Source organism: Ranitomeya imitator, chromosome 10 (assembly GCF_032444005.1).
Source record: "Ranitomeya imitator isolate aRanImi1 chromosome 10, aRanImi1.pri, whole genome shotgun sequence".
In the NCBI taxonomy this organism is placed as follows: domain Eukaryota; kingdom Metazoa; phylum Chordata; class Amphibia; order Anura; family Dendrobatidae; genus Ranitomeya; species Ranitomeya imitator.
Genome location: NC_091291.1, coordinates 81586640 through 81874997, shown reverse-complemented (window position 1 = coordinate 81874997; position 288358 = coordinate 81586640). Strand labels below are relative to the sequence as shown.

Sequence of the window (288358 nt, the reverse complement as noted above, 5' to 3'; positions counted from 1 at the left end):
GTTTTGATAGGAAAAACTACAGTATTAGTGCGAGTTACCCTGAAGCACCGGAACAAATGGAACATGAGAGCTTTCTAAATGACATTTAACCCATTCCAAATATTAGAATAAATAGCTGAAATGGAAGGCAGAATACGCTGCTACGAGACATCCGCTCCACCCATCGCACAATAACGGGGGGACAGGGGTAAGATCTTTGAATATTTCATTATTCCGGCTCGGAAAGGCTATGTAGAGAACGACAACCACGTAGCACCGTGCAAACCCAAGGCAAAGTCACCCACACTGAAAGCAGCGCACCTGCAGGGACAAAAATAAAGGAACAACATCCCAGAGGACCGTATTTTCATCAACTACAGCATCTAATGGCGTGCAATAACTATTCTCAAGCACAGGGCTGGCTTATAATAAGTCTCATTCTTCTGGCTTTGTGCTGTACTGTGAAACAGGGGTTGGCCAGAATTGGGAAAACATGACTGCCTTCCGTAAACAGTGCAACCCCATGTCTGCAGGTGTTGCCTGGTACTGCAGCAGTATTCCATTGAAGTGAGTTGTAATAGCACATACACATTTAGAGAGTGACCATCACTTCCATTTTTAGTTCATAAATCAATAGTACACACCAAAATAAACAACTTTGTAATATATCTTATCGGTGAGATCTGCTTCTTTCTGCTCCTAGATCGTTCATGCTCAGTTAATGGAAAACATCTGTAAAATCTGTATTCAATGAACACATATGTTCCCATAGTAGATAAGAGATGGTGGCAGACACAGGCATTCTGCTGTAAGTTTTCCTGCAACAGCAGGTTCTCCATAGAACTTTATGAGCACCAACTGTCATCTTCTATCTCAGCAATGGGAAACATGGTATTCACTGATTTTTACCCATGAATTAAGAATTACAGTATGAGAGTGAATGATCAGTCCAGGATGAGAAAAAAGGTTAAGAAAATTATGTCTATTTTTTTCAGAAAGATAATCTTTTAAATACATGTATAGTAAGCTACACACACACTGTACTAATTGTATATGTCACTGACATCTATATATTTATCTCTATGTATTTACTGTATGTAATCCATCTGTTCTATGCTGTTGGCTCCTGCAGTGATTTTACAGTATACGGCAGAAGATTTGCCAGCTTTTCTTCCATCTATCTATGTAATATATATACATATAAAGTATATGTGTGTGTTACTGACGTATATATCTCTGTATTCTATGTGTATACAGTGCGTATGGAAAGTATTCAGAACCCTCTAAATTTTTTACTCTTTGTTTCATTGCAGCCATTTGGCAAATTCAAAAAAGTTCATTTTTTTCACATTAATGTACACTCTGCACACAATCTTGACTGAAAAAAGACAGAAATGTAGAAATTTTTGCAAATTTATTAAAAAAGAAAAACTGAAATATCACATGGTCATAATTATTCAGACCATTTGCTCAGACACTCATATTTAAATCCCATGCTGTCCATTTCCTTGTGATCCTCCATGAGATGGTTCAACTCCTTCATTGGAGTCCAGCTGTGTTTAATTAAACTGATAGGACTTGATTTGGAAAGGCGCACACCTGTCTATATAAGACCTCACAGCTCACAGTCATGTCAGACCAAATGAGAATCATGAGGTCAAAGGAACTGGCCAAGGAGCCCGGAGACAGAATTGTGGCAAGGCACAGATCTGGCCAAGGTTACAACAGAATTTCTGCAGTACTCGAGGTCCCTAAGAGCACAGTGGCCTCCATAATCCTTAAATGGAAAAAGTTTGGGACCACCAGAAGTATACCAAACCTGGCCGTCCAGCCAAACTGAGCAATCGTGGGAGAGAGGTAAAGAAGAACCCCAAGATCACTGTGGCTGAGCTCCAGAGATGCAGTAAGGAGATGGGAGAAAGTTCCACAAAGTCAACTATCACTGCAGCCCTCCACCAGTCGGGTCTTTAAGGCAGAGTGGCCGGGCGGAAGCGTCTCCTCAGTACAAGACATATGAAAGTCCGCACAGTGTTTGATAAAAAACACAAGAAGGACTCCCAGACTATGAGAAATAAGATTCTCTGGTCTGAGGAGACAAAGATAGACCTTTTTTGGTGATAATTCTAGTGGTATGTGTAGAGAAAACAAGACAATGCCCATCACCTGCCCAATACAATCCCAACAGTGAAACGTGGTGGCAGCATCATGCTATGGGGTGTTTTTCAGCTGCAGGAACAGGATGACTGGTTATCATTGATGGAAACATAAATGCGGCCAAGTACAGAGATATCCTGGATGAAAACCTCTTGCTGAGTGCTGTGGACCTCAGACTTAGCCAAAGGTTCACTGTTATGAACTGGTGGTTTAGGAGCAACATGGGACGAGCTCTGAAGGAAGTGGTACCTGTACTGACCGCAGTCCCTAAGCTCAACACAACACTAGAAGTAGCCGTGGGATGCTCCTGACACTCCCTAGGCACCTCGTCACAGCCTGAGAACTAACTACCCCTAAAGATAGAAACAGGAAAACTATCTTGCCTCAGAGAAAATCCCCAAAGGATAGATAGCCCCCCACAAGTAATGACTGTGAGTGGAGAGGGAAAAGACATACACAGAATGAAACCAGGATGTAGCACAGGAGGCCAGTCTAGCTAGATAGATAGGACAGGATGGAATACTGTGCGGTCAGTATAAAACACTACAAAAAATCCACACAGAGTTTACAAAAATCTCCACACCTGACTAAAGGTGTGGAGGGTAAATCTGCTTCCCAGAGCTTCCAGCTTCACTGAATTAATTCATACTGACAAGCTGGACAAAACATAGAAAGCACAGAACGGATAAGTCCACAACCTGTGGACAGAAAAGAGCAAGCAAGGACTTAACTTTGCTGAACTGGTCAGGATAACAGGGAAATCCAAAAGAGATGTGAATCCAACCAGGAACCATTGACAAGTGGCACTGGCTGAAGGGAAGAGCCAGGCAAAAATAGCCGAGCAGAAAGACAATCAGTGGAAGCAGCTGCAGACTGCTAAATCCAAGGAGCAGCCATACCACTTAAAACCACCGGAGGGAGCCCAAGAGCAGAACTCACAAAAGTGCTACTTACAACCACCGGAGGGAGCCCAAGAGCGGAATTCACAACAGTACCCCCCCTTGAGGAGGGGTCACCGAACCCTCACCAGAGCCCCCAGGCCGATCAGGACGAGCCAAGTGAAAAGCACGAACCAAATCGGCGGCATGGACATCGGACGCAACAACCCAAGAATTATCCTCCTGGCCACAACCCTTCCACTTGACAAGATACTGAAGCCTCCACCTCGAAAAACGAGAATCCAAAATTTTCTCAACCTCATATTCCAACTCTCCCTCAACCAACACCGGGGCAGGAGGATCAACCGAGGGAACAACGGGCACCACATATCTCCGCAACAAAGATCTATGGAAAACATTATGAATGGCAAAAGAGGCTGGAAGAGCCAAACGAAAAGACAACGGATTGATAATTTCAGAAATGTTATAAGGACCAATAAACCGAGGCTTAAACTTAGGGGAAGAAACCTTCATAGGAACATGACGAGAAGACAACCAAACCAAATCCCCCACACAAAGCCGGGGACCAACACACCGACGGCGGTTAGCAAAACGTTGAGCCCTTTCCTGAGACAACGTCAAATTGTCCACCACATGAGTCCAAATCTGCTGCAGCCTGTCCACCACAGAATCCACACCAGGACAATCAGAAGGCTCAACCTGCTCAGAAGAAAAACGAGGATGAAAACCAAAATTATAAAAGAAAGGTGAAACCAAAGTAGCCGAACTAGCCCGATTATTAAGGGCAAACTCGGCCAACGGCAAGAAAGACACCCAATCATCCTGATCAGCAGACACAAAGCATCTCAAATAGGTCTCCAAGGTCTGATTAGTTCGCTCAGTATGGCCATTAGTCTGAGGATGAAACGCCGAAGAAAAAGACAAATCAATGCCCATCCTAGCACAAAAGACCCGCCAAAACCTAGAGACAAACTGAGAACCTCTGTCAGACACAATATTCTCCGGAATGCCATGCAAACGAACCACATGCTGAAAAAACAATGGAACCAAATCTGAGGAGGAAGGCAACTTAGGCAAAGGTACCAGATGGACCATTTTAGAGAACCGGTCACAAACAACCCAGATAACGGACATCTTCTGGGAAACAGGAAGATCCGAAATAAAATCCATGGAAATATGCGTCCAGGGCCTCTCAGGGACCGGCAAAGGCAAAAGCAACCCACTAGCGTGGGGACAGCAAGGCTTGGTCCGGGCGCAAGTCCCACAGGACTGCACAAAAGCACGCACATCGCGCGACAAGGAAGGCCACCAAAAGGACCTAGCAACCAAATCTCTAGTACCAAAAATCCCAGGATGACCAGCCAACACTGAACAATGAACCTCAGAAATCACCTTACTTGTACATCCATCAGGAACAAACAGCTTCCCCACTGGACAGTGGTCAGGCCTATCAGCCTGAAATTCCCGAAGCACCCGCCGCAAATCAGGGGAGATGGCAGAAAGAATCACCCCTTCCTTAAGAATGCCAACTGGCTCAAGGACTCCAGGAGAATCAGGTGAAAAACTTCTAGAGAGGGCATCAGCCTTAACCTTCTTAGATCCCGGAAGATACGAGACCACAAAATCAAAACGGGAGAAAAACAGGGACCATCGAGCCTGTCTAGGATTCAGCCGCTTGGCCGACTCAAGGTAAATCAGATTCTTATGGTCAGTCAAGACCACAACGCGGTGCTTAGCTTCCTCAAGCCAATGTCGCCACTCCTCAAACGCCCACTTCATAGTCAACAACTCCCGATTGCCGACATAATAATTGCGTTCCGCAGGCGAAAACTTTCTGGAAAAAATAGCACACGGTTTCATCAAAGAACCATAAGAATCCCTCTAAGACAAAACGGCCCCTGCCCCAATCTCAGAAGCGTCAACCTCAACCTGAAAAGGAAGAGAAACATCCGGCTGACGCAACACAGGGGCAGAAGTAAATCGGCGTTTAAGCTCCCGAAAGGCCTCAACAGCTGCAGAGGACCAATTCGTCACATCAGCGCCTTTCTTCGTCAAATCAGTAAGGGGCTTAACCACACTGGAAAAGTTGGCATTGAAATGGCGATAGAAATTAGCAAAGCCCAAAAATTTTTGAAGGCTCTTCACAGATGTGGGTTGAATCCAGTCATGAATAGCTTGGACCTTAACAGGATCCATTTCCATAGACGAGGGAGAAAAAATAAAACCCAAAAAAGAGACCTTCTGAACTCAGAATAGGCACTTAGACCCCTTCACAAATAAAGCATTATCACGAAGGATCTGGAATACCATCCTGACCTGCTTCACATGAGACTCCCAATCATCAGAAAAAATCAAAATATCATCCAAATATACAACCATGAATTTATCAAGATAATTGCGGAAAATATCATGCATGAAGGATTGGAACACAGATGGAGCATTAGAGAGCCCGAATGGCATCACAAGGTATTCAAAATGGCCTTCGGGCGTATTAAATGCAGTTTTCCATTCGTCACCCTGTTTAATACGAACAAGATTATATGCCCCTCGGAGGTCAATCTTAGTAAACCAACTAGCCCCCTTAATCTGAGCAAACAAATCAGAAAGCAAAGGCAAGGGGTATTGGAATTTGACCGTGATCTTATTAAGAAGACGATAATCTATACAGGGTCTCAAGGAGCCATCCTTCTCAGCAACAAAAAAGAAACCCGCTCCCAATGGTGACGAAGACGGCCGAATATGCCCCTTCTCCAAAGATTCCTTAACATAGCTCCGCATGGCGGCGTGCTCTGGCACAGACAGATTGAAAAGTCGGCCCTTAGGGAACTTACAACCTGGAATCAAGTTAATAGCACAATCACAGTCCCTATGTGGAGGAAGGGAACTGTACTTGGGCTCATCAAATACATCCTGGAAATCCGACAAAAACTCAGGGACCTCAGAAGAGGGGGAAGAGGAAATTGATATCAAAGGAACTTCACTATGTACCCCTTGACAACCCCAACTAGTCACAGACATAGTTTTCCAATCCAGCACCGGATTATGTTCCTGTAACCATGGAAAACCCAGTACAACAACATCATGCAGGTTATGCAACACCAGAAAATGGCAATCTTCCTGATGTGCTGGAGCCATGTACATGGTCATCTGCGTCCAGTACTGAGGTTTATCCTTGGCCAATGGTGTAGCATCAATGCCCCTCAAAGGAATAGGGCTCTGCAAAGGCTGCAAGGAAAAACCACAGCACCTGGCGAATTCCAAGTCCATTAAGTTCAGGGCAGCGCCTGAATCCACAAATGCCATGACAGAAAAGGACGACAATGAGCAAATCAGGGTCACAGATAAAAGAAATTTAGGCTGTACAGTACTGATGGTAACAGACCTAGCGACCCTCCTAGTACGTTTAGGGCAATCAGAAATAACATGAGCAGAATCCCCACAGTATTAACACAGCCTATTCTGACGTCTGAATTCCTGCCGTTCTGTTCTAGTCAATATCCCATCACATTGCATAGGCTCAGGACTCTGCTCAGAGGACACTGCCATATGGTGCATAGCTTTCCGCTCGCGCAGACGCCGATCAATCTGAATGGCTAGAGACATAGATTCGCTCAAATCAGTAGGCGTAGGGAAGCCCACCATAACATCTTTAAGGGCTTCAGAAAGACCTTTTCTGAAAATAGCAGCCAGAGCATCCTCATTCCATTTAGTGAGCACAGGCCATTTCCTAAATTTCTGGCAGTATAATTCTGCCGCTTCCTGACCTTGACACAGGGCCAATAGGGTTTTTTCTGCATGATCCACAGAATTAGGTTCGTCATACAATAATCCGAGCGCTTGAAAAAATGCATCTACATTCAGCGATGCCGGATCCCCTGATTCAAGGGAGAATGCCCAGTCCTGAGGGTCACCACGCAGCAAGGATATGATGATTTTAACTTGCTGAATGGGATCACCAGAAGAACGGGGTTTCAAAGCAAAAAACAATTTGCAGTTATTTTTAAAGTTCAAAAACTTGGATCTTTCCCCAAAAAACAAATCAGGAGTAGGAATTCTAGGCTCCAAAGCCGGAGTCTGGACAACATAATCTTGGATACTCTGTACTCTTGCAGCAAGTTGATCCACACGAGAAAACAAACCCTGAACATCCATGCCAGAGCATAAATCCTGAACCACCCAGAGATCAAGAGGAAAAAGACAAAACAGAGCACAGAAAAAAAAATGGCTCAGAATTTTTTTTTCCTACTTTTGAGATGCATTTAATTCATTTTTGGCCACTTGTACTGTTATGAACTGGTGGTTTAGGAGCAACATGGGACGAGCTCTGAAGGAAGTGGTACCTGTACTGACCGCAGTCCCTAAGCTCAACACAACACTAGAAGTAGCCGTGGGATGCTCCTGACACTCCCTAGGCACCTTGTCACAGCCTGAGAACTAACTACCCCTAAAGATAGAAACAGGAAAACTATCTTGCCTCAGAGAAAATCCCCAAAGGATAGATAGCCCCCCACAAGTAATGACTGTGAGTGGAGAGGGAAAAGACATACACAGAATGAAACCAGGATGTAGCACAGGAGGCCAGTCTAGCTAGATAGATAGGACAGGATGGAATACTGTGCGGTCAGTATAAAACACTACCAAAAATCCACACAGAGTTTACAAAAATCTCCACACCTGACTAAAGGTGTGGAGGGTAAATCTGCTTCCCAGAGCTTCCAGCTTCACTGAATTAATTCATACTGACAAGCTGGACAAAACATAGAAAGCACAGAACGGATAAGTCCACAACCTGTGGACAGAAAAGAGCAAGCAAGGACTTAACTTTGCTGAACTGGTCAGGATAACAGGGAAATCCAAAAGAGATGTGAATCCAACCAGGAACCATTGACAAGTGGCACTGGCTGAAGGGAAGAGCCAGGCAAAAATAGCCGAGCAGAAAGACAATCAGTGGAAGCAGCTGCAGACTGCTAAATCCAAGGAGCAGCCATACCACTTAAAACCACCGGAGGGAGCCCAAGAGCAGAACTCACAAAAGTGCCATTTACAACCACCGGAGGGAGCCCAAGAGCGGAATTCACAACAGTTCACCTTCCAGCAAGTCAAGTTGGGGTGCAGAGTGTACATTAATGAGAAAACATGACATTTTTAATTTACCAAATGACTGCAATGAAGCAAAGAGTGAAAAATTTAAAGGGGTCTGAATACTTACCGCACCCCCTGTATATATGACATTGTGTCATTTAACTTTGTCTAACTACAACTTTATGTACGGGCTTCACTTATTTCATATTGATAACATGCATGTCACATCAATATGGAGCTATTTTTGAACCATTCTTAGACATGGTTTCTGCACATAGGTCTATATTATCCTGCAGTGCGTAGGTATTTCCCTGTACACTGTAGTTAACATTGGTTTACATTATTGTCTAATATTGTTGCTACATGTAATTTAGGATTAGCTGTTTCCATATTACTATTACAACCCCTGGCAAAAATTATGTAATCACCGGTCTTGGAGGATGTTCATTCAGTTGTTTAATTTTGTATAAAAAAAAGCAGATCACAGACATGGCACAAAACTAAAGTCATTTCGAATGGAAACTTTCTGGCTTTAAGAAACACTAAAAGAAATCAAGAACAAAAAATGTGAGAGATGTCAATTGAAACAAAGGAAAGGGTTATCAAATTCTTAAAAGAGGGTTAATCATCACTACCACATTTTTTGTTCTTAATTTCTTTTGGTGTTTCTTAAAGCCAGAATGTTGCTGTCATGATCTGTTCCAGGGTTTAATCCTGTCTGCCCTTTTTCCGGGCAGATCATGTCAAGGGTTAACTTTGCTCTGCCTCATTCTGGGTTCAGGTTTGCTATTTAGCTCCGATGCATCTTGCTGGCGGTATCAGCTATAGTTCTGCCTTCGGTGTGTGAACCTGACTCTGGTAGCTCTTGGTTTGTCCTGCTGTGATCCCTGACTTGCCCCATGTCTGTTTACTCCCTCTGTCTGCCCTTTTCCCAGTGTTTCCCTGTTTTTCAGTTTTGATTCTTTGGCTTCTGACTTGGCTTGTATTCGGACTCGCTTCTGCCTTCTGACTTTGTCTTATCCTCTTCTGACCATTGCTGAATCTCCTGGCTTGTTCCAGACCACGTGTACTGCTGATCCTTTTAGTACTTCTGCCTATTGTTGCTTTTTGACTTGGCTTGCTTGACCACTCTCTCGCCACTTGGTGACGCCTATGCTGCTGCTCTCTGGTGCTTCTCTGTTTATGCAGTCTCAATTCCCTCTCAAGCTCCCTCTGGTGGAGGCTGCGTTATACTGCACTGCGGCAGCATGACAGTTACCATTTGAAATTACTTTAGTTTTGTGCCATGTCTGTGATCTGCTTTTTTTCTACAAAATTAAACAACTGAATGAATATCCTCCAAGGCCGGTGATTCCATAATTTTTTCCAGGGGTTGTATTATAGGGCGAGCACTCCTTTGGGCAACTCATTGGTTCTTCTTTTCAAGAATTTATTCTTCAATAAATGTTTTCATCATTATCCCTATTGGTGTTGATTTTTTAGCAGATCCCTTTTTACATGTACAGGTCCTTCTCAAAAAATTAGCATATAGTGTTACATTTCATTATTTACCATAATGTAATGATTACAATTAAACTTTCATATATTATAGATTCATTATCCACCAACTGAAATTTGTCAGGTCTTTTATTGTTTTAATACTGATGATTTTGGCATACAACTCCTGATAACCCAAAAAACCTGTCTCAATAAATTAGCATATTTCACCCATCCAATCAAATAAAAGTGTTTTTTAATAACAAACAAAAAAACCAACAAATAATAATGTTCAGTTATGCACTCAATACTTGGTCGGGAATCCTTTGGCAGAAATGACTGCTTCAATGCGGCGTGGCATGGAGGCAATCAGCCTGTGACACTGCTGAGATGTTATGGAGGCCCAGGATGCTTCAATAGCGGCCTTAAGCTCATCCAGAGTGTTGGGTCTTGCGTCTCTCAACTTTCTCTTCACAATATCCCACAGATTCACTATGGGGTTCAGGTCAGGAGAGTTGGCAGGCCAATTGAGCACAGTAATACCATGGTCAGTAAACCATTTACCAGTGGTTTTGGCACTGTGAGCAGGTGCCAGGTCGTGCTGAAAAATGAAATCTTCATCTCCATAAAGCATTTCAGCCGATGGAAGCATGAAGTGCTCCAAAATCTCCTGATAGCTAGCTGCATTGACCCTGCCCTTGATGAAACACAGTGGACCAACACCAGCAGCTGACATGGCACCCCACACCATCACTGACTGTGGGTACTTGACACTGGACTTCAGGCATTTTGGCATTTCCTTCTCCCCAGTCTTCCTCCAGACTCTGGCACCTTGATTTCCGAATGACATGCAAAATTTGCTTTCATCAGAAAAAAGTACTTGGGACCACTTAGCAACAGTCCAGTGCTGCTTCTCTGTAGCTCAAAAGTGGCTTTACCTGGGGAATGCGGCACCTGTAGCCCATTTACTGCACACGCCTGTGCACGGTGGCTCTGAATGTTTCCACACCAGACTCAGTCCACTGCTTCCTCAGGTTCCCCAAGGTCTGGAATCGGTCCTTCTCCACAATCTTCCTCAGGGTCCGGTCTCCTCTTCTCGTTGTACAGCGTTTTCTGCCACATTGTTTCCTTCCAACAGACTTACCATTGAGGTGCCTTGATACAGCACTCTGGGAACAGCCTATTTGTTGAGAAATTTCTTTCTGGGTCTTACCCTCTTGCTTGAGGGTGTCAATGATGGCCTTCTTGACATCTGTCAGGTCGCTAGTCTTACCCATGATGGGGGTTTTGAGTAATGAACCAGGCAGGGAGTTTATAAAAGCCTCAGGTATCTTTTGCATGTGTTTAGAGTTAATTAGTTGATTCAGAAGATTAGGGTAATAGGTCGTTTAGAGAACCTTTTCTTGATATGCTAATTTATTGAGACAGGTTTTTTGGGTTATCAGGAGTTGTATGCCAAAATCATCAGTATTAAAACAATAAAAGACCTGACAAATTTCAGTTGGTGGATAATGAATCTATAATATATGAAAGTTTAATTGTAATCATTACATTACGGTAAATTATGAAATTTAACACTATATGCTAATTTTTTGAGAAGGACCTGTATATACATATACAGTGGGGAAAATAAGTATTTGATGCGCTACCGATTTTGTATGTTTTCCCACCTACAAAGAATGGAGAGGTCTGTAATTATTATCGTAGGTACACTTCACCTGTGAGAGACAGAATCTAAAAAAAATCCAGAAAATCCAGAAAATCACATTGTATGATTTTTACATAATTAATTTGTATTTTATTGCATGAAATAAGTATTTGATACAATAAAAAACAGAACTTAATATTTGGTACAGAAACCTTTGCTTGTAATTACAGATGTCAGACATTTCCTGTAATTCTAGACCAAGTTTGCACACACTGCAGCAGGGCTTTTGGCCCACTCCTCCATACACATCTTCTCCAGATCTTTCAGGTTTCATGGCTGTAGCTGGGCAACATTGAGTTTCAACTCCCTCCAAAGATTTTCGATTCGGTTCAAGTCTGGAGACTGGCTGGGCCACTCAAGGACCTTGAACTGCTTCTTACGGAGTCACTCCTAAGTTGCCCTGGCTGTGTGTTTTGGGACATTGCCATGCTGAAAGTCCCAGCCATGGCCAGTCTTCAATGCTTTTACTGAGGGATGAAGGTTGGTAGCCAAAATCTTGCGATACATGACCCCATCCATCATCCCTCTAATATGGTGCAGCTGTCCTGTCCCCTTTGCACAAAAGCACCCCCAGGGTATGATGTTCCCCCCACCATGCTTCACAGTTGGGACAGTATTCTTGGTGTTGTACTCATCCATTTTCTTCCTGCAAACACAATGAGTGGAGTTGATACCAAAAAGTTCTGTTTTTGTCTCATCTGACCACATAACCTTCTCCCATGCCTCATGTGCAGTTAATACAGGTAATGAGGGCAGAGTAGGAGGGCTTCTTAAAGAAAAATTAACAGGTTCGTGAGAGCCAGATTACATAGTAACATAGTAACATACAGTAGTTAGCAAGGCTGAAAAAATACATTTGTCCATCCAGTTCAGCCTATATTCCGTCAGAATAAATCCCCAGATCTCTGTCCTTCTAAAGAACCTAATATAATAACCTAGTATTGTTATGCTCCAGGAAGACATCCAGGCCTCTCTTGAACCACTCGACTGAGTTCGCCATCACCACCTCCTCAGGCAAGCAATTCCAGATTCTCACTGCCCTAACAGTAAAGAATCCTCTTCTATGTTGGTGGAAAAACCTTCCCTCCTCCAGACGCAAAGAATGCCCCCTTGTGACCGTCGCCTTCCTTTGTATAAACAGATCCTCAGCGAGATATTTGTATTGTCCCCTTATATATTTATACATGGTTATTAGATCGCCCCTCAGTCGTCTTTTTTCTAGACTAAATAATCCTAATTTTTTCCAATCTCTCTGGGTATTGTAGTTCCCCCATCCCCTTTATTAATTTTGTTGCCCTCCTTTGTACTCGCTCTAGTTCCATTATATCCTTCCTGAGCACTGGTGCCCAAAACTGTACACAGTACTCCATGTGCGGTCTAACCAAAGATTTTCTTACAGAGGCAGTATAATGCTCTCATCATGTGTATCCAGACCTCTTTTAATGCACCCCATGATCCTGTTTGCCTTGGCAGCTGCTGCCTGGCACTGGCTGCTCCAGGTAAGTTTATCATTAACTAGGATCCCCAAGTCCTTCTCCCTGTCAGATTTACCCAGTGGTTTCCCGTTCAGTGTGTAATGGTGATATTGATTCCTTCTTCCCATGTGTATAACCTTACATTTATCATTGTTAAACCTCATCTGCCACCTTTCAGCCCAAGTTTCCAACTTATCCAGATCTATCTGTAGCAGAATACTATCTTCTCTTGTATTAACTGCTTTACATAGTTTTGTATCATCTGCAAATATCGATATTTTACTGTGTAAACCTTCTACCAGATCATTAATGAATATGTTGAAGAGAACAGGTCCCAATACTGACCCCTGCGGTACCCCACTTGTCACAGCGACCCAGTTAGAGACTATACCATTTATAACCACCATCTGCTTTCTATCACTAAGCCAGTTACTAACCCATTTACACACATTTTCCCCCAGACCAAGCATTCTCATTTTGTGTACCAACCTCTTGTGCGGCACGGTATCAAACGCTTTGGAAAAATCGAGATATACCACGTCCAATGACTCACCGTGGTCCAGTCTATAGCTTACCTCTTCATAAAAACTGATTAGATTGGTTTGACAGGAGCGATTTCTCATAAACCCATGCTGATATGGAGTTAAACAGTTATTCTCATTGAGATAATCCAGAATAACATCCCTCAGAAACCCTTCAAATATTTTACCAACAATAGAGGTTACGCTTACTCGCCTATGATTTCCAGGTTCGCTTTTAGAGCCCTTTTTGAATATTGGTACCACATTACTATGCGCCAGTCCTGAGGAACAGACCCCTAAATATAAGAGTCCCTAAATATAAGAAATAACAGCTTGTCTATTACATTACTTAGTTCTTTCTGGTTGGTAGGTGATCAAATACTTATTTCAGGCAATAAAATTCAATGTAATTATTTAAAATCATACAGTGTGATTTTCTGTTTTTGTTTTTTTTTTATTTCAGATTCTGTCTCTCACAGTTGAAGTGTACTGGTTACAAGTTAGCTGAGCAGTACTACTCAATGTCAGGCAGCAACCACAAAAGCAAACGAGATATTAGGGTGTGTTAAAATAAAGATAAAATCCAGAGATCCCAATGTATTGTTACCCATTTAAAGGCCACATCTAGAACATGGGATCCAGTTTTGGCTATTAGGACTATATTCTATGAGCATATACTGTTGGTCTGCGGTTGCTTACTGGACAGTTTACACTGGCGAAAAGTAAAAAGTGATAGGAACCGAGAGATCATTAATACTATTTCTCTGTCCCCTAGGCTAGGTTTACATTGCGTTAGTGCAATCCGTTTAGCGCATACGCTAATGGACTGCGCTAACGCAATGTCCCAAAAGGGATCGCATTTAGCGATCCCGCTAGCACAGATGCCCGATCTACGCTAGCGAGGAATGGACCTCGAACGCTGCAAGCAGCGTTCGAGGTCCGTCAGAAACTAATGGGACATCGCTAGCGCATGCCAAAAATGGCATACATTAGCGATGCGTTAGTTACACTAACGGACCCGTTACACTGCGTTAGTGGCGCTGTGTAACAGATCCTGTAAGCAGACTGCCACTAATGCAATGTGAACCTAGCCTAACAGCACCATGTTGTTAGCAGCATATTTTCTGTGTACACGAGGTGATGTGCTGCTGTCTGCCAATATTGATGGATATTATGTCGGCATAAACTATCTGATCACCGAACAAAAGAGAATTTGTGAGGGAAATCATGAAATTGATTTTTTTTTATTTTGGGCCATTCAAAAATAATGAATTCCTCCTAATTTCCAGTGGGGAACTCTTTGGATTCCCTTTTGGAATATAATAACTCCCGGTAGGTATTGGCCTCCCTCTCAGGGCAGTCCCACACGTCCAGATAATTCCGGTACTGGAAAAAATCGGTACCGGAATTATCCGTGTCCGTGTGCCCCTGCGTTTCTGTGGCACATCAGTGTGGCACACATGAGGCACACGTGTGCCACCTGTGCGCCCACTGGGTACCACACGCACCGTGCAGGAGACAGCGCTAAAGTTTAGCGCTGTCCCCTTCATCGTGCTGAAGCCGCGATTCATATCTTCTGTGCAGCAGCGTTTGCTGTAAAGAAGATACGAATAATCCATTTTTTTATGGTTTTTCGTGTATAAAATAAAGGTCCATGTCCCCACCCCCTGTGCGCCCCCCCCCCGCCCCACTGTTCTGAAAATACTCACCCAGCTCCCTCGTTGGCTGTCGCTGCTTCCTGTCCTGGCCGCACCTTCTACAGTATGCGGTCACGTGGCGCCGCTCATTTACAGTCATGAATATGCGGCTCCACCTCCCAGCACCATGTGGGGGGACAACGCTTACTGTAGCGCTGTCTCCTGCAGGGCACACGGACTGCACACGGACAACGTATGTGTGCGGTACGTGTTTTACACGGACCCATTGACTTTAATGGGTCCGTGTAATACGTGCGCTCCCACGAACACTGACATGTCTCCGTGTTTGGCACACGGAGACACGGTCCGCAAAAAATCTATGAAATCTGCACAGATGCATTGATTTTAATGTGTCTACGTGTGTCAGTGGCTCCGGTACATGAGGAAACTGTCACCTCACGTACCGGAGCCACTGACGTGTGAAACCGGCCTCAGCTAGGTTTGCTATTATAGCAGCATGATTAGTCTCAATCACACTTGTGCCTTTCTTATTTCACCTTCTTAGTAGCACAAGTGATATTTTTGTGTTTCCGTGAGATTTCCATCATCCTTAATGTCTGATCAGAGTTTTAATTTACGATCTAGAGGACAATAATCCAAAGCACAGAACCATGAAATACACAGCCGGCAATGGAAGTAAAAATACTCCACACCAGAAGGCATGTTCCAGGGCAGCAAGATACAGATTTATTTTATTTCTACCAGGTGTTCCAGGGTGCCATCATTTCTTTAGTTGGTCTAAACTATTCAATTCTAAGTGTCTTAAAGGGATTGTCCCAAAAGTGAATTAATTTTATTCCTCTAGTTCTGAAAATGAACCAATTTGCAGCCAACAATGAAGAATGTGCAGACAAGAATTACAGAAATCTGCAAAAAATGTGAATGTCCCTGTTATTTCCTGCAGATGTGCAAAAGAATCAGTAATATCAAATTTAAATATCTTTAGGACATTGACGACAGCGTTTGGCAGCTTTAGGCTATTCACCCAGGGGATTTGTGTGCTATTTTCCAATGTTTTATTTTGCTGTGACAAAGATGTGCAATCTTAATGAAATACAACGTATATATTTCTGGGCATGTATTTGCACTTTTTCTTTTGGACTTTTTATGGCTTGTGATATTACAGGTTTGTTGGTTTCTATTTTAGAGTTAAATTGTATATGAGTGTGGGACCTATGGATACATTGTTTTGTAGTACTTGAGGTAGGCCATCAATATCTAATCACCCTTCCCCCCCAATGATCAGCGGTTACTAGCACCAGTAGCAGCTGGAAACTCTCGGATTCTGCCAGAAAACAGCAGCTCCTTCAAAACAATAGTGGCCACTGCAGGGTACTATGGATCTACTGCCTGTTACTGGAGCCGACAGCAGGTAGAAGTTCTCAAATGCTGCCAGAACACAGCAGCTTCATTAAGAGTATAGTATCCAAGGCCTGGTAATACAGATCAACCCCCTATACACTGATGCACTACTGAGTCACCTGTCAGTCAATGTGCCAGGGTGTGCTTTCAGCTGCATGAAGCCATGGGGGCACGCCTGCATGACTAAAAGCTGATGGATCCTAAGGGGGACAAAGTTCATTTTCACCCATGTTGCCTCACTTTTAGTACAGTAGCCAGGCACCTTCATAAAATTATTAACTTGCAGAATAGCCCTATATCTGCAGGCTAATAGTTTTATCAGACATGACGGATTCCCTTTAATGGTCTCTCAGTGCTGGTTCTAAAGTCTACATCATTACCACTATATATGTGCAGTGCCCCAGGGTCCTGGTCATTGCAGTAATATCATTCTCCTCTAGGGGGAGTGATGTTACATTTGGAGGTAATGGAGATCTCTTTACATACAGCACATTTCATACTCCAGTCCACCAGGGGGAGCTATGCTCCTATTCATTAGGGCACTCTTCAGACTTAGGTAAAACTGGTGGCCTAGAGAGGAAGTTAGACATTGCTGGCTGAGCTTTGCTCAGCTGGTTGGTCCCTGACAGGGGTGGGAGCCTGTCAGAGGCTCAGACAGAAGGTCACGGAGCTGCGCCTGGCCCACGTGCGGCAGTTCCTAAGAAAGGACACGAAAAGAGAACTGTATTGTAGAGAGGGTGAAGAAGTCATAGCAAAGGAGTGGATACCAGAAGGAGTTCTGCCCTGCACAGGCTGCCTCCTTCTGAGGCGCAGGATCCCAGTAGCCGGAACACCAAGGGAGCAACAGTCCTTTATGACCGGCAGGACAGTTAATTGCAAGTTACTGATCCGCCCCATACCCAGGAGGCAAGGTGGCACCCACGAGAGGCCGGGGCATGATAGAGTCCTTGTAAAAAGCCTCAAGCTACTGGTCATATGGGTTTGTCCTATCCATCTGGGGGACAGAGAGAAAGAGATAATATCGATAACATCTACAACATCTGTGAGGACCTTATGAGAGGCTTAGGCTACTTTCACACTAGCATCGGATTCGGCCCCTCGCATTGCGTCGGGACGAGAGTCCGACGCTAGCATTTGATGCGCCGCACAACGGGTGCAGCGGATGCATTTCTCCGGCGCATCCGCTGCCCCATTGTGAGGTGCGGGGAGGTGGGGGCGGAGTTCCGGCCGCCCATGCGCGGTCGGAAAAAGCGGTCCGTCGGTAGCAAAAAACGTTACATTTAACGTTTTTTGCTCCCGGCGGTCCACCACAACACGGCACAACCGTCGCACGACGGCTGCGACGTGTGACAATGCGTTGGTAATGTTACTCTATGGGGCAAAAACGCATCCTGCAAACAACTTTGCAGGATGCGTTTTTTTCCCTAAACGACGCATTGTGACGTATTCAAAAAAATGCCAGTGTGAAAGTAGCCTTAGCAGAAAGGTACTACAACACCAAGGTGCTAGAGGAAGGCTACTGATTTCTATCTGGATAAGGAGACTCTGGATTTGCCTCCAAACCGGCCGGACTCTGACTGCCCTGTGATCTGGTGCCCTGGACTGTGGATGCTGAAGCCTTCAGTAAAGGTAAAGAGACTGCAACCTTGTGTCCTCGTTCTTCACTGCGCCTTTCACCATCCACCACCTACACACTGGGAAGCCCTGGGGACATACTTCACCTGTGGGAAGGTATACCATCTAGCTACCATAACATCACCCCAGCGGACCCCTTAAAGCAGCGTTCGGTCACCCTGACCGAATATCACAGGTGGCGTCACAAACATTCCCTTTAAAGACCTTTCCCCCATTTTACAACGGACGTCTAGAGGGCCACGGACCGGGTCAGCCACCGTGACATCCCCCTTGAGAACCGAAGGACCGGGTACCGAGTACCCCTTAGCCCTCGGGGGCGCTCCAACTATTTTGGCGTCACGAACAGGATCTACTTAAGCCTGAAAATCAGGTCATGTGTGCCTAAGAACTGTGCCAGAATTGTGCTTGAACTGTTATTTACTAAAGGACTGTGTATTGCCAAAGACCGCCAAAATTCCCACCAAAACCGCCACCATTTTAGCGCCATGCGGCGTGCAGGAGGAGTGGGGCGTGTCATCGTGGGTGTAGCCTGGAAGAACGGCGTGAAAATGGAATCTGTCCCCTACAGATGCTACTACGTCAGAAAAATATGCCCATCAACCAAAGGAATCCGCCTCCTAGTATGGGATGGTGGAGGAAGAAGGAACCATCCTCCAGAAGAGGAGGAGCAGAAACCGGAGGAGGAAGCAGACACGACCCTGATTGGCAAGATGGTGAGCAGAAGTCACCAGGAAGAGGGGGAGAATACTCGTAGTGCTGTCCGCCAATCGGAAGCTGAGGAGGCTCCGCCGCCATGTATGAACCCGGAGGTTCTCGGCACGGAAGTGGAGGAGCTATGCCGCCAGCTCCAGAAGTCTTGGTACCACGCAGCTGCCAGTGTCCAGGAGCAGCCAGCCGACGGAGCCGCAGCCTGCAGAGGACAAAACCAGCACCAGCAATGCCATGGTCGCCAGTAAGCCTGGAGACCCTACCCCGGTAGCTGAGGACAGTGCCCCGCTAGTGCCAGTCGACTCCCCTCCACCACCACCACCCGGCCGGGTGTGTAGCCACCTCGAGTGGGAAAGGCCCTGGGAGACCCTGAGAAGAGAGCATTGAGATCGTCTCCCAGCAGGAATACCGCCGGAAGCTGGCCCTGCAGCGTGAGGAGTGGGAGAGGAAGAAACAACTTAAACGCCATGCCGCGCATGAACGGGATCTGCAGGCCAAAGCCCGGGCCCGCAAGATGGGCCATGAAGATCGGGGCCCACGGAGGTGCGGGACTGTAGAGGTTTTCCGTCTGGATACCGGCTGGGGATTCATTAAAGAACCGGACCTGAGGTCTTTGTGAACAGGCGAGATGTGGAGGCGCACTTGATGGAGGGTCACCCTGGTAGGGACCTCTACCCTGGTGATCGTGTCACCTACACCAGGCACTGGGGGGACAAGGGGTGGTATGCCCTCCAAGTGCATAAACGTGAACTGACTGAAGGAAGATCACCATCTCGTGACTCGGAGCCATTGCCACCGGAGGCTCCACACTGCCCAACACTGCCCTCACCTGACCTGGTGAGGGAAACAAGAGCAGCCGCCCCTGAAAGAGCACCTGTCGTTCTGTGCTCCAGATGTGCTTGCGCCCTGGTAGAGCAAAGAACTGTGAGCACACAGACTCCAATTCAGAGCGCAGATGCACTATATGTGATGGCGGGCAGTCGATCGTATCCAAGAGGACTGCCTCCACCAGTGCTACCACCAGAACTGTTCCAGTAATCTACAAATCTGAAAAGACTGTAAATAGTTCTTAAACTTTCTTTTTAGTGCTGCTTTACAAGTTTTAAACCTGACCGGGGTTTTTTCAAAAAGGGGTCCACTGTTAAAGGGATCCTTAGTTTGCACAAGTTTATCATTACATTAAGGACTGCAGAATCATGGATGGTGAATGATTCCTGAACTGCTTGTAAATAGTTTGCACCATCTTAAAGGTGCTTCCTACTGGTTTTACAACAGGAGGCTTTTACAGAGACTGGCTCCAACAGAGATTGTTACTAATCTTGTTGTGAGAATTGTTTTGTTTTTCAGACCTGAAGAAAAACCCGTTGTTGTGGCAGAATTCCGGGTCAGGATACACGTCTTGTAGCCCGCCCACACCAACGTTGGGGGTTTGTAACGGGTCCCTCGCTTCACGTCACTTTTGTTGCTAAATATACTTGATTGTTGATGTGATTGATACTTTGCACTACCTCAGAAAAGACTTGAGTTCGCCATTAAAGGGAGTGTTCAATCATTGCACTTTGCCAGATTAAAGTTGAGATTAGAATTGTGTTTTACATAGCCGATAGTATGTAGCTGATATTATAGAGTTGAAGTTAGTCTCATTGTCACGTCGTTAACGGCGATAAAGGGGCAGGACGGCATACTGGGACCCGCACCTGTCCCTGCCACTATAAAGGGGCCCTGGCTTTCCCTTATCTCAGGAGTACCTATGATTGTTAGGGTGCCTGAGCCGCCAGCGTATCCCTGTCTCCTGTGCAGGCCCTATCAGTGGCCCCCTCTCCCCCCAAGGGAGGTGGACTGCATCAGTGTATAAATACAACAACTAACAGGGTATACAGACAAGGTAACTAAAAGTCTCAAACTCACCAAATGCTCACACAACCACAGAGGAAACACAGAGAAGGGGAGAGAAGGAAAAAACTAGGAAGGAAAACAGGTTTAACATGCAACCAAAACAGCAGACACCAATCTGTAAATAAACCTCCAAGCTCTAACACTACGCTCCTTCACACTCTCCAAGCCAGGCAGCTGAACTGATCACTGACAATAGCTGTAGTCAGGGCTGGGTCTGTATAGAGGATGAGATTACAAAATCCACTTCAGCTGAGAGACCCAGCTCTCAGCAACTCAGCAATAAGGTTAACTCCTGCACTGCTGGCACAAAGCAGCCAGGTCAGAATACAGGAGAAGAGCTTCTGTTCACTGTGTGCGAATGAGGCCCAGAGCACTGTGGTTCTCTGGAACCTCTCTGTCATGGTAGCCCTGTGACACTGATATGATGTACTTTGAAAAAACTGAATGAAAATGCAGTGAGCCCATGGGGGTTGATAGACTGTCCTGCACCTGAATAGAGAGAATAATTGTTTTGCACTTTAAGAAGAATAACTGTAATAAAGTATTGATTTGCACTTTGAGGTTCTACGTTAGTATACCCTTAGAGGGTACTTGCACTTAATAGATAGTATACCTGTATGGGTGATGGCGTTTCATAGTTAGTTAGTATACTGTATGCTGAATTGTTCCATTTCACAATGTAAATATGTTTATTATGCAACGTTCAAGTATTCTCACCTTCCATAAAGGGAAGCACAGTTAAATTAACTTGTTTTATAGCATTTTAAAAATTGCATGTCTTTTTGCTAATGTATTGTTGTTTTCTTTTCCCAGTCCGGAGTACTGGATTTAACGGGGGGCGGGTCGTTGCAGTAATATCATTCTCCTCTAGGGGGGAGTGATGTTACATTTGGAGATAATGATGGCGATCTCTTTACCAGGTACCACAAATATACAACACATTTCATACTCCAGTTCACCAGGGGGAGCTATGCTCCTATTTATTAGGGCACTCATCACGTTTAAATAAAACTAGTGGCCTGGAGAGGAAGTTAGGCAGTTGCTGGCTGAGCTTTGCTCAGGTAGTTGGTCCCTGACAGGGGTGGGAGCCTGTCAGAGGCCCAGACAGAAGGTCACAGAGCTGCGCCTACCCCACGTGCGGCAGTTCCTAAGAAAGGACATGAAAAGAGAACTGTATTGTAGAGAGGGTGAAAAAGTCATAGCAAAGGTGTGGATACCAGAAGGAGTTCTGCCCTGCACAGGCTGCCTCCTTCTGAGGTGCAGGATCCCGGTAGCTGGAACACTGAGGGCGCAACAGTCCTTTATGTCTTGCTCCAGAGACCGGCAGGACAGCTAACTGCAAGTTACTGATCCACCCCATACCCAGGAGGCAAGGTGGCACCCACGAGAGGCCGGGGCATGATAGAGTCCCTGTAAAAAGCCTCAAGCCACCGGTCATAGGGTTTGTCCTATCCATCTGGGGGACAGAGAAAAAGAGATAACATCGATAACATCTACAACATCTGTGAGGACCTTATGAGAGGCTTAGCAGTAAGGTACTACAACACCAAGGTGCTAGAGGACGGCTACTGATTTCTATCTGGATAAGGAGACTCTGGATTTGCCTCCAAACCGGCCGGACTCTGCCTGCCCTGTGATCTGGTGCTCTGGACTGTGGAAGCTGAAGCCTTCAGTAAAGGTAAAGAGACTGCAACCTTGTGTCCTCTTTCTTCACTGCGCCTTTCACCATCCACCACCTACACACTGGGAAGCCCTGGGGACATACTTCACCTGTGGGAAGGTATACCATCTAGCTGCCATAACATCACCCCAGCGGACCCCTTAAAGCAGCGTTCGGTCACCCTGACCGAATACCACAGGTGGCGTCACGAACATTCCCTTTAAAGACCTTTCCCCCCTTTTACAACGGACGTCCTGAGGGCCACGGACCGGGTCAGCCACCGTGACATCCCCCTTGAGAACCGAAGGACCCGGTACCGAGTACCCCTAGCCCTCGGGGGCGCTCCATATGTACTGTATATAAAGATCACAGGATCTTTGAACAACCAGATGACAGGGAAAGTGAAGCAGTGATTAGGAGAACTGCTCTTAAAAATGATCAAGCTGGTGGCTGATGATTTTTCATAACTGATAGCAGCTTGGCCAAGTCCAGAGAATCAGCTGGAGGTGAGCAGCTAACTGTTGTCTAAAAATCAAATGTCAGGAGAGAGGTTGCTGGTATCTTAAGAGTTAACTCCTCAGCCTGGAAATAACAACTGCACACGTACTCGGACAATCATTGGTGGTCGACCTCTTTGGGAACAAGCTGTACACTACGGAAGATAAAAGCATTAGAATACAAATAAATAAAAAATGCAAGTCAATTGCAAACTTGCTTATTTTCATGCTGTCTAACGTTACCAGTTTCATAACATGAGAATATCCCTTTAATGAAAGTATGGCTTTAGAGATGTCAAAGTGACCTCACCATAGAAAAAGAGGACAAACTGCTAGTAACCATCAGCCCATTTAATAGCACTGACTTTTCATGTTTTCTTTACAAACTAAAAAATGGTAGAAAAATTACCCCTTGAGTCCATTGTGAGAATGCAAATGCAAATGTTTGTCGTTTTTGTTTGTGATCAAGCAGACTGTTCTGTGAACACTGACTCAAACTGACAGTGTTGCTATCAGAGTTACCGTCATCCTGCTGTGATTGAGATGAGTGATATGTAATGTATTCCATTATGCCCTCCATTTTGTCCCCATTAATATTCTTGTGACAGATAAAGCAGTGCAATGATGACCTATGTTTTGCAGTACTACTGTGATGAGATGAATGGGAGAGACTGAGAACTGTGAACGAACACCGCCATCCACTGAACCAAAGTATTCCCCACCTCACATCAGTCAGCGATTGGAGCGAGCCTCGGCTGGAGTGCCTCCTGCCCTTTATGAGCAGGATCAATTTATTTGGCAATAAATCATCCAAGAAGTTAAGAAATGTAGACTCTTGGTGAAAGAGCTCTCACCTGTGGAATGGCAAACTAAAGGAGAGCGGGGGTGTAGAGGAGAGAACCAGGCTGCAAGTGGTGCTGAATCACTGGGTTCTGAACTGCTGGGGCCGAGCTGCCTGTTGAGGGGGATGGAAATTTAGGACGGACGAGACCCATGACCTGCAGAGAGGGGGCGTGGTGAGTCAGGGAAGTATAAGGAAGTTTGCGTGGGAAAAGGGAAGTGCTTTCCGCCGGAGGGCTGAGTGAGAGAGGACCTGCACCGCAAGCAGCGATAGGCCGCGCAGCAGTGATAAGGGTCAGGTGCAGTAAGGACCCAGGGAGTATCGCCGAGCGTGCAGCTCAGAGAACTCCTAGTGGGAGTTTGTTGGGAAAGGCTCCCAGTTGCAGAGCACAGATCCTGGACAGGCTCCCTTATATAAAGATCTATTTACAGCTAACTGTCCACCTATGTTACACATATAAAGTCCTTATGTGCTGCTATGTGGTCCCTTTGCGCAGTGGTGTAACTAAAGTCCAATGGACATTAATTAAAAATTGGAGTTTGGCCCCCCTCCTACATGTCGGTCAGATGTATGGGCCATTGTAGCATTCTAAATCCTTTTCCCCTTCCTCTCCATTATGTATTAAAGTTCCCCATCCTGTCCTAATTTCCCCCATTCTGGGCCCCATCCAGGTATATATGTCCCCCATCCTGGACCCATCCAGATATAATCCAAAAAGACACACACAGATAGGGAATTTCAAGTGTGAGCTTGAATGGGGAAAGTGATGAAGATGATGATGTCTATAAAGTGCTATGGAATTAATTAATATCACTCTATAAGCGAGTAAAATAAGTAAAATACATATATATATATATATATATATATATATATACATATATATATATATATATATATATATATACAGTATGTTCCCCATCATGGTCATTTCATGGTAAAATGCCCCCTATCGACCCATCCTGGTAAATATGTCCCTCATTCTGGCATATATGTCTCCTATCCTGGGCCCATCCTGGTATATACTATATGTCCCCCATCCTGGTATATATGGTTCCCATCTTGGTATATATGTCCCCCATCCTGATAGATATGTCCCCCATCCTGGTGTATATATATCCTATCCTGGGCCCATCCTGGTATATACACTGTATGTCCCCCATCCTGGTATATATGTCCCCCATCCTGGTATATACTGCATGTCCCCCATTGTGGTATATATGACCCCCAACCTGGTATATACAGTATGTCCCCCATCCTGGTATATACTGCATGTCCCCCATCCTGGTATATATGACCCCAATCCTGGTATATATGTTCCCCATCCTGGTACATATATCTCCTATACTGGGCCCATCTTGGTATATACTGTATGTCCATCATCATGGTATATATGTCCCCCAATCAGCGACGGGCACAGCATGGCGTCGATGATGTCATAAAGGTTGCCTCGACCAATCAGCGACGGGCACAGTCTGCCGCGAATTCGCCTCGACCAATCAGCGACGGGCACAGTATCGACGTAGATGTCATAATGGTTGCCATGGCGACGATGATGTCATAAAGGTTGCCTCGACCAATCAGCGACGGGCACAGTCTGCCGCGAATTCTGGAATCATCATTGTCCATATACTACGGGGACATGCATATTCTAGAATACCCGATGCGTTAGAATCGGGCCACAATCTAGTCTAGTATATATATATATATATATACTATCCTTGGCCCATCCTGGTATATCCTGTATGTCCATCATCATGGTCTATATGTCCCCCATCCTGGTATATGGAGCGCCAACCAGAGCCTAGGGGTACAGAGTACCGGGTCCAGCTGTTGTTAAAGGGGTGGTCACGGTGGCAGAGACCTGGGCCCTGGATGTCCAAGTTAAAGTGAAGGTCTTTAAAGGTAATGTTATGGCAGCAAGGATGGTATGGCTTTCCACAGATGAAGCTGCATCCCAAGGGCTCCCGGTGTAGTAGAAAAAGATGGTAGGTGGTGTAGAATGAAACAGAGGACACAAGTTGCAGTCTCTTTACCTTTTTACTGGTGTGAGGCAGGCACAGTCCAGGGTACAGATCACAGGTGCTGGTGAGGTCCAGCCGGCTTGGAAATTATTCAGGAATCCCCCTAACCAGATAACCAAATGGGGTTGGAAGCCTTACTCTCTGCACTGTGTTGTAGTCCCTTGCTGCCTTAGGCCTCACACAAGGTCCTCACTTCCTCTCTGTCCCTTTTAGTAGGACACTACAAGCATGGCAGTCAGCACGAGCCTTTTTACAGGGGTCTCTCAGGATGACTCCAGGCTCTATGTGCTGCTGTGCCTTTGGGTGTTATTGTGGGCAGGCAACCTGCAATCTCCTGTCCGCCGGTTTCTGCTGTGGGGCATTGAGTTACCCCCACAACCTCGGTCTTCCGGCCACCAGCATTCAGCACTTCAGCGTGGAGGAAGCTCAGTCTCACCTTCCCTCCCGCTCTTTACTTTTCCTGTGCCTCTTTTCCCCTTTTCAGTCTCCTACAGACTGCTCTGTTCCTCTCTCCTTCCAGGAGCTGCAGAACCACTCGTCTGCACGGCACCAGCTTTCCTCTCTCAGACTCTCTCTGTCTGCTTCCTCTCTCCTCTGTCCCTCTGACAAACTCTTCTCACAGACTCCTCTCTTAGACTGACTAACTCCTCCCCCAGGCCAGAATATACAGGGAAGTTCCCCTGAGTCTGGGTCTCGAGTTCCCCCTTCTGGCCTGGAGGCAGAACAATGTTGCATGTACTGGTTACCTGTTAAAGAGATCCTTCCTCACTTCCAAGCATTACATCACCCTCCCCATGAGGAAGGCAATAACACTGTAACAGCCGGTTACCTGGGGTGTTACATATATATGTCCCCCATCCTGATATATATGACCTCATAATGGAAAAAAAATAAATGATTCTACTCACCTTCTCCCTCTCCCATGATGACTGGTGTCCTTTTCTGTAACCGGCCAGTAGCCAGCAGTTAACTTCAGCATGCAAGCGACAGACAAGGAATGATGCCACTGCCATGCACCACTAGTTACTTGCACGCTGATATCAGCACCCAGACTCTGATTGGCTGGCTGTGTGTATTACAATGCAGGAACTCAGCGGGTCTCTGCACTACAATGCTGAATGCGCATCCTCAAACAAACATCCCACTGAACTATGCACTGCGTCCACATCCTCCACGGGATGGTTATGCAACCACAATCATTGTGACACTGCCTGCACATGCTGTATAGTGCCTGGATATCCTACTTATTGCTTCTGGGGATGTTCATTCTAAGGTGAAATGTTGCACATGTGGTGGACTTACAACAACATTTCTTGTTTTTAGTCACATGTATATAAAGTACCTTGTGACATTATCTATTCCCCTCCAACAATAGATCCCTCAGAAGATCTGTAACACCACAAATCATTTGCACTCGCCAGCCTCACTAAAAACTCCTGTCTTCCTAGCAAATCCGCTTGGAAAAAAATATACATATACAATACCCAGAATTTCTATCCAAAATAGATAATTTTATAACCAATAAGCAACTCATTAGTGGATCTGGACCAGTGGATAACACATAATCATCCACATAAACCAAGATCCAGTTTTTCTATATGATAATCATATACAGTGCTTTGCGAAAGCATTTGGCTCCCTGGAACTTTTCAACCTTTTCAGTTTTTGATTTTCCACAAAAATTTAAAATAACCAATAAATTTCATTCAACTTCACAATTGTGTTCCACTTGTTGTTGATTCTTCACCAAAAATGTACATTTGGTATCTTTATGTTTGAAGCATGATATGTGGGAAAAGGTTGAAAAGTTCCAGGGAGCCAAATACTTTCGCAAGGCACTGTACAAGAATACATCATATCCTCATTAATTCCTGATCCTTACCTTTCCGCTGTCTACGTGTCTCATACTGCCCTTTCACCGCCCCACCTCATCATCCACACCCCTTAATGCCCTCTCGTTTTATTTTTTAAATTTTAACATTTCGCAAAAAAAATTTGCCCAGCACTATTTCCAACACTGCTAAAGAATCAGAGAGAGGCTAATGTCTGTTTGTATGGTCAAACAGTCTTCTCCATAATGCCCTGCACCTATAACATCTAGTGGATTTTCATGCCTTGTACAGGGGTGGTCAGAACCTGGGACATCACAAATCAGTGGTTCACCGTGGAGCACAGTTTGTACCACAGTCGTTGTCTATCTACAGAGTCACTGGATAAGTTCCTGTCACGGCGCCCGGGTATCAATGCTGCAGGGGAAGCTGCACACAGCAGCTGAGCAAGACGCCAAGTTACTAACCTGAACCCATGGGACCTTTAACATGAAACAGAGTGTACAGGTAATGAACAGGACCTTAGACCATGTGACAAAGTGGGAGGAGATAAGGGGGCAAAGTCAGACACTGGGGAAACAGAAAAGGGACAAGCACTAAAGAATAATCAAACAAGCAGAGGTCATAGCCAGGAGATTATGAGGTACCAAAATGGAGAGACGGGATAGTCAGAAGCAAAGCCAGAGTTCAGTAAGCCAGGAACACAAACAGAACATTAAGCATGTCCTGACCATGACAGTTCCTCTCTTCTGTAGAGTGTAAGATCAATGGGGTTCTCTCTCTCTCCAATCCTCCATGTGTTTTTTTCAAGCAATTACAAGCTTTACAGTATTGAGATTACCATAAATGTCTTGACTGCAAATCTAATTCTTTGGGAAAATTCAGCGAAGCCAGCAAATTTCAGTTTCAAAGATCTGCTCATCTCTGCTAGATACACGAACCAAAAGTCTGCACCTTCAGCAGGTCACTGTATCCATGAGTTATGTGTATAGATGAAATAAAGGACTAATAAAATAAATGTATAAAAAAGTAAAAGGTTGTTAGTAAATGGACACTTTTTGAGGTATACTGTTGGATTTAAATTTCTGGAGTTTTGAGAATTTTCACTTTTCTTTTAAAAAATAAATAAAACGAACCCAAGCTTTACGAAACGCAAAGGAAATGCAAAAAGATATCGCTTACGGCTTATCAGTCTCACAAGTCAGGAAGTACATGTTCTCAGCCAGACAAATCTCGGATTCAATCATTTTCTTCAGTGGAAAAATTAAAACTTTGGGATGTGAACTTAAACTTCCTTCCACATAGTGTCTAAGATGCTGTACTGCAGTATATGAAGTATCAAACAATTAATAGTCACACTGGCTATGCAGGTCCTACACCTCCTTATAAAGTGAATTTATGAATTAGTATTCACAAATGGAGTCTACTATTCCTATTTTTTAGGCTCTTCAGCTCTAATGTAGTGCACCAAACTCTGATTTAGGCCTTTTACTATCCATGTGTAATGAGGAGTGTGCCCTAACCTTCAACCCATAGTTTGTAAAATACTAAAATAACCATTGCATTCCCTGCCTCTTCTTTTACAGTGGCTGTAATAGTCTCCCCTTATTGACTGTGCTAGAACATCTGATGTAATAAATACAAAGCATTATGGGCAAGCCTGCACTGCCGTGCCTGTCATCATGTACGTCGCTCTATGGCTCATGCAAAGCGAGAAAATGCACTCTCATTGAAAAATCACACATTGCACAGCACACAGTGCACATGGACTACTCCAGCCCTTAAGAGTCAATAATAAAACTTTGTTTCAGTGAGGGCAGAGCAAAGTACTGCAGTGCGCAGGCACTGGGCCTCTCTGACCTTTCCCGACACCTGTGCACTGCAGTACTTTCCTCTGCCCTCAACAGGGCAGACAAAGTACGCCTGCGCTGGAGCCGCGGCGTGAAGGCCAGAAGAGAACGTCATGGAATGAAGATGGGAGGCGCCGGAGCGGACCTGAGACACTCATTTGACCGGACCGCAGCGGGACCGCCCCTGGGCGAGTATAATCTAACCTCTTTTTCTCCTCTTTCAGGTAACATCGGCGGCTTATCTACAGCATTACAGAATGCTGTAGATAAGCCCTTGATGATGGTAAGCTTACCTCACCATCGATTTTTGGGGTGACAGGTTCCCTTTAAGCTCCTAAAAATTTCTGGTGCAAGCCACTACCCTCATAAATCGCATGCTTAATTAAAGGGAGACCACTTGTGTGCAATCTAAGTGTCACGTGGTCTGTCAGTATATACAGTTTACCTTTTTGGAAAAGCCACAGAAGCTGCAAAACCAAAAAGCAAGAGACGCCACTAAAGTCAGGGACAAAGTTGTTGAGAAGTAGAAGTCGGGGTTCTCCCATCTCTGATGAGCACCAACAAATCCATTATCCGTAAATGGAAAGAACATGGTACCATAGCAAACCTGACAAAAGAGGTATGCTCACCAAAACTCTCAGCCCAGGCAAGAAGGACATTAATCAGAGAGGCAGCACAGATGCCAAAGTTAACCCAGAAGAAGCTGAAGAGTTCCCAAGCAGAGACAGGAGTATATGTCCATATGACCACAATAAGACGTACACACCAAGGAGATGGCCTTTAGGCTGGACACAGGTAGAAATGGAGCACTGTCTCTTTAAGAACGTGCTTGGTTTATTAAAAACAGTATAACCCAACTCTGGAAAATAAATACGGCCGTCTGGGCAAAACTGCAAAACAACAAAGAAAACAAAAATGCGGTACACAGTCCAAACGATTGTGGAGAGCTGCAAGCTCTGCAGCACCACAGGCTCAATCTTTCCTCCTCAGGAGCAAAGTACTGCAGTGTGTAGGTGCCGGTAAAGGTCAGAGAAGTCCAGCACCTGCGCACTGCAGCACTTTGCTCTGCCCTAAACAGGGCAGATAAGTACACCTGCACAGGAGCACGATTCCGGGGAGCCTGTGTGGATGACGCAGGGATGCGTCATCCACATGATGCAAGCAGGAGGATGGGGATTGTAAAAAGATGGGAGGCACCGGACCAAGAAGAGCGACACCCATCGGACCGGACCGCCCCCCAAGTGAGTATTATAAAAGATCTTTTTCTTCTCTTACAGGTCAGACTGCTGGCTTATCTGCAGCATTATAGAATTCTGTATATAAGCCCTGAAAGGTGGTGGCCGTAACTCGTATCTGCCAAACCTGGTGACAGGTTGTCTTTAAGCATAGTGACACATATCTCCCCTCCAGTACTTTACCAGTGACTTTGTCACAATATCAAAAGACTAACTCTCACTTCCAAACAGAAAGCTGGTGTGTACAAGGTGCATACTAAGGCTTCTTTCACACTTTTGTCTTTTTAGATCCGTCACAATGCGTCGTTTGGGGGAAAAAATGCATCCTGCAAATGTGCCCACAGGATGCATTTTTTCCCATAGACTTGTATTGCTGACGGATCGCGACGTATGATCATATGTCGCGTCCATAATGCACTGGATGCGTCGTGTTTTGGCGGACCGTCATCACAAAAAAACTTTCAAGGGAACGTTTTTTCGTATGTCGCATCCTGCACTTTGGAGTGCTCTTGCCCGGGCGGAGATCTCTAGCTCCTCCCCGGGACTTTAGAATGGGCAGCGGATGCGTTGAAAAACTGCATCCGCTGCCCACGGTGTGCCGAATTTTAACAACGTCCTTTGGTACGTCACGCTAACGCTTTGTGAAGGCCCCATACTGACGGAAGTGTGAAAGAAGAGGTAGCTATCTGCATACATAACTAATAAATAAAGTTGCACTCTGTAATGCAATACGATTTAAATATGAACTATATGTAATTTGAGTTGCATTACTGTTCTATAAAATAGGAAAAAAACAAAGATACTTAGCACATTATTTGGCCCGTTCATGCACGCCCAGCATCCACGGCAAGGCAACTTTCATTGCTGAGAACCTATCCGAAAGAGTGCAACTTTATTTGTTAGTTACGTATGGCGATGGCTACTCTTAGTAAGCACCCGTACACACCAGTTTTCTGTTTGGAAGTGACAGTCAGTCTTTTGATATATGTATACACAGGCTCTCTGACTGAGCACTCAGCCCATGGCGGTTTTAATTACAGCAGGATCCAAACTACCCATATAAATGGAAATAGAAAAAATTGGAGTCCGGCTCAACAGTACTGGATTTTCCTTTTCTTTTTCTTTTTCAAAAGAAAATATGGTGCATACAAAAGTAAAATTTGCATGACTCATTAGTCATGACTTAGGCTGCCTAGTGCAGTCGAAACCCGTCAACTGGGTCATGTCGACCATGTCAATTTTTCTTTTGTATGCACCATATTTTCTTTTTAAAAAGAAAAAGAAAAGGAAAATCCAGTCCTGTTGAGCCGGACTCCAATTTTGTCTATTTTCCTTGATGTAAGGCCAGGGCGAGGCCGATGTCTGAGCCCCAGTTGGATGAGCATAGAGCAACTGGGTGAGCTAGAATCAAGTTCCTATACCCACATAAATGTTGCCTTCAGCCTAGGAGAGGAACCACATTAGGATAGGTTACCAGAAATGAAGATCGCCTTTCCGTGGCTGCTGGGTATACATGAATTAGTTAAATTATGAGTTAAGTACCTTCGCTTTTGCCTATTTCATAGAGCAGTAATGCAATTCAAATTTCATATACAGGTCCTTCTCAAAAAATGAGCATATAGTGTTAAATTTCATTATTTACCATAATGTAATGATTACAATTAAACTTTCATATATTATAGATTCATTATCCACCAACTGAAATTTGTCAGGTCTTTTATTGTTTAAATACTGATGATTTTGGCATACAACTCCTGATAACCCAAAAAACCTGTCTCAATAAATTAGCATATTTCACCCATCCAATCAAATAAAAGTGTTTTTTAACAACAAACAAAAAAACCATCAAACAATAATGTTCAGTTATGCACTCAATACTTGGTCAGGAATCCTTTGGCAGAAATGACTGCTTCAATGCGGCGTGGCATGGAGGCAATCAGCCTGTGACACTGCTGAGATGTTATGGAGGCCCAGGATGCTTCAATAGCGGCCTTAAGCTCATCCAGAGTGTTGGGTCTTGCGTCTCTCAACTTTCTCTTCACAATATCCCACAGATTCTCTATGGGGTTCAGGTCAGGAGAGTTGGCAGGCCAATTGAGCACAGTAATACCATGGTCAGTAAACCATTTACCAGTGGTTTTGGCACTGTGAGCAGGTGCCAGGTCGTGCTGAAAAATGAAATCTTCATCTCCATAAAGCATTTCAGCCGATGGAAGCATGAAGTGCTCCAAAATCTCCTGATAGCTAGCTGCATTGACCCTGCCCTTGATGAAACATAGTGGACCAACACCAGCAGCTGACATGGCACCCCACACCATCACTGACTGTGGGTACTTGACACTGGACTTCAGGCATTTTGGCATTTCCTTCTCCCCAGTCTTCCTCCAGACTCTGGCACCTTGATTTCCGAATGACATGCAAAATTTGCTTTCATCAGAAAAAAGTACTTGGGACCACTTAGCAACAGTCCAGTGCTGCTTCTCTGTAGCCCAGGTCAGGCGCCTCTGCCGCTGTTTATGGTTCAAAAGTGGCTTTACCTGGGGAATGCGGCACCTGTAGCCCATTTCCTGCACACGCCTGTGCACGGTGGCTCTGGATGTTTCCACACCAGACTCAGTCCACTGCTTCCTCAGGTTCCCCAAGGTCTGGAATCGGTCCTTCTCCACAATCTTCCTCAGGGTCCGGTCTCCTCTTCTCGTTGTACAGTGTTTTCTGCCACATTGTTTCCTTCCAACAGACTTACCATTGAGGTGCCTTGATACAGCACTCTGGGAACAGCCTATTTGTTGAGAAATTTCTTTCTGGGTCTTACCCTCTTGCTTGAGGGTGTCAATGATGGCCTTCTTGACATCTGTCAGGTCGCTAGTCTTACCCATGATGGGGGTTTTGAGTAATGAACCAGGCAGGGAGTTTATAAAAGCCTCAGGTATCTTTTGCATGTGTTTAGAGTTAATTAGTTGATTCAGAAGATTAGGGTAATAGGTCGTTTAGAGAACCTTTTCTTGATATGCTAATTTATTGAGACAGGTTTTTTGGGTTATCAGGAGTTGTATGCCAAAATCATCAGTATTAAAACAATAAAAGACCTGACAAATTTCAGTTGGTGGATAATGAATCTATAATATATGAAAGTTTAATTGTAATCATTACATTATGGTAAATAATGAAATTTAACACTATATGCTAATTTTTTGAGAAGGACCTGTATTTCATGTTTACATGCTATAGCACTAAAGAGCGCAACTTTCTTAGTTATGTATAGAGATGGCTACTCTTAGTATGAACCTGAACACTCCAGCTTTCTTTTTGGAAGTGATGGTCAGTCTTTTGATATTTATACATAGGCTCTATGACTGAGCACTCCCACCTACCCATATACATGTAGGCTATCAGCCAAGGAGAAGAATCATATTAAGATAGCTTCCCAGCAAAGAAGGTTTCCGTACCGTGGCTGCTGGGTATGCATGGACTGGCCCAATTATGTGCTAAGTAGCTTCATTTTTTCCTTTTTTCTATAGCAGTAATGCAATTTAAATTTCATATATTTCATCTTTACACGTTATAGCGGTACAGAGTGTATCTTTATTTGTTAGTTAATGTATGGGTACCACTAATAGGCTGTAAACCAGAAACTATGCACTACATATGTGTTACCAGCGCCCTATACAAGCTTTTTTTGTGTGCAATATTAATACTATGCAATCACCTCTTCATGAATTGGTAGGTTTTAAGTGGTTGTTTCATCTGTATTTTGCACCTGTATTGCTGCCATCTTTATTAATGAGGTTTTCGGCATCCTAATGGAGCATTAGTTTTTGTAATACATAGAAATAGTCCAGCTCACCCTCAAAAGGAACGCCAACACTCCGACACAAAGAAACATGCTTTTTAGACATAGTAGGTAGCAAACAAGGCAAAATTCCAACTCTATGGTGTGCAGAAAAATGTATTTAATAGAAAGTCCAATGGTTAAAATTCAGACATTAAATGTCATGTATAAAAATCCATAAAAACAATGTAGATTTAGGTGTTTCAGAAGAGAACCACCATAAAGGGAACCTGCCAGCAGGATTGTTCACAGTAACTACACACAGTGTCAGGTTGGCACCGTTATACTGATTAATCACACCTGGGTGGTGAAATCTGTCTTGTGGTTGTTGTTTAGTCTTTATTTTCAGTTTTGAGATAATGATATTCTCGTGTTTAGGGGCAGCCTGTGGGGGGTCTTTATGTGGTGCTCTGATTAGGTATTCACCGGCATGGCTTCTGACAGGTCACTGATCCCTCACTGACCTGCCCACTATTTTACATAATGAATATCATATATATATTTTTAAAATCACCGTCTGCAGGCAGGTGCCGGCGGCGCCATCTTGCTAGAGAAAGGCGATCCAATAGACGCTACTGTGCAGATGAAGGCGGCGCCAGCTTGGAAGCCGCCCTGGAGCACGAGCATATCATTAACTGAAAACTGAAAATAAAGAATAAACAACAACCACAAGACGGATTTCATCACACAGGTATCATTAATCAGCAAAAAAACGGTGCAGACCTGACACTGTCTGTAGGTTACTGTGCACAATCTTGATGACAGGATCCCATTAATTATGATGCGTTTTTGTGACCTGGGCAGGTAAGTATCGATGCTTTTTTTGTTATGTAAATTCTTGAGATTTGAGGGAATTTTACTTCCTCTTTCTGTGGCTTTGCTTCTGATTCTCAAACACAGCATCGTCAAAAAGGAAATAAAAAAAATTAGAAAAGCGGGTAGATAGTGTAGTTAGGACAGGATAGGGGATGCTTAATTCAAGCATATTAGAAAATAGTCTAGATTATGGCACTAAATAGGTATTTAGGAGGAAAACAACTTTGGATTTCGGACCACCGAGTAAGGTTGCAAGACCATGATTTACTACATGTTTGGTATGATAAGACAGCCATGCTTTTAACAAATTCTGCTAGGATGTTACTTAAGGGAAATTATTTTTTAGATAATTCATTAATGTAGTTATCCAAAGTGGCCGTACTTTAATGTTTGGAAGTAAATTGTATTCAGTAATGAGAAATGTACCTGTTCTATGTCCTATAAAGATGCTTTATCATCCAAAATGGATGTGTGAAAATGCTCCCTTACAAAATGAATGTTTACACTGCATAGTAATTCTGTAGAGCCTGCAGTTAACCATTCTGTGTGTACTAAGTGCCACAAATCAATGTAACAGTCCCTGGAAATGCAGAAATGTGTCCTGCTGGCTCTATGTCAAACACAAAACTCCCGCACTAAAATTCACAGGGTTTACCTGCTGCAGAGCGGCTGACATTTTACTGAGGTTTAACCCATCTTTTCAATAGAGGTTACTGTGGCACCCCTAGGGGTATTTGCCACAAAAATAGTTACTGACAGTAAGTACAAATACTAAAATAGCAAGACTGCACTACCACCTCCGGCCAGAAGGGGGAGCTCCAGAGACTCCCCTTGATCCATTCTGGTCTGAGAGAAGAAATGGCAGTTGGGCTAGGGAGCTGATAGTGAGAGGTCATACAGTTGAATCTCTAACAGCCCTGTGACTGTTACCAGGCCTAAATCACCGGCCTGAGGAGAAGAGGGATAGAGAAAAAGGACATTGTGAGAACCGGGTAGCATTAATCACTACCCAGAACAGGCGCAAAGACGGATACCGGATCCGTGGCTGTATTCATTACATATAATACAGCAACCGGAAAAACGTGAGGTGATATCAGCTTCACTAGGGTCGGACGCAGCAACAGACACAGAGTTCAGCGGTACTCCTGGAGGGGGTAAGCCGATAAAAGGACTCGGGTTGCCCGTCGAACCAGGACCCGGAGGGGACAGATTGGGCCGGCAGCCAGTTCACATACAGCAGCAGGGCCACACAGATATTGCGTACAATAAGAGGCGAAGACCCCGGCAGGGTCAAAGTAACTCAGAGTTCCCATACAGACTCCGGTGACAGGACTGGTTGTAAATCCTTTTTTGTTAAAGTAAACTGGTTAAACGTTTCAGTGCCTCAGCCTTTCATTTGGACAATAGCCATCTATCCAGGATTGGGATCATCACCGCTGGGAGAACCTGCTGCTGATCAAGTAAGTGCCTGTTCCCTCACGATACCCTTTACACTGTGCATTGCCTGAGGCCACAGCACCGGGTCAAGCCACCCGTGACACCCCCCTCAAGAGACAGACCCCATTGGTCCGGTGCTGGGTACCCCGGTCTCTTGGGCGTCACAATTGGCGTCACGAACAGGATCTAGCCAGCCCGTATACCAGGTATTGTGTGCCGTGATTGGAGCCCAAAACTGTGAAAACTTGGATGAAAAATCTTGAAAATTGACTTTATTAAAGAAAAATCCATTCTCCATTGAAAACTATTGAAAGTGACTTTTCCCCATTGGTTATAATGGAGTAAAGATGGCCGCCATCCCCTGAGGTAATCACTTCATAACCGTTAGGCACGAGACTGTTAATTGAGCTACGCCATCACCTGAGCCCCAGTCTAACTGAAAAACTTCAGAATCCGCCATTACAGAGCGCGGTGGGTGGGAGCAGCAGGGGGCGTGTCATTGTGGGCGGCACCAAGCTGAGCGCTCTGACATCAGAGCAAGGGGAAAATCGATCCTGCTGCACAGCGGAACGAATCTACACTATCCCGACGGAAGCGGAGGACCGGAAGGGTCCGGATTAACTAAGGGGGCACAGTATGTCGCAGCACGGAGACGCCGCAGCACCCGGCGACGCTAATGCAGCTGAAAGACAGAGTGTCGATAGAGAGTCCGGTAGCGCAGCGGTGCAAGGAGTGGCGCCCATCATGCCGGTGCTGATGCCATATACCCCGGGTGGCCCATGGCTCCCAATGTATGAAGGTGAGCCTAATACCCTTGACGATTTCAGAGAAAAGATGCTGGCCCATTTTGACATGTTCCCTGTGGGTGAAGTTCAGCGTGTTAGTCTCCTGATGATGCAGTTAAGTGGCCATGCTAAGCGAGAAGTCACAGCATGGGCAGCTGATCTAAAAGGCACTGTTGAACGCATATTTGCTGGATTAAAAGCTACATTTGAAACCACTGCCAGCAGCAAAGCTAAAGTACGATTCTTTAATTGCAAACAAAAAGTTAATGAGGGCGTGAGAGACTTTGCCTTAAACCTGCAGGAAGCCCTTAAATCACTTACACTGGATGAACCCATTTTTAACACCGGAGCGGATAAACTGCTAAGAGATCAATTTATTGAGGGACTCTACACCCCTTCTCACCGGGGGCATGTGAGCATGCTTGTTTTTAAGAACCCTGAATTGACATTTGCCCAATTAAAGGAGAGCGTTATACGTCTCCAGCTGGCAGAGGCACCTCGGGATCAGGATCCTGCGCAACTCATGGCAGAGGCTCCTCAACAACATGGAGTACCAGTGACATCAGCTATGTCCGGGGCCATTGCTAAGCCCCTGGGGCCCAGTACTAATGAGGCTCTTCAACAAAAGCTTGACTCTTTAATTGATGTTGTTGCTTCAATGGCTAAAACCATGCAGGAGATGAGAGGACCCAAGATGGAGTTGTCAAACCGTAGAGAAGGTATTCCATGGATGAGACCCCGGAGATACCCGACATGGAGAGGACGACCCCGCGACCGCTACCAACCGGATGGACAGCCCATTTGCCGCCGTTGCCAGCAGCCAGGCCACTTTGCACGAGATTGTGATTTAAACGGGAATCCCCTGGGAATGCGGGCCGCTTCACAGGAATGAACTTTCAAGGCCCAACACCCTGGCACGACAGGTACATCGGAGGACGACCCATTATCCCTATCGTGCTGGACGGAATGCCCCTCAACGCTTTGCTGGACACAGGTTCCCAGATTTCATCTATACCGTATATCCTTTATAAGAGGTACTGGGCTGATGCAGATATTGATAAAGGGCCCTCTGATGTTGAACTAGATATATGGGCCAGTAATGGTAAGTTGGTACCGAAACTAGGATTCAGGGAGATGACCATAAAGATTGGTAAAGTAGAATTGAAGAAACAGGGTATAATTGTTGTTGATGTTGACCGGCGGAACTGTGAACCAACTGTATTGATAGGAATGAATGTGTTAGAGAACTGCTTTTCCGAAGTCATTTCTGTCTTACAGCAAATTGCTGAAACTGCCCAATCCTGCCAGCAGAGAGTTCTCCGGAGGGAAATAAAAGTATTGATGTTAAGGCAACAGGTAGAAGTTGCAGGTGGAGAAATCGGCAGTGTGAGGGTAAGTGATCCAACATCTATTGTAATCCCACCAAAAACAGAAATGCTGGTATGGTGTAGAGCAGCCATTGGTACTAAGGGACGAGATTATCAAGCCTTAATAGAACCAGTGTACACCGACAGCAGGCCCACTATACTCACAGCACGAGGGATAGTCGAGGTACACCGGGGACGAGTGCCGGTACGACTTTTGAACTGTGGAGAGGAAGAGGTCACTTTGCCAAGGTATGCTACAATGGCAAAGCTATATACTGTTGACAACAATGCCATCACAACCATTGAGCCCTTAGAACCAACCTGTCAGGTGGAAGGCAATGGCTCAGATGGAGAAATGGAGGATTGGTGCCAACAGCTACACGTGGGCATAAATTCAACACCTACCCATCAAAAACAAGGGGTGTATAGGCTAGTGACGGAATATGAACAAGTCTTCAGTAAACACCCATTGGACTTCGGACGGATAGAAGGGGTAGAACACACAATTCCCACCAGTGACCATCCCCCAATAAAAGAAAGATATAGACCCATACCGCCCGCTCACTATCAATGTGCAAAAGATATGCTGAGGGAGATGAAACAGGCCGGGGTAATAAGAGACAGCTGTAGCCCCTGGGCGGCCCCTCTGGTGATTGTCAAAAAAAAGGACGGAACCATGAGAATGTGCGTAGACTACCGGAAGATTAATAACATCACCCATAAAGACGCCTACCCCTTGCCTAGGATAGAAGAGTCCTTAACTGCTTTGAAATCTGCTAATTATTTTTCCACCTTAGACTTAACAAGCGGGTATTGGCAAGTCCCTGTGGCTGAGCGAGATAAGGAAAAGACGGCATTCACCACACCAATGGGTCTATGTGAATTTAATCGCATGCCGTTCGGACTCTGCAACGCATCCGGTACCTTCCAGCGGCTGATGGAATGCTGCCTCGGACACAAGAACTTCGAGACCGTCCTCCTGTACCTAGATGATGTGATCGTCTACTCAAAGACTTACGAACAACACTTAATAGACCTGGCAGAAGTGTTCGAAGCCTTATCCAGGTATGGCATGAAAGTCAAGCCATCCAAATGTCACCTTCTCAAGCCAAAGGTACAGTACCTGGGACACATCGTGAGTTCGGAGGGAGTAGCACCAGATCCCGAGAAAATAAGCGCCATAAGGGATTGGCCAAGACCTACCAGCGCAAAAGAAGTGAGACAATTCCTGGGATTGGTGGGTTACTATCGCAGATTTATAAAAGGATTTACCAAGTTGGCAGCACCCTTGCAAGACACCTTGGTAGGGCAGACGAAGAAACCTTCAAACCGAAACCCTCCTTTTCAGTGGAACGACGAAAGGGAAGACTCCTTTGAACAACTAAAGAAGGCACTAACCGGAGAAGAGGTTCTGGCATACCCAGATTACCATCAACCTTTCATCCTCTACACCGATGCCAGTAATGTGGGACTAGGAGCGGTGCTGTCACAAAAGCAAGAAGGTCGGGAGAAAGTCATCGCCTTTGCAAGTAGAAAGCTCCGGCCTACTGAAAGAAATTCAGAAAATTACAGCTCCTTCAAATTGGAACTACTGGCAGTAGTTTGGGCTGTGACTGAACGTTTCAAACACTATCTGGCCGCTGCAGAATTTATTGTCTATACTGACAACAATCCGTTGACCCACCTGGACACAGCCAAATTAGGTGCGTTAGAACAGCGATGGATAGCCCGGTTATCTAATTACAACTTCAAGATCAAGTATCGAGCAGGTCGCAAGAATGGAAATGCCGATGCCCTATCCCGGATGCCACACTTGAGAGATATAGAAGAAGAAATGGGGGAGCTTGAAGAAATTGAACTACCAGCCTTCCATCATCCCAAGGCAAAACATCATCAGTCAAGTACCTATCAGAAACAACAAGAGGTGAATTTAAATCCGTTAGCACACCATAGATGGGCTGACACCCAAGACAGCAATCCGGCTGTGAAGTTGGTGAAGGAACTGTTAACTGAGCAAAGTGCATATCCCGATGAGGATGCCCCAGAAGAGACGCATCAACTCTGGAAAGAGAGAGGCAAAATGTTCCTGTTTCAAGGGAAGCTCTGTAGAAGGTACACCAATCCGAAAACACATGAATTGGTTTGGAAGATTATCGTGCCTAAACAAGATGTCAAGATGGTCCTCGAAGCTTACCATAATGGTGCTGGTCACTTCGGTTGGAAAAAGTTAGAAGTACTTCTAAGAGAAAGATTTTATTGGGTCGGGATGAGAAAATCAATCGAACAGTGGTGCAGAAATTGTGGCCCGTGCAACCTCAGAAGAAACGATCAAAAGAACCAAAGAGCACCACTGCAGCCCATAATCACCAAACAACCACTTGAACTTGTAGCCATGGACCACGTGAAGTTGACACCAAGCCGGTCTGGCTATGTCTATGCCTTGACCATCGTGGACCATTATTCACGCTTCTTGGTAGTAGTACCCGTAAAAGATCTGACAGCAAAAACAGCAGCCAAAGCGTTCCAAACGTACTTTTGTAGACCCCATGGATATCCGGAACAGGTTCTCACCGACCAAGGTACAGCCTTTGAATCAGAGATCTTCAGAGAATTCTGTAATATGTATGGTTGCAAAAAGATCCGGACGACGGCCTATCATCCACAAACAAACGGCTTATGCGAGAAGATGAACCATATTGTAATAGAACTACTAAAGACTTTACCTGAGGCAGAAAGGAATCAATGGCCAGAGAAATTGCCTGACTTGGTGGATCTGTATAATCATGTCCCGGTGAGTTCCACCAATTGCACCCCAGCTTACCTTATGCGTGCAAGACCCGGCCAATTACCAATCGATCTAGAAATGGGAATTCTGAAACCAGACGCAGAAGTCCAAGACTCCAATTGGGATATCATACGGCAAAAGCAGTATCGCCAAGTGCAAGAGAGTGTGGAAAGAAGCCTTCAGCAAACTAGAGAAAGACAAGAGCGAACTTTCAACCAGAATGCTCTAGCGACCCCATTAAGACCGGGTGACCAAGTGCTCAAGAGAAATCGTCGAACCAATAAACTGGACAATCAGTGGGAAGCCGTACCCTACACAGTTTTACCAACAAGAGTGGATAATCCGAAAATGTGTCTCATTAGCAAAAACGGAGGCTTAACATCTGTACTAGTGTCAAGAGACAATCTTAAATTATGTCCGGAAGCATTGAAAGAGCCAGACGTTGTCCAGCCAGAACCAGAAGTTATTCAACCCATACAGGTTCAACCAGTAAAGGAAAAAGAAGAGGAAGTGTATCACACCTGTATAGGAGACTTTCCCAAAACCCTACTAACATACCATGGTGCAGTAGTGGTTCCCATGGTGGCCTTTTACCCAACACCGAACCCAATACCAGAAGTCCCAAGACAGGAAGAGGCTGACCCCGTACTACAGGAGGTTCCAGGCCAGGAAGAACAGATTCCTGGTCAGAGTAATCCCATTCACGGTGGACTTGCCAACTCCATAGTCGTGGAATTATCTTTAGCAGAGCGGGCAGATACTACATCCGCAGTAGACAGTAGTACACCACATGAAGAGACACCGCTATTACGTAGATCACAGCGTAGTACCCAGGGTCAATTACCGGCCAGGTATGCAGATTACCAACTATAAAGCTCATAAGGTGAATTGTATATATGTTATGCCGTATATAGTTAAACAGAAAATGTAGTATAGTCATTGTTATCAGTCTGCAACATTTAAGCCCAGTGCCTACAGAGACTTGTCTGTATGAACTTCTTGCATATTCTTGAACTTTTTATCAGCCCGGAGGCGCTAAATCAAAGCTCCGGAAAGACTGCTTTTTGAACTTTGCTTTTTGCTCTTTTTGAACTTTCTTTAGACTTTATATTGATAACTCCGTTGGAAAAATGGAACTAAATTCCTGGACACTAAGTACAGTGCCTTTCCTAATACCTTCAAGGATAGAACTGTATTAATGGACGCTATTTGAAGTGACTTTTTACAGAACTCTATTTTTGTTTCCTTGAGTGGTTTTTGTAACTTTTCATTTTTAAGACTCTGTACATATTAATTGTTATTTCAAAATGTTATTGTCCCACAGTCCCGGAGTACTGTTCTTAACTAAGGGGGAATGTGGCACCCCTAGGGGTATTTGCCACAAAAATAGTTACTGACAGTAAGTACAAATACTAAAATAGCAAGACTGCACTACCACCTCCGGCCAGAAGGGGGAGCTCCAGAGACTCCCCTTGATCCATTCTGGTCTGAGAGAAGAAATGGCAGTTGGGCTAGGGAGCTGATAGTGAGAGGTCATACAGTTGAATCTCTAACAGCCCTGTGACTGTTACCAGGCCTAAATCACCGGCCTGAGGAGAAGAGGGATAGAGAAAAAGGACATTGTGAGAACCGGGTAGCATTAATCACTACCCAGAACAGGCGCAAAGACGGATACCGGATCCGTGGCTGTATTCATTACATATAATACAGCAACCGGAAAAACGTGAGGTGATATCAGCTTCACTAGGGTCGGACGCAGCAACAGACACAGAGTTCAGCGGTACTCCTGGAGGGGGTAAGCCGATAAAAGGACTCGGGTTGCCCGTCGAACCAGGACCCGGAGGGGACAGATTGGGCCGGCAGCCAGTTCACATACAGCAGCAGGGCCACACAGATATTGCGTACAATAAGAGGCGAAGACCCCGGCAGGGTCAAAGTAACTCAGAGTTCCCATACAGACTCCGGTGACAGGACTGGTTGTAAATCCTTTTTTGTTAAAGTAAACTGGTTAAACGTTTCAGTGCCTCAGCCTTTCATTTGGACAATAGCCATCTATCCAGGATTGGGATCATCACCGCTGGGAGAACCTGCTGCTGATCAAGTAAGTGCCTGTTCCCTCACGATACCCTTTACACTGTGCATTGCCTGAGGCCACAGCACCGGGTCAAGCCACCCGTGACACCCCCCTCAAGAGACAGACCCCATTGGTCCGGTGCTGGGTACCCCGGTCTCTTGGGCGTCACATTACCTTAACTGTTACATTAGAAAATACACATTTTCAGAATATAATATGTGCAATGAAAGAGCTAATATCTTTTCGGCAGGCATTGATTTTCCCCAAGCTGTCATGCGCTAATATGGACTTTTTCACAATAGTCTACAGTCGCCCTGATAATATTCATACTATCTAAAACTGCATTTTCCAAGCAGCCATTTGTCGCAAAACTAGAGTTCACAGCATGGCATCACAGGGTGGGAGATATGAATTGTGGAGAACCATAGGTTGGGGATTACTGTCCTAAACCCCTTTAAACCAGAGCTGTATTTATAGAAATTTGCCAGTTTGTAGATGACTTCATTGCAGTGGTCAGACCTTCCTAGAAGCTGAGCCCCCAGGTAATAGGTGTGCCACATACAATAGGTCTGTTTACACTGAGCATTGCCATTGTTTATGCATCTCAGTTACTGGTCATTTCTGTAATTATATGTTCCTTCTAAGGTATCAGTAGATATTACTGATAGTTGTAAAATTATCAGTCTCGGGGCTCGTGCAGATGGCCGTACATCCTCTCATCTGAGAGAATCCTCCGATTGTGCAAATGACACTCGGATCAAACTTGACCAGAGTGTCAGCATAGTGTGATCTGTTTTTTTTCTCTGGACAGACTCTATCCGATGAAATAATCGACATGTGGGCCCAATAGACTAACATTGGTCAGAGTGAAATCCAATGTTTTATCAGATCGTACTCGAACAGAAAATACAATCATGTGCAAGAGCCATGATAGAGTCTACCTGCCATGTTACAAACTCCACCATAAAGTCCTCTCAGGTCAACAAAACTAATATGGTATTTATCATACTAGTATGGTAAGGGTGGTGGAAAGGTCCGCCAGACACTCCAGGATCCAGTTGGAAAAATTCTCACGTCTGTGACCAGTGACTGTACTATAAAGCTTCTCTATATTTGAGAGAGTGGAGACTCCAGCTCCCAGACCATCACCATTCACCACCTTCATATTTTGCGTATTTGGGATGGAGACTCCAGCGCCTAGACCCTCACCATTCATCACCTTCTTATCTTAAAAAATTTCAGAGACACAGGTCTGTCTGGACCTTGGCCTGTCTCTAGAAGGATGTCTCTAAAAGGATAACAGCAAATATGATAGCAGAAATATGCCAGAAATGAGCCAGAAGTGAACAGAAGGGAAGACTAACCACTTTTAATAACTGTACTAAACTTCTTTCCCTTTCCGCCACACTTATTCTCATCATGCTGACATATGCTGACAGATATGGCTGCCTTACTCCTCACTCTCCTTCGCTATCCTCAAACTCCAGCACCCCTTAACCAAGTAATAATCTTTCCTTCCCTCCTGCCTCCCCACCTGACCTCTTCTGCTGACCTGCTACTCAACCTCAGATCTCTCCTAATAAAACACAAAACAAGCCGCCCACTCTCCTTCTCCCACCTGCTCTGTCTCTTTCTGCTTCTCCTCACTGCTGGTGACATATCTCCCAACCCTGGGCCCCCACAGCTCATACCTCCCATTACTACCCCCTCCTATCGCTCCCAACCCAATATAAACACCCGAAATCTTGCCCACCTCAAATCCGTGTCCATGCAATAAACTCCACGTGATTCACAACCTCTTTACCTCTCGTAATCTTTTCCTTCTGGGCATCACCGAAACATGGCTGACACCCTCTGACACAGCCTCCCCTGCTCCACTATGTTACGGTGGCCTCCACTTCACCCACACTCCTCGCCCTGGCAACAAACATGGTGGAGGAGTGGGCCTTCTCCTTTCTTCCAACTGTACCTTTACCCAATCCCACCTCTACCCTCCCTTATCCTCCCCTCTTTTGAAGTCCACTCTGTCCGCATCTACTCCCCCTACAACCTCCAAATGGCCATCATATACCGACCTCCGGGCCCAACCACTGCCTTTATTGACCAATTCTCCACCTGGCTCCTTCACTTTCTGTCTGCTCACATTCCCACCATCATCATGGGTGACTTCAACATCCCCATTGATACCCACCAGTCAGCAGCCTCCAAACTCCTGTCCCTTACTTCATCCTTTGGACTTACTCAGTGGTCCTCCTCAGCCACCCACACAGAAGGACATATATTAGACCTGGTCTTCACCCGTTTATGCTCCCTATCTAACTTCACAACCTCCCCTCTCCCTCTATCTGACCACCATCTCCTCACTTTCTCATTCCTGTCCTCCTCACCTGTCACCCATGTCCAGCACCATGCGCACCCACGTAGGAACCTCGCACACCTAGACACTCACACACTTTCTGACTCTATCCTACCACTGTCCTCTATATCTACATAGCAGAGTGCGATGAACCAATAGACAACCAATAGACAACCCTGGCACAATAACATCACTAAAAAGCTTTGGCAAGTATCCAGAATTGCAGAACGGCATTGGAAGAAAACGCATTCACAAGATGTCCATGATCTTTATTATGCAATAAAGGACTAAGGTTGTTTTTTCACCAAGAAGTGGAGTGTTGCTGCTTTTTTCTTGTTTTATTGGACCCTGTATGCACCTTCTTCATAGCAAGCACCTCCAGCAAGGTGAAGGTTTCTGGAATGTGTCCGTGATTCATCCTTTATCAGTGAGTACTAAGAGCGGTTTTTCTCAGTGCCATTCATATCTCTTTTTACTGATTTGCATTCACAAGATGATTTCACTGCACTCAAACAAGCAACACTGGCATTCAAATCAGCTCTCACCTCTACTAAACAGGCCTACTTCACAACCCTCGTATCTTCCTTATCCCACAACCCCAAACAGTTGTTTAACACTTTTAACTCCCTCCTCCGCCCACCACTGCCCCCTCCGAGTTCCCTAATCGTTGCTGAGGACTTTGCCATGCACTTCAAAAATAAGGACCTACCGACAATCTGCAAAGACTTTGAAGAGTTGGGGAAGAAAGTAAAGGAACTGGATGCACAGGTAGTTTTTTCTTCTATCCTTCCAGTAGATGGGCATGGCACCAGGAGATGGAACAGGATCCTTGATGCAAACAACTGGCTAAGACGATGGTGCAGACAACAAGGATTCGGATTCCTGGACCACGGTGTGAATTACTTGTACGATGGACTCCTCGCCAGAGACGGACTACACCTCAACAAACCTGGGAAACACACATTCGCCAGAAGACTCGCTACACTCATCAGGAGGGCGTTAAACTAGAAGAAGAGGGGACGGGAAGAAAAACATTAGACTTGAACAAAGAAGACCCAGGAAAACATACTCAGAAGGGAGGTAAGAACATTTCTAAAACAATCCACAGCGAGGAGATTGGAACAAAACAAAATCCTCTAAACTGCATGCTCGCAAACGCCAGAAGCCTGACAAACAAGATGGAAGAACTAGAAGCAGAAATATCTACAGGTAACTTTGACATAGTGGGAATAACCGAGACTTGGTTAGATGAAAACTATGACTGGGCAGTTAACTTACAGGGTTACAGTCTGTTTAGAAAGGATCGTAAAAATCGGAGAGGAGGAGGGGTTTGTCTCTATGTAAAGTCTTGTCTAAAGTCCACTTTAAGGGAGGATATTAGCGAAGGAAATGAGGATGTCGAGTCCATATGGGTCGAAATTCATGGAGGGAAAAATGGTAACAAAATTCTCATTGGGGTCTGTTACAAACCCCCAAATATAACAGAAACCATGGAAAGTCTACTTCTAAAGCAGATAGATGAAGCTGCAACCCATAATGAGGTCCTGGTTATGGGGGACTTAAACTACCCGGATATTAACTGGGAAACAGAAACCTGTGAATCCCATAAAGGCAACAGGTTTCTGCTAATAACCAAGAAAAATTATCTTTCACAATTGGTGCAGAATCCAACCAGAGGAGCAGCACTTTTAGACCTAATACTATCTAATAGACCTGACAGAATAACAAATCTGCAGGTGGTCGGGCATCTAGGAAGTAGCGACCACAATATTGTGCAGTTTCACCTGTCTTTCACTAGGGGGACTTGTCAGGGAGTCACAAAAACACTGAACTTTAGGAAGGCAAAGTTTGACCAGCTTAGAGATGCCCTTAATCTGGTAGACTGGGACAATATCCTCAGAAATAAGAATACAGATAATAAATGGAAAATGTTTAAGAACATCCTAAATAGGCAGTGTAAGCGGTTTATACCTTGTGGGAATAAAAGGACTAGAAATAGGAAAAACCCAATGTGGCTAAACAAAGAAGTAAGACAGGCAATTAACAGTAAAAAGAAAGCATTTGCACTACTAAAGCAGGATGGCACCATTGAAGCTCTAAAAACTATAAGGAGAAAAATACTTTATCTAAAAAACTAATTAAAGCTGCCAAAAAGAAAACAGAGAAGCACATTGCTAAGGAGAGTAAAACTGTTCTTCAACTATATCAATAGTAAAAGAATAAAAACTGAAAATGTAGGCCCCTTAAAAAATAGTGAGGAAAGAATGGTTGTAGATGACGAGGAAAAAGCTAACATATTAAACACCTTCTTCTCCACGGTATTCACGGTGGAAAATGAAATGCTAGGTGAAATCCCAAGAAACAATGAAAACCCTATATTAAGGGTCACCAATCTAACCCAAGAAGAGGTGCGAAACCGGCTAAATAAGATTAAAATAGATAAATCTCCGGGTCCGGATGGCATACACCCACGAGTACTAAGAGAACTAAGTAATGTAATAGATAAACCATTATTTCTTATTTTTAGGGACTCTATAGCGACGGGGTCTGTTCCGCAGGACTGGCGCATAGCAAATGTGGTGCCAATATTCAAAAAGGGCTCTAAAAGTGAACCTGGAAATTATAGGCCAGTAAGTCTAACCTCTATTGTTGGTAAAATATTTGAAGGGTTTCTGAGGGATGTTATTCTGGATTATCTCAATGAGAATAACTGTTTAACTCCATATCAGCATGGGTTTATGAGAAATTGCTCCTGTCAAACCAATCTAATCAGTTTTTATGAAGAGGTAAGCTATAGGCTGGACCACGGTGAGTCATTGGATGTGGTATATCTCGATTTTTCCAAAGCGTTTGATACCGTGCCGCACAAGAGGTTGGTACACAAAATGAGAATGCTTGGTCTGGGGGAAAATGTGTGTAAATGGGTTAGTAACTGGCTTAGTGATAGAAAGCAGAGGGTGGTTATAAATGGTATAGTCTCTAACTGGGTCGCTGTGACCAGTGGGGTACCGCAGGGGTCAGTATTGGGACCTGTTCTCTTCAACATATTCATTAATGATCTGGTAGAAGGTTTACACAGTAAAATATCGATATTTGCAGATGATACAAAACTATGTAAAGCAGTTAATACAAGAGAAGATAGTATTCTGCTACAGATGGATCTGGATAAGTTGGAAACTTGGGCTGAAAGGTGGCAGATGAGATTTAACAATGATAAATGTAAGGTTATACACATGGGAAGAAGGAATCAATATCACCATTACACACTGAATGGGAAACCACTGGGTAAATCTGACAGGGAGAAGGACTTGGGGATCCTAGTTAATGATAAACTTACCTGGAGCAGCCAGTGCCAGGCAGCAGCTGCCAAGGCAAACAGGATCATGGGGTGCATTAAAAGAGGTCTGGATACACATGATGAGAGCATTATACTGCCTCTGTACAAATCCCTAGTTAGACCGCACATGGAGTACTGTGTCCAGTTTTGGGCACCGGTGCTCAGGAAGGATATAATGGAACTAGAGAGAGTACAAAGGAGGGCAACAAAATTAATAAAGGGGATGGGAGAACTACAATACCCAGATAGATTAGCGAAATTAGGATTATTTAGTCTAGAAAAAAGACGACTGAGGGGCGATCTAATAACCATGTATAAGTATATAAGGGGACGATACAAATATCTCGCTGAGGATCTGTTTATACCAAGGAAGGTGACGGGCACAAGGGGGCATTCTTTGCGTCTGGAGGAGAGAAGGTTTTTCCACCAACATAGAAGAGGATTCTTTACTGTTAGGGCAGTGAGAATCTGGAATTCCTTGCCTGAGGAGGTGGTGATGGCGAACTCAGTCGAGGGGTTCAAGAGAGGCCTGGATGTCTTCCTGGAGCAGAACAATATTGTATCATACAATTATTAGGTTCTGTAGAAGGACGTAGATCTGGGGACTTATTATGATGGAATATAGGCTGAACTGGATGGACAAATGTCTTTTTTCGGCCTTACTAACTATGTTACTATGTTACTATGTAAGATAGACCAAACAAGGCAAGTCTTTGTTGGCCAACCACCACAACCCCTTTGTATGAGAGACCAATGCCCAAACCCCATAACTTTACTCTCCAAAATCTCTGAAGGGGAGCTTGCTCATCTTCTCTCCAAATCACACCTCACTACTTGTGCACTTGACCCCATCCCATCCCACCTCCTCCCCAACCTCACCACCACACTAATCCCATCCCTAACCCATCTCTTCAACCTTTCACTAACTTCTGGTACCTTCCCCTCTGCCTTCAAACATGCCACAATCACACCTATCCTCAAAAAGCCATCCCTTGACCCAAGCGGTATGTCCAGCTATCGCCCCATATCTTTGCTCCCATTTGCTTCCAAACTCCTTGAGCAGCACGTCCATGCTGAACTTTCCTCTCACTTTGCATCTAACTCTCTCTTCGACAACCTACAATCTGGCTTCTGTCCCCACCATTCCACTGAGACTGCCCTGACTAAAATTACTAACGACTTACTTACAGCCAAAGCTAACAGACAATTCTCTATACTCCTCCTCCTAGACCTGTCCTCTGCCTTCGACACAGTTGACCACTGCCTCTTACTACAGATCCTCTCTTCCTTTGGGGTCAAAGACCTTGCCCTATCTTGGATCTCCTCATACCTTTCCAACTGCACATTTAGCGTTTCCTACTCCCATACTACCTCTTCATCTCGCCCCTTCTCTCTTGGAGTCCCCAAAGGCTCTGTCCTAGGACCCTTACTTTTCTCAATCTATACACTCGGCCTGGAACAACTCATAAGGTCCTATGGCTTCCAGTACTATCTATATGCTGATGACACTCAGATCTACATCTCTGGCCCAGATGTCACCTCTCTGCTCTCCAGAATCCCAGAGAGTCTATCGGCCATATCCTCCTTCTTCTCCTCTCGCTTCCTCAAGCTCAATGTGGACAAATATGAACTCATTATCTTTCCTCCATCTCGCATATCTTCCCTACCTGATCTATCTATCTATCAAAATAAATGAAATCGCACTTTCCCCTGTCCCCAAAATCTGCTGCCTCGGAGTAACCCTTGACTCTGCCCTGTCCTTCAAACCACACATCCAAGCTCTAGCCACCTCCTGTCTCCTCCAGCTCAAAAATATTTCCAGAATCCATCCTTTCCTCAACCCACACTCTACCAAAATGCTCGTGCATGCCCTAATCATCTCCCGCCTGGACTACTGCAACATACTCCTCTGTGGCCAACCTTCTAACACTCTCGCACCCCTCCAGTCCATCCTTAACTCTGCTGCCCGACTAATTAATCTCTCTCCTCGCTGCACTCCTGCTTCCCCTCTTTGCACATCCCTTCACTGGCTCCCAATTTCCCAGCGTATCTAGTTTAAATTACTTACACTGACCTACAAAGCCATCCATAATCTTTCTACTCTATATATTTCCACACTAATCTCTCAATATCTTCCCTCACGTAATCTCCGGTCCTCCCAAGACCTCCTCCTCTCCTCTACACTTATTCGCTCCTCACCCAATCACCTCCAAGACTTCTCCCGAATATCACCCATCCTCTGGAATTCAGTGCCCCAACACATCTGGTTATCCACTACTTTTGGATCCTTCAAAAGAAACCTGAAAACCCACCTCTTCAAGGAAGCTTACAGCCTTTAAAGACCACACAGCCACCTCAACACCATTGGTGCTACTGCAACCCTCGACCTACTGTCTCCTTCCCCATAATCCTGTAGAATGCAAGCCCGCAAGGGCAGGGTCCTCGCCCCTCTGTATCAGTCTTTCATTGTTAGTTTTGTTTACTGTAAGTGATACTTGTATTTTGACGTAACCCCTTCTCATGTACAGTATCATGGAATTAATGGTGCTATATAAATAAATAATAATAATAATCTTGCGTATTTGGGATGGAGACTCCAGCTCCTAGACCCTCACCATTCATCACCTTCTTATCTTGCGTATTTGGGATGAAGGCTCCAGCTCCTAGACCCTCACCATTCATCACCTTCTTATCTTGCGTATTTGGGATGAAGGCTCCAGCTCCTACACCCTCACAATTCATCTCCTTCTTATCTTGTGTATTTGGGATGAAGACTCCAGCTCCTATACTCCCACCATTCACCACCTTATTATCTTGTGTATTTGGGATGCAGACTCCAGCTCCTAGACCCCCACCACTCACAATGTTTTTATCTTGTGTTTTTGGGATGGAGACTCTAGCTCCTAGACCCCCACCATTCACCACCTTAATATCTTGCGTATTTGGGATGGAGACTCCAACTCCTAGACCCTCACCATTCATCACCTTCTTATCTTGCGTATTTGGGATGGAGACTCCAGCTCCTAGACCCTCATCATTCATCAGCTTCTTATCTTGCGTATTTGGGATGGAGGCTCCAGCTCCTGGACCCTCACCATTCATCACCTTCTTATCTTGTGTATTTGGGATGCAGACTCCAGCTCCTAGACCCTCACTATTCATTACTTTCTTATCTTGTGTATTTGTTATGGAGACTCCAGCTCCTAGACCCTCACCATTCACCATCTTCTTATCTTACTTATTTCAGATCGATGGAGACTCCAGCTCCTAGACCCCCACCATTCACCACCATAACATCTTGTGTATTTGGGATGGAGTCTCCAGCTCCTAGACCCTCACCATTCACCACCTTCTTATCTTGCTTATTTCGGATGGAAACTCTACCTCCTAGCCCCACACCATTCACCACCTTCTTATCTTGCTTATATGGGATGTCATAAAACTGTCAGCAAAGAAAAAAATATATATTTTATTGATAATTGAACTATGTCAAGGGACAAATCTTACATCAAAGCTATCAGCCCTGGCTCGTCAGGCAGACAGATCTAAGCATTAGAATTTTAGGACTAAAACAGAAGTAGTCATTTTAAAATGTGACTTCAACAGGGGCCGACATTTCAGAGTAAAAGACCTACAAAATGAGGATGTCACACTCACCATTAATCTATTCCAGTCTGGCACAATTGTCATACAGAGCAATGAGGACAACCTTCAGGCCTTTGAGGAAATTTTTCAAGGTCAAGGTTCTAACACATAAAGTAGTAAGGCCAGGGTTTGGGAACAGCGAAGGACCCACCTCTACAAAGAGGACCCCCAGAGATCCCCCTGCTGCCAAAGTCCTAATGATGTTCCCCCTTCATTGGAGACCCTTGGAGATTGCCTGTCACAGTTGGAGAGGTACTTCACACTTTTTAAGGAGCAACTCCAAAGAAAGACAAAAGACCATACAGATCCAGAGACAACTATACTGAAGTATGTACTGGGCTCAGTCTCACAGGAAATCAAACAAGAATTACAAGAACTGCAGCAAGAAAATGCAAAACTATGAAGAGAGATAGCAAAGCTAAAGAGCCAGACATCACCCCTAAAACAGAAGGGTAACTCAGGGATGAAGAGAGGTGGAGGCAAAATGAGAGCCAACAGTCACAACACCACTAACTTAATTAATCACCTAAACATTGAGAGCAAAGCAGAAAACAACTGAGAAATACAAAGTGGGCAATAGCGAAACATCATAACAATCCCAAGTCTAGAACAACCGCAGGCCACTACAATAGGACAGAGCAGCAAGCAGAACCCAAACAAAAGACCACATGGAAGCAGCCAATTACCACATCCCGATACATTCCTGATTATTGACTGTAACTAAAAATACCTCAACACAAGGCATCTCTTTCCAGGAAAAGGGATTTCCAAAATCTGCTGTTCAACTATAGAACAAGCAACATCCGTAATCAATAATCCATATTTCACGACCCAAACCACATTACTATACATAAAGGCACCAACAACCTCCAGGACCAGCACCAGCAGGTAGCAGAACTATTGTGCCAACCAGCAAAGACCATGCAACAGAAGTTCCCTGGTAGTAAGATCACCCTGTCATCTCTGCTGCCAACAAAAAATATGTGCTCAAACACATCACCCAAGACATCAAGAGAGATCTAGCAGCCAAGATCACCTCAACGCCAGACATCATCTGTGTCATGAACTTAGTCAGGACTTGCAGCTCTCTGGTGCCCCCTTACCCTGCTGGCCAATACGGGTATTGGCAGAGGATAAAAAAGTGAGCACAGCTTCTCTAATTTATGTTGAATATTGCGGCACGTGATGTGACGGGATGTATATATACCATCGGCTCCTGATAGGAACATATATATACCCCGATCCAGTCACCATCAAGTCCCCAACACCACATAAATACAAAAACTATGCTGCCACCAATGACCTCTTATATGTGGATCGGACACCCATTTGGTAGCGTGAATTTGCGCGGAGTACGTGACGCATCGCTCATAGAGCAAGAAGAATGAAGCTGGCAAATTAATAATTTTACTCTGGAAGAATCGGCAGTGTCTACAAAAGATACAAATTATATTACAAAAGAGATAAAATGGAAGTAATAATAATTATAATAATAATAATAATCTTTATTTTTATATAACACTAACATATTCCGCAGCACTTTACAGTTTGCACACATTACCATTGCTGTCCTCGATTGGGTTCACAATCTAGAATCCCTATCAGTATGTCTTTGAAATATGTATGAACTCACTGTTATGAAATAAAATGAGATAAAAATGCGAAACTTACTAAATCTCAGTCACAGGTATGATGTGTTGATAAAGTGGAGGAGAGGTCCCAAAGAAATGATCCAGCACCACAGCATGGTGTCCAGCTGTCTCTCCTGACTCTGAATGCATGCTAAAGATGGACTGTTATGATTCCTGGAGTGGACCCATGCGGAGAGGGATCAGGGTTACGAGACTGAGCTTGGGCAGAGGCTGCGGCGGCAGACTGAAGGGAGATCAGACGGTCATCCACTGAAGCCATATAACTTAATATGTGAGTCTGGGTGTCACGCTGCTGAACTAGCTCCTGTTGAAGACTGGCGAGCTGGGAAGCATTCCCTGGGTCAGAGGCCTGTACAGCGGACAACCGAGATTCACCGGAAGAGGATGCAGGACCCCAGAGGGTAGTTGTCTCAGAATCTTGTTCCGGGCGCAGGAAGGACAGGAGGCAGAAAATTCTTTGACATCCTGGCACAAGGACAGCCACCAGTAGTGGCAAGAGATAAGGAAGTACGTCTTCTTAGTTCCAGCATGACCTGCAATTTTAGAAGAGTGTCCCCAGCATAGCACCCTCTCCCAGTCTTTCTCAGACACGAATGTCTTACCTGGAGGTAATGTAGCAACCCTCAGGGGAACCACCAAGATGATTTTGTAGGGATCAATAATGTGGGATGGTTCCTCTTCAAAACCAGCTGACTGGAAAGACCTTGACAGCGCATCAGCCTTAAAGTTCTTTTCGCCAGGTCGGAAGTGAAGCTCAAAAGCAAAATGGGTGAAAAACAGGGATCATCGAGCTTGCCGAGGGTTGAGTCTTTGGGCCGACTGAATATAAGCCAGATTCTGGTGATTGGTGAAAATTATGAAGGGGTGTTCCGTGCCTTCCAGAAGATACTACTCCAACGCTAACTTGATGGCCAGTATATCTCTGTCACCGATGGAATAGTTGCGTTCTGAAGTAGAAAATGCCTTGGAGAAGAATCCGCAAGTGATCAAATGACCAGATGGCGACCTCTGGAAGAGCACAGCTCTGAACCCTGTGGTGGAGGCATCCACCTCGAGAGTGAATGGTCTATTAGTGTCTGGGAGATGAAGGCTGCTTCAGAGTCAAAAAGGCGTCCTCGGCCTCCGAAGACCAACCACAGGGATCAGCTCCCTTGTGGATAAGTGACGAGAGGTGCATGGTCAATGAGGAGAAATGGGGCATGAACTGCCTGTAATAGTTCACAAAACCGATGAATCTTTGGATGGCCTTCACTCCGAGGGTGGACACCTTCTCGGGATCCATCTTTAAACCGGAATCAGAGATGATGTACCCCAATAAAGGCAGGGATGTCAACAACTGGTGTTTTCCTCTCAAGCTGTAAACATGCCTCCATCACACCTATCCTCAAAAAGCCCTCTCTTGACCCATCCTCTGTATCTAGCTATCACCCTATATCACTTCTCCCTAATGCCTCCAAACTACTGGAACAACACGTTTACCTTGAACTGTCCTCCCATCTCTCGTCTTGCTCCCTCTTTGACCACTTACAATCTGGCTTCTGGTCACACCATTTCACTGAAACTGCCCTAACTAAGGTCACCAATGACCTCTTAACCGCCAAGAGCAAGCGACACTACTCTGTCCTCCTCCTCCTCCTCGACCTGTCGGCTGCCTTTGACACAGTGGACCATTCCCTATTATTACAGACTCTCTCATCCCTTGGCATCACAGACTTGGCCCTATCCTGGATCTCATCATACCTAACAGACCAGACATTCAGCATCTCCCACTCACACACCACCTCCTCTCCTCGCCCCTATCTGTCGGAGTCCCACAAGGTTCAGTCCTTGGGCCCCTGCTCTTCTCCATTTACACCTTTGGCCTGGGACAGCTCATAGAATCTCATGGCTTTCAGTATTACCTCTATGCTGATGACACACAGATCTACATCTCTGGACCAGATATCACCTACCTACTAACCAGAATCCCTCAATGTCTGTCCACTATTTCATCCTTCTTCTCCGCTAGATTTCTCAAACTTAACATGGACAAAACAGAATTCATTATTCTTCCCCCATCTCACGCGACCCCCCCAACGAACCTATCCATTACAGTAAATGGCTGCCCACTCTCCCCAGTCCCACAAGCTTGCTGCCTCGGGGTAATCCTTGATGCTGATCTCTCCTTCAAACCACATATCCAAGCCCTTTCCACTTCCTGCCGACTTCAACGCAAAAATATTTCACGAATCCGTTCATTCCGCAACCAAGAGTCTGCAAAAACCCTAGTCCATGCCCTCATCATCTCTCGCCTTGACTACTGCAACATCCTGCTCTGTGGCCTCCCCTCTAAAAACTCTCACACCCCTCCAATCTATTCTAAACTCTGCTGCCCGACTAATCCACCTGCCCCCCCCCCCCTCTTCTCCGGCCTCTCCCATCTGTTAATCCCTTCACTGGCTCCCCAATGCCCAGAGACTCCAGTACAAAACCCTAACCATGACGTACAAAGCCATCCACAACCTGTCTCCTCCATACATCTGTGACCTCATCTCCCGGTACTTACCTACACGCAACCTCCGATCCTCACAAGATCTCCTTCTCTACTCCCCTCTTATCTCCTCTTCCCACAATCATATACAAGATTTCTCTCGCGTATCACCCCTACTCTGGAACCCTCTACCACAATACATCAGACTCTCCCCTACCATCGAAACCTTCAAAAAGAACCTGAAGACCCACCTCTTCCGACAAGCCTACAACCTGCAGTAACCACCAATTGACCAAACCGCTGCATGACCAGCTCTATCCTCACCTACTGTATTCTCACCCATCCCTTGTAGATTTTGAGCCTTCCCAGGCAGGGTCCTCACTCCTCCTGTACCAGTTGTGACTTGTATTGTTTAAGATTATTGTACTTGTTTTTATTATGTATACCCCTCATCACATGTAAAGCGCCATGGAATAAATGGCGCTATAACAATAAATAATAATAATAATATGTGTCATGTTGGTGGTTTCCAGTGTTATACGTTTCTATGTTTGTCTGTGGTTTGCCTCCCATTGTTTCCTCTATGATTTTTTTCAGTCTCCCAGGAGCTGCGCTGGTGCCGTAATGCTTATTTGCCTTCCCCTCTTTAGTAGGGTCGTGTATTTGCATTCCACTTTGCACATGCGCTCTCCCCGTGCGGGTCATGCTGCCCATGCGCAATTCCGCGCTATGGACAGCGGACCGCTTTCGGGTTCATCTTTCTGCACATACGCCGGTTCTTCTAGATTCATGGTGCCCATGCGCATTACGGCGCGTTACATCACAGCTCACTTCTGGGCTCATATGCCGCCTCTTCAGGCTCTCGTCTGTCACACCAGTGTATTATACACCAATCACCCGTTTAGGTATATATTGGCTGTTTGGTAGCTCAGACACATGCTTCCCCTGACGAAGCCATACGGGTTACGGCGACACGCATTGGGTCGTTATAGCGGCACACTACTCTGGATTCCATCTTCTTTCCCCCTTCGGGTGGTTCCACTGTTATCCCAGCATTTCAGCATTGCCTGACCCTCTCCATCTGTGGTTCATGGCTTAGTTTGCATTTTCCATACTTGCTTTGGCCCATTCCTGCTTATTGCTCACAGGTTGTGGCCCCTTGGCCACCTATATATTCTATATGGTATGGCTGTTACTTCATTATATCCATGCTGACTGGTGGGGCATTCTCTTGTCGGTATTCTTTGGTTGCAGGATTACACCTGCTTTGTTATTACTCAGATGTTTCTAGGGAACTTCACCCCTTTATTGCATATATTTTTTATATATATTTTTCTGTCTCAGGTGCATTTGGAGGTTTTTTTGTATATATATTGCTCTGTGCATTATAATGATTGATTGTATACTTATATAATTCATTTATCTCCGTCAACATCCTACTGACCTTATATTGTATATGTTGGGGGTTTTCTGAGTAGGGTGCCAATATATTTTAATTATGTTTTATATTTCTGTGATGATGTACCAAATAAAGTTTGTTATACTTTTTCTTACATTCGTGTGGTGTAGTGTGCAGGCTATATGGTAGTGCTTTCTTCTCTTTTTTTTGCCTTTATTGTAGAGACCAAAGGGCATAACCAAATATTGGTAGTGCCCTTCCTATGCCCATTCGTGTGTTGAATGTGGTTTTCCACTCATCTCCAGCATGGATGCGGACCAAATTGTAGGCCCCACGGAGGTCAAGCTTAGTAAATATTCTTGCTCCTCACAGGTGATCAAAGAGCTCAGGGATAAGTGGCAGTGGGTACTTGTTCTTGATGGTAATTTCATTGAGCCCTCTGTAGTCAATGCAAGGACGAAGTGAGCCGTCTTTCTTCTTGACAAAGAAGAATCCAGCACCAGCAGGAGACGAAGACTTACGGATAAAGTCTTTGGCCAGATTCTCCTTAATATACTCAGACATTGCTTGCGACTGAACTGGAGAGCGGATAGATTCTACCCCTGAGAGGCGTAGAGCCAGGAATGAGTTCAATCAGGCAATCATATGGCCGATGCTGGGGAAGATTCTCTGCCACCCTCTTGCAAAAGACATTAGAAGGACCAATAAGTGACTGGTAATCCAGCTGGAGCGAAGATGGGATGAGAAATTTTGGCAGGGCGAACTGATAAAAGTCATTGATCATGGCAGTGCTGACCCCAACGAAGAATGTTCCCTGAGCGCCAGTCCAGGATAGTTTCATGCGCCCTCAGCCAAGGTGGCCCGAGAAGAATTGCATGGGACAAATTGGGCAAGACGTAGAAGGTGATTCTCTCGCAATGCAGCGCATCCACCTGCAACTCCATCTCTTCCGTAACCTCCATGACAGTCTCTTGTAAAGGCCTTCCATCCACAGATGAAATGAGATGCGGCTCCTTCAGGATCCTGACCGGAATCTGGTTCTCTTGACCTCCTCCAGGCTAATGAAGCTGCCTGCCGCGCCCGAATCCAAATACGCCAACACCGAGTAGTGCCCATTCACCAAAGCTATCTGGACAGACATAGTTAAAGCTAGAGAACAGTCACACACACCCAGGGAGGCATCTCCTACCTGACCTAGGTGGAGGAGTATCCCGGCCGAACGGGGCAGGAACGGAGTAAATGCGAGGCACTACCACAATAAAAACAAAGCCCTTGTGCAACCCTCTCTTTTTGACTCTGATCCGCCATCTTGAAGTGATCCACCTGCATAGGTTCAGGCACGGGAAAGGAAGAGGACACTACAGATCGTGGGCTGAGGGATCTATTAACGGAGGAAACTGGACGACGGTACCTCCTCTCCTGGATGGACTCCTGTGAGCGCTTTTTAAAAAAAAAAAAAAAGGCACAGCTTGGGTCACCATTATACCGGGGTGGTTTACCAAGACGGGGTGGAGTATGCGGAGAGGGATCAGGGTTATGAGACTGAGCTTGGGCAGAGGCTGCGGCAGCAGACTGAAAGGAGAGCAGATGGTCATCCACTGAAGCCATATAACTTAATATGTGAGTCTGGGTGTGACGCTGCTGAACTAGCTCCTGTTGGAGACTGGCGAGCTGGGAAGCATTCCCAGGGTCAGAGGCCTGTAAAGTGGACAACCGAGATTCCATGGACTTCATAAACGACATTTTACGTGTCTGATTATCTCGCAAGTACACCAACTCCTTCTGAGCGGCAGCCAAGGCACCAGTGGGGTCCATGGCCTGATTATTCTGTTATGATTCCTGGAGTGGACCCACTGGATCGCGGTGACGACCTTTCCCAGGCAAGCTGACCAGGTGGAGCCGACCCCTATACAGGGACCGTTAGGCGCAAGCCTAGGAGGATAATACACCGTGATAGCTTGTTCCAGAGGGGTTGCTCAAGGGCAACGAGAATCAGGGTACTCACCGAGGATCAGATAGGCAGAGCAGTCACAGAGAAAACTTGGGACTCAGGACATGGCAGGGTTCACACAGAGGGTACCGGATCCTGGACGGAGCAGAGCACGCACTGGAAGCATACAGGGACTGAGCAGAGCATGCACACACTGGAAGCATACAGGGTCAGAGCAGAGCATGCACTGGAACAGTACAGGGACTGAGCAGACAAAGCACACACTGGAAGCGTACAGGGATAGAGCAGAGCACACACTGGAAGCGTACAGGGACTGAGCAGAGCATGCACTCACTGGAAGCGTACAGGGACTGAGCAGAGCATGCACACACTGGAAGCATACAGGGTCAGAGCAGAGCATGCACTGGAACAGTACAGGGACTGAGCAGACAAAGCACACACTGGAAGCGTACAGGGATAGAGCAGAGCACACACTGGAAGCGTACAGGGACTGAGCAGAGCATGCACTCACTGGAAGCGTACAGGGACTGAGCAGAGCATGCACACACTGGAAGCTTACTCGGACCTGACGTACAGAAACCTAAGTGGACCTGGAGGGAGCTCGGAAAGGCACAATAATAATCAGGTGCTTCCTCTAGCAGGAAACGACCTGATATATTCAGAGGCCACTGCTCAGGCAGGACAGCATGGCCGAGGACCCGGAAGAGGAGGAGGAGGGACGCAGCGAAGGACTCGGGAAGCAAGGTGAGTATCGCAGTGTGCTGTAATATGGACGATCATGTTTTATTCTTCATCCATAAAACTAAGAACTCCCACCTTGCAGACCTCACATATGTACTGTTTTCTGGGAGGTATACCTATTTTAGAAAGTTATCGATAACTCTTTTTCTTCATATCTTTGGCCTGGAAGCTTGCAGTCCAACATGCCCAGATCCTGGAAATCTAATTTTCATGTTTCTGGGATCAATGTGCATTATTGAAGTTGACTTTGAGTTTTATGCCTAGAAGACAGAGATTTTTGGAGGGAAAATGCATTCAGCTCTGCTGCTGCTGCTGGCAGGCAATAAAGCTCCGCATTCCAAGCTGACCATTTGGGGGTGGAAATTCACATAGAGAGGGGGGCTGTATATAGGACTTGGTCCTACAGAAACCAATGGGGGGGGGAAATAGTAAGCCAGCTTTGGTTGTGCCCCAGAACAATGGAAAATTGATATCTTCCTGACAATCTGGCACAACATCACACCATAAACCTCCATAGCCTGTATGATGATAAACATCTCAATAACCAAGGAGTCAGCCTTCTCGCCAAAGAACTCAAAGACATAGTGCTCAACAAAGTCCCAGGACATGAAACCCACATGAACCAAAAACCTGTAGAAAGAACATCGCCAACAAATAGACATAAAACTGAATATGATGAGCAAACCAGAAACTGTAACCTGTACCCAAAATTAGCTTGTGAGAGACACAAACCATGGAAGACACCAACCGCCCCATATAGAGTAATATAGAGCAATGGCATGGAGGAGAGAAAGACCATGCTCAGCTCTCTGTGCAAAAAACTCAGGTGAATAGACCAACTGCTTATACTACTGGGGAAGAGAAAGTGCAGAGGCCATAGCAATATGCCAGTGCGTGCCGCAGGCTAAGAGGAGCCAGATATGTCATGGACCCCTATAACCCACACTGGATGCATCCCTATACCCACCCCCACATTATTTTACTGCTTGCTTTGGCAATGATAACAAGTAGTTACTCCTGCAAATAGAGCCCTCTTGAATTGAATAGTAGTCTCACAAATTATACTGATAAATTGCTGATCTCTTCCTTTGAAGGTCAGATACATAAATGGATGTCTCTTGAATGCACGTTCAGCTGTCAGCTGTTGCTCCCAAGTTTACCGTCGACATGTACATTTGTCTGATTTTGCATGTTTTTTTTTTTTAATACGAAAAATAATTTGGCAATGACAGGCAAAGCTCCATCGGGATTAGAAAGGGCATATAAAGAATGAATAACCATTGGAATAGATCTTTTGTTTTATTGACAGCGAAAAAATAGTAAAATATGTTATCTCAATAAACAAACTACTAAACAGGAGATCTAGTCCATCTGTTTTGTTATTCATTCTTTACATACATTTTCTAATCTCAATGGAGCATCTCCTGTGATTGCCAAATTATTAAACGGAATCTGTCGGCAGGTTTTTGCTATGTAATCTGAAGGCAACAGGAGATAAAGGCTGAAACACAGAATTCAGGGATGTGTCACTTGTCAGAGTGTGTACTGTAGTTTACTGTGACGGATTTATCAGTAAGAGATTAATGTTGCTTGACTACATTAGCTTGGCAACACCCCCTCCTGTGATAAGCAGCTCACTGTCTATGGACCTTTACACTGAGAGACAAATGTGGGCGGGGGCAGCTTCCTCAGCTCTGCTTCATTATAAATCTTAAAGCTCTGAGTGTGTCAGAACTGTTGCAGGCAGTAATCTAAGTAATACATCGTTGGATTCGGCTTCTCTTTGCCTACATTACTCTCAGATGAAGTAGTAAAAACCTTGCTGATAAATTCCCTTTAGTGTTATCTGCACAATGGCTGATGGGATGCCACACTGAGGAAACCCAGTGATACAGCGATGCATGGAGCGTACTTTCCTAACACTCTATATGGAGTTGTGCCCACGACTTGCACACCACCTTAAGGTGACAGCATATGCCATTATTCTTTTCTCACAACTCATGTCTAATTTATCTGACTTTCTTAATCCCTTGGAGACTCCCACAGCACGCTGAAACACAGTATGCATGTGTAAGGGCTCATACTCGCATGAAATACGGCCGAGTCTCGCACGGTAACACCCGGCCCTGCCGCCGGCACTTGGGAGCGGAGCGTGCAGCTCCATGTATTGCTATGCGGCCGCACGCTCCGCTCTGGACTGCCGGCGGCAGAACCAGGTTTTAACATGCGAGACTCGGCTGTATTTCACGCAAGTGAGTATGAGCCCTAAGATCCACACTACAGCACTGATTGTCAGGAGCCGCTTTAATGTATATGCCAGCGATGTATCCTCTAAGTCAGTGCTCCCCAACTCCAGTGATCAAGAGCCACCAACAGGTCATGTTGTCAGGATTTCCTTAGTATTGCTCAGGTTATAATTCCATCATATGTGCAAAACAAAGGAAATCCTGGCAACATGATCTGCTGGTGGCTCTTAATTACTGAAGTTGTGGAACATTGTTCTAAGTGATCTTGTTAATTGAATTATTGTTGATATCTAGTGCAAAGGTTGCTAAGCTTATAGGGTGAAGGAATTGAATAACATCCAATACCAGAGCTGGATTTATTTAAAAAAATTACAGTAACTAGTGGTCTTTTTTCAGTCCGATACTTTGTGTACAGTATGAATGCTTCTCACAAAATTAGAATATCTTGCAAAAGTTAATTTATTTCAGTTCTTTAGCACAAAAGTGAAACTCATATATTGTATAGAGTCATTACAAAGTGATCTATGTCTAGTGTTTATTTCTGTTAATGTTGATGATTATGGCTTACAGCCAATAAAAAACTAAAAGTAATTATCTCAGTAAATTAGAATAATTAACAACAAACACATGCAAAGGCTTTCTAAACCTTTAAAAATATCACTTAGTCTGTTTCAGTAGGCTCCACAATCATGGGGAAGACTGCTGACTTGACAGATGTCCAGAAGGCAGACATGTACATACTCCACAAGGAAGGTAAGCCACAAAAGGTCATTGCTAGAGAAGCTGGCTGCTCACAGAGTGCTGTATCCAAGCATATTAATGGAAAGCTGAGGGGACGGAAAAAGTGTGGTAGGAAAAAGGCGCACAAGCAATCAGGATAACCACAGCCTTGAAAAGATTGTTAAGAAAAGGCCATTCAAAAACTTGGGTGAGATTCACAAAGAGAGGACCACTGCTGGAGTCATTGCTTCAAGAGCCACCACACACAGACGTATCCAGGACATGGGCTACAAGTGTCACATTTCTTGTGTCAAGCCTCTCATGACCAATAGACAACACCAGAAGCGTCTTACCTGGACCAAGGAGAAAAACAACTGGGCTGTTGCTCAGTTGTCCAAGGTGTTGTTTTCAGATGAAAGTAAATTTTGCATTTCATTTGGAAATCAAGGTCCCAGAGTCTGTAGGAAGAGTGGAGAGGCCACAAGATCCAAGTTGTTTGAGGTCTAGTGTGAAGTTTCCACAATCAGTGATGGTTTGGGGAGCCATGTCATCTGCTGGTGTAGGTCCACTGTGTTTTATCAAGACCAAAGTCAGCGCAGCCGTCTACCAGGAAATTTTAGAGAACTTCATGCTTCCCTCTGCCGACAAGCTTTTTGGAGATGCAAATGTCGTTCTTCAGCAGGACTTGGCACCTGTCCACACTTCCAAAAGTACCAATACCTGGTTTAAAAACAACAGTATCCGTATGCTTGATTGGCCAGCAAACTCGCCTGGCCTTAACCCCATAAAAAAGAATCTATGGAGTATTGTCAAGAGGAAGATGAGAGACACCAGACCCAACAATGCAGATGAGCTGAGCGCTGCTATCAAAGCAACCAGGGCTTCCATAACACCTCAGCAGTGCCACTGGCTGATCGCCTCCATGCCACGCCGCATTGATGCACAAGGAGCCCTGGCCAAGTATTGAGTGCATTTACTGAACATACATTTCAGTAGGCCAACATTTCGGATTTAAAAATAATTTTTCAAGATGGTGCTATAAAGTATTCTAATTTACTGAGATAATGACTCTTGGGTTTTCATTGGCTGTAAGCCATAATCATCAACATTAACAGAAATAAACACTTAAAATATGTCACTCTGTTTGTAATGACTCTATATAATATATGAGTTTTCCTTTTTGTATTGAAATAAATTAACTTTTTGATGATATTCTAATTTTGTGAGAAGCACTTGTATATAAACATCTGTTGAATACATTTTTATATACACGGTATAAATGCTGTTATATTATAGCTTGCATGGTACGTCTTTCCGCTGGTCTTTGTATATATGCGCCCCATGCACTTGAATATAAAGGCTGTCATTTATTTTATATTCACAGAGTGTTATCATTTGAATAAGAAGCTGAGGGCTTTGAAACACATTATGTTTTAGACTGATGGAACCAAATACAGAGATCTTTCTCCATTGATGACTGGATAACTCGTTTCTGATACAGTGAGCCCGCTTATTACACTTACAGAGTGCTGTGTCTTTTTCCTTCTTTGCCTCGTGTCTCCAAATGGAATTCCCAGATGATCGTGTTTTAATAGAAGAGAGAGATCCTGGTGGCATTGGCTTTGCTCCAATGCATGCTTTATTCCAACCCCCACAATCTTTCTCCTGTCTGTGGAGAACCAGCAGGCTTCATACACAGGATCATCAGGTGGTCTCGCCAAGACTGTTCACCAGCTTTTATATTTTGTGCATGGCCAAGCTAAGGCAAACTACAGAAGTCTGAGAAACATGGTCTGTGTACGGACCGATCGCCTGGCTTTAAACTTGTTATGGTTCGGAGATTCATGGCCAGTCCTTTCAAGAACATCTAAATTTATCTCAAGACCAGGTTCAAACAAACTTATTTCACTTTCTGTTAAAGGACTACAGTGCCCGGAATGACCACAAGTGTCCCAACCCAACCTTACAGACGCATAGACACATTTCAGGCTGTTAGTTTGGGTCAGCCATTGTGATCCATATACATACAGACTATGAGAAACACTCATGTGAACGTAGGCCCAAGGCTGAAAGGACCTTTATACACAGATGTTTCTGCTGTCGAATGTCTGGCCTGATTTTTCTTACATGAATGAGATCCGTATGATTTATGCTTTGCAATATTTGATGGGCTGGATCCATATATAAACTAATTAGGTTTTTTGGCCTTAAGAGTTTTCATATTAATTGTTACACAACATTCACTATTGAGTCACAGTCTCAGAGCAATGCTACATTGTGAAACATTGCTGCAACTTGTGTGCCCCTGAGTATCTTGTTCCTGCACCATCAAACGTTGGTGGATACGAGTCTATAGAAGTAGCCGTTACCTAAATCGGAAATTGTATTCTGCGGACTGTGGGTCTAGAAAGGCCTGAATAGTTATACTATGGTAAGACTACTGTCATGTGACCACAACAGTTTCTTTTATTGACTTCTATGAGTGTAATTAATTCGTGACAGCATCTCGCTACACAACATTAGCACTCGCTTGATTAATTGCAGTTGCATTTGGCTCTATTCCGTCCTATTGTTTGACTCAGTGCTGCATTCCTATGGGATACAAGTGCGGGATCGCTGCATCATCCCTGGGCTAAGCAAACCTTATGCTTGCAAGTTTTCTTGAAAATTGTCAAGTTACCAGATATCTCAAGTTAACAATACATATGTTTATATATATAGAGAGAGAGAGAGAGAGAGAGAGAGAAAAAAGTCAGCACTCCAAAATATGCAAAAGAAATAGTGAACTTTAATTAACCCATGTGGCGTGGCAACGTGTCAGTTTCACAGAACCTTTATGTAACTTCTAAGTCTTGCCACGCCACAAGGGTTAATTAAAGTTCCCTTTCTGTTTTGCATATTTTGGAGAGTTGCATTTTTTATTTTCCTCTACTTATTGCAATTTCAACAGACAATTGTTTGGGAAGCCTTGCAGCCATCATTATTACTTTTCAATTATGCTTTTCTCCACTATATATATATATATATATATATATATATATATGTATATATATATACTGCTCAAAAAAATAAAGGGGCCACTAAAATTCCACATCCTAGAAATCACTTAAATATTCCAGTTGTAAATATTTATTCATTACATAGTGGAGTATGTTGAGAACAACAAAAACCTAAAAATTATCAACGTAAATCACAACTAATATACCATGGAGGTCTGGAGTTGGAATGATGCTCAAAATCAAAGTGGAAAATGAATTTACAGGCTGATCCAACTTCAGTGGAAATGCCTCCAGACAAGAAAATGATGCTCAGTAGTGTGTGTGGCCGCCACGTGCCTGTATGACCTCCCTTCAACGCCGGGACATGCTCCTGATGAGGTGGCGGATGGTCTCCTGAGGGATCTCCTCCCAGACCTGGACTAAAGCATCCATCAACTCCTGGACAGTCTGTGGTGCAATGTGACGTTGGTGGATGGTGCGAGACATGATGTCCCAGAAGTGTTCTGTTATGATGGCGAGTAGCAAGAGTGGACCCACTGGACCGTGATACTGAACCTCCCCTGAGCGAGCGCACGAGATTATACCAACCCCTATACAGGGATTGTTTGGGAGCAAGCTCAGGGACCTCTAGAACCATGGATGCAGGACCAGGGGTTGGCTCAGGAGAAAACAACCCTAAGGAATGGAGGAAAGACTGAGTGGGTAGGAGAGGCAAAGAACGGAGCAGGGAAGAGTTAGGAGGTTCGGTGGATATAGGGAAACCAGAAGGGACGGTGGGAAGAGGAGATGTGGTGGACTGAGTAGATTGGATATGGAGGAGGTACCCGGACTGAGAGGACAGAGGGCAGGAACCAGGAAGACACGGGTCAGGAGCAGAGTCTGCAAGAGAAGAGAGAAACAACAGATAAACAACTAGCTGAGCAGGCAAGGGCGAGCGGCAGCAAGGCAGCCTAAACATAGCAAATAGAACGCGGTAATCAGGCGCCTCCACTAAGGGAGGACGGCCTGAAATACCCGGCACCTGTCCGCAATTGGACAGGGAACACTGCCGGGTGAGGTCACTCAGGGGCACAAAAGAGAAGAGGATGCGCGCGGCCGGGTCCTAGAGCGCCTGCGCAAGCCACAGGAGCGCGTGACCGCATATGACAGGCTTCAGGAGAGAGACGTGGAAATCATTAGGAATACGAAGCGAGGCAGGCAACCTGAGTTTATAGGCAACATTGCTGATGTGCCGGAGGACTTCAAAAGGACCGATTTACCCAGGTCCTAACTTGTAACTTCAAGCTAATATATTTAGACGAAAGCCAAACCCTCTCTCCAGGAAGATAAATGGGAGCATCTAGGCACCTCTTGTGTTATGACCTGGTGGTTAGGATCACCCGGAATGACCTGATAGTTAAACCTCATACAGGACGAGCTCTGGGATGTGGGAGCTCTGCTAACCGCAAGCCCTAATCCTATCACACACACTAGAAATAGCCGTGGAGCGCTCCTGACCAGACCTAGGCGCCTCGTCACAGCCTAAGAACTATCTAGCCCTAGAGATGGAAAATAAAGCCTACCATGCCTCAGAGAAATTCCCCAAAGGTAAAGGAAGCCCCCCACATATATTGACTGTGAGTAAAGATGAAAGTCACAAACGCAGAAATGAAACAGGTTTCAGCAAAGGGAGGCCAGACTTACTAAATAGACAGAGGATAGGAAAGGTAACTTTGCAATCAGCACAAAAACCTACAAAAGACCATGCAGAGAGTGTAAAAAAGACCTCCACACCGACTCACGGTGCGGAGGGACCACTCTGCATCCCAGAGCTTCCAGCTTGCAAGACAAAATCATGATAACCAACTGGACAAGAAAACAAAGAACAAATAATGACTATCAGGAACTTAGCTTCTGCAGGAGAAGGCAGGTCACCAGAGAGATCCAGGAGCGAACTGAACAAATGCAAAAACATTGACAGCTGGCATGGAGTAACGATCTGAGAGGAGTTAAATAGAGCAGCCAACCAAAGGATAAACCACGTCACCTGTGTAAGGAACCTCAGAAGCCGCAGCTTCACTCATAGCCACCAGAGGGATCCCATAGACAGAACTCGCCGAAGTACCATTCACGACCACAGGAGGGAGCTCGACAACAGAATTCACAACACTCTTGTCAGCATTCCTCTTCATTCGTTCTTTGGCTTTCTCGAGCGCTTCCTTAGTCTCTAGCCAAATTTGATAGAATTCCACAGTTAGTGAGTCGGCTGCAGGAACCCCAGAAGTGGCGGAGAAAAGTAACGGAATTTCAGGATGCATACCACAAACTATAAAAAAATGGAGATTTGCAAGAGGACTCGTTGGGATATTATAAGCGAACTCGGCCTACGGGAGAAGGGTAGACCAGTTGTCTTGGTGTGCGTTGGAGAAATGACGAAGATAAGACGCCAACACTTGATTGACACGCTCCACTTGGCCGTTGGTTTGAGGATGATACTCAGAAGAAAAGTCCAACTTAATCTCTAGGAGACCACATAAGGCCCTCCAAAGGCCATCCCTCCTGGATGTAAATTGCACTCCTCGATCAGACACAATGTGTAATGGGAATCTATGAAGTCGGAAGACATGTTGATGAAGAGCCTAGCCAACACAGGAGCGGAAGGTAATCTTAGTAACGGAACAAAGTGCGCCATCTTAGAGAACCGATCTACTACCACTAGGATTGTAGTGTAACCGGAAGAGCGAAGCAGATCCATGATAAAATCCAAGGCTATGTGCTGCCAAAGAGACAAAGAAAGAGGTAACGGAAGAAGAACCCCGGAAGTCAATCGTCTGGGAACCTTGACCTTGGCACATGAGGGACATGAGACAATGAAGTCAGCCACATCTTGGTGGAGAGACAGCCACCAGTAAAATCGGGAAATAAGATCCAGTCTTTTTAACCTCGACATGACCAGAAATCTTGGAGGAGTGTCCCCAACATAACACCTCTGTCCTATCAGCCTCAGGAACAAAGGTTTTTCCTGGCGGTGGAGGAATCATCCTCACGGGAGCCACCGTGATGATCTTGTCCGGATCAATGATGTGAGAGGGTTCCTCTTCGAAGTCTGAGGACTGTAGAGACCGTAAAAATGCGTCTGCCTTGACATTCTTCTTTCCAGGACGGAAATGCAGCTCCAAGTCGAAGCGAGCGAAGAATAAGGACCACCTGGCCTGTTGGGGATTAAGCCTCTGGGCTGACTGAATGTAGGCCAGGATCTTATGATCAGTAAAGATGGTAAAAGGATGAAGAGCTCCCTCCAGCAAATAGCGCCACTTCTTTAACGCCATCTTGATGGCTAACAGCTCCTGATCTCCGATAGAATAATTGCACTCCGCAGGAGAAAAGGCCTTGGAAAAGAATCCACAGGAGACCAACCGACCAGAAGAGGAAATGTGAGTAACACTGCGCCGACCCCAGTGGAAGATGCATTTACTTCCTGAACAAACAGTTTATCCGCCACGGGCCGATGTAGTACTGGCGCAGCTGCAAAAGCTTGTTTTAAGCTTAAAAAGGCACTCTTGGCCTCCGGGGACCAGGTAGCAGAGTTGACTCCCTTCCGAGTGAGACACGAGTTTGGTTTGACTGTAGACGAGAAATGCGGGATAAACTGTCGGTAGTATATGGCAACTCCGAGGAAGCGTTGGATAGCCTTTACCCCTACCGGACGTGGCCACTGGAGAATCGCAGACAACTTCTCCGGATCCATCTCCACTCCGTACTCAGAGACAATATACCCCAAAAAGGGCAAGGAAGACTGTTCAAAGAGGCATTTCTCCATTTTAGCATAAAGACAATTCTCCTGCAGACGCTGCAGGACCAGACGGACGCTCTTTCTGTGAGAAGACAAATCCGGAGAGAAGACGAGGATGTCATCTAGGTAGACCACAATGCTGGAGTAAAGCAGATCCCGGAAGATGTCATTAACAAATTCTTGAAATACTGCAGGAGCGTTACACAAGTCAAAGGGCATGACAAAATATTCTTAATGTCCATCCTGGGTGTTAAAAGCAGTCTTCCACTCATCTCCAGGGCGGATGCGGACAAGGTTGTAGGCTCCACATAGATCCAGCTTAGAGAAAATCCGAGCCCCTCTCAGGCGATCGATGAGCTCAGGACCTGTCTTACCTGACCTAGGTGGAGGCGTTTCCTGGCCTCTCATAACTTGAGCGCAGAAAATGGGACGTACCACTGCAGTATAAGCACAGGCCCTGTGCTAGCCTCTCTCTCCTGCGTTGCTCCGCCAACTTTACTTGGTCCACCTGCATAGGTTCCGGTGCAGAACTGCCAGAAGAACCCAAAGACCGAGGACTGGGAGGTCTATGACCAGAAGAAGAGGAAGACCTAAAAGGTTTCCTCTCTCTGGCGGCCTCTCAAGAGCGCTCTTGAAAGCGCAGATCAATGCGCGGAGCAAGAAAAATGAGCTCCCCCAAAGTGGTCGGAGTATCCCGCCCAGCAAGCTCATCTTTAATCCTGCCAGAAAAACCTCATCAAAAGGTCCCTACTAATGCCTCATTGTTCCACTCAAGCTCCGAGGACAAGGTGCAAAAGCGTATAGCATATTGTACGACAGTGAGAGTGCCCTGATGGAGATTAAAAAGGGACTCCGTAGTGGAAGCGAGTCGCCCAGACTCATCAAAAACCCTCCAGGAAGTGTCCATAAAGGTCACAATACTGGAAACAATGGGGTTGTCTCACTCCCAAAGAGGATTCACCCAGGAAAGAGCCTCTCCTTCCAAATGGAAAACAATAAAGGCCACCTTAGCCCGATCAGTGGGGTACTGCTGGGGCAATAACTCAAAGTGTAAGTGATACTGATTGAGAAATCCCCGGAACAGCTTGGGGTCACAGCCATAACGAGGTGGTTTACCAAGGCGAGGCGAGGGTACTGGTGCGGAGTCAGAGTCCTGGGATGATACCTGTGAGGACGCCGACTGCAAAGAAAGCAGACGGTCATCCTCGGAAGCTATATAGGACAAGATGTGAGCCAGGATATCACGCTGCTGGACCAACTCCTGCTGGAGACTAGATAACTGGGAGGCATTTCTGGGATGAGCGGTCTGTAAGGCAGACAACCGTGAATCCATTGTTTTCATGAAAGACATGATGCGAGTCTGGTTTTCCCGCAATTAAACCAATTCTTTCTGGGCGGAGGCCCTGGAGGGGTCCATGGCCTCATTATACTGTTATGCCGGCAATGGCGAGTAGCAAGAGTGGACCCACTGGACTGTGATACTGAAACCCGGCGCCTGCGCAAGCCACAGGAGCACATGACCGACGGAGGAGGAAGAGCGTGCTGAAGTGCCCTGCAGACTCCCGGCGGGAAGCATGGGCCAAAAAGCGAGGAAGCAGCGGCGCGAGCAGCAGCAGCCCCGACGCCGGCGAGCAGGGAGCGCGGAGAGGTAACATATTCAATCGGATTCAGGTCTGGGGAATGGGTGGGCCAGTCCATAACTTCAATGCCTTCATCTTGCAGGAACTGCTGACACACTCCAGCCACATGAGGTCTAGCATTGTCCTAAATTAGGAGGAACCCAGGGCCAACCGCACCAGTATATGGTCTCACAAGGGGTCCGAGGATCTCATCTTGGTACCTAATGGCAGTCAAGCTACCTCTTGCGAGCACATGTGGGACTTTGTGGCCCTCCAAAGAAATGCCACCCCACACCATTACTGACCCACTGCCAAACCGGTCATGCTGAATGATGTTGCAGACAGCAGATCGCTCTCCAGATTCTGTCACGTCTGTCACATGTGCTGAGTGTGAACTTCTTTCATCTGTGAAGAGCACAGGGCGCCAGGGGCGAATTTGCCAATCCTGGTGTTCTGTGGCAAATGCCAAGCGTCCAGCATGGTGTTGGACTGTGAGCACAACCCCCATCTGTGGATGTCGGGCACTCAGACCATCCTCATGGAGTCGGTTTCTAATCGTTTGTGCAGACAAGCATTATATGGGGCATTGAAGCTATGGACTGGCCCGCCCGTTCCCCAGACCTAAAACCGATTGAACACATCTGGGACATCATATCTCACATCATCCACCAATGTCACGTTGTACCACAGACTGTCCAGGAGTTGGCGGATGCTTTAGTCCAGGTCGGGGAGGAGATCTCTCAGGAGACCATCAGCCTCCTCATCAGGAGCATTCCCAGGCGTTGTAGGGAGGTCATACAGGCACGTGGAGGCCACACACACTACTGAGCATCATCTCCTTGTCATGAGGCATTTCCACTGAAGTTGGATCAGCCTGTAACTTCATTTTCCACTTTGATTTTGAGCATCATTCCAACTCCAGACCTCCATGGGATATTAGTCGTGATTTACGTTGATAATTTTTAGGTTTTATTGTTCTCAACATACTCCACTACGTAATGAATAAAGATTTACAACTGGAATATTGAATTCAGTGATATCTAGGATGTGGGATTTTAGTGTTCCCTTTATTTTTTTGAGCAGTGTATATAATCTAAAATACAAAGGAAATGTGTCATCTTTAACTTTAGGCATTTTAGAGATCATTTCATAACAGTAATTTTGACCAGGAGTGCCCAAACTTTTAAATGGCAATGTATAAATGTATATGTAATAGTTAAATTGCAGTAAGCTTAAAATGTCTATTTTATTTCTGAAAAGTATTTAACCTTTGTCCTCCATGCTGAACAATGGAAAGGCATCAGATGAGATCCTGCTCATGAGATGGATACATAAATATCTATGTTACAACAGAAAATGTATTAGAATTTGGAACATTTCAACCACTTCGCGCTGCAGCCCATTTTCATTTTTGCGTTTCTGTTTTTGCTCCCCTGCTTCCCAGAGCCATAACTTTTAAATATTTTTCTGTCAATATGGCAACGTGAGTTCTTCGTTTTTTTTCGGCACGAGTTGTACTTTTGAGTGACACCATTGGTTATACCATATTGTGTACGGGAAAACGGCAAAACAATTCCAAGTGCGGTGAAATTGCAAAAAAAGTGCAATTCCACAACTGTTTTTTGGGCTTTTTTTTTTTCCATGTTCACCAAATGCTAAAACTGACCTGTCATTATGATTCTCCAGGTCATTACGTGTTTGTAGACATCAAACATGTATAGGTTAATTTTTATTTAAGTGGTAAAAAAAAAATCCAAACGTTGTTAAAAAAAATGTCGTCATTTTCCGAGACCCATAGCGTCTCCATTTTTTGTGATCTTGGGCTGGGTGAAGGCTTATTTTTTGTGTGACGAGTTGACGTTTTTAATGATACCATTTTGTTGTAGATACAATCTTTTGATCGCCCGTTATTGCATTTTAATTTAACGTTGCGGCGACCAAAAAAAGTAATTCCGGCACTTTTACTTTTTTTTTTCACTACTCCATTTACCGATAGGATTAATTCTTTTTCCATCTTGATAGATCGGGCAATTCTGAATACGACAATATCAAATACGGGTATTTTTAATTTTTTTTAATTGTTTTATTTTGAATGTGGTGAACTTTTATATATTTTTTAATTTTTTTATATTTTTAAAAACATTTTTTTTTACTTCACACTTGTTTCAATAGTCTCCATGGGAGACTAGAAGCTGCGATCATCTGATCGCCTCTGCGACACACAGGCAATGATCAGATCACCTGTGTGTAGCAGAAATGCTCACTTGCAATGAGCGCCGACGGCTGGGCAGTAGGGTTGAGCGACTTTTCTTTCTATAGAATCGGGTCGGGTTTCACGAAACCCGACTTTTTCAAAAGTCAAGTCGAGTGAAATCGGCCGATCCTATAGAAAAGTCGGGGTCGGGGTCGGCCGAAACACGAAACCCAATGCAGTGCATTGGGTTTCTAATGGTTCCCAGGGTCTGAAGGAGAGGAAACTCTCGTTCAGGCCCTGGGATCCATATTTAAGTGTAAAATAAAGAATCAAAATAAAAAATATTGATATACTTACCCTCGGACGCGCCCTGGTTCTCACCGGCAGACTTCCTTCCTAAGAATGAGCGCCGGAAGGACCTGAAGGTCACGCGACCAATCACAAGCCGCGACGTCATCTAAGGTCCTTCAGGCGCTGATTCTTAGGAAGGAAGGCTGCGGGTTAGAACCAGGGCGCGTCTGAGGGTGAGTATATACCTATTAGGAATATGCTCACCCTCGGACGCGCCCTCGGACGCTTCCTTCCTAAGAATTAGCGCCTGAAGGACCTTAGATGACGTCGCGGCTTGTGATTGGTTGCGTGACCGCCCATGTGACCGCTCATGCGACCAATCACAAGCCGCGACGTCATCGAAGGCCCTTCAGGCGCTCATTCTTAGGAAGGAAGGCTGCCGGTGAGAACCAGGGCGCGTCCGAGGGTGAGTATATCAATATTTTTTATTTTTATTCTTTATTTTACACTTAAATATGAATTCCGATACCGATTCCTGATATCTTAAACATATCGGAACTCGGTATCAGAATTCCGATTACAGATTCAGAAGATCACCGACCTCATGGCCGACCCCACACAGGGGTCGGGTCGGGTTTCATGAAACCCGACTTTGCCAAAAGTCGGCGACTTCTGAATCTGGCCGACCCGTTTCGCTCAACCCTACTGGGCAGTGCTCATAGTAAGGCCGGCGTCACACTACCGTGTTTTACGAACATAAGAGAGGTGCTGAAAATACAGATTGCATACGGTACAATGCTTCTCTATGCCCCAGCTCCTATCAGCCGTATTTTACTGATCCGTATTATACGATCTACGGCCGTAGAAAATCGCAGCATGCTGCGTTTGTCACCGTATTGCGCAAAAAATATGCCAATGTAATATATATATATATATGTCATTGAGACATACAGTGGGGCAAAAAAGTATTTAGTCAGTCAGCAATAGTGCAAGTTCCACCACTTAAAAAGATGAGAGGCGTCTGTAATTAACATCATAGGTAGACCTCAACTATGGGAGACAAACTGAGAAAAAAAAATCCAGAAAATCACATTGTCTGTTTTTTTAACATTTTATTTGCATATTATGGTGGAAAATAAGTATTTGGTCAGAAACAAAATTTCATCTCAATACTTTGTAATATATCCTTTGTTGGCAATGACAGAGGTCAAACGTTTTCTGTAAGTCTTCACAAGGTTGCCACACACTGTTATTGGTATGTTTGCCCATTCCTCCATGCAGATCTCCTCTAGAGCAGTGATGTTTTTGGCTTTTCGCTTGGCAACACGGACTTTCAACTCCCTCCAAAGGTTTTCTATAGGGTTGAGATCTGGAGACTGGCTAGGCCACTCCAGGACCTTGAAATGCTTCTCACGAAGCCACTCCTTCGTTGCCCTGGCGGTGTGCTTTGGATCATTGTCATGTTGAAAGACCCAGCCACGTTTCATCTTCAATGCCCTTGCTGATGGAAGGAGGTTTGCACTCAAAATCTCACGATACATGGCCCCATTCATTCTTTCATGTACCCGGATCAGTCGTCCTGGCCCCTTTGCAGAGAAACAGCCCCAAAGCATGATGTTTCCACCACCATGCTTTACAGTAGGTATGGTGTTTGATGGATGCAACTCAGTATTCTTTTTCCTCCAAACACGACAAGTTGTGTTTCTACCAAAAAGTTCCAGTTTGGTTTCATCAGACCATAGGACATTCTCCCAAAACTCCTCTGTATCATCCAAATGCTCTCTAGCAAACTTCAGACGGGCCCGGACATGTACTGGCTTAAGCAGTGAGACACGTCTGGCACTGCAGAATCTGAGTCCATGGTGGCGTAGTGTGTTACTTATGGTAGGCCTTGTTACATTGGTCCCAGCTCTCTGCAGTTCATTCACTAGGTCCCCCCGCGTGGTTCTGGGATTTTTGCTCACCGTTCTTGTGATCATTCTGACCCCACGGGGTGGGATTTTGCGTGGAGCCCCAGATCGAGGGAGATTATCTGTGGTCTTGTATGTCTTCCATTTTCTAATTATTGCTCCCACTGTTGATTTCTTCACTCCAAGCTGGTTGGCTATTGCAGATTCAGTCTTCCCAGCCTGGTGCAGGGCTACAATTTTGTTTCTGGTGTCCTTTGACAGCTCTTTGGTCTTCACCATAGTGGAGTTTGGAGTCAGACTGTTTGAGGGTGTGCACAGGTGTCTTTTTATACTGATAACAAGTTTAAACAGGTGCCATTACTACAGGTAATGAGTGGAGGAAAGAGGAGACTCTTAAAGAAGAAGTTACAGGTCTGTGAGAGCCAGAAATCTTGATTGTTTGTTTCTGACCAAATACTTATTTTCCACCATAATATGCAAATAAAATGTTAAAAAAACAGACAATGTGATTTTCTGGATTTTTTTTTCTCAGTTTGTCTCCCATAGTTGAGGTCTACCTATGATGTAAATTACAGACGCCTCTCATCCTTTTAAGTGGTGGAACTTGCACTATTGCTGACTGACTAAATACTTTTTTGCCCCACTGTATATATATATATATTTCATCCAGCGTGAGATAGCTTAAAAGCCGGTAATTCAATTGCCGGCTTTTGCTATCTCCTTCCTAAACCCGACATGATATGAGACATGGTTTACATACAGTAAACCATCTCATATCCCCATATTTTTGCATATTCCACACTACTAATGTTAGTAGTGTGTATGTGCAAAATTTGGGCTGTCTAGCTATTAAATTAAAGGGTTAAATGGCGGAAAAAATTGGTGTGGGCTCCCGCGCAATTTTCTCCACCAGAATGGTAAAGCCAGTGACTGAGGGCAGATATTAATAGCCTGGAGAGGGTCCATGGTTATTTCTTCCCCCCCCCCCCCCCGGGCTAAAAACATCTGCCCCCAGCCACCCCAGAAAAGGCGCATCTGGAAGATGCGCCTATTCTGGCATTTGGCCACTCTCTTCCCAGTCCTGTGTAGCGGTGGGATATGGGGTAATAAGGGGTTAATGTCACCTTGCTATTGTAAGGTGACATTAAGCCAAATTAATAATGGAGAGGCGTCAATTATGACACCTATCCATTATTAATCCAATAGCATGAAATGGTTAAAAAAAACACACACAATATTGCAAAGTATTTTAATGAAATAAATACACAGGTTGTTGTAATATTTTATTCCACTCTCAATCCACCTGAAGACCGTCGACCTGTAACAAATTAAAAATAATAAACCAACAATATCTCATACCTTCCGTCGATATGTCCCACGATGTAAATCCATCTGAAGGGGTTAAATTATTTTACAGGCAGGAGCTCTGCCATAATGCAGCCGCCCCTGCCTGTAAAACCCCAGCGAATGAATGGAAAGTAGGTCAATGACCTGTAGTTACCTTCAGTTGCGGTGATGCGCCCTCTGCTGGATGTCCTCATATGACCTCGAGGCTGGGAAAATATTCAGAAAAGTTCCCACGCTCGAGTTCAAAGGGGGACATCCAGCAGAGGGCGCATCACCGTGAATGAAGGTAACTACAGGACATTGACCTACTTTCCATTCATTCGCTGGGGTTTTACAGCCACAAGCACAGCTGCATTATAGCAGAGTTCCTGCCTGTAAAATAATTTAACCCCTTCAGATGGATTTACATCGTGGGACATATCGACGGAAGGTATGAGATATTGTTGATTTATTATTTTTAATTTGTTACAGGTCGAGGGTCTTCAGGTGGATTGAGAGTAGAATAAAATATTACAACAACCTGTGAGTTTATTTCATTAAAATACTTTGCAATATTGTGTGTGTGTTTTTAACCATTTCATGCTATTGGATTAATAATGGATAGCTGTCACAATTGACGCCTCTCCATTATTAATCTGGCTTAATGTCACCTTACAATAGCAAGGTGACATTAACCCTTCATTACCCCATATCCCACCGCTACACGGGATGCCCACGCCAATTTTTTCCGCCATCTAACCCTTTAATTTAATAGCTAGACAGCCCAAATTTTGCACATATACACTACTAACATTAGTAGTGTGGAATATGCAAAAAAAAAAATGGGGATATGAGATGGTTTACTGTATGTAAATCATGTCTCATATCATGTCGGGTTTAGGAAGGAGATAGCAAAGCCAGCAACTGAATTACCGGCTTTTAAGCTATCTCGCGCTGGATGAAATATTTATATATATATATATATATATATATATATATATATATATATATATATATATACATATAGACAGTATATATGTTTTTATGTTTTTGGGAGCACATGGATCCATTGTATGTCCGTATGTCGGTTTTGCAAGCCTGCGAGAAAATCTCGCAGTACGAATGCCATACGGATTACATACGGAGGATGCCATGCGCAAAATACGCTGACACACCCTGCCTACGGAGGAGATACGGACCACTATTTTGGGGACTTTTCTGCGTATTACGGACGTAAATTACGGACGGTATTTTTATACGCTGAGTGTGACGCCGGCCTAATCCGGCAATGACATTCACAGGGGTCTGCTGCAGACTCTGGGTTGTCATGCCAACCCATCGGTGACCTGTGGTCATGTGACACAGATGCCGATGGGTAGGATTAGTGACGCGCTTCCGGAACGATCACATTACATGCCACTGTCAGAGATTGACAGCGGCATTTAACGGGTTAACAGACGCAGGTGGATCGCAATTCCACCCGCGGCTCTTAGGGGCACATGTCAGCTGTTCAAAACAGTTGACATGTGCAGGAAAAGATGTGGGCTCAGCGCCGGAGCCTACATCAAAGTGAGAGACACGACATGTGCAATATATGTACGGCGCATGTCATAAAGAGGTTTTTAATTTCTTAAAACCTGCCAGCAGGTTTATGCTATGTAATCTGAAGACAGAATGAGGTAGGGGTTAAAACACAGATTTCAGGATGTCTCTCTTATCAAGCTCTGTAGTTTTGTTTATGTGCAATGATTGTTTTAGCACCTGGAGCTTATCATTGCTCCAACACTGCAGAAGCTCCTGGTCCAATTCTGCTTCGTCTGTGATAAGCAGCTCACTGTCTATAGACATTGTATATACAGAGCCTGGTGAGGGCGGCAAAGATGTCTGAGCTCTGCTTCTTGCTAAATCTAAAAACTCTGTGTCAGAAGGCTGTACCCAGTAAACTAAATGATACATTGTTGGATTCAGGGTATGTGCACACGATGTGGATTTGCTGTGGATCCGCAGCAGATATTGCCGCGCAGAAACGCTGCAGATCCGCACTGTGATGTACAGTATAATGTTAGTTAATGGGAAAAAAAAAGATGTGCAGACGGTGCGGAAAAATCAGTGCGGAATTGCTGTGGATTTCAAAGAAGTGCATGTCACTTCTTTTGTGCAGATCTGCAGCGTTTCTGCACCCCTCCATGTTTTAAAATCCACAGTGGCAAAATCCGCAGAAGATCCGCATAAAAACCGCACAAAATCCGCATAAAAACCGCACCTGCGGATTCTGCCAGAAGATGCGGATTTTGTGCAGAAAATTCTGCCCCTCTTTTTCCTACGTGTGCACATAGCCTCAGGGTCTCTTTGCCTCCTTCATGCTGCTCTGCAAAAACCTGATGACAGATTCCCTTTATGATTTTATTACGGTCGCATCGATAGACACAAGAAAGCAATAATGTAACTGCATCTCTAAACACAAGCAACAAACAATGTAACTGCAATGTGAGAAGTCAAGGGCCTCACACACCTGGCAGATTTGTAGCCTTTTTTTTTGCACAGATTTGTCACAAAACCTGAAAGATTTCCTACTGCTAGCAAAGTGAATGTGGTTCCTGAAGTCCCAGGTTACTTATTTTTTCCTTGCAGATTTAAACCTGCAGCATGTCAATTGTTTCAGTGTTTTTTTGCTGCAGATTTCACCCTTGCTAATAAATGAGGAAAAATCTTCAAGAAAAACTCCTCAAAAATGCCCCTATATTCTGCAGTGTTTATCCTGCCGAGAGGTGCGGAAATGATGCAGAAACTACTCCTGCAATGTCTGCACACAGCCTAAGGGTATGTGCACACGATGCAGATTTAGTGCAGAACTGCAGCAGATTTTTCTGCAGCAGAAACGCTGCAGAACTGCACTGTGATCACAGTACAATGTAAATCAATGTGAAAAAAAAAAAGCTGTGCAGATGGTGCAGAAAAATCTGCGCAGAAACGCTGCAGTTTTCAAAGAAGTGCCTGTCACTTCTTTTGTGCAGTTCTGCAGCGTTTCTGCACCCCTCCATAATAGAAATCTGCAGGTGCGTTTTAGATGCGTTTTTCATGCGTTTTTCATGCAGATTTGTGCTCAAAAAACGCATCAAAAACGCACCTGCAGATTCTGCCAGGAGATGCAGATTTAGTGCAGAACTGCAGCAGATTTTTCTGCACTAAATCTGCATCGTGTGCACATACCCTTATACTAATGTTTGATGTTGTGTTTATAAAACAATGTAATTATTTGTAAACAAAACAATTTAGTGACCAAGACTGTACAACTGGTGGAGAAAGGTTGAACTTGATGGACCTAGATCTTTATGAATTCTTTGCAATGTAATTATTTATAAATAGAAGAAAACAATGTAACTAAGTATAAATACAGGGAAGCAATAATGGAACCCATCTTATACAAGAAACCCAGGAGTTAGGAATACTGTAGAAGATGGTAAATTAATATTTGCCATATTTGAAGCTCAGTGTAAACTTTGTGTCTTCTTCATGCCTTCACCATCCACTCCACCTGGGGGAGAGAGGACCCTTTGGAGGCCATGTAACCAGCTAGAGGTCCTCCATCAGATACACCTATGGGCCTTCCTGAGAATCCTGCACATCAGGAAGAGATTCCGAATTTCAGGTCTGGATCTGCACAAAGAAGACAAGTCTGAACGCAACAAGCATTTCAGGGACTGTTCACTTCCAGGGCTGTGTGGGGAGGGGAGCGTTTAACCCTGTAGCCTCCTGCACAAGGTTCCTCCAGAAGTCCATGGTGCCTCATCTAAGGTGGCTCCCAGCAGAGGAGGCATGGAAACCCTCAGCAATAGTGACACAAAGCCCACTGCCAGAGGGATGGGCGACAGTGGGTGCCTTTCCTACATGGACAGTAAAATAAAGTGTTAAAGCTGTGAGAGATTGTCTCCCAAGCCCAGCCCTCCTGCTTTCCAATCACTGACATCATACAGAGGGGGAGGGAGAGAGAACTGCCAGAGTCAGTCACACAGGGGAAGGCAGGCAGGCAGGCAGGCAAGCAGGCAGGAGCAGGGACACACAAAGTGTAAAGTGTCCAAGGAAGCTGGCTCTGCACAAGGCACAGGGCTCTGGAGGAGCATCACTGCAGGACCAAGGACCCCACACTCATGGACCCTCACACAGCATGACCAGGAAAAGCTGAAACACATTTGTTAGAGGGAGAAAGCTCTTGGGCAAACTGCTGTGTCTGGTGCACTGTCTCCCTGGGGTGGAGAAGAAGGGGGATGTGTGGCTGCGGTCTGCCTTGTCCCAATAGTTAGCCTAAAAGGAACCAGCACATGCCCAGGGGATTGTGCCATTCTGCACTGCTGGTACATGTCCCTGGAAGAGGATCGCAGGGTGGAGAGTGTCTCTAAGTTGCTCCTGCTTTAGATCCGTGGATTTGATGCTTCTCCAGTGGATTATGGCTCCAGATCGGAAAGGATCCTGCTGCTGTCGCTGCTTGTGGTGGCCCCTGACCATCAGCCTCATAATAGCTTCAGTCTTCCAAGGTGAGACAAACTTTGATTTGCAGTAGAGGTGTAATAATAATGGAGTGCGGGGAGTTGGTCATTTATTGGGATGGGTGAAGGGGACGCACGCCATTAATCATATATAGAATACAATGAATGAATGGAGTCCATCATGGGTGCTGGAGCAGAGGAAAGTCTGGGTGGACTCTTGGGATGTGAGTTCTGCAGGTCTAGAGCCACCTGGGAGTCCAGCTCTGGGTACCAAGGTGGCATCTAGAACACCATGCCCCATAGCTAGAGACGAGACGCATCGTACAAGTCGGGGTATTATCTATCTGGCGAGCAGAGAAGAAAGGATCATCATGTGCCATCTAAAAACGGCGCTGGACTGTAAGACAATGGCTTCATTCTCATATATGGATGGACGACATTGACTAATACTCTACAAGAATGGCATTCTGGTGTCAGTCCTGGTGATGGAGGTGGCTCTGCCATCTCTAGGGACTGGACCTCACACTTGTTGGTGATTTAAGTCCTGATGTCAATTTCAGAAGGCAACAGGTGGACAAGAATAGATGTATTACTGCCAATTTTTCAAGTATGTGACAATGTCCGGGATGAGATCATAATTGCTTTTCCCAAAGTCAGACCTAAATGCTAATCTCCACCACTTGTATGAGACCAGGAGCATGAAGAACCATGCAACTTTCCCAGAACATACACTATACATAGTGCGGAGAGCGTTAGGACCACTGGGTCACTCCGAGGAACGTGCTGCTCTCTGGACTGGAAAATACAACTGGAGGCAAAATGTAAGCTCTTTGTGATCTGACCCTTATTGGGGGAGGGAGGGTACGATAGGCATCTATGCCAGCCAATATGGAGAATGACATGTCCCTCCCTTCATCACAATAACATTAAAATAAGGGATGTGTTGCCAAGGGGGCTGCAGCTCCATGACACGGGGGCAGCAGATAGAATTAATTTTGGCTGGGTGATTGTGCATGAGCTAGTTCTGGGATGCAGAGTGTAGACTCGGCAGATCCCATACAGCCGCCCCACAGCTGTCTGAGCTGCATCCTCCCGAGCTAACTAGTTCCGCCCTGTAAACTTTGTGGCTACAGACTGATTCTTTTTGTCTTTGTTGACTTCATTTTGGCCCAATTCACTGCCAATGTCCATCTTGGTGAATCAATTCGACATCTCGGGTGCTGGTGGTCTGGTTGTAGGACCTTTCGTATGCCGTTCGCCATGGCTGTAAGGACAATTCGAGCGGCAGATGAGGAATCCAAAGAGACCCAGCTGAAAGAAATCATGCAGCAGACAGAGGAGAGGCTCCTGTCATAATGAGATGTGCAAACTTGACTGTTCAGGGAACTGGAAGGAACAGTGACAGACCCCAGACATGGCTTAAAAACCGCCACAGTCGGTGTATCTCAATGGCATCTCGGAAACACAAACTCTGCATTTACTACAATTCGGTCCATCGACTTGTACTTTTCTTTTCAAACCCAATGATAATCATTTCCTATCCAACAACCTATTAATTTCCCCGCTGACATCCATTGGAGTGGACGGGCTGATTCCAGATGGCATGAAATTCCCTGCGTTTCTACAGCAAAATCTAAAGTGGTCATCTGAAAGCCCCCAGCAGACCATTACTGATAGAAATGTCCATTGTCGTTCCTCTGACAATACCAATGTTCTCCTTACACTAGTGTGAATGTAGCTGTAGACGAACACCAGCCCCATGGAAGCACCAATAAAGCAGAGATGGTTGGACGTCTTCATTGACTGTTCTGTATACTACATTGTAGGGAATTTCACTGCTGATAGGAAAGCAATAAAGCCTTATAAATGGATCTCGGGGTCCTCCGTACACGTTCTGTCCATTCTGCAGTGTGTATGCATATAAAAAATATATATATATATAGCCAATGACATGGGAATCAAAGCTGAGATACTCAGATTTTTTTTCCTAGAAATTACTAAATGCAAATCAAGTGGCATTGACTCAGGCCGTAAAGTGACATGGTGACATAATACCATAATCTGTCTATTAAAAGCCATAGTCATGCACAATCCCCCGTCGCACCATTCACCGGATCATACATGAGTGCCGCTGAATCACGGACCCCTCCATGATGACCAGTTCTCTGGAATGACAGACACATTAGGAACAGAGTTTTGCTTCCTAACTGGTAAAAAAAAAAAAAAAAAAGTATATTCTGGTAAGAAAGAGTTAATGATCTATTCAGATGGCTCTTGTTATTAGCATAAATCCTGTTAATGAAATCTTCCCTGATTAGCAGAGTGTATTGGCCAGCGATGCAGTGCCGGCTGCTCATTAGCCCTACAGGTGGTGCGCACAGTAGCAATCATGTAATTATGACATGCACAGGGCATTATTAGGCGGCACAGCGGGGCACAAAGGTCAGGAGAGCTTTCATACAGGGGGTCACTGTAATGGCCAGAGTGACCTCTAGGAGACATGACTGAATGCACATATTACATCCATACATGTTTCACAATGGTCTGAGGCTGCAGCACTCAATAACCCTGTACAGATGTAGCAGAACTGAGTGCGTCACTTAACTAAAATAAGTCGCTAAGTCCCTGCAGTATGGCTGCCCGCACCTTATATGTCATGATATCATGCCAGATTACAAACTTGGCTCTGCTGCATCCTCCGTATGATATTGCAGATCCCGTTTGTTTGGTGCATTCAGACTTGTATAGAGAAATCTCCGCATAGTCATATAAAACGTGTGGGGGGCTTTAACAAGGCCCCATGTGTTACCGGGATGATTGGGGCCAGGATGCACCGCCACCTCTGCAGTTGTCATGACAGACTCCTCCAATCAGTAATGGTTGGTAAACTCCCTCATTTTATTCCCCTGACAAGCTCCACAGCACATCTCTGTCCTCCCTTCTCCCTGCAGAAGACACTGAGGCTCTGTATCTCTACTGCAGGTCTCTGCTGCGACCCAGTGTCTGAGCAGAGGCTGGAAACACAGCGAGGCTCAGTCCAGGAGGTCCATATGGCTGATGGGTGAGGGCAGGGTACGGTGTGCAGAGGACGATGGGCAAAGTATGGTGTGCAGGGTAAGGTGGGCAAGGTGCGGTGTGCAGTGTATAGTGGGCAACGTGTGGTGTGCAGGGAATGATGGGCAAAGTTCGCTGTGCAGGGTACCGTGGGTAAGGTGTGGTGTGCAGGGTATGATGCGCAGGGTATGGTGAGCAAGGTATGGTGAGCAAGGTATGGTGGGCAAGGTATGGTGAGCAAGGTATGGTGGGCAAGGTATGGTGGGCAAGGTGCGGTGGGCAAAGTACGGTGCACTGGGTATGGTGTGCAGGGTACGGTGTGCCATCTCACAAGGATCTCATCTCCTGATGGTTCTACATGATAGGCTCTAGGGGAACTGATCCGTGACTACAGCAGCAGTTGGCATCAATGTGACTGTTTTTCTCGTCCCCCGTTTGGCACATTTGTGCCCGTCTGATGCTTTTGTGACCAGATGTGCAATGTTAGTAAAAGGGGATTACTTTTAGGGTATGCTGTGTGTATCAGATGGGTGAAGGCCATACCGCTGTGGTCTAAGGATGAGCAGATTCTCTCCAATTACCCCCGGAAATTTGGTGAATCAAATGTGCAGTATTCTACTCTGAGGTCCAGTGACGTAGCGTGAAACTTGTGGACCCCATTTCAAATTCTCCCATAAGCCTCCAACAATCACAAGTCTTTTATAGTAAGAGTCTTTTAATATGGGCCAAAGGGACCTTTTGGGCCTCCTTAGTCTCCAAGCCTCCACTTTGCACCAATTATTTCTACTTCCTGCTGGTGTCTCTCCTGGCCTCAGAATATATCCAGTCATCCTCTTTGGTCCTGTGTGGTCACTTCCTCAGATGCCTGGCATCTTTGTAGCTTCCAAGGTCCTGCGACATCATAACAACAACAATGCACGTCATAACTCCTTGTACATGTGGTTGCTTTCTGAAGACGTTATTGTAACTTCAAAATAATAATAATATTTTTATTTATATAGCACCAACATATTCCGCGGCACTTTACAATCGAAATGCATAGAATAGACCACAAATATCATTATTTTACTAACTTCTGGACTGACATCTTTAATCACTCAGAAGCACAGAAATTTTGTCCACAAAAACTCCTTTCTGACATAAATGACTTCTTGTAAGACACCCCACACCTCGTCTTGACGTAGTTCTCAGACATCATGTTGTTGCGGTGCCTGGTCAGTGTCCAATGAGCTTAAGATGCCGGACGTCAGAGTAAGACACCCCAAACCTTGTCCTGACGTAGGTCTCCCACATCATGACGTTGCGATGCCTAGTCAGTGCTCGATGAGCTGAAGATGCCGGACGTCACAGCCAGAGACCTCACACCTCGTCATGACATAGTTCTCTGACATCATGATGTTATAGTGCTTGGTCAGTGCCCGATGAGCTGAAGATGCCGGACGTCAGAGTAAGACACCCCAAACCTTGTCCTGACGTAGGTCTCCCACATCATGACGTTGCGATGCCTGGACAATGTCTGATGAGCTGAAGATGCCGGACGTCAGAGTAAGACACCCCAAACCTCATCCTGACGTAGTTCTCCGACATAATGACGTTATAGTGCCTGGTCAGTGCCCGATGAGCTGAAGATGCCGGACGTCAGAGTAAGACACCCCAAACCTCATCCTGACGTAGGTCTCCCACATCATGACGTTATAGTGCCTGGTCAGTGCCCGATGACCTGAAGATGTTAAATGTCAGAGTAAGACACCCCAAACCTCATCCTGACGTAGTTCTCCGACATAATGACGTTATAGTGCCTGGTCAGTGCCCGATGAGCTGAAGATGCCGGACGTCAGAGTAAGACACCCCAAACCTCATCCTGACGTAGGTCTCCCACATCATGACGTTATAGTGCCTGGTCAATGCCCGATGACCTGAAGATGTTAAATGTCAGAGTAAGACACCCCACTAGACCAAAGGAAAAGAACCAGACTGGAGCAGGGCTGAGTGACAAGACAGGTGAGGGCCAGATGAGTGAAAAAATTTTGTGATCCGCTCCCGGCCTCCTAGTCGGCAAAATAGGCAGCAAGTGGACAATATTTTACTGAATTTCCTCATGCCGAATCAGAAGAATGTTAAATCCAGGCAAATACAATTTTTCATTTTAAATTTGAGGCAAATTCGATAAACCTTAATAATAATATTTTTTTTTATTTATATAGCGCCAACATATTCCGCAGCACTTTACAATTAGAGCTGATTTCCAAATATCTGCCAAAGGCAAATGAAGCCAAACCCCTGCAGGCTTTTTTTCTTTAGAAGTCACATGGCTAGCCTATTTATCAATGCTCGACCATGCTGCCTCCGAAATAAGCATCAAACACAAAGCAGCACAAACTTATCATAGTTCTGACAACCGAAGGGCGCCACAGTAGTCCGACCCCTGACTGGCCATAACGTTGATGCGTTAAATGGAAAAATCCCTGTAACACAAGCAAATTTTTGGATGTCTACTGTCCGGCACGCACATTTTCTAGCTTTTCTTCCTCCTTTTATACTTTTGGGTAAAACCTGCTGGTAAGCAACTAACAGCTATCCCAAATTATTGTATGTGGGGTCAATGGAGGCGGCTCAAGGAACCTTTCCTAGAAGTTTTTCTGGGCTGAGCCCTCCCCTATATTACAGCAATACTCATGGCCGTACGCTCCCTTCTACAGAGCGACATTGATGGACCTCAGCTTCCATTACCAGGCACAGCCCTGACCCCTATTCAGCATGGAGGACGGCTCCCCAGTCATCAAAACCCGAAAAATGTCTTCTAATTTGGAATCAGATGCAATTCTTAGATACAGTTCAGCGTTATTGTAATTAGATGCATGCGGACTAGAAGTCGTGAGCTCAGGCACTAAACTCCATCGATTTCATCAGCGCGGTGGTTTTCGGCACATCAGCAATGTACTGTGAATGGTTCCTGCAACCTCCAGACAAATACATCGGGTCAAGCAATTACTTCTCACATCACTAATTTAGACTGACAAGCGGAGTGCAGCGGGCGAGTATATGGAGCGCAGAGACGATAGGGGGGCTGTAATGCACCTCGGCCCTATTCTATGCAGGTGTGAGGAAGGAAAAAGCCCCCCACAGCCTGCGGAGAGGCAGACACAACAACAGCACATGAGGCGACACACAAATACCGTACAGCGCAGGGCTGACACAAATGCCGGGATTAGACAGATGGAGTCTGGGATGCAGGGCGTCCGTGCTGCGGATTAGCCTGAGGATAACGGCAGTGCCATCATGTACACACCATCATTTTGACTATATCAGATATAGCAGAGCTGAGTGTGCGACTTTAAGGCTAGCTGTGGTTCTATACAGTGAACTCCGCATGCACCAAAGAGTTAAAGGTGTTGTCCTTCTCCGACGACAATCTTTTTTTTTTTTTCATTGCATGTACTTGGGGCTAAAAATCATTTTTGCAATTGGGTTTCATTAAATATTTTGCACCGTTTGGCTTTTACAGGCTTTTTATTTCCTGCACTTTCGACTGTAATGTGGTCATAAATCAAGTGAGAAGAGCTCAGAAAAAGACAGATAATGGTTAGAAACTATTCTAGCTATTCTATTAGTTCTACTGCGTCATCAGAACGATCTCGCTGAGGGATTTGCATTTAACTCGTTCTGCCCCAACAACAGCCAGTGCAACAGGAAGGCCACGGAAGACAAATCGTGCAACATTGTTCATAAAACCCAATTACAAAAATGATTGTTAGATACAAATACATGTATTTAGTGAAGGAAAAATATATGTCTGTGTTGTGTCTCTGGCCTGATATTTGGGTATTGCCTGGTACAGTCCAGACACACGTCTGTGGCTCGGATTCAGTGCATGACGACTCTCTTGTATATTTGGTATTAAGCATCTTTTCTTTATAAGCGAGTTTAGCAGTGAAATATTCCGGGGACAGAACGGCCTCTTGGATTTTCAATAACCGTTTGACAATGATTTTGTTGTATCAGCATTAGCTCATGCGCAGCGTGCAATTCAATTTCTCGTGTAGTTGAATTATCTGAACGCCTGACATTCCGAAAATGCGAAACCGGAACAGAAGGGAAACAGAAAAATATCCTGATATACAGTGGGTACTACCGGAAAGTATTCAGACCACTTTAAATTTTTCACATTTTGTTTCATTGCAGCCATTTGGTAAATTCAAAAAATTTCTTTTTTTTTCTCATTAATGTACACTCTGCCCCCCATCTTGACTGAAAAATGTTTGCAAATTTATTAAAAAAGAAAAACTAAAAAATATCACATGGTCATAAGTATTCAGACCCTTTGCTCAGTATCGAGTAGAAGCCCCCTTTTGAGCTAGTACAGCCATGAGTCTTCTTGGGAATGATACAACACGTTTTCACCCCTGGATTTTGGGATCCTCTGCCATTCTTCCTTGCAGATCCTCTCCAGTTCTGTCAGGTTGGATGGTGAACGTTGGTGGACAGCCATTTTCAGGTCTCTCCAGAGATGCTCAATTGGGTCTAGGTCAGGGCTTTGGCTGGGCCAGTCAAGAATGGTCACAGAGTTGTTCTGAAGCCACTTCTTTGTTATTTTAGCTGTGTGTTTAGGATCATTGTCTTTTTGGAAGGTGAACTGTCAGCCAAGTCTGAGGTCCAGAGCACTCTGGAAGAGGTTTTCATCCAGGATATCTCTGTACTTGGCCGCATTCATGTTTCCTTCAATGGCAACCAGTCGTCCTGACCCTGCAGATGAAAAACACCCCTATAGCATGATGCTGCCGCCACCATGTTCACTGTTGGGATTGTATTGGGCAGGTGATGAGCAGTGCCTGGTTTTCTCCACACATACCGCTTAGAATTATCACCAAAAAGGTCTATCTCCGTCTCATCAGACCATAGAATCTTATTTCTCATAGTCTGGGACTCCTTCTTGTGTTTTTTAGCAAACTCTATGCGGGCTTTCATATACTTTCATATGTCTTGCACTGAGGAGAGGCTTCCGTCAGGCCACTCTGCAATAAAGGCCTGACTGTGGAAGGCTGCAGTGATAGTTGACTTTGTGGAACTTTCTCCCATCTCTCTACTGCATCTCTGGAGCTCAGCCATAGTGATCTTGGGTTCTTCTTTACCTCTCTCACCAAGGCTCTTCTCCCACGATTGCTCAGTTTGGCTGGACGGCCGGGTCTAGGAAGACTTCTGGTGGTCCCAAACTTCATCCATATAAGGATTATGGAGGCCACTGTGCTCTTAGGAACCTTGAGTACTGGAGAAATTCTTTTGTAACCATGGCCAGATCCATGCCTTGCCACAATTCTGTCTCTGAGCTCCTTGGCCAGTTCCTTTGACCTCATGATTCTCATTTGGTCTGACATGCACTGTGAGCTGTGAGGTCTTATATAGACAGGTGTTTGCCTTTCCAAATCAAGTCCTATCAGTTTAATTACACACAGCTGGACACCAATGAAGGAGTAGAACCATCTCAAGGAGGATCACAAGGAAATGGACAGGATGTGACTTAGATAGGAGTGTCTGAGCAAAGGGCCTGAATACTTATGACCATGTGATATTTCAGTTTTTCTTTTTTATTAAATTTGCAAAAATTTCCACATTTCTGGTTTTTTTTTCAGTCAACGTGGGGTGTAGAGTGTACATTAATGTGAAAAAAATGAACTTTTTTGAATTTACCGAATGGCTGCAATGAAACAAAGAGTGAAAAATTTAAAGGTGTCTGAATACTTTCCGCACCCACTTTATATGTAACCTCATCTGCAATGCTTCATTTCTTGTTTGGTGGCGCTGCTGAGCAGTCAAACATTTACCTGTCACGTTCTGCGCAGATCACAATGACCGGGAACTCTGTGATGAATTAATTTTTAGGGGACTTTTCTAGCAAAAAAAATTGTGTAGGGTCACTGTTGGACAACCCATGCGGTAAGTGTCTTGGCACATTCAACCAACCCATGCGGTAAGTGTCTTGGCACATTCACCCAACCCATGCGGTAAGTGTCTTGGCACATTCACCTGCAAAGTGAAGTGATTCAGGGGAGCTGTAAAAAGACGGCAGTGCAGCGTTTATGGCCACAGGGTGTGATTGCAGTTTTAAAGAGAAGGAAAAGCTTGTATAAGGGAGTGTTAATCATGTAAGTGCCCCAAATAATGCCCATAATAAGTCCATTTCCTATATGGCACAGTCACTGGGGTCTTACTGCAGCAAGAATGAATTTGGAATGGACATTTTACAGTAGAAAATAGCCAGATATGTTCTTGTAATGTGTATGGACACATATTAGAGATCCTGTATGAATCGATTATATTTAAGCACACGTCAAACAGCACTGATGTCAGATTATAGGAATATAAGTGTATTGTCCATGATGTCCCAATATATTTATGGGGAACCGCTCACCTCCAGAACAATATTAATCTGCAGGTATAGGGGTAATCTGCTGGTGAACAGCATTTAAATCATCTGGATGAGCGGCTACAAGGGGAAAGTGAACTTCTATCTTCCCTGCACCTGCTGGCTTCCAGTCATGGGGGCAGTACAGGGAGCAGGCACAATCACCATGCACTATACTATACATTGAATGCACCGTAATCAGTTCCCTGCACATTGATTGACAGCCTGTATGGCACACGCACGCTGCACACACACTGCAGAGCAGGTTGTCGGTGAAAGTTCCAGAGAATGATTTCATTGCGGTCACAGTAAAGTTAGCAGTGACTGTGGCCGCTCTCTGCACCGCCCCGATGACTAAAAATGAGCAGCTGCAGGGAGGATATACCATTTTTTCCCACTATTTGCTGCTCCAACAAGGGCTCATTTGTACGAGCAGAAAATCATCTGAACAATGATAGTAACTGCCAACTAGCAAACATCTGACAAGTGTTTACACAGGACGAGAAGTGCAGGTGAGATGGTTGAATAGCGATAGTTACATCGTAACACGGAAATGGGAGCGGTGTGTTCAGCGGATGATGTGTATTCCGTGTCATTCCCATATTTTGAATATTGAATATCGTACAAACATTGCTGTTGATTCTGTATAAAGAAAATGTAATCAAATTAGAAAAGCAAAAAAATGTTCAATAATCCCAAATATTTATTGGTTCCAATGATTCCACTGCCCTTGAACTATTTATTGCCTTAGAGCATGGTCAGTCTGTTGGGGACTTGAATGTCTTCTCCTCCTTTAGGTCAATCAAATTATAGAACAATCTCCATTTACATTATACAATTTTCCAAAGTTGAATGATAATTTTTTCCCTCCTCCTAAACGATTGCATGCACAATGGATGTTCGTTTTTGGACACATTGTTCAACCCATTCCCGTTACACAATTATAAGTCGCTATCGTGAGAATTTGAGAAATTATAATCCAGATTCAATCAGCCAGGCATCATATGAACCTGCAGATCACCACTGTATCTGCAAGGAACTGACGTTTCTGGAGTTGATGAGTTCCTTTATTAAATTTCTCTACAGCAGAACTTCACTTAAGAATCTGAGGCCTCCACGAAGTGTTTTCTGGCTAACTGTGAGGATTTCACCATCATTCACCCCATACAAATGGGAGATATTTTGTAATCATTGCATCACTTCTGGCTATTTTCTGAGAGTAATATTAGTTTTTTAAGAGCAGAAATCGAAAAACCGAACAGATTGATGCAAGAATATTACTTCAATAAATCCGAGCACCAGACAGAAATTGCTACAGAGTTTTGGGGACATTGTGGAGATTTACGACTTTAATAGGCAATGTGAAGTTTGGAGTTGTAGGCCAAGAACATTATAGTGATCCTGCACCCTGGGACTGAAAATGAAATATATACATTTTATATGTATGGACTCAATGCCTGGAGCTCCATACTTCTGTGGTTTAGACTTCCCACTGAACTTCCCATGTCACAGTGGCAGCCATTCTGGAAGCAGGAGGAAAGGAATGCTGACAAGAGCAGAGGAGGGAGCAGGAGGCTAAACCAAACCATGCCGATCAGAGCAGAGGAGGGAGCAGGAGGCTAAACCAAACCATGCCGACCAGAGGAGGGAGCAGGAGGTGAAACCAAGCCATGCCGATCAGAGGAGGGAGCAGGAGGTGAAACCAAACCATGCCGACCAGAGGAGGGAGCAGGAGGTGAAACCAAGCCATGCCGATCAGAGGAGGGAGCAGGAGGTGAAACCAAGCCATGCCGATCAGAGCAGAGGCGGGAGCAGGAGGCGAAACCAAACTATGCCGATGAGAGCAGAGTAGGGAGCAGGAGGCGAAGCCAAACCATGCCGACCAGAGCAGAGGAGGGAGCAGGAGGCGAAACCAAACCATGCCGACAGTCTTTTTTGCTTTTCTCCTGCACTTGTAGTCTTTGGCATTCCAGTTACTATTTGGACATAATGTGCTACTTTGTAAATCCTAGAAAAATGGTAAAGAGACACTAATGTATAAAGACATTCCTGTGGCACCATAATCTACTGTTGCCTGATCCTATTATTGTCTATTGTGTCATTATTATTATTTATTATTATAGCACCATTTATTCCATGGCACTTTACATGTGAGGATAAAGGTGCTGATCAGAAGTCATCAAAAGTGAAGTCATTGTAGATCATTTTTTCATCCTTCAGACAACAGATATCTCTCCTGACTCCTCCATCGGACATGCCGGACATCATCTGTCAGGGGGAGAGTCGCGAATTCCACATACACATTACACTGTCAGCCGAGCCAGGCCATGTTAGTGTAATGTGTATGGAGACCTTAAAAAAGGTCATTGGATAAAAGTTGGCCAAAACTGGAACTGTCAGACCAGCTAATGTATATATTGGCCTCCCTAAGGATTGGCAGTTATGTTCCGAAATGCTCAACCTGTTTTTTTTTTCCTCGAGGAAAAATTCCCTTCTCCCCACATGGTCAGTGAAGTGTGTGGTCATCCTAAGGAACTTTATGTGCTGCTGCTTTAGTTCAACTTACCGAACCTTATCAGTATGATATAAGGCATGGGGGATCATTTTCATCTTTTTTTTTTTGTGTGCAATAATAGTTAAGCTCCAGAGGCTACTTTCACACTAGCATTTTTTGACGTACGTCGCAATGCGTCGTTTTGGAGTAAAAACGCATCCTGCAAAAATGCCCGCAGGATGCGTTTCTTCTCCATAGAATTTATGTTACGCTCACACCCTGACTGGTGGGCGTGAGCTCGGGGGGTTTGTGGCCCCACTGTGCCACATACCAGACTACCCTGGAAGGGGCGTGACTATGACAGCTGCCTGGGTTTTCACTGGAGCCTCTGATGGTGAGGTCAGGCTTGTGCAGCAGGCAGCTGCCAGGTGCTACTCCAGGGTGGTGTCTGGCTGTGGCTGCTGATCCCACTTGGGAGACAGGAACACCAGGATTGGTGCAGGCATTAGGCAGGACTGGCAGAAGAGCATGGCTGGAACACAGACGAGTAGGCTGGCACGGCTGAGACAGGGCTTGCTAGGACAGCAGGAGACACAGAACAGACTTAGGACGGCAGGAGACAGGATTGGGAGGCACGGCAGAGAACACAGGACTGGTTGATGTGGTATATGAAGGAACAGGTAAGGGCCTGTTCACACTGGACGTGCAGGTACAGATATGTAGTTTGGAACACAGGGCTGGCAGAGACACGGCAGAGAACACAGGGCTTGCTAGGACGGCAGGAGACACAGAACTGACTTAGGACGGCAGGAGACAGGACTGGCTAGGACGGCAGGAAACACAGGACTAGCTGATGAGATATTAGAATCAGGCTGCACTCAGATGACACCCGAGTGCAGTCCAATTGTGAGTGAGATGAAGGAACAGGTAGGGATATATAGTTTGGAGGAACAGGTAGGGACCTGTTCACACAGGAGAGGAGTGAAAGACTGCAGATAGGAATGGAAAAGCAGCAAGAGATAGTGTAGCGACAACAGCTGAGCAGAGCCACAAAGAATGTGGAGAGAAGCTGCAGCAAGAGATACTGCAGAAGCTAAGCAAAGTGGAACTGCAAGGATTGCAGAGGGGAACTGCAGCAAGAGGTTTCTGCAGCAACGGGAGCGGAGCGGAGCAAGACGGAGCAGAAGTGCGGAGCAGCGGCAAAGCCACCAAGATGCAGAGCAGGCAGAGCCGCAAGAGTGCGGAGTGCAAGCAGACCGAGAACACAAGGAAAGACACAGCAGGGAAGGAAGCCACAGACAAGAAGACCGAGACAAGACTAAGTACAGACAAGGCAATGGAACAAGACACAAGGACAAAGACACAGGGACCAGGGTATTCTGCCTCCTGGAGGGCGGACAAAGATAAAGGCAAATGCACAGAGAAAAGCCTCCAGAGAGGGAGCAACACAGAGCTAGACCTGGCAAACTCAGCAGCAAAACACTAACTGAGCAAACACATTGCACAGGCCCAGACCACAGGGTGGAGCTGCACTATATACAGGAGGCCTCTTGATAATTGGTCAGGAACTGATTGGACAGATGCACCTGATTCCTATAAGAACCAGAGAGTTCAGGCGCCGGCCCCCTATACACATAGCCATGAGGCATGCAGAGAGCAGAGACACAGAACATGGAGCTGGCATGAAACAGAAACCACATCATGGCCTGGAGCAGTGGGTAAGATAGTGTGAGAGATGTGAGGCCATGCCGTGATGCCAGCAGAGTTGTTACAATTTAATTAGCGACGCATTGCGACGTATCGCCACACGTCGCATCTTTCGTGCAACGGATGCGTCGTGTTTTGGCGCACCGTCGGCACAAAAAAAGTTACATTTTTTGTGCGTCGAGTCTGCCATTTCCGACCGCACATGTGCGGCCGGCACTCCGCCCCCTCCTCCCGGATCTTACAATGGGGCAGCAGATGCGTTGTAAAATTGCATCCGCTGCCCCCGTTGTTCATTTTTTTCGCAGTTTGCGTCGGTACGTCGGGCCGACGCATGGCGACGGCCCTGTACCGACACTAGTGTGAAAGTAGCCTTACACTCTCGCTTACAAATATAGTTACTTGTTCAAGCTAAAGCTCACCCATTGTCTACATTTTGGGTATGTACAGACGTAGGTTGGATCTCTCCAGATTTTTCCGCACATGTTTTTGTAAATCCGCAGGTAAACCGCACTGCGGATTTACCGCGGTTTTTGTGTGGATTCCACCTGCGGTTTTACACCTGCGGATTCTTATTGAACACGTGTAAAACCGCTGCGGAATCTGCACAAAGAATTGACATGTTGCGGAATAAACAATGCAGCGTTTCCGCGCGTTTTTTTTCTGCAGCATGTGCACTGCGGATTTTGTTTTCCATAGGTTTACATGGTGCTGTAAACTCATGGAAAACTGCTGCGAATCCGCAGCGTCAAAACCGCTGCGGATCCGCAGCAGAATCCGCAGCGTCGTGCACATAGCTTTCTGTTCTCCAAGTTGTGCGTGAGTATGCGCATGTGTGTCTGTGCATGCGTGCGTGTGTGCCCAGACCTTGGATATAGAGAGCAGAAGTTGGCACTGTATCAGTATAATCACTGATGTCCTATTTTCTATGGAGTGCACTGACCAGATCCTGTTACAAATCACTATATATCGGGGATTTTTAAGGAGAATTACACGAATATGGGACTTTTGTAGTAATTAAAAAAGGGAATCTGTCAGAAGGTTCTTACCACACAATCTGAGAACAGAATAATGTACAGAAGGAGACCCTGATTCCAGTGACGTGCCACGTACTGGACTGCTTGATGCAGTTTTGATAAACTCCGGCTGATAAAACAGTTATTTTATCTCTATCGGACTAGTAACACTGCTGCTATGTAGTCCTCCACATTCATAAGCTCTGTATAACCCCGCCCCCACCACTGATTGGCAGGATCCTGCCTAAGCACAGTACGCAGAAAGCTGCCAATCAGTGGTGTGGGCGGGGTTATACAAAGCTCCGCACTCGGTGAACTACTAAGATCTGCAGCAGAGAACTTTTTTTTATCAAAAGTGCTGGAAGCAGCCTAGTAAGTAATACATTGCTGGAATCTGGGTCTCAGCCCCGACGTCATACTTCTATCAGATAAGGAAGGTAAAAACCTGATGACAAATTCCCTTTAATATGTGCCAAGAAGTCATAGTCAACACTTTAGTTCACTTTTATCTAATGGTCTTCTACATTTTAGCTACAGGTATAAAGAAGTGAAGAGCGAATATACTCGTTACTTGAGATTTCTCGAGCACGCTCGGGGGTCCTCCGAGTATTTTTTAGTGCTCAGAGATTTAGTTTTTCTTGCCGCAGCTGAATGATTTACATCTGTTAGGCAGCATAAGTACATGTGGGGATTCCCTAGCAACCAGGCAACCCCCACATGTACTTATGCTGGCTAACAGATGTAAATCATTCAGCTGCGGCAAGAAAAACTAAATCTCCGAGCACTAAAAAATACTCGGAGGTCACCAGAGCGTGCTCGAGAAATCTCGAGTAACGAGTATATTCGCTCATCACTAGTATAAAGTCATTGGCATGCCAGAGGTTGATATAATTTCACATTATTTTTTCAGAAACCTTGTCTAAAAAAGATTAACTTCAGCTTCCCCCCCCACTGGCTCACAATCTTATTTCCATTTCCAGGCCTTACATGCTGGGAAAAACTTTATAGAAGGCCAACACAGCTTCCCCTTGCAATCAATACAAGCTTACTAGGTGGAAACTACAGTCAAGTGGCAGACAACTGTACCATCCATCAGCTTTATAGCGCAATCTGTCCTAGTTCTTCAGACAGGAATGTCATGAAACATTTTGCCTCTATAAACCAGAAGAGCCAGTTAAAAACAATTATTATCGTGGCTGGGAGCTTTCCCTATCTTCGATGCCCCAGATCGCTTCCTCTCGCAGTGTTATTAAGTAGGGTGGCAGAGGACTGTGCCGCGTCGGCTGAAATAAATAATAACACATCCGTTCTGTAGGCTCTTACTCGTGTCTTAAACAATTGGACATCACAAGAAGTCTAGAACAAGGAACAAAAGGCTTCCTTATTGCTGTAAATGTGGGACATGTTGGCATAATAACTCTCGGAACGTTTGCTTCTGTAATCCTTCTTGTAAAGCAGAAGGTGATGTCGTCTATGGTTTACATGCCAAGAGGGTGGACAAAGGAAGTATACAAACTATATGTTAATTATAGAACATGCCCAGATGAATTATTTGTTTAGAATTTGGTTACATTAGGTAAAAGCCCTTTTAATCAGGTCTTTAATAGGCCAAACGAGAAGCAATCATTCATAATTATTGACCTTTTGACTCATTAGCCGAGGAGCACTGGTGTCAAGCAGCTACCACAACAGAGAGGAGCCAGAACACTGCAGCATCTGATTGCTCCTAATCCTGGGCTGAGAAAAAGCACTTCTCCTTTGTTTTAATGGTGTTTATTTCTTTTGGCAGTACAAGGGTTAATCGGCTTTGTTGGAAACTCTGAGCTCTCAGCTGAGCTCGGTTAGCCACTCCAATTCCATTTAATTATCTGGGTCCCAGTTCTAATCCATGTCAGAGCTAGCATTTGCTACATGGCTTGGAGGAGAGATGTTTATATTAGAAGGAGATTTGGAGGAGTTATTTGTGACTGTTGTGTGGTTTGTAAGTGTGATAATTCCCTTCCCTCATCTATTTTGTTTTTTTCCCCAACCTCCACTCCCCGATGCAATCCTCTGTTATAAGTGAGTGAATATTTGTATGCCTGATGTTTTCAGTTAACCTTTGTTTGTGTTGCCTTCTTTTTCTGGTTGGTGTACTGCGGTGCACAGTAGTGCCCCTCTTCCCTGGGTGGGGGAAGAGAACAAACGGAGGGCTAACTCAGGAGATAAGGCAAAGGTGGCAGCCCCGGCATCTTCACCTTCAGAAGTATCCCGGGGAATAGGGTGAGCTAGGGCACCCCCTAGTGTTAGTGACAGGGAAGGAGCCCCTGGTCCCGGATCACATGACAGCTGTGTCGTGACAGCTGGTTGGTAGCTTGTTTGTAGACTCATCTCATTTTTTTATGCTTCCTAAAAAATAATCTGCAGCACATCTTCTTATGTAAATCACTATAAAGTTTGCATGATCATATCTTAAAGAGCAGTATAATAATGACCATCAACTTTTATCGTAAGAAATTTGCCCATAGAAATGTACCCTTAACATGGGGAGATGTAACGATATTTCAATATTTAAGTATAATAAATAGAAAATAAACTATTATTTAAAATAAATATATTTTGGGAAATTTCTGAAAGATGGTTTGCACAAACGTTCATTTCCAGTCTTTGCCCAATGTGAATATGTTTGCCAATCAAACGAGCACTCGTTTATTGCTCGATCACAAGCTTATGTCGCTGTTGTGTAAATGGGGCTTTACGGTACGAGTCTAATCTGCCACCCACATGGAATTTTTGTCTTCAGTGTTATTGAGCTCCGGTAAGACTTTTCTCCATTAATATTTTAGTCATGCGGAAAGGCTGGTCCTGTTTAATTCCAGTTCATTAAGCTGTGGCTTTCTATTAAACTGGCACCTTTACGGGTGGGAGTCATTTTCAGTCTTGCAGCTGATATTTTTGAAGACTAATCCGAATCACATGATGGAGCGAACACTTTCTCTGGTAAAATTACACTTTGCTTTTTATTGCGAAGTGACAAATTTACAATGTAGGGAATAGACTATAATGTATGGTCAAAACACAGCTTCATAAATGGATGCCAAATAGGTTGATGGGATATGCACCAGGAATAGAAGTAGATTTTTATGCATCGAGAATTTGCTTACGTCATTTAAAATAAAGCAAGGACACCAAAGCAATTACAAAGGAAGCACGAGGAGCTCTAGGACAAGGATTTTATGCTGAAGGAACATTTTCAATTATTCAAGAAGCTGAGCCTTAACAAATCTGGAAAGACCCTCAGACACATGAGAAAAAAAGTTGTCTGAATCCATCCTTTTTGGCAGGACCGGCCGATGTTCTGAAGGGTATGATGTCTCCTAACTCCCACCCAACAGAAGATATCAAGGGAGTGAAGGATTGACTATAATTTCAGCATTCTATCGTTTTGGTTTTAGGGGAGATGTCTCTACTAGAGTCAATCAGTAATAAACACATCAGATAATAATACTTCACAATTCTGAGCCAGCCATACTAATGAGATAGTTGTCGATTAAGCTGATCGCCATCTCAGTCTATTGTGCATTCAGTTGCGAGAGCGGAATAACGAAATATTGGTTTTCTCAAACCGGCCAACCATCTGATGTGCATGGGGGGCTCCTGAGTCTAACCATCTGAAGTGCATGGGGGGCTCCTGAGTCTAACCATCTGATGTGCATGGGGGGCTCCTGAGTTCTAACCATCTGAAGTGCATGGGGGGCTCCTGAGTTCTAACCATCTGAAGTGCATGGGGGGCTCCTGAGTCTAACCATCTGATGTGCATGGGGGGCTCCTGAGTTCTAACCATCTGATGTGCATGGGGGGCTCCTGAGTCTAACCATCTGAAGTGCATGGGGGGCTCCTGAGTCTAACCATCTGATGTGCATGGGGGGCTCCTGAGTTCTAACCATCTGAAGTGCATGGGGGGCTCCTGAGTCTAACCATCTGATGTGCATGGGGGGCTCCTGAGTTCTAACCATCTGAAGTGCATGGGGGGCTCCTGAGTCTAACCATCTGATGTGCATGGGGGGCTCCTGAGTTCTAACCATCTGAAGTGCATGGGGGGCTCCTGAGTCTAACCATCTGATGTGCATGGGGGGCTCCTGAGTCTAACCATCTGAAGTGCATGGGGGGCTCCTGAGTCTAACCATCTGATGTGCATGGGGGGCTCCTGAGTCTAACCATCTGATGTGCATGGGGGGCTCCTGAGTCTAACCATCTGAAGTGCATGGGGGGCTCCTGAGTTACTCAACAGATGATGTTGTGAAGAGAAGGACTGGGCAGTGAGAATATCAGTGGTCGATGCTTTTGTTATCATCTTTACCTATTCATAATGCGTGAACTCTCAGCTCAGTTGAGCATTCATGTGCATTGGGGAGTTGGGAAAGGTAATTGCCTACAGATACCATTGGACACAATGGTGTAACAGGGTGTCGTCAGGTGCTTGGGCCACCATACAGCCTGTGCATCTGAGCCTCAGTGCAGTAGGCCGATAACGTCACTAGATTGCACCCGTTGTGCGGTGCCTCAGTCCACACAGGGCACAGAGAAGAACAGCACATTGGGGGACTGGGGCTAGTTCAGTAGTTTTATTATTTTAGTCTTAGTACTATGTAGACCATGATGTGTGTGTGTGTAGGGAAATTATATTTTTGGAGGTGACAGTAGGGGGGGCCAAATTAGGACTTTTGCTTTGGAGCCTCATGATTTCTATATTAACCCCAAGTTGCCAATGCATCAACAAATGCTCCCGCTTCCATAGTAATCTGAGCAGACTCCTCTCACTTTCCCTGTAATTAAAGCAGCCTCCCTCAATTCCTCTGTGATTTTAGCACGCCACTCTCCTCTCTACTTCTCACAGCAGCCCCCTCACTTCCCTAGTGGTCACAGCAGCGCCCTCACTTCCCTAGTAGTCAGAGCAGCTCCCTCACTTCCCTAGTGGTCACAGCAGTCCCCTCACTTCGCTAGTGGTCACAGCAATCCCCTCACTTCGCTAGTGGTCACAGCAATCCCCTCACTTCCTTAGTGGTCACAGCAGCCCCCTCACTTCCCTAGTGGTCACAGCAATCCCCTCACTTCGCTAGTGGTCACAGCAATCCCCTCACTTCGCTAGTGGTCACAGCAATCCCCTCACTTCCTTAGTGGTCACAGCAATCCCCTCACTTCCTTAGTGGTCACAGCAATCCCCTCACTTCCTTAGTGGTCACAGCAGCCCCCTCACTTCCCTAGTGCTCACAGCAGTCCCCTCACTTCGCTAGTGGTCACAGCAGCCCCCTCACTTCCCTAGTGCTCACAGCAGTCCCCTCACTTCCCTAGTGCTCACAGCAGTCCCCTCACTTCGCTAGTGGTCACAGCAGTCCCCTCACTTCGCTAGTGGTCACAGCAGCCCCCTCACTTCCCTAGTGCTCACAGCAGTCCCCTCACTTCCCTAGTGCTCACAGCAGTCCCCTCACTTCGCTAGTGGTCACAGCAGTCCCCTCACTTCGCTAGTGGTCACAGCAGCCCCCTCACTTCCCTAGTAGTCACAGCAGTCCCCTCACTTCGCTAGTGGTCACAGCAATCCCCTCACTTCCTTAGTGGTCACAGCAGCCCCCTCACTTCCCTAGTGCTCACAGCAGTCCCCTCACTTCGCTAGTGGTCACAGCAGTCCCCTCACTTCGCTAGTGCTCACAGCAGTCCCCTCACTTCACTAGTGGTCACAGCAGTCCCCTCACTTCGCTAGTGGTCACAGCAGCCCCCTCACTTCCCTAGTAGTCACAGCAGTCCCCTCACTTCCCTAGTGGTCACAGCAGTCCCCTCACTTTGCTAGTGGTCACAGCAGTCCCCTCACTTCCCTAGTGGTCACAGCAGCCCCCTCACTTCCCTAGTAGTCACAGCAGCCCCCTCACTTCCATAGTGGTCACAGCAGTCCCCTCACTTCCCTAGTGGTCACAGCAGTACCTTCACTTCCCTAGTGGTCACAGCAGTCCCCTCACTTCCCTAGTGGTCACAGCAGCCCCCTCACTTCCCTCGTGGTCACACCAGCCTCCTCACTTCCCTAGTGGTCACAGCAACCCCCTCACTTCCCTAGTTGTCACAGCAGTCCCCTCACTTCCCTAGTGCCCACAGCAGCCCTCTGACTTGCTAAAAAGTTATGGCAGCCCATGTTCACCTTGCCGTATGGCCATTACATTTTACTATTCACAGCAAGATGTATGAAATATTCTATAATGTTACTGTACATAACGAATTGTGAGGTTAAATGGGTGTTGCCATTACTAACATGTGCAGGGTGTGAGAATTTGCGTTGCTGCTCCGTACATTTCTAAAGGAGGCACATAATTACTGAGAGAGTGCAGGTCCAGTATTTTAATGACCGAACGTCCAGACCTCCATTTATCTGGAGACAGTTAATATTGGTACAATGTATGTAAGTCAACATTGCAGGTTGGATTACAATGCGAGAAGTTTGGCAGCAGAGTAGCCCATGACTGGTGGAGGTCACCGGCCACAGTCAGTGTCGGAGTGCAGAGCATTGTGTTTATATAGGAGGTGAGTGCAATGTCCTAGAAACTGCTCATGGTACAAACTGATAAAGTCTATCACCCGTGGTGTTTGCTTATTTGCTTCTGGAAATGCTTGGTTTGTACATATACAAGAATGCTACTTACATTGGGGAAAATAAGTGTTTGATATATTACCGGTTTTGCAAGTTTTCCCACCTACAAAGAATGGAGAGGTCTATAATTATTATCGTAGATACACTTCAACTGTGAGAGACAGAATCTAAAAATCAAATCCAGAAAATCACATTGTATGATTTTTATATCATTAATTTGCATTTTATTGCATGAAATACGTATTTGATACAATAGAAAAACAGAAGTTAATATTTGGTACAGAAACCTTTGTTTGCAGTTACAGAGGTCAGACGTTTCCGGTAGTTCAGGACCGCGTTTGCTCACACTGAAGCAGGGATTTTAGCCCTCTTCTCCATACAGATCTCCTCCAGATCTTTCAGTTTTCAGGGCTGTTGCTGGGCCACATTGAGTTTCTGCTCCCTCCAAAGATTATCTATTGTGTTCTGGTCTGGAGACTGGCTAAGCCCCTCCAGGACCTTGAAATGCTTCTTACGGAGCCACTCCTTAGTTGCCCTGACTATATGTTTCAGGTTCATTGTTATGCTGGAAGACTCAACCACGACCCATTTTCAATGTTCTTATTGAGGGAAAGAAGTTGTTAGCCAGAGTCTCACGATACATGACCCTATCCATCCCCCCTTCATTACAGTGCATTCATCCTGTCCCCTTTGCAGAGAGGTACCACCAAAGTATAATATTTTCCCCACCATGCTTCACAGTTGGGACTGCGTTCTTGGGGTTGTGCTCATCCTTTTTTCTCCAAGCACAGCGAGTGAAGTTGATACCAAAAAGTTCTATTTTGGTTTCATTTGACCACATGACCTTCTCCCGTGCCTCCTCTGAATCATCCTGATGGATATTGGTGAACATCAAACGGGCCAGGACATGTACTGGTGTGAGCATGGGGACGTTGCGAGCCCTGAAGATTTCTATCCATGTTTGCGTAGTGTGTTGCTAACTGTAATATTTGAGACTGTGGTCCCAGCTCTCTTCAGGTCATTGACCAGGCTCTCCCGTGTAGTTAAATAAACCAAAAAGAAAAAAAGCAGTCTAAAGTCCATAATATGCAAATAGACAACCAATCTTTATTAAGAGTAGCAGGTAAACAAATAGCAGGGAGAGGATCCCCCATGGTATCCTCAACACGAAAAAACATGGCACAGGTAAGTGCACATATAAATATCCATTATTAGGGACAATGTACCATACATAAAGGTAATGCGGACATAGCTGCCAAATAGTATAGACCAGAGGTGTCAGAAACAGTCATGGATGTAAAGAAAGTACATACCCGTAGTAGATGAAAGTATGGATCACTATGCACTCACTACCGTGCCCACCCCGATGCCTTTTTCAAGGGGTCACTCCTTGAAAAAGGCATCAGCCGAAACGCGCGTCGGGGTGGGCACGGTACAGGTCTACAATTTTGTTCCTGGTGTCCTTACACAGCTCTTTGGTCTTGGCCATGGTGGAGAGCTGGGGAGTGATTGAGTGTGTGGTCAGGTGTCTCTTATACAGGGTAGCAAGTTCAGACAGGTGCAATTAATACAGGTAATGAGTGCAGAGTAGGAGGGCTTCTTAATAACTAACAGGTCTGTGAGAGCCAGAATTCTTGCTGTTTGGTCGGTGATCAAATATATATTTTATGCAATAAAATGCAATTTTAATTATGTAAAAATCATACAATGTGATTTCTGTATTTTATTTTTACATTCTGTCTCTCACAGTTGAAGTGTACTTACGATAAAAATTACAGACATCACCATTCTTTGTAGGTTGGAAAACTTGTAAAATCGGCAGTGTATCAAATACTTATGTTCTCCTCTGTTTAAAGTAAGAATATATTGTAATAAAAAATCTAATGGACGGAATATGCGGCTCCTGGGCAGCAATAATATAAGGAGTGCGGACTCTGGACTAGGAGGAGTGCATTATGGGCACAGCTTCACCGGACTCTCACACTCTCATTACCGTGAAATACAATCTTGGTTGTAAATCTAAAATGTATTTTCATTTTGTAGTCTCTCTCTGTAGTTTTTATTCAGAATGCCAAAATCATTTTTGGCCCCTGTGTCAGATTTTTAAATAAAATTTAAAAAATCTTCGCTTCTCCTGGTCTTTAACTGTAAAATAACGACATCAAACATATCCCATATTCCAAGAATGTTGACTGTTAATCCTCGGCAGGTTGATCTACTCATCTGTATTTGAGATAGATAATAAACAGAGATATATAAATAGAAAAAATATGTAGTAAGAATAGAAAATATAGCAAAGCAGCACCAAATATATTTTTTGGGGCCTTTTACCCTTTTAGTCCAGTATAATGTAAATTGAAAAATAAGCAGCACTCCTAATGATGTTATAAAAGTGAAGGACGTTTTATTGGGAAACCACTGGGTAAATCTGACAGGGAGAAGGACTTGGGGATCCTAGTTAATGATAAACTTACCTGGAGCAGCCAGTGCCAGGCAGCAGCTGCCAAGGCAAACAGGATCATGGGGTGCATTAAAAGAGGTCTGGATACACATGATGAGAGCATTATACTGCCTCTGTACAAATCCCTAGTTAGACCGCACATGGAGTACTGTGTCCAGTTTTGGGCACCGGTGCTCAGGAAGGATATAATGGAACTAGAGAGAGTACAAAGGAGGGCAACAAAATTAATAAAGGGGATGGGAGAACTACAATACCCAGATAGATTAGCGAAATTAGGATTATTTAGTCTAGAAAAAAGACGACTGAGGGGCGATCTAATAACCATGTATAAGTATATAAGGGGACAATACAAATATCTCGCTGAGGATCTGTTTATACCAAGGAAGGTGACGGGCACAAGGGGGCATTCTTTGCGTCTGGAGGAGAGAAGGTTTTTCCACCAACATAGAAGAGCATTCTTTACTGTTAGGGCAGTGAGAATCTGGAATTGCTTGCCTGAGGAGGTGGTGATGGCGAACTCAGTCGAGGGGTTCAAGAGAGGCCTGGATGTCTTCCTGGAGCAGAACAATATTGTATCATACAATTATTAGGTTCTGTAGAAGGACGTAGATCTGGGGATTTATTATGATGGAATATAGGCTGAACTGGATGGACAAATGTCTTTTTTCGGCCTTACTAACTATGTTACTATGTATTAACCCTTATTAACAGAACCTTTCTCAAGCCAAAAGGAAATGTTTTGTTATAAAACCAAAATGTTGCCACAGGGTTAATAAAAAGTCCTTCACTCTTATATCATTAGGAGCGCTGCTTATTTTTCTAAAAATAAATAGAAGATAGATAATCGATATGTGATAGATATGAGATAGATGATAGATAGATAGATTGATAGATAGATAGATGATAGAGATATGAGATAATAGATCAATATGAAAGATGATAGATAGATGATAGATGATAGATAGATGATAGAGATATGAGATAATAGATCAATATGATAGATGATAGATAGATGATAGATAGATAGATGATAGATAGATGATAGATGATAGATAGATAATAGATGATAGACCTATAGATGATAGATAGATATGAGATAGATAATAGATAGATAATAGATCGATATGATAGATGATAGATAGATGATAGATAGATAGATAGATGATAGATAGATATGAGATAATAGATCGATATGATAGATAATAGATAATTAGATGATAGAGATAGATATGAGAGAAATAAATACAGTCCAGCATAAATGACAGATACTGCAGATACATAGATCCTTTTGTTACAATGGCAGCTAAGAGGAGCATTGCATGTGTTCTAGGTTGGACATTTATCTTAATCGGTTCCGGTTTCTTCCATGTACAGAATACATAAGAATATTCTTATGCTTTGTCTAGCCCTATCATCCCATCTTCTCATATGTCGGAAAGCCCTCAGTGCCATCTTCTTTGGAAAGTGATGTCCCAGTAAACCGCCCCAGTAAGGTGTGTGATTAGGTCTGGTCACCCAGAATCCATGCTTACCGCGGTCACGGTGGAGTGGCCTCTATTAAGGTTTGCAGTTGAAGTCTTCACTTACCAGGGAGTGGCAGGGATAATTGGAGCAGAACAGCTTCAAGCAAAGGAAATAAGTTGCAAGGATAGAAAGGAAGAGATTCATTTATCTATACGAAAGGGATGGATAAGAAAGCATAGGCGTGGGCTGCCGGATTTATGGCAGTATCCACTTGTGGTCGCCGTGAATGAGAGAGGCAGGATCTAAACTAGAAATGCGTGAGTTGACTCACATTTCCTTCATTTAGTAGATTAGAGTCAGGAGAAGAGAAGAAATGGAATCTGTCGCTCGGCGGCACACACTGGGTATCTGCTGCAATGTGCACCTGAGCCCAATGAGCGCACCAACACTAGACAGAGTACAAATCTATACATTTTAATTTATCCTCCACAAGATAACAACACTCTAATCATATCGTGAATTGTCCGCGCTCCTCGGCCGGTACTACCTAGACATGATGGAGGTTACCAGGCCTATGTGTTCTGCTTCGCCTTTATACAAGAATGTTAGCAGTACGGATGTGACCTTATTCACAGGACCATCTGCTTCTGAATGATTTCAGATTATTAGAAGGTTATAATTAGGGCTAATTAATACAATTACATGTAGGTTTTAGAGAAACCATTGCAGAGACTAAATGGCTGCTCACAGGCATCTACGAAGAGATCATTAATAAGAGTGAAATACTAAGCACTAGAAGTGTTGTGGTTCGCTAACCTACTCGGTCACGATTTAGACCTTAAGTGATGTTTCAGGAACATTAGTCACGGCGGAGAGGTGAGGGCAATTATTGATTTTTTTTTTTTAACTATTGAAGTTTGGTAGAAAGGTATCTCCACTTCATACACGTCTCAGCCTTATGGATGACATGTGAGATTGCCCACTAGAGAGACCGAAAACATGGAACAGCTTGATTTACTTGGCCACATCGTAATGGAAATAGACATCGTTTGGGCCATTTTTGTCACTTAAATGTATTTATTTTTTAGGCTAAAATGTTTTCTTTTTCAGTAGGAGCTCAGTAAAAATTGTAGACAGTTTTTATCTTCTACAGCGTGAGTGTATCATAGTACAAAGCAGACTCTTCTCAGCCAATTTATGAGCAACTGAAAGTTCAACTTTTAGCTGGTCCTAAATCAACTTAGATGATGAATTAGAAAGTGAAAGATAAGAGTATGGACCCTGCCATCAGATCAAGGTTGCTGACGGAAGTCATTGTTATCTCATTCTGCAGTTTAATATGTACTGTGATACATAGAGGATGTAGAAGACTAATGGCCTAAAACTATTAATGAAGCCGAGTCGCAAAAAAAAATGCTTTTAAGAGCTCATACTTGTGCGAGACTCGGATGAGTCTCACATGGCACTCAGATCGGAGCGTGCGGCTGCATAGGAATACATGCACCCGCACACTCCGCTCCTCTGTGCCGGGTGCAGTGCCGGTATTGCCGTGCTGCGTGAGTGAGTATGAGCCCTAAAGAAGATATGTCACTATGGCAAAAGTGGTATTCTGTATTTTTTTGTTTCTTTCTTGTATTAAATTTGGTTTCTAATTTTTATGGTCTCTACCAAGAAGGTGTGGCTAAAAGGATTCTTCTCTGGGGGCATAGCTATTGACTGCTCTGCATTATTACCCTTTGAGACACGCCCTCTTGTAAAGACCACAAAAATAAGCACAAAAAGGGCCCATATCTCTGGGACCGTGCATTGGATTTAAAAAAGAAAATTATAATACTCAGGAGTAGAAGGAATAAAATAAGAACAAATACTGGACACTTTTGACCTGGTGACAGGCGCTTGTTACTTCCAAAATGTACTTAACATTGACCCTGATAGTGTCCATATACCCTCTATTTTTGCATAGCTGGTGCGCCTACTTCAGATCTTCAACTTCTGACCTTGTTTTCTTGACTTGCTTGATTCAGAGATTTCCCAGTTCAGAACAGAGTATGGGCACTGTCTATTCTTCCTTTCCCTGAATCAAATCTCAGATCTGGTATTTGTCCCATGTATTTCGGCTCATGTCATGAATATTTGCTCCTATTTTCTTCCAACCATCGGAAATATTCTTACAGGGTCCGACACTACCCCTCTATCAGTTATTAGCTCTGTTGGTGGTCGTATGTGAAAACTGCACATCTCCATTCTTTGTGTAGCGTCTGCTGCTGTGTGCTGCAGAACAGCTCCTACTTTACATTATGTCTAATAGGCCAAAAGCTTTTGCTGGAACATTTTTGTGTATAATGTTAATATTTCATGAAAATGAATGCTGCTGATTTTCGTTTATTGAGTGGGCAGGTCAGCCAGTGCAATCTGATATGTCTCAATGAAATGTGTGTATAAGGGAGGACATGCAGTGTGCCATGCATTAGCTCATCCTGACTCACCTGTACACTCCCCGTCCTTGGCTATCGAATACATTATCTCACCGCTTCCCAGTCCTGCCAAGTGGGTACACCAGCTTTCCGCGAGTAATGACCTCGAACGGTGAAGGACAAAAGCAGCCAGTAATTGAAGAAACCTTCAGCTGGCTGCTCCTGCTGTCTAGTGCTCTAATTTAAGTGTTTCATGTCCTCAAAGAATATTTTATCTAAATGATAAAACATAGATAAATATTAATTGCTGTTGGTGCAAACAGAATTTAGATCAATTTAATCAATTTGTTTTCCAAAAAGTGGCAAAATAAAATGACTAGGACTACTACTTGTTCTTCCTGTTTCTTCTTCTTCTTTGTCTTCCCTTTTTGTTCTTCTTCTTCTTCTAATTCTTTCTTCTTTTTTCACAAACAAATCAATACGGCACAAGCAAGAAAAGGTGCAAAACACTAAAAACATGGAAAAAAAAAACAGGCGCAAATACAATAATGATTGAGCGGAGTTCACTTAATGTTTGGGGTTTTTGCTGCAATTTTATAAAACTCGGTAATAAAGCTTAATGTTTCTGAAAATTTCAGCAAAAAAAGCGCTTTGGGAAGTCATCGTCTGAACATGGCCTCATACTACAATCTGCACGTGGTTGGGTCTGACCAATGACAAGCGTGCGCTAGATATTTGTGCCAACAGATTAACAGCAAAATATGCAAATGTTACATGCAGGATCTGCCTCAGATTGTGTTGCTGAATTGCCGCAGACTGCACCCTGAGCATTCCGGAGGGGAATTCTGCAAATAAAAATGAACATGCTGCAGATTTGATAATTACATTGGCATGTGTGGTTGCACATGGAAAATATCTGCAATGTGAACAGATGCAGCAACGATACCACAATTGCCTGCAACGTCATGGCACACCTACACAAGCTGCGTAATCGGCCGCTTATTAATTTAGGGTTTGTGCACGAATGTTCAAAAAACCTTCATGGTGGCTGAGCATTTGTGTAATGCTTACTACATCTGTAGCTGAAATTTAGTAAATCTACATTTCTGTTACTCTTTTAGGAATGTAATTTTCTGCCATAAAATAAGTGGGGCATATCCGCTACTGTATTGAAAGGATGTGGACTGGACTGTGAAGACACCAATCTCGTAGTGTGTACTATGTGTTGTGTCTTTTGTGTGTGTGTATACCTGTGTGCGTGTATATGTGTGTGTGTGTGTATGTATATGTATATATATATATGTATATGTATATATATATATATATATATATATATATATATATATATATATATATATATATATATATATACAGTTAGGGCAATATATATTTGGACAGAGACAACATTTTTCTAATTTTGGTTATAGACATTACCACAATGAATTTTAAACAAAATAATTCAGATACAGTTGAAGTTCAGACTTTCAGCTTTCATTTGAGGGTATCCACATTAAAATTGGATGAAGGGTTTAGGAGTTTCAGCTCCTTAACATGTGCCACCCTGTTTTTAAAGGGACCAAAAGTAATTGGACAATTGACTCCAAGGCTATTTCATGGACAGGTGTGGGCAATACCTTCATTATGTTATTCTCAATTAAGCAGATAAAAGGCCTGGAGTTGATTTGAGGTGTGATGCTTGCATTTGGTTTTGCTGTGAAGTAAACATGTGGCCAGAGGAGCTCTCCATGCAGGTGAAACAAGCCATCCTTAAGCTGCGAAAACAGAAAAAAACCCATCCGAGAAATTGCTGCAATATTAGGAGTGGCAAAATCTACAGTTTGGTACAGCCTGAGAAAGAAAGAAAGCACTGGTGAACTCATCAATGCAAAAAGACCTGGGCGCCCACGGAAGACAACAGTGGTGGATGATCGCAGAATAATCTCCATGGTGAAGAGAAACCCCTTCACAACAGCCGACCAAGTGAACCACACTCTCCAGGAGGTCGGCGTATCAATATCCAAATCTACCATAAAGAGAAGACTGCATGAAAGTAAATACAGAGGGTTCACTGCACGGTGCAGCCACTCATAAGCATCAAGAATAAAAAGACTAGACTGGACTTTACTAAAAAAAACATCTAAAATAGCCAGCACAGTTCTGGAAGAACATTCTTTGGATAGATGAAACCAAGATCAACCTCTACCAGAATGATGGAAAGAGAACAGTATGGTGAAGGCGTGGTACAGCTCATGATCCAAAGCATACCACATCATCTGTAAAACACGGTGGAGGCAGTGTGATGGCTTGGGCATGCATGGCTGCCAGTGGCACTGGGTCACTAGTGTTTATTGATGATGTGACACAGGACAGAAGTAGCCGAATGAATTCTGAGGTATTCAGAGCCATACTGTGTGCTCAGATCCAGCCAAATGCAGCCAAACTGATTGGTTGTCGTTTCATACTACAGATGGACAATGACCCAAAACATAAAGCCAAAGCAACCCAGGAGTTTATTAAAGCAAAGAAGTGGAATATTCTTGAATGGCCAAGTCAGTCACCTGATCTCAACCCAATTGAGCATGCATTTCACTTGTTAAAGACTAAACTTCAGACAGAAAGGCCCACAAACAAACAGCAACTGAAAACCACCGCAGTGAAGGCCTGGACAAGCTTCAAAAAGGAGGAAACACAGCATCTGGTGATGTCCATGAGTTCAACACTTCAGGCAGTCATTGCCAACAAAGGGTTTTCAACCCAAGTACTAAAAATGAACATTTTATTTAAAATTATTGAATCTGTCCAATTACTTTTGGTCCCTTTATAAACAGGGTTGCACATGTTAAGGAGCTGAAACTCCTAAACCCTTCATCCAATTTTAATGTGGATACCCTCAAATGAAAGCTGAAAGTCTGAACTTCAACTGCATCTGAATTGTTTTGTTTAAAATTCATTGTGGTAATGTCTATAACCAAAATTAGAAAAATGTTGTCTCTGTCCAAATATATATGGACCTAAGTGTGTGTGTATATATATATATATATATATATATATATATTGTGATGCAGTGACCCCTGTAACAGGTAGAGGGCATTGCATGGTCTCCCCAGTATGCGCACAGAGTTGTATTGGGGCCATGAGAGTGCATGGCAGTTGCATGCATGGCCGTGTTAATAAGATAAAGTCCGGCATTGTGGTGAATGGCCGGTATATGTGTCACAGAGGAGAAGACTGCGCTGCCAGCCTGAAGCGATGTGGTGTTTGGGACCTGTAATCCCACAAGTATTTGGTATATTTATAATGGGAGGCTGGCAGGGCTAGTTATGTGAGATGGGTGGGACAAAGTAGCCACACACCTACATTCCCACCCAGGGGAGTGGTTAAAAGGTATCTAATGTGACCAGGGTGTGGGTCACATGTTCGCTGTGAGTTTCCTGTTTGAAGCCTGTGTTGGAAGACCCGGGAGGAGGCTTCCTGAAGAGCACATGGTGGGGCTTCAGACCTGGTGGCTCTGGGTTGTTGGACTAATGTCCTGAACAGCACCTGGACAGGCCACATGCTGATGTTGGGAGGTCCTGGGAGTAGGACCGGATTCCTGAGCAGCGCACAGTGAAACTGTGGACTTGTATGGTCTGTGTTGGGGAAGCTACTATCCTTTGGTGGGTCTGGACAGACTAAGATGTGCCGCCCAGGCAAGTTGGTGATTCCCGTAAGGCAGCTTTCCCAGAGGACTGACAAGGAGTCAGCAGGTGGTGCAGTAGCTGCCGTCAGGTACCTATGCAGACTGTTGGTGCTTGTGTTGGTCTATGAACTGTGTGGTAACCCACAATAACTGGTCAAAGGTGGACCAGCGTGATTAGTTGCTGCAACCTGTTAATGTGAAGATAAGGAGTTAAACCATATCTTGCTGTGTTAAAGAATGGACTACATGTAAGTCAGTGATATGCAACTTGGCTTACGATGCGGTTTATGCTGTATAAAATAAACTATATATAGTGTAGACTCTTTTTGTGTTCAAAGTTCATGCCCGTGTACGTTAATCCCGTGCCAAGTGAGTGTCCCCCAATACACTCAGTAAGTGCAATCTTACAATATATATATACAATATATATATATATAATTGAAAAAAAGTGGACTTTAATGCCTGAACGACGTTCAGGCATTAAAGTTCACTTTTTTTCAATTATTTTGTGCTGCTTTTCCTTTATTTTTTTTAGTTTATTACTTTTTGACCATTAGATTGCTGGTCGGAAGAGCTCTGCATGCCTTGTAAGGTAGTAATTTGATGCTGTTCCAATTTTTTCACTAATATATATATATATATATATATATATATATATATATATATATATATATATATATATATATATATATATATATATAATGTAATTTTTTTTGTACTAAAGTCAGTAGTGTTCATTGTAGATCTAGCATAGGGCTTAAGACATAGGATAGGTACAATAAGATAGTTGACTGTAGTTACATAGTGACATTAGAGTAACATAGTTATTTTTGGGACTAGCCCATAGTGGGAGGGGATTAGTGCTGGGGCAAGTAACTGCATCCTGTAGTTAGGCAGATAGGGACAAGTTCAAGTAGGAAGTATTCGTGAGCAGTGCTGCCATTGTGGGTAACTTACAGAAAAGGAGATTAAGGGAAAAGGAAGTAGAGTGACCCTGAATGACTGAAGAGACAAAGTGGCCTTCAACAGAAAAAGGGGTCCTTGGATAGGATGACGTATCACAACAAAACCCTGAGTTGTAGAACGCTGAAGGTAAAGGCCCCTTCACATTAAGAGACGCTGCAGCAATACAGACAACGATCCGGATCGCTGCAGCGTCGCTGTTTGGTCGCTGGAGAGCTGTCACACAGACAGCTCTCCAGCGACCAACGATGCCGGTAACCAGGGTAAACATCGGGTAACTAAGCGCAGGGCCGCGCTTAGTAACCCGATGTTTACCCTGGTTACCATCCTAAAAGTAAAAAAAACAAACAGTACATACTTACCTACCGCTGTCTGTCCCCGGCGCTCTGCTTCTCTGCACTCCTCCTGTACTGGCTGTGAGCACAGCGGCCGGAAAGCAGAGTGGTGACGTCACCGCTCTGCTTTCCGGCTGACCGACGCTCACAGCCAGTACAGGAGGAGTGCAGAGCAGAGCGCCGGGGACAGACAGCGGTAGGTAAGTATGTAGTGTTTGTTTTTTTTCTACTTTTACGCTGGTAACCAGGGTAAACATCGGGTTACTAAGCGCGGCCCTGCGCTTAGTTACCCGATGTTTACCCTGGTTACCAGTGAAGACATCGCTGGATCGGTGTCACACACGCCGATCCAGCGATGTCAGCAGGGAGTCCAGCGACAAAATAAAGTTCTGGACTTTCTTCAGCGACCAACGATCTCCCAGCAGGGGCCTGATCGTTGTTCGCTGTCACACATAGCGATTTCCTTAACGATATCGTTGCTACGTCACAAAAAGCAACGATATCGTTAACGATATCGTTATGTGTGAAGGTACCTTAAGGGATATGAACAGAATTGAATTTGTGGGACTAGTAGGGTTCTGAGTGGTGGATTCATGGTGGCAGTGGTGGAAGAAATAGGACACGGAACCGTTGAGAAGGTAGAGAAACTTGCTGATTAGGACTGTGGTGCCAAGCTAGGCAGTGACGAAGTAGGGCGAACCAGTGTGCCTCGCTAGCCCTAGAGTAGACTACAGTGGAAGAATACTGTGTGTATACACTGTGAAGGAAACGTCCATAAGACTTTGTACCTGCTACTCCTTGTATATAACCCTTACCAAGTTTCCGTTCAGTAAAGACTGTGTTCTAGATCATAAGTCTTTATTGAATTCTGAAACCTATGGTCCTGGCCAGCTAACACCACCGGCTACAGACGACCCTCACGGGCTCAACACCCTAACGGCATCAACACTCGCCAGGACCCACTCTCGAGATCCTCACCCGCGAGTGCCGCCATGCGCTACTCTACATTTATGTAGCCTTAATATTCCTCTATAGCAACACCAAAGGGTAAAAAAATTATTACATAGTACAAGGTCAGTTACATAGACTGTCCTGGTGATGTGTGGAATTTGTCGAGGCATTTGCAGTTGGAGTGGGAGATGCTCTTTTTAGTAGCTCCCTTCTCTGGCTACAACATGAGGGCCCCAATGGTCAGCACGGTGATTAGCACTGTTACTTTGTGACTCTTGGGTCCTAGGTCCAAATCCCACTGAGGGCAACATCTGAAAGGAACCTGTACGTTCTCTCTGTTTGTGTGGGCTTCCTCTCCCACTCTAAAGTCATAATGATAGCAAGTTTATACTGTGAGCCCCAAACAGCACAACAAGACAATAGGAGTAAGTGGATACAGGTATGGTCACTGTACTTACAAACACCTCTTCTTACTACTCTTGGAAAACAGTAGAATTCTTATTACTGGACAGCCGATTTAGGACTTACAGATCCTAAGTCGCGGTAGGAGAGGAACATGACGCGCGGATAGAGGAAGCTGTGACTGATTCTTTTTAATATCTAGCGTGACATAGGTCTAACACAGCAAATAAAATCTAGAAAAATTGTCGATGGCTACAATAGGAAACGTTCCATTTCCAGTATATGCTATCAGGCGTGTAATGATGCAGAAAACGTTCCGCTGACCTCTGTACAATGCAAGACGCATTTTATTGACCTGCTGTATATAAAATATAGAGGGAATGTCAAATTACCATTGCGAAGACCTTTTGCTTCTCTAGCGATGGTCCAATCAGGGGCATCTTCTGCTTGTACCCTCTGATAGACAAGCGTGATCTAGTATTTCAATGAGAGGTAACTAAAATAACTTGGTGAATATTATTATTATTATGCTTTTGCTTTTATAGCGCTAGATTATCATCACTGTCCCAATTGGGGCTCACAATCTACATTCCCTATCAGTATGTCTTTGGAGTGTGGGAGGAATCCGGAGAACCCGGAGGAAACCCACACAAACATGGGGAGAACTCCTTGCAGATGTTGTCCTTGGTGGGATTTGAATCCAGGGCATCCTCCATAGTAAGACTATGCCTTTTCTAACTCAGCCAATGGGACATTTAATACGGCTTTGATATACAATTCGCACCATGCATATTATAAGAAGACTCAAGCTTTGACAGCCTGGTAATTTGCAAAACATATATAATTTTGATAGGTTAAAATGTTCCAGATTTCATTTGACAAACGTTACAAATTGAAGTATCTTCCGTTGAAAACCCATGCCCTTTAATTAGAAGACCATCCATCAAATTCCCAGTGACACTGCCCTTTGAGATATAATTGATTGTAGATTGTAGTATTTTAGTTTAGTTTAATATGTTTCTGTAACATTGTCAGGCTCCATAATTTATATTTGTAGTCCTAGAGAAAGGGCTTCAATTTAGTCAACGGCAGGAGAAAACATTCTGTCTAAAGGAGCCGAACAGGATTGACATATTGACGACCCTTGGGAGAGGTCATCAGTATCAGATCGAAGATCCAACACTTAGCAAAAAAATATAATATTACGCTAGATTCTATGATCGGACGTTGATCCAGGGAATGAGTCTGATTGCCGTATGTGGACTCGGGAAGGAATTTTCCCCTAATATGGAGTTATTAGCATCTGTCTCATGTTTCTCTTCCTGTCCTCTGGATCCATGTTAGGCTAGAGATTGAACTTGATGGACCAACATCTTCTCTCAACCTTAAGACTACAAACAAGTTTAAAGGGACACTGTCACCTGAATTTGGAGGGAAGAATCTTCAGCCATGGAGGCGGGGTTTTGGAGTTTTTGATTCACCCTTTCCTTACCCGCTGGCTGCATGCTGGCTGCAATATTGGATTGAAGTTCATTCTCTGTCCACCATAGTACATGCCTGCGCAAGGCAAGATTGCCTTGTGCAGGCGTGTACTACGGAGGACAGAGAATGAACTTCAATCCAATATTGCAGCCAGCATGCAGCCAGTGGGTAAGGAAAGGGTGAATCAAAAACCCCAAAACCCCGCCTCCATGGCTGAAGATTGTTCCCTCCAAATTCAGGTGACAGTGTCCCTTTAAGATCACAGTGCTGAATCATCTTTCAAATGGCAGCAACTCTCAGAAATTGGAGCCAGACGTATAAATCCTGACCTGTGTGAGAACCTTGAGTGCTGCTCCTTTTAGTATATTTGCATGCATCTTTCCAGAGGCACACGTTTAAGGTCAGACATGGAAGAAGGGTCCATGAGGACTGGGCTTCCCGCACCAATGAGAAAATGTTAAAACATAAATTTAACTGTGTAATTTAAAACACGATAAGAAAAGGCAAAAAACGATAAAAAAAAGATTAAGGATCCATAAGCGCTTATGCATTTTGGAATAGCAACTAGAGTTGAGCGACTTTTACTTTTTTCGGAGTCGACTTTCGCAAAACCCGACTTTGTCAAAAGTGGAGTCGGGTGAAATCGGCCGATTATTGCGAAAAGTCGGGGGCCGACTGAAACATGAAACCCAATGCAAGTCAATGGGGAATCAAAGTCGGCAGTGAGTGGACAGGAAAACACCTACAGTGCCCATTTTAATGCCAAAAACATCAATTCTTATTACTGAAGCTTGTCAATCTTAATTTACTTTATAATAATAGTTAGGGATTGAAAACTGGGGGTCATTTGGCTAAAGTTGTGGGGGGGTAGGGCTGGCTCAAGATTTTCGTGGGCCCAGGAAACGCGGAATACGTCACGGCAGTGGAGCAGGGAGAGGTAAGTATTTCAACTTTGCAAGTGCTGTGATCCTGAGCAAGCAGGGGGGGGCACTCGTTGGCATTGGCACTGGCACAGGGCCCCTCATAGTACGGCGGTGTGTTTGACGGCGGGTGGCGCCTCCCACTGGCAGAGACACTTTTGCGTACTATGAGAGGCCCTGTGCCAGTGACGTCACCAACGAGTATTCCCCCCCACACCTGATGAAGGAACCTGCACTTTCATCTGCACCTTCCTCTTTGTCCCCGTGTAAGGTGGTATAGTATGCGGGAAGGGGAACCTGACTTTCAGCAGGGTCAGATTCTGGCTGTGTAGTGTGCAAGGGGAATGTAGTAGTCTGGGTCAATGTACCAGAAGACTCATCTAGCAGTGGCTGAGCAATGGGCAGGATGAGGAGGAAACACAGATATAGGCCCAAATAATAAAGTAGGCTAAATGCAGTTCAAAATTGGTAACAGGACTAAACAGGCGGCATTGCTTTGTTCAGTGGAGGAAAACTGTAATGAGTGGCAGACACAGTAGGCCCAAATAATAAAGTGGGCTAAATGTCTGCCAAAAAATTGTTCATAAATAAACAGGCGACATTGCTTTGCTCAGTGTCGGAAAATTTTAATGAGTAGCAGACTAAGTTACTAGGCCCAAATAATAAAGTGGGCTAAATGTCTGCCAAAAAATTGTTCATAAATAAACAGGTGGCATAGCTAGGCACAGGGGTGGGCTCCTCGGCGGAGTAGCAGACAGTGGTAGTAAGCGCAAAGTACTAACTGTCTAAATGGAGGCCAGGGCCCCTGTATATTTTAACTATCATCTATCATTGCAACAAATTTGTATTGGCAGTGCCATTGAAGGATTTAACAGCACAGACTACACAGTGGTGGAGCAGGGAGAGGTAAGTATTGCAAGTGGTAGAGCACTGTTCGAGCTGGGGGGGACACTCTCTCGTGGGCGGCGGTACTGGCACAGGGCCCCTCATATTACGACGGTGTGTCTGACGTTGGTTGTGCACCATCACCATCAGAGACACTTCATTGTACTATGAGGGACCCTCTGCCAGTGCTGTCGCCCAAGAGTGGGCACACCCACCTGTCCAGGCAAACGGCATTTGCACGGGTGCTTGCGCCAGGTGGTGGCCACGGCCCTGTGGGGGAAATCAGCCCATTTAGGGAGGTATAAAAATGGCCTATGGTGGACATTCAGCAGCTGCAAATGGCGGAATTGGAGCAGTCAGTAAGAGGAGGCCAAAAGCAAGACATTTTTCAGGCAAGCTACGTGTCAGCAGGGGAAGGTGGGGCAAAATAATTTGAAATCCATGATTGGTTCATTTTAATGAAGGTTAGATCATCAACATTCTGGATAGCCAGACGTGTCCTTTTTTCGGTCAGTATTGAACCAGCAGCACTGAAGACTCTTTCTGATAGCACACTAGCAGCTGGGCAAGCGAACTCCTGCAATGCATATTCTGCCAATTCAGGCCAGGTGTCTATTTTAGATGGCCAGTAATCAAATGGGAATGACCTGTGAGGGAGAACATCGATAAGGGAGGAAAAGTAATTCGTAACCATACTGGACAAATGCTGTCTCCTGTCACTTTGAATCGATGCATTAGTTCCTGTCGTGTTAGCGGTCATTGCAAAATCGCTCCATAACCTGGTCATAAAACCCCTCTGTCCAATGCCACTTCGGATTTGTGCACCTCTAACACCTCTGCCATGTTGGCACCTACGGCTCGTGTGAGAACCATCATCGCCGCTGTGTGCTGGAAATGCCTGAACCAAACGGTCTACAAGAGTTGCTTGTTTGGTAGCCAATATTTGGTTTTCATGTGGCATGATATTTTGTAATTTTCCTTTATATCGTGGATCCAGGAGGCAGGCCAACCAGTAATCGTCATCGGTCATCATTTTGATAATGCGGGGCTCCCTTTTTAGGATACGCAAGGCATACTCTGCCATGTCGGCCAATGTTCCTGGTGTCAGTTCACTGTGCTGGGTTGAGGAGCACTTTCTTGAAAATCAACATCACTTGTGTCCTGCAAAAACCCTGTACCTGACCTTGCAACGCCACCAGTTTCTATTGCCCCCTGAGAAGCATCCTCCCATAAGTATTCAGCTGGCAACCACCGCCCACGTGCTCTTCCACCAGACTTCCTCATTTTTTGGAAAATCTAACCAAAATAACAACCATTATATGGTACTGTAAAACAAGGTATAAGGTGTACATAAACTTGTTGAGAATTTAAATCTCCCTTTTTTTGGGGGGGAGACTGAACCAAAACTCTGGCCCTGTGCATAAAACAACACAATCTAAGTGGCAGAAAGTGGCTGGCTGACATACGACAAACTAACAGGATTGAAGTATATCCACTTTGTGAGAATTTGAATCTCCCTTTTTTGGGGGAGACTGAACCAAACCTCAGGCCCTGTGCATAAAACAACACAATGTAAGAGGCAGAAAATGGCTGGAAGATATATAAAAAAATACAAGGGCTGTAGTACAATTTCATTCTCACTACAATGATCTCAGGACAAGTATGGCAGCAATAAAAAGGACTGCTGCACACAAAAGTGTGGACAAATATACAAGATAACTGTGCAGAAAGGAGCAACAGGATTTTTTGCTTTTAAAAAAGCAGTTGGTTTGCACAGCAGCGTGCAAACAGCAATGCAGCTATCAGGGAGCCTTATAAGGCAGCCTAATAAGCTACAGAGCTGATGCATAAAAATATAGCCTCCACTGTCCCGGCAGAGAAATGGTGGTGTTGGACAGTGAAAATTGCTACAGCACAAGCAGTTTCGGGGTTAATCTTCCTCCCTAACTATATCCCTTCTTCTGATGCAGCTGCAGCAACCTCTCCCTATGCTCAGATCGGCAGAAGTAAGATGGCGGTCGGCGTGCACGCCCCTTTATAGCCCCTGTGAAGCCGCAGAAAGCAAGCCAATCACTGTTATGCCCTTCTCTAAGTTGGTGGGGACCGAGACCTATATCATCACGCTGCCCACACTCTGCATCCTCCTTCATTTGCTGGAAAATGGCACTGAAAGCGTCAAATGAAACACGACTTTTTCGCGCAGATCGGAGACCTCATGGCCGATCCCACACTAGGATCGGGTCGGGTTTCATGAAACCCGACTTTGCCAAAAGTCGGCGATTTTTGAATTTGTCCGATCCGTTTCGCTCAACCCTAATAGCTACCCTTATTCATAGCTGTGAATTAGGGTTGCTAACTAGTGATGAGCGAGTGTACTAGTTGCTCGGGTTTTCCCAAGCATGCTCGGGTGGTCTCCAAGTATTTGTTAGTGTTCGGAGATTTAATTTTCATCACCACAGCTGAATGATTCACAGCTATTACCCAGCCTGAGTACATGTGGAAGTTGCCTGGTTGCTAGGGAATCCCCACATGTGTTCAAGCTGTCTAGTAGCCACAAATCATGCTGTTGAGGGGATGAAAACTTAATCTCCCAGCACTAAAAAATACTCGGAGACCACCCGAGCGTGCTCGGGAAAACCCAAGCAACGAGTATACTCGCTCATCACTATTGCTAACCAGAAACATGGAAGCTTATGGATGGACTATAATTTTTTTTATCTTTTTTGATTTTTCTCACCAAGTTTTTAATTGCACAGAATTTTGGACCCCTCTTTTTTTGCCAGCTGCTCCGGGTCTCTCATATTCGAAGGGCGTCTTCTCCCAACAGCAATTTTAAGATCTGTCCACAGCTGTTCAATGGAATTTAGATCCGGACTCATTGCTATCACTTAAGAACTCTCCAGTGTTTTTTTTTCCATCTGTTTCAGGGTGCTTCTTGAAGTATGTTTTGGGTTATTGTCCTGCTGAAATACCCATGACCTAGGAGACAAACCCAGCTTTCAGACCCCATGCACTACATTGCGACCCAAAATCCTTTCGGTAATCTTCAGATATTATGATGACTTGCACACGGTCAAGGCACATAGTCCCAGAGGCAGTAAAACAACCTCAAAATATCTTTGGACCTCCACCATATTTAATTGTAGGTACTGTGTTATTTTTTTGTAGGGCTCATTCCATTTTCAATAAACAGTAGAATGATGTGCTTTATCAAAAAGCTCTATCTTGGTCTTTTATGTCCACAAGACTCTTTCCCAGAAGGATTTTGGCTTACATTCATTTTGACAAACTGCAGTCTAGCTTTTTTATGTCTCTGTGTCAGAAGTGGGCTCCTCCTGGGTCTCCTGTCATAAGAGTTCATTTCATTCAAATGTGGACCGATAGTTTGGGCTGACACTAATGCACCCTGTGTGAATGCAGTCTAATGCAGAATCCAGAATTATTATTTCATGGCAAATAAAAGTATTTACAAAACCTGGTATGTCAGGAGAGCTGTCAGGTCTTCTTAAAGAGGACCTGTTATTTGCTGCAAAAAATTGAGTTAAATACCTTTTAAAAATCCCTGAGTTCCACTGATTTTCCCACTTACTCTGTTTTGAGCAGTGTCACTCTATTGCAGAGCTATTTACATTTGTTGCTTCTGGAGCGCAGTATGTGAAATCTCTTCTTAAAGTCCAACTGGGCATTTCTTCAGAGTCTTCTCTGGGGGCATGCAATTTTTCTCCTTCCCCCCCCCCCAGATGCTACCAGTCAAAGCTCAGCAGTTGCTCTAGGAGTCTATCGACCTCATATGCTGCGTGTCACTGACAGCATTTGGGAGGGGTGTAAGCTCATACCCAGAGTAAATACTCTGATAAAATGATCGGTTGCACTGCAAGCAGAGATTTCACATATTGCAACAGATATCTTTGCAATGGAGCGATGCAGGGCAAAATGGAAAAAAGCAGCAGAATCAGAGAAGCTTAGGGATATTTACAAGGTATTTAACTCACATTTTTTAGCAAGGACAGGTCCTTTTTAACGGGGTTTGTAATTAAAGCCCCACTCTGCGTACCATTGCCTTGATATGTTGTCCTGTCCTTTGCTGAGCATTGTCAAAATGGTAGTTTCATAGAATTTTAACTGTTTTCATTAGATTGCGTCGGCCCATGGATGAATGGAAGTATCTATAGCTTTGTGTTGTGATTTTAACTTAAAACAAAAAAGCAAAATACGTGATCGCTTTTTTTTAATGATTTTGTGTCACGTTGCACTGACCAGAGTGTGCATGAGGAATTAACACTTTCAAACCCCTTTTGACTGACCAATATAATTCGAACTCAAGAGCTTTACGACTTAGTGAATCTAATTTATGATTACAGCTTAAGCTGCGATGTTAAGATCCTCTGTAGGGCGGTGGAGCTTGTAACGTAGACATGTCTCGGCTCCGCTAGCCTTCTACACCACCGTCATAGCTCTAGTTATGTCATTTATACCCCATATATCTAGAACTTGGGGAGGAAGGAGGTTACACTAATATCATAAAATGTTTACTCATCCAAAAGTGTAAAATCTCTTCATCCATTCTACAGTTAAGTAATAAAATGCAAAGTTTTGCTAAGAGATACAACAATGTGAGGCCAAAAATGCAAAATAAAACAAGCAGATTTCACGGCAGCTGGTCAAAGCCAAATAACTGCTGGTCATGAAGGGGTTTTTCTCCATACTGCACATTTAAAAATGTATGCTTTATGTTAATATTGTACATTACTATGTATGATGTAGAAAATAAGCATACAAGCCCCAGAAATGAAATTATTATATTCTAGATATGATTCTATTTCTGGCTTTCATATGTAACCATAATTAAATGTATAAATCCAGCTGAAAAGCACAATTCTAAAATATGTTGCGACCGGCCGTAATTCCATAATTTTCATGACAGCAGTATCGCGTTCCATTGCAGAAGGCTTCAAAAATGTTAGCAGTGATTTGAATGAAATTTGCATCTTATACTAAATAATGGTGCGGGGGGAGATATACTGTAAGGGGCGGGTTGTAGATCGCGCCTGTCGAGAGGTGAAACTTCATAATCTTGACATATGATCACTGGTTTCAGTGAAACTTCTGATAAAAGGCAGAGATACAAGTCTGTCCAGTGAAGGAAGCAAAACATGGATTAAATTACTGCATATCATAAAAGACAACCGGTTATTGCTTGAAGGATGGTCTAAGGGTAACTTCCATGGCAAAATCTGCATGGAACACACTTGGATTTTTGCCTTGCATTCTACATTTCCCCCTTAGCCTACTGAACCACGTGGTATTAATGATCACAAAACAGGAATCTTGCTTCATCTAAATCCCCTTCATATGTCTCCTCGTTGGACAAGCCCCCTATTGTGTCATGGTACTTGTTACCAGTACAAATCACACTGGAACCGTGGGGATAAAGAGTCCAAAAAAATGTCTCTATGTTTTTGCGTAACATTTTCAAAGCCACATCAATAATATTTTGCCTTGACAAACTGCCGTGAAAAAACAATTTTGATGTATTTACTGGTTTGATTAGTCAAAGTCCAGAAAAAGACCAGATATGAGATACACGACACATGGTTGAAGAAGGTGGCTCGCCCCCGTAGTGCCCAGGTGTGCTTGTCCTTGTTGCAACCAGGGTAAGCCAAACCTCCAACTCCCACTCCTCAATTTCCATGACTCTGACTCCACCAAAATGGGCTCCAACTCCACGACTCCGACTCCACAGCCCTGCCAGAGTTGGAGCCAAACCTCCAACTCTGCCTCTGACATCTTAATTTCCATGATACCGACTCCACCAAAATAGGCTCCGACTCTGACTGCACAGCCCTGGTTGCAACTACTCCGTGCAGTGTCCTACGGGCTATGTTGGACTTTGACTAATCAGACTACTGGAATTTTGTGTGCATATATCTAAATTGTTTTTTACAACTCTTTACCATGACGAAATGCTGTTGATGTGACTTTAAAATTTATATATCAAGAGAAAAACTTCAGAAATATTTATAATTATGGTTCTAGTGAGTTGAATTGGTGATTGGTTGCTGGGTAGGAGCGATCCCAGTTTAAGACCTAATGTGATTCTGCTTATACTGACATTGTGTTGGGATTATTTTTTGACTGGTGATGTTAGTATTATTTCAATTATTACAGCTTATTTTAACAACCTTCGCTCAATGACAGATTGAATCCACTGTGGTATGTTTTATTAGGACGCAGTGTACAACAGGACTAACTCTAAGGGTATGTGCACACGTTGCGGATTTTGCTGCGGATCCGCAGCGGTTTTGACGCAGCTCTTTTCGATGAGTTTACAGAACCATGTAAACCTATGGAAAACAAAATCCGCAGTGCACATGCTGCGGAAAAAAACGTGCGGAAAAGCAGCGTTGTTTATTCCGCAGCATGTCAATTCTTTGTGCGGATTCCGCAGCAGTTTACACCTGCTGTATAATAGGAATTCGCAGGTGGAATCCGCACAAAAACCATGGTAAATCCACGGTAATTCCGCAGTAAATCCGCAGGTAATCCGCATTGCTTTTTACCTGCGGAATTACAAAAACAGGTGCTGGAAAATCCGCAGACATCCCACCTACGTGTGCATAAACTGATAGGATTCTGTTCTGCTATTTTCTGCTTACTGTTGACTGTAAATGTTAAGGCCTCAGTCACACTAATACTACTATAATATTAGCACAGAATCTTGCTATTCTGTCTAATAAAAAAATCATCATACTTTTACACAATCCCTAACATATATCTTTCTTCAAAACTTAGTCGTATAAGGCCTTCCAGCTGCTGGGTGCTTTAGCAGCACTGTAACTTTAAGGCTATGTGCACACGTTCAGGATTTCTTGCAGAAAATTCCTGAGAAAAACCTGTAATTTTCTGCAAGAAATCTGCATGCGTTTTTTATGCGTTTTTGCCGCGTTTTTGATGTGTTTTTTTTCCAGACATTTCACAATGCATTTTATAGTGGGAAATCCGCAAAAAAATGCAAAATTAATGAACATGCTGCGTTTTTTACCGCGATCTGTTTTTTTGCGGAAAAAGCGCATCATGTGCACAAAACATGCGGAATTCATTCTAAATGATGGGATGCATATTGTATGCTTTTTTTTGCGGTTTAATAATGTTTTTATCGCGAAAAAATCCGCGAAACACCAGCCTAAATCATTGCATCCTATGTGTGACAAGCATAGTGCATCTTACATACTGTGATGTGGCTGCAGATTATTCACAAAAAAGTACTGTGCTACTAAAGTACCCAGCAGCCATGCAACCCTTAATAAACTAGTAATTGTTCAGAGCCTTCTGGCCACTGGATATTGTAGCTGTGCTGTATCTTTAATTCTGTGACCGTAGCAGGCGCCCGCCCGTCTGAAAGTCTGCTATCATTCGGGAGAGGGGTGCAGGACAGAGAGATAATGGAGTTGACTGCAGGATGTAGCTGTACAGCAGGATGGGGTGTGAGGAGTGATGTACTGCAGGATGGGGTGTGAGGAGCGATGTACTGTAGGATGGGGGCTGAGGAGTGATGTACTGCAGGATGGGGTGTGAGGAGCGATGTACTGTAGGATGGGGGCTGAGGAGTGATGTACTGCAGGATGGGGGCTGAGGAGTGATGTACTGCAGGATGGGGGCTGAGGAGCGATGTACTGCAGGATGGGGTGTGAGGAGCGATGTACTGCAGAATAGGGTGTGAGGAGCGATGTACTGTAGGATGGGGGCTGAGGAGTGATGTACTGCAGGATGGGGGCTGAGGAGCGATGTACTGCAGGATGGGGTGTGAGGAGCGATGTACTGTAGGATGGGGGCTGAGGAGTGATGTACTGCAGGATGGGGTGTGAGGAGTGATGTACTGCAGGATGGGGGCTGAGGAGCGATGTACTGCAGGATGGGGTGTGAAGAGCGATGTACTGCAGAATGGGGTGTGAGGAGCGATGTACTGTAGGATGGGGCTGAGGAGTGATTTACTGCAGGATGGGGTGTGAGGAGTGATGTACTGCAGGATGGGGGCTGAGGAGCGATGTACTGCAGGATGGGGGCTGAGGAGCGATGTACTGCAGGATGGGGTGTGAGGAGCGATGTACTGTAGGATGGGGGCTGAGGAGTGATGTACTGCAGGATGGGGTGTGAGGAGCGATGTACTGTAGGATGGGGGCTGAGGAGTGATTTACTGCAGGATGGGGGCTGAGGAGCGATGTACTGCAAGATGGGGGGCTGAGGAGCGATGTACTGCAAGATGGGGGGCTGAGGAGCGATGTACTGCAGGATGGGGGCTGAGGAGCGATGTACTGCAGGATGGGGGCTGAGGAGCGATGTACTGCAGGATGGGGGCTGAGGAGCGATGTACTGCAGGATGGGGCTGAGGAGCGATGAACTGCAGGATGGGAGCTGAGAAGTGATGTACTGCAAGATGGGGGCTGAGGAGCGATGTACTGTAGGATGGGGGCTGAGGAGCAATGTACTGCAGGATGGGGGCTGAGGAGCGATGTACTGCAGGATGGGGGCTGAGGAGCGATGTACTGCAGGATGGGGGCTGAGGAGCGATGTACTGCAGGATGGGGCTGAGGAGCGATGAACTGCAGGATGGGAGCTGAGAAGTGATGTACTGCAAGATGGGGGCTGAGGAGCGATGTTCTGTAGGATGGGGGCTGAGGAGCGATGTACTGTAGGATGGGGGCTGAGGAGCGATGTACTGTAGGATGGGGGCTGAGGAGCGATGTACTGCAGGATGGGGGCTGAGGAGCGATGTACTGTAGGATGGGGGCTGAGGAGCGATGTACTGCAGGATGGGGGCTGAGGAGCGATGTACTGCAGGATGGGGCTGAGGAGCGATGAACTGCAGGATGGGAGCTGAGAAGTGATGTACTGCAAGATGGGGGCTGAGGACCGATGTACTGAAGGATGGGAGCTGAAGAGCGATGTACTGCAGGAAGGGAGCTGAGGAGCGATGTACTGTAGATTCGGGGGTGAGGACCGATCTACTGCAGGATGGGGTGTGAGGAGCGATGTACTGCAGGATGGGGGCTGAGGACCGATGTACTGCAGGATGGGGTGTGAGGAGCGATGCACTGCAGGATGAGGGCTGAGGAGCGATGTACTGCAGGATGGGGCTAGTAAGTGATGTACTGCAGAAAGGGGTTGAATAGCAGTGTACTGCTTGAAAGGGCTGCATACAGGTGACTAAGAGGAGAGATATAGTTCAGGAGGCGTCTGTATATTCTGGAGGCTAATGGGTCATATTTTGTAAGATTGGGCTTTGTATACAGAGGGATGAGAGGAGTACTGTGTTGCAGGAGGAGTCATTACATGCAGGAGGTAGAAAGGAGAGATATACTGCAGGACATGACTGTATATGGAGGGGCTGAGAAGAGTAATATACTGCATGTTGTGGCACTGGATATTGAAGGGCTGAGAGAAGTGATGTACTACAGAATGTGGCTGAGTTTTTCAATGTACTGCAGGATGGATGTACAGTTGTGCTCAGAAGTTTACATACCCGGGTAGAATTTTTGCTTTCTTGTCCTTTTTTCAGAGAATATGAATGATAACACCAAAACGTTTTCTCCACTCATGGTTAGTGGTTTGGTGAAGCCATTTGTTGCCAAACTACTGTGTTTTCTTTTTCAATCAAAATGACAACCAAAAACATCTCTGAAAAAATGCCAAGAAAGCAAAAATTATGCCGGGGGTATGTAAACTATTGAGCAAACTGCATATAAAGGGGCTGAGAGAAGTAATGTACAGCATGCACAATGGAGATGTATGTAGAGAGATTAAGTGGAATGATATATGGCAGGATGATACTGTATATATCTGTATATCTCTACTCCGTCCCCCCGCACCTCCTCCCTCCCCCCTCATTTCTGCTGATGACTTCGCCTCTTTCTTTAAACAGAAGATCGATACGATCAGAGAAAGCTTTGGCCCACAGCGCCCACTGCCCCTCTTAGCTGCTCAACCCTGCTCCTCCAAAACCAGCTTCTCCACCATGACAGAAGATCAGCTCTCCACCCTCCTGTCAAGATCACACCTCACCACCTGCACGCTTGACCCGCTCCCATCCCACCTCATCCCTAACCTTTCCACGGTCTTCATCCCAACCCTAACGCACCTCTTCAACCTCTCACTCACAACAGGTGTCTTTCCCTCATCCTTCAAGCATGCCAAGATCACACCCATCCTCAAAAAGCCCTCCCTCGACCCATCCTCTGTGTCTAGCTATCGCCCAATATCTCTTCTCTCTTATGCCTCCAAATTGCTGGAGCAACACGTCCATCTTGAACTGTCCTCCCACTTCTCCTCCTGCTCCCTCTTTGATCGGTTACAATCAGGCTTCCGTTCCCATCACTCAACTGAAACTGCCCTAACTAAAGTCACCAATGACCTACTAACTGCCAGGAGCAAGCGACACTACTCTGTCCTCCTTCTCCTGGACTTGTCTTCTGCCTTTGACACTGTTGACCACTCCCTTTTGCTACAAATCCTCTCATCCCTTGGCATCACAGACTTGGCCCTTTCCTGGATCTCGTCATATCTGACAGACCGAACATTCAGTGTCTCCCTCCCCCACACCACCTCCTCACTTCGCCCCTTGTCAGTCGGTGTTCCTCAAGGCTCTGTTCTAGGACCCCTACTCTTCTCCATGCAGTACCATCTCTACGCTGACGACACGCAGATCTACCTCTCCGGACCGGACCTCTCCTCCTTGCTTACCAAAATCCCGCACTGTCTGTCTGCCATTTCAGCCTTCTTTTCTGCTCGCTTTCTACAACTGAACATGGACAAAACAGAATTTATCATCTTTCCCCCATCTCACTCTACCCCTCCACCACATCTATCCATCAATGTCAATGGCTGCTCACTATCCCCAGTCCCACACGCCCGGTGTCTCGGGGTGATCCTCGACTCTGCCCTCTCTTTCAAGCCACATATCCAAGCCCTTGCCTCCTCCTGTCGTCTCAAACTCAAAAATATTTCCCGGATCCGTGCTTTCCTTGACCGCAACACTGCAAAAACGCTAGTGCATGCCCTTATCATCTCCCGCCTCGACTACTGCAACCTCCTACTCTCTGGACTCCCCTCTAGCACTCTGGCACCACTCCAATCCATCCTACACTCTGCTGCCCGACTAATCCACCTGTCCCCCCGCTATTCCCCAGCCTCTCCCCTGTGTCAAGCCCTTCACTGGCTTCCTATCGCCCAGAGACTACAGTTCAAAACCCTCACACTGACATACAAAGCCATCCACAACCTGTCTCCTCCATACATCTGTGACATGGTCTCCCGGTACCTACCTACACGCAACCTCCGATCCTCACAAGACCTCCTTCTCTACTCCCCTCTCATCTCTTCTTCCCATAACCGCATCCAAGACTTCTCCCGTGCTTCCCCCATACTCTGGAACTCTCTACCCCAACACATCAGACTTGCGCCTACCATAGAAACCTTCAAAAAGAACCTGAAGACTCATCTCTTCCGACAAGCCTACAGCCTGCAGTGATCCTCAACCTACTGAACAGCCGCACAGCCAGCTTTTCCCTCTCCTAGTGTATCCTCACCCACCCCCTGCAGACTGTGAGCCCTCGCGGGCAGGGTCCTCCCTCCTTATGTACTCGTGTGCCTTGTTATCTGCTCATGTTTAATGTATTTGTCTATATTTGCCCCGTATTCACATGTAAAGCGCCATGGAATAAATGGCGCTATAAAAATGTATAATAATAATAATAATAATAAAATATAGAGGGGATGAGAGGAGTGATGTACTGCAAGATGCAGTTATCTACTTTATAATTGTCTAAGGGTCACTTCCGTCTTTCTGTCCTTCTGTCACGGTTATTCATTCGCTGATTGGTCTCTCAAGCTGCCTGTCATGGCTGCCGCGACCAATCAGCTACGGGCACAGTCCGGAAGAAAATGGCCGCTCCTTACTCCCCGCAATCAGTGCCTGTCGCCCGCATACTCCCCTCCAGTCACCGCTAACACAGGGTTAATGCCGGCGGTAACAGACCATGTTATGCCACAGTTAACGCACTCCGTTACCGCCGTTATTAACCCTGTGTGTCCCCAACTTTTTACTATTGACGCTGCCTATGCGGCATCAATAGTAAAAAATGTAATGTTAAAAATAATAATAAAAAAAAACCTGCTATACTCACCCTCCATAGTCGCTCGCGCCGGCCGCCATCTTGCGTTGCAGGGGACGGTGGCAAAGATGGTATGGGAAAAGGACCTGCCATGACGTCACGGTCATGTGACCGCAACATCATCACAGGGCCTGCGCGAGAAGGACCTGCCATGACGTCATGGTCATGTGACCGTGACGTCATCACTGGTCCTGCGCTCATACCAACCCTGGGACCGGAAGCTGCCATGGACTACAAGGGGCCCTCGGAAAGGTGAGTATATGTTTATTTTTTATTTTTTAACCTGAGACAAACGTGGCTGGGCAATATACTACGTAGCTGGGCAATATACTATGTGACTGGTCAATATACTACGTGGCTCTGTGCTGTATACTACTTCGCTGTGCAATATACTACGTGGCTCTGTGCTGTATACTACGTCACTGGGCAATATACTACGCAACTGGGCAATATACTATGTGGCTCTGTGCTGTATACTATGTCACTGGGCAATATACTACGTGGCTTCGCAATATACTACGTCACTAGGCAATATACTACGTGGCTGGGCAATATACTACATCACTGGGCAATATACTACATGGTTGGGCAATATACTACGTAGCTGGGCAATATACTACGTCACTGGGCAATATACTACGTGGCTGGGCAATATACTACGTCACTGGGCAATATACTATGTGGCTGGGCAATATACTACGTAGCTGGGCAATATACTACGTGGCTGGGCAATATACTACGTGACTGGGCAATATACTACGTGGCTGGGCAATATACTACGTGGCTGGGCAATATACTACGTGGCTGTGCGATATACTACGTGGCTGGGGGATATACTACGTGGCTGTGCGATATACTACGTGGCTGGGCAATATACTACGTGACTGGGCAATATACTATGTGGCTGGGCAATATACTACGTGGCTGTGCTATATACTACATGGCTGGGCAATATACTACGTGACTGGGCAATATACTACGTGGCTGGGCAATATACTACGTGGCAGGGCAATATACTACATGGCTGGGCAATATACTATGTAGCTGGGCAATATGCTATGTGGCTGGGCAATATACTATGTAGCTGGGCAATATACTACGTGACTGGGCAATATACTATGTAGCTGGGCAATATACTATGTGGCTGGGCAATATACTACGTGGCTGGGCAATATACTATGTGGCTGGGCAATATACTACGTGGCTGGGCAATATACTACATGGCTGTGCGATATACTATGTGGCTGGGCAATATACTACGTGACTGGGCAATATACTACGTGGCTGGGCAATATACTACGTGGCTGTGCAATATACTACGTAGACATGCATATTCTAGAATACCTGATGCGTTAGAATCGGGCCACCATCTAGTATATGTATAATGACTGATATACAGTGGGGCAAAAAAGTATTTAGTCAGTCAGCAATAGTGCAAGTTCCACCACTTAAAAAGATGAGAGGCGTCTGTAATTTACATCATAGGTAGACCTCAACTATGGGAGACAAACTGAGAAAAAAAAATCCAGAAAATCACATTGTCTGTTTTTTTAACATTTTATTTGCATATTATGGTGGAAAATAAGTATTTGGTCAGAAACAAAATTTCAACTCAATACTTTGTAATATATCCTTTGTTGGCAATGACAGAGGTCAAACGTTTTCTGTAAGTCTTCACAAGGTTGCCACACACTGTTGTTGGTATGTTGGCCCATTCCTCCATGCAGATCTCCTCTAGAGCAGTGATGTTTTTGGCTTTTCGCTTGGCAACACGGACTTTCAACTCCCTCCAAAGGTTTTCTATAGGGTTGAGATCTGGAGACTGGCTAGGCCACTCCAGGACCTTGAAATGCTTCTTACGAAGCCACTCCTTCGTTGCCCTGGCGGTGTGCTTTGGATCATTGTCATGTTGAAAGACTCAGCCACGTTTCATCTTCAATGCCCTTGCTGATGGAAGGAGGTTTGCACTCAAAATTTCACGATACATGGCCCCATTCATTCTTTCATGTACCCGGATCAGTCGTCCTGGCCCCTTTGCAGAGAAACAGCCCCAAAGCATGATGTTTCCACCACCATGCTTTACAGTAGGTATGGTGTTTGATGGATGCAACTCAGTATTCTTTTTCCTCCAAACACGACAAGTTGTGTTTCTACCAAACAGTTCCAGTTTGGTTTCATCAGACCATAGGACATTCTCCCAAAACGCCTCTGGATCATCCAAATGCTCTCTAGCAAACTTCAGACGGGCCCGGACATGTACTGGCTTAAGCAGTGGGACACGTCTGGCACTGCAGGATCTGAGTCCATGGTGGCGTAGTGTGTTACTTATGGTAGGCCTTGTTACATTGGTCCCAGCTCTCTGCAGTTCATTCACTAGGTCCCCCCGCATGGTTCTGGGATTTTTGCTCACCGTTCTTGTGATCATTCTGACCCCACGGGGTGGGATTTTGCGTGGAGCCCCAGATCGAGGGAGATTATCATTGGTCTTGTATGTCTTCCATTTTCTAATTATTGCTCCCACTGTTGATTTTTTTCACTCCAAGCTGGTTGGCTATTGCAGATTCAGTCTTCCCAGCCTGGTGCAGGGCTACAATTTTGTTTCTGGTGTCCTTTGACAGCTCTTTGGTCTTCACCATAGTGGAGTTTGGAGTCAGACTGTTTGAGGGTGTGCACAGGTGTCTTTTTATACTGATAACAAGTTTAAACAGGTGCCATTACTACAGGTAATGAGTGGAGGAAAGAGGAGACTCTTAAAGAAGAAGTTACAGGTCTGTGAGAGCCAGAAATCTTGATTGTTTGTTTCTGACCAAATACTTATTTTCCACCATAATATGCAAATAAAATGTTAAAAAAACAGACAATGTGATTTTCTGGATTTTTTTTTCTCAGTTTGTCTCCCATAGTTGAGGTCTACCTATGATGTAAATTACAGACGCCTCTCATCTTTTTAAGTGGTGGAACTTGCACTATTGCTGACTGACTAAATACTTTTTTGCCCCACTGTATAATGATGTACTGCAGGATAGGGCTGTATATAGAGGGGCTGACAGAAATGATATACTGCACAGTGGGATTGTATATAGAGGGGGCTGAGAGGAATAAACCACCTGTGGCTGCGTCACAGTCTGGAAGATGTGTACATGGGTCAGATAGAAGCCATTGTGAGCCAGGAAACTCCATGTCCTATGACCGGCTGTGAGAACAGTGAAGATCCAGCATTTATACAGTGATCTTCGTGTTGCTGTTATTCGCTCACTGGTGTGTGTGAATGTGGCAGTGTCACACTGGTAGCGGCACTCCACTGGTTAGCGCATCCGTGCTTCTTTGGGTTGGGGTATGTTGAGTGATTACATTTCCACAGCAGGGTACACGGCGTAGGGGGAAGTTATAATAATCTGGGGTGGGAGATAAATACTACGGGGATTGTGTGAGTTGAATGCGGGGAAGGGACGGCTGATTACTCCAGGGCAGTATGTTCTAAGCTGGGAATTAAATTGCAGCGTCTTTCCACTATATAATTAGAAATCAAGTGCATATTGCTTGCTTGTTGTGAATGCCATTAAGGTTTTGCAGCCATTACCAATAAGCGATCCATTTGTGATTAATTTCTAATGAAAAAGACGCTGTGATTGTACAAAATGGGTCGTTAGACATGTCCCAGGTGCTACGCGAGTGCCAAGTCTAAAGATGGGCAGCGCCACTCCTGGCCAGTGCTTCGTGCTTGCCCCACAAGCGAGCCAGCCCCTGAATGTTTACTATCTTCAAATCTAGGAAGTCGTATCTCCTTTGTTCGTGTCATTCCGTTGTAATCTGATTGATCCTCCCTTCATGAGTCTTGACTCAAGTGAAAAATTAAAATGTGTTCCGCCTGACGTCAAGGGTCTAAAGGGAAATCACATGACACAGGGACTCGGAGAAGACAGAGGAGAGTATAAATGTGCAGGTACGGCACCAGGCATAACACGGCGTATCCATGTGAAAATCAATTCTGTACGTTATGGAAAAGTGTCTTCCTCCGACAGTCCAAAGCTCCGGGACCCACAAATTCGCTACACATGCTCTGGTTGGGTCCCTCTATAGGGGATTTCTAATCTGATCCATTAATATTACACACATTTCTCATGATTTACGCATTGTGTCCCAGCAGTCGGATCTCTTCTTCAGCTCTTAGGGGATTTTTTCTATTTTTTGTTCTTTACTATCCATTATTCATCATACATTTTTCCGCTCTGTTGGAGGAACGTTAATATATCCGTCTTCTGACAATCAAATTATCGCCATCACTTGCCATATATGTAACATTATCTAATGTTTTCTTAATTTCCAGTCTCTGAATTCAGACCAATTAATAATTATTTATCGTTAAATTCTATCTTTGCGGAATAATCTCCAGATGAGGAACATTTCCTCTGCTCCGGCGTCATTCTTTCAGTTACAGAAGCCATCTCATACAATGTTTTGTGTATCCGATCCTCCATGACACCCTTTATTTTCTCTGTGTGCTGTCTGTGTTGAGAAGAGCAAGAACCGTGAAGTTAAAATGTGTCCCCGGGGAAAGGCTCTTGGCAGGTGGCAGATTGTCACTGTTTTTACACACCGTTTTACTTTGACATAGTTAGTGCTATCATCACATCATGCGAGATGCAATTTCTATCTACTGTATATCTAGTTTTTGGCTTATTTTTTGAACATTGACAGATAAAAACAAATGTATTTTATTTTCTCGAAACGACAGTTAAAGTGGCCACACAATTAGGATTAATGTTGGATGAAGAAAACAGCCAAACATCTAGTATGGTGCCCCAATTTCCCCCCAATCGGCGATTTTAACAAAGAAGGATCAAGCAGTGGGGTTCAACATGTCCTATCACTTTTATCTCAGGGGAGATAAGCAGATAGCAGAGTAATCTGGCAGCAACTCGCTCCCCTTTCCCAATATATGTGCACTTGATTGAGCGTATATATGAGTAGTCAGGAGAGATTTCTGACCCCAAACTCGTGTGACCAACTTTAGGGTGCCTATTTGGGTTGGTTGGATAGTGGTTATTGTATTATGGAAATATATTTAAAGGGGTATTCCCATCTCCAAGATCCTATCCCGTTATGTAGTAGGTGTAATAGCAATAATATTAGCAAATGCCTCCAATTAGAAATGTAATATAGTTCTTCTTATTCGCTGTCACTTACCCCATGTACAGGGCATTGCAGTAGCTTAAGCATGCATGGTTATGACCATTCATATAGTAACAATTAATTAGTTGATAGTGTCGTAACCACGGATACTTACACTACTGCAATGCCCTGCCCATGGGGTAAGGGACAGAGCGAAACAGCAGAACTATGCTTCACTTCTAATTTGAGGTAATTGCTAATATTATTATTGGGTTATGTTCCTTGGCAGCACCACCGCAGGAGACATGACGTTTTACCCAGTCCTTTATGATCTGAAATGGATGATTTTAATCCCCTTTTATTTGCTCCCTTTATTGTAAGGGAAAGTAGTTTCTCGGCGGAGACATGTAAATAGTGTTCTTTCTAAAGGTCCACCAATGTGTCTATAATGGGGGCCCCTTTTGGCCCCGTTTGATCCCATTCACCTTGTAACCTCTTGAGTAATCTATTGTTCACCATGACACCTATTCATGTTTAGTTCAGAGTTCATCTGGCAGTTTCCTCCCACAATGCGGGGTCATCTCCATAAAGACGTAGACCCTTCTCAGAAGGCCTGAGATTCAGGCACCAGCCCTGTAGGAATATTCTGGTAATGCCATTTCTGTCCCCGGTAAATGCCCTTTGAAGCTTTTTTCTTCTAATCGCCCTGTTGCCAGCGGGGTTTACCCTTCCACCCTCTTTACCCTGTGACTGCTGGTTTTGGACCTTGGTAGGATGTTTGCCATCTGCTTTATTACAACACTGTCACCTTATGGGTCCTTTTGGTTTTTTTCTATGAAGGCACAGAAGTGCTCTGTCCTTTCCTCTGCATTGATAGTGTTGACACAATTAACACAGCTTATCACCGCGGCATTCCCACGGATAAAAGCTGGAATTAATTGTGAAGTGATATTAGAAAGCCCTGCCCAGTCTCTTGGCTCGGGTTCAGCTGTCAGGCTGACTGTTCCATGGGGAGCTTGAGAACAAACGATTTGTGAGCCGGTTTGTTAACATGTAATTCAGTGTATGGTCTAGGACTATGAAATTGGCCATTTTCACATCCTTCCAGGCAATTGGAAACGACTGTACCGTCAGCGGTCTAACAACGGTGCTTAGCCGTAGCCACAGGTTTTATCATGGCAATCATTACACGTCCATGTTATCGAAGGTGCACCGCAGAGGTTCTTTGTACACCTACCTACTTGTTTCTTTGCTTCTTTTTTTTTCTCACCTTTTTTTGTTGGCGGTGAATTAATAAGAAAATGTTAAACAAGCTACAATGTATTTTTGTACTTTTTTTTAGAAAGTTGGCTAATTTTTTTTTTTTTTTTTTTACACTGTTGGGTTACTCTTTCTACAAGTGTGTATATATAAAGGAAAACTGCATGTATGAATTAAAAAGCCCCCAAAATAACTAGTATGAAACACATAACAATTGTGCCTTCTTTACAAGCCAGAAAATGCACAAAACATGTGAAGGAAATATAAACACTTGAGTAAAACTTGAGAACCCATTTGTAATGCATTTATCATCCCTGGATACGTCCTCCATTTGCGTTCTGCTTTGAAGTTGCTGTAGACCAAGTGTTCAAAGCTGTAAGAGATGTGTGCTCATCCTGCCCGGCATTGACCTGTTCAGTCATGATCATGTGAGAAGATGGATGGATGTGATTAGGAACTTCATAAAGAGAACAATAGAGGCAAGGAACCAAGAACTTCCATTGTGTAAAGGACCAAACTCAAGTCTTCGGAGAAGTCTTCTTTTGAGCCGTGTCCTATAGTTATCATCTTTTATTATAGAGATTAGCACTCTGTATAAGACGAACCAAAATAATTATACCAGGGTCATAACGTTAGACGGAACAAGATGTGGATAAGTAAACCTTTTTCCAAATGATTTTGACCAGTTCATTCTTCTTTTTGTACACGCAGGTTATAGAAACTAAACATAGCGTAATTAATTATTGATTTTACAGAAACAAAATATGTAGAGCAAACTTTCAGTTTTCGTGAAAAAAAATAGCTTGTGTCGCAAAGTACAGATGTTGCTATTGTGCTACTATTGTACTTTACCATTGTAAAATAGATCTCTTAGACCTGTTGAGGCTGATGTAACAAATCTGAAAATCCGTGTCAGAATTACTGTGTAATTCTTTTCAAAATATTTTTTTCCCTTGATGTAAAGGTAAGAATCTTAGAAGTCAGCGAGAGGTTGACAAATAAGATTCCCATATTTTTTTGTATGAGGGCAGAAAACTTTTTTGATAGTGTATTTTTGACACTGATTCACAAAGTAAGTGTCACGATTCCTCCGCTCAGTGAGTGATTGCTATGCTGTTCTATAGAAACTGGCTTGCTGAACTGTCGGTGCCTTGATTGACAGCTCTGCTGTCCATTCTGTAACTGGGAGGTGTGGGACTTTCTCCAGGTGTTCAGTGTTCTGATGATCCCATAGCTACTTACCTGAGCTGTCTGACCCTTATCCCTGCCAGACGTAGTTTGTGCTTCTTGGTGAGTGTTCGCCTGATTCTGTTGCTCTGAGTTCTGATCTTCTGCTTCCTGACCCTTTGGACCATGTTTTGACTATCCCTTTGTCTTGTCCTTTGGCTATTGCTCCACTATCTCTTGTTGTTGACCCTGGACTGTGACCGGACTTACGCCTTCATCTTTTGCCTTGGTTATCTACGTACTCTCTCGGTATTGACCCCAGAACATTTGACTCTTCTGCCTCCCGGTCTCTCTGTGAGTAGTGGCTAGCATCACAGTAAGTAAACCAGCCTTATGAGGTTTAGAAGAGCTATTGATTAATCTATGCGATTGGTTTGAAGAAAGTGACAATAATATCTCTTTTTTTATTTGGAACACTAAATGCTCCAATGATATAAAATATTGTTCTGGAGACATAACTGATCATCTGTGTGATCATGTAGAGCAAATCTATAACCAGCCTCTCACAGATGCATTCTGGAATTGTTGCTTTATTTTCAATTTTTTCATATAAATATCATCTATTCTCATTGGCTATTGTATTTGTCAATATGCTATTGATGAGGTGTGTGCCCTTTCACTTTAAAGAGGATCTTTTGGTTGATATTTAAATTTAAGCTTCGTATCTGTTCCACCTGGCATTCCTCCACTGATTCTGGAACCGTTTTTCTTTTTCTTCTGTGCCGTTCTGTCCCAAAGCTATGCCCCCCAGTAATAAAAGTGTAAATTTTCTCTTTAACCAATGGGCATGTAGCACAGACATCTCTGTAGGTGGGTCCTTGTTTTGATTGGCCAGCATCAAATGAGAAAAAGCATACGCCCACAGAGGCATACGCCCAGTAGGTTTTCACCATTATTACTGGGCGGTTTAACTTTTGAATGAAGGAGCACTAAATCAGCAAAACTTCCTTAATCCATGGATCGGCATTTGGAGGTGGTTCATAGTTTAAGGTTATAAAAAGCCCCTTTTAGTGGATTTTTTAAGAGTTTATTTTAATCAACTAATTGTTTGCTTTTTCTGCCATAATTTCCTTTGTATTTTCGTCAGCTGGAGAACACAAAACTCCTTTTGTGAATCAATTTTCAAACACGGTTCCAATTACCATTTTGAATTAATGAATACCACACCTTTTGTAAAATCATTCTCTGATTGCTCCACAGAAGTTCATACATTACCATTTTCTTCAGGTACCAATTAATCTGAGCAGTGTCTTCTAATTAATGTTTTCCTCCTTCATCTGCTCAGCTAACATTGGCAGCTTAATTACTCAGACAAAACCCCATTCATAGAATTGTGGAAACAAGCAGAATACCTGTAAATCCAGCAGCAAATATCCTGCTCTAACGAAGATTTGCATGGGTAATGATCGCATTTATATGCATGGGGTAAATATTTATATACCAGTGATAGGTTGCATTAGGGTGATTATTACTGTAAGCAGAGATGCAGATGAGCTTTTAATAAGGGCTGGAAATATTCGGGAAATGTCTGGATTTATGTTCCTAAGTGATTTGCTGTGTGCTACATATTTATTGAAGAGATTTCCCACTTTATTTAAAGTGGATCCCAATTGATTATATTCCTAAAATAACTCACGGAGTCCAGTGCCAATTCTCTGCAGCTTCTTGGGTATCACCAGAATATCGACTTTGGCTGCCGATATGACCGGCAGTGCTCATGCACAATCTAAGGCTGGTTTCACATTTGGTAACGGGAGGGCTGCGGATGGCAGCGTACTTTCTCCCTTCTTCCTCCCTGAAGCCCCGCCTACGCTCCGCCTACTTTTGTATGCGTCCTGCGTATCTATCTTTAACATTGGGTACGCAGGGACATGCATTGTATTCGGATGCATCTGCATGCGGCGATTAGGCATGTGCGGCAACCGCACGAAAACGCAAAATTTAGCGATTCAGTGCGGTTGCGGCACATCTCAAATCACCGCAGGCTAACGCATCCGCATACAATGCATGTCCCTGCGTGCCCAATGTTAAATGCGTACACAAGAAAGAAGGGAAGATGTGGCGCTCACCAAATCGTGTTACGATAAAAGTCCTTTATTCTGCCATTACATGGATTAAGGACATCACTTCATAGGCTGCGGGTACGTACGAGGGTGCATGGTGATCAAGGACAACAGCCGTTTTGCGCCTACTGCGCTTCAACGGGTCCAGGATACCTGAGAGTCCAGGAAGTGATGTCCTTAATCCATGTAATGGCGAAATAAAGGACTTTTATCGTAATATGATTTGGTGTGTGCCACATCTTCCCTTTTTTCTTGTGTACGCATTTCTCAAAGACTACAATATGATGTTGAGCACCGGAAGGAGTGTGTTAAATACCACCTGTTGAGTGAAAATCGGACTAAGCATAGCTTTTGTCGTTGGATCTATACATACTTAGCCGTTGAATCTGGTGCCGTTCTTTCTTCTTTTTTCTCTTTTTGAAATACCCAATGTTAAAGATAGGTACGCAGGAGGCAAAAAGAAGGTAGGCGGAGCATAGGCGGGGCTTCACGGAGGAAGAAGGGAAAAAGTACGCTGCCATCCGCAGCCCTCCCATAACCAAATGTGAAACCAGCCTAAGCTCAGCAGATGTCCTCAATGTCTGCCGTGTTATTACATTGGCCGTCTGAGCCCGACCTTATTCTTCTAAACTTTGCGTCACCTATAGAACCTTCAATTTTGGTGACTTAACATGTATTCTGTAACTATTATTGTACACAGGGGTGTTGGTAATTTGCTCGTATAGGGACAGAGGTGTATCTCATGGTGTGAACAGCACCCTACGCAAGTCTATATGCATTTTTAACACTAGGCAGCCACCCCACGGATGTTTGGTGGGTTATTAAGTGGTTGTTTTATTAGTATTTTGCGCCTGTGCTGCCCTCGCCTTTATCATGGGGGACCTGCTGTATCCTGTTGTGCATTTGTATCTGGACATGGTATTGCTGTTTTTTTTGTGACGTCTTTTATTGATTTTGGTTCTTTTTTTTAGTGAATTATTATTGTACACAGGCTCGGACTGGCCCATAGGCGAGCAGGTGAATTCTCCGGTGGGCCGCTCTGAAGGAATGCTAATTGAGCAATACCTACACACTAGATTGAATATTTAGAGAGATAGACATTTTCTAACCATTCTTTAAACAAGCTGTCCAGTTAATTATTATATAGAAACATGAGTAAGTTTGTAACCTATGCATATATTATTGCATGTAGCTGGAAGGCAGGTTACTAAACTCAGTGTTGCTGGTTGGCATCTGCCACTCCATTCCAACATTGCATTTACTTGTGTCACAAAAAATATTGACTGACTGTCAGGGACTACACTTGTAGGGATTGGTTTCTATCAAAGATATCCATGACCTTCTTAAGCTTGAAAAGATGAGAAATAAGAGTCATTGAAGCTTTTCATATGGAAATAAATTATGGAAATAAAAATCCTCTCCTCGTACCGGCACCCTCACAAAAAAAAGATACAAAAGAGAATAGACTAAGACCATAGACCTAATAAATTGGAGATATAAACCTGTTTCTTACCAGGTTCACATGTTTGGTGCCAATTTTACACGCAGATTTCTACAAAAATCTGCAGATATTTTGTGCAGTGATTCATGGATTTATATGGGAGATTTTATATGCAGCAATAAAACAAGAACACAATGCAGACCTGCATGTTAACTTGGAAAAAAAATGGTGCATCTCCACCACAAATTTTTTTTTGCATAAAATCAGGAAATAAGCAATGTGTGAACACTCCCTATAGGGGTCTCCACCAATTGCTTACAGCCGCCAACACAGCAATAATTAGAACATAATGTATGCTCAGACATTCACGGGTCTCATGTCGTATACCGTGGGGGTTGCAGCTGTGACGTTAGGGTGCTCGGGATGTCATCTCTGCAACCAAGATAAGCACAAAACCAGTGCTGGGGATAAAGGAGTATTTATTGGGCTGTGATACAGTAATGGCTGTGGCCAGACCGCTACTTTACTAGGAATACAGCCTCAAGATTAGGCAGAAGCCTGGCATTAATATTTGGTGCACGTTTTTTGTGTTTTTTCCATCTGACATGACATTGTTATACATGATTCTCACAGCTTCTGAGCATAAAATATTTCCCTGAAGTGACAACGTCTGGATATTCACACTCCTATAAGGTTTCAGATGCTTATAAATGTAGCAGCTAAATGAAGCCTCTATACGGGAGCGATGTGAACCGCACGTGACAAATCATTCACTGCAGTGTCTAGAAATGCTAAAAAAATCCCATCCCTGGTTTCTTATATGGGTACAGAATTAATAAGGCTGAAAAAAGACAAAGGTCCAGAAAGTCCGATTCACAATTCTCACATGTTGATCCAGAGAAAGCCAAAAATCACAGATGAATGCTGATTGCCTGATATTAAGGAATAAATTCATTCTAAATCTGAATGCAATCCTGGATCAATGCCCCATTTCCAGAAATCCCTGGATCAGTGTCCCAATTATAGAAATCTCTGGATCAATGTCCCATCTCCAGAAAACCCTGGATCAGTGTCCCATTTATAGAAAACCCTGGATCAATGTCCCATCTCCAGAAAACCCTGGATCAATGCCCCATTTCCAGAAATCCCTGGATCAGTGTCCCAATTATAGAAATCTCTGGATCAATGTCCCATCTCCAGAAAACCCTGGATCAGTGTCCCATTTATAGAAAACCCTGGATCAATGTCCCATCTCCAGAAAACCCTGGATCAATGCCCCATTTCCAGAAATCCCTGGATCAATGTCTCATTTATAGAAATCCCTGGGTCAATGTCTCATTTATAGAAAACCCTGGATCAATGCCCCATTTCCAGAAATCCCTGGATCAGTGTCCCAATTATAGAAATCTCTGGATCAATGTCCCATCTCCAGAAAACCCTGGATCAGTGTCCCATTTATAGAAAACCCTGGATCAATGTCCCATCTCCAGAAAACCCTGGATCAATGTCCCATTTCCAGAAATCCCTGGATCAATGTCTCATTTATAGAAAACCCTGGATCAATGCCCCATTTCCAGAAATCCCTGGATCAATGTTTCATTTATAGAAATCCCTGGATCAATGTCTCATTTATAGAAAACTCTGGATCAATGCCCCATTTCCAGAAATCCCTGGATCAATGTCTCATTTATAGAAATCCCTGGATCAATGTCTCATTTATAGAAATCCCTGGATCAATGTCTCATTTATAGAAATCCCTGGATCAATGTCTCATTTATAGAAAACCCTGGATCAATGCCCCATTTATAGAAATCCCTGGATCAATGTCTCATTTATAGAAATCCCTGGATCAATGTCTCATTTATAGAAAACCCTGGATCAATGCCCCATTTCCAGAAATCCCTGGATCAATGTCTCATTTATAGAAATCCCTGGATCAATGTCTCATTTATAGAAATCCCTGGATCAATGTCTCATTTATAGAAAACCCTGGATCAATGCCCCATTTCCAGAAATCCCTGGATCAATGTCTCATTTATAGAAATCCCTGGATCAATGTCTCATTTATAGAAATCCCTGGATCAATGTCTCATTTATAGAAAACCCTGGATCAATGCCCCATTTCCAGAAATCCCTGGATCAATGTCCCAATTTCAGAAAACCATGAATCAATGTCCTCTCTCCAGAAATCCCTGGATCAATGTCCCATCTCCAGAAAAACCATGGATCAATGTCCCAATTTCAGAAAACCCTGGATCAATGTCCCAATTTCAGAAAACCCTGGATCAATGTCCCATCTCCAGAAAACCCTGGATCAATGTCCTCTCTCCAGAAATCCCTGGATCAATGTCCCATCTCCAGAAAAACCTGGATCAATGTCCTCTCTCCAGAAATCCCTGGATCAATGTCCCATCTCCAGAAAAACCTGGATCAATGTCCCAATTTCAGAAAACCCTGGATCAATGTCCCATCTCCAGAAAACCCTGGATCAATGTCCTCTCTCCAGAAATCCCTGGATCAATGTCCCATTTCCAGAAAACCCTGGATCAATGTCCCATCTCCAGAAAACCCTGGATCAATGTCCTCTCTCCAGAAATCCCTGGATCAATGTCCCATCTCCAGAAAACCCTGGATCAATGTCCCATCTCCAGAAAACCCTGGATCAATGTCCCATCTCCAGAAAACCCTGGATCAATGTCCTCTCTCCAGAAATCCCTGGATCAATGTCCCATCTCCAGAAAAACCTGGATCAATGTCCCATCTCCAGAAAAACCTGGATCAATGTCCTCTCTCCAGAAATCCATTGCCCATAACCTAGAATAACATATTTTTCAAGAAATGCGACCGGGCCCTTCTTGAACTTGTTCAATAAATCGACCATCGCAACATGTTGAGGCACAGAGTTCTGTAGTCTCAAGGCTCGTAAAGATGCTGTCTGTGGTGATGATTATGATGAAACCTTCTTTGCTCTAGACGTAGACGATGCCTCCTTTTCATGGCTGCAGTCCAAAAAAAACTAATATCTCATTGCACATCTTTCCAGCCACCTCTGCTGCTCGCTCTCCATTGTACAGTCCTCTTCTTACCTCTGCCGTTTGGCTATAAATGGAATCTGTCAGCAGGTTTTTTTTGCTACTTTGCTACATAATCTGAAAGCAGTGTAATGCAGAGCCTGAGACCATGATTTTAGAAATGTGTCATTTATTACGCTGTGTTTTGTTGTTTTGATAAAATCAGTGTTTTATCAGCAGGAGATTATCACTACAGGACTAGGTCTCTCATGCTTCCTGGTCCGACCACACCCCCAGCAGTAATTAGCAGATTACTGTCAATAATAATCTTTATAATAATAATCTTTATTTTTATATAGCGCTAACATATTCCGCAGCGCTTTACAGTTTTGCACACACTATCATCGCTGTCCCAGATGGGGCTCACAATCTAGAATCCCTATCAGTATGTCTTTGGAATGTGGGAGGAAACCGGAGTGCCCGGAGGAAACCCACGCAAACACAGAGAGAACATACAAACTCTTTGCAGATGTTGTCCTGGGTGGGATTAGAACAATATACAATATACATATATACATATACATATGTGCACAAAGAGCTGCCAGTCAGTGATGTGGAACGGATTTCACAGCGCTCAACATTGAGTTTGCTACATCAGCAGCAAACTATGATTGTATTAGTGAATTAAGTGACACATTGCAGGAATCTGAGTCTCTGTCCCTACTCCATGCTGCTGTCAGATTACATAGCAAAACCTGCTGACAGATTCCCTTTAACCTGTCTTGGCACTCCAGGAAAGCACAGGCCGCTATCCCAGCACATACGTTGGGGGACATGACTAATATGTCTGGCCAGTGTCAGTGATGTGGGGTCTGTGGGATGGAGATTCCTGTTCTGCAGACTCACACTCCTGAGTTATACAGTTGCCATTTGCATCTGAATTGATCCATACAGAGACCAGGATGTCTGAGCTTCTTTCTTGGTTGCTCTTCCTCTCGCACAACGTTCCTGTGTTTGCAATGTCGGCCCGAGCGCAGCTTTTCCTTTCTTCCTACAAATGATTATTCCAGCCACAAATATCCCTAACACTGACGGGACCTGCATAAAAGTGCAGAGAACAATCGATGGCGTTGCCTATGGCAACCAATTAGGCGCTGGATTTCATGTTTAAGTTTCACTTGAAAAGCCAACCTCAGAAATGTGGGTGTTTGCCGTGGGGATCACGGCTGTTTGTGTTTGTACCTTGTTCTAGATTATGGGGACACGACGCCTAAATCCATCGTCTGCTGTACCATTGAAAGCAGACTCTTGTTCTCTGTTTACAGCCATTTTCGCCTCAGTGTAGTCACTGTAGCATTTTTCACTGGGATTAGCGGCTGAAAGTCAAGTCAAATCCCTGCTCTCATGATCACCACTTAATCTTAAACCTCCAGTTCTGGGAACCTTCAGAAACCCTTACATATGTGTGAATGATATTAGCCGCTCTCTACTTCTGTAAGCTGCGAACGTGAAAGCACTATATGGCCTGCTGTGTGATGAACCCGCCGGCCGTGTGCAAAGCGAATACACGTGAGATCTTTCTTCTCAGTTGGAGTTTTCATAGTGCAGGTTCAGACACATCGTGGTTCCTCCTTTCTCTCTCTTCTCCTCCAGTAGGACTGGATCTTGTAGACATGTTCCAGCTTGGATCTCCGCACGTCTGACAGGGGAGATGGAGTGTCAGACATACCTGCTTGTTTTCCCATTCAGTGGTCACACCTTAGGAAAAGTACACAAATACGTCTGTAAAGCAAAGTATCCGGTTATTTCGTGAAACTCCTCTAAGTAACGTGAGAATCTGAAGTATTTTGATGGAAGGAAACATATTCAAGCTAGGGCAGCTTCCACTACAAAGTGAATTAAAGGACATTACAACACGATTTCGGGGTCAAGAATTTTTGGCAAACATGATGGACACATCCATATTGCGGTTTCCTTTAGTGAGGTCATATTCCAGGTACTTGACAATCTTTACCTCTTCTTGTCTACATTTGGCTCATCTACACAGAGGTCGAGTTACTAACAACAACCAGTCCGACATCTAGTTGTTACTTAGAAATTAAGTATATCACATGTCAACCATATACTTTCCTTGTGTAAAGAGTTGTCTGGTTTAGGAAACTTGATTTCAAAGATGCTTTTTGGGAATCTTGAGTAAATAGAATGAATCAGGAGTTTGTATGTTCTCCCCGCATTCACGTGGGTTTCTTCTGAGTTCTCCGGTTTCCTCTCATGCTACAAAAAAATACTAACAGGGAATGTAGATCGAGAGTCCCACTGAGGACAACAATGATGATGTCTGTAAAGTGCTGTGGAATTAATGGGACTATGTAAGTGAGGAAAATAAATGAAAATTGAGAACTACATTCAGAACCTTGATCCATTTGTCATAGTGGGCAGCAACTCCAATGAACATCATTGACACTGGAAAACTTGGCACACCCACATACAGTATTACATAGACAAGCCACTGAATGTGGGGTAGCTTCCACTGGGTGATCAAGTATCAGTCTCATCAATACCATGTGCCAACTTTAGTGATCAGTGTCAGGCAGCTGCTGCCAAGGCTAATAAAATAATGGGATTCATGAAAAGAGGCATAGATGCTCGTGATGGGAACATAGTTTTGCCTCTAGGCAAGTCACCAGTGCGGCCACACTTAGGGTATGTGCACACGATGCAGATTTAGTGCAGAACTGCTGCAGATTTTTCTGCAGCAGAAACGCTGCAGAACTGCACTGTGATCACAGTACAATGTAAATCAATGGGAAAAAAAAAAAGCTGTGCACATGGTGCAGAAAAATCTGCGCAGAAACGCTGCAGTTTTCAAAGAAGTGCCTGTCACTTCTTTTGTGCAGTTCTGCAGCGTTTCGGCACCCCTCCATAATAGAAATCTGCAGGTGCGTTTTTCATGCGTTTTTCATGCGTTTTTCATGCGTTTTTTGTGCAGATTTGTGCTCAAAAAACGCATCAAAAACGCATAAAAAACGCATAAAAAACGCATCAAAAACACATCAAAAACACATAAAAAACGCATCAAAAACGCATAAAAAACGCACCTGCAGATTCTGCCAGGAGATGCAGATTTAGTGGAGAACTGCAGCAGATTTTTCTGCACTAAATCTGCATCGTGTGCACATACCCTTAGAATTCTGTGTACAGTTTTGGGGTTCAGTGTATAAGGACATAGCTGAACTAGAGCAGGTGCAGAGAAAAGCGAGCAAGGATACTAAGGGGATGGGTTGACTGCATTGTTAAGATAGGTTTTTAAACTTGGGGTTATTCAGTTTTGAAAAATGAAGCCTTAGATGCGATGTTATTACAGTGAACAAATATGAGGGGACAGTACAGAGATCTTTTTAATGATCTTTTTCCACCTAGGCCTGAGACAGTGACAAGGGGCATAAACTTTATTAAATTCAATATGACAAACAAACACTTAAAGGCACCAAGCCTATAATAACTTGTGATTGTGTGTTCCTATATATGGATCCCTATAAAGCCCTAAGGGACCCTGTAATATATAAGAATTAGATCTGTCTCTTTAAGAAAGCGAGGGCGGGAGTTGAGTGCAGTTTCAGTTTCAGTTCTGGCCTGAGGGGAAAATCTTATGACCCTAATATACCCTTCCTACCAGAGGAGGTTGGCACCCTAGCTTGAACGCAAATTGGCGCCCCCGCTCACCGACGGCTTACCCTAGATGCACCCTATTGTTCCCTACACGTGTGCAGAGTACAACCGATAATGAATTGTTGATAGATAAACCAGCTGAGCCGTGGTGATAGAAAAGAGGAGGGGAAGTGAACCTGATCAATAAATGTAACTAGATAACAACCTACTTATAATCAGGAACCCTTACTAATTGGTAACACTCAAATCACAGCAAAAAAACAAAAGAACAAACCAATAAAAACCGGATATATCAGAATATAATTCAGTGATGGAGGACGGCACGATAAAGCCCAATATACTCCTCCCTACACTCACCCTAATCAGGTCATCCCTAACTGACAGCGGAGGTTGGCATCCTAGATAGATACGCAATGTGGCGCCCCCGCTCCCGTCGACTAGCCCTCACTTTCCATTAGAGTTGACCCTCTCTGCTCTCAAACGAAAAAAAAAAAAAACAGAACCATGAGAGGGAAAAACCAAAAAGTGAGGGAAAACAATATTCGTGAGCAAAGGAGGGGGATCAGAACCCAAATGACACAGTAAAAGTATTGTGCATTTATGAGTATGTCACGGGCCCACCTCGGTGATTATCTTATGATGTGATCGGCGTAAACTCGTGCTGCTTTATTGAAGAAAACTATTTTGAGGAACATATACCTTTTGAGTGCACCAATATCCACTTGCGTAGTCTTGATTCAGAGGCATGTATATATCTTTGGGGTCTTGGTGCTATCATTGTTGTGCATTGTAGTGGGGAGAGTGCAATAGCCGAACTGGTGCAATATAGGTAGTATATGCGGTTTTGATTGCGGAATGTACAAATTTTTCATGAGCATGATACTGGTCTTATTGGTTTATTATTTTCAATAAAACTATTATCTACCTTGTTTATATGATGTTTAAATGCACCATTGCTTTCCTTTGGGTTCTTCATATTTATTCCATGTTTTGCTCCTTGTTCTCTGGGTGTTATATGATATTTGTGGAGCGGATCTAACTTGTCTGGGGGCCCATTACCTTTTGGGGTGTCTCCTCCCAGACTGTTGTCATGTTGTTGGGATTCTGTATATTATTTTAGGTATTAGTTTATGTTAGGCTACTTTCACACTAGCATCGGAATCTCCCCGTCGCAATGCGTCGGGCAGAGATTTCGACGCTAGCGTTTAACGCACTGCACAACGGAGGCAGCGGATGTATTTCTCCGACGCATCCGCTGCCCCATTGTGAGGTGCGGGGAGGTGGGGGCGGAGTTCCGGGCGCGCATGCGCGGTTGGAAAAAGCGGTCTGTCAGAAGCAAAAAACGTTACATGTAGCGTTTTTTGCTCCCGACGGTCCGCCAAAGCATGACGCATCCGTCGCACGACAGATGCGACGTGTGACAATCCGTCGCAATGCGTCAATACAAGTCTATGGGGAAAAAACGCATCCTGCAAGCACTTTTGCAGGATGCGTTTTTTCTGCAAAACGACGCATTGCGACAGATTGCAGTTAACGCTAGTGTGAAAGTAGCCTTAGTCACAATTGCATTCGATACCTGTGCATCTGGTTTTTGATAGACAGTGACAAGGGGGCATCCTCTATGTCTAATGGAAAGAAGGTGTAATCATCATCAGACGCATTTTCTTTTTTGTAAGAGCAGTGAGATTATGGAACTCTTTGCCACATTATGTTGTAATGATTGATTCACTACAAATGTTCAAGAGGGGCCTGGACGCCTTTCTCGAAAAATATAATGTTACAGGTTGTGGGAATTAGATTATGTGATGGGGTATTAATCCAGGAAAATAGTCTGTTTGCTTTATGAGGAGTTGGGAAGGAATTTTTCCCCTAATATGGAACTAGTAGTTTTTGCCCCAATGCGGCCTTTGCCTTCCTCTGGATCAACATGTTATAGGGTATAGGTTGAACTCGATGGACTTAGGCTATGTTCACACTCTGCAGATTCCACTGCGGATTTTTCCGCAGCAGAATTCCAAAATCCGCAGTGAAAACCCGTCGCGGTTTTTACTGCGGATTTATCGCGGTTTTTACTGCGGTTTCTTCTGCAGATTTTCATCTGCAGTTTTCTATTGGAGCAGGTGAAAATCCGCAGAAAAGAAGTGACATGCTGCGGAATGTAATCCGCAGCGTTTCCGCGCGTTTTTTTCCGCAGCATGTGCACTGCGTTTTTTGTTTTCCATAGGTTTACATTGTTCTGTAAACTCATGGAAAACTGCTGCAGATCCGCAGCGGTCAATTCCGCTGCGGATCTGCAGCAAAATCCGCAAAGTGTGAATATAGCCTTAGAATAACTATATAGTTTTTTTTTCCTAAATCAGTAGTACATGTGACAGTAAGCAACGGTGTAATATATTATCAGAGAATTCTGCTTCTTTCTCTACCAGAACTGACCAGTCATTATCAAAATTTTCATTTCTGAGGTAAAATCTGTATTCAATGCCGACATATTGTCCCATTACTGAGATGGGAGATGGTGGCTGCTACTGAGGAGATTCTATCTAATTGAGAGGAAGACCTAGACACAGAGCTCCTCCTCCTCTTCCTCCTCTACATAGACTTGGATCAGCAGCAGCCGCCATCTCCTCTCTCATTGATGGGAAAGTGTCCTCACTGAATACAGATTTTACCTCAGAATTGAGACGTTTGATAATGGCTGATCAATTCCGGCTGAGAAAGAAGCCGATCTCTCTGATAATATATTACACAGTTACTTATTTAAATGTACTATTGAATTATGTAAAATAAATTATAATGATGGCTATTCTTCTATTCTACCTTTACCTTAATAGTTTCCTCATAGTTTGTAGCTTGCGAGCAGGACCCTCATTCCTCTTGGTATCTATTTTGAACTGTGATCTCGGTTATGCTATAATGTCTATTGTCTGTACAAGTCCCCTCTATAAGTTGTAAAGCGCTGCGGAATAGGTTGGCGCTATATAAATAAAAATTATTATTATATTATTAGTTGGTGATCTACCACATCACGGCTCGGTCACAGTTGGTTATCAACCAATATACTTTCCCTCCGGTAGCCAATGATGAGATAAACCAAAACTCTAGTTATGACATATTAGTTTCTAGTAATCTGATGATCATGGCATGCAGGAGAATGGCGGCACCACTCCATGGCTCCGCAGTCAATGAGCAGAACATTTCATTGATATGATTTCTACTTCAAACAGAGAATCATCAGCCTTTGATTCATCCTTATTCCTGAAGCCCAGATCCTAAAGTGCACTATTTTACAAAATCCTTCTCCTGTTATATATAGTCACAGCCTAAGGCAAAGCTACAATTCTGAAAATAGAACTTTCATTTTTTTTTTTTTTTATAAAACCCTGTGAGCGGTCTGGTGAGGCATACAATGACAGCCGCAGTATATACTGCATGGAGAAAGTCAAGATTGGAAATGTATCGGGAAAACAGAATTTCCTTCAATTTACGGTTCAGGAGTTCATAAAGAGCTAGCAAAAAAGCTGCCTGCCCTTATGGTGCTGGTTACAGATATTGGTATGCCCCCATGTCTGGGCATTAAAGCCGTGTGACTCGTCAGACCTTCAAGGACTAAAGTGAATCCATAATCCTCGTTCTTCTGACATTGACATGGGGGACCCCTGTGCTGCTCCTATGGCGTGTACATTGCATACCATTATAGTACATTTTTGTACCCACGTATACGTACGACCATGCATGAAGATTCGCATCACTACATGTCGGCTTTTAAATGTGATCCTAGCTTGTTAGTGTAGTTCAGTAATGTGATCTATACTTTGGTAAAAAATTCAAATTTCCACTGCATATACTGGGTTCCGGAAGAGGCCATACTTCTACCAAGAACTTTGCAGGCTTGAATAATAATTGTTTAAAAAATTTGCATAATAGTAATTGTACAAGTGAATGTAAGAAGCTTTGTAATATATCTTGTCAGAGAAATCTGCTTCTTACTCCACTTATGAGCCACTTCTTTTCCTCCTCACTGTCACCTGAACTCACAATCCACTCTGAAAAAAAAAAACACGTCTCAAATACCATATGTCTTGGTCAAAACAAGATGGACTGAAAAATAGCAATTTACAACTCTATAAAAAGAAACGGGGAGAGGAAAAATGAGGAACACTCAACACATTGGGAGACCAGGCAGAAACATTCACAGATTTGGGCAGGTTGTGCTTTTGCTTAGCTTAAGTGCTGGATTCACTGCCACACAGCTCAGTACTGCTACAGTATTCTTTGTAGTATCACGTCGCTATTCCCGTGTAGATCTTTAGCTTGTACGTCAGACCTAACTCCAGTTATCCAAGTTCAGATCAGTGCTGCTGTGACTCAATTTACTAACATCACAAGACAATAGATAATTGAAGTGAGTCGACCCACACTACATTAGGACTTTGTGGTTAACCCCTTTTTTCCGTAGTCTAAACTTGAAGAAAAATAAACAACAATTATTGCTGCATTAGTAAAAGTACAATGTATCAAAATATAACATTATTTAACCCATGTGGTAACTGGCACAATGCAAAATAAAAAAAAGCAAAATGCCGCAACGTCCGTTTTTCCGTCTTCTCTACTTAAAAAATACAATAAAAACAAAAAAGTACTCCAAAACAGCATTAATGATAAAACCAGGTCACCGTGCATAAAAACAAACCCTCGGTCATCTATATTGACAAAAAAATAAAAAGGTTATGGGTCTCAGAAAATGGCGACAGATTTTTCACAAATTTTCAATTTTACTTTTTAAAGAAAAACTTTTCAAGTTTTGTATTAACGTAATTGTAATGTAAAGAACCGGGTTATTATTTTTACCACGCAATCAATTCTGTAAAAACAAGCTCAAAAAACGATTAGTGGAATGGCAATACTTTCGCTGCATTTGTAATTTTTGTCCCTTTTTCTAGCGCATTGTACAGAAAAAAATGAACGTCCATCTCATTCCGACAAAAAACAAACTTTTTTCTAATTACGTCAACAGGAAAAATGAGGGAGTTAAGGTTCTTGGAAGGAGGGGAGGAAAAAGCAAATACGCAATAACTCAAATTGGCTAAAGGATCCTAATACTTTGTGTTTGCAGACGTTGGAGGCTTGTGCTGCATCTTGGAGTTTACTTGCTTTCGCACTGCAGTTACCTTCCATTTGCTCCTGCACATTTTTCCCTTTATTGGGAGGTGCAGAATAATTTCATCTCATTGCTGCCTGGTCCCTGTACCTGCAAAGACCATGTACGCAGGACCATAAGCAAAGTGACAAAACCTAGAAATGATCCGGCTGGCCGTATAATTGGAGTGAAACCTAAGCATGTAAATCCCGCCTCGCAAATCTGCCTACATCCATTTTCTCCTTTTCAGTCCCTGTGTCTAATCGTCTACACACAATATAAGCTTTTTTCAGACATCATTTCTCTTCTGGTAAGTCACAAATCCCCAGTTCTCTCCGCATTCAGGCATATTGATATGAGCCTCATACAACTGTCCATTTCTCCAGTAAATTGCCCAATATTCTTAGGAGACAATTCTGTAATTGAATAGTCAGAAACAATGCAGGTGCAAGGAAAGAAATGTGCCGAAAACATAAATGAAAGCACACTGGAAGGAGGCTTCGGAAATGCGTCCGATTTATAAAAGGTTAATCTGAAGCGTCTGCTGACCATTCTGTCTACTACGCTCCGAGGGGAAGCCGCAAATGAGCGGCATCACTTCATTTTTACAGTTTTATTACTCTGCCAGTAGCGTCGTTTGTGATCCTCCCTGAGACTCATTGTATCTTTTATAACCTACCTGAGCCAGCGCACCGTAGGTTTATAGGCCCGGCCAACCTTCCTACATGATGTCACCATCTCCGCTCTCCTTATCTTTCTTGCTATCTCTTAAAAGGGTGTTCCAAAACTGAAATGTATTTTAATCCTTAATCCTCGCCCATTGATGACAACTCGATTGAATATCCGGGAATCTCAAAGCGTCTTCAAACAAGAAGTAGTAGAAGAGCCAGCGCACTATAGGTCTATAGGCCCGGCCAACCTTCCTACATGATGTCACCAACTCCGCTCTCCTTATCTTTCTTGCTATCTCTTAAAAGGGTGTTCCAAAACTGAAATGTATTTTAATCCTTAATCCTCGCCCATTGATGACAACTCGATTGAATATCCGGGAACCTCAAAGCGTCATCAAACAAGAAGTAGTAAAAAAATAAAATCAAGCAGTTAGATAGAGTAGTGAGGGAATAGTAGGGACATTTTTATTGAACTATATTAGAAAAGAAACTAGATTATGACATTAAATAGATAGGCATTTACGATTAAAATATATGTAACTTTCAGACTACCCCTTTATGCAGCATTTTAACACTGATAATTTATTGTGAACATTGTTTCCTCTGAACACTCGTTTCACGAGAATCCTACAGCCAATCTTGTAGTTGAGCAAAACGTATGGTAGTCAGGTGAAAGGATTTTTAACCTCGATTAGTAATCACTGTTCTCGGCAGCACATCGTCCTGTATCAACATGGCTTGCGCTGCTCATAAAAATGACAGCCTGTGCGCACAGAATGATCTAGTGCAGATTGCTTACTGTGCATCATATATAGCTTGGTCTGCCTGTGTAAACAGGCTTTCAAACGACTGTCGATCGGTAAATATTTAGTGCCGCTGGTCAGTTCGCGTTAACAGACTATTGGTCCTCATTCAGACTTCAGGTTTATTTTTGCATATGAGAAAAAACGGATCGTTACTCACCAGTGTGTTGCATTTGACTTTCATCCATAATAATAAATCCATATACTATAATAAATGTGTTTTATCCCTAAAAAACATGTCTGAGTTCAGCCTTACTTATGGGTACGGAGTTAGAACCAATTCCCAAGCTTTTGACTGCTTTCAAGAAGAGACTTCCTATCACCTTGCATTCTACTGACTATAAACTGTTTTTGGTCCTTGCGTTCTATACATTTGTGTGCTTGGTATTATATGGGTAGTATTTTGTGTCCTTCTGCCAAGATCTTTGTGTTTAGGTATTGTTTTTAAACAATGTAGTGATTATGCATTGTGCTTCTGTAAACTCCACTGCCATTAATATGTCCCGGTCTGAATTAACCTCGAACCTCTTTTGCATAAAATACAAACAAACCTTCAGGCTTCAAATGGGATTTAGTTAATGGGTGGAAAAAAACATGAAATTCTTTCTTATAGGTTTATTACCAAACATAGTCACACAAAACCTCAGTACATTGTTTTTTTTTTTTTTTCCAAAATAATCCTATATTCTGAAAGAACGAAGTTCATATCAGTCATCATAACTGCATCCTGGATATCCAAGAAGCAATGGGAATTCTTCTGCCACAATGCCTCCTGGGCTTCAGAGATGTGACAAGAAGCTGAAATGTTCAGTGTCCCCTGTCTCGATCAGTAATACACAGTAGGTTGAATATAAAAACTAGCATCCATGGTTATCTTCTTAAGGAAGGACACCCAAAATTGTATCAAAAAACGGAGTTCATCACAAAAGACATCTATGCCTAGAAATGACTTGGTTGTCTGGTTCTGGGTCTCAAAAAGGTGGTCCTTCAGAGTTTTGATGAAATACTTACAAAGTGATCTGTGTTATCCATATTCTTAGAATTCATCCAGTGCTACATTGAAACCTGTTACTCACTGACTAGGAAGTCAAGTCTTGCAATGATGTGTTGGGTTGGTTTGAAAGACCCAAGCTTCTGTAGGAAGTGCAGGAGAGACATGATGCGTACCTCTCTTGCCTTTACTTTTTCATATGTAACTTTTACCATCCTGTAATTCCCTGTTAAAAGCATGCTATGAAAGGAAAGATGTTGATTTTTTTTGTCTAGTAGCCCCACAGTTGATGCAAATACAGCTCTCGGCCTACTAATTAATCCTTTTATGACGATAAATTAAAGGGCGTGTCCACTACTTGGACAACCCCTTCTCAATCTCCATGTTTGACTCCATTAAAATAATAACACCTTTACCTTTACTTTACTTTGGCGCTGTTCCGGTGGTGTCGGCACTGGCTCTCCCAGTGCTTTCATGACATTGTCACACGATCCCTTAGGCCAATCAACTCTGGTTTCACTCTCTTCTCCTATGGACATAATTGACAGCTGAAGGAAGTGAAAGGCCAGCAGCAGCTCTCACTCCTGCCACATGTCTTGTTTTGTCTGAAGAAGAGGAGAGTGAAGTCAGTGGTGATTGGCCTCAGGGATCACGTAACACTATGTCATGTGAGCCCCGGGAAAGTCAGTGCCAACACCACTAGAATAGCGCAAGCACCTGAGATAAGCATAAGTGTTATTATTTTAATGGAGGCAAACATAGGGATTGAGAAGGGGATTGTCCAAGTATTGAACAGCCCCTTTAAGGAATTACTTTTAGGGCTTATTCATATGTCATTATTTGGTCAGTATTTTGCATCAGTATTTGCATGATAAAACCAGGAGTGGAACTTATGGAAAAATTATTATTGAAAGATTCACTCCAGTTCTTGGCATACAAATACCAATCAAATATACTGATGTGTGAACAAGGCCTTAAAGAAATGTGCTAATATTTCCTATGGAGTAGATCAATAATAAAGAGAAATTTCAAATATAAAGTCAATTGTATTGGTTAGACTTAGTACTGCATATCACTCACAATGTCAAAATTATTACTATTCCATTTAAACTCATCATTGAAAGACAGATATTTTAGAATTAAAAATTGTTGTTTTCTATTTAGCACCATAAAATATCCCCATCTTCTAGCATATAGGCTACCCTATAGCTTTACCGACGTGTGCATCCAGACTGAGGCAACTGAATATTCGCCACCAGGTCTCTCCCTATCCAAATGGTGGTCTCTTGTGGCCTTGGTGCATTAGCAGCCAGATGTAAATGAGTTAATATGAAAAGTCCAGATATTTTAATAAGTACAGAATTCTGTCTTATTCCACCGAATAACCAAGTGGAGCTATACACAATAAATGATTGTCGACCAAACCTGCCAATTACAGGAGGACTGGTGATGATTGTTATGCCTAGGTGACGCCAACTCTGGCGGCAGATGAACTCTTGGATTTCAACATGCTCGTTCCTTTTGTTCTCATGAAGATGAGATGTCGCTCACTCCTCCCTCCCCATTTAGAACATGTATTCCTGGCAGAGTCGAGCATGCATGGGAGTAGAAATAGTTGTCCATCCCCCGATGGCTATCTTAGGTGTATGTCCACCTTTATAGTAACTTTTTAACTGCTGCTTGACTGAATATTTTAACAGAGAATGAACTTTGTATTCATTTTGGCCCTTCTCTTAAATAGCTGAAGCAAGGCAGGGAATGAAATTTATTCCAAGAATATATAAGTCTGTCCCGCGGCAAGATGTGATCAAGACACAACTCATCGTCAAACCACCAACCTATTTTCCTGTTTGAAGAATGCACATTGCAGCAAGTTTCAGTGTGTGTGGACGTGTAGTTCTCAGAGCATGTTATGACCCGCTTGGCTGCCCTGCCCTGAATTTACAAGCGTTCCCTGGCCTCCTGGTTCCCTGAAGGCACCAGTCTACAGCTCTGTCCCACACCCTGAGGAGTGATGTATAAGAACTCCTATTGTGTTCACATCTCCCACCAAGTCTGCCTGCACAGCTTCTGATTATGACTAATGATAACCGCATGTGGCGATTGACATTTTCTATAGGGAGTTTATAATACATCCTCAACGATCACATGTGGGAAAACGTTTATATAGACATTTTGCATACAATATAAATTCAGTTTTAGTCGAGAAGATCACTGGGACTTCATGACCTTGACCTTAATTACAGAAATGCGATCCCAAGATTCCCAGTGACTTATCACTTTTTTTTCCATGGAGGACACCTAGATTGAGCAGCAGGTTTATGGTGAAGTGACTATTGGTCAAATGAGGGATCAGCTGCCAGCTTTTGTTATAAATGGCCACTACGAGACCTGTGCTGTTGCTTCTAGATTCTCAGGTGAGCTCTCTTGGTGATAGGCAGTATACATCATTTTCATGTGCAATGTTCTACACGGTAACAGTAATTGACCCATTGGGGAACCATTTCATAGCTCAGGTATATTTGGGGATCCTAAAGGTTCTCTTATTTAAATAAGCCGGCCTGCTAGCAATTTCCCTATATTCAAGATGGCAGAGACAATGTACCGTATGGCAATCCTATATTACAACATGGCCAGCTGATGAAAGCACGAAGAAAACCAAAAGTAGTATTTAGAAGTAAAACTGGAAGTAGTCAAGGGTTGTGTGCTGTTGTAGCACATGAATTTCTCTATAACACATATCATATATTTGCTTTATTAGTAATTCCGATAAACAGCCCATCACAAGACCAAGAGGTAATGAATCCACTGGATCAATAATGAGCTTGACATTGGCTACACAAAGGAGCAGACTCTAAGGCTGTGTGCACACGTTCCTTTTTTTTCACATTTTTTTTCGCGGTTTTTCCTGATAAAAACGCTATAAAACCGCAAAAGACCGCATACAATAAGCATCCCATCATTTAGAATGAATTCCGCATGTTTTGTGCACATGATGCGTTTTTTTGCGCGAAAGAAACGCATCGCGGCAAAAAACGCAATATGTTCATTAACTTTCCGTTTTTTTGGGGGGATTTCCCACTCCAAAATGCATTGGCAAGTGTCCGGAAAAAAACGCGTCAAAAAACGCGTCAAAACCGCGGCAAAAACGCGTCAAAACCGCGGCAAAAACGCATGCGGTTTTCTTGCGGATTTCTTGCAGAAAATGTCCGGAATTCTCAGGAATTTTCTGCGAGAAATCCTGAACGTGTGCACATAGCCTAAGGATTACCTGTCCTTAATGGGAACATACATCCTGAGCCTTGGGCATCGGTGGACATGGGAAGAAGAGACTTGGCACAGGGAGAGGAGCTTGCTGGAGATAATCCTCAAGAATCTGTGTGTTAGGCTCGCATGAAAACTAAAATATGTAAGAGTAGAGAAGAGTGGCCCAGAGAAGAAAATTTTATTGGGCACCCCTTCCAGCTTTTACCTGTTTGTCTCAGCTTAAAAACTAAACTGGACTTGAGGAGAATAGTCCAGGCATGGGAAGAGGAGTCACCTGGCCAGTTATCTCTAGCTTCTCCAACTTGATTAAAGGTAATCTGTCACCCCGCCAGGTGTTTTAAACGAAAAGAGCCACCTTATGCAGCACTTATACTGCTTTTGTCATGGTGGCTCTTTTAGTTGGGGTCCCTTCCAAAGCTGAAATATTCATTTTTAAAATTTGCCACTCATACCTGGAGTCTGTCCGAGGAACATGTCTTTCCCCCCCGGAACACAAACGCCTCCCAGCCATCCTTCAGCCCCTCCGGGCGCCGCCTCCTGTGCTTTCATTAACGTCCCCGGCGTCTGCACTGCAAGTTATTTTTTTTCGGGCATACGCAGTTTGCACTGCTCTTCGACTCCCATCACATGATCAGAACTTACAGCGCAGGCGCCGGGGACGTTAATGACTGCAGAGGAGGCGGCTCACAGAGGGGCTGAGGAATGGCTGGGAGGCGTTTGTGTCTGGGGGGAAAAGACATGCCCCCCGGACAGACTACAGGTATGAGGGGCAAATTATAAAAACAAATATTTCAGCGTTGGAAGGGACCCCAAATGAAAGAGCCACCTTGACAAAATGCAGTATTAGTGCTGCACAAGGTGGCTCTTTTAGTTAAAAACACCTGAGGGGTGACAGGTTCCCTTTAAAAGTTTTCTTCCTGTACCCAGATAGGGGCAGACCTATCTTTTAAGTCAAACTAAGCAGCCAAAGGGAGTCTCTTCATCCCAGAACCATGGTCATTCTGTTTCCATTTCAGAGTATAACATAGCTTTCTCTAATAATGGATCCTGCCCTTATGTAGGCTGCCTGGACTTCGGGCAGCCTGAAATAGTTGACTTGTTCCTTTTCTACACCTCACATATTGATTTTCCCAGGTTGCTATTCTAGAATGATCCCAATTAGCCACACCTGATGTGTAGAAAGGAAGAAAGTGTTCAATTCAGTATCAAAGAGGGAGACGGAGAAGTGTGCAGTTGTGCGTAACCAGAGTTCACTCAGACAGAGATTCGAAGAATGAGTTATCAGACAATGGAAAGGGGCAAGGTTAAAGATGAGCTTGGCCAACCCAGAGAATTGTAACAGGCACAGGTCTCCAAGTAATTGTGGTGCTTCCTGCCCCATCCAGGTTGCTTAGGAGTGGTATCTTTAACACCCATCTTAATAATTTTCTCTTACAGGGGTTATCCACTACTAGGACAACCCCTTCTTGATCAAAATGTTTTGGCCTTCTAAATTAATGAAGCCTATACTCTGTCCGGGCTGCAGCTGATCTTGGACTTCCTATTCATGTTCGATTTATCCGAAGGCAGAGACAGTGACGCTGGAGCTGATTGGGCACCGCTGTCACATGTCACAACACCGTACGAGAGCCCTGTGGAGAGCGACTGCCCACACCGCGGGAACCACCTATGCCAAAACATGGTATCCATCCACAGACAGCTGTTTCGGGGTATTTGCCCCTCATCAGTGTGGAGTAGGAAACTGGCTATTAGGAACAGTGCCTAGTAAAAGGACTATAAACAAGGATGAATGACCTCGGGGAGATCAAAACATCCAACACCGCGGACACCATCACGTGTTTCTCAATGCAGTGATCCAGAACACTGCCCCCATCCCTTATGGGAAATATGCAAATGCATGTAGAAAAGCCACGGAGACACCATCATGTGTTTCTCAATGCAAGCAATAAATAGCCAGGTCTTTCACCGGGAAGGAACAACCACGGGAAGGGCAGCATCCCAAAAGGGAAAACCACCTATGCCAAAACATGGTATCCATCCACAGACAGCTGTTTCGGGGTATTCGGCATAGGTGGTTTTCCTTTTTGGATGCTGCCCTTCCCGTGGTTGTTCCTTCCCGGTGAAAGATCTGGCTATTTATTGCTTGCGTTGAGAAACACGTGATGGTGTCTCCGCGGCTTTTCTACACACACCGCGGGAACGGCACCAGCACAGGAGGTGAGTAGAGGCTTTGTTATTCTATCGGGGCCAAGCGAGGGGTATGAGAAGTTATCCAAGTAGTGGACAGCTTATTTAATGCTTTTAATGCAGATTCTACAAATCCCCAAGATATTGAGTCGGCAGAGCTCTACAACTACATTTAGAAATGGTCAGAATTTTTACGGTTGCAAGTCTCCCAGACATTTATTTTCCTAGAGCTCCCGTGACATTGGTCCCTGTAATGCAATATACAGACCATACAAGTAAACCATTTCTTCTACCAGGAAAATTAATCATAAGTGGAGAAATGTAATTACGTGGTAGCTTTTGTTTTTTTTACCACCACATACGAATGCCAGTTTTGACTTGTGTTATGCACTTATGTGCCGGAAATATCATTGAGTTTCTGTGAATTAGGAGGCATTTCGGCAGATGGCTGCTACACACCTACAGCCTAACACCTGCTCACATCCTGCTCATTGTGTGCTTTCTTGGTCACCTATTATATCACTCACTCACTTTTTAGTATATTGCACGCCAGCACCTGCAGCATTAATGTAGGAACCTGCAGAAGGTCCTTCTGGCCCCCATGAGAAACCTGCCTGGATTGTGTGTAATCTGCTCCCGTGTTCCCTTCTGATAACATGGACATCGGCGTGTCCTATGTATCCTTCTGCTTCCCGCTTCTACCTTCTTCTGGCGCTGCTCTCCCACCCCTCCCCCATCTTGTCAGTTTTAACTTCAGAGGTAGAACTGGATTATCCAGTCCGCTTTTGTTTGACACTATTTAGAACATAAATAAAAGTGTGAATAATTTTCTATGTGATCTGTAAACACCGCAGAAGCTCCCAGGACTGTTCTTCCTAGGATTTCCATCAGTACATAGATGTCTAGGTGCTTTATTTTAGCCGAACAGGAAAAATGCTGAGTTTTTATGTCATGAATTCTTTCATTTCTCCATCAACAATACTTTTTGCCAAAATATATAATACATAAAAAGGAACCTGCCAGTTGTTTCATGCCGTGCAAACCACGGGCAGAAAGAACTTGAGCTGGATTACACAATTGCAGCCTGACACCGTTTACTCTGAAATGCTCTGATATTTCAGAGAAAACCTAGTTTGAAGACTAGACAAGGACTCGTCCGGTGACTCCTCCACAGGCTAGTCAAGTGACGCCTCTGCCGGCTGCTCCCCACTTCACTCCAGGTGATTGACAGGTCTCACTCTCTATGTTCAGACATGGGAGAGGCCTGTCAATCACCCGGCCCAGTGTGGGGACCAGCCGGCCAATGGTGGCAGCAAACTAATCCTGTGGTCCCCAGCCGGTTCTTCAAGCTATGGTTTTTCTCTATGGTTGGGAAGCAAGAATCAGGCGACGGGTTCCTTTTAATCATTTTTTTGTTTGTTTCGGGCAAATTTGGTAAATACATAGTAGACAGATGAAGCGATTTGCTGGTTGTTTAGTCATCGCCTTATGTAAGAATTATGTCTAATCTAAGAAATTATGTTGTCAAATTCCAAGGTGCCATTTAATGTCTAACTTGCTGTCCACTGCCTGTTGTCAAGTGTAATCTGCCTGTTATTAAAGACAACAAAGACCAATTACAGGAAGTGGGGGTGGGGCAAGACTAATAAAAGGAAGTAGGTTGGGGCAAGACTAATTACAGGAAGTGGGGCAGGTCAAGGTCATTGACAGAATGTATGTGTGGGACAAGACCAATTACAGGAACTGGGGATGGGGCAAGGTCAATTGCAGGAAGTGTGGGTGGGACAAGACCAATTACAATAAGTTGGGTGAAGACCAGTTACAGGAAGTGGGGCAAAACAAGACCAATAACAGGAAGTAGGGGTGAAGCATGGCCAATTATAGCATTTGGAGGAGGGAAAAGACCAATTTCAGGAAGTGGCAGCAAGGCAAGACCAATTCCAAGAAGTGTGAGTGGGAAAAGGACAATTATGGAAAGTGGAGGTGGGAGAAGCCCAAATGCAGGAAGTGGGGCAAAACCAAGTACGGGAAGTGAGGGCAGGGCAAAACCAATTACATAACGTAGGAGTACGTTTTTTTTTCTCTTTGCTTTTGTCCCATCAGTCAAATTCATCCAGGCATATACTGTAGCTTGGAGGTTGGCTCTGAGTTTGAAGCAGATAAGCCATTGGATAATGAACACAGGAATGCATGCTGGGAAGTGAAACATAAAAAGTTCCATCACCCATGGCACTGGCAGAATGCTGTGCTATTCACTGAAAAGGAGAGGATAACAAGTTAAATACCCTGAGAATCAGATCCGTCTCTTGATAAATTAGATTAGCATTTGTGCCAAAATCAGTTTTAACTTGTGTGAGATGGGAGCAGAAAGACCATGCTTTACTACAGGTTTTGAGTGAAGGTTTGGGTCACTTAATTTTACAAATTTATCAATCACAATCATTAAAACACAAAACAGATGCGAGATTAAACACTATTGAGGAAAGTTTACGGTCCCGCCCTAGGGTGGGAGCACAAAGGAATAAGCCAGACAATTAGATTTATGCTTTTCAATAACATGCAATTCAATTAACTGTTTCATGTCTTTGATCTAACTAGATAAGTATTGAGATTAAAGAATCAAAATTTTCTTGAATACATTTTGAAACTATATGAAAATCTCTAACTTTGTTAAAGATTCATCCAAGTGCACAGATACTTTGAAGCTTTCTCATGTTACATTCTCATGGTCTGCCCCAGCACAAGCATTATTACCTGGGCCTTTATATCCGACCACGACTTAAAGTGACTCTGTCATCAGATTTTACAAGACAAACTGAATTAATTATCAATTAGATCTTAGACCTGATGAGGTTGTTATACATACTTTGAAAAGCCAAGTCAGAATTTCTAGATAATCCTGTTTGAAAGTGTTAAGTCCGTCTCTCCCCACATACCGTATTTTTTGGGCTATAATAAGCACTTTTTTGCTCCAAAAATATGGAAGAAAATGGGGGGGGGGTGCGTCTTTTAGTCCGGATGTACTGGCTCTGGCTGAGGTGGGGGAGCGGTATCGGTGGAGCAGGAGGTCACAGAGGCAGGAGCCGGCTGCTGTGGCTAATTAGTGCCCGCTGCAAAAGAGAAATGAATATTCACTGCAATCCACGCCCATGGCCATGGAGGGCAATGAATACTCATTTCTCTTTAGCATCCTGGTATGATTGGCCCCCGTTCCCGTCCTGGTATAATTGGCCCCCATTCCTGTCCTGGAATGCATAGCCCCATCCATCCTTATCCTGGTATGATTGGCCTCATCCTTATCCTGGTATGATTGGCCCCCATCCTTATCCTGGTATGATTGGCCCCCATCCTTATCCTGGTATGATTGGCCCCATCCTTATCCTGGTATGATTGGCCCCCATCCTTATCCTGGTATGATTGGCCCCATCCTTATCCTGGAATGATTGGCCCCCATCCTTATCCTGGTATGATTTGCCCCATCCTTATCCTGGTATGATTGGCCCCATCCTTAACCTGGTATGATTGGCCCCCATCCTCATCCTGGTATGATTGGCCCCATCCTTATCCTGGTATGATAGGCCTCATCCTTATCCTGGTATGATTGGCCCCCATCCTTATCCTGGTATGATTGGCCCCCATCCTTATCCTGGTATGATTGGCCCCCATCCTTATCCTGGTATGATTGGCCCCATCCTTATCCTGGTATAATTGGCCCCCATCCTTATCCTGGTATGATTTGCCCCATCCTTATCCTGGTATGATTGGCCCCCATCCTTATCCTGGTATGATTGGCCCCATCCTTATCCTGGTATGATTGGCCCCCATCCTTATCCTGGTATGATTGGCCCCATCCTTATCCTGGTATGATTGGCCCCCATCCTTATCCTGGTATGATTGGCCACATCCTTAACCTGGTATGATTGCCCCCATCCTCATCCTGGTATGATTGGCCCCATCCTTATCCTGGTATGATTGGCCTCATCCTTATCCTGGTATGATTGGCCCCCATCCTTATCCTGGTATGATTGGCCCCCAGCCCCATCCTGGTATTCATGGCCCCATCAGAAAACATTTTTTTTAAATTACACTTACCTTCCCGGCAATCCCTCGAAGCATCTTGTTCCGATGCTAGCAGCTTCTTTATGCATGTAAGCAGCGCATGGCAGGGACGTCATGTGCTGCTTGCAAGATGAAGGGCAGCTGCCAGAATACTCACTGCTCTGCACGCCAGGACTGCATTGGGTGTGAAGTGAGCAGTGAGTATTCATTGCTCTTTAATAGCGAGCACAGTGTCAGCCGGAGCCTTCCTGCAGCTGCCGGCGGTCACGTGTGCCGCTACTAAAGGGAATGAATATTCACCGCATTCCACTCCCATTTCTGTAGACCTGACTGTCAGCAGTATCATTAGAGTTCTAGCTCCTCTGATGATATATAATTGCAAGCTGTCTTATTGTTCTCCGTGGACTAACCAAATATTGTAATGATTGTTTCCTCTAGACAGCTGCTTTCCACACTTGGCATTAGAGCATATGGATGCCACTTGGGGTTCTCCATCTTATAAGCCTGAGCACCAGGGGTATAACTACAACAGATGCATGGGTTGCAATTGCACCCGGGCCCTGGAGCCTAGGGGGCCCTAAAAGTCCCTTTGGCCTGTAGAAAAAGACTATTGCTATTAAAGATTTAAAATATTTGGGGGCCCCGTTGGAGCTTTTGAATCCGGGCCCATGAGTTTCAAGTTACGCCACTGCTGAGCACATTTTTATTTTTACCATTTTGTAATACATATGAAATTTAATTGGCTTTTTTATTGTTTTTTTGAGGGAAATGTGGCAAATAGAAAATGCCAACTTTAGCTATTTGATTTTTTTCCCCTTTTACTCATTTAATATACAGGTTAAATAATTTTACGTTTTGATAGATCTGAATTTAAGGGGGAATTTTTATTTTTTAATTTCTTTATTTTGGAGGGGTAAAAGGTGGGTCATTTAAACTTTTTTTTTATATATATATATTTTTTTATTTTTTTTTATTTTGACCTCATTTTAATTCCCCTATTGGGGACGTGATCTCTCAATTGTTCGATCATTTGTACTCTGTACTGCAATATTTCTTTACCTGCTTTTCGCCTAGGAAGCTCAGTCTGTGGCTGAGCTTCACTGTAGGTCCAAGAAGACAGTTCCGGAAGTCTTCGGTAGACCCTGGCTGCAGTGGTAGCCCCATCACCTTCCTATGATCACTTTATTTATGTGCTGATTTGGTACACTTCAGCCGCTGTGCGCTGTAGTTACAGGTAGGCGCCAGCTTGGTAACACAGCTGGCATCTGCCGTGTGTGAGGAAGGCTTAGTTGGCTTCATACAGTACTTTGCAATGATGAAAATGTATGTCACATGTCATTAAGAGGCTAAAATATTACAAGGATGGACATTCATTAGAAAGTTCGTTAGCACTGCTACTTTTTCCATTTAGTGGCGGCCAAAGAGTAAAGGGTAAATGAGGATCTCCCAAACTCAGCAGCTTGCCTGAGGCCTGGGCAGGTGGACATAATTTGATCAGCATTAAATTTCATCGTGATGGGAAAATTTGAGGGAATCTGTCAGAACTAATCCCCCCCACACACTCCCAAACTGTTTATATGGTCATGTCACTCTCCGAAAGATAATGCCATCCACACCTTTACTCATACAATCTCTTGTCACTGTTTTAGTGTATATTAAAATGAGGCTTAAGTGCTCTGGATGTTACAAAGCACTTCCCAAGATTCTCCTTCCCTGGCTCTATTCTTCGCCCAGCTCCACCTTTCTTGACACTTTCCTTCACAGATGTCAGTAAAGCAGAGGATGGAGGAGCTAGATAGACTTAAAGAGGTATTCCCATCTCCAAAATCCTAGGTGTAAAAATATTAGGAAATGCCTTCAATTAGAAATGTGGCATAGTTTTTCTTATTTGCGGTCTTTCCTCATGTGCAGTCATTGCAGTAAATTAGATATCCATGGTTGCGACCACTAGTATAGTGACAGTTAGCTAGGTGCTAGTGGTCGTAACCATGGATACGTAAAGTTCTGCATTGCCTGAACACGAGGAAAGGGACAGCGAATCAGGAAAACTACACTATATTTCAAATTGGAAGTATGTGCTATTATTAATATTACACCTACTACATATTGGGATAGGATATTGTAGCTGGGAATACCCCTTTAAGGAGGCAGATGGTTGAGAAGTGCTTTGTCACTCCCAGTGTATTTAAGCCTCTTTTGTAGATGAACTAAAACATGACCACGTGCCCATCAGAGAGTATGAGTCTAATACTAGGCCCAGTGATAACTGTGAAAATTACAAGTTTTTTTTAAATAGTAATATAAAAAAAATACATTTTGCAAAAAACATTTAACATAAAAACCTGATTTTAAAAGGCTACTCTAAAGATTGGAAGTTATCCTTTATCCTTGAGATGGGGAACCTCCACCAATTTGACCACTGGGACCCCCACCAATCCCGAGAACCAGGTGTGTGAATGGAGTGCTGGTCGATTATGCAAACTGCTTCTCCATTCATTCTTAATCGGTTCTCCGGAGATAGTTGAGCGCTGCGACCACCTGGTCTTCAGCGCTCCATGAAGGGTGAATGAGGCAGCAGTGCACATGATTGACCTCCTCTCCATTAACCTGGGGCTCTTCAGATCCCTGGTTATTGGAATAGAAGGGTTCCGAGTAGTCAGGACCTCATCAATTGGGAAGGTCTCTTTGATCCCATTCATAGCTTCCAAACTTCAGAATATCCCTTTAAAAAGAACCTGGCAGCCCAATTTTGTAATGTGAAGTAAAGACAAGGCTGTAATGGCCATATAATACTGATTACATGGATTCCTTTGGTGAATAAATTCGCTTTGCGGCTCTTCTTCCATTTGAAGATTTCTGCTATTTAGATTTCGGTGCACAGGGGCCGGACTATGCACGGGGTCTTCTCCTCCTTGTCTGTGATTATTGGGCCCCTCTGCTGCCTCCGGTCTGTGAATGACCTGCCTCTTCTTTGTGAAATCTCAGCAGTTACCTGTTATTCAATCCCCGGAGTATGGCATAGGGGCTGGGGAATCAGACTGGATGCAAGGAAAGAGGCTGGGGCATCACAGTCAGGGAGGGGAAGACCCCGGGCACAGTCCGGCCCCTGTGCACCGAAATCTAATCCGTAGAAAACCTCAAATGGTGATTACAGGAGAACCACAAAGCGGATTTCTTCGCCAAAGGTATCAATTTATTCTGTATTACAGCGCTATTATGGCCATTTCTCTACTTCACAAAATCCTGCTGGCAGGTTCCCTTTAAACAGGAAGTCATTTTCTGATAAATTACCTTCAATGGAGCAAAACACGGCACAATAGATCCTAATAGATTTTAATAATGCAATAGGATTAATAATTACTTTTTGCTTTTCTACAATACGAGTCTGTGTGGACTTCCCAAAACCTTGAGAACCTGATGTACCGGAGGCTAACTGAAGCCAGCAACTTCAATTTGTAATCAGACAAGAATATATATATTTTTTTACTTTTAAAATAAAAATGGGCATTAATGGAAATGTTTTTCCGTAAAAATGACAGAACAGAATAACAGTGCTTAATGTGGACAGACTTAATCATCTGTGCACTTAAAGCAATTTCTTCAGAGTGGAGACGTTGCAGGCCCCGGCTGCAGACGGATGTTTAGACATCACATTTCTGCAGTGGTCCTAGGACGAGCCGTGTACAGAGAAGTCTATGCATGGTCTGGGGGGTTTCTGCTTCTAGACTATAACAATATTATCAACCGTAAAAATACAGCTACTGGTTAATTCTGTTCTCTTTGCTATACACATTTTTGCTCATGATGGATGTTGGCAGCTCTAGTTTCTAAAATCAAGCGTAATCTTGGTTACCCATAGAGCCTAATGTACAGAACTGTTACCCATAGAGCCTAATGTACAGAACTATGTTACCCATAGAGCCTAATGTACAGAGCTATGTTACCCATAGAGCCTAATGTACAGAACTATGTTACCCATAGAGCCTAATGTACAGAACTATGTTACCCATAGAGCCTAATGTACAGAGCTATGTTACCCATAGAGCCTAATGTACAGAACTATGTTACCCATAGAGCCTAATGTACAGAACTATGTTACCCATAGAGCCTAATGTACACAACTATGTTACCCATAGAGCCTAATGTACAGAACTATATTACCCATAGAGCCTAATGTACAGAACTATGTTACCCATAGAGCCTAATGTACAGAACTATGTTACCTATAGAGCCTAATGTACAGAACTATGCTACCCATAGAGCCTAATGTACAGAACTATGTTACCCATAGAGCCTAATGTACACAACTATGTTACCCATAGAGCCTAATGTACAGAACTATATTACCCATAGAGCCTAATGTACAGAACTATGTTACCCATAGAGCCTAATGTACAGAACTATGTTACCTATAGAGCCTAATGTACAGAACTATGTTACCCATAGAGCCTAATGTACAGAACTATGTTACCCATAGAGACTAATGTACAGAACTATGTTACCCATAGAGCCTAATGTACACAACTATGTTACCCATAGAGCCTAATGTACAGGACTATGTTACCCATAGAGCCTAATGTACAGGACTATGTTACCCATAGAGCCTAATGTACAGAACTATGTTACCCATAGAGACTAATGTACAGAACTATGTTACCCATAGAGCCTAATGTACAGAACTATGTTACTCATAGAGCCTAATGTACAGAACTATGTTACCCATAGAGCCTAATGTACAGGACTATGTTACCCATAGAGCCTAATGTACACAACTATGTTACCCATAGAGCCTAATGTACAGGACTATGTTACCCATAGAGCCTAATGTACAGGACTATGTTACCCATAGAGCCTAATGTACAGAACTATGTTACCCATAGAGACTAATGTACAGAACTATGTTACCCATAGAGCCTAATGTACAGAACTATGTTACTCATAGAGCCTAATGTACAGAACAATGTTACCCATAGAGCCTAATGTACAGAACTATGTTACCCATAGAGCCTAATGTACAGAACTATGTTACCTATATAGCCTAATGTACAGAACTGTTACCCATAGAGCTTAATGTACAGAACTATGTTACCCATAGAGCTTAATGTACAGAACTATGTTACCCATAGAGCCTAATGTACAGAACTATGTTACTCATAGAGCCTAATGTACAGAACTGTTACCCATATAGTCTAATGTACAGAACTATGTTACCCATAGAGCCTAATGTACACAACTGTTACCCATAGAGCCTAATGTACAGAACTATGTTACTCATAGAGCCTAATGTACAGAACTATGTTACCCATAGAGCCTAATGTACAGAACTATGTTACTCATAGAGCCTAATGTACAGAACTGTTACCCATATAGTCTAATGTACAGAACTATGTTACCCATAGAGCCTAATGTACAGAACTATGTTACCTATATAGCCTAATGTACAGAACTGTTACCCATAGAGCTTAATGTACAGAACTATGTTACCCATAGAGCTTAATGTACAGAACTATGTTACCCATAGAGCCTAATGTACAGAACTATGTTACTCATAGAGCCTAATGTACAGAACTGTTACCCATATAGTCTAATGTACAGAACTATGTTACCCATAGAGCCTAATGTACACAACTGTTACCCATAGAGCCTAATGTACAGAACTATGTTACTCATAGAGCCTAATGTACAGAACTGTTACCCATATAGTCTAATGTACAGAACTATGTTACCCATAGAGCCTAATGTACAGAACTGTTACCCATAGAGCCTAATGTACACAACTATGTTACCCATAGAGCCTAATGTACACAACTATGTTACCCATAGAGCTTAATGTACAGAACTATGTTACCCATATAGCCTAATGTACAGAACTATGTTACCCATAGAGCTTAATGTACAGAACTATTTTACTCATAGAGCCCAGTTGTCAATGTATTCCTACATTTATAGAGGGAGTAATTGAGGAGTAGAAGAATGTAAAGTTGTGAGAAACAATGTTTCTTCATAGGGAATACAAGTATTTGCTAAAATAGAAGCCTCATGAGAAATAACAGCCTCCCTTTAAATGAGTTGTCGCTTTCCGACTCCCTGTTTCAGCTCCTGCTTTCTTGACAGATTGGACAAGTGGCATCATTTTGCCACAGGACCGAATTATGGGCCCTCCTGTGCTGCAAGCAGAGGCAGCTGTGATAGAGAAGTGCAGAGGCACTGAATCTGCCGGTATCCAAGGATCTGACAAGCTTCAGAGCAGCACTTACAAGTTCTTGCCAATAAAGCTTGTAAGTGCTATGCTCTCTTCCTTGGAGATCGTCCACTGCTAAAAGACGGCAGAGGTGACTGGTTACCTTGGTAACAATCACTAAACAATAGGGTTAAAAATTCCTACATTCTTGAGGCCAGAGAGGATTTTTAAATCAGTAAATTGCAAAGTTGTTTGTTTTTACAAGCACTTTAACCATGTATAATTATAAGAATAACCCATTGAATAATGTCTGATTCTGGCACAGTTTTTCTTTTTCTTCTGTTCACCTCTGTTCCAAAGTTATGGTCCCTGGAAATAAAGGTGCTAATTTTCCTTTCCATGATTTGGGCGTATACCTCAGAACTTCTCAGTGGGCATTTGCTTTTTCTCCTAGCCAATGAGAACATGGCCACTCCCACTGAGAAGTTCTGAAGTATACGCCCATTCGGTTGATGAGGGGCATAACTTTGCAATAGAGGGGCACAGAAGAAAAAGAAAAACTGCTCCAGAATCAGTGGAACAACATCAATCTTAAGTGCTGCCCAGTTCAAAACATAAGATCCAATCAAAGGTCCCCTTTAAGCCACATGTATGTGTGTGTGTGTGTATATATATATATATATATATTGTATTGGAGAAATTCTATGAAATAGATAAATTCCCATGGAGAGACTGCTTCTGACTCACGGCCATAGTGTAAACGGCACCTGCTGGTTAGAAGAGGCAAACAATGGTCGCATGGCAGGAGCCACAGTCCAGCTCCCTCACCTGAAGGTCTTGGGGCGGAGAGATGCCAGTGAGAGTAGTGGAGAGATGCCAATGTGCACTGCAGGTTTCTGTATGGGGGTGTTTTCCTGTCAGTGCAGATGATGCCTCACGGATCGCTTTGTTCTCTGACGTGTCTTTACTGAGCTCTCTAACAAGGCTTTGCTTTGCTCTTTAATGCAGGTTGTATATTCAGGGAATGCGCTTTTACAGCGTTATTCTCCGGTGCTTTATGTGCAGGTGCAGTCTTTCGCCGTGTGTTTTCCTTTGTTCTCTGGTGTTGTCAGACAAGGCTCTGTGGTCACAGAACACGCACATTATTACTATCCAGCAGTCACATCCCAGTTACTGCTTCTAATACAGAGGTAGATGCCGAGTTATTAGCTTCTGGCCAGTACAGGAGAGATGTCAGGTCATGGTGTGCCCGGGTCATTCATCTTGTGCCTGTGATAAAAGTTGCTCTAGTAGTAGAAGACTCTTGTGTCAATGGGTCGCTCAGATAATCATTCTGATTTTTTACATCAGTCTTCGTTCAGTCATCCTGACACAGGGATATTATATCACTTCATCTCTATTATTACTGTAGTTACAGAGGCAGCACTGCTTAGTGGAGAGACTCTTGTTCTTTATGGTCTCCCAAAATAAGATGTACTCAGACAATTTCCTATTTGTGAGGAACCTCTAGTCAACCAGAGCTCCCGGATTTTAAAAAAAAAGCATAGTTGACTGGCACTATACCTGCACTCTGAGCACTGTGCCCCCTGGCTATCTTGTGACACTTCTTATGCTACGTCAGCGCTGCAGCCAATCTGCAGCCTCTGACAGACTGCAGCACTCCTGATGGACTGCAGCGCTGATATGACATAAACAATCAACAAATACTGCAGACACAGCTCTGACATGACCTAAGCAATCAGCAGACACTGATGGGTTGCAGCTCTGATGTGCCATAAATAATTAGCAGAAAAGTAGCACTCTGTAGCGCTAGAACATGAAAACATGAAATATATGAAATATGAATTGTATTACTGCGCTAGAAAATATGAAAAATTGAGAATACTTAGAACATAAATTGGTCAATTCATGTGTGCCCAGCAGCCACGATAAGGTGATTCACATTAGGCAGATTCCCAGCAATGAGAATTGCCTTATCGTGGCTGCCGGGTACACATGAATTGGCCAATTTATGCCCTAAGTATTCTCAATTTTTAAATGTTTTTACAGCAGTAATGCAATTCATATTTCATTTTTCATGTTATGGCACTACAGAGTGCTACTTTATTTGTTGGTTAGATGGGCTGCAGCTCTTACATGAAATAAACAATCAGCAGACACTGATGGGCTGCAGCGCTGATATGAAATCAACATTAACAAAAAATTGCCAGGTGACTCCACGCTCAGAACAGAGTAGCGGTGCTGGTTAAGGAGATACATAAACTTGTTTTACTATTTCACTCTATACCTTAGTGACAGTGAAAAGCGCTTATAAAGTAGTCGACAACCCCTTTAAGTCCCCATACTCTTGGAATAAAAGTCAACCAAAGGCACCGATTTTGGTGAATCCGGCCAATTGTCTAAAGTGTATGGGAGCCTCCCGACTCCTCCTGACAGATGACGTTGGAGGAGAGAAGGATCAGGCAAAATACATTTCAATGCCAGATCCTTTTGCTCTCCCAGAGATAAGCGGCCATTGCTGGAGGGTGGTAGCAACTTATTCGACTGTCCATTAAAGCCCACGCACACTTGGTTGAGAGTGCATGCATCTGGGGGAGTTGGGAGACACGGCTATGTGTGGTGTATCGGCACCGCAACTCTCTAGCCACAGGGCAGATTTTTTACATTTCATTGCACTGTGCTGTTTTATTATTTTAATCTTTCCTTAATTCTATTAATTTGTACCTCCCATCCCCCAGTACAACGCCGTCCTGCCAGATGTAATGCCAAGATATTGTGTGACCCCAGAAGATTACTCATTTCTTAAGGACATTTTCCCCTAGACATTGAGGGAGATCTTTAGAACATAAAGAGGAAGTTTGTTAATTTTTCAGCCATGTATTTTTTTTTTATATAAACCAGGAGAATATGAGAGATAAGTGGATATAAATAAATGATACTGAGAAGGGTTAAACTTCTAGATCCTACTGTTCTAGCTAATGGTCAGGCCTAGGGATAAATGGCCTGTCTGCACGGATGGTTAAAGATGGCCACATGCTTGGCACCGCAGGGGATCTTCTTCATGCCCTATAATGATCTTCTCACATTACCTACTCCATAGTATCATAGCTTTGCTTCAGAAAGAGCATTTGATGTTCTAGTTTTGTTAGCAATGTCTGTATTTCAATCATTTAACTTCTTAATTAATGTAGAATATTGTTTTTAAACCTGGCGTGGGAATCAGCTGATCACCACAGATCTGATCTCAGAACCCAACTGTTATCGCCAAAGGAAGATGTGCTGCAGTATTATGTGAAGGCCACTCAAGTAAGAACCATGAAATATATGGAAAGTTGGCAGGGTGGATCCTACAGGGTGACCATCCGTGTGTCATGGTCAGTGATTCAAAGACCGAACGCAGATCTGTTCGCCCAAGTTGGGAGAGCCATGGGCAGTCCATGCATCATGGCTCACACTCCAACCACAACACTTATGATTCTGGCTTTATAGATGGTGGCAATGAGTGGGACAACCCCACCTATAATGCTTTTACACACTAATATATCATGGATATTTTGGTTCTTTAAAAATATTATTTTATTGTAAAACATCTTTAAAGTCACTGCTTAAAATATCAACTTCATCAATCCCCAGTTTCTGCTGGTTATTACTTCCTGGGTGTCACGCACAAGGTAGGAAATACTAAGTGCAACACAAAGGAATAAGGGAAAGGGAACCCAACACTAGGGAAAGGGGGTGTGGAGACCCCTAGGCAGATCTAACATCACCCTGTTTGCCCTAAACATCCCTATAGAGGTTCTGTACCTATCGCCGAGCAGGAACCTAATCCCTGCCTTACCCTGGTGATAAGCCCTGCATAATGAAGGATGGGATGTGCACTAGTCACTCCCCATTACCACTAAAGACAGCTGGGGTAGACCAACAAGGGCAGCACTTATCTTCAGTAGACTCAGATGTAACACAGATGTCCTCCAGCAACACCAAAGAGGAAGATAGCCTACTGTTATAGCTCCAAGCCTCAACAGGGGAAAATGGAAATATCACCGACACCTGCTATCAGCAGGCTAGGAGTCTATAAACACCCAGGTCCAGGTGTGTCAATTAGAGCCGAAGAAAGATTGCCACTGGGTCAAGAGTCAGAAGGGTTAAGAAGGTGTCTGCAAAGCCAAACTCAGAGACCTTTTGCAGCCAGATACAGAGCGACTGTCTGCAGCCTCTGGCACACCCGTGACACTGGGCCAATCACTGGCTGAGGCCGGACACCACTGCTGTCAGTCATGGCTTGGGTGGGTATTTATGTTCATTTCCTCTGTGCCTAGAAGGGACAAGAAAGTACTGACCCGAAGGGACCAGGTAAGTATTAGAACAAGAGCGGTGGTGGATTCGTGAGGGTGATTATTTCATTTTTTTAGCAAATTAAAACTAGGGAGCAAAGAAAGTGCAAATAGGGTTTTATCTGATATTAGTGTGCATTAGGGCAGTCCCACACGTCCAGATAATTCTGGTACCGGAAAAATCGGTACCGGAATTATCCGTGTCCGTGTGCCCGTGCGTTTCTGTGGCACATCAGTGTGGCACACGTGTGCCGACTGGGTACCACACGCACCATGCAGGAGACAGCGCTAGAGATAAGCGCTGTCCCCCCCACATGGTGCTGAAGCCGCCATTCATATCTTCTCTGCAGCAGTGTTTGCTGTAGAGAAGATATGAATAATCCTTTTTTTTTTTTTCTCATGTTTAGCATAAAGATCCATGTCCCCACCCCCCTCCCACCCCCTGTGCGCCCGCCCGCTGTTATTAAAATACTCACCCGGCTCCCTCGCTGGCGCTGCTTCCTGTCCTCACCTTCTACTGTATGATCGGTCACGTGGGGCCGCCCATTACAGTCATGAATATGCGGCTCCACCTCCCATAGGGGTGGAGCCGCATATTCATTACTGTAAATGAGCGGCCCCACGTGACCGCTCATACAGTAGAAGGTGCGGCCAGGACAAGAAGCAGCGCCAGCGAGGAAGCCGGGTGAGTATTTTAATAACAGCGGGCGGGCGCACAGGGGGTGGGGGGGGGTGGGGACATGGATCTTTATGTTAAACACGAGAAAAAAAAAAGGATTATTCATATCTTCTCTACAACAAACGCTGCTGCAGAGAAGATATGAATCGCGGCTTCAGCACCACGTGGGGGGGACAGCGCTTACTGTAACGCTGTCTCCTGCACGGCACACGGACTGCACACGGACAACGTCCGTGTGCGGTACGTGTTTTACACGTACCCATTGACTTTAATGGGTCCGTGTAATCCGTGCGCTCCCACAAACACTGACATGTCTCCGTGTTTTGCACACGGAGACACGGTCCGCAAAAAATCAATGACATCTGCACAGATGCATTGATTTCAATGTGTCTACGTGTGTCAGTGGCTCCGGTACGTGAGGAAACTGTCACTTCACGTACCGGAGACACTGACGTGTGAAACCGGCCTTAAGCAGAGGAATCCTTGGTCACCTAATGGTGCTGCAATTGCAACAATATCTAGGCATATACCAGCTGCTGCAAGCAATGGGTCATCGGACCAAAGAATGAGCTGTGTGGAGATCAGTCTGGCTGTGGTTGTTTCTTGAGGAAGAAGTTGGATAACTTAGAAATGTGCAGATATTATAACCGCTCAATAAAAACTGCACTTTATTCGTCTTCATCTCTCGAGTCCTCTATGGGATTCTACCAGCAGCACAGAAAAAATTTGATTTCGACTCCATTTAATTTTTTTTTTTAAAGTTAGAGCCTGTTAACAGTAAAAGTTTTTTCTCCCCAGAGAATAAACATAATTTTTTAACATTATGCGCCTGATTCATTAAGACGCTGGTCTGTGCACACCAGTCATGATGAACGGGAACGCTGGAGTAAGGTGCAGCCAGCTCATGAAGAGGCCCACCACCTAACTTCAGCCCACCACCATAAATGGTGAGCAACTCCGCTAGACATGTTACTCCAACCAATGGCAACATTTCCATGAATTAGATAGGCGAGCTAACCATGCCCCATCTTACCCAAACCTCACCCGTTTGGTAAAGCTAGTTGGGGATTCGGCTTAGAAATGCCAAAAGTTTCAAGATGTTTCTGCAACTTCAAGTTCCACAAAAATCGTTTGCGACATTTGATGGTGTTTGATGCCAAAAGACTCGCAAATACACATTCACGAATAGGGGAATTTGTGGTTATTACCTTCAATTGGAGGGAAAAGCAAATTAAATATTAAATCTCACACTCGTCTTATCAATTGAGACAGCAGTGATAACACATTGCACAATGCAGTCCATTCATCTACCTCTTCCTTCCTGATATAATACAAATCTCTGGTTATTACTAAGGTTTTATTGTGCGGCTTAAAGGTAAAACAACCAAACTAATCTGTTCTGTGACATTGTCCTTGCCCGTTAGTCTGTTGTAATGAATGTGGATGGAATCTGTGACATTATGTTTTTTTTTAAGTAGTTAGTGTGGTTATTTATTTCGGGATTTATAGTAATAATGTATATATTTATACATTAATAACATCAATAATAGTAATTCATACTATTTCTACTATCGCGCACCTACAAAGGGTTCTGATTTGGGACTTCTATTCTTTGCATATAATTAGTTATTGAGAGTTGCTTTGTCAAGGGCTCTCACGCTTTACTACCTTTTAATTAAATATAACGTGAGAGTTGCCGCGCCTTCGCTTAGTGATTTGTTGTGGAATTTATGTAGAGATTTTTTTCGCTCTGTGATTTTTCACTTACTTGTGTTAGGTTGAATTAGCATTGCTTAACTAGGAGGGGTGTATGGTGAATCTGAAATAAGTGTCTACTCGTACCAGTAACCTTCTGTAGAGTTACTTTGTAATCAATCGACTATATTACCATCGGACTCGTGCCTGTATTCTGCGGACAGTACTACATCCTATCAGCGTTTGTAGATATTTGTCTTTATAATCAACGAGCAGTGGTATTGCACATTTTACATTACATTGCGGTACTTATTGCATTTTGTGGCTAGTTTGTGCCCAGTTATTATTTCTTTAAGACTTCATTCACATGGCCACATCAAGGGTCCGTGTGAGAGACATGTACTATGTGCTAAAAGTGAGATCTGATCCCAAGAGAACCTCTCTTCAGACTCACTTTATTTTTTGGGATATAGAGTACAGGTCGTTTATGCTGCCATGTGAATGAGGGCAGACTTTAAAGGGGTTGTCCATTACTTTCAATTAACCTCCCAATGTATCCCCCTAGGGCCCCTAATGAATTGTGTAAATACCTTCCATTGCCGTTTTCGCCTGTGAGCGGCGCTATGCTGGCGGCTGAGTCCGGGTCACGTGACCCACAGGCTGCAGCCGTCGCTAATTTCCGAGCCACCGTGACGTCATGAGCAGGCATTACCAGCCTCCACAGACAGCGGTCACTCATCAAGAGTGACTGGGCTCTGGGCGGCGCTGGGGGCTGCGAGCAGGGCTTGGATGGGGGGAGGCGGGGGTCTGCGTGGCGGCACCGGGATGTGCGGGCGCCAGGGGTCTGCGTGCTAGTGACAGGATGTGCGGGCGCCGGGGTCTGCATGCTGGCGCCGGGATGTGCGGGCGCCGGGGGTCTGCATGCTGGCGCCGGCATGTGCGGGCGCCGGGGATCTGCGTGCGTGTGCGGTGGGTCCGCTGGCCATGCTGCGGGGGGGTGGTCATTGGTGTGTGTGTGTCTCTGTTTGCAGGCATCGTCCGATGGGACTACAAGTCCCATCGGGCTCTGCCTGCTACAGTGACAGTGATTGACACATTAGCCAATGATGGGACAGTAGTAGTCCCATCATCCGGCTAATGTTTTGAATGTAAAAAAGCAAAAACAAACACGTATACATACAGACATACAACATGTGACATGTAGCATGCGACATGTGACAATAAGCGACATGCAACATACGACATACGACAATATGCACCATGCGACATGCAGCATGCAACATTTGACAACATGCAACATGCAGAATGCTACATGCAACATGTGAAAACATGTGACATACAACATGTGATGATGACATGCGACATGTGACAACATGCGACATGCACCATGCGACGTGACATGCAACATGCGACATGCAACATACGACATGCAACATGCCACATACAGTACATACATAAAACATACAGTACATATAGACATACAGTACATATAACATAGAGTACATTCTCACCATCACTTGTCACCTTGATCCCCGAAGCCAGTTTCACCTGTAAAAAATATTAAAATAATAAACAAACACTATACTCCCTGATCCGCAGATATCCAATTAAAACGAGTGCCCCACGACGATCTCCCATGGAGAGCAGCAGCATCAGCTGATGTGACCACTCTCCAGGGGCTCCAGGAATACAATGATGGAAGGTATCCTTCAACAATGTATTCTCCACAATGTATTCCTACGCCCCTGTGAGAAAATAGTCCCTAGTCTCACTTTTGGCATTGCTGTGTGAGAAAGTTCCCACGCAGCAAATACCTTAAAGTGAGACCAGTGAACTATAGTAACCTCTCAGTGATGCACTGGAGGAGCCATTGTCTCCTGTCAGTGTGTCACTGGAGGTCTGTAGAGCAGTGACATCACCCGATGTCACTGTTCTATAGGGGAGATCGTCGTGGGACACTCGTTATTAATTGGACTACGGCGGAAAGTGAGTATACAGTTTATTATTTTACGTTTTTTGCAAGTGCTGAAGTATGGTAAGTATGGTTAAATTAAGAATAATAAAATACTTTTTTCTGGCTGTTGCTTTTTTTTTTTTTAACTCTTCACTACTATAAGATTAATAATGGATAGGCGTCATATTGACGCCTCTCCATTATTAACACGGCTTAATGTCACCTTACAATAGCTAGGTGACATTAACCCCTTATTACCCCATATCCCACCGCTACTCGGGAGTGGGAAGAGAGGGGCTAAGTGCCGGAATGGAATGGAATCTCACAGATGTGCCATTTCTGGGGTGGCTGGAGGCTGGTATTTGTAGCCGAGGGGGCCAATATCCTTGTCCCCTCTCTAGGCTATGAATATCAGCTCGCCACTGTCTGCGTAGCCTTTCTGGCTATAAAATATAGGGTGACCCCACGTCATTTTTTTTGGAGGGGTCCCCCTATTTTAATAGCTAGTAAAGGCTACGCAGACAGCTGTGGGCTGATATTCATAGCCTCGGAGGGGCCATGGGTATTACCCCTTTCCCAGGCTACAAATATTGGCCCTCGGCCGTCGGCTTTCCCCCTCTAGTGCAGAAAATTGCGCGGGATCCCACGCCATTTTATTTTTTGTTTTTTTTTAACTGAAACCTATTGTTCATTAGCCCCGTTCTGCCAGCTGATGGAATTGTACGTCAGCTGGCAGTATCCCCCGCTTTGAGGTGGGCTCCGGCAGTGAACCCACTTCAAAGCTGCAACATGTCAGCTGTTTTCAATACAACAAAAACAAATTACATGATCGCTAAATGGTGTAGCGAGAAAAAAAATCAAAAGCCAAAATTATGTTTTTTTGGTCGCCGTGACATTGCATTAAAGGGAACCTGTCACCCCCAAAATCGATGGTGAGGTAAGCTCAACGTCATTAGGGGCTTATCTACAGCATTCTGTAATGCTGTACATAAGCCCCCGATGTAACCTGAAAGGAGAAAAGGAGGTTAGATTATACTCACCCAGGGGCGGTCCCGCTGCGGTCTGGTCCGATGGGTGTCTCAGGTCGGCTCCGGCGCCTCCTATCTTCATTCCATGACGTCCTCTTCTGGTCTTCACGCCTCTCTGACCTTCCCGGCGCCTGCGCACTGCAGTACTTTGCTCTGCCCTCAACAGGGCAGATAAAGTACGCGTGCGCTGGAGCCGCGGCGTGAAGACCAGAAGAGGACGTCATGGAATGAAGATGGGAGGAGCTGTTCCGGACCTGAGACACCCATCGGAGCAGGACCGCCCCTTGGTGAGTATAATCTAACCTCTTTTTCTCCTCTTTTCAGGTAACATCGGCGGCTTATCTACAGCATTACAGAATGCTGTACATAAGCCCCTGAAGACGGTGAGCTTACCTTACCATCGATTTTGGGGGTGACAGGTTACCTTTAAAATGCAATAACGGGCGATAAAAAGAACGTATCTGCACAAAAGTGGTATCATTAAAAACGTCAGCTCGGCACGCAAAAAATTAGCCCTCAACTGACCCATATATCTCAGAAAATATAGACGCTACGGGTATCTAAAAATGGCGCAATTATTTTATTTCTTTTTAGCAAAGTTTGGAATTTTTTTTCACCACTTAGATAAAAAATAACCTAGATGTGTTTGGTGTCTATGAACTCGTAATGACCTGGAGAATCATAATGGTAGGTCAGTTTTCTGCTGTGTGCACACGTTGCAGATTTGGGTGCAGAATTCTCTGCACAAAATCTGCATCTCCATGCAGAAAACGCAGCTGCGTTTTTGATGCATTTTTTTTCTTTTTTTTTTCATGGTTTTTGCATGGTTTTGATGCGTTTTTTGGTGCGGTTTTGATGCAGTTCTTGGTGCGGTTTTTGGTGCGTTTTTTGCACGGTTTTGATTCAGTTTTTGCTGCAGTATTTGGTGTGGTTTTTTGCGTGGTTTTGATTCAAGTTTTTGATGCTTTTTTTATGCAGTTTTTGGTGAAGTTTTGATGCAGTTTTGATGCGTTTTTGGTGCGGTTTTGATGCAGTATTTGGTGCGGTTTTAATGTGTTTTTAAGGCTATGTGCACACGTAAGAAAAGGGGTGCAGAATTTTCTGCACAAAATTCGCATCTCCTGGCAGAATCTGCAGCTGCGGATTTGCCGCGGTTTTTATGCAGTTTTAGTGCGGATTTTCTGCGGATTTTCTGTAGTTTTTACCACTGCGGATTTCTATTAATGGAGGGGTGCAGAAATGCTGCAGATCTGCACAAAAGAAGTGACATGAACTTCTTTGAAATCCGCAGCGTTTCTACGCGGGTTTTTCTACACCATGTGCACCGCTTTTTTTTCACATTGATTTACATTGTACTGTAAATCACAGTGCAGATCTGCAGCATTTCTGCGTGGAAAAAAATGCTGCAGATCTGCACTAAATCTGCACTAAATCGGCATCGTGTGCACACAGCCTTAGGCTATATGCACACGTTGCAGATTTGACTGTGGAATTTTTTGTGCAGATTTTGCATTTCTTGACAGAAAACACAGGTCAGAATCTGCACCTTTTTTTGGTATGTGCACACGTTACAGATTTTTGTGCAGATTTCTTCTTTTTTACCCCTGCAGATTTCTATTATGGAATGGGTGCAGAAACGCAGCAGATCTGCACAAAAGAAGTGACGTGGTCCTTTTTTGAATCTGCTGCGTTTTCCATGCAGATTTTTTTTTTTATCATTGATTTACATTGTGCTGTAAATCACTTGCAGATCTGCAGCGTTGCTGCGCGGAAAAAAAAGCTGCAGATCTGCAGGAAATCCGCAACGCGTGCACATACCCTCATGAAGTATTTGCTGCGGTTTTGATGCAGTTTTTGATGCAGTTGTGATGCAGTTTTTGCTGCGGTTTTCATTCAGTTTTGATGCAGTTTTTGGTGCGGCTTTGATGCAGTTTTTGGTGCAGTTTTGATGCATTTTTTGATGCAGTTTTGATGTTTTTTTGGTGCAGTTTTGATGCATTTTTTGATGCAGTTTTGATGTTTTTTTGGTGCAGTTTTGATGAAGTATTTGGTGCGGTTTTGATGCATTTTTGGTGCCGTTTTTGGTGCATTTTTTGCACGTTTTTGATGCATTTTTTATCTTTTTTTATGTGGTTTTTGCGCGGTTTTTGTGCGTTTTTGTATGCGTTTTTAAAAGCTAAATAAAGATGTATTATTGAACAAAAAAAGATTTGTGATGTCATTATTGTCCAACCTCCTCTTTTACATTTGTCCAACCCACACTCAATTGCACACAGATAGACAGATGATAGATGAAATGGATAGACAGATCTGCATATAGATAGATCTATAGATGCATATATCTATCTATAGATATATCTGGATAGATATATCTATTGATAGATGTATGGATTGTGTAGGGTGCGTGTCCACTGTCCGGATTACATCCGAATTAGCTGCAGATTGGATGCTGTGTACTTGTAGTCCCATCAGATGATGCCTGTACACTCACCCAAAAAGACCCCCCACACAGCCCCGCACACATCCGAACAGTCCCGCACACACCCAGACAGCCCCGCCCACATCCGAACAGCCCGCAGACACCACCCGCACACACCCGAACAGTCCCGCTCACATCCGAACAGCCCGCAGACCCCGCCCGCACACACATACACGCACACAGTCATCCACCACACACTTCCCTCCTCCCGAACTGCAGCGTTTCTCGGACCCACATCTGCAGCAAAACTGCAGATCTTTTTTACATCTACGGTTTTGCTGCAGATGTGCCCGACTCAATGAAAGTCTAAGGCTGCCGTCACACTAGCAGTATTTGGTCAGTATTTTACCTCAGTATTTGTAGACCAGGAGTGGAATAAATAGAAGAAAAGTATAATAGAAACATATGCACCACTTCTGTATTTATCACCCACTCCTGGTTTTGGCTTACAAATACTGATGTAAAATACTGACCAAATACTGAGCGTGTGACAGCAGCCTAAGGGTGCAGAAACGCTGCAGTTCAGCACAAAAGAAGTGACATGCTGCAGAAAAAAAAGCTGTGTTTCGGTGCAGCCTTTTCCGCAGCATGTGCACAATAAGTCTGCGGCTCTCATAGACTTACATTGGTTGTGCACTACACTGTGGATTTGATGCAATTCTGTGCGGCAAAAAACCCTGTGGATCTGCAATCAAATCCGCAACGTGTGCACACAGCCTTAGCATTTAGTGAACCTAGCAAAAAGGCAAGCAAAAAACAAGTGTGCGATTGCATTTTTTTTTTGCAATTTCATCACACTTTGAATTTTTTTCACATTTTCTGTTACACGACATGGTAAAACCAATGGTGTCGTCCAAAGTAGAACTTGTCCCGCAGAAGAGAAGCCCTCACATGGCCATATTGGCGGAAAATTTATGGCTCTGTAAAGAAGGAGAGCGATAAATGAAAAAAGCTCCAGGGGTTTAGAAACATGGATATGGACATATCTATGTAAATAGACATAGATATATAGATACATATCTATCTATCTGTGTGTAATGGAGTGTGGGTTGGACAAATGTAAAAGAGGAGGTTGGACAGAAATGACATCACAAATCTTTTTGAAGAGAGATGAGGGAGGGGTTTGGGTGTGTTTTGCAGTGGGTGTGGTAGGTCGGGCTTAGTGGCCAGTACAAGTTCCATGATGCATTGCAGTATTACAACACAATAAGTCAGGAGAAAGGAAGTTGTCGATAAACCCCATGAGAGTTGGATTCAGCACTGAAGATGTGCTGCTACAGCATGATGAAAGGTAATATTGCTCAAATAAACAAAGTGGATGTTTTCAGTGGCACATGAAAGCAAGATTTATGAAAAAAAAAAACATTTATTGTAGTGGACAACTTCTTTAACGTAGGTGAAGACGAAACAATTGGTATCAAGTCACATCTTAAAGCGGACACTTTACCAGTTTGAGCCTGTCAAACTGGTCATATCATTTTTTTTTATATATCATCTCCATTGTGGAATTCACATTCTAATTTATCCTTCAACAAAGGGGATGTTAACAGAGATATGTCTACGGGGGAGCTGACTTTTTCCCCTGCATGAAGCTGACCAGTCATAAGCATGATGTGTTATCCAGAGGGGAAAAAGAGCACGCCCCAGAAAATATCAGATGCAGTACACTGCTTTTCTCAATTTCCAAATTTTCCTATTGGATAAATCTGTTTCTTCCACCAATTGATAGATGTATAAAATGCAGCCGTTATTGAATTGATTAAAGTGAACCTGTCACCAGGTTTGACCGATAAGAAATACGGCCATCACCTTTCAGGGCAGAGCAGGCGTACGATCACACACTACAGTCATTGTCTGTTATGGACCTGGTGGTTAGGAGCACCCGGAACGACCTGATGGTTAAACTCACACAGGACAAGCTCTGGGAAGTGGGAGCTCTGCCGACCGCAACCCCTAATCCTATCACACACCTAGAAATAGCCATGGAGCGTACCTAACACGACCTAGACGCCTCTTCACAGCCTAAGAGCTAACTAGCCCTAAAGATAGAAAATAAAGCCTACCTTGCCTCAGAGAAATTCCCCAAAGGAAAAGGCAGCCCCCCACATATAATGACTGTGAGATAAGATGAAAGTCACAAACACAGAAATGAAACAGGTTTCAGCAAAGGAGGCCAGACTTACTAAACAGACTGAGGATAGGAAAGGTATCTTTGCGGTCAGCACAAAACCCTACAAAAAGACCACGCAGAGTGTGCAAAAAGACCTCCGCACCGACTCACGGTGCAGAGGTGCCACTCTGCATCCCAGAGCTTCCAGCTAGCAGGATAGCAAGATAGCAAGCTAGCAAGATCATGATAGCCAGCTGGACAAGGAAACAATGAACAAATAAATAACTAGCAGGGACTTAGCTTCTGCTGGAGTAGACAGGTCACCAGAAAGATCCAAGAGCGAACTGAACCAGTACAAGAACATTGACAGCTGGCATGGAGTAACGATCTGAATGGAGTTAAATAGAACAGCCAGCCAAAGAATAAACTACGTCACCTGTGGAAGGAACCTCAGAAGCAGCAGCTCCACTCACAGCCACCAGAGGGAGTCCATGGACAGAACTCGCCGAAGTACCATTCATGACCACAGGAGGGAGTTCGATAACAGAATTCACAACAATTGTCCTTATTGTTAAAATGTCCCTGCGTCTTTATGAACTGCTCACTTTTCGACCTGCAGCAACAGCCACACGATAGCAGCAATGTCACACTACACACTGCCACAACTCCCCTGGATTCCCAGTGTGAGTGGATGGTCACATGATCACATGTATAATATTTGCCGTCACTTGCCATCTAGACTCTCTCCTACTTGTCTCAATGTTATATTCTGAGAAGCACAAGAATAACTAGTCAGCATGTGACTGTAAGAATGCAAATCGTATACATGTGCGGTCTCGTGAGCGGCCATTTTCACGGTGAATCATGACAACGTTTGCATACCACGCTATCACAATAGAATGACTGAAGGCTTTTTTTCTCAGTCCATAAATCCCCTTTTAAAAACAAGGCAGTTGTAGGTCTGCATGGTAATCAGCCATGCCTGTGTACTGTTAGTCACAGTTGCTCCTAGCCTCTCGCAGATCGGCCTCTCCATGCTCACTATGGCTTAGTTGCAAGACTAACTCAATGATGACTTTCCATAGGGCTTCATATATTGCACAGCCCTTAAACACCTCGCAAAGCTGATCTCTCCCAGGGCAATAGTATTCTCAGCTCATACTACTATGACAGTGGTCACAGTCCACTTACCATCTGATACAGTGTGACAATATCTAGGTCTTATGTGGTGCTACAAAGGCAATTACAGTCCTGCAGATCCCTACAGAACTCTAGGGGTATGTTCCAACAGTCAGTAAACTCTGCGGGTTGGACGCTATGTACATCCGCAGGGTCAAACCCGCAGCGGCCAGATGCTACAGTACAGTGTATGGGATTTCAAGAATCACCGTTGGAGACGGACATGCGACGCGTTTCTCCAGACCGCAGCATGTCTATTTATCTTGCGGAAATGCTCAGTCTCCGCAAGATAAATATCACCCGTAATGTATGGTACACAGTGATTCTGCATGGTTCAATGAATACATGCAGAATCGCCTGCGTTCAAAAGCCGGCTGCACTTTGGGCCCAGTGGACATGTGCTGCGTCCAAAGTGCTGCCGAATACTGACCGTATACCCTGGTAAACCCACTCTGGCCACTGGTTACCAACTCTCACAATACACAAGCCTAACACAGGCCAACAACAGATACTCCAGGAACACAGTTTAACTATACCTTGCACTTTCTGGTGCTCAGGCTTTTTCGTCTAACAATTTTCTAAAAGGACTTTGGCACATAGCTTCAACACCGCAACGCTCGCACAAACAGAAGCATGTAGCACTTTCTGGCCCACACTGAAACTGACAAATCCTTCTGCAGGCATTACATGGCAGGACTGCTGCATGGACTAGCCCAGCCCACTTCTACCCCCTGTGCTCACCAAGTCCACCTACAAAGTGCCATCCTGAGACTTTTTTACAGTCTCAAGATGGATAAATTGCTGTGCACAGTTTCTCCTTCCTAACATTTTTTCCACTTTAATTAGTATATGCTATTCTGACACTTGTCTGCATTCAATGTTGTACGTGCTGACATTAGCTGTCTCCTAGTAGCCTAGGGCTATGGAAGCACAGCTCCATTCCCTCTGGATGAAGTCATAAGCTGATAATATTATTTGTTCTGTGTGGAGCCTGCAATGGCCTCTAGTGCTCTCCCTGCTCCCCATGCACATCTCCAGTCACTGACAACTTGCCCTACCTGACATCACCATTCAAAGCTCACTGCAGAGTTGCAAAAAGTAAAGATTTGGAGGTCACATCACCACTCCGTTTCTTATTATAGTCTTTGCAATGCTTTAATAATCTATGCGTTCAGGAAAACCCCTTTAATCTCTCATCTCTTCAACTGAATCTCTCAGGGCTGAGTTGGAGCCTAGCATGTGCCTATAAAACCAAAGCATCTTCCTATAAAACTAAAGCATCTTTATAAGTCTCCCTTGAGGCTCCTCCTCTGCGAGGCCTCTTCTTCTGGAGATGCTCCATGCTTAAAGCCTAGTTTTCTCTTCTAAGCAAGTTGTCCGTCTGCCAGCCATATGACTTTTGCCGCACACTGGGCCTTGCAGCAACAGAACCATTTAGTGCCAATAGTTAATATTGTAATTAAAAAACGCTAAGACTGTGTGCACACATTGCGATCTTGCTGCATTTTTTCTGCTCAGTTTTGTCACAAAGCCTGAAGTTTCCTGATGCCAACTGAAAGTGAATGAAAATCGTCAAGTCTCAAGCACACATTGCTTATTTGCGACATGCAGATTTAAGCCTGCAGCATGTCAATCCATTCAGTGCCTTTGTTCCAGATACTAATGAGCGAGGAAAACCGCAACATGTAAAAAAAGCGTCAAAAACTTGTGTATTTTACATTGCTTTTTCCTGCCAAGAGATGCAGAAATAGGTCAGAAATGTCTGCACCAATTACTTATCGCTTAACATGTGCACATGGCCTCATCTGGTAAATGACATCCAGACATCACCAGTAGAGAAAATGGGGAACACAGTTACATTTGCAGCAAGGACAGATAAAAGAATAGGACAAGATGGATGTTTGGATATGGCACTACATACATGGATGGATGTACAGTTGTGCTCAAAAATTTACATACCCTGGCAGAATTTTTGCTTTCTTGGCCTTTTTTCAGAGAATATGAATGATAGCACCAAAACTTTTTCTCCTCTAATGGTTAGTGGTTGGGTGAAGTAATTTATTGTCAAACTACTGTGTTTTCTCTTTATAAATCATAATGACAACCCAAAACATCCAAATGACCCTGATCAACAGTTCACATACCCCATTTCTTAATACCGTGTATTGTCCCCTCTAACATCAATGAGCGCTTGAAGTCTTTTGTGGTAGTTGTGGATGAGGTTCTTTATTTTCTCAGATGGTAAAGCTGCCCACTCTTCTTGGCATTAAGCCTCCAGTTCCTGTAAATTCCTGGGCTATCTAGCATGAACTGCGCGCTTGAGATCTCCCCAGAGTGGCTCAATGATATTGAGGTCAGGAGACTGAGATGGCCACTCCAGAACTTTCACTTTGTTCTGCTGTAGCCAATGAGAGGTCGTCTTGGCCTTGTGTTTTGGATCGTTGTCATGTTGGAACGTACAAGTACGTCCCATGCGCAGCTTCCAGGCTGATGAGTGCAAATTTGCCTCCAGTATTTGCTGATAACGTGCTGCATTCATCTTTTCTTCAACTTTGACCACATTTTCTGTTCCTTTGTAGCTCACACATCCCCAAAACATCAGCGATCCACCTCCGTGCTTTACAGTAGGAATGGTGTTCACTTCATCATAGGCCTTGTTAACCTCTCTCCAAATGTAACATTTATGGTTGTGGCCAAAAAGTTCAATTTTGGTCTCATGACTCCAAATGCCAGAAGTTTTGAGGCTTGTCTCTGTGCTGTTTTTCATATTGTAGGCAAGATACTTTGTGGCATTTGTGCAGTAATGGCTTTCTTCTGGCGAGTCGACCATGCAACCCATTTTTCTTCAGGTGCCTCCTTATTGTGCATCTTGAAACAGCCACGCCGCTAGTATTCAGAGAGTCCTGTATTTCAGCTGATGTTATTTGTGGGTTTTTCTTTGCATCCCGGACGATTTTCCTGGCAGTTGTGGACGACATTTTTGTTAGTCTACCGGACGATGGTTTTGTTTTTACAGAGCCCCTGATTTTCCACTTGTTACTCACACTTTGAACGCTGCTGACTGGCATAACAATTCCTTGGATATCGTTTTGTATCCCTTTCCTGTTTTATACAGTCCAACTACCTTTTCCCGTAGATCCGTTGACAATTCTTTTGCTGTCCCCATGACTCACAATCCAGAAATATCGTGGCTGGATAAAAGATGCAAGACTCTGTCTAGATCCCAGAAACTCACTCAGCTGTTATGCACACACACTGATTACAGGCAAACAGGTCACAGGTGAGGATGTTCCCTTTAGTAGCCATTCAAACCCATTTGTGTCAACTTCTGTGCATGTTATCTGGCCAGAATCACCAGGGAATGTGAACGACAGGTGTTTTATGTAGGATAGCAATTAAATGATATCCTAGTATCCTCCCACTAGGGTGGGTTCTTCCAAGCTGCTACGAGGGTCCCAGCCACAGCTGCATTTGTAAAGGGTGTCCCACTGAAATAATCCCACTGGCAATGAGTGAAGAGTCACGGAAATAGAGAAACACACACAAGTCAAATGAGAGGACAGCAGCAATCATAAGTACATGAAATATGAAAGGGATTTATTATTTGTGTGGACATGTGCTTAATTATGCAATTAATATTTCATAGGCAGGGATAGCTGTGGTGGAGAGGCTAGCGAAGTGTGGAATTACACAGGGGGGTGGAAGGAGCGGAATCCGGCAACTGATTGGATCAGGGATTTCTGTGGAACATAGCGAAGATACAGCTCATATATTCAGTTTATTGGATTCAGCAATCGTTGGGTGAGTACAGGAGCAATAGTGCAGAATCAATGGGAGAAGAAGAAGAATGGTTATTACACCTGGAGACGAGCAAATGCGAAGGAGCAGACCTGGGAGCAAACTGCAGCTGGATACCATCGGCGCACGATAGTACGGCAGCCTCTGTTACTGCCATGAATTTATATGGGTACAGCAGTATGGCGCCCATCTTTATATCTATGATAGGAGGATGAAAGTGGCAATCCACCGAACTAGTATTAATGGGACTAACGTCGCAGGGATTTGGCCATGATCTGCTTTCCATTTAACCATGGGAGAATCATTCCTGATTCCAGAAAGTCCTATTTTACCGCCACTTTGAGTAGTTCTCAATGGGACGTGATGTGTGGCAGCCAAGAATTATATTTGTAAAAAGGGCAGATTTAAGATGAGAAGCTGGTAAGCTTGCCGGCTCTCATTTAAAGGGAATCTGTCAGCAGATTTTGGAATGTAATCTGAAAGCAGCATGTTGTAGGGACAGAGACCCTGATTCCAGTGATGTGCCACTTAGTTGTGATATAATCACAGTTTTCCCTGCTGCTGATCTAGCAGAGCTCAGTGGCGACTCTGTCTATAATCTCTCATTAGCAGTTTTCTCTGTACAATGTGTATTGATCACTGCTTATCAGTGTTGGACTAGGATGCACAAGGTCAGTTGTCCTCTTGTGATAATCTCCTGCTGATAAAACGCTGCAAAACATAGACCAGTAAGTGACGAATCACCAGTGACAAATAATCAGAGTCTCTGCCCCTACCTCACGGCGCTCTCAGATTACACAGCAGAAACCTGGTGAAATATTCCCTTTAGTAGACCAGCTAGAGTTTACAACAAGGAGCTTTATTTCGATGTTACATGGTAAAACACTATGCAGTCTAAGTATTGGCTTAGCTTTATGATTTGGAGAGGTGAGAGAGGTTAATGGCACATGTTGCAGACTGAAGGATATCTTCCCGCCATGTGCCGCCTGCAACATCATTTTCTTTTGTTCTTAAAAATTGATAATTGTAAACAGGTAAATACATTTTTCAGTGCATAAACTATATTTCCAGAATCCAGAAGGGATGATTGTGATACTATATGGTACCCGGTAATCACACGGCGGCCTGAGGTTATTGCTGTAACCGGAGGGTTGTGGAGCACTGACTAGTACTTTAGTGAGGGATCTGTTAGGACTAAACATGGCAGCCAATGTTATGGACTGTGGCTGTGACCAATTATGAAATTCTACCTTGTATTCCATACTGATGTGTCTGTGTCGCATTTTCTATATAGGTGACCTGTCAGCGATATGAGAAAGAACCAAGCATTTATTTACATGATTTGATTTCAAATTCTACATATAATTAATAAACCGTAACTCATGTTCCATTATTGAACATTCCATTATTCCATCATTTTTTGTTTTTATTTATTTTATTTCTGTTTTTTGTGGTTTCTTTTTTTTGTTTCATTCATTTTTCTTGCGTCATACCAGTGTCTTCTACATATATTTTTTATTCTGCATTTGTGGTTTCACCCAATGGATTGTTCTTTCTGTATTTTACCCACACCTGATGATTACCGTATGTTTTTAATTAATCATGTGATTTTCTATACGTGTGTCATTTGGAGGATTACTAGTCTTTGTGATCAGTTAGATTGCAGCTCTCACGAATAACGCCATGTGCGTTTGAAGCGCGTTGTTGCTATTCGGTACTTTTTATTGATTTTTGTACATTTTTTTTGCACCTTCTCTCAAATAAATTTTTTTGTGCAAAAAATTTTGGAAGCTGGATCAACCTCTCCTTTCATCCACATATAATTAAAGGGGCTGTCCAGGACTGCAAAAAGCATGACTACATTTGTTTAAAAAAAAAAAAAAAAAGTGTCACTGTTGACCATAGTTGTAACTTGTCTCTATTCAGTTCAATGGGTTGAGTACTCGACACTGTCGGACACATGGTTATAGGGGCTGTTCCCAAAGAAAGCAGCCATGTTTTTCCAATCTTGGACATCCCCTTTAAAGGAATCAATCTGATTTTCACTGGAGGATATGGTTTTTCGGTAACTTTTGGGTAACATTGCTGTGCAGGATGTGAATACCATTATGTGTCGGCTCAGGTTCTCGTGATGTACTATGACACAAGGGGCCACATTTATACATCTCTCCATATACTGCATTATCTTTTGTGCATTTTGTTCTAGACTTTGGACATATTAATCTGAAATATGTTTTTTTTGTCTCTCTTCTTTTTAGGTGTTCATTCGCAAATAGTACAAGTAAATGACACAGTATCGGGATATGTTGGCACGGATGTCATACTTCACTGTAGCTTAATCAATCCTCAACCTAACGTAAAGATCACTCAGGTTACATGGCAAAAATCAACAAATGGCTCGAAGCAAAATGTGGCTATTTTCAACCCCTCCATGGGCGTCTCTATCCTCTCTCCATACAAAGAACGTGTGGTCTTCCAGAATCCCTCTCACCGTGATGGCACCATCCAAATCAGTCGGCTACAGTTAGAAGATGAGGGGGCGTACATCTGCGAATTTGCAACTTTTCCAACGGGAAACCGTGAGAGTCAACTCAACCTCACTGTACTTGGTAAGATTATGCTTATTGTGAGAGGAATTCTCCAGTCTTATGGTATTGATGACCTATCCGTAGAGCTATAGAGAAAAAGGTTATTATTAGGTAGGAGACATGATCTACGCCCAGACATTTTTTGGTATACAGGAGCTTTTTTGTTCCTCTGAATACGAGCTGATCTACAGGACTCGGCCACAGCAGCTACACATCGAGCAGAGTCGTGCACAGCAGCTCTGTTCAGTGTTTCCAACTGACACTGTCGGAGTTTATAACAGCTGATCGATGGGTTACAGACACGCAACAATGTGATGTTGATGGCCTAACAAATGACAGAGGACCCCAATCAATCATGATTATCCTTTGTACTATTTAAACAATTATGCCTGGACCTACAATGCAAAATTATTCAGTTTCCAGAAATTGTTTCTGTACAGGTATAGAGCAAAAATCACGGTAGTAGCCTCTGTACTTTTTAGTATATTAAACTATAACCTTTATTTATAAATTAGGAATGCCAAAATTATTGTGACAAAACACAAAAGCAAGGGACCACCATCACCCTTTTAAAAATAAAGGATAGAAACCAGGGAATTATTAGTATTACTACTAGATGGTGGCCCGATTCTAACGCATCGGGTATTCTAGAATATGTATGTATGTACGTCACGCTTAGCACAGCCACGTAGTATATAACACAGCCACGTAGTATATAACACAGCCACGTAGTATATAGTACAGCCATGTAGTATATAACAGCCACGTAGTATATAGCACAGCCCACATAGTATATAGCACTGCCACGTAGTATATAGCACAGCCACATAGTATATAGCAGCCACATAGTATATAACACAGCCCACGTAACACAGACAGCCACGTAGTATATAACACAGCCACGAAGTATATAGCACAGCCACATAGTATATAGCAGCCACATAATATATAGCATAGCCCACGTAATATATAGCACAGGCGACACAGTATATAACACTACCCACGCAGAATATAACACTGCCCACGTAGTATATAGCACAGCCCACGTAACACAGATAGCCACATAGTATATAGCACATCCACGTAGTATATAGCAGAGCCACGTAGTATATAGCAGCCACGTAGTGTATGGCAGCCACGTAGTATATAACACAGCCCACGTAATATATAGCATAGCCCACGCAGTATATAACGCAGGCCACGTAGTATATAGCAGTGTGGGCACCTGTTATGATCCGGTGACTTTGGAGCTGCATGAGAACTTTCACTGGAGATGGTGGCCACTGTACTGACCGCAATCCTGAACTTAACACCGCAACTAGAAGTAGCCGTGGAGTGTACCTAGCACACCTAGACACCTCGTCACAGCCGGAGGACTAATTACCCCTAAAGATGGAAAGAGGAATACTACCTTGCCTCAGAGCAGAACCCCAAAGGATAGACAGCCCCCCACAAATATTGGCGGTGAGTCGGAGAGGAAAAAACACACACAGGCAGAAAACAGAATTTAGCACAGGAGGCCACACTAGCTAAATAGGACAGAATAGGACAGAGTTTTGCGCGGTCAGTAAAACCCTTCAAAAACATCCACTGCAGAAATAACAAAAATTACCTACATCTAACTAATAGATGTAAGAGCGTAAATCTGCAACTCCAGTGAATCCTACAATCAGAGCAGGAATAAAACTGAAACCAGCACACAGCAGTGTGCCACAGATACAAAGAACCAAACACTTATCTTTGCAGAATTTGGCAGCAGGCAGGAGAAGCCAGAAAGTGATCCAACACTTCGAAGGAACATTGACAACTGGCAAGGGCTAAAGGATCCTGCACACCTAAATATCCCAGTCCGAACAGCAATTAGCAGATACACCTGGCCAAGACTGTGACTCAGAGACAACTGCATTCCCACCTACAACCACTGGAGGGAACCCAAGAGCAGAATTCACAACAGGCACCATATCCCTGTTAAAAAAAAAATTAAAATAAAAAATAGTTACATACTCACCCTCCGGCATCAAACGAAGCTGTGCCAATGCGCGATGCTGCCATCAGCTTCCATTTCCAGTGATGCATTGCGAAATCACCCAGGTGACTTAGCGGTCTCGCGAGACCGCTAAGTCATCTGGGTAATTTCCCAATGCATTACTGGGAACGGAAGCTGGCTGCAGCATCATGCACATCGGTGGACGGCGGAAGGTGGGAATAGCACAATTTTTTTTTTTTATTATTATTTTTAACATTATATCTTTTTACTATTGATGCTGCATAGGCAGCATCAATAGTAAAAAGTTGGCCCGGGATGGGGCGCCACACTGGCGCTGACTGGAGGGGAGTAGGGAGGGGGCACTGACTGGAGGAGAGTAGGGAGGGGCCAATTCCCAGCCGGACTAAGCCTGTCGCTGATTGGTTGCGGCCTGCCGGCCGCGACCAATCAGCGACGCGGGATTTTCATTACGGAAGTTGCAGACAGACAAACAGACGGGAGAACCCCTTAGACAATTATATATATATATATATAGATTATTTATTATTATAGCGCCATTTATTCCATGGCCCTTTACATGTGAGGATGAGTATACATAATAAAAACAAGTACAGTAATCTTAAACAATACAAGATACAACTGGTACAGGAGAAGAGAGGACCCTGCCCGCGAGGGCTCACAATCTACAAGGGATGGGTGAGGATACAATAGGCGAGGGCAGAGCTGGTCATTCAGTGGTTTGGTGGATCGGTGGTTACTGCAGGTTGTAGAATGTGCCTGATCCTACCAAGTTGCTATACTTTTCCTTCTTAACTGCGGAGGTTGGCACCCTGGGACCTAGGAAAGAAAAAAAAGGTTGAGTTCCAGCTCCTTAAAACGAAACAATTTTAATGAAATCCAAAATGTAAAAATACATGCAAATGACTGTGCTCCCTCCGGTATATGCCCCAGAGGCAATAGAGGTATATGGCGACGCGTTTCGATCCGAAGATCTTTCTCAAAGCCATAGTTAATTGAAGATTGTGCTGCTCTATATACAGAGATCCTCCAATCAAACACCCATAATAAGTCACATGACATGTATAGGGTCCTGATAAAAACATTACAATAGATACACAAAATACAATAAAATATTCACTTCCTACTTTAGTAATAGTGCAGCATGGTTTCAGTACGTTTATTGAGTCCCATTGGAGACCTAGTATTAAGGTGAAATATCCAAAACGCCTCCCGTGTGAGGAGACGCCTCCTAGCGTCTCCACCCCGAAGAGGCATAGTGACTCGTTCAATTCCTTGGATCTGAAAACCTGCAGTGCTGCGTGTATGAACGGTGACAAAATGTCTAGAAGCCGCCGACATATTCCTATTTCCACCCTGCATACTGGTAATATCATACAGGTGTTCTCGGATACGGGTCTTTAGTTTCCTCATTGTGCAGCCTACATAAGATATGTCGCACTCTGTGCAATTGATTTTGTAGACTATATTGGTGGAGTTACAATTTATATATTGCTTTATATTAAAATTTATCGTACCCTCCGCATTTTGAAATACCTTAGCTACGATAGCATGTTTACAGCAACTGCAGATGTTTGTGCCACATCTGAAAAAACCTGGATAATCCAACCATGTTTTTTTACTTTTTGCTTCGTTGGATTGAAATAGACTGGGAGATATATGGCTACCTGTAGTTGGAGCCCTTCTAGATACTACATTGATACCTGATTTTAATATGGCATGTAATTGATGATCTTCATAGAGAATGGGCAAATATTTATAGATAATGCTTTTGATTTCATTAAATTGAGGGCTATATTGGAAGCATATATATGGCTTTCTCCCTATATCCCGATCTGTAGTCCTAATTGATGTTATCAGATCTTGGCGATCTTTATCCTCCACTATCTTTTTTGCTCGATTGATTGCCCATTTGGGGTATTTGCGATTTTTTAATTTGTTTTCCATTAGCCCAAATTCTCCTTTCAAGTTCCCCTCCAGGGTACAGTTTCTCTTCGCTCTAGTAAACTCTCCTACTGGAATAGCTTTGATGGTGTGTTTACTGTGGCTACTATGTGCATGTAGGATAGTATTTCCACTAACTGGTTTATGATGGGTTTTGGTGGTGATATTCTGATTTTTACATCCACTGAGTTCCAAGTCCAAAAAAAAAATGGTTTTACCATCAAACTTGTATGTGAACCTGATATTATATTGATTGTCATTAAGATAGTTCACAAAAAGTGGTATGGCAGATACATCACCCTCCCAAATGATGAGGGTATCATCTATGTATCTGCCATACCACTTTACCTGATCCATATGCGGATTAGCCACTGAGAAGATATATTCCATCTCCCAGAATGACATGACCAGATTAGCTAGGGAGGGTGAGTATTTAGCCCCCATAGCCACTCCCGTTTTTTGTAGATACCACTGTCCATCAAAGGAAAAAAAATTGCTGGTAAGCAGAAATTGAATTACCATGAGCAAAAAATTAATTAAATCCATAGAGTAATTACTGAATTTGTCTAAATGATACTCTATTGCTTTTAGTGTCACATCATGGGGAATACATGTGTATAGGGAAATGACATCACAGCATAGCCATGAATGATCAGCCTGCCATATTATATTGTTCATAATCCGTAAGACGTCTTTAGAATCTTTGATGTGTCCTGGAGTACGTTTCACCAGAGGTTGGAGGAGGGAATCAACCCACTGGCAAAGTTTCTCATTACATGATCCGACTCCAGATACTATTGGTCTCATGGGGGGAATACCCTCTTTTTTATGAATTTTGGGTACCCCATATATGATAGGAAGAGTAGGATTCCCTACCATAATGTAATCTATTTGTTTTTTAGTCAGTACTCCCAAATTCTCTCCCTCTTTAATGATCTGATCCCTATGTTTAATAATCTCACTTGATGGATTGCATTTTAGTTTTTCGTATGTACCTTGGTCAGATAGTAGCTCGATCATTTTATTCTGGTAATCTGATGTATTTAACACTACCACTACTCCTCCTTTGTCTGACATTTTTATAGTGAGATCTGTCATACTTTTCAATTCTTTTAAGGCAATTTGAAGTTTTCTGGGTATGTTTTTTTGATATTGATTACCCTTATTTGTGTGTTCACTATATAACTGTCTGAGTTCCCTCTCTATACTTTCCTGGAAATGATCCATACACTCTGACCTATTTTGGACTGGATAATAATAAGGATTTTTGATGTTAAAAGTTTGAGAAAAATTCACTTTATCTACATCTGGTACTGATTCTGAATTCAGATCCTGCAAAATAACCAATGTCATTTGTTCTCTAAAGTTCATGTCAACAAATTCATTAGTCATTCACATGGGACGTACTGAAACCATGCTGCACTATTACTAAAGTAAGGAGTGAATATTTTATTGTATTTTGTGTTTCTATTGTAATGTTTTTATCAGGACCCTATACATGTCATGTGACTTATTATGGGTGTTTGATTGGAGGATCTCTGTATATAGAGCAGCACAATCTTCAATTAACTATGGCTTTGAGAAAGATCTTCGGATCGAAACGCGTCGCCATATACCTCTCTTGTCTCTGGGGCATATACCGGAGGGAGCACAGTCATTTGCATGTATTTTTACATTTTGGATTTCATTAAAATTGTTTCGTTTTAAAGAGCTGGAACTCAACCTTTTTTTTCTTTCCTGGAGTCTTCTCGTGTCTCAGCAGCGGAGTTCCGAGCACCTGCGGTGGTTATTGGTGAGCTGGCTTTTTACTTTTTTCTACCCTGGGACCTACCCCTACAAAGTCTTATCATGATAAAGGGGAGAAGGGGGAGGAAGGAGAAATATTTGGTTTACTCTGAAACCAATAAGTCTAGACAATTTAATAATTGAATTGAGGGTCCTGCCTACAAGAGCTTATCATACGCACAAACAGGCCTGATTTTACTGGAACAATCCAAGAACAATCCTGATCACAATAGGGCTGGAGTAGCAAATCCACTCCCATAAGGGCTTATTTGGGGGCATTCACAGGAATTGGGTGGGTCCTAACTGTCTTGAATTATGCATTCTATATGTTGGTGAGTATAGATTACTTAAGGTAATGATATTAACACTATATAGAATGTGAGATTAGCTAGAAATGCCATATGTGTGCACAATAGGAGTCAACTGTGATTGTAAGTTCTTCAGCCTCAGCAGCTATGACACAAGGTCAACATGAGCTCGTTTCTATGGGTTTAGGAATCTGGATTGCAATGAACCGACCACAGCTGACTTACAGATGTCATAATTCCTATTATACAATATCTCAACACATTTAATCTCAGTAGAAAATCACAGCCGCACCCAACAGGCTACAATCTCTGTATGGAAAGTATGGAAGTCGAGAAATAAAGAAAGTCATTAAATCTCCGCATTCATTGAATGTTTACCTCACAAAGCGGCCTAAAAGCTGAATGAGGTAAAAGTAAAGGAATAATACGAGGCGTCTGAAAACATGGACCTTCATCAGACGCTACGTTGTATGGCAAACTTCAACAAAAAGAAAAATCTATACACAGTGAGAGCATGTAGAGAACATAACATCAAATAGCAATATATAGAATCCACCAATACTTTAATAGGTATGCTTTGTGCCAACATCAAGGTGGGTTAGGTGTCCACTAACTTGGAAGAATGACAATTTAGTTACAGTGGATAAGATGCTTGAGAAGAATAATAGTAATAGTACACCGATGTCGTACTTCCCGCTTTTAGTGTGGGCTTTGGCGTCAAGCCCGCACCTTTTCAGGCACATGATAGCTGATCTATACAGCTGACATGTGCCCGCAACAGCTGCAGGTGGAATCGCGATCCACCCGCGGCTGTTAACTAGTTTAATGCCGCTGTCAATTTCTAACAGTGGCATTTAGCTCGGAAGCGCGTACTAATCCCGCTCATCAGTGATCACGTCACATGATCATGGGTCACCAATGGGTGGGCATGACAACCAGAGGTCTCCAGCAGACCCCTATGGTTGTCATAGCCTGATAGCTATGAGCGTCGCCCTGTAGTCGGTGCTCATAGCAAGTGAGCATTTCTGCTCCACACAGGCGATCTGAACATCGCTTGTGTGTAGCAGAGGCAATCAGACAACTGCAGCGTCTAATCTCCCATGGAGAATATTGAAGCATGCAAAAAGTAAAAAAAATAAATTATAAAAAAAGTTTTTAAAAATATAAAAAAAATATATAAAAGTTCAAATTACCCCCCTTTTCTCCCCCATTTAAAATACAACTATAAAAGAAAAAAATCAAATCTACACATATTTGGTATCGTCGCATTCAGAATCCCCCGATCTCTCAAAATATAAAAAAAGAATTAACCTGATCGCTAAACGGCATAACGAGAAAAATTACGTTTTTTGGTTGCCACTACACTGCAATAACATGCAATAACGGGTGATCAAAAGATTATATCTACGCCAAAATTGTATAAATAAAAACTTCAGCTCAGCGCGCAAAATAAGCCCTCACCTAACCTGAAATCACGAAAAATGGAGATGCTACAGGTCTCGGAAAATGATTGATTATTTATTTATTTTTACAAAACTTTGAATTTTTTTTCACCACTTAAATCAAAAAGAACCTAGACATGTTTGGTGTCTATGAACTCATAATGACTTGGAGAATCATAATAGCAAGTCAGTTTCATCATTTAGTGAACATGGTAAAAATCCAAAAAACTATGGAATTGCACTTTCACCACACTTGGAATTTTTTCCCGTTTTCAGTACACGATATGTTAAAACCAATAGTGTCGCTCAAAAGTATAACTTGTCTGACAAAAAAACAAGCTCTCACATGGCCAAATAAAAAACCTATGGCTCTAGGAAGAAGGAGAGTAAAAAACGAAAATGCAGAAATAAAAATACCTCTGGTCTTGAAGGAGTTAAAGAGGTTGTTCGTTAAAAGCAAATTGTCAGGTGAGAGGTGATACCTTGTTGATCAGTGGAACCCACACCGATCGACAGAACAGGTACTTTTTAACCCAAACCCAAAACTTTTATCCCTGTTAGTCGAATGCCCGGCTGCTGCTCTATTCATTCTTCACGGGGCTTCTGGCTCCATGGGGCTACAGAACCCAATGGTCAATGGATAGGTGATAACTGGTTTTAAGGCTAATGATTGGCTGCAGCAGTCATGTGATTGATGGGCAAGACGTCACTGCTGCAGGACCAGTTGGCATCGGAGGATTTAATAGTTAAGCGTTGGTTATTTTTTATTCTTTACCATTCCAGCTTAAATTCCAACACAACCCCTTTGAAAGGTGAACCCTTTTTTTGTAGATAGGGGACAGTTAACCTGCATTTGCTTTATTATCCAAACCCTTCCAGAAGGAATATTAGTTGGCGTATTGTTTTTACAATCATTGCAATACTCTAAAAGACCCCTGATCCCCTGATGTAATATGGCCTGATCACCACATACAAAAACAAGGTGATTTCTCAAATTAAGGAGGGGTAGGGAGGGCTACCTACGTCATCTGTCCACCCATATACATAATGGAGACTATGAGATCAATCCAACACTAAACACCTTGCACACATTTAATTGGCTCCTGACGTTTGACTCACCCTCTGTACATCTGACTCACCAGGTACAGGTCTGGATGTTCTTACCTCGCAACGTTTTATGTTTTTATAGGCTGCAGTAGACGATATTATATTATCCCATATTTACAGTAATTATGTCTAGCCCAGGACGCCAGCGTGTAAACCCACCAGAGTTTTACCGGTCACATTCATTTAGGCAGATTGGATCTACTGCCTCACATACTATTGTTGCTTTTCATTTTTGCAGTCCTTTGTACCTCACTACAGTAGCTGCCTTCACCAAAAACAACACCCTCTGCAAGACGTAGAGACCCCCTTACTAAATTATTTCAAGGAGTGTCTTAAAAATTGATGCCCTATTCTTAGGATAGGACATTAATATCAGATGGGTGAGGATCTTATGCCTGGTGCCCCAACAGATCAACTGATTGAGGGTCCATGACACTCTGGTGAGCACTAAACACCCATCATTGTTAAGTAGGCATAGCCCTGTGCATATTTTGGTAGCAGCAACTGATACCACAGCTCTCTACAGCTCAGTCCAATTTAAGAGTCGTGCCTGGAGACCCCAGTACTTGTTCAATTGCTGCGGCCCCTAGAATCAGCTGCTGGTTGGGGTACAGGATGTTAGACCCACACCCATATGATATTGATGTCCCATCCTAAGGATTGGCCATGTACATATATGTATATAGTGTAGTTGGATTCATATAGTCACAGATTACGGTCTTCCCTGGTTTCCCCTTTGGTCCTCTTCTGGGTCAGTTGACTTCTTTTTTCGACTCAGATATGAGCTCTATGCATGAACCAGAAGTCACGTTTAGGCCACACTCTGTATTTGGTCAGTATTTTACCTCAGTATGTGTAAGCCAAACCCAGGAGTGGGTGATAAATACAGAAGTGGCGACGTGTTTCTATTATACTTTTTCTCTGATTGTTCCTTTCCTGACTTCGGCTTACAAATACTGAGGTAAAATACTGACCAAATACTAAGCGTGTGAACGAGACCTAAAAGTGACTTCTGGCTCACTCATAAACCTCAGCAAATCAAAATTGACATCAAGTGACCCAGAAAAGGACCATAATGGAAATGGGGGAAAACAGCAATCGGTGAGTGTATTGTTGCATTTACACTAGACTACGGGTTTAGCAAATAAGACGTTTTGTGTGAATGCTTCTTTAACGTAAAAGTCTCCGAAAACGTCTTTAACCCCTTCACCCCCAAGCCCGTTTTCACCTTCATGACCAGGAAATTTTATAACTCTGATCACTGTCACTTTATGAAGTAATAACTCCGGAACACTTCAGTGGATCCCACTGGTTCTAAGATTGATTTTTTTTCATGATATATTGTTCTTCATGATAATGGTAAAATTTGTTCAATATGACGTGCTTATTTGTGGAAAAAACGAATTTGGCGAATATTTCACAATTTTCAAACATTTAATTATTATGCCTTTTAAACAAGAGAGTTATATCACACAAAATTGTTAATCAATAGCATTTCCCACATGTCTACTTTATATTATCAGCACTATTCTTGAAACTTAAACTTTTTCTGTTAGGACATTATAAGGGTTATAAATTGACCAGCGATTTCTCATTTTGCCAACAAAATTTACAAAACCATTTTTTTAGGGACCACCTCACATTTGAAGTAACTTTGGGGGCCTATATGACAGAAAATGCCAAAAAGTTACACCATTCTAAAAACTACACCCCTCAAAGTTCTCAAAGCCACATTCAAAAAGTTTATTAACTCTTCGGGTGGGTGCTTCACAGGATTTAATCCAACGTGGAAGGGAAAAAAATTTACATTTTACTTTTTTTCACAAAAATTTTAATTTAACCCCATATTTTTAATTTTGACAAAGATAACAGGAGAAATGGACCCTAAAATTTGTTGGGAAATTTATCCTGAGAAAGCCAATACCCCATATGTAGGAGAAAACTACTGTTTGAATGCATGGCAGGGCTAGGAAGGGAAGGAGCACCCTTTGACATTTTGAGCCAAAATTGCCTGGAATCAAAAGCAGACGTCATATCGCATCTGGAGAGCCCCTAATGTGCTTAAACAGTAGAAAATCCCCACAAGTGACCCCCAATTTGGAAACTAGATCCATAAAGGAATGTATCTAGATGTGTGCACCTTGAACCCCCAGGTGCTTCACAGAATTTTATAACAAAGAGCTGTGAAAATTAAAAAAAAATCTATTTTTTCCCACATACAGTACAGACCAAAAATTTTGAACACACCTTCTGAGAAAATAAAGAATCTCACCCACAACTACCACAAAAGACTACAAGCTGTCATTCATGTTAGAGGGGACAACACATGGTATTAAGAAATGGGGTAAATGAAAGTTGATCAGGGTTAATAGGATGTTTTGGGTTGTCGTCATGATTTAAAAAGAGAAAACACAGTAGTATCTTCTTTCTTTATTTTTTTTTTATATAGCGCTAACCTATTCCGCAGCGCTTTACATTTTGCACACACATTATCATCACTGTCTCCGATGGGGCTCACAATCTAAATTCCCTATCAGTATGTATTTGGAATGTAAGAGGAAACCGGAGGAAACCCATGCAAACACGGAGAGAACATACAAACTCTTTGCAGATGTTGTCCTTGGTGGGGTTTGAACCCAGGACTCCAGCGCTGCAAGGCTGCAGTGCTAACCACTGCGCCACCGTGCCGCCCTGTAGTTTGACAATAAATGGCTTCACCCAACCACTAACCATGAGCGGAGAAAAAGTTTTGGTGTTATCATTCATATTCTCTATAAAAAAGGGGAAGAAAGCAAAAATTCTGCCGGGGTATGTAAACGTTTGAGCACAACTGTGTATATATACACTACAGACCTAAAGTTTGGACACACCTTCTCATTTAAAGATTTTTCTGTATTTTCATGATTATGAAAATTGTACATTCACACTGAAGGCATCAAAACTATGAATTAACACATGTGGAATTATATACGGTACGTAACAAAAAAGTGTGAAATAGCTGAAATTATGTCTTATATTCTAGGTTCTTCAAACGAGCCACCTTTTGCTTTGATGACTGCTTTGCACACTCTTGGCATTCTCTTGATGAGCTTCAAGAGGTAGTCACCAAGTATGGTTTTCACTTCACAGGTGTGCCCTGTCAGGTTTAATAAGTGGGATTTCTTGCCTTATAAATGGGGTTGGGACCATCAGTTGTGTTGTGCAGAAGTCTGGTGGATACACAGCTGATAGTCCTACTGAATAGACTGTTAGATTTTGTATTATGACAAGAAAAAGCAGCTAAGTAAAGAAGAACGAGTGGCCATCATTACTTTAAGAAATGAAGGTCAGTCAGTCCGAAAAATTGGGAAAACTTTGAAAGTGTCCTCAAGTACAGTGGCAAAAACCATCAAGCGCTACAAAGAAACTGGGTCACATGAGGATCGCCCCAGGAAAAGAAGACCAAGAATCACCTCAGCTTCTTTGGATAAGTTTATCCGAGTCACCAGCCTCAGAAAGCGCAGGTTATCAGCAGCTCAGATTAGAGACCAGGTCAATGTCACACAGAGTTCTAGCAGCAGACACATCTCTACAACAACTGTTAAGAGGAGACTTTGTGCAGCAGGCCTTCATGGTAAAATAGCTGCTAGGAAACCACTGCTATGGACTGGCAACAAGCAGAAGAGACTTGTTTGGGCTAAAGAACACAAGGAATGGACATTAGACCAGTGGAAATCTGTGCTTTGGTCTGATGAGTCCAAAATTGAGATCTTTGGTTCCAACCACCGTGTCTTTGTGCAACGCAGAAAAGGTGAACGGATGGACTCTACATGCCTGGTTCCCACCGTGAAGCATGGAGGAGGAGGTGTGATGGTGCTTTGCTGGTGACACTGTTGGGAATTTATTCAAAATTGAAGGCATACTGAACCAGCATGGCTACCACAGCATCTTGCAGCGGCATGCTATTCCATCCGGTTTGTGTTTAGTTGGACCATTATTTATTTTTCAACAGGACAATGACTCCAAACACACCTCCAGGCTGTGTAAGGGCTATTTGACCAAGAAGGAGAGTGATGGGGTGCTTTGCCAGATGACATGGCCTCCACAGTCACCAGACCTGAACCCAATCGAGATGGTTTGGGGTGAGCTGGACCGCAGAGTGAAGGCAAAAGGGCCAACAAGTGCTAAGCATCTCTGGGAACTCCTTCAAGATTGTTGGAAGACCATTCCCAGTGACTACCTCATGAAGCTCATCAAGAGAATGCCAAGAGTGTGCAAAGCAGTCATCAAAGCAAAAGGTGGCTACTTTGAAGAACCTAGAATATAAGACATAATTTCAGTTGTTTCACACTTTTTTGTTAAGTATATAATTCCACATGTGTTAATTCATAGTTTTGATGCCTTCAGTGTGAATGTACAATTTTCATAGTCATGAAAATACAGAAAAATCTTTAATTGAGAAGGTGTGTCCAACCTTTTGGTCTGTACTGTAAATTTGAATTTGAGCCCAAAATTTTGCATTTTCACAAGGGTAGCAGGAGAAAATACACTGCAATTTGTTGTGCAAATTCTCCTGAATACGTTGATGCCCAATATGTGGCGGAAAACTACTGTTTGGGCGCATGGCAGGGCTTGGAAGGAAAGAAGCGCCAATTGACATTTTGAACCCCAAACTTGCTGGAATCATTAGCGAACGCCATGTTGCATTGTTGCATTTACAGAGCCCTTGATATGCCTAAACAGTAGAAACCCCCCACAAGTGACCCCATTTTGTAAACTAGACCCCTCAAGCAATATTTCTAGATGTATGGTGAGCACCTTGAGCCCCCAGGTACTTTATAGAAGTTTATAACGTTGAGTTGTAAAAAGAAAATTTCTTAATTTTTCCCACAAAAATGTTTTGTAGCCCCATTTTTTTTTATTTTCACAAGGGGTAAGCAAGGAGCAATTGCACAATACAATTTGTTGTGCAATGTCTCATGAGTACACTGATACCCCATTTGTGGGGGAAAACTACTGTTTGGATGCACGGCATAGTTCGGAAGGGTTGGTGCTCCATTTTGACTTTTTCAGCGCAAAACTAACTGGAATTGTTAGCAGATACCGTGCCAGGTTTGGAGAGCCCCTTATGTACCTAAACAGTGGAAACTCCAACAAATGATGCCATTTTGAAAATTAGACACGTCAAGGAATTTATCTAGACATGTGGTGAGCACTTTGAACCCCCAGGTGCTTCACAGAAGTTTATAACGTTGAAGTGAAAATAAAAAAATACATTTTTCCTTCAAAAAATGTTGCTTTTGCCCCACATTTTTCATTTTCACAAGGGTAATAGGAGCAAAATGGACCATCCAATTTGTTGTGCAGTTTGTCTTGAGTACACCGATACCCAATTTGTGTTTGAAAACTACTTTTGAGGCACAGTGCAAAACTCAAGACGGGAAGAAGCGTTGTATTGGCACTCAGATTTTGCTGGAATGGTTTTGAGGGTGCCATTCACATTGGTAGAGCCCCTGAGGTGCCAGTACAGGAGAACCCCCTCATAATTAACGTCATTTTGTAAACTGCACCTCTCAATGAATTCATCTAGGGATGCAATGAGCATGTTGACACCACATGTGCCTCATGGAAATACCCCACATGTGGCTGTACAGTACAGCTTAGAAAGACTGAGACTCGGGAGTGATGAAGCGCTATCTGCCTCCTGAAGCGTAGGTTCTCCTAGATTAGTTTGCAGACGCCATATATAATGAGTTCCTAAGTGCTATTCCCCCTCAAGTGACCACATTTTTTTTAAATTATACCCCTTTGGGAATTTATCTACAGGTATAGTGACAATTTGACTCCCGAGTGTTTTCCAGAAACAAGCAGCAGTGGATGTTGCTGAGTGAAAATTGTAAATCTGCTATTTTAGTGACCAGTACACTGTAGTGACCACTATGCTGTAGTGCCAAGTATATTATGCTCAGTTCCTGCTTCTGGAGACATCCACCCGTAAATTAGGCAGGCTCTCATTGTTATACTACTGCCAAACATTTGGACGCTAAATGTGGTTTAGTTTGGATTTGGGAGTGCAGAATTCGCTCCATTTTTACCAATTTTATTTACATTTGTCTTTTTGATCATGTTTATGTGGTATGATAAAAAAGCATTTTTTTAAATATTTTTTATGTTATTTTATGATTTTTTAAAAAAAATATGTTTAGATTTTTACTTTACTTTTTTTTCTTTTTACTTGGTCCCACTATGGGACTTTTTCATTTTCACACCTCTGATCGCTGGTTTAAAGCATTGCATTGCTTTCTAAACTGTCAGTGCTCCGCTGACACAAGTCTGATTTTCTTGCTAGTCCTGGTGACCTGGATGTCGGTCGATGTTGGGTCACCATGGCAGTAATCGGCCCTATGTGATAACGGCGCAGGGCAGGGCTATTTGGAGGGGAGAGGAAGACCTCTCCTTCTCTCTGCCTTATAAATGCTGCGATAGATATCTATTGCAGCGTTTAGGGGAAGGAACCGATGTGAGCGGTGTGAGCACCGCTTCTGGCAGTGAGAGGCGGCTGTCAATTATCATGTTCACTGAACACCTGGCGGCGAATGAGCGTGCACAGCTCCTGTGCAAGCAAAATCATCAGGATGTATCCATACCTCCGAAGTTTGGAAGTCCTTCTCATCCCTACCTAGATTTCTGTATACATCTAAGGTCGTGAAAGGGCTAAAGAGTAACCGTCATTTTAATTTTTATTTCATAAATCAGCAGTACACATGAAAATAAACTGTGTAATATATGTTCTCAGATAAATTTTGTTTCTTTCTCTGTCAGAATTGATCAGCCATTATCAAACTTCTCAATTCTGAGGTAAAATCTGTGTTCAGTGAGGACACTTTCCCTGTCACTGAGAGAGGAGATGGAGGCAGCTGCTGATAAGACTCTATGTAAATGTGAGGAGGAGGAGGAGGAGGAGGAGCTCTGTCTGGTCCCTCCCTTCTACATAGACTTGTATCAGCACCAACCGCCATCTCCTCTCCCAGTGACGGGAAAGTGTCGTCACTGAATACAGATTTACCTCAGAATTGAGACGTTTGATAATGGCTGATTATAAGATTATTATAAGATTCACCTTTGTCTAAGGGCTGATTTAGACGAGGATGTAATACAGACGTGTGCTGTCCATGTGTCCCACGTGCACATGCACCATTATACCATTGTACCAGTGCGCATGGCCGATTTTCCACACGGACCAGTGTCTGATTTACAGATCGGATTAGTGCATATAACTCAGTCTAGGTCACGCGTATTAGGTTACATTTACGTGCGGCAGATTTGTAGCAGACATCTTTCCAACTATGATTGCTAGCATTTACAGTGGGTACGGAAAGTATTCAGACCCCTTTACATTTTTCACTCTTTGTTTCATTGCAGCCATTTGGTAAATTCAAAAAAGTTTATTTTTTTCTCTAAATAATAATACTATTAACCACCGCGCTAAAAAAGGCTAGAATATCGCTATACTTATAATATAGCTGTTTCTGTGTAGTGTGGGGATCCTTATGCATAGAAGGGTGCACCCAGTTATAGTAGTTTACTGAAAGGTAAATATACAAGAGAACGATATATTATTTTATTTCATTTGGACCATGCAAATTTATTGATCAGGGGTGTAGATAGAATGCACTTACTCCTTTTGAGAGGCTGTACAGTCTACACCTGAGGTGTTCCTATATGGGTTTGAATGTTTCTCTTTTCACAATGTGGTAAGTTAATACTGAAAGGTAAATTGTACAGAAAAAACAATATGTTATTTGGAACGTCCAAATGAATAATCAAGGGTATTACCAAGGGTATTAATTGGATCCGCTTACTCTTTTTATAAAAATGTATAGGTTGCACCTGAAGTGTTCCTATGTGGGATTTCTTTTTTCCTTTACTTTCTTTCCACTGTGTGGCAAACGGATACTGATAAACAAATGAAAAAAGGTAGAGCTATGCTGCAAGCGGCACTCTGAATCATTCAGTGCTGCGATAGTTCCAGTGGTGTTAATGACCATAAACGGGCACTCACCATATCCTGCTAGGAAGGATTCCTGCGATGAAGGTGACCAGGTAATCCGCTGGATGCGGTGCCGATTGTACCGCTAACTCTACTAGGTGAGTTATAGTGCGGTTCAGTGCCTGAGGCTGCAATGAAACAAAGAGTGAAAAATTTAAAGGGGTCTGAATACTTTCGTACCCACTTTAAGTGAATGGAACTGATTTTTCAGGAGCAGACATTTCTGCAGCACATATGAATGTGCCCTAACTATTTAGTCAGGAGATGATATTTATTAACTCAGATAGCACTAATATTACATTTTGGAAATTCAAGTTGACAGTACAACTAGGTCTATCTGCCTGTTAATACAATACATATTTCATTATTGGTGAATTTTCCTTTGCTGCGAAGAGCGTATAATGTTGGAAACTAGGTTAGAAAAAAGACGTCTCAGAGGAGATCTCATTTCTATGTATAAATACATGTGTGGTTAATGCCAATGACTAGGCCTATGACTTATTCCTTCCAAAGGACAAGGAACATTCATTACATATGGAGGAAAGGTGATCCCATCAGCTAAATAGGAAAGGGTTCCTTACAGTTAGAGCAGTCAGACTGTGTAATACCCGATCACAAGAGGTAGTAATGGCCGGCACTATAACAGCTTTTATAAAGAGCTGGATGCTTCTCTCACAACAAATGTCATTGCGGGTTATAAATAATCTAGCAATAGAGAATGTACAACTGGTGGAGAAAGCTGGAACTTGATGGACCTAGGTCTTTTTATTTTAATTTATGTAACTATGTGACTAGAATTATCTTTCTCGTCATATTAACCAATTTGATAATTGTCTTTTAATTTCAATCTGTGCTTACAAAATGATGGCGGAAGAGCAGCCGGTTGTCAGAGGCAACATCATTGATTTTCTTCTGAATTATTAACAGTATGGGATACTCTTTGTTCCCGGAAATGTTCCTCAAAGGTGGAAAACACAGGATTTATGATTAAATTATTTATAAAAAATATGAATGTTTCATAGTTGTTGAGCTCCAAGAACTTTTCACTTCAGATCACATGGTTTTATATTTTCATTGTTCTAGGTTTTTTGTCTTTTTGCAGCATATTTCATGTTTTGCTCCGTGTTTGGTTTGTACATAATTTACTGACTATAAATATAATTGCTTGCTTTACAGCCAAACCTACCAACAACATGGAAGAAACTACAAAACAGCTGATTGCCAATCCAAAGTCAAAAGAGAAGGTTGTAGTCGCCACATGCATGTCAGCCAATGGAAAGCCTCCAAGCACCATAACGTGGGAGACCAAGCTAAAAGGGGAGGCAGAGTATCAAGAAATTAAGAACGATAATGGCACCGTGACCGTGATCAGTCGCTACAAACTCCTGCCAAGTCGAGAGGCCCACCGGCAGTCCCTTACCTGTGTCATAAATTACCAAACGGAGCGAGTCACGAGGAACACCACTCTGAGCGTACAATGTAAGTACCTGGGAACCAAGGGGTCGTAAAATTGGCGGGAAGTCTCTGATGTTGGATCCTGTATGAGATGAGCCACGTTCTGTGGTTCTGTGAACCAAAATCATACACGGACTTTTCATTACAGTTTTTCATGTAGCTCTCTGAGCCAAACACAGCAGTATAGGTCTTTATCCCACTCCATTCCCCAGAGCACAGTGGCCTTTGGCTCAAACATTGTGTCCAAATTGCATCAAAACTGCTTGATGTCAGACTTGATGTCAGACTTAGAATTTATTCTCTTCTGCCTTACTGAGATTGTGGCTACTGGAAGAAAAATAACATATTTCCTCCTGGGAACTGCCAGCTTTCAGTCATGGGGTGGTGCATGGAGCTGGTATAGTCACTGCTTACAGCACCGCTTACTATACGCCGACTTACAACACGACAAGACACTTTGATTGACAGCTCACTTTGGACATATGGACTACAGAGTTGGCTATCATTCAAAGTGCTTGCACATGCTCACTGTACAGTGAGGGGTGACAGTAGTGGGCCTGTGTACACCATGACTGAAAGCCGGCAGCACCCAGGAAGTAATAAGTTCACCTTGTCCCAGTAGCCGCACTTTTAGTTATGCAGACAAGCAGCGTTCTAATTCTGTATACCGGCAGATCAACTCTATGCAGTAAATAACGTTGTCCGACATGACAGGTCCCCTTTTAACATGTTAGAAAGGGATCGTGATGCCGAAAATTATACGTGGCTGATTAACACAGCAAAAGCTGACATAAGTCAGTTGTGGTTTATACTTTGTGCACCGTCAGTGTTCTGTGTGTTAGGTTAGGACACATACCCTTTATGTGCAGTCTCCATATGAACCTGTTCACATGCCCGATTTTCACGTACGAGTTCTAGCCGTGGTTTTTACTTGGGACACTCCACCTATGATATATGGGGCTGTGCACATGTCTGGTTTTTGTGTGGCCTGCAGAAAATATCAGAGGTGCGTCCAATTTTAATTTGAGGGTCAGATAAAAATCATTAATGCGAGTCTATAGGTCCGTGAAAAAAATGGAATGTCAAAAACGAAAAGATGGAGACATTTTTTTTTTTAATTCTCCATGTATGAGAAAAACGGATGACATTCGGACCACACTGATCAAAGTCTAATCAGAATAAAGGATCCGTTTTGGTTGTTTGAGGAAAAATCGGATGTGTGAATGAGCCGTATCGGTGAATATCACAACTGTCCCCAGCAAATGATGAGAGGTTGTACAATGTTCCTTTTCTTCCAGATGAGCCCCAAGTCTCCATTGAAGGCTTTGATGGCAATTGGTACGTGAAGCGTCCGGAGGTAAAGCTGACGTGCCGAGCGGATGCCAATCCCCCTGCTCACTCGTACACGTGGCGAACGTAAGCATGGCTCTTACTCCTTATTCTCGTGCCGTGGCCATTTCTGCTGGCTACTATATGTGAACTTTACATTACACTATGGGATACAGTTAACATCAAGTATTATTTAGTGATGAGGAATGTGCTCGTTACTCGAGATTTCCGAGAATGTTCAGGTGATCTCTGAGTATTTTGGGTGTGCTCAGAGATTATGTTTGAGTCACCGCAGCTGCATGATTTGTGGCTGCTAGACAGCCTGAATACATACAGAGATTGCCTGTTTGTTAGGGAATTCCCACATATAATCAGGCTGTCTAACAGCTGCAAATCCTGCAGCTGCGGGGACACAAACATAATCTACGAGCACACCCAAAATACTCGAACACCTGAGCATGCTCGGAAAGCTTGAGTAACGAGCACACTCGCTCATCAATAGTATTTTTCCATTTTTGAGCCTCGGATGTCAGATAACTGCACGGAGTCGATTTTGCATATCCATGATATCCGAGCTAATCTTCGGTTAATCCTACATTATTAATTGACTTTATCTCCTACAATTTAATAAAGCGGAGGCAGCACGGAATGATCGTCGCGATTGCTGCCAGCCATTGTCCCCGCTCTTCTCTCCATAGACTTTTTTAGTAAGCATTATTGCCTTCAGTCATCGCCAAAGTACAACAATGACTGTAAATAATGCGACTCTTATTAAAATGTCTGCTCATGTATGAGTCTGCAGAGGCCGCCGCAGACAATCATGTCTCGCTGTTGTGCTTGATAGAGAAAGCTAGAACAAAGGCGTCTGCAGATCAGAGATATACAAGAAAACAAGGGGCTTCACGAAAACTATCTGTGTCATTGTACATGAAGATATTAGGCTGAGCTGATTGATGTTTTATAGTTCTGCTCTGCTCTAGACAAAACATTTACCAAAATGGAAACTTTCACATAAATATTAGTGAAGACTGGAACGGATGAGGACAGCAGGGGTGTAGCTACAGGCAGGCTCGGACTGGCACATAGGAGAACCGGGGAATGCTCCGGTGGGCCCCTGTGCAAGTGTGAGATACCTCCATATTTTATGAGCAGTACGTGGCACTATCTACTTGAATCACTATGTACAGACAAAGGCGACATCTTATTCATCTAACAATCTGCACAGTCCATTGTTATATACATTTGTTGTTAAGGATAATGTCACATTTGTATGAAGCTGGAGATGGTTACTGGTAGGTGCTTGGCACCCCAGTTGTGAGATTTTTTTCAAAAATGCCTTAATGGAACGTGGGGACCTGGAGTTTGTTACTGGTGGGCCCTTGGCTTCCCAGCCCGACAGTGGATGTATATTTGTGGGGTACACCGCAGGAGGACACTGATAATATGGGCGTAGATCTGTATATGCCATATGCATGGTGTACACTTGACTCTATGATCCCTTATTATGTGTGCCCGACAGTTTCATTTTAGCAATAGGCTGTAACAAAAGCCGACACCTGTATGTCCAACTAGTAAGGCAAGTGTAAAGGGTAAATCTAGAGTGTGTGTGGATATATCAAGAAAGAAATATATCTTGGTACCGTGTTAGCCAGTAGATAGAAAAATATTTAGAATTGAGAGCCCTCAGTGGTTGATACCTTTGTGGATATATCGGGAGACTCCCATCTCTCTGCATTATATTATATCACATTAAAGAGGGCTTTCATCAAATTTTTCATGTTAAACTGGACACACGATGTAACAATTTTAAAATTTTTTTGCCCTTCCAATACAGAGGTGTTAGCAACCAAAGTGCAATTGTAAAGTGGTGCAGAATAAGTTGGAGCTGTATAAATGCAATTATTATTATTATTGGCATCTAATGAGTTAACTTTGGCTAAGTCCAAGTGGGCGTTACCAGACAGATGTTAGTGGGGCGTGTACTTCTCCCTGTATGAGTTACTATATGATAACACTCCCCGGGATTTCCAATATCTTCTCATCGGAGAGGCGAAATTGGGGAAAACAAAATGTTTTATTCCACTCTGCAGTCACCGTTACATGCGTCCAGCTCGACATGAAAAACTTAGTTAAACCAACAAGAAGGTTCAATCATCTTTATGCATTGTCAACCTCACAGATCAATGAGACTTCCAGCTCCCACATACACTAACCGTCTAGTGACCATCTTCTTAACCTGTCACATAGAGCGACGACGCACATGTCAGAGACTTGTCGAGGGTCTCTAAGTTCACTTTTTACTTGTAATATTGTGAATGTTTTGACAACAATACATAAAGTTATGGCCAAACAGTCTGGACAGTGGATGAAATCAGCCTCATATTAGGAGATGACTGAGCGTCAGCCGTAATTAGGAGTAATAACAATCAGACGAAGTGTCAGAAGATAATGAGGCTCCTCTCCTCTGCTGATGATGCCTAATGGGGTAATTAAATTTCTCCTCCATCTGCCATTTTAATAGTAGGAGTCAGTCCGCTTTGCACCGAGGGGTAAATCCTATAATAGCATTATAACCTGGAGTTGCTTGTAATGAACTTTTATATCAAAGTTTATTACAGAGATTTCTCTCCTGATCTAGTCATACTTGTGCCTAGGACTATGACTATAACAAGGTGCGCAGGTACTGCACCTAGAGGAAAGGAGTCTTTACTGAAACAGCAGTGGAACTGTGCTGGAGACACCTGTCATGGTATATAGTGATGTCCTGTTATTTAGTCCATTGCTGAACACAGAAAGATTTACATACAACAACCTGCACACACCCAAACATACAGTATAATAAAGATATCCCATGTGTTAAATAGAGATATACAAGAAGTATAACCTACCTGTGAAATACGGGATGAGAGCCTCAACTACAACACCTCTAGTACCAAAGTGATGGAATACAAAACAGTAGAGTAATGAAGCAATGGCATCAATAAAAATAATACACCAAAGCATAAATAATAAATGCAGGAGAATGAATTCAAAATCAACAATCAATAATACATATATCCAAAATACAAAAAAAAAAAAATAAGAAAATGAGGCAATATTTAAGAGAGTGACAAAGGATGGGTAATGCCTGGAGGTCCTCAACGCTGACTAAGTGGCACGAGGAAGCAGCATTAGATGGGATTTTTTATCTCCTGGCATTTCCCAACCCTATCTTAAGTATAGGTTAATTTTCTTATTAATGAACTATATTTTGTATATATACATGTGGTTAAAATGGTTGGTACTAGGGTTGAGCGAAACGGGTCGGCCATTTTCAGAAGTCGCCGACTTTTGGCAAAGTCGGGTTTCATGAAACCCGACCCGACCCTGTGTGGGGTCGGCCATGAAGTCGGCGATCTTCTGAATCTGGAATCGGAATTCCGATACCGATTCCCGATATGTTTAAGATATTGGGAATTGGTATCGGAATTCAGATTTAAGTGTAAAATAAAGAATAAAAATAAAAAATATTGCTATACTCACCCTCGGACGCGCCCTGGTTGTAACCCGCAGACTTCCTTCCTAAGAATCAGCGCTTGAAGGACCTTTCGATGACGTCACGGCTTCTGATTGGTCGCGTGACGCCCATGTGACCGCTCACGCGACCAATCAGAAGCCGTGACGTCATCGAAAGGTCCTACAAGCGCTGATTCTTAGGAAGGAAGGCTCCCGGTTACAACCAGGGCGCGTCCGAGGGTGACTATAGCAATATTTGTTATTCTTTATTTTCCACATTAATATGGATCGCAGGGCCTGAAGGAGAGTTTCCTCTCCTTCAGACCCTGGGAACCATTAGAAACCCAATGCACTGCATTGGGTTTCGTGTTTCGGCCGACCCCGACTTTTCTATAGGATCGGCCGATTTCACTCGACCCGACTTTTGAAAAAGTCGGGTTTCGTGAAATCTGACCCGATCCTATAAAAACAAAAGTCGCTCAACCCTAGTTGGTACCCCTCAGTCAATGATAGAAAAAAACCACAATGGTCACAGAAATAACTTGAATCTGACAAAAGTAATAATAAATAAAATATCTATGAAAATGAACAAATGAAAGTCAGACGTTGCTTTTCAACCATACTTCCACAGAATAAAAAAAAATAAAACTCATGAAATAGGCCTGGACAGAAATAATGGTACCCCTGAAAATAATGTGACAAAAGGGACATGTTAAATCGTGGTGTGTCCACTAACTAGCATCACAGGTGTCTACAATCTTGGAATCAGTGAGTGGCCTGTATATAGGGCTACAGATACTCGCTGTTCTGTTTGCTGACATAGTGTGTATCACACTCAACATGAACGAGAGGAAGCGAAGGAAAGAGTTGTGTCAGGAGATTAGAAATAAAATTATTGACAAACATGTTAAAGGTAAAAGTTATAAGACCATCTCCAAGCAGCTTGATGTTCCTGTGACTACTGTTCCCCATATTATTCAGAAATTTAAAATCCATGGGACTGTAGCCAACCTCCCTGGACGTGGCCACAAGAGGAAAATTGATGACAAATCAAAGAGACGGATAATACGAATGGTAACAAAAGAGCCCAGAAAAACTTCTAAACAGATTAAAGGTGAATCTCAAGCTCAAGGAACATCAATGTCAGATCACAACATCCGTCGTTGTATGAGCCGTAGTGGACTTCATGGGAGACTACCAAGGAGGACACCATTTTTGAAAAAAAAAAAGCCAGACTGGAATTTGCCAAACGACATGTTGACAAGCTACAAAGCTTCTGGGAGAATGTCCTATGGACAGATGAGACAGAAATAGAACTTTTTGGCAAGACACATCAGCTCCATGTTCACAGATGGAAAAATGAAGCATATCAAGAAAAGAACACTGTCCCTACTGTGAAACATGGAGGAGGCTCTGTCATGTTCTGGGGCTGCTTTGCTGCATCTGGCACAGAGTGTCTAGAATCTGTGCAGGTACAATTAAATATCCAGACTATCAAGGGATTCTAGAGAGAAATGTGCTCCCCAGTGTCAGAAAACTTGGTCTCAGGTTACAGGATAATGACCCAAAACACACAGATCCAAGAATGGCTAAGAGGAAAACATTGGACTACTCTGAAGTGGCCTTCTATGAGCTCTGACCTAAATTCTATTGCACATTTTTGGAAAGAGCTGAAACATGCCATCTGGAAAAGGCAACCTTCAAACATGAGACAACTGGAGCAGTTTGCTCTTGAGGAGTGGCCAAAATACCTGTCGAGAGGTGCAGAAGTCTCATTGACAGTTACAGGAATCGTTTGATTGCAGTGATTGCCTCAAAAGGTTGTGCAACAAAATATTAAGCTAAGGGTACCATCATTTCTGTCCTGGCCTATTTCATGAGTTTTATTTTTTTAAAATTCAGTGGAAGCATGGTTGAAAAGCAATGTCTGACTTTCATTTGCTCATTTTCATAGATACTTTATCTATGAGGGTCTCATCCTGTAATTTATGGATAGGTTAAACAGGTTACATCCTTTGACCATACATTGGTTTATGGCTTTGTTTTTGTTTGTTACATTGTTTTAATCTGTGTTTTGTTTTGCTTTGTTTTACTTTGTTCACCTGTAATGAAGACTAGAGGTATCCATCTACCCTACATTATTCCACCTCACCCTATAATTCTAGGATTGGGACTGTGCGACATTCTCTTTTGAAGGCCTCTTTATGACATTGCTTATGTGGTCTGCAGACCAATCTTCGACTATCAATGGGCTGATGATAGACCTTCATTCCAGCCTCCATTTCCCTCTTGTTCTGCACCATGACAGTGTGTGAGAGCAGTGATGTAAGGTCAATTGAGCACCTGTACATGGACTCCTGGCTCGCAGCCCAATGTCATGCAAATGCCTTCTGATGGTTTGTGCAGGCTCTGTTTCACGCTTAAGGTTTGATATGTGATGTCCAATTTCACTTTCAATACAGAATGGACAAAATCATGGAACAGTAGTTTGGAGAAATGACCAAAGTGTCCCAGGAACCGTTTTTTAGTATGACAACCCTAGCCCGCATAGTGCATGTGCTACAGTGAGCAGCCTGCGTGGCCTAAATGTGCTACCATGACATACAGCGTCTCCGCACTTGTCTCCTATCAACCATATCTGTTGCGTCAAGGGTTGGCAATTGAAAAGGGAGATGCCAGCGGCAGATCTTGATGATTTGTTGCCGAAGTGCATTCAACATTTACAGTGGGGCAAAAAAGTATTTAGTCAGTTAGCAATAGTGCAAGTTCCACCACTTAAAACGATGAGAGGCGTCTGTAATTTACATCATAGGTAGACCTCAACTATGGGAGACAAACTGAGAGAAAAAAAACAGAAAATCACATTGTCTGTTTTTTTTATCATTTTTTTGCATATTATGGTGGAAAATAAGTATTTGGTCAGAAACAAACAATCAAGATTTCTGGCTCTCACAGACCTGTAACTTCTTCTTTAAGAGTCTCCTCTTTCCTCCACTCATTACCTGTAGTAATGGCACCTGTTTAAACTTGTTATCAGTATAAAAAGACACCTGTGCACACCCTCAAACAGTCTGACTCCAAACTCCACTATGGTGAAGACCAAAGAGCTGTCAAAGGACACCAGAAACAAAATTGTAGCCCTGCACCAGGCTGGGAAGACTGAATCTGCAATAGCCAACCAGCTTGGAGTGAAGAAATCAACAGTGGGAGCAATAATTAGAAAATGGAAGACATACAAGACCACTGATAATCTCCCTCGATCTGGGGCTCCACGCAAAATCCCACCCCATGGGGTCAGAATGATCACAAGAACGGTGAGCAAAAATCCCAGAACCACGCGGGGGGACCTAGTGAATGAACTGCAGAGAGCTGGGACCAATGTAACAAGGCCTACCATAAGTAACACACTACGCCACCATGGACTCAGATCCTGCAGTGCCAGACGTGTCCCACTGCTTAAGCCAGTACATGTCCGGGCCCGTCTGAAGTTTGCTAGAGAGCATTTGGATGATCCAGAGGAGTTTTGGGAGAATGTCCTATGGTCTGATGAAACCAAGCTGGAACTGTTTGGTAGAAACACAACTTGTCGTGTTTGGAGGAAAAAGAATACTGAGTTGCATCCATCAAACACCATACCTACTGTAAAGCATGGTGGTGGAAACATCATGCTTTGGGGCTGTTTCTCTGCAAAGGGGCCAGGACGACTGATCCGGGTACATGAAAGAATGAATGGGGCCATGTATCGTGAGATTTTGAGTGCAAACCTCCTTCCATCAGCAAGGGCATTGAAGATGAAACGTGGCTGGGTCTTTCAACATGACAATGATCCAAAGCACACCGCCAGGGCAACGAAGGAGTGGCTTCGTAAGAAGCATTTCAAGGTCCTGGAGTGGCCTAGCCAGTCTCCAGATCTCAACCCTATAGAAAACCTTTCTACAGGAGATCTGCATGGAGGAATGGGCCAACATACCAACAACAGTGTGTGGCAACCTTGTGAAGACTTACAGAAAACGTTTGACCTCTGTCATTGCCAACAAAGGATATATTACAAAGTATTGAGATGAAATTTTGTTTCTGACCAAATACTTATTTTCCACCATAATATGCAATAAAATGTTAAAAAAACAGACAATGTGATTTTCTGTTTTTTTTTCTCTGTTTGTCTCCCATAGTTGAGGTCTACCTATGGTGTAAATTACAGACGCCTCTCATCTTTTTAAGTGGTGGAACTTGCACTATTGCTGACTGGCTAAATACTTTTTTGCCCCACTGTATGTCCAAAGACATACTGATAGTGAATTTATATTGTGAGCCCCATTGGGGACAGCGATGATAATGTGTGTAAAGCACTGCGGAATATGTTAGCGCTATATAAAAATAAAGATTAATATTATTTATTAACATAGTGGTACATTTCTCAGACAACCATTAATAACCTCATTGATAGCAGCCAAGGCTGGAAGTGCGGAGATTTCTGCATCTGGCACTCAAGCTTGATTCTGAATAAATAGAGAAGTTTTGAAAATGTTGTTTCCTTTTTTCCACCATATGCATGTCATGAACATGTCTATCCATCCTGTGATTTCCTTAATTTCATATGAATACGTGACTTTTATGTATTTTTCTGGCATGTGTTATCTGTTTTTATCACATGTGGGAAAATAAAGTGGTCAGCTCTTTAAGTTTACCTTAAAACCACCAATTTGCTGAATGATTCTGCTGAAAGTTGAAATCTGCAACTGCTCCTGGACTCCAACATCAACCATACTGTCTGCCGCTATACTACACTGTCCTGGAACATAGTTTCATAGTATGAAGATTGAAGTTAGACATAAATCCATCAAGTTCAACCTATAGCCTAAGATGTTGATCCAGAAGAAGGCAAAAAACCCATGACGCAGACACTAGTAGCTCCATATTCAGGGAAATATTCCTTCCCGACTCCACATACGGCGCTCAGACTAGTTCCCTGGAACAAATCCCTATCACAGAATCTAATACTCATAACCTGAAACATTATATTTTTCAAGAAAGGCGTCCAGACCCCTCTTGAACTTTTGTAAGTCCCTGCATACTATTCGGTGTCAGTTGTCAATTTGCTAAAACTTTTCCAAAAGGGAAAAACAAGAGTATCATTAATTTTTATAAACCTGCTAAGCATTACTATTTGTATTGGAAATGCAAGAATTTGCTCATCTGTGCATCTCGATAAGGCTGAGGGGTCGTAAATAATGGCTCGTACTATGTAGAATATCATTATTCCTTTAACCCCTTTATGATATTAATGATTTATTCTTTACGCAGGGCTAACGGGACCCTTCCAGACAGCGCAGATGTGAAAAATAACACAATCTTTTTCCGGGGCCCAGTAACCTACAGCATCTCGGGAACATATCTGTGTGAGGCCACAAACGCCATTGGAAGCCAAATCGGTCAGGTGGAGGTTAACGTTACAGGTAAATGAATGTCCCTTCACATTAGATTGCCGATAATGGTGACTTATTAGAAAAACTGCATAAAAATGTCACAGGGTTTGTCATGAATGATCCATCTACGGAATTGGGATGGAGGTTCTAGGAAAGTGCTGAAGATTTACTGGAAAACTAGAAGAGAAAAAGCCTCTTTCTGTTACAATTAAAAGGTTGCGACTACAATTTGCTTTTCTTGAAGAACATAAGAAATCTAGACGGGATGGGTCCTGAGTGTAGTAATGGGAAAACATGTTTCATCACCAAAGGCAACACTGCGGAAATAGGAATATTCTGATTAATGTAATGGTTACAACATAGATAAGGAGAACGTATTGGAACAAATGGAAGAAGTGCTGACAAAATCCTAATGATTGTGTTTATTCGTAAGGATGTTTGCTTAATTCTTTTTTTGTTGTTGTTGCTTGTGGTGTCAAGAATCCCTGGGAAAGCAGATAATGAGAGCTGCTGATCTGCGGGAGCTCCTAATGGATGTGCCGTCTTGGGATTATTTTTTTTATATAAATACAATTTCTAAACATTGTTGTCTACACTGACTAAAGGCAAGAATATGAGCCGTCTTCTGCCAGGTTTTCATGTTTGCACATTCATAAATGCAAGGAAGACAGAAATTGTCTGCCTTGTCCAACGCCACGCTATGACCACTAGTAGAGTGGTCGCCACAGGTGACAGGCACCCAAATTTACGAGGGCACAACATTTTACTCCATCTCGCTACTGCCAGCATTGTCTCCTGTACAGTGACTGCTAGGGTCAGGATTAAGGACCCCACATTACACTAATATTTATTTATTGAACAGTACTGTTGGATCGTCTGACAGTCTTATGTGTATGGGGGACTCCCAATTTTACCCCAACAGATGATATTTGGGAGATGAGGGTCAGGCAATTTTGAATTTTAATGCCTGACTCTTTTATTATTCATGAGATAAGCCACTAGCATTCTGACAGCATGGTTCTCCACTTTTTCCTTTGAAAAGACATCAACATTTGTCTGAACTGAATGATCATGTGTTTGGAGGTATCATGAGAGTTATCTCCTATCTAATGTGTATAAAGGCCTTTAGGGATAAGGCAAGGGATATGGTTAGGGATGTGGCTTGGCTGAAGGCAAGGGATAGGGTTAGGGCTTGGCTAAAGGCAAGGGATATGGTTAGGGATGTGGCTTGGCTAAAGGCTAGGGATATGGTTAGGGTTAGGGCTTGGCTAAAGGCTAGGGATATGGATAGGAGTTAGTTAAAGGCTAGGGATATGTGGAGCGCCCGCTAGGGCCTAGGGGTACTCAGTACCGGGTCCGGTCTTCATTAAAGGGGTGGTTATGATGGCAGCGACCCGGCCCGTCACCCTGGGTGTCCAAATTAAAGGAAAAGTCTTCAAAGGGGTTTTTAGAAGTAAGAATGTTCGTGACGCCACCTGTGGTATTGGGGTGACCGATGCTGCTTAAAGGGGTCCTCTGGGGTGATGTTATGGCAGCAGGGATGGTATGGCTTCCCACAGGTGAAGCTGGGTCCCCAGGGCTCCCGGTGTATTTGGCAAAGATGGTGTGGTGCCAGAAATAAACAGAGGACACAGGGTTGCAGTCTCTTTACGTGTTTACTGGTAATTGATGGCCACAGTCCAGGGTACCGGTAACAGATGTTGGTGAGGTCCGATCAGCCTGGAAGCGATCCCCTTTTCCAGGTGAGGTTATAAGCCTTCCTTCTGGCACTGTAAGGCGAGTCCCTTGCTGCCTATAGCTTCTTACAAGGTTCTCTCTTTCCCTGCCCTAAGACAGTACCCGCATGGTAGGCAACACGAGCCTTTTTACAGGTGTCTCTCAGGTGACTCCGGGCTCTGTATGTTGCTGTGCCTTCGGGTGTGGGTGCGGACAGACTACCTAGAATCTTCTGCCCTCTAGTTCTGCTATGGGACACACAGTTCCATACAGCCTCGGGCTCCCGGTGCCGAGTTCCTGCGCTTCAGCATAGAAGGAACCCAGTCACAGCTCCCTTCCAGCTCTTTAATTCTCCTGTGCTTAGTCCCTCTGTTACAGGTGCAATGCTGTCTTCTCCTCCTCCCTGGCTTGGAGCTGTAGCACTCTGTGGCTGCACGGCCCCAGCTCCTCTCTCTTCCAACTCAGTCCTTCACTGTCTGTTACAGACTCAACTAAACTAACTCTTCCTCCAAGCCAGAATATATATATCCAGGGAAGCTCTGCTGAAACGGGTTCAGAGCTCCTCCTTCTGGCCTGGAGTCAGAACCTGTTGCATGTATTGTGCTACCTGTTAAAGGCATCACCCTCCCTGAAAGGAAAGCGACACCACTGTAACAGCCGGTTTCCTGGGGTGTTACATATGGTAAGGACTAGGACTTGACTAAAGGCTAGGGATATGGTTAGGTTAGAGCTTGGCTAAAGGCTTGGGATTTGGTTAGGGCTAGGACTTAACTAAAGGTTAGGGAAATGGTTAGAGCTTGGCTAAAGGCTAGCGATATAGTTATGGCTAGGGCTTGGCTAAAGGCTAGGGATATGGTTAAGGCTTGGCTAAAGACTGGGGATATGGTTAGGGCTTGGCTAAAGGCTAGGGATGTGGTTAAGGCTAGGGCTTGGCTAAAGCGTTAGGGATATGGTTAGGGCTTGGATAAAGGCTAGGGATATGGATAGGGCTTGGCTAAAGGCTAGGGATATGGTTAGGGCTTGGTTAAAGGCTAGGAATATGGTTGGGGATTAGGTTACAGTATTACAGTTGTTATATAAAAAACAAAAACATGTAAAAAAAAAAGTAAAAGTATAACAATGTATTAAGTTTTATTTAAAAGTATTTAAGTGTGTTTTCAGCAAAAAGCAGAATACATGTGTATGGGGAATAAGAGGCCTAATACTGGACGGGTAGAGGAGAGCCCAGAGAGTGCTAAAGGTTTACATGTCCAGGAGTATAAAATACCTGCCTTGTCCAGGGCACTGGCAGCTCGCACCTTGCCACAGGTTTCCGGTCGACATTGTCATATCCTCTGTCACTGTGATAGCCTACCTAAATGATGACCACACGCAATCGGTTATCAAAATCCCAGGATGACCTGGATTGAAAATTGACTGGCAGAAGTTTAACCCCTTAGTGACCGAGCCAAATTTTTGAAATCTGACCAGTGTCACTTTATGTGGTAATAACTCTGCAACGCTTCAACAAATCCCAGTGATTTTGAGATTGTTTTTTCGTGACACATTATACTTTATGATAATGGTAAATTTAGTTCAACATTTTTTGTGTTTATTTATAAAAAATATCAAAAATTTGAGAAAAATGTTAAAAAATTAGCAATTTTCTAAATTTGAATGATTATCCCTTTAATCCAGATAGTCATACAACAGCAAACCATTAATAAATAACATTTCCCACATATCTGCTTTACATCAGCACCATTTGTAAAATGTTATTTTATTTTGTTAGCATTTTAGGAGGTTTAAAAATGTAGCAGCAATTTTTCATTTTTTCAAAGAAATTTACAAAATTTATTTTTTTAGGGACTTATCCATGTTTGAAGTGACTTTAGGGGTCCCATATATTGGGAAACCCACAAACGTGATACCATTTTAAAAACAGCACCCCTAAACATATTGAAAACTGCTGTCAGGTAGTTTATTAACCCTTCAGGTGCTTTACAGGAATTAATGCAAAGTGGCATGACAGAAATGAAAATGTGTATTTTTACCACCTAAGTGTTGCTAACTTCTAAACAGATTACTACAGCCGTCAGACTCTAAGGCCACTATTTGGTCATGAATTGCCATTGCAAACATCAGGACAACAAAATCATGATCTGAGGGCACCAATTGTGACAAAGAAGAAGCCCCCACACTCTGTTAACCATTTATAATGATGTAGTCACTATTGACAGCAGCATCTAAGGGGTTAAACAGATTTAGATGGTGCAAATACTGATCGTGGCTGGTACAGCAAGTTGTCAGCTATAGTGTACAACCAACAGATGCTGGATTGTCATCTGTATGGGGAGGCTATTCTCTTATATCTCAGGTCAGTTAAAAGACGTATTGGCGGTCATTAAGGGGTTAATAAGGAGGGAACCCATGCACATGGAGGTATTATTATTCCGCTTTATTTACAGCTATAATCAGGCTCTGTTATGGGTGTGTGGGTCTAACTGGCATTTTCTTTTGCCTCTAATTCACCCAACCATCTTATATTTATGATATACATAGCAAAACAGAAAAATCACTGTCTACAATAAAAATGTCCTAATATCTTCCAATCTTCACCCTGACCATCTAACAAAATTAATAGACTCATATTTCCTGCTGAGTAGAGATGACTCTTCAGTAGTTATTTCTTTTACTAGAGCTTTCACTGACATCGCATCATCGCATGCAGGATTATATGACCCATGTGGTTGATAATAACCTAATATCTGAATGTTCTTAACAGAAGTTCAGATACCCTGCCCCCAAACACCTATATCACATGTACAAAAAATAGAATTAAAAATTTACATTCGGCTTTAAACTGTCAGTGTAAACTTATGGCCTTGTAGGGATATACCGCCTATCAAAAATTGCTGCATCCATTATGTAGAAACGGAAGTTTAATCAACTTTTCTTATGCCTTTGCTAGGTACACTGTTGGCACTGTAGGTGAGGTCAAGAGACTCACTGTTCAGTTTCCCTCATTCACTTTGCATGCCCCGCCTTCTTTGGCGATTGACAGTACTGACCTGCCGGAAGCCAGCACTGTCTGTGGAGAAAGCTCAGGCAAGCCAGAGCTGTTTGCGGAGAAAGCTCAGGCAAGCCAGCGCTGTCTGCGGAGAAAGCTCAGGCAAGCCAGCACTGTCTATGGAGAAAGCTCAGGCAAGCTAGCACTGTCTACAGAGAAAGCTCAAGCAAGCCAGCACTGTCTGTGGAGAAAGCTCAGGCAAGCCAGCACTGTCTACGGAGAAAGCTCAGGCAAGCCAGCACTGTCTGCAGAGATGGTTCAGGCAAGCCAGCACTGTCTGCGGAGAAAGCTCAGGCAAGCCAGCACTGTCTACGGAGAAAGCTCAGGCAAGCCAGCACTGTCTGCAGAGATGGTTCAGGCAAGCCAGCACTGTCTGCGGAGAAAGCTCAGGCAAGCCAGCACTGTATGCAGAGAAAGCTCAGGCAAGCCAGAACTGTCCGCGGAGAAAGCTCAGGCAAGCCAGCACTGTTTGTGGAGAAAGCTCAGGTAAACCAGCACTTTCTATGAAGAAAGCTCAAGCAAGCCAGCACTGTCTGCGGAGATGGTTCAGGCAAGCCAGCACTGTCTGTGGAGAAAGCCCAGGCAAGCCAACACTGTCTGCGGAGAAAGTTCAGGCAAGCCAGCACTGTCTGCAAAGAAAGCTCAGGCAAGCCAGCACTGTCTACGGAGAAAGCTCAGGCAAGCCAGCACTATCTGTGGAGAATGTTCAGGCAAGCAAGCGCTGTCTGCGGAGAAAGCTCAGGCAAGCCAGCACTGTCTGCAGAGATGGTTCAGGCAAGCCAGCACTGTCTGCGGAGAAAGCTCAGGCAAGCCAGCACTGTCTACGGAGAAAGCTCAGGCAAGCCAGCACTGTCTGCAGAGATGGTTCAGGCAAGCCAGCACTGTCTGCGGAGAAAGCTCAGGCAAGCCAGCACTGTATGCAGAGAAAGCTCAGGCAAGCCAGCACTGTCTACGGAGAAAGCTCAGGCAAGCCAGCACTGTCTGCAGAGATGGTTCAGGCAAGCCAGCACTGTCTGCGGAGAAAGCTCAGGCAAGCCAGCACTGTATGCAGAGAAAGCTCAGGCAAGCCAGCACTGTCCGCGGAGAAAGCTCAGGCAAGCCAGCACTGTTTGTGGAGAAAGCTCAGGTAAACCAGCACTTTCTATGGAGAAAGCTCAAGCAAGCCAGCACTGTCTGCGGAGATGGTTCAGGCAAGCCAGCACTGTCTGTGGAGAAAGCCCAGGCAAGCCAGCACTGTCTGCGGAGAAAGTTCAGGCAAGCCAGCACTGTCTGCAAAGAAAGCTCAGGCAAGCCAGCACTGTCTACGGAGAAAGCTCAGGCAAGCCAGCACTATCTGTGGAGAATGTTCAGGCAAGCAAGCGCTGTCTGCGGAGAAAGCTCAGGCAAGTCAGCGCTATCTAAGGAGAAAGCTCAGGCAAGCCAGCACTGTCTGTGGAGAAAGCTCAGGCAAACGAGCACTCTCTGCAAAGAAAGCTCAGGCAAGCCAGCACTGTCTACGGAGAAAGCTCAGGCAAGCCAGCACTGTCTGTGGAGAATGTTCAGGCAAGCCAGCGCTGTCTGCAGAGAAAGCTCAGGCAAGCCAGCGCTGTCTGCGGAGAAAGCTCAGGCAAGCTAGCACTGTCTGCGGAGAAAGCTCAGGCAAGCCAGCACTGTCTGTGGAGAATGTTCAGGCAAGCCAGCGCTGTCTGCAGAGAAAGCTCAGGCAAGCCAGCGCTGTCTGCGGAGAAAGCAAAGGCAAGCCAGCACTGTCTATGGAGAAAGCTCAGGCAAGCCAGCACTGTCTATGGAGAAAGCTCAGGCAAGCCAGCACTGTCTATGGAGAAAGCTCAGGCAAGCCAGCACTGTCTGTGGAGAATGTTCAGGCAAGCCAGCGCTGTCTGCGGAGAAAGCTCAGGCAAGCCAGCACTGTCTGCGGAGAAAGCTCAGGCAAGCCAGAACTGTCTGCGGAGAAAGCTCAGGCAAGCCAACACTTTCATTCACCAGTGATGGAGTCGGGTGCATGCCAATTAGTGGGTGAAATGGTGCACTGAGCCCCGGGTCCATGCTACACGTTTCTACAGAATGGGGGCCTCATTCAGACATTTTGTTTCCATGTAACGTGCTCTATCCGTGGTTTTCACAGATATAAGACATACCCATTGTATTCTGTGGCCAAGTTGTTTTGTGAACCATGTGTCTCCACAAATAAATCACAGGGACATGTCCATTTTTTTTTATCCAAGTCATTGATCAAAATTACCCATACAGTGGTGTATGGGTCCATGAGAAATCACTGAACACATGCTTGGAGTCCATGTCATGTCCGTTTTTAAAATTGTAGAGGAGAAGCTTTGTAATTTTTTTTAATTTTTTTTACATCAAAAGCACTGATGAAACCCTGATGATAAAACCTGACACACGACCAATCACTGATGAAACCCTGATGATAAAACCTGACACACGACCAATCTCTGATGAAACCCTGATGATAAAACCTGACACACGGACCAATCACTGATGAAACCCTGATGATAAAACCTGACACACGGACCAATCACTGATGAAACCCTGATGATAAAACCTGACACACGGACCAATCGCTGATGAAACCCTGATGATAAAACCTGACACACGGACCAATCACTGATGAAACCCTGATGATAAAGCCTGACACATGACCAATCACTGATGAAACCCTGATGATAAAACCTGACACACGACCAATCACTGATGAAACCCTGATGATAAAGCCTGACACACGGACCAATCACTGATGAAACCCTGATGATAAAACCTGACACACGGACCAATCGCTGATGAAACCCTGATGATAAAACCTGACACACGGACCAATCACTGATGAAACCCTGATGATAAAGCCTGACACATGACCAATCACTGATGAAACCCTGATGATAAAACCTGACACACGACCAATCACTGATGAAACCCTGATGATAAAACCTGACACACGACCAATCACTGATGAAACCCTGATGATAAAGCCTGACACATGACCAATCACTGATGAAACCCTGATGATAAAACCTGACACACGACCAATCACTGATGAAACCCTGATGATAAAGCCTGACACATGACCAATCACTGATGAAACCCTGATGATAAAACCTGACACACGACCAATCACTGATGAAACCCTGATGATAAAGCCTGACACATGACCAATCACTGATGAAACCCTGATGATAAAACCTGACACACGACCAATCACTGATGAAACCCTGATGATAAAGCCTGACACACGACCAATCACTGATGAAACCCTGATGATAAAGCCTGACACATGACCAATCACTGATGAAACCCTGATGATAAAACCTGACACACGGACCAATCTCTGATGAAACCCTGATGATAAAACCTGACACACGACCAATCTCTGATGAAACCCTGATGATAAAGCCTGACAGACGGACCAATCTCTGATGAAACCCTGATGATAAAACCTGACACACGGACCAATCGCTGATGAAACCCTGATGATAAAGCCTGACAGACGGACCAATCTCTGATGAAACCCTGATGATGAAAACTGACACACGGACCAATCACTGATGAAACTCGTACCCAAAACTCTGATGAAAATCAGATTTTTTGCGTAAAAAAAAATCACAGATGTCTGATTGAGGCATACTGATGTCATTTTTATCAGGGCTATGTCCCTTATTAGACTTTGTGCTTAGTTTAGACTGTTAGTTTAGTCTGACAGACTCCCTATAGTTACTTTTAAAAAAATGTAATAAAAGAAATATAAAAGTTTGAATCACCGTCCTCTTTACATTTGGTATCGTGACCCACGTCCGTCACAGTCCTATCAAATTATAAAATTAATAAACCTGTTTATTAATTGAAACTCCAGATTTTCTGTTTTGATGCCACACATCCCCAAAAATTGTAAAAAGAAAACTGAACAAAAATTCTATATACCCCCATACAGCTCGCCAAGCAAAAAGCAAGTTGTCCTTATCTTCATCAAAGGAAAAAAATAAGAAAGTTAAAGGTCTCAGGAAATGGTGACACAAACCAAAGTGTACGTTTTCTTTTCAAATTACAGAACTAAATATCTCTCTCTATCTATCTCTATCTATCTATCTATATATACACACACAGTGGGTACGGAAAGTACTTAGACCCCTTTAAATATTTCACTCTTTGTTTCATTGCAGCCTTTTGGGAACTTCAGAAAAGTTTCAAAAAAGTTAATTATTTTTCTCATTAATGTACACTCTGCACCCCATCTTGACTGAAATTGAGCTAGTACAGCCATGAGTCTTCTTGGGAATGATGCAACAAGTTTTTCACACCAGGATTTGGGGATCCTCTGACATTCTTCCTTGCAGATCCTCTCCAGTTCCGTCAGGTTGGATGGTGAACGTTGGCAGACAGCCATTTTCAGGTCTCTCCAGAGATGTTCAATTGGGTTTAGGTCAGGGCTCTGGCTGGGCCAGTCAGGAATGGTCACAGTGTTATGAAGCCACTCCTTTGTTATTTTAGCTGTGTGCTTAGGGTCATTGTCTTGTTGGAAGGTGAACCTTCGGCCAAGTCTGAGGTCCAGAGCACTCTGGAAGAGGTTTTCATCCAGGATATCCCTGTACTTAGCTGCATTCATGTTTCCTTCAATGACAACCAGTCGTCCTTTCTGTGCAGCTTTAAAATGCCCCATAGCATGATGCTGCCACCACCATTTTTCACTTTTGGGATTGTATTGGGCAGGTGATGAGCAGTGCCTGGTTTTCTCCACATATACTGCTTAGAATTATCACCAAAAATGTCTATCTTCGTCTCATCAGACCAGAGAATCTTATTTCTCATAGTCTGGGAGCCCTTCATGTGCATTTTTTTTAGCAAACTCTATGCGGACTTTCATATGTCTTGCACTAAGGAGAGGCTTCCGTTGGGCCACTCTGCCATAAAGGCCTGACTGGTGGAGGGCTGCAGTGAACTTTCTCCCATCTTCCTGCTGCATCTCTGGAGCTCAGCCACAGTGATCTTGGGGTTCTTCTTTACCTCTCTCACCAAGGCGCTTCTCCGACGATTGCTCAGTTTGGCTGGACGGCCAGATCTAGGTAGACTTCTGGTGGTCCAAACTTCTTCCATTTAAGAATTATGGAGGCCACTGTGCTCTTAGGAACCTTGAGTACTGCAGAAATTCTGTTGTAACCTTGGCCAGAACTGTGCCTTGCCACAATTCTGTCTCTGAGCTCCTTGGCCAGTTCCTTTGACCTCATGATTCTCATTTGGTCTGACATGCACTGTGAGCTGTGAGGTCTTATATAGACAGGTGTTTGCCTTTCCATATCAAGTCCTATCAGTTTAATTAAACACAGCTGGACTCCAATGAAGGAGTAGAACCATCTCAAGGAGGATCACAAGGAAATGGACAGCATGTGACTTAAAGGGACTCTGTGTTAGGGCTAGCGGAACGCACCAAATAATAAGACTGATAGTGTACGGTGCGTTCGTAGCCCGGGGTCCACCGTGCAGAGATGGAACCTGCTGCTGAGTAATGACGGACTATATGGCGGTACTCATAAGAATACACACGTGGGTTAAACCTCACCCAACGTGAAGGAAGCGATCCTGTTGCGTCACAGGATCGCGGTACCGCACATAGAAGGCGAGCAAGCAGTCAGCGAACTTAATCCCAACTAGGATTGAAGTCCGATTAGACCCTTGCTGGCACAACACCTCAACTGGGTGTGTAAAGGCAACACTTATAATTAGAGCACCGAAGTGCTAACTGTGCCGTGCTGGCAGGCACCACTAAGCACCCAGACGTGGGTCAGGAAGCGCACTACTGGCGTGTGGCGACGCACTGGCGGTCACAGCAATAGACGCTGATACGTGTGTGACACGTTGAGTGATTTGTCGGGCGCTAGATAGCAGCCATACTCCATACGCGAACAGTCATACAATAGGGTAGGGGTATTTAATGAACGACTTGCACTCACAACAAACACACGTATTCAAATGTACACTAGCGCATGGCCGTGCGGTCATGCGCAGTTTATATAATTGCAGGACAGGAAGTGGCCACAGAAACTTTGCCCTTCCAAGACCTGCCAAGAGGACCAATGGAATGCGCTGCAGAGCCAGAGCACATGACCCTCGATCTCCAACGGGAGATCTTGCTCTGGGCATGCTCAGTGTGCGCAAACAAGGACTTAGTCCCAGGGAAGTCCGCTCGCCGCTGACCAGCACTGACTTTAATGGCAGGAGCTGAAGAAGCAGCAGTAACTCTCTGTACAGAGTGAGAGCGAGCAAGACACTGGGAGCGACGTCCCTGCTGAGCAGACTCCACTGCGGCTGGAGGAGAATGGGAGACCGCAGCGGAGACGGATCGAGATTCCCCCTGTGCAGCAGAGGAAACTCGACTCCTAACACTCTGTCACCTGAATTTGGAGGAAACAATCTTCAGCCATAGGAGCGGGGTTTTCGGGTGTTAGATTCACCCTTTCCTTACCCGCTGGCTGCATGTTGGCTGCAATATTGGATTGAAGTTCATTCTCTGTCCTCCATAGTACACGCCTGCGCTGCGTTCAAAATGGCGTGCAGAGTGTACACTAATGAGAAAAAAAAATGTTTTTGAATTTAACAAATGGCTGCAATGAAACAGTGAAAAATTTAAAGTGGTCTGAATACTTTCTGTACCCACTGTGTGTGTGTGTATATATATATATATATATATATATATATATATATATATATATATATATATATATATATATATATATAATACAAATTTATTCAGATATCCTCTTGTTTTTTTTCTATTTGAAGCTGGTACCTGTGACGCAGACTGCAGCACAATTTTGTCAGCTTCCTACATGTTAGTCGCTCCACAACTACAGGGCTGTTGGATTGAACAATGGAAGAGGCCGACTGTATTCTTTCACTGTGGGAGCAAAAGTCTATAGCTGGAATAGTGTAGCGCTGCAGATTCGCAGATATTTCCCTATCCACATTTGGAGATTTCAGCACATCTGTACATGTCTGCAATAGAGATGTCTCTGGAATTATAGTGAGAAGCTGCTGCCAAGGAATGAGCAACCACCTTGTAAGGAATATTTTGCAATTTCCCCTTTTCTGTCAACATCCCCTTAGGCTATGTTCACATTAGCGTTGTGCGGCGATGCGTCGACGACACAACGCATGCAAAACTCATGCACAACGCAGGGTTTTGTGACGCATGCGTTCATTGTTTGCATGATTTTTGGCGCAGAAAAAACTGCATCATGCAGCGTCCTCTGCGCCCTGACAGTTGCGCCAAAATGACGCATGCGTCACAAAATGCAAGACAACGCATGTCCATGCGCCCCCCATGTTAAATATAGGGGCGCATGACGCATGCGTTGCCGCGGCTGCGCCCGAGGCTGCGCCGCACAACGCTAATGTGAACGTAGCCTATGTCCATGCTGTGGGCACACACATCCCTTACACTATGTCCATGCTGTGGGCACACACATCCCTTACTGTATGTCCCTGCTCTGGCCACACGTCCCTTACAGTATGTCCATGCTGTAGTCACACACATCCCTTACAGTATGTCCATGCTGTAGTCACACACATCCCTTACAATATGTCCCTGCTCTGGGCACACGTCCCTTACAGTATGTCCATGTAATATTTTTACATCATATCTAGAATATCTAATCACAGAGGATGACAGGTCTATAATCTCCAGTCTGTTTTCAGAGCAAAATTGTCCAAATGTATAAATCATTTCAGTTATATTGAGAAGATATTCTGATGCTAAATTCTCTATACACAGTCATGTTAGAATCTTGGAAACTTGGGAATATTGCAGCTGAATGCTATTAGATCCCTCATGTGTCTGGATTCTGATCACATTCTCAAGTATTGTATTATTAATCGACATCAGACTGCGTGTTGGCAGAAGAAAGGAAAGCACCAATATATCTGCTCCTGATGAAAATTTTTTTTTACCAGGAGTGTATAGGGGCAAAAAGCACAGAGTTTACGTGCTCGTCAAGGCACAAGCTGATTAATATAGATTTGACATTCTTTTGTTTCCGAGTTTGGAGGATATTTAGTGAAACTCACCACTGTGAGCATATACTTGCATATTACCTTATATGCCAATTCTTTAATATTCCCAATGATAAGAGAGTAATGAAAGCACAGGAAGCTTATTATGGAATCACATGGAGCTTTTTGATAAGGATTTTATTGGACTGTTTCTAAAGTGCTTTTTGGTGGGGGGTTTTTTTAAGAAAAATATATTAAATATATTTTGTGGACCTTTTTCCTGCATTTTTTAGATGTGGATTTTAGAGCACAATTGTCATGGTGGGCCTGGCAACTCTGACTAGAGCTTACATGGGAAGGCTCAATGCTATCCACTACATCTACCAGATCAAACAGGTTTCTCTGGCTTTCACCCTTCAAACTCCATAAAGAGATCTGGGTTTGGTTCAAAGAGCAGCTACTGCCCAATGGAAAGGGCTGGTATAGGTTTGTCAGAAAGTTGTGTGAATACGAGGAGGTTAGAAGACAGGACGAGAATCACCAGGCAGAAGGATCGTCTAAACATGGATTGAGGTCAAAAACTGGAACCAAAGAAGCTGAAGAAGAGCTGAAAAAAGCAGGACTGAACCAGCACAAGTATAAACTATAACTGGCAGCTCCCAGCTGTAGAATGGGAGTTCAAGTAAGGTGTGGTTCTATATAATTGGTCACAGCAGGGAGCTGATTACTCCTGCTGGACAGGACACACACCCATACTGCCCAAAAGGTCTGGACAGAGCTCAGGCTACCCAGATCTTCTGATCCTGACATGTCCTCTTTCACCAGCACCACCCACAAACTGAATATGGTGGCAGAATCAAGTGTCACAAAGGCAGATCCAAGTGGAGATGTAACTTGAACCTACTCCAAAATCCAAGGAAGATATCCATAAACTCATAGCACAGATGAAAAGATGAAGACTACCCTGTCAACACATGACCTTTCATGTAAAATGTCATAACAGGGAACACAGTTTGGGCAGCATGAATCAGGTGACAGATTTCCTCTAAGAAATATAGAATGTTTTGATAATACATTCACTTTAAGATTAAATAACATGGCGGATGTGTGTGAAACCTACTCAGCCCTTCTTTCTGCTGATGGTAGATGTCAGTAGACAAGTAAACACTTTCCATAGACACGAGATTGTTTCTTAATTCCACTGAAATCACCAAGATTGGTGGCTTACTACTTAAATATGTTATTGGCAACAATGCAGTTTAAGAGGAAAATGTAGTTTTAAGATTTTAAAATGTGACAATGAATCTACAGGTTTACAGCAGGTCTGCACTTGTCATCTGATTCATGCTGCGCTCACCACGGACAGCATGAATTGCAGCATGGCTACACGCTCTGGAGTTTCACAGAAAATATAACGTGACTTTCCAGCCAGTAACCAGATGAGACTAGTGCTGCACTGACTCTTGTTTAAAGGTGATTAATAGGTTAATTAAGAGGTGTCTCCCTCTCCAGTCGCTGCTGTTAGCCATTTAAATGCTGCAAATTCTGACAGCAGATTTTAAATGTAACACTGACCAGCGCTTACTCATACTGGTTCCCATCGGCCAGCCAAAATCTGATAGGGGGGACCGGACCGATGGATTTCCATGGCTACTAGCCTGCCAAAGGCCCTTGTTATTGCCAGAGGCAGTGCTTTGTAAGATACTCTGATTTTCTCTATATACTGCAATACTGTAATACTGTGGTACAGCAGTGTATAGTAAAAGCTACCAGTCAATCACAGGTATAAAAAACATTTTTTAAAAATTACAATTTGATTCTCCTTTTTTTCTCATTAAAAATAAAGACGATGAAAAAAACATAAAATAAATATGCGGTATCTGATAAAAGTCTGATTTATCAAAATGTAAAATTAATTAACTAATATGGTGAATGCCTTAAAAAGAAACAAATCAAAACACTAGAATTGAATTGATTAGTTCACCACACACCTCCCTAAAAAAATACAATGAAAAGTAATCAAAAGGATATATGTAACCTGAGTGGATATATAAAAAAAAGTCAGCTTGCCTCTAAAAAAACAAGCCCTTAAATATAAAAAATCTATGTAAGTTTAGTATAGTATCGTATTGACGTAGAGAATCGCACTGTTAGGTCAGTTTCACCATTCAATGAACCCACTAAAATTAAGGCCTAAGAAACAATGGCGGAATTGGATTTTGTTTCCGAATTTCATCCAACGTAGAATTGTTTTCCCTATTTTTCAGCACATTGTATGGCAAAATGGATGGTATCATTCAAAAGTACAAATTGTACCACAAAAAAACAAGCCCTCTTAGGTCTGTGTCTACTGAAAAACAACGAAATACGGGACATAGTGCACCGGCGCATGCGCACTAATGCTTTTCGGCTTTGCCCGCAGTTGGGCAAAGCATACTGCGCGTGCGCAAGGCAAGATTGCATTGTGCACGCGTGTTCTACGGAGAAAACATAGTTAAATTCAAGACAATATTGTGGCCAGCGGGAAAGGAAGGGGTGAATGAAAGACCAGAAAACACCGCCCATCGGACCGTAAACAGGGCCCGCCAAATTCAGGGGACAGAGTCCCTTTAAGACAACTTTGCCCACTTAGTCTAATTCTTCTTGGGCCACAGAGTAGGAAGGGAAAATTGTTTAATTCTACATGGTACTAAATACAGTATTTGGTCACTAGGACAGACAAATAGTTGGTGGGCCACCGCAATTCCTTTCTTGCTAATAAGTAAGATCCATTTACACTGTGTGATTATCGTGAATGGACAATTCCTAGAAATGCTCATTTCTCGATAATCATGCAGTGTAAACAGGCTGCCGATCACCGGACAAACCAGTAAAACGCTCTGCTGAAATGATCTTTTGTTTTTCACAAAAGATTGTGATTCTCAGCAGCACATCGTCTTGTATAATCAAACCTCGTGCTGCCGAGAACAATATTGGCCTGTGTGCATCGAATGATCTATTACTGATTTTTCAGTCCAAATCTGGAAGCGGGTCGGCTAGTGTAAACATGTTATGAAACCAGTGCCGATCAGAAAACAAGTAGCTGGTCAGCGGTCACATAGTGCCTCCGATCGGTTAGTGTAAACAGTCCTTAAGCCATTTTTGGACTCATGTGAATCAAGAACTCCTGTTTCAAGCAATTTGAAGGCCCCAATCCTCATGTGGTAGAGATGTCTACCAGCAGTTTATCCCTCTGTAATCATTGAAAATCTATGCACGCCCGGCTAAAGTAAGCTTGCATGTGTAAGGTTCTGGGCGCCATTATGGACAGGGAGTGCCTGCATTTTGACCACTCGCACATTTAAGGCTAAGAAGGCTATCTGCATAGAGTTTGTACCTGCATTTTGTGAGGCATTTAGTATGGGCAGTTTGTGTCCAGCTCATCTCTATGAGGTTACTGGGTACATGTGAAGGGATGTGTCGTAGTGACCAAATCTTTAGCACCATGTTCTATAACACAGTACAAGTCACCGTTGTACATCCAGTGTGCCAATTTCGGCTATGAAGATCTTACAGTCTAAGATAATAGGGTGCAGTATATATAGTAGCGGCAGCAGCTCCTACTATGTCTGTCTCTTGACTACAACCTTCCCCGCTCCACCAGTCTCTATTTCTGCCGTTGTGTAACCTGCTGCACTCACTCTCTTTATTTCAGGACACCATTGACATGTTGACCTTATTAGTTTGTATACATGAGTGTGCTGTAGTGCTATTTCTTGCCATTTCTGTTATTTATGTGATGACTTGTTGATCACCGGAGAACCACGTGGCCTGTTATTCTCCGTAATTGGCCATGGAGCCTATGTATCCGCTTCTACTGTGTTCTCATTAATTCACTGATTCCAACGGTCCTTATATGCCCCACTACTTCCCTCCCCTTCCTTTCCTAAAAGCCCCATTTTTTTCCTTTTTTTTCCCTTCCTTACTTCTTACACCCTAGCAGGGACGCAATTACGCAGTAATGGACATCTGATAAATTGTTACGGGAGGTTACATATTGGAAAGACCTAGTCTGAATTTATTTTTAGACAGTAATTAACAATGAAGATGAAACAATATGTTTTTCTTACAAAATATGGTAGATTTTTTTTTTCATTTAATTGTATTTTGAAAACTTTTGAAAATTATTTGTTTGTATTTTTATTATCACTGGAAAAGGAACTGGGAGCAAAGTTTTAAACTTTAAAACATTTTAAGGATATGGATGTCTATAGGGAGAATTTTAGCTTTATCTAAATTCATGTAATTTTTGTTAAACTCCATTTTCGCAGTAGGGTTTTATTACAAATGTTGTTGTGTTTGGCTTCTGAAACCTCTGAGTGCCACAATACAGAGCAGACTGCGGAATAAGTTACCAGTGAATGTTGTCTGTGAACTCCATCTGGGGTTATAACTCTTACCTCTCTTCTCCTGAACTATCTTCTGACTTGATTTGTTACCAAATCAAAGTTTGACTTTCAACTAGGCATAAGTAAGCTGAGAAGATTGTTCAGAGGTAAGACAAGCTCACTAATGATTCACTGTTAACTCATGCTGCAATCTGCTACTTAGTGTGATACATAGAGAATGGAAAAGCTAAACGATACAACTTTTTTTAATGATATCGTATTGTAAAAAAAAAGTGTTAATTAAAAATATAAGCATTTAAGTAAAAAAGAAAAGAGGAAAATGGCCTCCAAATGAGCCCATGTTGATTAATATAGAACGTCACTACAGTAATGTATTAATTTCACACAAAGCATCACTTTATCCTAGCTTTTTAGAGTATAATGGACCTTTACAACTTCTAAGGCTACGTTCACATTTGCGTTGTGCGGGGCTGTGTTGGCGACGCAACGCACAACGCAAACAAGAACGCATGCAAAACGCATAGTTTTGCGACGCATGCGTCCTTTTTTTTGCCAGATTTTGGACGCAAAAAAATGCATCTTGCTGCGTCCTCTGCGCCCTAACGCTTGCGGCAAAAAAGACGCATGCATCGCAAAACGCATGCAAACGCATGTCCATGCGCCCCCATGTTAAATATAGGGGCACATGGCGCATGCGTCGCCGCGGCTGCGCCCGACGCAGCCCGGAAGAACGCAAATGTGAACGTAGTCTAAGAAGGTAAATGTTATGTGTACAGGTGTATGTGGTCCAATTAACATCAGTAAATAGGTGGCAAAAGCCAATAGTACGTACTATTTGCGTCTCTGCCTATGGGTTATAGCATGACTCCAGAACCTGATATTGTCCCTTTCCTTGTCTTTCCTACCCAGAATTCCCTTTCACCCCGACTCCTACAGGACAGACGGTCAGGAACGACTCCTCCATGTTCTCCGCGACAATCATTGGAGGGGCTGTCGGCGGAGCGGTTCTAGTACTAGCTGTTTCAGTTGTCTTGTTTGTGCTGCTTCGAAAACGACATCACACCTTCAAGGGGGACTACAACACCAAGAAGCATGTCTACGGGAATGGCTACAGTAAGGCTGGTGTGGCGCAGCACCCTCCAATGGCGCAAAGTTTGCAATACCCTGAGGATTCCGATGATGAAAAGAAACCAGGCCCAGTGGGAAGCATTAGCTATGAAGAGGAAGAAGATGATGATGGTATTGAGGGGCGTAAACTGAGCACAAAGTATGATGATGAATCCAAGCGCCCGTATTTCACAGTGGAAGAGGGAGATCGTTGTGGTTATGGTGAGGACAGAACTCTAGGTTTCCAATATGAACCTGAAGATCTCCCCGATAGTCTTGTGCCCCAGAATGATGGTTCCTTCATCTCAAAGAAGGAGTGGTACGTGTGAGAGTGGTTCACCGAATGAACTGACATATGTGGCTGGACACATGCATATGCCCTGGCCCTTAAGATGGGGAATGTCTAAGGCTGTCGGGAGCTAGGATTACGTGATCAGAGCATTGTCTTGTTTCTTGATATATAATTATAAAGTCTTTTTTTATGCGTCACAAATTCAGGGCCTTTGTGACCTGAAAAAAAAAAGAACCCCCTACCTAACCATTATACATGCAGCCTCATGTAACGCTATCATAAGAGGACGTAAACCTTACAAACAGGGTCAGTGTCTCATCGTGTTTCAGTTCATTGTCATGAGATGACACACAGACGTAGCATGGTTTTCTTTTTTTTTCACACAGTAGATGTTGTACAGAATACACAATTACTTGATGTCGCCATAAGAAACCATGACTTACCGTAATTCTGACACTGATGCTGATGTGCATAGAAAACTACTGAAGAGGCAAGGAAAGAAGAGTCCTAATATTCAGACCACATGGAAATTGCACTGCTTCATTTACATAAAGACCTATCCCCAACCAACAATTGTATGTATACGTAAAAATATGCAACCGGGAAATGGGTCCACTGCCCTCTCCTACGCCATCCAATGTTGTAAACACTGGAATCTACTGCTGGCTTATTTCTAGACTTTTATTTGCTTGTTTTCTTTTCTGTTGGGATTTTCCTTTTTTTTTAACTTTATTTTAGGTACAGGCGGCTATGCTGCCACAGACACAATGCTCTTTTGCAGGGTGATCATATCTAAGAAGAAAGTGTGGTCACGGAGTCCTGTGACAATTTTGTGTATTTTTATTTCCGTCTGGACAGATCACAGTGGACATTTCTGACCAAAACTCCTGTACTAACATACTGATGTGGAAGCATGTTATTGCACCCGTCCTCGAGGCTTCCACCCAAAAACACCACATCTAAAACTGCCAAAGTGGTCCACACAATTGCACACTGCTGCTATCTGCTGCTCTGTGGTTACGAATGACTGAATCCCGAAGAGGTGAACATTTGTGTGTTCCTGACAAAGTAATGCAAATGTGTAGTATAAGGCAATGTCATTTTCTATATTTTGGCGGTACGTTAAAGTATGATGTCACGTGAGTGTGGGTCAGCCGGCTTATTATTTTGACATAACATTAATACAATATTTTCATTTTGTTAATCATCACATTGTGGATACCAATAATTCATAAAAACCTGAATTACCGCCTGTGTCCTATTGTTTTACCTGGGTATCTTCGGGAAATGGCAGACTGAGATTACATGTATGGTTTCAGGGGGTTTGTTTAATGATTTTTCTGTAAGGTGGCAATAAAGCAGTAAAAGCTGCATCATGTGTGTATAAGGCTGAGATGAATATGTGCACACATGGTCAAAATTGTTGGTATCCCTCGTTTAATGACAGAAAAACCCACAATGGTCATAGAAATAACTTGAATCTGACAAAAGTAAGAATAAATTAAAAAAAAAAAATTATGAAAATTAACAAATGAAAGTCAGACATTGCTTTTCAACCATGCTTCCACAGAATTAAAAAAAAAATAAATAAAACGCATGAAATAGGCCTGGACAGAAGTGATGGTACCCTTAATTACTATTTTGTTGCACAACCTTTAGAGGCAATCACTACAATCAAACAATTCCTGTTACTGACAATGAGACTTCTGCACTCTCGACAGGTATTTTGGCCACTCCTCAAGAGCAAACTGCTCCAGTTGTCTCATGTTTGAAGGTTGCCTTTTCCAGACGCCATGTTTCAGCTCATTCCAAAGATGCTCAATAGGATTTAGGTCAGGGCTCATAGAAGGCCACTTCAGAATAGTCCAATGTTTTCCTCTTAGCCATTCTTGGGTGTTTTTAGCTGTGTGTTTTGGGTCATTGTTCTGTTGCAAGACCCATGACCTGTGACTGAGACCAAGCTTTCTGACACTGGGCAGCACATTACTCTCTAGAATCCCTTGATAGTCTTGAGATTTCTTTGCACCCTGCAAAGATTCTAGACACCCTGTGCCAGATGCAGTAAAGCAGCCCCAGAACATGACAGAGCTTCCTCCATGTTTCACAGTAGGGACAGTGTTCTTTTCTTGGTATGCTTCATTTTTCTGTCTGTGAAAATAGAGCTGATGTGCCTTGCCAAAAAGTTCTATTTTTGTCTCATCTGTCCATAGGACATTCTCCCAGAAGCTTTGTGGCTTGTCAACATGTAGTTTGGAAAATTCCAGTCTGGTTTTTTTATGATTTGTTTTTTTAAACAATGGTGTCCTCCTTGGTCATCTCCCATGAAGTCCACTTTGGCTCAGAAATGACGGATGTTGCGATCTGACAATGATGTTCCTTGAGCTTAAAGTTCGCCTTTAATCTGTTTAGAAGTTTTTCCGTGCTCTTTTGTTACCATTCGTATCAATCGTCTTTGATTTGTCATCAATTTTCCTTCTGTGGCCACGTCCAGGGAAGTTGGCTACGGTTCCTTAGACCTTAAATTTCTGAATAACCTGTGCAACTGTAGTCACAGGAACATCAAGCTGCTTGGAGATGCTCTTATAACTTTTAAGGCTGTGTGCACACGTTGCAAATTTTTCTATAAAAGCGCGAAAAAAACGCATACATTATGCATCCCATCATTTAGAATGCATTCCGCAATTTTTGTGCGCATGATGCGTTTTTTTCTGCGAAAAAAACGCATTGCTGTAAAAAACGCAGCATGTTCAATTTTGCTGATTTTTTTTGCGGATTTCCCACTATATTATTGCATTGGGAACCTCCGGAAAAATCCGCAAAAAAAAAACACAGCAAAAACATGGCAAAAACGCGAGAAAAACTCATGCGGATTTCTTGCAGAAAATGTCCGGTTTTGCTCAGGAAATTTCTGCAAGAAATCCTGAACGTGTGCACATAGCCTAACATGTTTGTCTATAATTTTCTTTCTAATCTGAGACAACTCTTTCCTTCGCTTCCTCTGGTTCATGTTGAGTGTGATACACACCGTGTCAGCAAACAGAACAGCGAGTATCAGTAGCCCTATATACAGGCCACTCACTGATTCCAAGATTGTAGACACCTGTGATGCTAGTTAGTGGACACACCTTGACTTAACATGTAACTTTTGTCACATTATTTTCAGGGTTAACATCATTTCTGTCCTGGCCTATTTCATGAGTTTTATTTTTTTTTTTAAATTCTGTGGAAGCATGGTTGAAAAGCTATGTCTGACTTTCATTTGCTCATTTTCATAGATTTTTTATTTATTATTACTCTTGTCAAATTCAAGTTATTTCTGTGACCATTGTGGGTTTTTCTGTCATGAAATGAGGGGTACCAACAATTTTGACCACGTGTGTATGTATGTATGTATATATATATATATATATATATATATATATACACGTGGTCAAACTTGTTGAGATATATATATATATATATATATACCGTATATATATATACGGTATATATATACAGTATGGCATATATATATATATATATATATATATATATATATATACCGTATATATATATACGGTATATATATACAGTATGGCATATATATATATATATATATATATATATATATATATATATATATATATATATATATATATGCCATACTGTTGCATAGTACAATCTCAGAGTTGGATGCAGCTGTAATGTGACTCCCATATGTAGGCCCTTGCTTCTATATGGCTCTCATTTCATGCTTAGGTTTTTTCATCCGTATTTGACTGTATCTGACATTAAAAAATGTGTCGTGTTGCTTGTGTTTAGTGCAGAGGTATGCTGCTCTAGAAAACTGCTTGTGGAGGAGACTATCTCCAGACATGGTAGCATGTGACAGCAGAAAAGGCTGTGGAGTTCCCTAGCAGTCAGGCATATGGCCCTCAGGGGTACATTTACAGGGTGTAATAACTGTAGAAAAAAGACCTGGACCTCACATCCATCACTTATACATTAATGTATAAGTGATGGATGGAGGAGAGAAGGTTTTTCCACCAACATAGAAGAGGATTCTTTACTGTTAGGGCAGTGAGAATCTGGAATTGCTTGCCTGAGGAGGTGGTGATGGCGAACTCAGTCGAGGGGTTCAAGAGAGGCCTGGATGTCTTCCTGGAGCAGAGCAATATTGTATCATACAATTAGGTTCTGTAGAAGGACGTAGATCTGGGGATTTATTATGATGGAATATAGGCTGAACTGGATGGACAAATGTCTTTTTTCGGCCTTACTAACTATGTTACTATGTTACTATGTTAATGTATTGGAGCTTAGCAAAATGTACAAATCTGAACACGAGGATCTTAATTAACATTCTGATCAAAATGTCTGAAGCCCACTGCCAAGTCATGTGCACCCCTCACTTGTCCGCCATCGCATCAATACAGCAAGATGAGCATCCTAGATGCCCCACAGCACCAATGTTCAAAGGCAAAGTGCCCACAGCTCCAGGGCACGCAATGGTCGCCATACAACACCAAGTGAAAGGAGCTGAGCTGACTGGGAGACGGTGCCCCTCTTGAAGTCTCCTGAGTCTTGTTCAATTTTTTTTGTAAAATTTTGCTTCATCGAAATAGATCAATGTATAAGACCAAGGCTTCATTTAGATGTCTTATTTTCCCACATGCAAGAAAACCGGACTGATTATTCTGAGCAGACTTTGATCAGAGTTTGATAAGACTGTGATCCAAGTGTCATCAGTTTTTCTTGTGCGTGGCGAAATTTAGAAAAAAAATAATGCTTCTTTATTTTTACAGTTCGTGAAAAATGGACCACACCCAGATGTCATCCAAGTAAAGCCTGATTTTTTTCAGACCCATCGACTTACATTATCGATTTTGGTCCGACCCACAGATCACAATCAGATATGTCTCCAAGATTTTCTGTGAACTTCTTAGTCCTCTAAAAGCTAAGGACATGTCAATGGCCCCATAGACTATCACAGGTATGAGTGCTATCAGTGAAAAACACAAATATCACTCATATGTGAACATCAGACATCTGAATCAGTCCTTAGATGTGCAATCCTTGTCTTTTATTCTACATCTATGGGACACGTACAAGATCCTATATAAGAATTATATATCACATTAGGTCAATTTCCCGTTGGATAATTCGTTTTCAGCGTGTGTTCCTCACACCTATCACATGACCATAGATCTATATAATGTACATTATGCACAATCGAAAATGGTCACCTTGCTATGAGTGTGTCCCTGCCTGTGCTTTGATGCTAAAAAGAATTGTGTTTGTTAATGTCCAATGACTAGAGACTATGGAGGCCTATTCATTACGGTCTTATGCCAGAAATCTTAACTCCTTAGCAAATTGCAATGTTTTTGTGCAACTTGGTAGAAATATTGCAAATTTTGGCGTTTCCAGACCAGTCCTCACCAATATGGGGAGAATATGGGTGAGACATAGGCTGGACTCGTAACATTCATCACAAGTTACGCCACTAAAGGGTGTCGTGAATGACTTCAGAAATATGTGGCGGCCTAAGGCTGGGGTACATTTCTGGCGGCGCTCGCTGACTATCATTAAATGGCACATGCTTAGCAATCAGGAAATCCCTACATATGTTGCGGCTGCCGAGCACCGATGAGACATGCAGGCTCGGGGACTCAAACATATTTTTTCAAGCCTGTCGAAGACCCTTAGTTAGCACCCGAGCATGGTCAGATAGATAACACCTTATCAGAGAGCGTTCGCTCATCACTAATAGTAAGCTTTGATACAAGGTATTAACCTGTGTGACTAATGAGGACAGATTTTCAGCCTCTAGATGTAAGCAAAACTGTCTCTATTCACTGATAACAAGCAGAAATATTAAAAAGGATGAGAAAGTAACTACGGGTTTATTACAAATATCTAGAAAACTCTCTTTATTTCTGTGCTTATTTCCCAAGAAATCACTGAGCAAAAAGATTTCATATTTACTTTAGAAACGTTCTTCGTAAGTAGTGCAATGGTGAAATGTTGGCAGGATGTAAGCCCCTTGAACCACCAACAAGGGATATCCAGGAAGATGACAGCTTTGTAATAATCTCCTTTTATAACATAGTAAAAGTACTTTGAAAACGGCACACACTCTCATGTAAGAACTGTGAAGGAGCCTGAGCCTGAAGAGTCCTAGTGGCTGGTGGTCCTCCTGGATGGATTGATGTCCCACAGGCAGGGTGCGTCACTACAAGTCATCCGCAGCAGGGCCCAATGCTATACAATGCTGCTCACCCCGTACATATCATGGACCATTGTGACAGCAAAATAAACAAATACAGATGAAAATAAGTAAAATAATTTTTCATAGACAACCCACAGAAAGAGCTTATCATGGCCCAGTATACCCAGCAGAATTAGCTAGTAATATTGCTGAGAAAGATATTGGAGGTAGAGGAAGGCAAGATGTCTGTGTGATATCGTCCTGCAATTAAAATAGAATAAAATAAGTCTATCATATAGGAACATCCTGCATGATATCAATGCATACATTTCAGGGATTACTGCAGATTCGGCACTGGATGGAAGAGAGGACGGCCGTTTACTGACTGATGCTTTTACCATAAGCTTTAAAGGAACCTGTTGCATCACTCAATCTGCCGAGTAAAGGTACCTTCACACATAACGATATCGTTAACGATATCGTTGCTTTTTGTGACGTAGCAACGATATCGTTAAGGAAATCGTTATGTGTGACAGTGACCAACGATCAGGCCCCTGCTGGGAGATCGTTGGTCGCTGAACAAAGTCCAGGACTTTATTTCGTCGCTGGATCTCCCGTGGACATCGCTGGATCGGCGTGTGTGACACCGATCCAGCGATGTCTTCACTGGTAACCAGGGTAAACATCGGTTACTAAGCGCAGGGCCGCGCTTAGTAACCCGATGTTTACCCTGGTTACCACCGTAAAAGTAAAAAAAACAAACACTACATACTTACCTACCGCTGTCTATCCCCAGCGCTGTGCTCTGCTCTCCTCCTGTACTGGCTGTGAGCGTCGGTCAGCCGGAAAGCAGAGCAGTGACGTCACCGCTCTGCTTTCCGGCCGCTGTGCTCACAGTCAGTGCAGGAGGAGTGCAGAGAAGCAGAGCGCCGGGGACAGACAGCGGTAGGTAAGTATGTTGTGTTTGTTTTTTTTTACTTTTACGCTGGTAACAAGGGTAAACATCGGGTTACTAAGCGCGGCCCTGCGCTTAGTTACCCGATGTTTACCCTGGTTACCGGCATCGTTGGTCGTTGGAGAGCGGTCTGTGTGACAGCTCTCCAGCGACCAAACAGCGACGCTGCAGCGATCCGGATCGTTGTCGGTATCGCTGCAGCGTCGCTTAATGTGAAGGGGCCTTAAGTGTGTATCCAGTACTCCCGCAGCAGTGACTGCAGAGCATGTGGGACCCTCTCTCCTGTCACTGCTGCGGGAGTACTAGTCAGAATGGTTGATCTGAGGGATCTGGAGGTAAATGATGTGGGACCCGCATGTATTATACTTTATGACCAAACCTGTGGCTGTGCCATAAATGTCTGTAAATAAACAGCTACTTAAAACATCCTGGTTTTTATCTACCCCAACATCTGCCACTGATTGAGCTGAAAATTGTAGATTTCTTTTCTTGTCTGTTAGAGAGTTTTCAATTTAACAAATATATTAAAAATCTTCCTCCTTTAATTAAATTTGGTGCATGTTTGGCACAGCACTTTTTCCTTTTAGACTGGCATAAAATATGCTTCAGAAATTGGTTGCCATAATCTGTAGATTTTAGTTTTTCTTGTTCCGGCATTTTTCACTTGTTTAGCTTTATCATAAGGATTCAGGATTTCTTGCGTAAATTTCCTTCAGCTGGAGTAGGGGGTCCTGGAAAAAGCTGAGCTTCGCAGAATACAGACTGTATCTATTGAATTGTGGTTGGCAGGTTGATTTGGCAACCTGAAGCACTAGATCCTCCAGAATTCTCTATGGCTGATGATTGGCATCATATGTTAATGAAGTCTGGCACATCCTTGCCAAGGGGCTGTTGTCAGGGGCAATTCTATTGTTTCCCTAAAAATGAAGCACCTCTAACATTGGACAGCTGCTTACCTGCTAGGTAATGTAGACTGCTGTCTTAAAGGGGTTGCAATAAGATAAAGGAACACTTATTATATTGAGATTTTAATAAAATATATTTTTACTAAATAATATATTCTAATAAGTCTGAATGAAATGTATGGAAGCCGATAAACCGAGTTATTTTGCGGCTTTGTTCGTGTAATCTCTTTCAAGGGAATATGAAAAGAGGAAATAAATTACCTATGGTTTAAATTAGGTTTTAATGTTAAATGTAATTTTTTAAAAATCCTATGTCGTTGGGTTTATTTTATTTTTAATTTTCCACATCAATCTCTATATTACAAACTACATTCAGAAATCTTGCAAATTTTTACACTGGACCAAATATTAGAATCATAATCCATGTCCTTTTCAGCAGACTCATGGTCATCAGCAGCAATAGATCAGATCCTAATGACTTGTACACAAGAATATCCTGTTCTCGCTCTGATCTGGGCAAAGTTGATTATTGATGGAGGAGGTGAGCTGTGACATCACCTATTGTGGCAGAATCAGTGTTATCTACTGTATGTAAAGGATCACTGTTATCTTTTATTGTAATCCTGCCTGTGATGATAAGGAGACTGCTGAAAAGTCTTCTGTGCGCAACAGCAAGTATTAATATTAATGTAAACATAAGCTTTCTGAAATTTTTGTTTTTAATTTAGATACTGATATAGAAAATGTAAAAAAAAAAAAAAACTAAATTATATAATAGAAAATCTAACATAAAATCCAAAACAATAGGTCATTTTCTGTTGACCCTTTTCCTTTAACGCTACCCATCTATAGGTAAAAGTGAAAATAAATGGACAATCTAATATTAAATGTGCTATTTTTTCATACTTGTAAATGTGAAATCAATGTTCTATCTCCGTAACGAGCACAGGTCAATAAGGTCCCACTTTGTTCTATTGTATCCATTGAGGGTGATGTGTGAGTTGACTCAAGGCTTCCATCATCGGAAGGTTTTTTTTCTTCCCCCGTTTTTCTTTTATTCCTCCTTTGCCGATTATAAGGCACTGAGCACACACCGGTCTGTGCATACGAATGCTCGAATGTGTTTCCTGCGGACACTGTCACATTTAGCATTGTAAGTTACATATTGATTTTTCCATGTTCCCTCATCTGTGGTGATGAGACACATTAAGGCCAGATCCCCTGGGCAGATGAGGTTAACTGCAGCCTACACCGGGTGCCCTTAAATGAGACCTGTCACTAGAAGTATGGCAAGGAAGCTTACATAGCTAGAGGGGGATGTTCATAGGTTTTCTCATTCACCTAATCTGTCGCTATGTAGCGAGACCCGCGATAATGAAATCTGACCTTTGCCCCTGTTACATTAAGGTGCTTCCTATAATAGACCCAAAGGCCTTGCTAAAATCCCTTTGCTTTCTACAAATGACTTGTTGAGACTATTAAGCGTCGTTACTTTGCATTTATGAAAATAGGATATCAAGCCGACTGACTGTGATTCTAGTACGGTGATCTAAAACTGAGTAGTGATCATTAAATATATCTGTAAATTGGCAAAAGCTCCAATGTCTGAAACAAAACTCCAGATTCCATTGCTTTAAGGCAAATGCTAAAATTGAGTCTATTTGCGGCCAGCACTAGAGGGAGCTCAGGAGCCTACTGCCTACTGTTCATATACTGAATGCCCTAAGCTCCACAGCTCCCCTAGTGGCAGATGCAGGCAGCAGAGATAAATCCGCTAAGTAAGTCTGTGGAGTGAGATTGTAAGTATATTTTAATTTATGTAAATGAATCCAGAGAGAGAAAGTTATCGAGTGATATAAACTTGAAAATCATTGAAATGTAGTCCGGATGCCGCATACTGCTAGGAATTTTATTAAGAAATAAATCAAGTGATTCAAGATGTTGAAGCTATTTGCATTCTATGCCGGTTTCCAGATATTTCACAGTTCGGGAAGATCCCAACTTTCTCTAGTCAAGGTTTATTGAGATTCAAGGCGTCTTCTATCAAAATGTTAGCTGCGTTCACAACTAGTTTCCTCCTGAAGGATTTTTTCAGGGTAATCTTAATTAAAAAATAATTGAAACAAAACGTTTCACAGCTGATATCAGTGGTCTTCTTACTTTCCCGCAGGTGATCACGTCCATCCACATGACTGCTGCAGCCTCATATTTGATTCTTGTCTGTATGGAATTAAAGAACTGAGGCCAGTGATTGTCTGTAGCGGTCATTTGGGTAGAAAGGATACGATCACCCGCAAAGAAATAAACAGAGACCAGTGAGAACCCCAAACTGGCAGGACTGGAGGGCCGGGAGATTTTATATTTTATATCATGACACCCCCTTTATATTCAATATATACAACATATTTATATCATGTTGACATTTTAAGGGGAGCTGAAGCGTCGCCACATGTGAAGTGTGCAGCCAGTTTTTTCTTTTTTTGCATAACCATGCCGCCTATCTGACAAACCACACCCTGTTGCCATACTTAAGGAAAAGTTATCATCAGAAAATGAGCCATTGATTAAATTAGGGCTATGTGTTAATTGTATTTAGAAAGGGTTTTGTATGAAAAAAATAGAAATTTTGCAGTTGTCACACTGGCCACTATCTCTCTTTCTTTGGACCCATACTTACTTTTGTTTCAGGAAATAACACATGTACATAGCCATAATTGGCATCACAACATCACAGTGTCTAATAAGGCTATGTGACGATCATTGTGAAGGCAAGGGGAGCAGGGTGGGTCGACCGTGACATCGCCTGTTATGATTGGTGGATCCTGTGTTGTCAGCTGTGTGGTGTAACCTGTCGTTATAATCCTGCCTCTGCTGATAAAGAAACTCCTGTAAACTCTTCTTAGAAGTACAGAAAGTAAGAGTCTAAAAAAAAACCCCAATGGCCTAGTGTGAGAATGGAAAGTAGCAATTATTGTAAAGCAAAACCTGATGTAAATGACAGGACGTTTTCTGATGATGGCTTCCCTTATGTCATTGTTTTCTGGGAGGTGTCGGCAATTCCTAGGACCTTTGCTTATACTATGGGAGACTGGGAGGTTCCCGTTTTTCGACATTCCGGCAGCGTTGGCGAGTGTAATCTACGTGTGCAGAAATGCTGTCTGATTACATGATGGCAGTGACTTGGTCCAGGTTCTGATGGGGATGATGTGGCGTTGTGTCTGTGGGGTGACGTGATCTGGGGTCATCATCTCACGGCTTCATCAGGATTCATTACAATATTTCTTTAAAAAAAAAATGTTTCATTGCATATAAATCCCTTCTGGACCCCTTCACTTCTGCAGACCATGCATCGCTCGCGGGATACCTCCACATGTATAGCTCAGAGTATTGGCCCATTTCCTCAATATATTGCCGTGCCCTGCACAATAAATTGTTGGTTATGTCTCAGCGTTCCCTACAACACTACACCTGTCTCTTCATAATAGCTGCCAGCATCAATATAAAGCACCATATATCAAGTGCATCGGCCTTGGTTTTCTACGTCCGTGCTCTTCTATTTTCTTCTTGTGAAGCCTCACAGTTATGAATGTTTGTCTGGCAGCTGATATCAGTCTAACATGTGGTTTCTGCAATGGTTGGCCAAGCCGCGTATCAATGTCAAGATCCAACAAGTACACGATTAACATATCTTAAAGTTGCTTATTTCTTATGCCGCCCTGTTTGTATATAGCAATCATTACATAGCAATGTGTTCAGTGTTACATGTCCCATCTGCACACGTACATGCTCCTCATGTATAACTAGACACATGTCACTGGCTATCCTTCCATGCAGATCCTCTCCCACCCTGTTTTTAGGGTGAGGGGCGGACGGAGCTGCTCCGCATCGTAGTGAATTTTGTGCTGTAATTTTGTACAGGTACCTTCTTTTGATCTCTGTATTTTAGTTTTGCCGTTATTTTTTTTCTGTAATGTATTCTAGGTTGAGGGTGGGTCTCCCAATGTTGGACTTTGGGAAAGTCAAAGTTTGGTCTTGTAAAGAAACAAAAACAAAAAAAAAAAACAAATTAAATGGATAACACAAATGTGATGTACATTTTATAAAATAAAGATTTATAAAATATTCCCGTCTGTATCTCCACCTGGACTCTGTGAAACTCATTGACCTCTTGTCTCTGCCGTTCTCTCTATATTCATGTTTCGAGGATTTTGCTGGCTGAAAATTACCATTTGTGAAACGAGGTCTCAAACAATTGTCAGAAGGCGAGCCCTGCTCCAGAAATCCAGGATTCCTCCTATTTAACAGGTGTGCAGATTATTCTCAACGCGTTTCGCTGTCGGTCTGACTTCTTCCTCAGGAGACCACAGAGAAGTCTCTGTACACGCCTTTAGGATTGGACTTGATATAGCACGTAATGATATAAATAAAGGAGGAGTTTGGGTTTGTGATGAAAATCTGCAGTTATCTGTGTGACAGCAGACTTCTGAATCCTCACAGTGTGCGCACTGCACACTGTCCACATTTCATGGTGGTACCGAGAGCAGGCAGCGTGCGTCTACTCATCATGTGACCACATGTATGTGAATTGCATGTTTATGGTTAGGTGAAATCCCACTTTCACCACTTGTGTTAGAGAATCCTGACAGCTTGCAGTGTGCGCGCTATGAGGATTCAGAAGTCTGCAGTCACTTAGAATGACTCCAGAGTTTCACCACAAACCTGGACAACCCCTTTAATGCTGCTAACAAATGCAATCCCCTTCACGACCTGGCGATTTTCAATTTTTGTTTTTTTCCTCCCCTTCTCCAAGAGGCATAACTTTTTTTTATTTTCCTGGGCATAAAGCCTTATGAAAGCTTGTTTTCTGCAGGATGAGTTGTACTCTTGAATTAAATTGATTTTACCATATAGTGCACTGGAAAACAGGAAACAAAATTCCAAGTGTGTTGAAATTGCAAAAATAGGAGCAATTCCACTATTCTTTTTGGGGGGGGTTTTATTTATCATGTTCACTATATGGTAAAACTGACCTGGTGATAAGGTTCTCCTGGTCAGTAGGAGTTCGCAGATACCAAACAAGTGTAATATTTATTTTTTGGTGGTGAAAAAAACTCAGAAATTTGTAAAATATATATATATATATATATATATATAATATTTCGTCTTTGTCGACATTTTTCGAGACCTGTAATTTTTTTGATAGATTGGACATTTCTGAGTGCAGCGATACCAAAAATGTGTGTTTTTTTGTTTTATTTTTAATGATGCAAAAGGAAGGGATTTGAACTTTTGTAGGTTTTTTTTTTTTACATTTAACTGTCTTCATTAGTTTCCTTAGGGGACTTGAAGCTATGATCATCCGATCACCTGTACTATGCATAGCAGTGCTGCTATGTATAGCAGAAATCATGATCTCCTATGAACATCGGCTATGGGATGGCGATCATAGGAGGATTGTAGTAATAGGCATGGAGGTCATCAGCAGACCCCTCCTTTCATAACAACATATCGACGCCCCACCATCACATGACAGGGGCGCCAATGAGCAGCATTAATGACGTGCTTCTGGCCGGCGCATGTTAAATACCACTGTCAGTGATTAACAATGGGATTTAAACTAAATAACATCCACAGGCTGTGAACTGCTCCAACTGCAGCTGTTAGAAGCACTTGATGGCTGATTAAATAATCCATCAAGTGCAGGGAAAGATGTGAAATAAAGCATCACAAGCCCTATCAGGACAGAAATACATCACCAGAACCACTGTCACTACATAAATACATCACAAGGACCACCATCAGTTTAGAAATACATCACCAGAACAACCATCAGTATATGAATAGATCACCAGAATCATCATCAGTACAGAAATACAACACTAGAAGCACCTTCAGTACATGAATATATCACCAGAACAACCATCAGTACAAAAATACATCACCAGAACCATCATAAGTACAGAAATACAGAACCATCAGTACAGAAATGCATCACCAAGCTTAGTACAGTGATCAAATGCAATATCAGGTCAGGACCATATACAATTGTTTAACCCTGCTGTTCTGTTGGTCAAAAATGACCGACTTTGAACTTCAATATTCTTTAAAATATTCAAGATGCGGCTCTGAAACCCGTGGCCGACCGACCCATCCTCATTTAAGTCAATCAACCACAAGTTTCAGAACCGCATCTTGAACACCCCAAAAAATACCAAAGTTCAAAATAGGTCTCCCCAGACCGAACAGAACAGCAGGGTTAAACAGACACTATACCTAGCAGCTGGCGCTATTGCAAGAAATCAGAAGAGACTCTAGCTGAATTAAAGTATCAGTGAATTTTATTAAGGTATACATACAAAGAAAGACAAATAAATATCAATAAAAAAAAAAAAATAAAGCCGGGTGAGGAAAACAACCTCCACTATACCTGAGCTTCCTCATAAAATATTTATAAATGTCCAGTACACATGACAAACCCAATTAGAGTCACTTTAGCAATGGCAGCATACAGTATCTGCATATATCCAATACAATATCATAGTAAAGGTGCCTGTTGCTATAATTTAACATCATAAAAAGGTATAGTTACCTGAAATTAAAACCCCGGGGACCCACCACACCCGACGCACGTTTCGCTTGGAAATGCTTTGTCCAGGGGAAATGCCCTTTGTTGCTATGTGTATTGGACACTTATAAATATTTGATGTAGTGCTGCACAATTTTAATGTCTATCTACCTGTAGCATTGTGAAATGTTTTCCTTTACTACTGCCATTTGATTTAATGAGGAATGATCACCTATATTTTTTGAATGAGCAATTGTAAACACAAGAACATGTATTGTATTGTGTGAAATTACTATTCATGTTATAGACTACAGTACAGGCTAAAGTTTGGAAACACCTCATTTAAAGATTTTTCTGTATTTTCATGACTGAAAATTGTACATTCACACTGAAGGCATCAAAACTATGAATTAACACATGTGTAATTATATACTTAACAAAAAAGTGTGAAACAACTGAAATTATGTCTAATATTCTAGGTTCTTCAAAGTAGCTACCTTTTGATTTGATGACTGCTTTGCACACTCTTGGCATTCTCTTGATGTGCTTCAAGAGGTAGTCGCCGGGAATGGTCTTCCAACAATCTTGAAGGAGTTCCCAGAGATGCTTAGCACTTGTTGGCCCTTTTGCCTTCACTCTGCAGTCCAGCTCACCCCAAACCATCTTGATTGGGTTCAGGTCTGGTGACTGTGGAGGCCAGGTCATCTGGCGAAGCAACCCCATCACTCTCCTTCTTGGTCACATAGCCCTTACACAGCCTGTAGGTGTGTTTGGGATCATTGTCCTGTTGAAAAATAAATGATGGTCCAACTAAACATAAACCAGATGGAATAGCATGCCGCTTCAAGATGCTGTGGTAGCCATGCTGGTTCAGTATGCCTTGAATTTTGAATAAATCCCCAACAGTGTCACCAGCAAAGCACCCCCACACCATCACACCTCCTCCTCCATGCTTCACGGTGGGAACCAGGCATGTAGAGTCCATCCGTTTACCTTTTCTGCGTCGCACAAAGACACGGTGGTTGGACCCAAAGATCTCAAGTTTGGACTCATCAGACCAAAGCACAGATTTCCACTGGTCTAATGTCCATTCCTTGTGTTCTTTAGCCCAAACAAGTCTCTTCTGCTTGTTGCCTGTCCTTAGCAGTGGTTTCCTAGCAGCTATTTTACCATGAAGGCCTGCTGCACAAAGTCTCCTCTTAACAGTTGTTGAAGAGATGTGTCTGCTGCTAAATCTCTGTGTGGCATTGACCTGGTCTCTAATCTGAGCTGCTGTTAACCTGCGATTTCTGAAGCTGGTGACTTGGATAAACTTATCCTCAGAAGCAGAGGTGACTCTTGGTCTTCCTTTCCTGGGGCGGTCCTCATGTGAGACAGTTTCTTTGTAGCGCTTGATGGTTTTGCCACTGCACTTGGGGACACTTTCAACGTTTTCCCAATTTTTCGGACTGACTGACCTTCATTTCTTAAAGTAATGCTTTTTTTCTTGCCATAATACAAATTCTAACAGTCTATTCAGTTGGACTATTAGATGTGTATCCACCAGACTTCTGCACAACACAACTGATGGTCCCAACCCCATTTATAAGGCAAGAAATCCCACTTATTAAACCTGACAGGTCACACCTGTGAATTGAAAACCATTCCCGGTGACTACAATAATTTCACGTGATGACCTTTAGTATTCCTGGGCATACCCAACTAGAAATGGTTCTGTGCCTGTGCTATTTTGTTCTACCTTTCAAATATATATCTTTTACAAAATTGGTTTAACAAAATGTACTATTTTAATCGATATTTGGTGGCATATAAAGCTTTTTGCTTTTGGTGTGAGTGGATGTAGACAAAAGTCAAAGCCCTGTGTGCCATAAGTCGAATAACTACTACATGCAACAAAATGAATAAGAGCAAGCAACTTTGAGAGATGTAAATGTAGGAAATATAGGAAGTCACTTAAAGATCGTTTACCTTTATTTGCAAGCTGTAATGATAGATACGTTTGGGGGCCAGAAATAAGAAAATGTTTTACCAATGGTGCTTTTATCTGCTTAAATTAGTATTGCAAGGGCAGAATGTGGCAGTATTATTTAGGTACTATAGAGATCTCTTGTTTGGAAATAATAGAATTATTTTATGCACTTTATGATGCTATTATTTGGATATTTCCTAGTACTTGTATTGTTCAATTTCTAAAAAAAAACTAAAGGTATGAACTGGGATATAAACTGGTGTGCATGCAGCGTGTAAGCGCACATTCACACTGGCCAATGAACAGAAAAAACAAAAGACAGAAACATGATGATTGAATACCCTGCAGTAAATCTGTAAACAGCAGTAGTGCATGAAAATGATATAAGGTTCTTAGTTAACATGTTTTTTGATGAAAAAAGCAAAAGCCATCCCGCCACTTCACGGTGACCCTAATTGGGACAGTCCTAATATTAAAAACCTTGACATTGGTATTGTCAACTACCGTGAATAAATGCCTTCCCATGGGGTCTCCGACCCCCTTTTCCCAACCCTGAATAATGACATGAGTCCCAAATTGGATATAATTGGCCACAGCGGCCTTTATTATAAACAAACAAAACATATAACAGTATCATAAGCTGGGAAGGGGTCCTTGAAGCTAAAAGTCTGGTGTTAAGCATAGGATAAACTAGTGGACAGGAAAACCAACCATAGTTTACTCTCAGCCGTTACCCCACTGGCTCGAGAGCACCAAAATACCCCGAAAGGTTACCATTGTCCACTTCCAACTTAGGAATCTGGCCACCATTACCAAGATTCCCCCAAATCACCAGACCCGCAACCAAAACTTATACCAACTGAAGAATCCATATCCCGACGGATCCCCCAGGCCAATTTAGCACCAACTCCAAGGACCCCTACCCCCGCCTACAGCCACTATGACCCAAAAGCATTGCACCAACCCGAATTTCCCAACCACAACAAAATATAGGGCAGGTGGGCGGGACTGCTCAAAAGCCCTCTGAGCGGGAAGTGACCAGCTCCTCCCCCCACCAACACTATAGCCCCTTCCATCCACAATTACCCTCTGTTAGGGCTAGCGGAACGCACCAAATAATAAGACAGATAGAGTATGGTGCGTTCGCAGCCCGGGGTCCACCGTGCAGAGATGGAACCTGCTGCCAAGTAACGACGGACTATATGGCGGTACTCATAAGTATACACACGTGGGTTAAACTTCACCCAACGTGAAGGAAGCGATCCTGTTGCGTCACAGGACCGCGGTACCGCACATAGAGCGCGAGCAAGTAGTCAGCGAACTCAACCCCAACTAGGATTGAAGTCCGATTAGACCCTTGCTGGCACAACACCGCAACTGGGTGTGTAAGGAAACTAAATAACAATATTAAGGCACAAGAGTGCATGCGGTGCCGCACTGACGAACGCCACTAACCACCCAGGCTTGGGTAAGAAAAGCACAGAGGAAGTGCACGGCGCCGTACTGGCGGTCACAGCAACTGGACGCTGTAATGTGTGATTCGTGCTGTAGGCTAAGTCGGGCGCTAGATAGCAACCATACACCTTCCGCGAACAGACATTCAATAGGGTAGGGGTATCCAAGGACGACTTGCACTCACAACATACACACATTAACAATTGTACACTAGCGCATGGCCGTGCGGTCATGCGCAGTTTATATAGTTGCAGCACAGGAAGTGGCCACAGAAACTTTGCCCTTCCAAGACCTGCCAAGAGGACCAATGGAATGTGCTGCAGAGCCTGAGCACATGACCCTCGATCTCCAATGGGAGATCTTGCCCTGGGCATGCTCAGTGTGTGCAGACAAGGACTTAGTCCCAGAGAAGTCCGCTCGCTGCTGACCAGCACTGACTTTAATGGCAGAAGCTGAAGAAGCAGCAGTAACTCTCTGTACAGAGTGAGACTGAGCAAGACGCTGGGACCGACGTCCCTGCTGAGCAGACTCCACTGCAGCTGGATAAGAATGGGAGACTGCAGCGGAGATGGCTCGAGATTCCCCCTGTGCAGAAGCGGGAACTCGAGACCTAACATTACCCCCCTCCTAGGGCCCCCCCCCCTTGGGCCTCGCTACGCTCGAAGGCAGCAATGAGCTGTGGGGCCCGAATGTTTTCAGCAGGCTCCCATGACCTGTCCTCTGGGCCATAACCCTTCCAATTCACCAGATAGAACTTTTTGCCGCGTACCACCTTGCACCCCAAAATAGCGTTCACCTCGTAATCGTCCGTAGACGAACCCGATGTCCCGGCAGATGACTCGGAAAACCGGGACATGTATACGGGTTTCAAGAGGGACACATGAAAGGTGTCGGTGATACCCAAGCGTGGAGGAAGAGCCAAACGGTAGACCACAGGATTAACCTGTTCGAGAACCTTGAAGGGACCCAAGTAGCGAGGAGCAAACTTAGTGGACTCAACTCGCAGCCTGATGTTACGGGCGGAGAGCCACACCAAGTCGCCAGGAGCAAAGGTCGGAGCGGGGCGCCGATGAACATCGGCGGAGGACCTCATTCTCTCCTTGGAGGCCCGAATGGCATCCTGCGTGCGGTCCCAAATGTCCCGTGCCTCCACAGCCCAGTCTGCCACCCTGGAGTCAGCAGAAGACACAGGCATGGGCACAGGAACACGCGGATGATGGCCGTAATTTAGGAGGAATGGAGTCGGACCGGTGGAGTCGGCTACGGCATTGTTAAGTGCAAACTCTGCCCACGGTAGCAAGGATGCCCAATCATCCTGCCTGGCAGAAACAAAATGTCGTAAATATGTGACCAAGGTCTGGTTGGCCCTCTCTACCAACCCATTCGTCTCGGGATGATATGCCGAAGAGAGATTCAACTCAATACTGAGTAGACGACAAAGCTCCCTCCAGAATCGAGACGCAAACTGGGGACCCCGGTCACTAACAATTTTGTCTGGCATACCGTGTAGGCGAAAGATATGCTTGACGAACAAGACAGCCAACGCCCGTGCAGAAGGTAGCCGTGGAAGAGGCACCAAGTGCACCATTTTGGAAAAATGGTCGGTGATCACCCAGATAATGGTGCAGTTACGAGACTTGGGTAAGCCCACCACAAAGTCCATCCCGACCATCTCCCAGGGCCTGTCCGCCACCGGCAGAGGATAAAGCAAACCAGCTGGCCGTTGCCGAGGAGTCTTGTTCTTGGCGCAAGAGACACACGGCCGAACATACTCTGCGACATCACGAGCCATATGCGGCCACCAGTACGTCCTCGCCAGTAACTCAGATGTCCTTTTGGTACCAAAATGTCCACCCACCCTGGACGAGTGTGCCCAAGAGAGAACCTCCGGTCGCAAATTGGATGGAAAAAAAGTCTTGCCCGGGGGCACAGACTCTAGCGAAACCGGGGCCACAGTTCTCAAGCTCTCGGTGGGGACAATAAGCCGAGGCTCCTCCTCTTCCTCCGCAGATGACACAACGGAGCGAGAGAGAGCGTCGGCCCGAATGTTCTTCTCCCCAGAAAGAAAATGGAGGGTGAAATGAAACCGGGAGAAGAATAAGGACCATCTGGCCTGGCGAGAATTCAACCGCTGGGCTGTCTGCAGGTACACCAAATTTTTATGGTCTGTGAAGACTTGGAAGGGAAAACGTGCACCCTCCAAGAGATGTCTCCATTCCGAGAAAGCCAACTTCATGGCTAGCAACTCCCTGTCCCCGATGGAATAATTCCTCTCTGCTGGTGAGAAGGTCTTGAAGAAAAAGAAGCAAGGATGCTTCCGACCTTGAGCATCCTTTTGGAAGAGGACTGCTCCAGCACCAACAGAAGAGGCATCCACCTCCATGATAAATGGCTTATCAACATCGGGGCGATGTAGGATGGGAGCGCTAGCGAAGTGTGACTTTATAGAGTTAAAGGGAACCTGTCACCCCGTTTTTTGAGATTGAGCTATAAATACTGTTAAATAGGGCCTGCGCTGTGTGTTCCTATAGTGTATGTAGTGTACCCCGATTCCCCATGTATGCTGAGAAATAACTTACCAAAGTCGCCGTTTTCGCCTGTCAATCAGGCTGGTCAGGTCGGGAGGGCGTGGTGACATCGCTGGTTCTTCCTCAGCTTTACGTTGGTGGCGTAGTGGCGTAGTGGTGAAGACACAGCGCGCGATCTGCGCTGTAATCCCTTGCATCGGTGGGGGCGGCCATCTTCCTGGGGCCGCGCGTGCGCAGATCGAGTGCTCTGCTGCACGGGGCTTCAGGAAAATGGCCGCGGGATGCCGCGCGTGCGCATTAGAGATCGCGGCGGCCATTTTCCCAAAGCCGAGTTTGCATCTCGGCTTTGGGAAAATGGCCGCCGCGATCTCTAATGCGCACGCGCGGCATCCCGCGGCCATTTTCCTGAAGCCCCGTGCAGCAGAGCACTCGATCTGCGCACGCGCGGCCCCAGGAAGATGGCCGCCCCCACCGATGCAAGGGATTACAGCGCAGATCGCGCGCTGTGTCTTCACCACTACGCCACTACGCCACCAACGTAAAGCTGAGGAAGAACCACCGATGTCACCACGCCCTCCCGACCTGACCAGCCTGATTGACAGGCGAAAACGGCGACTTTGGTAAGTTATTTCTCAGCATACATGGGGAATCGGGGTACACTACATACACTATAGGAACACACAGCGCAGGCCCTATTTAACAGTATTTATAGCTCAATCTCAAAAAACGGGGTGACAGGTTCCCTTTAAAGGCTTTGGAGACCTCCTCAGACCACAATTTGGGATTCGCCCCCTTCTTGGTGAGGGCAACCAAGGGAGCTACCAAAGTTGAGAAGTGCGGAATGAACTGGCGATAATAATTAATGAACCCCATAAAGCGCTGCACCGCTTTAAGAGAATGGGGTTCCTGCCAGTCCATCACAGCCTGTAGTTTGGCAGGATCCATAGCCAATCCCTGGGCAGAGATGATGTAGCCTAGGAAAGGTAAGGACTCCTGCTCAAACATACACTTCTCCAACTTGGCATAGAGGGAGTTTGCCCGTAGGAGGTCGAAGACTTTGCAAACATCTCTCCGGTGGGAGTCAATATCTGGAGAGTAGATGAGAATATCATCCAGATAGACTACGACCGAGGTGGAAAGCATATCCCGGAAGATATAGTTCACAAAGTCTTGGAAAACGGCTGGGGCATTACAGAGCCCGAAGGGCATCACCAGATATTCATAGTGCCCATCCCTGGTGTTAAAAGCCGTCTTCCATTCGTCCCCCTCACGGATGCGAATCAGGTTGTAAGCACCCCGCAGATCTAGTTTAGTAAATACCCTTGCTCCCCGAAGCCTATCGAAGAGCTAAGATATCAAGGGCAAAGGGTACTTGTTCTTAATGGTGATGGCGTTAAGACCCCTGTAGTCTATGCATGGACGCAATTCCCCATTCTTCTTCTGCACGAAGAAGAACCCTGCCCCAGCAGGTGACACTGAATTCCTAATGAATCCTCTTGCCAGATTTTCCTGGATGTACTGTGACATTGCCTCCGTCTCCGGGAGAGATAGCGGATAGACTCGACCCCGGGGAGGCTCAGCACCAGGCAAGAGATCAATAGGACAGTCATAGGAGCGATGGGGCGGAAGGATCTCCGCCGCCTTTTTGGAGAACACGTCTGCATAAGACCAATACTGCTTGGGGAGAGAGGAAAGATCTGCGGGTACCTCTGTAGTAGCAACCTGAACGCACTCCCTCTGACACCTACCCCCACAAGATTCGCCCCATCCCAGGATTCTGCCAGAGGACCACTCGATATGAGGAGAGTGGTACCGTAGCCAAGGTATTCCCAACAGGACCTCATCAATTCCCTCAGGAATGACGAGCAGAGATATAATCTCCTGATGAGATGGCGATATGGACAGAGTAAAAGGGACGGTCTGGTGTGTTATCTGTGAGGGCAGTGCCGACCCATTCACCACTCGTACCGTTACTGGTTGAGCTAGCATACCCAGGGGTATTGCGTGACGTTGGGCTAAGACAGAAGACATAAAATTGCCCTCCGCCCCAGAATCCACGCAGAGCTCTACCGAGTGGGAGAATGAGCCTATAGTAATTGTCCCCTTAAAGGACAATTTAGAGGCAAACGTCGCCGTGTCTAGTGTACCTCCACCTACTACCACTAGACGCTGACGTTTCCTCGATCGCTGAGAACATCTGGTGCCTAGATGTCCTGACTGCTGGCAAACATGACAGACCTTGAGTGCACAAGCGGTCCGGGACTTAGATCCCGCTTGTGACACTTCCCTGGCCTCATGTGACTCATGAACCAGGACCGGAGATTCCAGAGGTTTGGCGAAGGTAGGAGCCAGCCGAAACCTCTGCCTACACTGGGCTCGCTCTAACCTCCGCTCGTTAAAACGGAGGTCAATTCGAGTGGAGACAGTTATTAACTCCTCCAGTGTGGCAGGAATCTCCCTAGTGGCCAGAGCGTCCTTAACGTGGTCAGCCAGGCCCCTCCAAAATATGGGGATAAGAGCTTTATCCGACCAATCCAGCTCAGAAGCTAAAGTGCGGAATTGGACAGCAAAATGACTGACCAAGGACTCACCCTGAGTTAATGCCAGCAGTTGGAGCGCAGTATCATGGGTGACTTGAGGTCCTAAAAAGACCTGTTTCAGAGTGCTCAGAAACAGCGGAGCACTCTGCACCACATGATCACCACGCTCTCACAGCGGCGTAGCCCATTCCAACGCCCTGTCCGACAAGAGAGACACTATAAATCCCACCTTAGCCCGCTCTGTGGGAAAACGTGCAGCCAGGAGCTCGAGGTGAATTGAGCACTGACTCACAAATCCCCTACAAAACTTGCTATCACCAGAAAATTTTTCTGGCAGCGGGAGGCGAGAAAATGTCGGAGCAGGGGTGGCAATGGACAGGGTTGCTGCAGCCACGCTAGCAGACTGTACAGCAACTGCGGTAACATCCACAGCTGAGGTTGCGCTCTCAAGAGCCGCCAACCTACCCTCCAGCTGCTGGATATACCGCAAGGATTGCTGTTTGTCCGTCATTACTAGCCAGACCCTGGCGCTAGTGTAATGTTAGGGCTAGCGGAACGCACCAAATAATAAGACAGATAGAGTATGGTGCGTTCGCAGCCCGGGGTCCACCGTGCAGAGATGGAACCTGCTGCCAAGTAACGACGGACTATATGGCGGTACTCATAAGTATACACACGTGGGTTAAACTTCACCCAACGTGAAGGAAGTGATCCTGTTGCGTCACAGGACCGTGGTACCGCACATAGAGCGCGAGCAAGTAGTCAGCGAACTCAACCCCAACTAGGATTGAAGTCCGATTAGACCCTTGCTGGCACAACACCGCAACTGGGTGTGTAAGGAAACTAAATAACAATATTAAGGCACAAGAGTGCATGCGGTGCCGCACTGACGAACGCCACTAACCACCCAGGCTTGGGTAAGGAAAGCACAGAGGAAGTGCACGGCGCCGTACTGGCGGTCACAGCAACTGGACGCTGTAATGTGTGATTCGTGCTGTAGGCTAAGTCGGGCGCTAGATAGCAACCATACACCTTCCGCGAACAGACATTCAATAGGGTAGGGGTATCCAAGGACGACTTGCCCTCACAACATACACACATTAACAATTGTACACTAGCGCATGGCCGTGCGGTCATGCGCAGTTTATATAGTTGCAGCACAGGAAGTGGCCACAGAAACTTTGCCCTTCCAAGACCTGCCAAGAGGACCAATGGAATGTGCTGCAGAGCCTGAGCACATGACCCTCAATCTCCAACGGGAGATCTTGCCCTGGGCATGCTCAGTGTGTGCAGACAAGGACTTAGTCCCAGAGAAGTCCGCTCGCTGCTGACCAGCACTGACTTTAATGGCAGAAGCTGAAGAAGCAGCAGTAACTCTCTGTACAGAGTGAGACTGAGCAAGACGCTGGGACCGACGTCCCTGCTGAGCAGACTCCACTGCGGCTGGATAAGAATGGGAGACCGCAGCAGAGATGGCTCGAGATTCCCCCTGTGCAGTAGCGGGAACTCGAGACCTGACACCCTCCCCCTATAGCGAACCCCTGCCTCACTTATTCAAGGCTCCAAACCCCCTGTCATGGCGGCTGCCACGTACGCCGCCCATGGGAGGGGGTGGGGTGGCTCGCTCCAGCCTGATCTTACTGTTTGTCAAGTGACATGCATGTGGTTAAGAGCTCAGATGGACTGAGCCCCGCTAGTGGACATACAGCCATGGGGGACCACATCAATATAATGCCCAGCTCAAAGAAAATGCGGGTCACACCTTTATATGCACATGATGAAAACAGAGAGAAAAAACCCAATGGTATGAACTGAGACATAAACTGGTGCACATGCAGCGTGTAAGCGCACATTCACACTGGCCACTGAACAGAAAGAACAAAGACTGCGTGCCCTATAATATTTTCATGCGCTATTGCTGTTTATTTACTGCAGGGTATTCAATCATTATGTCTTTGGTTTGTTTGTTTTATAGTAGTGTCTGAAACACTATTCTGATTGTGTTACCACTTATTTTATAATACATTATAGTTGTAGAATTTTCACCTTTCAATTGATGTCTATGTTTTATCCCTCTACTCCTCCTTCAAAAAAATTACAGGGGCTACACAATGTGGTGCCTAGGAACATCCTCCGACCTTGTTCAAATCCTGGTAAGGGATAATGTACTTTTATATGCAAATTGCCTCTTCAGAGAAAAAGAGGACTTGAACTCTATAGCGCCACCTGTTGAAGTAGCGATCCTACAAGTCACAATCAACCCTTTAATGAGTCGTGCAATATGACTTAGGATAAAAGCCAAATCAGTATCTCAATTCGCAGACACAGTGTTTCGGGCTGTTGGCCCTCGTACTTTTATATAAATTGATAGATATATCTCATCCCCCTTACCTTCTGTAGGTCTAATTAGTTTGCTCTTCTTTATTACAACTCAGTGTCAGTTTGCTGAATCAAATTTTTGTCCTTCTTAAATTGGACTCAGTAAATTGTGAGCGCATTCTATTAAACGCTTCCGAATAGAGTCTCACCTGATGGTGATTCATTCAGGGTCTAACATTAGCAGAAGATGTTAATTTATGAGCTGTGATCCTCCCCTGCAGCAAGTGGCGGCGGTCCCTGCGTAGGGATCAGCAGTCCTGACAGTACCTTTGCTTTATGATCAAAAAAAATGACGGGGATGATTATATGAAACCAGAAGACATCTGGAAAGAGAAAACTTTTTATTTTAAAAGCCCATACAAAAAATATTATATATATATCTGACTAAAGTGTTATGAACTGGTGATTCAGAACCACAATGGACCTGGTGGTTAAGAGCACACAAAGTGACCTGATAGCTACTAATAACATAGGACGAGCTCTGAGACGTGGGAACTCTGCTGACCGCAATCCCTAATCCTATCACACCACACTAGAGGTAGCCGTGGAGCGCTCCTGACCAGACCTACGTGCCTCGGGCACAGCCTGAGAAACTAGCTAGCCCTGAAGATAGAAAAATAAGCCTACCTTGCCTCAGAGAAATTCCCCAAAGGAAAAGGCAGCCCCCCACATATAATGACTGTGAGTAAAGATGAAAATACAAACGCAGAGATGAAATAGATTTTAGCAAAGTGAGGCCCGACTTACTGAATAGACCGAGGATAGGAAAGATAGCTTTGCGGTCAGCACAAAAACCTACAAACAACCACGCAGAGGGCGCAAAAAGACCCTCCGCACCGACTAACGGTACGGAGGTGCTCCCTCTGCGTCTCAGAGCTTCCAGCAAGCAAGAAAAACCAATATAGCAAGCTGGACAGAAAATATAGCAAACAAAAGTAACACAAGCAAAACTTAGCTTATGCAGGGCAGACAGGCCACAAGAACGATCCAGGAGAGAGCAAGACCAATACTAGAACATTGACTGGAGGCCAGGAACAAAGAACTAGGTGGAGTTAAATAGAGCAGCACCTAACGACTTAACCTCGTCACCTGAGGAAGGAAACTCAGAAGCCGCAGCCCCACTCACATCCACCAGAGGAAGCTCATAGACAGAACCAGCCGAAGTACCACTCATGACCACAGGAGGGAGCTTGACCACAGAATTCACAACACTAAAGACCCCTTTGTTGGCTACTGGAACAGAAGGTGTGTAACTGAAGTAATGTGTACATCCTTACAAATGTCGTTTTCCCTTACACACAAAGCAAAGAGAGAGGATTTCTCCTACAGCAAACTTGTTCTAATTCAGACAAAGCAGCCTGTGCCACTGCTGTTTTCTCATACAGGTAGATACTTACACCCATCTGTACGCTGAAAAATGTACCTGCTTAAAGGGGTTGTCCAGAACTATTTACATTTTTACCTATGGGTCTAAGAACTAACAAGCAGCTAGTTGCTAACTACCTGCCTATTTTGCCCTTGGCAGATCTCTACCGACACAGAGTAGTCACAGATCACTCCTCTGAAGTCACATAAACTGGGCAATGGCTGTTCTTCTGCTCCGCCCTGTTCATGGGGTGTGACTGCTGATGTCATGCTGATTGACTGCCTACTGCCTAACTGGCTGGAGTTGGCTGTCAATCAGCATGATGTCAGCAGTCACGCCCTTTCAACAGAGCAACCAATAAGGGGAAGAGCTGCTCTGTTGACATGAAGCAGCTGAATCGCCAGCAGGAGAGGTCTGTGGCCGCTCTGGGAAAGATAGTTTCTAACTATCTGCCTTTTTTTTGGCTCATAGTGAAAAAAATAATAATTTAGTCCTGGATAACCCCTTTTATTACATCTATATCTAAGGTGCTCTCAAGAATTTTTCTGCAGATTAGACATTCGATTCACCACTTTTGTAGATTTATGGCTGAGCAAAGAAAGGAAATTGACCGTTCATTCACTTTTTAATATTTTTTTTGTTTATAATAACCTGTTCCTTTCCTTTAGGGAGTTACCTGTGCAGCTTTTCTTATACAAATTGAGAGTTATAGCTGGAAACCAAAAACAATAGAAACACCAGTGTGTGGAATTTGAGAACAAAAGATAATTGCTGTGAACTGTGACGGTTGGCAGATCTGTAGAGCGAAGGAGTGGCACACTACACAACTGCAGAATTTAAGCCAAAGTAGCCATGACATGTAAGCTTAGACTGAAAAAATAACTTACAAAAAATTGTGCAGAACATAACGTGTTCCACTGACAGTTGTATTTCTTTTCTTATCCCATCAGTTGTTGCACAGTTTGACATTAAAGAGATGGTACCTATTTGTTGTTTTTTTTTGTGCACAGTACTTAGCATGCCAAGAATAAAAAACATTGTACATGGAAGATAAGATCTCTGAAATTCAATAAACCTGGCGGAGAGCCAACCCTTCCCGCAAACATTCCCACAAGGTTTTGTCTACGTATCGTACTTTATTTTTCTATCTGTACTGACTAAATGTGTCCTAGAGAAGAAGCCATGCAAGCCAAGAACTTCTACAAATCGTGCACAGGGTTAACAATATTCACAGAGAATACGATTGTAAATATTTTCTTTTTTTTAACGAGGATTTTTTTTTAAGTTTTCAAATACAGTAACAAATATTTTCTATGTTAAGCGAAAGAAAAGTGAAAAAATATATTGCCTGTTGACATAAGAGAGAAGGACGGTCTGTCCTGTAATGTTTAAGCACAAATAATATACACAGGTCATAGCAGAAGCAAAGTGACGGTTCATCCCATCCGATACAACAATCATGGAAAACAAAAAAATAAAGAAAAATAAAATGGATATATATCCCAAAGAAGAAAAGCGGTGTTTATCAGAAGTTCTTTCCAACAGATCAGGTATCGGGAGATCGGGTTTGTACGAGTTTTAACATGTAGAAAATATCTATATAATTATCTTAAATTGTCTGTCATCCACTTCCATCTGGACGTTCTCGAATCCCACAATCCACTGCGCCGCATCGGAAGTACGCTGACCGCCATATTGGAACCGCTGCTGGGATCCAGGCCGCCGGTGGGATCCCGGCCACCGCTACCACTTCTCCGCATCCTCCCCTCTCACCAAGCGCACTCGCTGCCCTCAGCCTGTCACAGCCCTGTCATGGCTGCTGGCGGAGGATAGTGCGGGAGCCAGGTGCAGGTAATCACCGTACAGGGGGCGGCGGGAGCTCCAAGGGAGGAGGCAGCAGCTGCAGTCAAGAGGGGAAGAGAGCACAGACCACTTCTCCGCATCCTCCCCCTCTCACCGAGCGCACTCACCCATGTCCCCACATGACTTGCTGCCTTCAGCCTGTCACAGCCCTGTCATGACCGGCGCGCAAGCTGGGCTCACCCTGCACAGGGAGGGCTCACAATACAGAAGGGGTCTCACACTGCACAGGGGGGGCTCACAATACATGGCGGGTCTCACAATACAGAAGGAGTCTCACACTACAAGGGAAGGGTGCTCACAATACACAAGGGAGCTCACACTGCACAGGGGGAGGTCTCACAATACACAGGGGTCTCACACTGCAAGGAATGGGGTGCTCACAATACACGGGGGTTCACAGTGCAAGGAGAGGGGGGCTCACAATACACTTGGGGTCTCACAATACACAGGGAGGCTCACACTGCAAGTGGAGGGGTGCTCACAAAACACGAGTCTCACACTGCACAAGAGGTCTCACAATTCAAAAGAGTTCTCACACTGCATGGGAGATCTCACACTGCACAGGGGGTGTCACTGCATGGGGGTGGGGGTGTTTCATAATACACAGTGGGACACACACTGCACAGGAGGAGAACGATAATACAGAATATAATCTGCAAGAACCCCACGCCGCAAGGACCCCTTCCCACCGCTCCGATCCAGACCTCCGGGGCACCCTCCTTGCCGGGCAGCCGTAGCACTTGGGGCGAGACATTCTCAGAGCTGCAAAGCCTGTCCCCATCAAGACGTCAACACACTCCTGATACGATAGCGTCGGGCCTCCATCTAGTAATTTTTAAGAATGAATAGTAAAATGTTGCAAATTAGTGATTACGATGCACACATGGAAGGTCAAAGGCACTATGTTATTTTTTTAAGGTTAGTCTTTTTTTATACAAATACTTCAAATGATTTTCAGAAAAAAATGAAAAAATTCTAGTCCTGAAAAAACCTTTTTAATAATATAATCAGAAACTCTAAACCATGGATCGTAAAATAAACATAAGATAGAATGACCATTAGGCCGGAGTCACACATGTGAGAAACACGTCCGAGTCTCGCATGTGAAAACCAAGCTCTGGCGCCGGCAGTTGGGAGCGGAGCGTGCGGCTCCATGTGTTGCTATGCGGCCGCATGCTTTTTCTCTCTATCCCTAAACCAGGGTATTTCTAAAGTTTTCTGCATCACCTTTAGGCTAGATAAAAAGTAGAAAAAAGTCAGTTGACCCATATGGGGATCCGAGGCATGGAGACTTGGGGTCCCACAAGACAAAGCAATGAGAAAGCAGGTTCAGCATGAAGATCTTGACTAAAGATGGTAGTCTGAAATACGTTTGATACTAATTTTTCGTATAATTTGCAACTTTTTGAATATGTACCCAATAAAGTTGATTTTAATTGAACACCTTGAAGGTGTAACCTCATTTCCTTCATCTTTCGGCTAGGGCGGTGACTTTGGCCACGACACCTGTCATGCGGTCAGAGTTTGCTTGCTGTTGCAGCTACATCACAGCACGTTACCAGTTGGACATTTGTGGCTTGTTTGTACCCTTAGGGTTACAATGAGACCCCATTTCCTTGCAAACTTTAGAGCGACATGTGTCATTGCAAAGTTGCAGTGTAGCCACAGCCTAACACAATCAATCTTATAGACGGACGCAGGGTTTCGTTTCCTTCTGATCTCTTAAATGTTAAGCTGTAAAGCGATTGGTTGACTGGGTTCGATCCAACTGGGAGCTTCGCCATTTTTGCATCATACTAAAGGGGGGAGGCTCCTGCTGCACCCAAATGTATTACAATTACACTTTGGGTTGTGAGGAGGAGAAGGGAAGACATGACTAAGACCCTGTAACGCTGAGAAGTTAGATTTCTTCATAAAGTTCACAAATAATGGCAATAACCCCAAATTAGTAGGAAAGGATAGAACAATAAATGCGCCAGCTATAGCACATTTATTGTTTTGCACCAGACCTGGTTGTTTTCTTTCTAAGTTTTTGTACAAACTTTTCAGTGTCAGAAAATATTGTTGCGGCAAAGTTACAGTAATTGCACCATTAACTATAATGATTTTACCATGCCATCCATGTCTCAGGGCTCAATCACATATGTATGATGACTATATTGTAGAATACATTGCTGTTTATTACGTACAGACAAAACAAAGATTCAGACCACAACTTACAGAGTAGATTAATTTCTGCAAGAACGAAGCACTTCTCACGCATTTCCCTTATTTGCACTTCACACAGAGTAGAAATGCTCCTTGATAGGAATGATCAAAGGCTCTTTCCAGTAATCACTCTGGTGGGTGTGATTTATTGCACACAATATTTTATATCATCCTTTTTTACATGCTGCACACACTCTTGTATTCTTGTCTTTCACTTGCTCTAACACGTTTTTCTTTTACATAACCTAACCTTTATTTTTTTCACATACATCACCTACAGTACTCATGAATGTGAAGGGAATAAAATTGTTACAATGGCGCTTATGGAGAGGCAGCAAGTATATATACAGTATATACTAGATGGTGGCCCGATTCTAGCATATCGGGTATTCTAGAATATGTAGGTGCCTGGTATATAGCACAGGCTACGTACTATGTTGCACAGTGACGTAGTATATAACACAACTGATGTAGTAAATAACGTAGCTACATAGTATATAGCAGAGCTACGTAGTATATAACACAGCCACGTAGTACATAACATAGCCACGTAGTGTATTGCACAGGTATGTAGTATATTGGTCAGCCACGTAGTGTATAGCAGAGCCACGTAGTATATAACATAGCCACGTAGTATATTGCGCAGCCACAAAGTATATAACACAGTCACGTAGTGTATTGCACAGCATAACAGAGCCCACGCAGTATGTAACACAGCCCACGTAGTATATAGCAATATGGGCACAATATGCATGGTTAAAAAAGACTTAAAATAAACATATACTCACATTCCAAAGGCCCCTTGAAGTCCTGGCCTGTGTGCGGTGTACGTGGCAGCTTCCGGTCCCAGGATTGGTATGAGCGCAGGACCTGTGATGATGTCGCGGTCACATGACTGTGACGTCATGGCAGGTCCTTCTCGCATAGCATCCTTAGCACCGCAACCGGCCGCTTACACTGCCGAGGACAGCAGGCAACGTCGGAGGGTGAGAATAACCTTTTTTTATTATTATTATTATTATTTGTCACATTAGATCTTTTTACTCAGCATCAATAGTAAAAAAGTTGGTCACACAGGGTTAATAGCTGCGTTAATGGAGTGCGTAACACTGCGGTCCGTTAAGCTGGCATTAACCCTGTGTGAGCGCTCAGCGCTGACTGCAGGGCAGTAAAGCAGCGGCCATTTCGCTGCCAGAGTATGGCCACCGCTGATTGATAGTGGCAATGGTCATGGGTGTTTTGCCACGACCAATCAGTGACTTGGATTTCCATGACAGACAGAGGGCGCGACCAATGAATATCCGTGACAGACAGAAAGACAGACAGACAGACGGAAGTGACCCTTAGACAATTATATAGTAGATGAAGCTAGAGCTGTTAAAGAAGAAGGGGAAGGTGGAGATTGAGGGAAAACAAGCAGGTGGGAAGGAGCACTTCAATGTTTGGCTCCACCTTGATGCACCAAGCGCTTGGACTTGGTTTGAACAGTCATGTGTGCAGACAGATTTCCTTTAAGTGTTGAAAGTAAAAAAAAAAATGTATGTGGAAGCAGCTATAGTGCGATATAATCAACACTATTTAAATACCCTCAGGGTTATCAATGATATATAGCTAGGAGGATATCCCAATAATAAAACATAACCTTTAATAAATAGTTTAACAACTGGACAACCAACCAAAATCACAAACAACCAAAACATTAAAAAGTGCTCATGCGAACCAGTGCTCAAAAGATAAAAACTGGTTCGATCTCACCAATAAAGACGGATGAGTGGTCACAGTAGTGTTTCTCTCAGTCCCCTTAGCTGAGAGTCGGTGGTCCGGATGCCAGGGTGGGGATTGCGGGTAGGGTTTTTCCTTTTCTTACCTGTCGTGCCCCGTTTAGACTCCTGTCCTAACAAGGACAGGTCCTAGTGATCCCTAACTATGAACGCCACCAATGAACAAATGTTCAGTATTCTCCTTCTCTCAGGAGGCTTTGTTGAAGGATTTTATCCGATGGACTAGTAAAGCCCTGCTGCAGATGTATTACATCTACTGTGCCCCACCATCTCTAACTACAACGCTCATAGAGTGAGTTACCATTACAGGAGTGCAAGACATTCCAGCTTATCCTTCTGTAACATGTCTCCCCCTCATAGTGCGCATGCATCTGATTCATTTCAGGCTCTAGAGGCTTTCTTACCATGCCTCCACTGGAAATACTCAGCTGTTCCTCCTCTGTCTTTAATCTTTACCTGTTCTTATCGGAGGGCGCCTGCGTCTCAGTTCGGACTCTGATTTTCTGATGCATCATGCGCCTGCGCCAGACTGCGCTCATTCCCACGCCAAGTTACATCAGTGTCACAGTGTCATCCCCCTTATGATTAGCAGCGCTTGTATCAGAACTGCATTATTCAAACATTGTATACCAATATATATTAGTTTATATCTATGGTAAATATATAAAATTAGATCAATATCTTTCCAGTTACAAATAAGATGTTTACTTATGTCCTCCATACTCAGTGTTTTCTGAGGATAGAAACAACATGTTATTTACATTGATAAAAGGATGTATCAATGTGACATTATAATGTTAAAGGAATCTGCCTTTGGAGGGGGGGCACTTCCCTACAAAAAGACAGAAAAAATGATTAACTTAAAGGGGGCAGTCTATTAGAGATAGGATGCGGAAATAACTATTCCCAGTGATATGAGCAGATTACAATGGTGGAATATTTAGGTATGTGGATGAAGGAAAATAAATCCTTTTATAAGATTGCAAAGAAACACATATCAGGTCCTTTTTGAATGAGGACTAAGTAAGACAAGAAAAAAGACCCATATTGAAACATTTAGATGAAACTACTGAAGGACATCTGTTCATTTACACAATTGGGTGTCAGAGATCATCGTAGACAGAAAATCCACTGACATTACCTTTGGAGTATTAGTTCCAATCACCCTTCCTGACATTTTGTCTAACAACCTCAAGTACACAGAAGTCAAACAAAGGTCCTAGTATCTCCTTTATGGAATTCTCTTGCATGATTAGCAATTGGAGTATCCCTACCATTTATGATGTCCCCAATGTGTTTAATGATACATCTCCTGAACTCCCTTAGTTTTTCCCACTTAGATATAGGGCATTGGCAGGTGGCCATGCAAACTACCCCAGTAGTCTTAAGGCCCCGTCACACATAGCGAGATCGCTAGCGAGATCGCTGCTGAGTCACAAGTTTTGTGACGCAACAGCGATCTCAGTAGCGATCTCGCTATGTGTGACACGTAGCAGCGACCAGGCCCCTGCTGTGAGATCGCTGGTCGTGTCGGAATGGCCTGGGCCATTTTTTGATCGTTGAGGTCCCGCTGACATCGCTGAATCGGCGCGTGTGACGCGCATAAATAAGCTTTTCCAGGAGACATGCCAATGAAATTCTTGCAGGGTCTATCCCAGCTACAAAAAAGACAACGGCCGCATCTAAAGGTTCCGTTCATTTTTCGATCTAACCATATTCGTGGTTTGATTGGACTATTATAGAAACTATACCAGCCGATCCGTTATAGATTGTCCCTTTATGTAGGTGAAATTTGGTTTATTCGGGACAACATCTTTCAAATCTGGGTCTGCTCTTAATATACCCCAGTGTTTTTTAATTACTCGGTACACCTATTGGCTTTACTATAATAGGTGTCCACTATCCTTATTGGTCCTTTACTTTAATTTTTAGTTTTAGGCACCAATAATGACTGTCTACAGCTAGGTCCATATATATTTGGACAGAGACAACATTTTTATAATTTTGGTTATAGACATTACCACAATGAATTTTAAACAAAACAATTCAGATGCAGTTGAAGTTCAGACTTTCAGCTTTCATTTGAGGGTATCCACATTAAAATTGGATGAAGGGTTTAGGAGTTTCAGCTCCTTAACATGTACCACCCTGTTTTTAAAGGGACCAAAAGTAATTGTACAGATTCAATAATTTTAAATAAAATGTTCATTTTTAGTACTTGTTTGAAAACCCTTTGTTGGCAATGACTGCCTGAAGTCTTGAACTCATGGACATCACCAGACGCTGTGTTTCCTCCTTTTTGATGCTCTGCCAGGCCTTCACTGCGGTGGTTTTCAGTTGCTGTTTGTTTGTGGGCCTTTCTGTCTGAAGTTTAGTCTTTAAAGGGAACCTGTCACCTGAATTTGGCGGGACTGGTTTTGGGTCATATGGGTGGAGTTTTCGGGTGTTTGATTCACCCTTTCCTTATCCGCTGGCTGCATGCTGGCTGCAATATTGGATTGAAGTTCATTCTATGTCCTCCATAGTACACGCCTGCACAAGGCAAGATTGCTTTGCGCAGGCGTGTACTATGGAGGACAGAGAATGAACTTCAATCCAATATTGCAGCCAGCATGCAGCCAGCGGGTAAGGAAAGGGTGAATCAAACACCCGAAAACTCCGCCCATATGACCCAAAACCAGTCCCGCCAAATTCAGGTGACAGAGTCCCTTTAACAAGTGAAATGCTGCTCAATTGGGTTGAGATCAGGTGACTGACTTGGCCATTCAAGAATATTCCACTTCTTTGCTTTAATAAACCCCTGGTTTGCTTTGGCTTCGTGTTTTGAGTCATTGTCCATCTGTAGTATGAAACGACGACCAATCAGTTTGGCTGCATGTGGCTGGATCTGAGCACACAGTATGGCTCTGAATACCTCAGAATTCATTTGGCTGCTTCTGTCCTGTGTCACATCATCAATAAACACTAGTGACCCAGTGCCACTGGCAGCCATGCATGCCCGCGCCATCACACTGCCTCCGCCGTGTTTTACAGATGATGTGGTATGCTTTGGATCATGAGTTGTACCACGCCTTCACCATACTTTTCTCTTTCCATCATTGTGGTAGAGGTTGATCTTGGTTTCATCTGTCCAAAGATTGTTCTTCCAGAACTGTGCTGGCTTTTTTAGATGTTTTTTAGCATAGTCCAGTTTAGCCTTTTTATTCTTGATGCTTATGATTTGCTTGCACCGTGCAGTGAACCCTCTGTATTAACTTTCATACAGTCTTCTCATTATGGTAGATTTGGATATTGATACACCGACCTCCTGGAGAGTGTTGTTCACTTGGTTGGCTGTTGTGAAGGGGTTTCTCTTCACCATGGAGATTATTCTGCGATCATCCACCACTGTTGTCTTCCATGGGCACCCAGGTCTTTTTGGATTGATGAGTTCACCAGTGCTTTCTTTCTTTCTCAGGATGTACGAAACTGTAGATTTTGCCACTCCTAATATTGCAGCAATTTCTCAGATGGGTTTTTTCTGTTTTCGCAGCTTAAGGATGGCTTGTTTCACCTGCATGGAGAGCTCCTTTGACCGCATGTTTACTTCACAGCAAAACCTTCCAAATGCAAGCATCACACCTCAAACCAACTCCAGGCCTTTTATGTGCTTAATTGAGAATGACATAACGAAGGGATTGCCCACACCTGTCCATGAAATTGCCTTGGAGTCAATTGTCCAATTACTTTTGGTCCCTTTAAAAACTGGGTGGCACATGTTAAGGAGCTGAAACTCCTAAACCCTTCATCCAATTTTAATGTGGATACCCTCAAATGAAAGCTGAAAGTCTGAACTTCAACTGCATCTGAATTGTTCTGTTTAAAATTCATTGTGGTAATGTCTATAACCAAAATTAGAAAAATGTTGTTTCTGTCCAAATATATATGGATCTAACTGTATTTTGATGTAACGCATACCGAAAGGCTGGGTCTAACATTTCTCTGGGAAACCCCCTCTCTGTGAACCTATGTTTTAGATCCAAGGCCTGTGCTCGAAATTCATGATCTGTCATACAGTTTTTTCTTATTTGAAGATACTGTCCTTTGGGTATTCTCTTATAAAAGGGAACAGGGTGATAGCTTTCCTATCTGAGATTATGTGTAGCTGTAGGCTTACGATGGGTGCATTTGGTCAATGTTCCCTGCTCACGTTTTCTGATTACTATGTGAAACTAAATACTGAGGTGAAGGATAGGCCAATGTCATTAATATTTTGATTAGCAAAGGACTGGAAGTCCTCCAAGCTGTCTGACCATATTATAAAAACATCATCAATGTATCTGGTCCACATGATGATATTTTGGAGCTACTAGGTACATTCTTGAAAGATTGTTGACTTTTCCCACCAGCCCAAGAGGAGGTTAGCATATAAGGACACACATGGGCTCCCCATAGCAGTCCCCCCTGACCTGGAGGTAGAATCTCTATCAAAGATGAAATAATTATTATTTAGACTAACTGTCAACACTCTGAAGAAATTATGTTCCTTACAATGTACTACTGATCTTGATCTGAGGTAGTAGTCTATAGCAGTCATTCCTGCCTTATGAGGTATGCTGCTATACAAAGCCTCAACATCTACAGAGCATAGCAATGTTTCTGTATCTACTGTAATACCTTCAATCTTCAGTACATCAGATGTATTTCTCAGGTATGATGGAAGAGAGGTCACAAAAGGTTGTTTATCAATATAGACCCCTATATTCTGGACGATTGAATTGACCACTGAAACAATTGGATTGCCTTTCAATGAGTCCAGACCATTAGGGACCTTGGGTAGAGAGTAAAAGGTGGGAATACATGGTGTCTTTAGTGCCCAAAAGTCAAATTCCCTTTCCGAGATTACCTTAAGATAAAAGCCTACCTCGAGTATCTCCAGGAGTAGATTACTATGAGTCCGTGTTTGATCCCCTGGTAAAATGTTATAGGTAGATTTATGATTTATCAAGGAGTATCGACTTACACATTACCATATTTATCATGCTCAAGCATGACCAAATTGCCTCCTTTGTCTGATGATTTTATAATCAGATTTTCATTTGTCTCTAATTAGTCAATTATTCCATCTCAAAATCAGTAAGATTCGATTCCAAATTCAGATTTTTTTATATTTTTTTTTTATATACTCCTCTACTACTTTAAAAAAAATGTCAATACTATTTAATTCTCCTACAGGAGACATTTTGGTACTTTTCATTTTCTGATTTGTAAAGGGACCACTCTCCCCTTCTCTGATAATATTGTCCATTAGGTCCACAAGGGTCTGGACCCCTTCTAAATCTCCCTCCTCAATCCCCAGTTTTTTGCACTGCTCTTCATAGTTGTTCTTGAAGAATATATGCCACTTAAGCTTGTAGCCAAATAGATTTATATCCTTCACACATTAGAAAAAGTTATGCAGTGAAAAGCAAAAGGGTAACAATGTTTTGAACTCTTGACTTTCATACTCCATATCTAATTATCCATTTCTGATTTGAACTTGAGACTGACATCAATTTGTAGACAATCATCTTGAATATCTCATATTTAAACTTGACTTGCAACTATGTAGCATATGATCAGTTATGTAGATTCCTGTCATACGCCAATCTCAATGTATGCTTTGTGTTATTGTCCTGTTGGAACTCTATGTTGTCCTTTTCATGCCCATAGTATTTGAGTGTACAAAGTAACTCATTTTGTAAGATACTCACATATAACTTGCCATTGAGACCACCATAGATCCTGGTCAAGTATCCAATGCCTTTGGCTATGAAGCAACCACATATCGTCAGGCTTCCTCCACCGAACTTGACATTTCCTTCAATTTCTTGATCCGTTAGCCCCTTTTTACCTTATTTCTTTCAGACTCATTTGCACCTATCATCTATTGACTTTTGTGTCATGACTCCAAATCATCCATTTCAAATTTTCAAATGTCCACTTTTTGTACTTGTTTGCAAACTCGAACCGATGCTTCTTATGACAATATTGAAGTTGAGGCTTCTTCACCTGTTTTCAGGCCACCATTCTAGACTTGTGTAATGTGCGTTACATGGTGCTTTCATCAATGTCTGTGATCTCACTATTATGAAGCTTAAGAGCCACCTCCACTCCATTTTGCCTGGATGTCCAGCTTTTGGATTCTGAATGATTGGATGGACTTCATTTTGTATTCTCCCACTGTCATGGCACTCACATAAAGCAGTTTTGCAATTTTTTGTGCCAAGAGACTGCTATCGATGAGCTGGATGATGCTGTTTCTCTTTTCTCTTCACTGTAGTTTACTGTTGGTACATCGTTCAAACCTTTTTGAAGGACACTGTTCACTTCTCATAAGTGTATATGAACTCAAATTTCTTATCCTGTTCGAGCCACTCATCTCTTTCTCAAGTAATATCCCCCCATCCCCTCTGTTCTAAAAAAGAGGATGAAGAGGACCCAGAGGGCACTGGTGGTGTGGGAATGGCATTTGGCATATTGGTTTTGCGTTGGAGATTTTCGGGATGTCTCCCAGTGTGTGCTGACCATCCTCTACCTTTACCTTTCTCTAGGCCTCCACCTCCTGTTTGAGTCTGGTCTTTCAGTATCTCATACTTCAATATCAGATAACAAAATCTCAGTATTGTCCTTTGTAACCTCCCTGGTAAAAAAAAATATGCTACATTGTCTTTAAACTACCCCAAATATTTGATGAATTGATTATGTTTCCTCTCTATGAGGGAGATTTGGTATTTTTCCACTGAGCCCTGGAGAATACTCTCCCATATAATAAATTCCGGATCTGACTTAAACTTTAACGTTTCCTCGATCAATTTGTTTAACCACGTAGTCGAATCATCAAAGTTAGTCTTTTCCTCTTCAATAACAATATTCATAAACCTCAAAGAGGAGGAGATGGATTCTTTCTCCCAAGCAGTCAGTAGTTTCAAACTATTCACTCTGGGGTCGGGCATGCCAGGACCAGAAGTTAGAGAACGAATTGAGGAAGACCAAAGTCCAAAAATAAACTTCTTGTTACTCAACATTAACTTAATAAGAACTGTGTACATCTAATAAGCACATTTCTATACGAAGATTTCTCTTGCATTAAGCAGACATGGGCACTTTTCGGTTACATTTAATGACATTTCACTTCTCTTGCTTTTCATACTCTTTGCTTCATATGACAAGCCAGCAAACGATTACACTGTTCTACATATTTTCAAAGGTTGTCAGGTTCAGTTCTAAAATGAGTCATTTTTTAATGATTTTGTCCTCCTGAATTTAAATCTGACAATGATAATTTTTAGTTGGCTCTTATTTCTATTATATCAAAGAGTTTTCTTTTTGCTTGTCTTTTGTACTCCTGCATCAGATAATCTCTTACAACTGTCCAACAATAGTCTGTAAACATTTATGGATTCCATTTTCCTTGATATCGTTTCTCCATAGCCACAATATCTTGGTGAAATCTCTCACCGTGCTCATCACTTACTGTTCCGCAGTTTGGTGGAAAAAGGTCTAGGTGCGAATGTAAGAAATTAATCTTTAAGAACATATTACAGCCAAAATCCTTATATAATTTGAGGAGATTTTCAACCAACTCTTCATAGTTATCTGCTCTTGAGCTTCCCCCAAAATTAGTTACCACTAATGCAAATGCTACCCATCCAGCCTTTTCCTTGCCCTTTAGCAAACGGAGAAACTCCACATCTTGAGGAAACCTATGAGGCTGAGGTCCAATAAAGACTCTTTCTGTTATCTTTGCTTCAATCAACCTTGGAAATGTATTATGAGATACTTGAATGCTTTTACATTTTTATCCATTGCCTTTGCAAAGTTCTTCATTAGGCCCAACTTGATATGCAATGGTGGTAACAAAATCTTATGTGAGTCAACAAGTGTTTGATGCAGGACATTTTTACTCCCTGGCTGAAGTGAATGTTGAAGAGGCCAGTCTTTTTTATTTTAGTGACAATCTCTTGCATGATCATCCCACTCACACAAAAAGAAGCAGTAGTTTGTGTATCCATCATGGAGAACAAGTAAGAGGGCAAGCACCTTTAAGTTACCACATAGGAGCCACAAATGTTGGTCATAGTTTAGACACCTGAACAGCTGATTTATGTTGTCATAGGTTTCTTTCATGTGGATTGCATAACCAACTGGAATTGAAGGTAGGGCATTGGCCTGATGCAGCAAGACGGCCTTTAGGCTTGTTTGGATGAATTGATGAAGAGCCACAATTCCTCCGGATTGTAACTTATCTTCAGAGCTTCTATTAAACGGTTGATGTTGCATGCCGCGAGATTGCCCTCCATGATAAACGATTGGACAAGATCTTGTTGTGGAACAAAGAAATCCGAACATCACCCTCTAGGAGATTAAACTGATATTGCCTGGAACCTAAGAGCTCAGCCTTAAGGTACCATCACATTAAGCGACGCTGCAGCGATATAGACAACGATGTCGATCGCTGCAGCGTCGCTGTTTAGTCGTTGGGTGGTCGCTGGAGAGCTGTCACACAGACAGCTCTCCAGCGACCAACGATGCCGAAGTCCCCGGGTAACCAGGGTAAACATCGGGTTACTAAGCGCAGGGCCGCGCTTAGTAACCCGATATTTACCCTGGTTACCATTGTAAATGTAAAAAAAAAAAACACTACATACTTACATTCTGGTGTCTGTCGCGTACCCTGGCGTCAGCTTGCCTGCACTGTGTAAGCGCCGGCCGTAAAGCAGAGCTGTGACATCACCGCTGTGCTTTGCTTTACGGCCGGCCGGCGCTGACACAGTGCAGGGAAGCTGACGCCGGGGGACGTGACAGACACCGGAATGTAAGTATGTAGTGTTTTTTTTTTTTTACATTTACAATGGTAACCAGGGTAAATATCGAGTTACTAAGCGCGGCCCTGCGCTTAGTAACCCAATGTTTACCCTGGTTACAAGTGAACACATCGCTGGATCGGCGTCACACATGCCGATTCAGCGATGTCAGCGGGTGATCCAGCGACAAAATAAAGTTCTGGCCTTCTAGCTCCGACCAGCGATGTCACAGCAGGATCCTGATCGCTGCTGCGTGTCAAACACAACGAGATCGCTATCCAGGACGCTGCAACGTCACGGATCGCTATCGTTATCCTTCTAAAGTTGCTCAGTGTGAAGGTACCTTTACTCTTGTGCAGTTCAGAATCTCTAACAAGATCAGTTCAGTTCACTTTGTGTTATAAGTTGTGGTTCAGTTGAGGTTGCTGACAGAAAGTCTGGGTCGTGAAACGAATATGCTTCATGACACCAAGCGCCCTTTTTTTCCTCACTTGACTCTACTGAAAATGTTTCAGGTGCTTTTGGAATCGGCAATTCTGTATGTAGTACTGAGCGTATTGCAGATGAAATGTTTGGATACTGTAAAGTCCACTTCTTCCTTGAAACTTCTTTCCTAATGGGGGAACCATGCAGAGATATCAATTGGTAGGGTGATGATTTGCCTCTCTCCAGATCATTCGGACTGCAAAAGTCATAGAGTGCCTCATGCCATGCAACAACTGGGTAATATGTGATGCTCAGATATTGCAGCATATCTGAGGAGCCCTAATCTGTAACCAAAATACAGTAAAGGTTGTAAGATTTCCTTATCATGATTGTCAAGTTTCGCCTTTGTGTCAGAAAAGTGATATCTCCGCTTATGAAGCAAAAACTATCCGCTTTGTTAATGCAAGAATGAGGCATATGTGAAAAACATATAGAAACATGTCCATACACTAAAATACTAAGCTAAGCAATGTTAAAACGGTATACCTTACACAGCATGTGATGCAACGGAAATTAGGATTATGTCATCAGAGAGGAGTTGGCGTAATTTGATTGGTCACCTTAAGATGATAGAAAACTGTATGCTCAATAGAATAAATAGATGATGTAATAGACACGCTACTAACAATGCAATCATGATCATCTACTATATAATTGTCTAAGGGTCACTTCCGTCTGTCTGTCTGTCACGGAAATCCAAGTCGCTGATTGGTCGCGGCAAAACGGCCACTACCAATCAGCGACGGGCACAGTCCAGCGGCAAAATGGCCGCTCCCTACTCCCATACAGTCAGTGCCCGCTCCATATTCCCCTCCAGTCAGCGCTCACACAGGGTTAAGGGCAGCGTTAACGGACTGCGTTATGCCGCGGTGTAGCCTACTCCGTTAACGCTGCTATTAACCCTGTGTGACCAACTTTTTACTATTGATGCTGCCTATGCAGCATCAATAGTAAAAAGATCTAATGTTAAAAATAATTAAAACAATAAAAAATCATTATATACTCACCCTCCATTGGCCCCTGGATCCAGCCCAGGCCTTTCCCGCTCCTCGTGACTCTCCGGTGACCGGTCCATGCATTGCAGTCTTGCGAGATGATGATGTAGCGGTCTCGCGAGACCGCTACGTCATTATCTCGTGAGACCGCAATGCACTCTTGGGACCGGAGCGTCACGAGGAGCATCGGTAATAATAAATAAAATAATAATAATAATCTTTATATAGCGCTAACATATTCCGCAGCGCTTTACAGTTTTGCACACATTATCATCACTGTCCCCGATGGGGCTCACAATCTAGAATCCCTATCAGTATGTCTTTGGAATGTGAGAGGAAACCAGAGTACCCGGAGGAAACCCACGCAAACACGGAGAGAACATACAAACTCTTTGCAGATGTTGTCCTTGGTGGTATTGGAACCCAGGACCCCAGCGCTGCAAGGCTGCAGTGCTAACCACTGCGCCACTGTGCTGCCCCTATTTTAAGCTAATTATTTGTTTGAACATCATATTACTTTCTGTGGGCGACAAAACTTTTGTCTTGCCAAAATCTGACCATTCTGTGTCTATTAACTGATCAATATTTATGCATTGATGCCAATTTATTTCCTTAACCTAAACCACAATTCGGAGGGGTTTCAGCTTTCAAAAGAATAATTTATGCAACCAATGAATGAATTTAACGTCAGGTTATAAGCTTTTATTTACATAACATGGATAAGCGACATAACTTCTGTCAGGGAGTGTACGTGGCTGTGCAATATACTATGTGGCTGTGCAATATATTACGTGGCTGGGCAGTATATTATGTGGCTGGGCAATATACTACATGTCTGTGCTACATACTACGCGGCTGGGCAATATAGTACGTGGCTGGGCAATATACTATGTCACTGGGCAATATACTACGTGTCTGTGCTATATACTACGTGGCTGGGCAATTTACTACGTTACTGGGCAATAGACTACGTGGCTGGGCAATAAACTATGTGGCTGGGCAATATACTATGTGTCTGTGCTATTTACTTCGTGGGCTGTGTTATATACTACGTGACTGGGCAATATACTACGTGGCTGTGCTATATACTACGTGGCTGTGTTATACACTACGTGGGCTGTGTTATATACTATGTGGGCTGTGCTATACGCTACGTGGGCTGTGCTATATTTCTCTGCTGTATCTGTGCATCATGAATCGTGGTATGTGTTAAAGACGGGGACCCACTGAGACTCTTTCGCTCAGGGTCATCAAAAACCTGGAGCCGGCCCTGGCTTCACTTATTGGTCACGCCCGGCCACGAACAGTCAGCGATAATCGCAGTCAGCCCGCGAATTGGCGTGAAATTTGAACCACGCTTCACTAATTGGTCGCAGCCGGCCCAATCCTGTGTATAAATTGCATTATTCTGAAAACTTTATAAATAAACTACATACATATTCTAGAATACCCGATGCGTTAGAATCGGGCCAACATCTAGTGAAATAATAAAGACACAATTTTTCTGTAAGACTGCATGTAAGGTGCCATAAGTAATTGCAACCTCCTCTTGATCTTGAAAATTAGAGTCAATCAGCAAATTTAAGCATCACATTAGTTTTCAGCACTGCAAAATTAGTTGGGTTCAATTGTTTTTGTCTCTGAACCAATATGGCTGTAGAACAGTGTTATGGGAGACTTCATCTTTCCCTGTGAAGGCCGCATGGGTTGAGGTGTCATTCTACGGCCGCTCACAGCTACTTTCAGTTCCTAGCTGACTAATGAAGACCCCACTGCTTGAGGTGCGTCGGTATGATTCCTCACTAGAACCTTGAAAGTTCACTGCTATCCGTAGGAGAATTTAAGTTCCAACATGGTGACCATTACTACCTTTCAATATAAACAACTGTTCCTTCTGATACAATTCCTCCTATGCTATCAATCCCCTTTAAGTGGCCTTCAGATTGCTGTGGGTTAAGTTCCACGATTTAGGTGGCCTCACTGGCCTGGGTTCCAATCTATCAAAAGTCTTATTACGTTTCATCGGTCCTTAGCGTGTATTATCTGATGTCCCGTGGTCCTCCATCTTCACACACAACACACTGAAAAATGTCAGTCTGCTAATTGTCAGACCGTAGGTCTTTCTTTACTGAACACTGGGCTCTAACTGCCCACTATCAAGAAGTCTTTTTCTGTCTTCTTACATAGCCCTTCCCATTCTGGGCTAGTCCCAACTATTACCTCTATCTGTACCAAGCTAAGCGCATGCAAATTACTAAGCAGACAAAATTATATTTACAGCTGTGCAATGTATTACATCACATTATATATCTTCAATGGGGGTGTGTGCAGCACTTCAAATTCTTTACATATGTGTCCTGGCGCAATCTAAACTCTAAGAGATAGGTGATAAATATATGTAATGGGAAAACCTCCTCAAGCTTTCATAACATAAAGTCAGAAATTTTTTTTAAAAGGAAGGTATCTAACAATGATTTGCACCATAAAGGGTTTCCAGAATATTCAAAGTGACTGTCACATAGTCACCTGCTAGTGTGATCCCAACATTAGGCTAATGTTGACCGAATGGAAGATATATTTATTAGAACCACGCTAGCTGTAGAATACGTGATTTGGAGCCCATTGTAACTGCCCAGGTGGGGGATTATACACTTCTCATTGATGCAGAGTGAGCGCTCTGGTATATGGAGTAGTCTGACAGCTACAGTTGTGTGCAAAGTAATTGCAGTCCTAGACTAGCCAGACTAGCCAGATTAATGGCTGTTTTTGGTATAAATTATATCACCAGTCACCGCACGTCTAACAATTTACCAGTTGGTACAGTAGATTCTAAGAAAACCACCAGACTCAGCATTCATGATCTGCAGGTTGCTGAGTCTGTGTATTAGAATAATTAATTGAAAGGGGGTGATCACAATAATAGCAGTGTGAAGTTCAATTAGTGAGGTCAATCATTCTGAGAAGGAACAGGTGTGAATTTGGTGGCCCTTTTTTAAGGGTGAAGCCAGGACATGTTGTACATTAATGTCTCCTTGAAAGCCTGAGAAAAATGGGTCAAGCGAGACATTGTTCTGAAGAACAGCATACTTTGATCAAAAAGTAGATTGAAGAGGGTAAAACTTATAAAGAAGTGCAAAAAATTATCGTCAGCTCAGCTAAAATGATCTCCAAAGCTTTACAATGGAAAGCCACGTCTGAGAGACACGGAAGAAAGCAGAAGACTATCATTCAAATGGATGGAAGAATAGCCAAAATGGCAAATGGTCAGCCAATGATCTGCTCCAGGATGACCAAAGACAGTCACAACTTACCTGTGAGGACTGTGACAGGAGACGCCGGTGTGAAGCTGATCTCTTAGCAAGAAGTCCCCGCAAAGTCCCACTGTTAAAAAAACTTGTACTAAAGTGGATACAATTTGCCAA

At 43.6% G+C, this 288358-nt stretch overlaps 1 protein-coding gene across 1 annotated transcript; it reads left to right on the top strand.

Annotated features, from left to right (window-relative positions):
• Positions 1-82228: 82228 nt before the first annotated feature.
• Positions 82229-243175, top strand: NECTIN1 (nectin cell adhesion molecule 1). The gene is made up of 6 exons (XM_069741744.1): positions 82229-82778; positions 194728-195078; positions 212854-213156; positions 214431-214548; positions 223261-223412; positions 241437-243175. The coding sequence occupies exons 1-6, from the start codon at positions 82673-82675 to the stop codon at positions 241961-241963; spliced, it is 1557 nt and encodes a 518-aa protein (XP_069597845.1). The 5' UTR covers positions 82229-82672; the 3' UTR covers positions 241964-243175.
• The last annotated feature ends 45183 nt before the right edge of the window (positions 243176-288358 follow it).

Coding starts and splice junctions, on each gene's coding strand:
- NECTIN1 (XM_069741744.1), top strand. CDS start 82,673: ATGCTTCTCCAGTGGATTATGGCTCCAGATCGGAAAGGATCCTGCTGC. Junction 214,549..223,260: donor CACTCGTACACGTGGCGAAC/GTAAGCATGGCT, acceptor TTCTTTACGCAG/GGCTAACGGGACCCTTCCAG. Junction 223,413..241,436: donor GGTGGAGGTTAACGTTACAG/GTAAATGAATGT, acceptor TTTCCTACCCAG/AATTCCCTTTCACCCCGACT.